Genomic DNA, 286834 nt, shown 5'->3' on the forward strand with positions numbered 1-286834 from the left:
GCAAAGTGGGAACCCACACAGTGAGCAGGAAGTGGGATGGAGAAGAAGCATGAGTGTGTATAGGAAAGAGATAAGTTTAGAGAGAAGGAAGCCTGTGTTGGGGAAACATCAACCCATGAGAAATCAACGTGAAAGTTTTAAAAGCAAGGTTGTTTCACACAGACCTATTAAATTGGTTCCTGTAATCACAATCAAATACATTTTCCAAGTGCTATTTCAAGCAAAGTGCTTCTAGAGAAAAAGCCGCAAAGAAATTACTTAAAGAACTAAAGGTACATCCTCAGTGTCCTTTGTTTTCCACACAGACATGTTCTCATTTGACTGAGCATCTGTTGATAGGATAATGCAACCTCCCTCTCCTGCTTGGAATGCTCTCTTGGCTGCTGAACTGCTCTGTCTTAAATTACAGACACCAGCTCACGAGCAGTTCTTTCATTTGCCAAACCTGATGCTTTCTTTAAACTGAATGTGCGTGATTTAAACACCAGTTGTGTTCCCTTGACTTGTGTTTTCTTCATCCAGATATCCTGCTGGTGTCACTGATAAGTACTAATAAATATTCCAGGTTGGAGGTCTTATATGTGAAAATAACTTACGGCATCCCTCATCTATGCATCAGTCACATCATACATCTCCAGGGCTTCCTAGTTCACTGAAGGAAAGTCAAAAACCCCTCTAATCGCCATGGTGTTATGCTTGCATCTCATCCTCATGCACCTCCTGGGATGTTCTCTCCATGTTTCCCCCATCCTCCCTCCCCTCCTGTCCTGCTCACCCCACTGCAGAGCTACCATAGGATGACATCAGTCACGATCCAACTGTGCTAACTTAGCTCTTACTACTCCCATAACACCTGGAGACTGATATCTGCAACCCTGCATTGCAAAGCAGGAGATTACAGAGCTGTAATTACTGGAGCTGGAAGCTTCCAACCCAACTGATTTGTCCTGTCATTTAACAATCTACTTGTTTCCCAACACAGTTGGGAGCGATATAAACACGGAAGCCTTTGGCACAGGTCCAGCCAGCATGGATGATGCTGTGCCACACACATAAGAGCATCGCAAGAGATTCTCCACAGCTAAAAAGACATCAGAGAAATTGATATTATATCTTAAAGCACAGGTTATGAAAAGCCGAGACAATAAATCCACTCTGCTTCAGATAGCCTGAAGAAATGTGACCTTTCCCTCTCATTTATAACCCAGGAGGCTGCAATGAGCACCCAATCCAATTACATTATATTTTTATTTAGCTAATCTACCAGCAGATGGCCTTTAAATTTGCCTAATTTTGGAGGTCTGCTCAGGCAGAACTGGCAGCACAACTCACATCTCCCCCATAGGGAAGGCTTTGATGAGAGCCCCATGAGCCATCACTGGTTATTGCCTTCCCAGGCCCCCACTCATCAGCCCCTTCCCTTATTATTAGATACATCTATTTTCTTTGTCTTCCTATTGGATTATGAGGCGTTTAAGGCAGGTATCACCTTCTTGAGCTATGATTGCACAGTGTCTAACACAAGCACAGTCTAACCCTTGTCTGGAGCGCCTAATCACCATGGTAATGAAAATGCTTCATTTTCAGTTGTGAATTGAAAAGTCACTTCTCAATTAAAGGGGATAGCCAATGGATAAACACCTAAAGTATGGCAAAAACAGGGTTAAAAAGGCCTGTAATTTAAACTCAACGTTATATGCTTGTAGAGCTTATGTGTAAAATTAAAAGTACCGAATGAAGCCACACTTTCACAAAGCAAATGAGGTGGTGTCTATAGAAATGCAAGATCCACCCTGATGTGACAGAGTGCAGCTGCACTATAGCAGGGAAACAGGCTGCACCATTAACAACATGAAATCACCCAGTGACTCTTGCACAGCATCCTGCTGTCATAACCAAAGGGTCAGAGGGCTTCCCAAGGTGATAGGGTAAAGAAGTGCCCTCTGTGCATTAAGGTTTTAAGTCTCCTTCCATCTTCAGGATTAAACCTCAGAAGCGTTTAAGCAACATTAGGAGCTCATTTGCTGCAAGAAACTCTGACCCATACCTGAGCCACGAGGTACCAAAAGGAGTTAGTTACTCTCATCTTTCAGTGCTCTGACAAGCTTCATCTCACCCCTGCATAAAATGATTCCCTGCATATCCAAGTGTCCTGCTCCAGACAGCTCTCCTCTACCTGAGCAGCCCAAAGCAGGGGTTTAACCTTCCCTTACACCTCAGACTGCATTGGAACAGGTAATCCCTTGAGTCCCAGGAAGCCTCCTTACTGATGCACCAACACCTTTCCCATCCCATGAGAGCTTCAGGTACCCATTAAACTCCCAGAACCATCGCAAACAGTACTGAGCACAGCCTGGATGTAACAGCCACCAATGCGGGGACACATTCCCCCTCTATCCTGGTGTGCAGGATCCCAGGCATCCCCAGGGGTTGCTCAGAAGCAGTGCAGAGGGGGAGCAAATCAATCTTGTTTCCTTTCTCCTTTGCCCAGTAGAGCCTGACTGAAATAAAGTGTCCCTACAAGTAAAATACACAGACTTCAACCAAACCCTATTTGCACAAACCTGTGGTTCTGCTAACCACAAAATGTAATATAAATTACTCGGAGACACTTTCCCCTTTTCCTTCCCTTTTAGCAGAGCAAAATATGATTTACATTCCGTTTGCAGGTGAATCAAGTGAAATGCTTAATTATAAATAGCACTTGTAAATACAACCCTTTCAGCTGGAATATTTGTAGAGTGAAAATGAGCGAGACCTTGATAATGATTTCAGTTACAAAATTTAATTAGACCTGTTTCTCATTCCAGCTCAGGCCCTGTGCAATGCTCTGGTGTAAATTTGCACTTACTCAATGGGACTGTGAAACACCCAGCAACAAACCACTGGCAGGCACAAAGTATCCCGACTCCACCGGCTGCAGTGATGCTGAGGAGGCTCACACTGGCTGAGGATCTATCCCCAAACAGATACAAGTGGTCCTTAGCAAAGATGAAAATTAGGCCCATTATTTTTATTTATGGAGAGCTGAAATACCCATTTGCTAAAGCCAGGTCTGCATGCAGCCAGTGAAATATTTGTATAACTTGCCACCAAGGTTATGGAAAGGTGGAGGAGAATGTACATCAGTAGCAATAGAATTTCTTTCCCCTTGTGTATTTACTAGGGCAGATCCTCATCTACAGATAATAGAGTAGAAGATGATATTTTTATGCTTGGTCTAATTGCTCAGACATCACAAGGTGCTACCAAGTTGGAAAGCACTAACTCCGACCAATCAAGCTGCAACCTTGAGACCACCAAAAGAGATGATACAGAGCTGGAACTAGAGATTAAAGATGAGGTTTAAGAGGCAAGAAGACTCCATGATAAAAGGCTGGAACCATTTCAATCAGGAGAGGGGATTTTTTACTACATCAATTATGCCAGGGCTTGGCCATCCTTGTGAATGTGAAGTGTAAATGACAAAGAGAAATGACATTGGTTTGTACAGCTAGCTCTATCTTAAAATTAACTTGTGAGGTTTGATGTGTTTCTGAGAGTTCATTCCTCCTCTTTGCTCCTTGGGTGAAGCCCTCTGTTTGCCATCACAGCCCGATGTGTGATAATGAATGCGGTATCATACACAGAATTATTCTGACATCAGGCTGAGAATAAATAAAAGTGATGTTTGCATGAATTCTCTTATAAAAAAAATCAGTCTGCTATGATTTAACCCAACAGGCAGCCAAACACCACACAGCCCTTCATTCTCCCATTCCTCCCCAGTGGCATTGAAAACAAAAGCAGAATCTGGGTTGAGATAAAAACCATCTACTAAGAAACAGAAATAATAATAATAATAATAGAATTATAATATACAAGTGATGTACAATGCAGTTGCTCACCACCCACCAACCGATACCCAACCAGGTCATGAGCAGCAGCACCAAGCCCTATGATATGGAATACCCCTTTAGCTACTTAGGGCCAGCTCTCCTGGCTGTGTTCCATGCCAGCTTCTTGTCCCCCATCACAGTCTCCTCAATGATAGGGTGGGCTGAGAAGCTGGAAAGGCCTTGACTTAGCAACAAGTAAAACATGGGTGCATTTCCATCATTATTCTCATCCTAAAACCAGAATATGGACCTACAGCAGCTACCAGGAAGGAGATTAACACTATGCCAGCCAAAACAAGGACAATCCACCCCTTAATTCTATACCATTTGCATAATGCCCAGGTCCCACACATCCTGATCACCACCACCATTCCTGTTTTCAGCATACATCACCTCCTTTCTGGTGATACAGTCTTTTCCTTCTGGCCAGTCTATGATGACTTCCAAAATTCCTGGGTGACTGGGAGCCTGTTTTACCATGAGTGACCCACTGGAGAGCCTGCCTGCCTCCACTCACACATGCAAACAAGCTTCACCAGGGCAAGTAACTACTGCAAGGTTGCACCTAAGTCTTCAAAGCGTGCCATGAAAAGTCACCAGAGATGGGTGAAATTACAGAAGAAGATTGGGGTTTATGTAATAAGCACACCGAGAACTTCAGCAGCTTCCATATTCATTTCAGTTTGTTTCCAGGGAGGCTTAAACACACCTGAAAATCCAGCCAGGCAAACCTCATCACCCAGGAGTATGCCAATACTTCAGAAGTCCAAGCCTTCATCCTTAATTAAACCAGTAGTGATGGAAGGCAGGCCAAGAGAAGCATTTCAGGCTACAACTGGGTAATCCGAATGGGCTGGGATTACAGAGGTTTGTATCCTCCTGGGCAGCTAGTGCTGTCTCTTAGCAAGCCAGGGAGCAGCAACTCCCTGAATGCTCCTTTCGGTCTCTGCAATGCCGGAGCTGTACATGGATTAACCATATGCAGAAGGAAGAATCCCAGCCCTAACATTTATAGAATAAGGGATTAATCCCACCGTGAGCGATGCCTCAGGAACCTCTCCCATGATTTTAAGGGGAGATATTTTAGACTCATACCTAAAAAAAAGGATGTTTGCACCTCGCTACAGCTATAAAATACTAAATAGAATACAAGAGAGTATTACAGATAGACTGAATCAGAAACACCTCATGGTTTCACCAGATCAAGCGACTTAAAACAAGAAAGCCTAAACAACAACACAAACGAACCGAGGGTCGACTCCAGGTTCAGATGCACCAACATAGCTATGTAGTCAGGGAGGGGGGTGCCCCAGAAAGCAGCCAGCAGCACCTATGCACAAGTTTTGTTTCCAGCCATTCATTAAACAAAGAAGCAGTGGGCTATCTTAGAGACAAAAGAGTCTCATGAGCGATAAGAGACATCAGGGCCTGGGGGCTTTGCTGAAGCAGACTGTCATGGTTTAAACCAAGTCCACACACAGCTCGTTCACTCACTCCCCCATCGATCCCCCAACTCCTGGAGAGTTAGGAAGGAGAATCCAAAGAATGTAGCCCCCACGGGTTGAGATGAGCACAGTTTAATAGCTAAGGTATAACACAAATCACTCCTGGTACTACTACTACAAATAATAATGATAAAGCCAATAACAAGTGAAGAGAATACAAAACCTCACCAGCCACCGACCCATAACTCACCCCACCCTGCCCGACCAAGCACCGACCGATACCTCCTCCATCCCCCCAGAGCTCCAGCCCTTTCGGGTCTCTCCCGGTTACATCCTGGGTATGATGTGCTATGGTATGGAATACCTCATTGGCTAGCCTGGGTCAGGTGTCCTGTCTCTCCTTCCTCCCAGCCTCCCCTCCTCCCTGGCAGAGCATGAGCTCAGCAAAGGCCTTGGACAAACCAGCAGTAACTCAAAACATACTTGCTATCAGCAACCATTCTCAGCCCAAAAGTCAAAACACAGCATTGCACCAGCTACCAAGAAGGAGAAAAATGATTGCAACTGCTCAAACCAGGACACAGACAAACTCCAAACACCGTATAAAAGCAACCCAGCATCTCTGCTTTAGGGAACAGAAAGCAGAGACAAATACTCCTTAAAAACTTCTGTATCTGTCCATTAGACCAATGTAGTTGTTAAGCAGCCAGATAAGGAGAGTAAAGTTAAACAGAGAGGCATTTGGATGTGCTATTTTGTAAGTTAGGAAAGAACTAGATGATCTTAAGGTCCTTTCCAACCCTATGATTCTATAATTACGCACTTGGTTAAATTCACGGAGAAACTTCAGCTTTTCATTAAGAAAAAGGAACACAATTATAATTTGACCATGAAACAATTTACCCCATCCTTGGTATTTCTTTCTCTTCAACAGTTTAATGCCTCAAAATTGTTTATCTTATTATTTATCTCTCTGTTTGTTTTTTGAGGGACATCTTTTTGTGCCTTCGAGCCACTTTATTCATTAGTTCTGCGGAGTTCGTGTCCTATTTCATTATGGTTTAATCTTTACAGTTGTTAATTTGCATTTCATTTCCTGTTGCAGCAAAATTTGCTAACAAAAAAGTTATTGTAAATATTAATGCAAGTCAACTGATAATCATCCAAGAAAGCGTTTTGCAGCAATAACAATTACCTATGTTGAAAGCAGAAAACAGCAATTCAAGTAGTTAGAGACAAAACACCTCAAGCTGAGGGCACAGAACGTTCTCAGAAGCACAGAGTGGGACATCACGAACAGCACTTCTTATTAACAACAAGTTGCTTTAAAGAGAAACTGCCTGGAGAAAGACCAAGACCTGTCTGGTAACCAGACGCCTAAAGCCTATCAGAAGTCTGGTTACTTTATCCTCACCACAGCATCTGTTAAGTGCAAGCAGCTGTTTAACTAATACCATGACCGCAACTGGAAAACAACAAACCAAACTAAACCCAACATCCTACACCCCAAAACCCGATAAAATCGGGTTTTCCACATACACCACCATTACCATCAACTCCCTGGCTCCTAACGCTGCCCCACAGCGAGTTCAGCACTTGGAAAAGACAGAGAGAACCCCGTTTAAACAAAAAAACCCTTCCAACTTACTCAGAGCTGCGTCATCACTCCACGGGTTGAGAGCTTCGCTTGTGCTGATCCAGAGCAGGGCATCACCAGGCTGCCCTGCAGGGGCAGGTCAAAAGGAGCCAGCAGTAAAACAACTCCCCCTAACCCTAACCCTAACCCCCAGCTGCTTTCGTTTAACTGGATCACGTCGTTTGGAGGTGGATAATTACCCTCGTTAAGGCAGGTTTACAAATGTACCTTAGTTTTAACAGAAGAGAGCACTTTGCAACTGTAAGGAAGAGCCACAGCTTTTCTGGCTCCCTCATTAACCTCCTACAGGGCACGATGGGCTGGGGGGAGCTGCTCCTTAGAAAGCCTCCACGAAAGAGAGGAGGGAACCTTGTGGACCAGCGCTTGAATTGGTCCCTTTGTAACTCGTTGGCCTCAGAAAAAGTCCCTGTTTTATCCCACTTCAACTCCATAAACCGTATTTCCTGGCTTGGTTATTATTCCATGTCCCCAGCACATGGCTGTGGTATCGGAAAGAGTTGTAGTGGAGTGCTGGGTTCATCACTGGGTTTTGATCAGAGCCTTTAAGAGCAGCCATTCAGCTTCACAGAATGTGCAAGAGGATTGCCTCTAATTCCTCACTTTTGTTGTGCATTTGTGAAAGCTCCAACAACTTGGACCAAATCGCCCATCTAAAGCTGCTTCTCTGAGCAGCCACAGCTCCTGTCCATCTATCACAGCAACCTGCCCTTCCAAGATGTGCTGCATGACAGCTCTATGGGCTTAACACCCATAAAAATAAATCAGGTTCTTTGTTTTATTGTTTTCTTCTCCAGTTCCTCAGCTTTCCCGTGCTTTCACAACGGATCTGATAGGGAGCAGCCCTCCATCACCCACTCAGGCCTGGGGGCACTCTGCAGCTGCTTCCATTTGCCACAGGTGACCAAAGGAGCTGTCATTAAGACAAAAATACCCTGAGTAAATGTGTGAGGATCATGCAGGACTGATCCTTGCCATCAAAAATTAAAAGCTTGGAAAACAGGGGCTTTATTTGAAATTATTTACTTGAACCATCAACTTAGAAAAGCCTTGGAGCTGACTTTTAGATCAGCGCAGTCTTCACCGAGCTCCCTCTTGCAGGAACAGGAACCATTTCACAGGGTTTTCCATATTAAAGTCATTCCATGACGTTTTTCCCCCCATGTTTGGGAGGAAGACAGAAGATGAAGATAGGCAAGGAAGTGCTGCTGCCATGCAAACCCATGGAGAACAACAGACCTGCAACGGTGCTGACCCAACCGGAACAAGAGCAACCTCCAGTTGTAACTTTAAAGAGGGAATGGTTGCCAGCCATACAGGGAAAACTGGTGTTAATGAGCTCAAACAACAAAGCACCCAGGAATCAACTGGAATTTTGCAGCTGCAGATTTCCTGCTGGGAAGTCAGTCTCACATCTGACACCTCCCTATGGATAATATTCCCTTCCCTAGTAAAAGGACCTATACACAGCACATCTTCTAGGTGCAATGCTTGTTGCTTAGTGCTGCAAACTGCATTGAGGGTTTAGTGCTACAGACTGCACGCAGTTTCATTTCCACCAGCCTTATCCTATGGGATACCACATGTGGAAAGAGCCTCAGCAGCATTAGTGAATTTTCACATCTTCTATAATAAATCCTCTGCTTCTCTCCTTTACAGAGGAACAGGCCAAAATCTGCTTTCAGTAGGTAAGGTCTATAGCAACCTCTTTACAGTCACTTGAGTCTTGCTGGGGTTTAGATTGAAGTAGGGAGGCTTTAGCTGTCAGATAAGCAAAATTTGGCAGAGCCATCCCAGATTCTGCAGCATCTGCTCTGCCTCACAGGTGAGAAAAACACACAAAGAAACCTTGAATTGGGAAAGGAAACGTATCAGACAAGATGGAACAAGAACTAAAATAACAGAAACACAACCCAAGGCTTAGGCTGCAGACAACTCCCCCATCCTGCTTTATGAACTCTAATCCAAGATGAGTTAATTCCTCTTCCCAGGCTCATTCAAGAAAATCTGGCACAAGGGATGTTTTGGTAGCATCATGCACAGACACAGTGCTGAGCAGGAAGCCAAGACTCCATTCTGACCAGCTTAAATATCAGGCATATGCACCATACCCACCTTAATCACCCTCATTTTTCCTTTCTTCCTGCCATCCTCACTTTTTAACTCCCCATCAAATCTCTTTCCCTGGTCCCTGAAAGCCTTGCAAACAGCTTAGGGTTTTAAGTTCTTTAGACCACTCCCAATCCTTCTTACCCCCATCCTCCCTTTCTTTCCTGCTGGGCCAAAATCCATCCCTGCCTGGCTGTTGCCACGTGTTTTGTTGTTCACTGCAGGCTCCCAGAATCACTTGCCTGGCTTGTACTGGGCTCAGCAGAGTCCTGGATCATGACCAGGACTCCAAAGCACTTTGGGAATCTCAGCTAGGACAGATTTCTGCAATCATAACTTTGCTGACAAAATCAACTATTTTATACTTATGATGGAATTCGTCTTTTTCACTCTTTTTTCACACTTTTCACACTTTTTTCCCTGCCATGGCACTCTCACAGTGCAGAACTGTACCCCATCGATTGTCTTCTCTATTCAGGGTTAAACTCTTAAGTGGACCAGAAAGATGAATTCCCTTTCAGCTGATGGAACAGTGGCCATGCCCTCCAGCGGACAATGTGGTCACCGAGGTGGTAGGAAGCAGCTGCAGCTCCCTCCCCATCAATAACAGTGGAAGAGCAAGGCTCAACTTTGGCTCCTGAACTGATCATTAGTAATGATGCATCAAAAAGCTTTTGATGAGTGGATGATATAAGTAAACAGGACAGAGTAATAATCAGGTTTTATTTATAGCCGGGTAAACCACCACTGGTGTCAATTTTGCAAAGTGACTTTGAAGGAACTTTTTAAAGGGGATACTGAGAACGTTTCCCCCCTCCCTCTTGCAAACAACAGTAACCATTATTGATAGCACTTCTGGAATGGCAGGTACAGAGAAACAGAGGCTGTTCTGTTGTGTCAAAGTTGGTTTATGGCACCATATTTTTCCCTTGTTTAAGGCAGCACCACTCATTTACAACGTTAAACAATGTGATTTATGTACTTTAGCAGAGCTTACTACATTTAAATGTTTCAGGCATTTCATTTTTACAACATACCTTGTTCCAATATAATCAATGTGCTTTTTTTTCTTGGGCTGTGATAGGAATGCAGTTTGTGTTTTATAGCTAAATCAATATAAGAATTAATGGGTGACGTACAAAGTAAATGGTAAAAAGTACAGGGAGGTTGTGAGATCTCTTTTGCTGTATCGATTCCATTAGCACGAGGCTGCCCAGTTGTACACAGTTTCATATTTGATAAGCAAGCAGCAGATTTCATATTCCACAGAAGACAAAATGGGCGAAGTTCAGCACTGAAATCACTTATGCCAAAGTCATTGAGGTTAAAGCAAGAATGGAGACGAGCCAAGGTGGATGTGCTTTAAAGGCAGCAGCTGTAAACATCAGATGGTCACAAACGGTGCCACTCTGACTTCTATTAAAGGCTGTGATACTTGAACAATGACATTCTTGGCTCTTTCATGCTGCTGGGTTATACAGGTTTTAATTAATAGCAAAAAATTATGAGAAGAGAAAGCTGCTCCCGAGTTTCCTCACTAATAGATGAAAAGCAACATTTCTTTTCAAATACATGCAACCCAGATTTCTTGTTAGAGACACAAAGAGGGAGGAGTTCTGGCCAGCTACGAGCAACGTGACCTGGAAAACATTCTTTCTTTCTTTCCTTTGCCATCTTTCCAAGCCTGAAGTTTGCTCTTTCTCTTGACAAGGGGTTACATGGGTTAGTGCCTAGAAAGGGCCACTCAAAATGTTTATGGAGTCCCTACCCCACTGGAGATGCTTGGCAAAGGTGCTGTAAAGCTTTCCCATGCAGCAAGAGACAGAAGAGATCACAGCACCTTGTATTTCCCACAGTCTGTGCAAATAGTGAGATGCCTCTTGCCTGGCACAGAGTCCCAGTAAGTGCAGCATCCATGACTGACACCAAGCAAGGGATGGGTTCACAGCTCCAGAGCTCCTCTTGGGTCCCTTTCTGTCACCTCATAGAATCACAGTGGTTTGGGTTGGAAGGGACCTTAAAGCTCCTCCAGCTCCAACCCCTGCCACGGGCAGGGACACCTTCCACTGGAGCAGCTGCTCCAAGCCCCTGTGTCCAACCTGGCCTTGAGCACTGCCAGGGATGGGGCAGCCACAGCTTCTCTGGGCACCCTGTGCCAGCACCTCAGCACCCTCACAGGGAAGAGCTTCTGCCTAAGAGCTCATCTCAGTCTCCCCTCGGGCAGGTTAAAGCCATTCCCCTTGGCCTGTCCCTACAGGCCCTTGTCCAAAGCCCCTCTCCAGGTTTCTTGTAGGACAGACTTTCTGTCCCTGCATTGCTGTTCATTGCCAGCAGCTCAGGCACGCTCCTACCACACTTCCACAACTGCGAAAGACAAGCTGCTCCCTGCAATTCTCACACGCTCCAACTCACGGAAAACAAATGTGTTTGGATCAAACATGTTTGCAGACACCTTCCCAAATGTCCAGTTAACTCTAATAATTACTTAACACACTGACTCGCATTTCTGTTTCACAGCCTGCATCAACAAACTGCAATGGTGACCCTCCACACTCAGAAGCATCTCTGATCATTCTTATGCTGAATAACAGATTAGGTGCATCTGTTCATTTTGCTACATTCCTTTTCAAAGCCATGACACGATAAAGCAATTACTGTTCCTATCAGGTTCTAGATATCCTCTACAGCCAACAGTGAAGCATTCTGGGGTGCTGTAGCATCTGTTACTATTCTTATTTTATCGCTTTCCTTTGGGAACATCCTTTTCACTTCCATAACAAGTTTTAATAGACCCCAGCAAACAGGTCCAAGAATGATAGTCCTGACTTATATTTTCTACAAGAATATTATCCTCTAAATGTCACAAATCTTCGTTACAAGGCACCTTTTATTCACGTTTTACTATATGAATTCTGAGAGTTTATTGCTCTTTTAGGTTATATTCAGAGCAAAAGGATTTCATTATATTCTAATTCCAAACAAACTGTGGATCCAGACTCAAAGTGTCAGGAATTAGGTAATTTCACAGCACACATTCCATTATCACTGTCATCCTTAATGACTGTTTATTTGAAGAGTCCTTCTAGCATTGCAGCTACCCCGGTAGTAAATATAATAATAGATGATGTGATTGGTAAGGTTCACCCATTGCTTCTGTATTTAAAGTAAGGAGCTGTAGAGAAATTTCTACTCCAATGCAGAGATTTAAATGGCAAGAATTAAAATGCTGGCCTTAATGAAATTGGTGATAAAATACTCATTGACTTCCTGGGGTTTAAATGTAATCAGTTCCTTTCAAGTAAAGATGATTAGTGACATATACTAAGTATTAAATAAACAGTTATTATGAGCTCTAGGCTGACTTAGGGTGCCAAAAGGGCTCATGTAGAAAGACCCTGTTTATTCCTGGCCCCTTTAACCCAATTAAAGGCATGTGCTATATGCACCAAATCTGTGCAACTACACTCAGCAGAGAGCTTGCAAACAGCTGCCCCTGATCTCTGCAAGCCCTGCTCATTCCCATGTGCCTGGAGAAGAGGATGGGGTGGCCATACCTACCACAGTGGGACATGGGGTACGAGTCTTCCACCACATCTTCCACCAGTTCCAGCATTGGCAGGGATGGGAGAAACCTGTCCACCTCCATGGGAAGGGTGCAGATACTCCAATGTGAGCTTCTGCTGGGGCATACCAGAGGGGCTGTATGGAGACCCCATTGCCCCCTCCTCAGCTTCCCATCTACCACAGTCCTAAAGTCACTGGGATTTGAGGTCATTATGCCATAAAGTTCCTTTGGTTCTTTTATGGAGCAAAGCCCGACCCATCCTAACAAAAGTAGGATTTCAATCTTTTTCCATTTTCTGCCTTTTTTTCTTCATGAGCACAAGATGTGCAGACAATGTAATGAATTTTTTATGATTCTATTAAAATACTGCATAATTATCCCGCTACATGCTTGTCATGATGGTGTTTGATCCCTTTTAAGTTGTTGACGATCTCAGATACGCAGAGTACTGCTGCAGCCACGCACCACCAAGCAGAGTGATTGCCAGTCTTATAGCACTGGACTTTACGATTCTAGTGTTATTCAGCAGGGCATGGACTAAATCTAAGCTTGTTTAGTGGGGCTGCCTTGAGGAAACACCAGCTGAAGTATCCATTTGGTTCATTGATCTCAGCTCCCAGCAGCAGCAACATTCAAAGGGAAGTGCAAGCATCAGTATGGGCTAGATATTGAAACTGGTTGGCTTTCAACACACTTTGCTAAGCACAGTGATGGGTAAACAGAATTTTCTGTGATGAAAAATCCCATGCTTTATTAGTGAAGTGGTGTAGTGCAGCTGGGAATTAGAGGGAGCTCCATAAAAAGCTTTACTTTTAGTCCACTTACTGTAATGGAGGAAGAGCCAAGGCCTTTATCCTAAATAGACTGATTAAAGTCATGTGTTGTTATTTATTACTAGGGGAGATGCTTTAAGGACCATCAGGAAACACAGGCAAGGAAAACACCCTCTCCATTTTCAGATGTGGCTCTTCAAAACATATTAGGAGACAGTTTGGCCCAACACACCAACAATTACCCTGTTTATTTCAAAGTAGGCATTAATTTGAGCAAAAAAAAAGCTAATTTGGCCTTTTTTCTGGTCAGCAGAAAATGCAATGCGAGGCTGTAGTAACACGGGGATCAGATGCTCAGCTCCTTAACACAGAGGCCACCATTCTCCCAACACCTTAGCCCCACAGCATGTTCAGAAATGCCCTTGCATTTTCAGTGGCTTTTGGCTTTGTTCTGGCTTGCTGCATGGTCAAGAGGACATGCTGCAGCCAGTTCATCTTAGATGCCAGCTAATAAGCCATACAGTATCAACAAAGGTATAATAATCTCCCTTTTTTTTTGCCTGGGAGCACATTTTGCATGTATTTTCACTTCTAATTATTACCTGAACAGTATTTTTGCTTCACCACTGACTGGAGCATCCCTTGCAGAGATTTGTTATCACTGGGCTTTCTTCTCGTGAGCAAATTCAGGCTGGTCAAGGGATTCAGAAGTGGCTGGGGGCAGGAGGTGGTGATAGAAGGCAAAAGCACACTCTCGTAACCCTAATTTCCTTGAGAAGAATAGGCCTGCAAAGAAAAAGAAGAATTAGAATATAAAATACATCAAGAGCATCACAATGGCAGCTATCTGAATGTGCAGGACATCATCCGCAGCTTCCTTTTCCCTTAAGTAAAGAAACTGTCAGATAATGGCCAAATCAATCAGTCGGCATTATCAGCCACGGCTGCTGCCCATGCCTGTGAAGTGCAGCACAAGCTGTGCTCCGAGACTTGGGAAGCACTCCCAGATCCAGGCTGCTCTCCACGAGGCATACCGAGATCTGGATATCATATTTCTCTTTTTAATTAAAATGTATTTTTCACTCCCCATCTACAGAGGGAAAAACAACATAAAAGTAATTGAGACTTCACGTTTCACATGTCAAACCGTGATAGCTTTTCTTCTTCACTGGCATGCCAAATAAGTACTTATAACAAGATTCACCATCAAAAGCACCCTCCTTTCCAAGGATGACGGAATCAGGCTTAGATAAAATAAGAACCAGCTCATGCTCAAAATGAATCCTGGTGTCAGGCTGCTGCACCTTTGCAAAGTCCTTCATCTTTCTCAAACCTGCCATACTTCATTACAGTAGATGAGGAAAGGCACCAGCCTCTCCAGGCATGGCACAAAAATTACCTACTAAAGCAGACAGTATTCAGGAATTAATGCCTTTAGTACCTGCGAGCAGCACTGACTCATATATTGCAGGCTGTAATTTCAAGGTCTCATTCATCCCTCCCTGCTATCGAGTATTTTGTTGTAGCCTTTTTGCAGAGTGCCTTTATTTGTATGGGTTTCCCTGCCACTAATGCACCATTAAAAGGAGAAACATAAAAAGTAAACAAAGAGAAGAAAATGAAGCATTGCCTGCACTCGCAAGGCACTGCAGGTTGGAAGGGATATGAAAGCATGGGACATGTCCCCAGTGGTGGGGAGCTGCGAGTCCCTGATGGCAATGGGACCGCCCCTGCAACACAGGAGTGTTGTGGTCCTTAAAGCAATGGACTTGATGGGGACTTGGCCAGAAAACAAGGTTTATATTTCCCTTTTATACACACACATAGACAATGTGTGTGTGTGTGTGTGTGTGTGTGTGTGTGTGTGTGTGTGTTCAACATGGGTGTTTGTTCTTATGGGGACTTTTAACAACCTTTTCAGTGCTTGGGAGTGGTTATTCTGCTGCCCCGGGGTGATCTTCTCTTTTAAACCAGATGCTGTGAGTGTGCTTGCCTCTGCCATGATGCCTCATGAGCTGCAGTGGTAATTCACCACTGCATTTTATGCAAACTTAGAAAATATGGGACTGAATGGTGCAGAAATAATGAGTAGTGAGATTGGGAAGCTGGGATCGCTGTTGAGGAATGCTGAATTTGCCCATTAGCTCACCTAATGGAGCACTTTCAAGTCCAAACCATTAATTTTCTGGAGATTTCCTATACCTTCCTGAATCATAGAATCATAGAATGGTTAGAGTTGGAAAGGACCCCAAGATCATCTAGTTCCTGAAGATGAGAGCACAAGCACAAACTCCCAGCACCAACCCAATTTCCTCTCCATTACAGCTTTTCAATTAGCCTGGGTAGAACAGATACAGAAAATACAGCACTTATATCAATATATATACCTTCCTGAAGGAAATAACTGGCCTCAAGGCTGGATAAATACTAAAGGAGTGTTATTGTACTGCATCTAAGACATTAGAAACCTTTTCAATTACTGTCATTTAATTTCCTTACTATTTTCATCTGTTAGTTCCACCTCATTTTGGATCCATTCTTTTATTTCCACATTAAATCTGTTTATCTGGGAGCCAGGATCTGATCATGCCCAAGGTCCGTGGATAGCTGGGATGTCAGACACACAAGAAAAGTGATTAGAAACCCCACACTTAGCACGCTCTGCCTCATATCTACTGGAAGGTTGTTACAGTAAATGCAAAACCAATGTGGCCTGACACTGGTGGAAGTTAGAAGACTAGGAGACATAAAACGCATGAGTTATTTTTCACATTAGGTAGCAAACTGAGTTCTCCTTTAACCACTTAATTACCTTTGGCTGACAGGAAAACACATTGCTATGAAAATTAGTATTATCTTTATTACGGATGTGTCCCTGAAGATGCTGATGCGCTGACATATATCCATGTACGGGGCCTGGGAGCCATGAAATAATTCTACCTTGCGAGCAGATGCAAAGGTTTTGTACCATCACCAAGGATTTATTACAGAGTTTAACAGTCATTACTTAACATCATGGGCTCTCTTTAGATATTCTCTATCACCATACCCATTTTTGTCTTTCAGCCTTATTATCTTCTGTATATGAACAAAGAATATAAGAGGGTGACAGGTAGTGGAAATATAAACCAGCCCTAACTGGCCACAGACAAGCTCAAATGGAACAGCCTCAGCATGAGATGTGCTGAGGATATGGCACAGTTTTAGTGCAGTGCCCAAGGGAAGGACAACCTGATGCTTAAAGCAGGACCTGCTTTGCCTTACACCTCTTTGCTGACACCTTCAGATACCTACATGCTTTTTCCAGCACCTCAGTTCTGCACCCATGAAACAAGGACAATATTGATGCTATTCTGCAGAAACCAAGCTCAGGGCCTCTGAGAGCTGCTTTTTTGCTGAAGTGGACATTATTGATGTCAGTGGCTGTCTTTGAGGCAAAGCATCTGTGTTTTCACATGCTGGTTCTGGAGCACACCTGAACACAAACACTGCACCTCTCCCCTTTCCTAGGGGCTCCATACTCCAGAGGTGATGCTGTCAGACAGGAATGTGAGGTAAAAACGCACCCAGTTCCTTACTGCTGCAGAGATTGCAGGACCCTCTGTGGAGAGCTGTGCACAGCAGAGGAAATAGCAGGGTGCAGGATGTCTGCTCTGAACAGGCTGTTTGCTCCAGCACTGGGGTAAAGAAATGGTCAGAACCATCTCCAGTGACATCTGCCAGCTCTGCATATAGGATAAGTCATCAATATTTCAGAGGAGCAAAGTATCACAGTGCAGTTACCTGCACATACACAAGATTCCCTCTTCAGTATTTGCTTTTCCTGCATCTCCTCCATCCAAACACTCTGCAGTTAGCTCTAGATGTTTTGTTGCCCCCTCCGATTTCAGAATTTGTGTGTCATTTCTGTTGCTTTTAGACACATTAACAGAAACTTTAAATATTCCAAATTCAGCAGGACAGCCAGTGAAAGGACATGGAACTGATGGAACAAGTCCAGAGGAGGCCACATGGATGATCAGGGGACTGGAGCACCTCCCATATGAAGACAGGCTGAGAAAGTTGGAGCTGTTCAGCCTGGAGAAGGGAAGGCTGCGTGGAGACCTCAGAGCAGCCTTCCAGTATCTGAAGGGGGCCTACAGGGATGGTGGTGAGGGACTATTCATTAGGGACTGTAGTGATAGCACAAGGGGTAACGGGTTAAAACAGGGGAAGTTTAGATTGGATATAAGGAAGAAATTCTTTACTGTTAGGGTGGTGAGGTACTGGAATGGGTTGCCCAGGGAGGTTGTGAATGCTCCATCCCTGGCGGTGTTCAAGGCCAGGTTGGATGAAGCCTTGGGTGCCATGGTTTAGTGTGAGGTGTCCCTGCCCATGGCAGGGGGGTTGGAACTGGATGATCTTAAGGTCCTTTCCAACCCAAACCATTCTATGGTTCTATGGACCTGCATCTGGGGTTGTCTGTCCATTTTGTGACATGCTCCAAAATCCACCAGGGCCATAACTCATGAAATTCAACAGGAATCATGCAGGCAGATGTCCAAAACTTTCAATATGGAAAAGCACTGACACAAACACAAGGAGCCTTTGACTTCCTCTGCCCATGTAATGTAGCTCAAAAGCTACTGACTGACTACTTGTGATTAAATGCTGCAGCACACTGGCATTTGAGCACTTGGATTGCTTTCAGTTTCACCCACTTAGCTTCCTCCTAAAAATTAAATCCTGATATTGAGGCCGTGCCCTAAGAGAAACTTGCATTAGGCTGTAATTATGGTGATGGTAAAGCCTGCTTTCAGAAGTGCAGACTTCCCAGCACTGAGGAACATGCAGCCTAATTTGCACTAAAAACAGGGACTCTGAACTGAGATGTTTAACAAAACCCAAGTGTTTGTGGGGAGATATTCACTGAGCCGACCATAGAGGCCACTAACCCTGGACACAAAGGCTTGCACAGGCTCTGCTGCTGGTGATGCATCCCTAGAGCCACATCAAGTCATGTGGAAGCAACCAGCAGCAGATGGGTGGGAAAGATGAGCAGTGCAAATCCAAGGGGAAAATCAGGATCCCCAATTACTGATGGAAGTTTTCACCCACAGCCCATTATTGTTGGGTTAAAGACTATAAGATACAACATATTTCACACATTGAAGCATGTAACCATGTGCTGTCGCTATAATCCCACTGCAATTTAAAAGTCAAATATGTGGAAATGCTGCTTTGAAAACACTGTGAGCATCACAGAGACCAACTAGGAAATGGGAGGAACAATGTGGGAACCCCATCAAACACTGGGTGTCAGATACATCCTTCTCCAAGCAGGCTTTTCAGAAAGCAGGCACTATCTTTGATTTCCCATCACCAAGCTGAAGTGATGATCCTTATGCATTTTAATTTTACTAGGTCTTATGTTTTAATGAACTTCCAGACCCTGCTCCAGATGGACTCAAACCTTTCCATAGGGAAGCTTGTTCACAAAGAACAGCCAGATGGAAAAAGCGTTGAGATTTGAGGCAGCAGAAATAAAGCCTCCCTGTGAATTCGGTATAACATCACCAGGAGTGCTAAAATACAGAGAAGAGCTGTTGGACAGAGAGCCCTCCGCTGTTCTGCTGCGGGTATCTCCATCTCACATGAGATATTCCTCTACCTTTTGGAGTCAGCCTGACAGAGCTTCAAGCTAGCACCAAGGGAGCTGTTCAGTCAATGTGAGAAAATACACATGAATTTAATATAACAGATGTTGTTTCACTGGGAAAAAGTTGAATATAAAAGATGTGTTCTTATTTATAGGCTGATTTTCTTTTTTTTTCTGCTGGCCATTTCAGTTCCTGAATAAAATAACATTTTACTTTCTTAGCTACATACACCCAAATGACATTTTCCTGTTAATACTGGGAAGGCCATAGGTGAGGATGGGTGTAGAGATAACAAGGTTTTCTTCCCCAGATGAATTCATTCAATGCAGCTTTGCTCTAAGCAGGTTCAGACCTGGTCTCCATAGTACTGAACATCTCCATGTCTGTGGGGAAAAGTCTTTTGCTCCACAAAAGACTTGGAAATTCACTTTGCAAGGACCATTTCACCAAGGGGTGTCTGCAGGCGCAGGAAGGGGGGGGTAAGAGCTTTGTGAAGAAGCAGACTCCATCATCTCCTAAACCCATCATGCTCCCTAAACCCCAACGCTGTGCTCACCTGTGAAACAACCTGGGTTCATTGGGAATCCAGGTGAACCTTGCTGAGAAATACACAGGTGATGATGTTATCAACCAAAAGGGAATTCCCAGAGTGAGGACCCTCAAGGGAAGGTGAAGTACCAGAGAGGAACCACAAAGCCCAGAACAAGTGCCTGGAATACCAACTACAGCTGGGGGTGCCCAAAGATAGTCTCGGATCATTTATATTCATGCTAAAGGAGAATAGCTGCTGAAGAGCTTCAAAATGAGGCAGACCAAGCCCTTGTTGCAAGGCCCCATTTTGGAGACTGTGGGTTAACAAAGAGACTTGCAGCCCTTTGCAATCAAATACAGCATCATTTCCACCAAGCTTTGACCTTTTCTGTGATACCTAAACTCATCTTATATCCCACCTTGAATCACATCACCCTCTGCTGATGCAGTATCAGCCTAAGAGTCCTTGCATTACCTTTCCTCTAAAAAACACGTTGCTGGGAGCAGGACATCTCCTTTTGGAATTCATATGAAGCTTTGAATTTGATTCTGCTATGGAAAGGCACACGCAGTCTGTTTGTTACCTGTGGTGTTTCCCTATTGCTTGCTGGATCCCTGTGACCATGGACTTTGGTCCACAGTTATCACCAGCCACTAGTGTGCCCATGCACTGGTTGTTCCCCTGCCTCTGCCAGGCATCCTCCTTTCTAAACCCCACATTAACAGTCACAGCTGAAGTTCAGGCTGTGACAGTGAGTTCTCCCACTGTGACCTGGGTCACTGTTGAGCCTCATGCATTAGAACTGAAATAAAAAGGGGGAAAAAAACACAGAGACTAATCGGAAATAAAAGCATAACTAAATGGTGTGTGAAAACTAAACTGCCATCTCACAGCTTAGTGCCCAGCCCAGAGCTGGGTATTATCAGCACTTATGATACAACAAGCCATTGACTCATCTGTGGCATGACAGTTAACTGCTCTGCTGACAACCATAAATCTATTCCACCACTACTGTTTATTATTAATTAGGAGAAGGGGGGGAGCTGCATCCGTAGCTCAAACCAGTGGCTCATCCACTGCCTAATGTGAAAGATTTTATCTGGCTTGAAAAATCACCCGTTTAAATTGTGCATCAAGGTCATAACACACGGGCAGTTTCATTCACCATGGCATCTCGATGGAGGCTGTGCCAGTTGGGAGCTTCTATGCCATGTCATTATTTTCCACCCATCAGAGAAGCAAATACACTTTTGATTCATAACAGGAACACAATGGAAGCAAGCTGAAAACCTGCTCTGAACAGCTCTAATTAAGGGTATTAGGAGTTAAGGTACAAGCTTGCAGAGGGATAACAATATAAATCTACTCAGTCTCTACAGAAATATTTATCACTACCCCCCACTGCTAGTACCTGTGTATGTGTTCCATCAATATTCAGTATCACCTCCACTTTACCCGGGGTCTGTGCAATATGCTAAATTAGCTTTTTCTATTACCGTATCAAAGGTATGTTTGCAATTGAACATCACTGTAATTTAGCTGAAATTACAGGCAGGCCGGGTCTGTCTTGATCAGTTTGCAAAACCCTCCACGTTAACCAAATAAAAGACACTGCAGATGAACAAATCAGCAATGCAGGCAGAAAGCTGGCTGCCTTGGGGAAGGTCCTCACATGCTCTAACACAGGAGATGCAGAGATGTCTGTCTGCTGCTGCAGATGGCTCTGGCCATGCTAGCATCTCTCCCACCATGCCCATCCCCTTCCCCAGTCTCAAGGCACCCAGCAGTGTTTCACCATCACCAATAACTCATCATCATCAAAGCAGCGCTATTGCTAAAGGCTGCTCACAGTTCCTCCCACGTTTGCCTGATTTAAAACACCATTATTTCTCCTAGATCATGCAGCAATTAATATTTCCAGGTATCTGTCAACAGCTAAAGATGGGTGGCATGGTGCAGGTGGGTTTAAGACATGCAGCAGGACTGGTTACTTCAGACTCACATAGCAGCATCCCCAAGAGCAGGGATGCAAAAAGCTGGTGGGAGGAGCTTCCATGCATCCTGCTCAACTCAAGCAGCATCTATCCTGGAAGGATAAGGTACAGATGGATATACCCATTGCCCTTCCTGACCCTGGTGGGTGTTTGGCTCCTGGTTCAGTTCTTTGCTAAGAACATAAGCTCTTGCCTTTGTCTTCTCCAGCACCTCCACCCTTTGCTGCCTACCTCCTGCTCTGCCTCAGACATTAACTGTTCAGTAACAATGTCTCTTTTTTTCTTGAGGTGACTTACTTTTGCTCAGGATCTTTCTGCTTTTGACAATCCTTAAATTATGTCCTTAAAATAAACCTCACAATCAGCAATATAGAAATTATAATTTCCTTCTCCACATGCTTCAACTATTATCTTAATCAAGCAATCACGTCACCTCACATGTAGTCCCTCATTATCCAAGTCGTGCCCTGTTTGTGTTATATCATCCTTACCTGATGGCACACCAAACCATCTGGCAAATAGTCAGAGTTCCTTAAATGTCTTCCAGTCCTTTGGCACTGCAAGAACTGATTTCTATGCAGAGCAATGCCCATTAAGAGATCTCCAGGTGATGAGGTGGCTTTCTTTACATGTCTGCCACATTATCTGGCTTTGTAAGCAAGACACAGAAGGAAAGTATCACTCTGCTAAATACTGGGTGACCCTGGGTACCACTTTACCTTGAAAAGAAAACTCTCAAGAGTCAAGTCTTTGCTGGGATCACTTACACAAGTGAAGCTGGCAACATCTGGATCTGTGTTGGAGACATTTTAAAGTAAGGGTAAACCTTCCGTTGGATGACCATGCATTTGCCTGGGACATGGTCCTGCAGCTCAGAAGTAGCTTAAGCACCAGTTACAGAATACTTGAACAATGCATCCCTGGCAGTGTTCAAGGCTGGGCTGGATGGGGCTTGGAGCAAGCTGCTCCAGTGGAAGGTGTCCCTGCCTGTGGCAGGGGGTTGGAACTGGATGAGCTTTCAAGTCCCTTCCAACCCAAACCAGGCTGGGATTCTATGATGCAGACTCCTGCTTCTGCAGCCACATCCTCTTCAGCAGAGCTGGTGATGCTTTTCCACACAACCACAGCCCAGAAAGTGCATTTCCAACATGGAAACACCCCATTTGTATGCTCAGAGCCAACCTAGCCACTCGCCTAGCACCCGGCCTCCCTTAATCCATTATTAATGAGCTAAATCAGTCTCCCATTTTCAGTTGGCTAATTTGTTCCCACAATCATGATTCTAAATATCACACGAATAATTTAGCAAGTTATTTTAACTGTGGTTAGATAAGCCTGTTAGCCATCATAAATTTAAATAAATTACCCTTTTCTCACTCATGGAGGTGCAAAGGCAGAGCACTTTGTCAGGTGAGATACACATCCCTGTATCTCAGGTAACACAAATGGTACCTAGCCACTCAAATATGCATGGAAGCGTGTCCTAAAGGGCCCTTCTCTGATCTGCAGCAGGGAAAGGGGAAGCCAACCCCAGCCATCAGCCCTGCTACCATACCAGTGTGCATGTGGGTCACCACGAGCACCTCAGACATGCAGCCGTGAGATTTCAATGTCACAAATGTCCCGAGGTGAACAATGAACAGACCTGAGTCTGAGACCCCAAAGACAGAGAGGCTTGGCTTGGTCCTGTCCCTCAGGAGCCACTGGTTCTTGGCCAGACACCTGATTTCCTTTACAGAAGCCAAACACCTTCTTCTCTCACTTGCTCCACTCCTTTGAAAGAGCAATTCTGCAGTAACTCAGGACTCCAGGTCTATGGAGCCCTGAGGCTCCTCGCTGCAAGATCCCGTTTGATGCTTTGAGATTCTCCCTTCTGCATCCTTGTGCAGCTGCAAGGGGTGCTGCCAGCACCCTGGGGATGCAAGGGGAGAGATATAGCCAGGCAGTCTTTTGCCACTGTCACCACTTGCTCTAGGTAAGATGAGCAGCTCCCTGGGACCCCACATTTCTTCATTCCTATGAGGCTCAGCCTCCCTTTGGCAGAAACCAACAGAAGAGGATGAGATCCTGTGGAAAACCACCCCAAAGCACAAGCAGCCCATGTGAAGGAGCTGTTGTAAGCACTGATTCTCATAAAGGTAACCTCAGTGCGGCAGTCCACACACGTAAATCGTGCCTGGCTCTCAACCCACTGTGACAGAACCACCCCTGTGGTGACACACAGAGCTCTGCTGACAAGCCACGAGGCTGCTGTCTTCACCACACCGGGATGACAGTAAACAACGGTAAATAGTATATAGGGAACATTATATATAGGGAATATATAGGGAACAATATATAGGGAATCTTTTAGAAGGCAGAGAAATGACAATAATAGTCTTAGTTTAAATTGCTGGTAAGAGGATTTTTTTTCCCCAAGGATTGTAACTGGAGGTACAAACATTTCACTGAATATTAACGACCAGACTAAGGTTTACCATTAGCAACAGGACAAAACATTGTGAGGAATATCAAACCTTGGAGTTTCTGGGACTGAAACACTCGCTGTGAGGGATTAGAATCAGCTAGTGAGAGGCAGAAGCAGAGTATCTCATGTCTGCCTATGCTGGGGCTCTTACAGCACCTGGTGCCCACCACCATGTGGAACACAGGCATGAGATTCAGCAAGAGCTGGAATGGAGTCACTCAGGCAATTCTTAACAGCCTTGCCTCTGCATGGATGCCACTACCTATGGGTGAAAGATGTGCAGCTCCTCAATATCACATATCTAAAGAAGCCGCTTTAAATTAGACTGGTACCAGTACAGAAGGAGCTAACTTTCAAATACTGCTTAGGAAGCATAGAGAATAAAAATGCATTTTTCAGTCCAGTTGTCCAATTTCTTGGGTTTTTTGAAGGCAACAAAGGATAAGAAACCCCAGTGAAAGGGAGGCAGCCCGTGGGCTGGGATTATTGTGATTTCTGAAGCAAACACAGGATGTCAACTGCCTCATATCTGTTGGCTACACAGACAGATTCAATAACCTGGAAAATGATGGGCTTTTCCCTTCACGTTTATTGCTGCATAGAGCACGTGGCACACGGGCACTGGCATCAATCACAGCAGTGATTTTCTTCAGCAGCTCTTGTCAAGTGGGCAGTACAAGGTCTGCTTTCCCAGCAAGGGGCATTGCTGGGGTCAATGTGCTGCAGCTCCCAGTGCTGAATCGGGGCAGTGCTGACCCCCCTTGGTGCTGGGTAACCTCCATCAATGGAAATAAAAGCCAACAGCACACCTAACCTAGCTGGGAGAAACACATCTCTATAATAACAGGAGATGTGCAAGGGATTGACTCAGCCGCAGCCATCCTGCAGACAGAGGAGCTACTGAACACTTTCTAATCCTTCCTGGTAACTCTCATTTTCCCAGCCCATCATTTTTGTCCTCTGAATGCCATTTTCCTGCCCCTGTTCCTTGCTACCTTCCAGCTCTTGCCTTTGTCATTCTCTTCTCACTCAGGTCTGTCCTTCCCTAAGTTCTCCTGCTTGTTCTCCCACCCCTTTCTCATCCATGAACTTCTGCCCCAAGATACTTCAGTTCCCTTCATCTGCCCCAGGAGAGGTGAGAAGTGGGACATCATTTCTGACCTTGTCCTCCATTTCAGTACTCAATTTACTGCTCCACTGTACCCATCCCTACTCAACTGTGTTTGATACTGCTGAGCCCCCTCATCTCCATTCCCCTTTGGTACTGGATCCAAATCTTTCCTTCCACTCCCTGCACAGAGAGAGCCTCTCGGATCTAAATTGAACCTCAGACCCTGCCAGACTATTGCAAGACTCAGTTAATAAATATTAGTGAAACACAGAGATCCCTGGATGAAAGCTGCACTGGAGCTGTAGGCTGCCACGTCTCACTAACTTCTTATTATCTTATAAGGGCTTCACTGGAGCCTAGAGGACTGCATGAATAGTGCATGAATCTGAAGAGCTTGCTGTCATCCTCACCTTCAGCTTGAAAACATGGCTCATAGGAATGCAGACCTGCAGGATCCCTTGGCTGAGGATGGACCACACGCCTGGGAATGGACCCCATCCACTGGGAGGGAGCTGGGCTCTCACATCCCTCTGGAGTTTAGGGCAATGCAGATAAATCACATTTAATTAAGAGGGAAACCCTTCCTGAGGTTAAGGTCAGTGTAATGTAATGCAGAAAAGTGATGGACTGTGCAGGTAAAGCAGGGATGGTCACACACAAGGTGGTGGGAGAGAAAAGATGCTGCTTTCTAGAGGATGCTTCAGTACATAGCAAGGCATCCGCATCCAACACCTCCAATCACCCCAGCACCCATAAAGGATGTAATTTATCTTCCAAGTAAGAAAGAAAGGCTCCCAGGTACCAGCTGGGGCTTTCCTCTCCTAGGAAACTTCCTCTGCCTACGGATCGGATGGGATCTGATGGCAACTGCTGCTGCAACTGGTGGTGCATCACTGAGCAATGACATGTTACTGCTTTACAGGGGCTTTCCATCTGCTCCTCTAATCAGTGCAAGGTAATTCATTTGTCTGTAAGCACTTCATTATGGTATTTTAAAGGAAAACCATATCTCTTTGGCTCAGCAGTTTGAAAGTTCATATGGCTGAAACATAGGAACATCTCTCACCAGAAGAGATAGTAGCAATATAGATATTTATACAATAGAGAGAGATTTACAAGTGTGAATCACCATTGGCATGTAATTTATAAGGATAATCAGCTAATTTGCTAAGAAACACTTTTTTATTGCAACATTTGCATGGAGAAGGTGAGGAGACACATAGGTCAGTCATTTAACCTCACTTTCCCACCAGCTCCAGCATAGGTCTAATACCCAAACTCACAGCTACACACACTCTGTAGCTGGTGTGTTTTACAGCTAAAGCCCAACTAGCTGGAGAATGCAGGTGACCCAAGCAGGGATGCTGGGCAGTGTGTGAAAAACACCCAGTCACAGGTTTTGGCTTTGGCTGTTCTTGGCACTGGGAATTTTCTCACCTCTAATTGTGTATTTTGTTGTGTTAGAGATGCTTTGCTGTCTATACCTAAATACAGCCTGATTTCTGTTCTCAGTAGTGATCTGAAAATACAGGCAAGACTTTAGACACCATCCTGAAAATGCCAGCTGCTATCCCAAGAATAGAGCTTGTAATTCTCAGGCATCCCTTACCTCAGCCTCTTGATGCACTTAACCTAAGTAGTCAATGCGGTGGCTCTAGAGTGCTACTGTGGAGGCAAAACTGTCTGGAATGTCAGGCTGATGGTCCCTGAGGCTCAGACAGTGCCAGGGACTCCAGTATCCAATGTGACTCCAACCAGCAAGAAGGCAATAAAAGCAATGGCTTGACTTGCCTAAAGAGCAGCAAAGTACAAGACCTGAAAGAAGAGTTAGTGGAGGCCTAACAAATGGAAGTAGGTCCAGGGACCTCCTATGTACCACATACCTGCAGCTCCCAAACCCCTTCCCCTGCAGCCACAGGGCTGCCCAAACCACAGCTCATCTCCAGCTGCTGCCTACCAAAGCAGACAGCCCGAGATGAAGGCAAACACCAGCAGCACAGACTGAGAGCCTGGGATGGGTTTGTGGCATTGACATCTTGCTTTGGGCTCAGAAGGGGAGCTGAGTGCAGGGTGCAGATCGAGGAGGAGGTGTTCTCACCATCATTCAGTACATCTCTCTTTGTGACTGTTGCGCTAATGCCAGCCAGAAATAGGTGTGTATCACAAAGCCCTTTCAGATGTTAATGACTCGAGCATCACAGGGCTAGTTTTGGTTAAAAGACTTTTGATGTTGCCCTCCCTCAGTTCACTGCCTGCTCCAGCTCAGGTTTCTTTGGGCACTAATTCCAGCCCCACATTGCAGGGCAAAGCTTTAGCATTTTAATAAATCCAGGGGCTGCAATCCGTGACGTGCAAACATCCATGAACTTCACATTAGCACCAAGGATGAAACCTGACATTAGCAACGAGGAAAACTCTCCTTTATCCTCCAAGACCACAAGTTCTTACGACCCTAAAAGCACATCTACTGCGTGTCAGCATCTCAGGCCAACAGCACATGGAGGAGCTGCTCTTCCAGCTGGTAGAGAGCACCAACCCAGACGAAAGCATCCCCTAGTGGCACTCACCAGCCTGCTCCAGAGCCAGAGCCCTCGAGTGCACCGTAGTGACTTCACATCGGCTCTGGCACATACAGGATAGACTTGATGAAGTTTCCTTCTCCAGCTGACATTGAAATAACTTTGCAGCAAGCAAACACACAGACACCCCGTGCTCCAGTTACCTCCCCCGAAACAGAAAGACTGTGCAAAGCACTTTTCTCCCTTCCAAACATATCCCGGAGATGCAGTAAGCATCTTTGCTTCCTAATTGAAAACATACATCACTTACTTAAGTGATACTAAATCAGGCGCAAATACCACTGGCAATTTAAGCATTAATAACCAGTTCCCTGCCCCAGGAGACAATAGGCCCTCTGCCAGCATAAACCTCACAGCTTCCTGTGAAGCCAGCCTTGCTCCTGCCACCTTGTCCCACATCACTGCTGCATCAGTCCCCCAGACAAGTCTTTGCTTCAGTTGTCATATGCATTTCATGCTAAGGGCTTTAACCTGCCATAGGGGAGACTGAGATGAGCTCTTAGGCAGAAGCTCTTCCCTGTGAGGGTGCTGAGGCGCTGGCACAGGGTGCCCAGAGAAGCTGTGGCTGCCCCATCCCTGGCAGCGTTGGACACAGGGGCTTGGAGCAAGCTGCTCCAGTGGAAGGTGTCCCTGCCTGTGGCAGGGGTTGGAGCTGGGTGAGCTTTAAGGTCCCTCCATTCAACCCAAACCTTTTGCATTGCTTTCTCCATTAATTTGACTTCTTCTACCCCAGTGCAAAACGGAGCCCTGCACATGATTCTGAACGTAGCTGAACATACATACAGCGAGTAATTGAGTTAAACTTTTCCTCTTCAAAGAGGCCTAACCTGCTCGGACCTTGGCTGATGCTACCCAGAAGAGCTGCCAATGGCAAGTGGAGAGATAACATCATTGAGGTCTCTCCTCTCTCCCTGTTGAGGTCTGCTAATAAAGATGCCTGTTTACTTTACCTGTCCTGTGTGGCTCTCCTCTGCTCGAGCCGCATGTCAGTAATAATAATAGTTATTATGAGTAATCTCTGCCAATTCACTGATTTACAAGACTATTCAAATGGCATTCTGTGCTGAAATGTAATTTCCTCATTCCCAAGCCTATCCAACTGTCCTGCCCCTACAGCAGAGGAAAACTTCATCTCTGCTTCAGAAACAAAGTGGATTTTCCCTTACTTTGATTTTCATTTCCCATTCAGCTATTAGAAGAAACCCATTTCTCAAAGCTATAGCTTTTCCCTCTGAAAACCTTCAGCATTTAAAAGCTTTTGACTGAAATATAACGTATTAATGGAAGCCGTGACTGCACAGCCCTCTGCTGACCTTCCATAGGCTGAAATTGCTTATTTTGCTAAATTTATTTGCTACCCATTTATCAATCTAAATCTCAGGTGGTTTTAAAGGTCGTAAACCAAACAGCCACTGAAATATGATTAAAGAATATGGAAATAAATTACAAACTCCTAATGTTATCCCTTCCTGCGTCACGGTGACAGGCGCTCGCATGAAGTATGAGAACTTGTTTAACACCTTCCACGTGTGGGGATTCATCTACCTCAGGAGGGTTGCTCGAGCTCTGTTAATTCACAGTGTGCTGCTTTGTGCCTACTGAAAGGAGGATTATAGGAGGCAAGCTCTGGGTCAGAAGCAGGCTAACAAAAGGGTTTAACTTTCCTTAGAGGGAAACGTCTCTCCTTGGTGACTGACAGCGTTTATTACCAGGGGTTAGCATCGTACTGAGAAGTTACTTCCCATTGAACAAGCAGTGCGGTTGTTACCATGCACAGTGCCCAGGCCACCTCCAAAATAGTGAATGGAGCATTAAACTGCCTTAATGCTGTGGGATTAACACTGAACCCTCTGGAGATTATAGGCAAAATGAGGAAATCTTTATACTCATTGCCTGGAGGACAGAAGTAAAGGCGAATTTAACATGATGCTTTGATGCAGGTAAAGCAAACCTGGTTACGGTAAATACAGGGGTTGGAAACAATTTAGTCGCCAACACCAAGGAGGAGGATTTTGTGCACAGCATCGTCCAATTGCCCCATATGAGCTGCTCAAGGAGCACCAGAAGCAGCATCAGGCCTTAGCCACCATTTATTTGGAAGCAATTAGCACACAGTAGCAGTCACACTCTCTTCTCCAGCTGCCATCCATTAGCTGCTCCCATCACCAGCCATGGAACACTGAGGGCAGTAAGAGGGATTTGTGTCCAGGTCCTGCCCTGGCACAGGAGAGGGCTTCTTCAGAGTGGGCCAGACCAAGGAAGTCCTCAGACCCACACACCAACAAAGCCAAGCTCTCCCTCTCCATGATGTATTACAAGTAACCTGTAAATGGTACTGGCTGTAAAACCAAGCTGCCTGCTCAGAACCAGGCATCAATTCCTCCGTGTCATCAGAACAATTTTGGCTTTATTACCAGGAACTTCAGTGCAATGACTGCAGTCACTGGTGAATTTTTATTCTTGATGAACCTGTAATTGCTTTGCCCATTGGACTCTGGTACAAGCACACACAGAGGTCTGCTTCCTGCAAAAATCAAACCTCAGCTCCAGAAACCACCGTTTTCCTCAATAGCAATCGATTTCCCAGGGAACTTTTTTCCATGTCACAGAAAAAGAACATTTTCTCTCTTTTTAAAGCAGATCTACAAAAGAAAGAGCTCCAGATGTCTGATATCTCTGGCAAGGGTATTGCAGGGAGCACTCACGACTGATGCAGCCTGAGGTGCAAAGTATGCCCAGTGCAGCACCAGAGCTGTGATCACTTCTCACTGTTGGGTTTGGTGCCTTTTTTTCCTCTAAACTGATTAATGAATTATTAATAAATGAGAGACGTGCACAGCAGAGAGGCAACATTTTAGAAAGAACTCTTCAGACGCAACAGGATGGAGATAAAAACAAGCAAGGCAGTAAAAAGGCAAGATGAAAGCAACCAGCAGCCTTCTGAAGGTGTTATCAGTAACAATGAACCCAACAGATGAACGGGAACACAAGCTACTGCCAGGCACTACCCCTGCAAGGGTGCTGCAGAGATGGATTGTTGAAAAACATACATATATATATATATACACACACATGAAATACATTATTGCAGCTGGGAATAGAAACTTGCACATCAGACCAGTGATATTACAAACGTGCATACACACAGCTTTCAGATTGCTTTATCTCTGGTTTTACTCCAAGGCAAAGGAACCAAGGATGAATACAGTGTGAAAGATGTCTTAGAGCAATGAAGTAAAACAGCAGGGCTTGTGACTTGGTTAAAATATCCGGCTCTTCTCTTCCTTTTCATCCAAACAGGCAGCTCTGCACGAGCGAGTGCAGCTCCTGCTTGCCTTCAGAAGCCCAAGCTTTGGGCAAGCATCCCTGCGAGGGGATCCCTTTCCTCTGCTGATGCCCTGGTGCTTAGCAAGGACTTGAGGCAGCATTTCAGCCTCTCCCATTGTCTAAAGCTCTGAAAATGGTTTTCTCCACTGTCTGGTTTTGTATTTGTAGGAATATCATCACTTCAAAGCCTCTGCTGTTGGAAAACAGGGTTTAAGTGTGCTAACACATCCAGAAGTTGTGAGAAGAAAGGCTACCCCTTCATGCAAGCCTGGTAACACAAGTGTAATTTCCAAGCTGAAATAACATGGTCCATGCTGTGACCTGTATCACTGCTGTCAGCTTTTGGCCAGTTCTTAATTCCAGGCTCTGCAAATCCCAGCTCTACGGAGGCTATTCTGGGCTTAAAGGATGGGAAAGGGACCAGATACCAGACAAGTGATTGCACTGACACAGATCCAGAGGAATGCTGTGGTGGATCATACCCAACTTCCATAAGATATCACAGCAATTTCTCCAAGTCCAATTAGCAGCTGATGTGTAACACACTGAGAGCGCCTGCAGCTCCAGAGTTTTCCTATTAACACTGTTATTACCTACAGAGTGACACATTGTCAGCTTCAAATGTATTGCAAAACCCCTATGCTTTAAATAAGGATCAAGAGACCAAATGAGTGGGCATAAAGAGTGTTCAACACCTCCCCATAACAGAGCAGCAGCAATAAGAAATCAGTGCGTTTCAAAGAACACACAGCCATTCTGAATGATGGGATTACAAGTGTCTTGATTGACTCTTTGCCCCAGTGCTTGCAGGGCACACTTGGATCACAGGATTTCCTTTGAATAGAGGGACATGTGTTAAAAAAGGATCGATTTTGAAGTTATTAAATGCTCTTGAATTCACCGGTGTCGTTTCCTGCTTGGGAGCCAGTTCCTCCTCCAGACCCACTGGGAGCTCATTCTTTCAAGGAAATTAGTTGTTTGAGTTTCCCAATGATGCTGCTGGGGAGGGGGGGGGGGGGGGGGAACTGGTGCAGATGGTGGAACTGCGCAGAAGGGTCATAGTGACTGGAAGGACTGCCCTGTTTCCTAACCCTGGCTCTATCACCAACTGTTCCACTGTGGAAGTTGCATATGAGAAAGAAATCAATAGTTTCAAGTTGTTTGAGACCGTTACACACAAGCAGTCAGAAATGAGGGGCTATTTCTGACCTCACAGATGTGTGTGATGGAGACATCCAAAATAAGGATGCTTCCTTTCTGCTAAGAACCTGTAACACTCATGAGCTGAACTGGATATGCACGTGGAGCATGCTGTGCCTCCAAGTCCTGCTCAGCTTCCCCAAAGTGACGTAAAAACACCATAAGCCTCCACTCAAGCAGCCACCTGAGCCTCCTCCTACCATCAAGGGGAAGAAGAGGGAAGCTCCCTCCAAGACACCATCTGATAGCCCATAACAGTCCAGGTTCCTATCAGCTCTGATACTGATGGACAGGAGTTCATGGACATCACCACCATGAGCAGGAGACCCAGCTCTCCCCTCCACACTCTTTGGGCAATAACTTCCCTTCAGCACCAGAAGCTCCAGTTTGAAGAAGCTGCACCCAAAGCCCATTTCATAGAATCATAGAACAGTTAGAGTTGGAAAGGACCTTAAGATCATCCTTTCCATGGGCAGGGACACCTCACACTAAACCATGGCACCCAAGGCTTCATCCAGCCTGGCCTTGAACACTGCCAGGGATGGAGCATTCACAACCTCCCCGGTCAAACCATTCCAGTGCCTCACCACCCTTACAGTAAAGAATTTCTTCCTTATATCCAATCTAAACCTCTGCTGTTCAAGTTTCAACCCATTACCCCTTGTCCTGTCACTACAGTCCCTATATTCAAGCTAGTGGTGTCTAACAGTACTGCCTAACCTGGCTCTTCACAGCCCAAAGCCTGCACACATGCAGGTAGCTGGTCCGCAGAGAAACACCCCTCCAAATGCATGTTTGGAGCTCATCTAAATGAATGATGGCTGTAGAAACACCTACATGGGACTTGTTTCTATTGCTTCATGCAAGACTGGAATTACAGGGATTCATGAGGCTCCTGACTAAAGCGGCAGATAGGGTGCTTATTTGTTAATGCTTCTTCCAACTGCAATAGCAGCCATGTCAACTAAACGTACATTATCAGAAAACACAAGCTGCCAAGACTAAAGCTCTACCCCACTGCTGAGATTCCCCAGGCTGCAGGGATCTGATTGCCAAGATCTCGGCAGGAATGGAAAAGAATCAATTATTGATGCTGCAATCCGGTGCTTACAACAAAGCTGTGCCCCTTGCTGGAGATCTGGCAGCAAGAGAACACGCTCAGTGGCTCTATGGAACATCTGGATGGGGAGTGCTACTCACAGCACCCCGCTTCCAGCAGCTGCTGCCCAGCCAACAGGCACAGGGAGGAGTGGGGCAGATAAGGGGGAGAGTTTCCAAACCACATGCTTGCACTTCAATAACAGTCAGCAGCTTGCAACATATTTGGCTTCCAACCGTATGTATCCCGGTTGTCTCGTTAAACATTTTGTGTGAGTTTGGAGGCTCAGCTTTAGCTGCCTTACTACTTATTGCCTTCCTCCTCAGCTGTGCAGCAACAAACCTCCCTGAAACACAGGGTTCCATTAGCACCAGACTGGGATTAACTGGTTAGCCAAGAATAAGATCTTCTTGAGATAACACTGCGTGGATAATTAAAACCAAAAAAGCTTGGTCCAAGAAGGAAAAGCCCTGCGTGAGCCAAGCTCCAGCTTCTGGCTTCAGGTTTTCTTTTCCTCTGCCATGCCCCAGTCACAGCACAGCATTAGAACTGTATGTGTGTCTAATTGAGGAACAAGATGTTATTTACTCTTATATTCAGGGGTCAAAAAGAAAACTTACCTCCTTTGTTTACATACTAACGAATCAGTAACACTGATTAGCTGCTAAGTGCTCACGCAGCGCAATATGATGCCATTTCTGGACCTTTTGGTTAAACCAACAAACTTACTGTGTGCAAATTGATTGTAAAGGAAAGGAGGAAAGGGGATGGAGGCCTTTACCTCGGAAGACCCCATACTTTGCCTAACAGTAAATGCATACTTCAGTAACTGAGACAGAGAGGGGTGAGAAGTGGGGAAAAGGGAGGGAAAAGGGGATAAAAAAGGTGCAGAAAGTTAGAAAGAAAATAAAGGAAGAGCAAAGCAGCAGGAGAAGTGTTTAAGCTGCTTCTGAAGCCAACATATTATGAACATAAGAACCTTTAGCAGGTGTAAGAGCATCAGCTTGCACAGCTGGAGTTTCTACAGCACCGCTCAATATGGGCAGCGTAACAGAGCGAGGCACCTGATGACAGCATTGCTGGTACCAGCAAGGCAGGAGCTCCTATTAGATGCTGGTGCCTAACAAAGCCTCTCCTGAAGCAGATGGAGGTAACCAGCAACCACCACCCCTGCCTGCAGCAGCACAGCTTTCCAAAGCAAACCAGTCTGTGGTCCTGAGGATCAGAAACTGGAGCTCAGGAAACACCCAAACCCAATTCACATGGACCAAGAAACGCTTTTCCAAGTAACAGATTATCTTTTGACATTATAGAAATTACCAGCACATATCCATAAAGGTATCAGCATACACCTATAGACAGGTCTGAGCATCAGGCCTCCCTCGAAGGAATACAATCAAAAAGCCCTCCTGGCTCACATCAAACTCAGTCCTTTGCTGGGTTTGATAATACCTGTTCTTTATGCACAGACAGGAGAAGGGGAAGGAAAGGTATTATCTCATTACTGACACTGATCACAGTTCAGGCACTAAATCCTGCCTAAGAGAACATGCATCAAAATATTCATAACTTGATTGCATGAGAAGAAACTATGATCAGTCTGCAGCATTGAGAGGCATTGTCCTGTGACATTCAGGAGAAGACCACAGCATGCCCTTCAAGTTTTATGATTGAGACCAAAACTTGCCAGCATTTCATTATGATCTTATTCATGTTATGAGATGAAGGGAAGAGCATGGAATAATAGAATTTATCATCATCATTATTATTATTTCATCTACGTACCCCAAACAACTCAGCTCTGTTATATCCCAGGGCTTTCACTTTGGCTTTCCTAATCTCATTGCCACTCCAGCTGGCTTTCAATCCAACTGCCACAGCCACTTCCGTATTTAAATCTCCCTGCTTTTTATTGGCTTCACTTTTTAAGGGTATCATTTACTTTTGGTTCCCAGTGGCTACAGGAAAACATCCAAGTGAGTCATTCCCATTGGCATAAGGAAACCCCAAATGACGTGATTTCTTCTTCACTCAGCCTCATGCTACAGAGGACCAGTAAAAGCCAACTTCTGGCTACATCAGATGCTTGAGCACTTGAGACTGGTTTGTTCTAAACAGACTGGGGACTGCAGGTTACTGTTGTTTTGTGACTATTCAGATCATGGGTTTTGGACATTTTCCCCTAGAATAAGAGACAGATTTCGAGCCCATCATTTTGGCTGGTACCTCACTGAAACAAACATCCCCCCAAAATCCAGTACTCCACTGAAAGAAACATCTCCCCAAAGACATCAACTGAAATAAACCAACACCCCAAAGTCCAGTCCTCCATTGAAACAAAATGCCCAAGCTCCAGTCCTCCACTGAAACAAAATGCCCAAGGTCCAGTTCTCCACTGAAACAAACACCCCAAAGTCCAGTAATCCACTGAAAGGAAAACCACAAAGTCCAGTCCTCCACTGAAATAAACAAACAATCCAAATTCCAGCCCTCCAATGAAACAAATTCCAACACAAAGACTGTCATGCCACTGAAACTAACACCCCAAAGTCCAGTCCTCCACTGAAACAAAGGACCCTGTGAAGACCCTCAGCAAACCAGCTCCGAGAAGCATCGCGGCTGTGTGAGGAGGCAGGCTCAACCTCAGCGGGCATCCCCGTGCAGGCAACGTTCACCTACCTGGGATGAGCTTCTGCCTCCCTCGCATAGCGTGAGGCTCGCGCTTTTAGACGCCCAAAAATGCACGCTCATTGCGATGCAGGGGGACAGCCTACGGCACAAGAAGTGGCTCCAAATATTGGCAAAAGTCTCTTAGGGTCGGGGCTTTTCCAGGCACTTCTAAAGCCAGACTTGCTGGGAGGAACCAAAGCTGGACTTCTGGGGAAACATACCAAGCAAAACTCTCTGCACAAGATCCAAAGAGGACAAACAGTACTTTCCCACCTTTGCCTGGCTCACCACAGACCCTTACCTCTTCTCCCTGACACAACACCACAGACTTCAGCCCCACAAACAGCACCTTTTCATCCCAGCATTTCACTCGGAGGCACTACCTTCTGTCCAGCTGACCATGCCCTTCCCAGGCATCTCCCTCAGACATTCTGGCTCAAACTTCCCCTCAAAGTCCAGTAATCCACTGAAACAAACAAACACCCCAAAGTCCATTCCTCCACTGAAACAAACACCCCAAGTCCAGTCCTACACTGAGACAAACATCTGAAAGTCCAGATATACACTGAAACAACCAAACACCAAAAAGTCCAGTTCTCCACTGAAACAAACACCCCAAGGTCCACTCCTCCACTGAAACTAAAACCCCAAAGTCCAGTCCTACACTGAAAAACAAACCACAAATTCCAGACCACCACTGAAATGAACAAACACCATAATGTAAAGTCCTCCACTGAAATAAACCAGCACCACAAAGTCCTGTCCTCCACTGAAACTAACGCCCAACCAAAGTCCAGTTATACACTGAAACGAACACCCCAAAGTCTAGTTCTCCACTGAAACTAACAAACACCCCAAAGTCCAAGACCTCCACTGCAACAAACACCCCAACCTATAGTCCTCCACTGACACAAAGACCACAAAGTCCAATCCTCCACTGAAACAAACTCCAACAAATGTCCAGTCAGCTAGTGAAACAAACACCCCATAGTCCAGTCTTCCATTGAATCAAACACCACAAAGTCTAGTCCTCCAATGAAACAAACATTGCCCAAATTCCAGTTATCCACAGAAAGAAACAACCAACCCAAAAATCAGTCCTCCAATGAAACAAAAACCACGAAGTCCAGTCCTCCACTGAAACAAACTCCAACCCATTGTCCAGTCCTACACTGAAACAAACACCCCAAAGTCCAGCTCTCCATTTAAACTAACATCCAAAAGTCCAGTCCTCCACTGAAAAAAACACCCCAAAATCAAGAACTCCACTGAAATAAACACCCCAAAGTCCAGTACTCCATTGAAACAAACACCCACAATTCCAGTCCTGCACTGAAACCGACAATGAAACCATCAAACACCCCAAAGTCCAGTCCTCCACTAAAATAAACAAACACCCCAAAGTCCAGGCTGGCTTCTTGCTCCAAAGCAGAACCAGAACTTCTGACATGTCTATGGCTGAGCATTGGCACCAACAACCTCCCTGGCCAGGAGCAAGCAAGTAGAAGATGTGCTCACGGTTTCCATCACACTGCACATCTTGTCTAGCCTGGATTTAGGTCAATGGGAGAACACACTTGAGTCTTGCTCTTCAAGGAACAGCACCAAGCCAATCAAATACTGGAACCAGCAACCAATGCAGCAGCCTCTGCAGGGCCCTGAGGTTCCCAGTTTATGGAAATCTGATAGTTTGGCTGGGTTTTCCCCCCTAGGATTTAACTCTCTATTGTCCTGTGAATCTGTGCAACCATTTGCATACTTGCCAAACACATGCAAGACAGATGTGAGGACTTGGTGCTGTTGCTGCAAAGCCCTGTGATGAATTCAGCCATTAAACATCCCCTTTAGTTCTCACTAATATCCGAGTACTTGTCTAACCCCTGGGCTTTGTTAAGTTTTCTGGTAGCATTGCTTTTTGAAGCTCTATTACTACGTGCTGGGGTGTGATTAAAGTGTTTGGCTTTCCATGGTAACATCACCCATCTATAATCTTGTTTCTTAGCGAGATCCCAACCAACTGCACCGGTAATTTCCTTTAATAATAAGGATTCAGGAGTAACTCTGCCCTTTAAACCCCACATCTGATGCAACATGCAATTGACAGGTATCAGGCTTTCATTTAATTAAACACTCTTTAAGCTGAGCCCTGGGAGTGCTCTTAATGGAGATAATTACAGGTGCCAGACTCCCTGCTGTATATCTGCCACCACCAAAGGGTCCAGCACAGCCACAAGGTGATGCTGCCAAGCCATGGAGCTGCTCTCCCTCTGCACAGAGGGGGCTCACAGCCTTCCACCCCCCCCCCCCCCCAGCTGGGGGTAAATGGAACTCCACCCTCCACTGCACAAGGCAATTAAGCATGCTGTGTTAGTTACAGCCAGGCTGGTCTGCTAGAGGAGGGATGTGCTATTCCTTGTAAACACTGCTGCCACTGAAGAGTTAATTTCCTTTTAAGATCAAGCTGCCTGGGAATAAACCAGATGCTGCAACCACCTCAAAATACAAACTGGCCTGCAAAGATCATCATCAAAGGCATGGAGAGTGAAGTACTGCACTGTTCTGCACACACTAGATAGCCTTGCAACCCCCTGAGATGCATCACATCGGTGCACTGCGAAGCATCAGCTTAACTGCGGTGGAGTTTTATGGTGTGAAAGCTCTGAGCTGGGGTTAGGCTTTTGGACCGCAGGAAATCACAGTACTGCAAAGGGAAGGCACATTGGCACTTTGCAGTTGTCATAGAGGACAAGCTCTTCTGCACTTTGTCACAAGTTCAGCTCCACTGCTGTGACTGCTGCCCTTGAGGAGCGGATTCCTCTGTATCTTCACAAATACCTTTGTGTTTGTATTTGAGAGCCCACCTCTAACAGAGATGATTTGTTATGATAAGCCTCAACCAAATCAAGCGTTTTGCCAACAGCAGTTGGAAGGTGTCCATGTTTTTATTGCATGTACATTCTATACATCCCCTTGCTGTTGTTCAACAGTAAATGTATTCATCGCTAGTACTGCTTCCCTACCTCTGGTTCAGGTAGTGTTATAACCAAAGCAGACCCCTGTGTGGACTGGAACACGAAGACCTCATCTAACAGACTGTGATACAGAATAAGCCAGGTGTTGTGCCCAGTTTTGCTGCAGAGCATTTCATCTGCGCTGGAGCCTCCAGGTCAGCCATAACCCAGCATCTCCCAAGGCTTTGCAAGGCCTTGGGCTGAGCTTTGAACAACAGGCTCCTTGGAAAAAGAAACACAGGAAAATGGGGGGAAAAGGGGTAAAAAGGGCTGCATTTTTGGCAGAAATGAAAGAAAAAAGGCTTTGCATTTGCAAAACTAAGCCCATTCACATGGCAGTTGAGCCTTGGTGAAGTTTCAGCTGTTCCACATAGAAAGAAGTGTTAACATGTTTTAGTCACAGGACGCAGGTAGGAATATGCTGGAGAAGGTTACAACCAGACTGCAGGCATCTCACAACCTTCATTGCTGTGTTGCTGTAAGCAGATCTAAGTACATGACAGCACACCCAGGCCCAGATGGCCAGAAATCAGGCACAAAAGTTGGGAATAACCCCTGAAGGCAATGACACTGCCAGGATCAAGCTGTGATCCCAGCTCCCAAACCATGCTGTGCTAAGTGATGTGCAGGGTTAACATCCCCCTGCTCCGTGAGGATGCGGATCAGTTGCACAGACAAGGATTGCCATCAAAGGAAATAGTGTGGCATCAGGCTGTTAATGAACGCACACATCATCACCAGGGACACTGCATAATTTATCACCACCAATCCCATCTTTCCTTAGGATTTCCACAATTCTCCTATCTTCATTTATTAACTCTGAATCTGCTGAAAAAGGAAAAGACAAAAGGTCAAATGTAAACACTAAAATGTGGCAAAATAAAGGAAGCTGTAACCGGAGAGGAAAACGGAATCAACTCAATGATTTAGCGACATCCAAATGCCACGTGTTCCTGAAATCCCCAGTTCTGTGGCTATAACACTCAGCACATGGAGCCTAAAATCATCCCTGAGCTGCAGCACTGCAGAAGAGGAGGACCTGGCTTTAGACTGCAACTTAAACACACTTCAGCTGGGATTGCCTAAAGCCAGGTGCTACCATCCCCACTCTTTGGGTCCCCTTGCAGCATTAAAAGCCCCCAAACCTCTTTGGGATTATCAGTTCAGTGGGGTAAAGGTTCTCATTTCCTGTATATTCCACATGCAATGGAGTGATTATAGCAACTGCAGTACCTTTAAAGACTGCTGGCTCCTGCACTTTTAGGGTTAGAACTCTGCTGGAAGCAACAGGCTTTTATGTATCCCCAGTAAAGGAAAATAGCTGAGGGTTTGCCTTTTGCTTTGTTTAAGAGGTTTGATGGTGACAGGTGAGATATTCCATACATCAGTTTTGTACTGAGGACCTCTATGACAATAAATGGTAAATGCTTGTATTAAGAGCTGTGAATGTCCCATTCGCCAAATGGAAGAAATTGTGACATTCCAATACTCTCACCCCAAAGGAAAAAAGACCTTTAACAGCCCAGAAATGAAACAAGCAAATGACAGCCCTAGAAATGAGAGAATATGTTTGGAAAAGCTTTTAAGTATCTCAAGAGCAAAGAGTAGTTTGAAAGCCACCATTCAGCCAGGCGGTTTGTCCTGAGTGCTGATTCCAGCATCACCTCCATTGTAAATAGTTCAAGATAATCCTGTCCTGGGATAGGAAAACTTCTTTGTTTGAATGCCTCCATCGCTGCTGGGTTTCTAACAGCCAACTAAGACTGAGCGTGATAAAGCGGGTTGAGCTGTGTGATCCTAGGGCTGGGGGTGATGTCAGCCTGGGAGGTTTGCTGGTACAACATAAGCACTCCCAAAGCCAGCTGCCTGTTGAAGGCTTATGCATGAGCTACACGCCCAACTCCTGCCCTCAACACTAATGGGAAGGGAAGCAACCCCTTCCCTAAGCCAAAAGGCCACTTTGAGCCATGGGCACAAGAGAAAGGGTTGTTTCCTTTTAGAGTAATGGAATCTTCTTCCCCCTTTCACAGGCAGCAGCTCCCACCCCTACCAGAGCATCTCTGCTCTTGGTGAGGTGTCAGCAAAGCTGCAGCCATGAGCCCTGGACAGGAGGAAACCACATCCCCCTGCTCTCAAAGCAGGGCCCAAGCAGCCAAACCACCCCGTTTATAATGCATTTCCTTGTCCTTTCTCACACAGACCACATTTCCCCTTTGCTCCTCACTCTCAGTGGAGCTTCCTGCAGAAACCACTGCTGTTAATCCTGAAAGCGATGCAGGGAAAGGGAGGAGAGAAGAGCTCTGTAAACCCAGACAAGGATGAGACCATCTGGCGACAAGCGCCAAAGCCTGGTAAAAGCTCTTTGTCCTTCCTGCAATTCCAGCACAAGCTGTCATAGACATTTCAATCAGAACAGGTTTCATTTACAGTGCTCAGTTTAAATGAGGCTCCCCCCCTTCCTTCAATATCGTTTGGTTTATTGTACCGAAGCTGGTGAAATTGCTTACAAAGTAAGGTATAATCCAGCTTGAGAAACAGCATCGCAGCCTGCATCATCATCTCTAAAGTCTCAGCTCTCAATTACCCAAGCATCTGTCTGCAATTCAGTGGAGAATTTAACAACACTCATAGCAACCAGAAACTGGACAGAAAAGGGTAGACTCATTCAGTCTTGCTGTGTTCACAGAGCTGAACCCTTCCTGTAATAGCCACTCACGCTCTTGCCCTACATTAGTCTATCTCAGGTTAGTTGCTAGCCTCACATCCAGACCATCAGGGAGCTTTGGAAGGACTCCTCCTCATTACCGCTGTTAATATCAGGCCTTGGGAAGCTTTACACAACCTTAGGATCATGGAGTGTCTCAAGCAGGAAGGGATCCACAAGGATCAAAGTCCAACCCCGTGCTCCTCACAGGACCACCTAAAACATCATCTCTTACCACGAGGAAGAAGCACCACATCACTCCTGTATCCATCACTGGATGGAAAACAAGGAAGCAGGATGGGAGCTACAGCACTTCAATTAAATGAGTGATATAAATTAATTAAATTCAGTCCAAAACTTCTCAGCTTACGCAGAGCAGATTCAGATATTTAAGACAAGCACCAGAATAATCACAAGTCACTTTGCAGTACCACCCTGGTGATGCTGCTGGACCACCCCGTCTTAAAGAGCACCATCTCCAACCATCCCAAAGTGTTGCTGGCATGGTTTAAATGAGAACCCCTACCCACTGCTGCTATTCCCACCTCCGCATCCTGCTTTGTGTCCTAGGACTGCCATGTTACAGAGAAATCAAGTGGGAATTCAACTGGGAGGCATGCTGGGTGCTATGATGGTGATTTTCCTTTTCCTTTAATAGTTCTGATCAACCTCTGTCAGGAAATCAATCACCCTCATGTTGGGAAAAGAGGCATGAGCCCCGTTCTTCCCTTTTTCCCACCTTTTCCAAGACACTTTATTACCCATCATTAGAGCTCCGCAGGCATTAGCAATCCCCACACACGTGTAATCAGAAGGAGAAGGGGCTAAACCAAGTAATTAGGCAAACAAACTATTTACAGGTATAAAACAACCATTTTTCAGCTACCAGGTTCAACAGAGAGACAGGTATTAGCAGCGTGTGTGCCATTAACCTGGTAACTAGTGCTCTGGTGATGGATTTCTGTATCTGCGTTCACTCAAGCACGTAGTGATCATTTGCATATCGCTCTGGAAAAGGTTAGACGCTGTCAGGCAAAATTCATCACATGATAATCCCATAATTAGCAACATTTATTTCTTGGTATTTATTTCTGTTGCCATGCAGTACCATTTAGGAGATGGGTGTCCTTGTTTACCAGTGTTTTCCTATTGTACAATAACAGGAATGGGTGCTGGGTTGAGGAAAACGGATTGGTTTTGCCCAGGGCTGGAGATCAATGTGATTTCAAAGTTGGAGGTCGCTTTGCTGAGCCCCACAAGGGTGAAGGCTGTTTTTATGCATATAAACATATAGTTGCAGCTCAGATGGATTGAGATGTAAGAGCTCCTGATATAAGAGACCCACGTTTTACAGGACAAGAAGAAATAAAGGTCTGGGGCTGCAGTGTTAAAACATTGAAATGTTTAGGTTGGGAAAGACCCAGAAGGTCATGGAGTAAACACACTCAAAGGGAGAAAAACTCCATGTTTTGAGAGGGTTTGTCTGAAAGAGTAAGTAAATCCCTTAAAACTTCTACTGCCCCAATGGGGCACAGTGGAGGACACGCTCTGGGTCAGTTCAGCTTGTCCTCAATACCAGCACTAACCTCCCTGAACACAGGGGCTTTGGAGCCCCTCCATTCTCATCCCATCACCGTGGCGTCGGGGCACATCCAGCACCCGGGGGTACAACCAGACACACACCACAGCGCAGCCCTCTCCCTCCTCATTCCCCACACAAGCAGCTGGAAGCGGGATCAATGCGACTGTCCCCACTGTGCCAGCTTTGGTCCGGAGGGACCACAGCGCTCGTTTCTGACCTCGCGTTGCACTTCGGCTCTTTGCTGGCTGGAATGCCGCGTTCCATGGTGCAGCCACACTCCCACCTGCTGGCTGCTTCTCCGAAAGGAATAGCAGGGAAAAAGAAACTGGTTTAAGGCCTAAACTGAGCGCTTTTTCCCTGGATATTACTTAGGGAAATTTAGAGAACCCAATGGTGGCTGCAGCACCAGCAAGGTCAGCTTGCCTGCCTGTTCAAACACCTTCCTGTGCCTCCCCACTCAATCCCTCCTGTAACGCAGCTTTCCTTTAAGGCTTTATCTGCTCACCTGGGAGCAGGCAGCGCTCAACAGGACCCTCTTGTTCTCCCAGCAGCAGCACAGCACAGCCCAGTGGTAGATGATACTGAAAGAACAAGGTTTAGGCCATGAAAACCCTTTGCACCTTTAGAAAGGGCAATCAGCAACTCCTCAGCCCAGTGACTGCAGCATGGGGGGAACAGTTACACATTGAGCGCAATGCTTTCCCTCTCTGACAGACAGTAAATAAAGACAGGGACAAGGACTTCCATCAATCATCACAAGTCACCATCAGTCATAAGCCAGTGACAGATGAAAGGCAGGGAGGTGCTAATACAACATAATTCCATTGCCTTGCTAGAGGTAGCTGGCGGGGAGCATCAGCTCTGCAATCAACAATGCAACAGTATCCCAGCTCATCCATTCTGAACTACTTCAACATCCTTGGTACATCTGTGAACCTGAACTTCAGTCCTTAACCCCAGCAGCTTCCTTAAAGCTTAATCACATCCCTTTCAACGGTGTTTAGAGACTAGTACAGAGTGATGAAATCTGGTTTCACTTCACCTTTAATAAAGCCTCAGCAAATGCACCTCCATAAGGAGAACCTGACCTTTGGATTTGCATTTTAACAAAGAGAGGAAATTGCCAAGATTGGTGCTTTTCAGTGTTAATAACAAGGCAATAGACCTTGTAATTAAAAATAAGTTTAAGGAGGCTGCTAAGTGATTCTGATGGTGATTTGAGGATCAATTACAGAAAATATGGCATTTTTCTTTTTCTAATTAGATATACTGGAAACAGTGAAGCTGAAAGCTTTGGTATTAACCATTTATTACACTCATATGCCCCATATCAGAAAAGTATAACAGAAACCATTACAGGAACTCTCCTTTAAAGGCCACTTTATTGTAAAAGAAAAGGTGTGAGAAGGATGCTCTTAGTTCTGCTGCTTTGTGGTGGCAGGGATATACAGCCTTGAAGATCACTGCTCTATCAGCCTTACATGAGGATTTAGCACTCCCATAAAGCTACTCAGCCTTGGAGGAGCACAAAATGCAGCTTCAGGTTGGATTTAGGGCAGGAGAAGGAAGCTGCATGGCCAAGCAGGCACCGTGGGGTTAGGGGACCATGCAAGCACCATTGCCTTCACCTGCCCAGTGAAGCCACCCAGAGATTTACCTTCCGTGTAGCATGGAAAACCAACCCAAACCAAAGAAACCTCAAACCCTAAGGATGGTCCAGCCCCTCAGCAACACCAACCAGCACACTGATACTGCAGCGACCACTCACCTGAGCTCTGCAGTGTAAAACACTCTTGTTTGGGCTTGGGTTTATGAGCGAGCTTAAAAAGGCTTTTTAAAAGCCCCGATTTAACAGTTTACTGCCACTGAATGGGGACATTCCCATCTCTGTCCTATGTAATCCAAGTGTTTGCCTTAAGCGACCCCTGGCACTGGTCTGCAGCATGGTAAATGAGCTCAGTGCCCCAGCATGACTGAAAACTCAAGCATGGAAGATGGAAAAGAAAGAAGAATTGTTTTACTGGTTCAGAACTTACCTGGGAAAGGCAAGGTGCAGCAAGGGGAAGACCAAAGCTTGCTCTCCGCATGTTAGGGACGCCCAGCAACACAACCCCATGGCTGGTGACACCCACAAAGCTTCCAACCACCCCTCTCCTCCCTTCTTCACTGAAGCAATGGCTCCCTCCTTCTCAGCTGCCTCAAATTAAGGCAGAAAATTGAGGCCCAAACAAGCACCAGCTGGGGCAGACCTCATTGCCCAGCACAGCAGCTTTCCATGGCCAACAAAAGCAAACAGCATCTCACCCACCTGGATCATCACCGTGCCTCCAAATAGCCACACTAATGTTGCGTCCACCCTGGCCTGCAGCTGCTCCGTGCTTGGAAACTGAGCAAAGATGTTGAGTTAAAGCTGTAAGAATATCCCCCTTCTGCTAATATGAAGTCTTCTGTGTTAGAGCCACAGAAATATCCCTTTGTGTTACCTTTGTAGCATTTAAATGTATTTAAGAGAGATTGCATTCTTCATCTCCTCATTGCAGGTTCATTTCCCATAACTCAAACCACCCTGCTCAGATAAACCTTCCTCTGCTCACCCTGCACACAGCGCAGCAGCAGCTGGGGATAGTTGACTTCACCAAGTACCATGCACTGGTGCTAAATGAAAATGAAACCATAGTGTAAACCACCTGATTTCCTGGCTAGTAAAAGTGAAATGTTCCATTTGGTTAAACCATCCTCTTCATTCTGCCTGTGCCCATTGCAGAAAGCCCAAGCACCGGCAAGGACCTCCATAAATAAAGCTTCAACTTCCATCCTGGGAAGTTTAATCAGAAAGCTCTTCAGGAATGGTTTATTCCTTTTATCAGAATATTGATGGAAGTCATAACTCACCTTCATGGGAGAAAGTTGCCTTTCTTCAGTCAAGAAAGGCGTGCAGACGTTCCCTGTTGGTAAGATGCGGTATCAATCTGCTTGCTTGTGCCTCTGTATTTGATCCCAGTGCTTGATGAATTTTTGATTGCCTGCTTTTAATTTTCCAGAAGCAAATTTAATTGAAGAAATGAAAACCCAGTAGCTTAATCCCCGTTACCTCAGCAGCAAATGGCTCTTTTATTGCACATGGAATGACACATACTCCGCTCTCCTGGAGCCTGTGTGAAACTGGAGCATGAGAAACCTCTCCCTCTCTATTGATACCGTTAGGAAACTGTGTGTCAATTCAGCAGGGCACTTCCCTGCCCAGGCACCAACCCAAGGGCTGTTGGGAATGAAAAGGTACCTTTGAATAAAACTGTTGAAGTCACTGTGTGCATTTAACATCTTTTGTTTTACAAGGGTGCAGTCCCTTCTCTGCAGTACCAAGATGACTGGGATGACACAACCCAGCACAGCCATTAGCTGGGGTGGAGTGATAATTCACCATTTCTTACCTTTGTTTCCAGTATTACCTTGCTACAAGTGAAGGTGAGCAAGTATAAATTCAGGGACTGGTGAGATGTCATGGATAACGGGCTGATTATTTAGCCTTCATCTTTTGAGGACACAAATGACCAGTGTTAATCAGTACTGCAGCCTCTAGGTTGTGCTGGCATTACCATTGAGTGCTACAGCAGGATCTGCACTGGACAGGCTTTATGAATAGAGCTATTCCACAAACATTATCATCCTCATTTGCTTAGATCTATCAACAGACTTTCTGCTTTGGTACAACCAAACCTACCTCTTGGGGCAACTTGCTACAATCACCATCAACCTGATGGGGTGAATCTTGCTCGAAGTTCTTAAATACATCAGCATCCTAGAAGTGGATCTGTTCAGCTAATTCCCCAAATGAAACTCAAAGAACTTCAAGGATTTCAAGTTCATGTGAATTCCCTGTGAACTCAAAACCATTTGGATAAGCTGCCCTTAGCACCATTAGTAAAGAGCCTCATTAAAAACCTGTTTGTATAAATATTTAACACAGATCTGTGCTATTTGTGAGCTAAAGATGCTGTGCACAACAGGCAGCTGCTCACCTTAAGTGCTTGGAGTGAAGTACCTGGAGTGAGACAAAGCTGCACCCTGCTAAAGTCAACACACGTGCAAGCCATGGTTTCATGACCTCAAACATAACTCGTAAGATTTGTTTTCCTCCTCTAAGGTAACCTCATGTACCCTCAGAGCAGATGGCTAAATGGACATAACAGAAGAGAATGTATTAACTTTTGCATTATAACCAAAGTGAGTTGCAGTCCATTAGGCCTAAACACTGTTAGGTGCACCTAATGAATATTAAATGTGGGACAAGTACCGTGAGAACATAAGAGCATTTGAAAACGTCATGACTGCAAACCAAACTGTTCAGTAATTGAGTTTACATCAGGCCTTGGACAGTTTTCCCTAAAAAGCCCACAAAAACCTATCTTGCCACTACCTGTGTGCACTCCTCCTCCAGCAACAGTTAAGAGGTTTTAAAAGAGTGGGATTGTTGGCAGGAACAGCTCAAAAAACTGGAAAGACAATAGATTTCTTTCCCTATACAGTCTTTCCACAAGGAGAAACAATTTGAGGGAGGGAGGGCAAGGAAATGCAAGATTCTTCCATCACCATATTCACATAGAGTCTTAAAGGGGTCATCAGAAAGCTTGGAAGAAAAAACATTTAGGTTGGTTTCATTCAGCCAGTTGAATCGTGCTTCAAGAGCTCTGGAAGACATCCAAGATGGAATAAGGTAACATGGCTATGAACTCCAGAAACCAACCAACTATGCCTATATTGGTGTCCTGGCCCACGGCAGGGGGGTTGGAAGTAGATGATCTTAAGGTCCTTTCCAACCCTAACTATTCGATTTCTACTAATTCAGGTCCGTGCCATTTGTCTCTATTTTTTTTTAGCAGTACTCCAGGTGTTAGTCAGATCAGCATTTTCAGGCTAAAAATGCAACCTGTGCCTTGATGGTCTAACTCACTGGATGGGAGGTGAGGGGGAAGAGAAAATGACATCCAAGATGAAGCTTTTAACATGGATATCACTGCAGTTGTGTTCACTGGAGCACTCCAATACCTCGATTTGGGGCTCTCTGTAAGGCCTGTGATACCAAGCTGAAAGGAAACATGCCAAGTGTGACCATACCAGTCTCTACTGTCAAAATCACCACACTTTATGAATGTTATTTAAGGAGAAAGCCATTGAATTTCTTGGGTGTGAAAACATGAGCCACTTCCTCCAATTCCAACATTTAAACATGCTAAAGGAGCTCTGCAAAGTAACCTTTCACTTTGGATCCCAACCACAGCAGTGTTCAGCTTTAATGCAGGTATGTTCAGGCAAGAGTTTCCAATGTCTTCCATAAGCATTAGTAATTATACAAATCAGGTTAAAAGTTACTTAAAAGTGACAGAACTTACTGACTCCTACAGCTTAAAAGATTTCACTTCAGCCTTGCTATCTGCCTTACATACCACTTAACAGACACAGAACTCCATGCACCCCTACAGAGTGAATTTAAACAGTAATGGAAAAGGTGGTTTAGAACCATCTTTTATGTAAGCTCTTTAACACCAGGTGCTGTACAGAAGCAGTGAAGCAGTTCAGATAAAACACCACAATCTTATTGTTGTCATTTATTTTAAAAACCTTATTCAAAATATTAAGTGATACAAGTCCCAATAGGATAAAAATTACTGCAAGAAAAGAGTTGAGGGCTATTTTGTTTGTGCTTTACTTCTTGTGGTTACGTAAAGAATGCATTTAACAGTAGGATTTAGAACTTTTAGCACTTCATTTGTAAGCAGTATCATGCCTTCAGCATCCTCATGCCAACCGCTGGAAAGGTGAGTTCCTCATAATGTTACAGAATGACTTGAATACCAAGTTCTTAATTATGGGCTCCCGCTCCACCATTATTTACACATTTCTCACTTTGAAAACTTGATCACAAACAGAATGTACAGAAAACCAAGATTTTATATTTTACAACTCAGGAAAACATAAATAACGGAAGTACAAAAGACAGTAAAAAAAAGCCAAACCCAAAACTATTGTACCAGTAATGTGATTGACACTAATGCATAAATGTCTGTCCAAAATCAGTGTGCTGTCGCAGCCCCACACACCAGCACTTTCATCTGCCTGTTACCTGGGTCAGAATAACATCAATTACTCTTCGTTTTTCAGGCTTCTCCCTTTTATAATATAGCAAACCATGGAACTGTTCCCCAACTGTCTTAAAATTCAATAGGAAGCTCTGATGTATCAAAAGCCTGTCAACTATCTTTCAGTTAGATTATTCCACAAGGCTTATTTTCCATTCATTAATTACAAAGACAATGAAATAGCCATAAATACCATGAGAGGAAAGAACTGGACAGTCAAGAAGCTGCATACCTTCACAAAGGTCTTGAATATTTTAAGGAAATATGTAGCTTCTGAACTAAAATGGGTTGTATACAATGAAATTATTTACTGCATGACCACATACAGAAGTTACGAAATTGCCACGCCAGCAATTATGCAATAAGAGAACAGAAACCAGGAAAAAAAAAAAACTAGGATGATTTGCAGCATCAGGATTTAAGCATAGAAAAATGTAATTATATTTCAAGTTTGCAATGGAGGGGGATTTATGAGCCAAATAAGTGATTAGCAAAGAGACCATTAATTTGATTTAGTGAAGCCAAAGTCATTAATTTATTAGACCTAAGATATTTTATGCTTATTTTTTTTGTATTACCACTATTAAGACTGCTCCAGACAGAAGGGATGATGCTTAGTGAATGGAAAGAGCACTAAGTACTAAAGTCTGTATCTTTATAGTTGATATAAAACCTGACCAAAGTAGCAAACAAATGTATCATGCCCTTGATCTTCCATGAGATTTAATCTCAAAAACATCCAGGTCAAAGAGGGTGCATCTCACTTCAGTACAAGCAGCATATTTAGAATACCTGAATATCATTACATGACTAGGCAGGCAAAGAGTGGTAAGTTCAGCAAACTCAAATCACAGTGCTTTCAAAAAACATAGTCATTAGTTATCTTGAGGGAAGGCATTGCTTCATTAACATTCTGATCTAGCCGATGGTATTCCACTGTCCTAGAGCACAGCCCATCCCTCCATCTTCGGCTCTGGACCAGTAAGAAGATCTGAAAGAAAAAGCAGACAACTTACAGAATGCGATGGAGAAACATTTTGGGTCTGATAAACACATTAACGGTTCTATTGACATCAGAGTTCGAACCCCTCGATCCTGGCAATCGTGTTACTGTTGCTATAGAACATGACATTGATAGTCACTTCCACACTGTCCTTGCCATCAAGTCACCTACCAGCAACCTCAGCTGGAGTTTGGAAAAAAACACATCATTTAACCTAGAACTCTTCCAGTAATGTGTGTAGCTTCACAAGTACTGTATATTCAGACTATTAAACTATCCCCACATGGTGACACTTGCTAGCATGTGGGTGACACTTGCATGTAAATAGCAAAGACAAGGCATTTTTAGCACTTACGTAACCATCCCTCAAAGTTACATTTCCAAATGTAACACCTTGTTCAACCTTTTCCCCCCCATAAGACATTCCAGATACATCACTGCACTGTAAAGCAGAAGTCTGGGGCTTTTTTTAGCTGCATTCTTTTCAGACTCCCCCAACTCCTTGACCAAATCAGTGTTCTCTATATGAATAAAGCCTCAATTTTCCTAATTTCTAAAGATTAGCTTATGATTTAATGGCAAATTTGTGCATGCATCAGCAAATTGCTTTGAAGAAATGGCTACCTGAAAACACTTAACTTTGAGCTTCTCTATGTGAAACTGGAGTGTTAAGCATTTCCTTAAAGTCTGTAGTTAAGCCCTTGGAGTATGTATGACAGAAACACCACCTTGAAGTGAATACCTATTATAAGTATTATCACAGTTGTAACAGGAACATTCCCACACTTTTTGGGATTAAACCTCCCTTAATTTGCTGTTTATAATCCTGTGCAGAAACAAAATCAATCCATCACCTTTACTTAACTTGGCCCTGGTCTCATTTATAGAAGTCATGTTGTACACTGTCAGGGTCCATTACTGAACTGACTGATTACTGATGGTATCAATCAATTGATTTTCTAATCTAGAATGTTCTACTCAAGTTCATTTTCATTGTGCAGATAAACTGTCAGTAATGATCTGCATATTAGTATGCCAAGAATAAGCAAAGATATCATTCTCCCAACAGCCAAGTTCCTTTTACTAAGAGTGTACAAGGCAATGCAACTCCATTTTAACTACTATAGCTGTTTCTCTCAACCTTTCACAGCATACCTACCTTCCTCTTATTGTGATAGGTGACATAAACAACAGCTACTAGGAAGGCAACTACAACCAGATGAAAAAAGAAATGCCCATCTTCTTCTTCCAACCCCGTGACAGAAACATCTTTTATCTTCTCATCAAGGTTCTTGATTTCCTCATTGTAGTTACTAATGGTGTCAGAATCATCATCTTCTGGCATCTCCAGAAGGTCTGGGTTGTATCTGGAATTCGAGGTCACTTCATAAGGATCATAATCATCTCCATCTGACTCCATATTTTCTTTTATGACGGGTGGTGAACTATTTAGTGTGTCTTTCAAATCTGTTAGAAGATCTTCTTCCTCAATTTTAGTATCTTCAGAAGCATCAACATCAATCTGAGATACTGAGCTAGCAGTCACCGCACGAGACAGGGGTGGAGACCCCCCTTTCATTGTAGATGGTTTTACTGCAGTCACGGAATTGATTCCAGCTGTTGTTGGGAGCTCTTTGTTCTTTGTCGCGCTTGCTTCTTTTCTGGTTGGGGTTATACCCTGCAAGCTGTCTGTCAAATTCTGGGATCTACTCACTGTTTCATTCTCACTTCTAGAGGAAATATTCTCCTGGAGCACTTCTACTCCCAAAGACTCTGAGAAAAGGATGAGAAACAGTCAATATTAAGCACAAGGCACTAACTTGTGACAGTCAAAAGTTATTGCAAGGCATTCACTTTGTAGACAAGAAATCCAATTATGAACAGGGCATATTTCACACTGCAAGCCTTTTAGGAATCCCATGCAGAAATACACACTCCTGTACTTTGGCAGCTTCAAAAGAGAAGTCCTGAGCGGGGCAGGAATTAAAGCTTGGAAGCACCAGTATGCCAAAGTGTCCCTGAAAAATCGAGCATGCATATTTTCCACACTCAGAACTTCAGAGACTGGTCCTCCCCTCCCTCTGTGGATTTATGGTGTCTTGTACAACTGCATTTTCTCCATCATCAAACTCTTTCTCCCACAGAATCTGCTGAGGTCTGCAGAGGAAGAAGCTCTCAGTAAAGCTCCAGAGTTTTTAATCTTTTACCACTGCATATTTTACCAACAAAAAGAGAGAACAAGTTGTGATGTCTCCTTCAGGCAGGACACAAGGCCCTGGCAGCTCTTCACAGGCACTTATTTTTATTGAATGTGTAGAACACAGAATGATTTCCAACCTTATGTTAAGTCAGATGGAAGTACTGAAGCACAGCTTATAAAACAAGCTGAAGAAAGGACAATGTGACTGCCTATGCTCCAGTAGGAAAGCCTTTTGTCAGCAGCAAATTATTATAACCAAGTAAGTCAGTGACAGTGCTACGCAGCAATGCACTCTCAGGCACATTCATAATCACTGCAATGCCAGCTGGAGACCTCATAGCAGTCTCCACCTGACAAGCAAGGTGAGCATCAAAACCCCATGCAGGGCCCATCATCCCACTTCTGTACCCAAATGAAGGTAATAAAAGATGCAGAGGGAGTTTCTAAATAGCCAATGGCCTTTAACCCTAAGACAAAACAGCTAACTGTTCCTGTTTGTAGCACATCACTTCCAAACTCAAATCAGGAGACCCCTTAAAAATGAAAAGCACATTGGAGACTTTCAGTACACCATAATTTAAATAGCGGAGCCGTTCTTGCCTTGTATTTTGGCAAGCCAAACTCATTTTTACTCTTTTATTTAAGACAGTAACAACCCTTCCATTAAGCATTCCCAAGGAGTTCTCTGGAAGGCTACAGGTTCTAGAAAAGAAGCATTCAACCAACTGCTTGTGTCGAATAACCCGTAAGTAAAATATTATACCGGGGACACTGAATCGTGTTATTCATGAATGGGGCATTTACACAGGGTCAGTTACAACAGACTTCTTGTTTACATGGTACACTCTTCCACTGGGAATTACTCTGCAACCAAAGAAAACAGAGAAGACTCAACTAATCCCATATGAACGAGGCATTATGAAGCCTCTCTGCTGGAGTTTCAGTCAACTACTTGACATTTAACATGCTTGCTGTTGAAGAAACTACTAGCCTGGATTATCACACCACCATTAACTTGTTCAGTTCTTGCACAGGGCAAGTTTAGGGAATTCTCATCCTCCCTCAGCAATCAAGCTGGCTAATTGCATACATGGAAATAAATAGGACGAAAATTTATGCAAGAGTCTCATCTTTATAGCTAGTTGGCATGTGGGTAAGATGGGCAAAGCTTACTGCTATGCTCACCAAAAGTATAAGAAAGTAATAGCTAAATTGTCTGAAATACCAACAAGCATGTTCTTCCTATAGAACTACACTGTGTGTATCCTATCAAATTATTAAACTCATTTTAGAGTGAAGGTTTTAGGAGGATATACACTTAAATGCACAGGACTCCCACCAGGTAATGCCACAGCTTCCTGTTATTCCTACAAGAGGTTATTTCTTTTTATAGTAAGAATAGCAAATTTAGCAACTACAACACAATTGACTTATGCTATCTACCCAAAGCTATCTGGCATTGGAAAGGGTGGCTGCACTGTGTGCAGTTACACAACAGGGTCAGATGATGTTACACGTAGTGCACGGGCTCCAGAGATGCTTCAGCTTCAGAAATGAGATACTAATGTTCAATCACAATGACAGAACTAATAACACAGCCCTCTTAGTAAACAATGAGTAAAATAACACCGGACAGGGTCAAATTTCACTTCCAGAACTCGGTTTTTAGAAAACAAGCTGTTCCATGGCTTTTTTTTTTACATTAAAAAGCCTTGGTTTTCCATAGGTTTGTGTCCCACAGCCTGAACCTCTTCCTTCCTTACTGCCTACCCATCGCACCAGCTGAAGGGCAACAAAGAGAGCAGGTTTGGATATACTGCCTGCCAGGGAAAAAGGAACTAACAGCTCAGAATTGCTCCCTTCCTTTCCTTCAGTCATTCCCTTCCTCTTCACTGCCCAACTGAAACTCCAACTAAAAATCACAAAATCACTGCACTTGAAATACACATTTCTTATTAGCATTTGGTTACAGCTGGTTGAAGGGAAGTGGGAGAAAGAAAATGGCCAGGTTGGACACAGGGGCTTGGAGCAAGCTGCTCCAGTGGAAGGTGTCCCTGCCCGTGGCAGGGGTTAGAAGCTGGGTCAGTTTTAAGGTCCCTTCCAACCCAAATCACTCTGTGATTCTACGACTTAACTAGGAGTCATCTTGCACAATAACAAGCTTATATGGGGGTTAAAGGGCCTAAACACAGGCATCCCACTAGAACAACTGGAATGAGATCTTCACTCCGGCGGGCGAAGCAGGCAGCTACACCGACCTTCACAGCAACAACACACGGTGACCACCAGCCGAGCGGTCTCTCACCCACCCGTACACTAACCACGCTTCTGCCGAGCGAACGAGCACTAAACGGCTCCCTCCCCGCGACAACAGACAACCAACCAAGCCGGGGCCGGCCCCACCGGCGCCCCTCAGCTGAGGAGGGCGGCGCAGCGGCGGTGCAGGCGGCGGGCAGGCCCACCGGCGGCCGCAGAGGCCTAAAAGCGCTGAAAAGGCCTCCGGGGCGGCCGCGCACCCCCACACCCCCCTCAACCGCGCACCCCGTGCTCACCGGTGCTGGCCTGGCCGCGCACCCCCAGGGTCCATCCGCACAGCAGCAGGAGGCAGAGGGCGCAGCCCGCCGGGACGCGCCGACCGCCGGCGGCCGCCATCTTGCCGGGCAGCCTGCACCGACGTGGCGATGGCACCGCCCACCGGTGCGGGAGGGGTGGGGGGAGACCTGCGCGGCGCCGGAGGTGGAACAGCCGCGCATGCGTAAAGGACTGGGCGGGAAGGCGGCGTGAGGGGGTAGAAACCGGTGACAGAAAACGGTGGTTTTCCTTTTATTTCCCATTGTTTTCTCGTCTTTCCTCTATTGTCTGCTGCTTCCTTCAGGCGGAGGTTGATGTTCACGGTTGGACCCTCCCCCCTGTGATAAACACATAAATGTATTGGCTTTCGCAAATCATAGGTATGGTTATGTGGATATAACTGTACAAGTTTATAGTAACAAAGCTCGATAAAGACACAAGATGAGCAAAACGGAGTCGCATAGTAAAAGAATCTGTAAAGGTAAAGAGAAGGGGGGGGTGTATTTCACACCCCAAAACTACTGCACCACACGCAGGACTGGGCTTCACGTTATAGCGCCCATGCAGTGCTTTTGGCAGAGATACGTAGATTTCTGGCAAAGTTTTCCTGATTTCACCCCAAATGAGGTGGTCCGAGCCCAGAGGGAAGCCTTGAGGCTGATCACAGCAGGGGAAAGTCCCCAAAAGCCGATTCAGAGGTGAGAGAGCCAAGAGCAAGGAGCCCAAGGGCTTACGGAGACCTCAAGAGCACACCAGACACAGAGCATGCAGGGACGTAAGTTGATCATGAGCATTTGCCATGTTACTGTGAGGTGGTTGTTTCAAGGGGTGAAGTCTGAAGAGGAGGACTTCCTCCTGCAGCGTTAGGTTCTGTATTTGAGATGAGCCACATAGGATGTGCTCAGCAATACTTGTGGTAAGGGGGGAAACAGCCAGTGTTGTGCAGTGTGTGGCTGCTGCTGGCAGATCCAGCCTCATGATGTCCTAATGCCATTGCCTCACAAAGCACATTTTCCTTTGCCGCAGGCCCTTGCCATCTGTGACTGCTTACATGTAGAACCATAGAATGGTTTGGGTTGGAAAGGACCTTAAGGTCATCCAGTTCCAATCCCCCTGCCATGGCACACTAAACCAGTTCCAACACCCCCCCCCCCCGCCACACTAAACCATGGCACCCAAGGCTTCATCCAACCTGGCCTTGAACACTGCCAGGGATGGAGCATTCACAACCTCCCTGGGCAACCCATTCCAGTACCTCACCACCCTAACAGTAAAGAATTTCTTCCTTATATCCAATCTAAACCTCTGCTGTTTAAGTTTCAACCCATTACCCCTTGTCCTGTCACTACAGACCCTAAAAAATAGTCCCTCACCAGCAACCCTGTAGGGCCCCCTTCAGATACTGGAAGGCTGCTATGAGGTCTCCACGCAGCCTTCTCTTCTCCAGGCTGAACAGCCCCAACTTTCTCAGCCTGTCTTCATATGGGAGGTGCTCCAGTCCCCTGATCATCCTCGTGGCCTCCGCTGGACTTGTTCCAACAGTTCTATGTCCTTTTTATGTTGAGGACACCAGAACTGCACACAATGCTCCAAGTGAGGTCTCGCAAGAGCAGAGTAGAGGGGCAGAATCACCTCCTTCGACCTGCTGGTCACACTCCTTTTGATGCAGCCCATGAAATAAAGCACATGAAATACAGCCTTAATGAAAAGCCACTGAACTTTACCCCAGCTGATAGCTGTTCGTTGCTCAAACCTATTTCTACATAGATGAGTAATGCAACTTGGTGCATTCTGCAGTGAAAGATAAACAAGTCACGTTATCTTGTTTTCCCCATGAGCTAAACGCACGTATGCAGTTGCCAGTACTCAGCAAGCACTAAGAACATGGCCACATCAGGAACTTAAACCTACGAACTGTTTTGTGTATGTGTGGTATAAAATACACACTATGATGGTGCCAGTCTGCTTCAGGAGCCGAGAATTAATATCAAAGTGTTTTCACAATTAATACAAAGACAAAATAAAAGGTGATATTTCAATATTTATTCAAGTTGGGTTTGGGTTTGATATCCATTTTTAGTAGTGTCAAGTACAGCATTTTGGGGTCTAGTTCCACACAAAATGGAAGACTCTCTAAAAATGTACCCATTTAGTTGCTAAAAAAAAGTGGTAATAAAACAAAGCTTCATTTGAAATTCCGTGATGCAACAGCTATGTGATTGCAGTTACAAAGACTCTTCCCTGATTATGTCCCTGTCTTACAAGCTTTCCAGTCTGTGCAAGGGAAAGGAACCACAACACAGGACAGGGAGTATTGGCTGAGTCACATCATACCTCTTCCGTGACAGACTTACACAAGGTGAACAACCTAAAGCACTCTGGAGACAGCTGTAGGTGTGAGATGGCCAAATAAGACAAACCATTCCTGAAACACCCAGCTAAAAAAGTAGTAATTACAACCAAAAATATCCCTTTTTCAGACACATTTGCACATTCCATCATGAATTGAAACCTTAAATGATGGGACATTTTGCTTACAGAATGAACAGTACAATATAGTGGTCTGAGATTCTTCACATCTCAGGTTTTATATCTTTTTATACTGTTAACATGTTCTTTGTGCAGTCAATACGTTAGTAAAGGCAATCAATACCTTCCTACTTCCTATCGTGTGGCAGCTGACAGACGTGATGGGCAGGAACATTCAAAAGAAAAAAGCCTGGAATTAGGATTGGGTTTTATGCTTTTGTCTCCATGTCTTTAACAACATCATTTTTAAAGCTTAGCTGTCTTTAACCAGGACTAGCAGGACTGATACTGAGCAATACTTGCATCCCAGACAAACATTGAAAGGTACACTATATTCTGAAGGTAGCTATGCTGTAGTTTTGATTGTAGAATCACTCCTTATGCTTCAAATTCCAATCCTAGACCAAGTTTGTGTCCACCAGCGTTGACGTTCTTGCCATCCAACAAAGCTGACAATGTCAGTTTGATACCTGTAAAACAGAGAAAAGTGAGCGAAAAAGACAAGTTTTACAACTTAGAATGAGCTTTATGTTCAATAAGTGCAGTGTCTGCATTACAGCTTTAACTTACTGGGCAGCTGGGTTAAGGCAATTTGGCAGCTAGCCTTGTAAGGACCAGCATTTTGAAGCAATTTGCAGATAAGAAATCTTTATGAATTATGAAAGTTATAATAAACCATGGTGATAGATTCTGCTTTTTATCACTCCAGGTAATTAAAGCTCAAAGGCAGTTTGCTCCTGGACTGATTAATCTAATTTTAGAGTCCAGGACTATGAAAAATTGGGACCTTGATACATACCCACCTTTCTGAACCACTTTGAAATCTAGGGAGGAAAAGGCTTAAGCTCTGTCTACCGTAATATCTCATGTCCATCTGTGCTCAGTATTCTGGCAGCAGATTTATTAGACTACATTAAACCAATTTCACAGCGGTAAGATTGTCCTCTTCCTGCACCAGGGGACCTTGAGAAAGTCACATTTTCAAGCAAAATAAACTGCATAATAGGAAGCTTCTGAAAGTATTAAAAATGCATTTACTTATCTGTGAAATACCTAATTTTAGGTATGTTTTGTATCAGCATAAAGGAGTGTGTGACTGATAAGTGGTCTCTAATAATTCTGCTTCCAACAGACATTCAACAGCAGAGAGGAGTCAGTAACATTTTGTGACAAAACCTCTCTGATATTTCAAGATTAAAGTATCACTTGATTGATTCTCAATTTCTCCTGCATAGACTCACCTGGCTTTAAAGTCTGAGTGTATCCTAATCCGATCAGACTGGAGTTGTTCACTTTAGCCTTAAAAAGAAAAAATACCATATGTAAATGATTGGGTGTCTTGCTTCAGAGTTCTTCCTGCTCGAAGATTAAGGAATACCTTTAAGGCAGGCACAGGATTTCATGTGTTAAATCACAAAAATAACTATATCTAGAATTATTTTTGCCATAACTTAAAGCCAAAATTTCAACAAGTCTACAGTCACTATGGGAAAACGATGTTTTATTAACACAGGTTTTGATTTTTTTCAAGAGTGACACAAAACCCCCTCAAATATGATTAAACATTCTGTGTCATTCCAAGGCAAATCCTGTACTTGTGCTCTCATGCTGCCAACAGCAAGACAAATACATTTATGTGCCAATTGTGCATCACAGACCTGCATCAAAATCCTATTTCCAACCCTGGCAGTGTTCAAGACCAGGCTGGACGGGGCTTGGACCAACCTGCTCTAGTGGAAGGTGTCCCTGCCTGTGGCAGAGGGCTGGAACTGGATGAGCTTTAAGGTCCCTTCCAACCCAAACCAGTCTGGGATTCCGTAATTCCCTGACATAAAAGCTGTTTTGCGTTTCCATTTTGAGAGCCTATTTTCAAATGCTTATAAATGTACATGCACAGCACTCACAGAAAAAGAGGCATCTGGGTCAATCTGGTACTTGGCTGCAATTCCAAAGCGAGTGTTGCTATTCCCAGCTGTCCAAGCAAGATTCACAGCAGTTTCCAGTTTATCATTCACCTTCTGGTAAATTGAGCCACCAAATTCCGTTCCATCATTCCTGGAAGGAATGCATTAGTCCGGTTTTAAACTGCATCCCAAAACAATCATCTTTTTCTTTTCCCAGTAAGATCTATACTTGCAGAACACTCACATCTCATTTAATATCCTGGAACAACTAAGATAGAAACATTAGGCCAGATTGGTTCTGAAGTCAGTTTTAGAGGCTTACATTCATTGATGGTTACTCCATTTCAACAAACAACTTACAGCACTGAAGAAAAGCAATGACAAACTATCAAAAACAGACAAGTGATGCCAGCTTCCAGTTTTCCCTTCTCTAAATGAGAGTCTTTGTAGTAAAGTGAGGCCATGCCCCAGTTTCCAGAGCCTGAGCAATCATCCTACAACTGCCTCTGTCACCAGACACAGATGGACTGTAGCGGAAGATGCCCATTTAATGTCCAAGGCAAATTAATACCACTTGCAATAGGCGTTATGGTACATCTGTACTACAGATATCTCTAGAAATGAAACTATTATTACTTTGCAGGGAACACAACAGCTTCCAGCTCTGCTATCAAGTAGCACAACTTCCAGTTACCACTGCCACCAATGTCACCCAGGGAATAAAGTGTGGTAAATAAAATGCAAACTGTTGGAGCATGCAGATCATAAAAACAACAGCAAAAGGCTTCTAAAAGCCCTGCACTCCTTGTAAACCAGGCAACAATTTCCATCTCCACTCATTTTCCTCAAAGAGGATACAAACATACTGCACAAAACGAGCTTTAAACCACATGAAGAACTCTGCAAGTAAAATACAGTCATTTCTGAACTATGAAATAATCTGGTTCCAATTATTAAAGCATACCAAACCTTTAGTGATGAAAAAAAGGGGGAGATTTAGAACCTCTCCACTTTTACCCCTTAGGCCTGATGTTCCTTAGTTGTATAGATCATGCCCCATCCCTGGCAGTGTTCAAGGTTGGACACAGGGGCTTGGAGCAAGCTGCTCTAGTTGAAGGTGTCCCTGCCTGTGGCAGGGGTTGGAGCTGGATGAGCTTTAAGGTCCCTTCCAACACAAACCATTCTGTGCTAACCACTGACTAAACAGTAACTGTAACACCTATTGAAAAGTTCAAGTCGTAGCAGCAGCCTTTTAAATTGTTAGAGCAATTCTTCCAGAAGAACACTACAATACTTACTTCAGGTAAGACTGAAGCTCACCTATAACTGCTTGTGCTTGGCTCTCAAGAAAAGAAGGGGTTAAAAAGGACTGAGGAGAGCTGGTTACACAGGCAGATTTTTGTGCAAGGATCCCACTCAGCTCTGTCTTGACCTGCAACATTAGGGGGGTGGTCTGAGCTCTGCTTAAAAAATGAGGAAAGTCATATGTAAAACTAGAAATTAACCAGCCCTACCTCCCTTTAGTTATTATTTATTATTAAACATGGTAATAACTAAGCAAACAAACCTCCTTTTAATTCTAACAGTAATAACAGCACTTTGGAGATAAAAAAATGACAAACCATTATCCCCCCGTGAAAATTAACACATTAAATCACCATTAAGAACAGTAACTTCCTGAAGTCCCCAGCTGGTCTGTGGAACACCAGGAACAAAAGACAATGCCTCCAGGCCCTCCTAGTTAAGTTATCAGCTCTGCCACAGCATCCCTGTGAAACACTGAGCTCTCCAGATACAACGGTCGAGTGGGAGAGTGGTGGAAGATCCATACACAAGTAACTTTTTCTGGGATTATAGAAAAGCTCTGGCAGTTCAGAGCTGAAACACATCAAATACCCAAATAATGTATTCATATCAATAAATATCTATTCATATCACATATTTATGGGCTTGCCCATCAATTGATTATGAATATTAAATAAACAAACTCGGTGTCCCCCTGAAGAGGATTTATCATCCACATACAGTAACAGCAACCTAAGAGAAAGATGCTCAGGAATCCAAGAACAGTACAGCTCCGGCTGCTCTTATATTTTCTGCTGTTGCTTTAATTCATAGTTACAGCATTTTATATTAAAGGTCAATAAGACAACGTTTTGAACCACTACAGTACAACAAAGTTGAAAGTCACTGTGCTCGAAGGAATAACTGAATTACTGAGTGTGGGGGGGGAACCCACATATTGTTCTGCTGCAAGTTTTCTGCCCGCATCTTTGTGCTTTGGCAATCCTTCAAACACAGTCTGGGCTGTGAAGGTTCAATTGTTCTGTAAGGCAGTGAGAGCTTCCTAAACCAAACCTCTGCAAAACAGCATGAAACAGAACAGAAAGCCTTTGAAGCAGCAGCTCCAGGAAGGCAGAACAGTTGCTCAGCCCCTGAACAGGAAGAGCCTGCAGTAGTTCTGCCATATGCAAACTATCCAATTACCCACGGGAATGGGAAAGGGGGGGCGGGGAATGGATTAGGGATTGCCTAATCTTAAAGCAAACATCTTCTGCAGAGGCATAAATTGCTTTTTAAACAGGAATGGGAGACAGAGAAATTACGGTTTTCCTGGTTCCTCACTGTTGCTGCGTTCAGAAAGGCCAAATGCCTGTGTAAATAGATTATTATGAGTTATGATACTAAACCAAACGTTTACAACATATCACTTCCAGTACTAAAACAAACCCAGGCCCTATCTCTTCCATGCACTCCCTTTTCCCTGCTCTTGCTTGTTCTGATTAACTCTTTAATCTACAGACCAAACCACCATTTTGTTTCATTTTGACATTGCTTTTATTTCACATTTCACAAAGAGTATTTTCATAACCCACTTGCTTTATTATTCCGCTAACAGAGTCCAATAACCCTCATCTGCTAGAAAGAGATGCTGGGTACTTGGGTGCTCAGTGAATTCCAGTTCCTTCCATTATGCCATCCTCCCCCGCATAATTAAAGGAAAGTTAATGCAGCCAAAACATGCAGCTTGCCATCTGAAATGCAGAAGTCATTTCAAACCAACCACTCCCTCTTTCACCACAGTTCAAACTCCATCCCTTTCACTGTCCTAATAAGAAGCAAAATCCTTTCAAACTCCTTTTTCATGCCTCTCTGCCAGTACTTACACATTAGTATGAAGCTGGAACTCATCAGTCTTATAGCCAACAGCAAAGTTGCTCTGGGTTACTCTAGACTTCGTTGTCTCAAAGGTCATCTGGTAACCCGCCAGCCATCCCTCGTAGCCAACCACCAGGGCTCCACGTATTGAAGGACCAGCAATGTCAAAATCCATGTCACAGCCAAGGTTGATGTGTTCCCTTTTGTACCCTGTCTTAACTTTAGCACTCTTCTTCCTGAAAAGGATACATCTTTGAACAGGTACACTCACAAGGAGCAATCCCATCAGATCAGTTCCTTTAATGCAGTGTAATAGCTCTTGAAGACAACGTATGAACCCCTGGAGAGCCACGGGATACGTCACCTTTCTACCTCCACAGAACCCTAGTTCAAGATACAGTGAGTTAATTGCAGTCAAGCAATAAAATGCTGTGTGGTGCCCCACTGAGCATTGCTGGGCTGTGCTCTGAAATGAGACGGCACAAAAAGCCAGACGGGAGACGACAAAACCAGACCCTCATCTCCAGCTCATCTGATGGTTTGGGAAGTTCGGTAGATGCAGGGAAGGAAAGGGAGCTGCAGCAGTTTGCAGGTTTGCCACAGAAGCTCCACATACAAATACAGTTTTTAGACAACCCCAGTGAGCTGGGTAATTTCATTTACTGAGACAAACATCAAGAAATCACTGCTTTGTCTCCAGCTTCTTGAGGGAACAGAACAGTGTTTTCTCAGGTGTCTTGAGGTTGGTTTACATCACGGATGCAGGCCCTCACAAGAGAGTTATGTCTAATATATTCAGCTACTCTTATTAAAGATCATTTTCCCCTTCTTCTTTTACCTTACAGGTATCTTCTGTCCTTGACCAAATCTTCTCCTGAAATCTTCCTGGAAAAGTCAGGCTAAATTGAGATTTCAAAGCAACCTTTCCCTTCAGGCTGCAAAACCAGTCTGCAAGAACTGTTCCTCTCCTGTATCTGACCCACGCAGAGATCGCTCTTGGATTTATTATGAGTATTCCAGACTCGGGAATTTGTGTTTTGCAAGATCAGACACAAGAGCAGCAGTGCCAGAAGCACTCAGCATTAGCTCCTCTGCAACTGCTCTAAGTCAGCAGTACTTCTACCAGCGTCAGCAGGGACAGAGGCAAGCTAACACAGAGCACTCCTGAAAATGACTCTCACTGCTGAAAGACTCCTCGCAGCAGGAAGGAAGGGGGAGAAGGTGTCTCATACTCAGACATGATGCATCCCTGTCAACCTAATCCAGGTCACACCAGGGTTGAATCTCACTCCATTTATTCAAATTACAATAGGCCTCCCACACAAAGTAGATACTAGTGTCTGAAGTGCTAGGAAATAGTTGTACATTGTCATTCTCAGACCAGATTTTTCTATTTCTTTAAAATCCCACCAGCTAAGAAATAACTAACACCCATCACTACAGACTATTCTGGTTAACAAAGTCAAAAATATCTGCTTAATGTACAACTAGGAGTGCGCTGGAAGCACCTGGCAATGCAGGACACTGCAAGACAGGGTGCAACCTCCCTGTAACTGTATCCCACAGCCTCAGTGCAGCGTGCTGCTCTGGGCAGCTCCTGTGCAGAGTATTTTGACTCGTTGGCAGCACTGCTTGCAAAAAGATAATCAGGGGAATAAAAGAAACCAACATCCATGCTCCAGCTGCTGCTTAATCCCTCTGGCCCAAATAAAACATGGCATTCAATGAGGAATACTCATCCCCTGCCACGCCGTGGCCAGCGGGAGCTCACATGATAATGCAGCTCGGGAGAAGAGCCCAGTTCCTGTGCTGACCTATTAGAGCCACGGCCAACTGGCTCCTGGAGCCTGTTCAGCCCTGAACTGACTTGTTTCATTGAGACAGCAGCTCAGCCTCTGACACAGCCAGAAAGAGGCAGCAGGAGCACAAATAAACCCTTTCCTTCACACCCTAACTCAAGCTGTCATTTTCAAGTTACTGGCTGTAAAAGTTTGCTTGCTGTAGCTTCGGATTAAAAAGGGATTGTTAATACAGAGATTTAAATCAGTTGCCCATGATTTCATCATACACAGGCTGACTGTTAACTGTCTCCAGGTCTTAGGACAGAAGCAGTAACAAAGCAAGATTATTCCAGAAAACTACAGTAAAAAAATGCCTTTTTGGGTCACTTAAGCTTACTGGCTTCTTACCCAGTGTTAGGAGAGAAGGAGGAGTCAAAGGTCAGCTTCAGGCCACGTGCAAGCTGAACAGAAAAGAAATTCACTGGTTGGAGTTATACTGAAGAGATGGACGTAGGTGAATATGCACACTGCAGCTTCTGAGCCAAAAGTTACCTGGTCTTCAAGAGTAATCTCGGTGCCAAGTGTGTTGTCCGTGTTCCACTTCTCTGTGAACATCAGGCCGTATTCCACCCATCTGTATTTTGTTTCCAAACTCCCACTGACTTTGCTTGTTTCTGAGTTTGCTGAACCTGAGCTTGTGAATTCCTAAAGGGGGGGGGAAAATAATTACATATATGCAATATATACATATATATTTATATTCATATATACATATATGCAAAGAGCTAGATGCTTGCACATAGGCAAATGCTTGTAGAACACCACATTAATTTGGGGTATTATTCCATACTGCAGAGTTCTCAGAGGATTTAAGAACAGCTTCTAGGTATTAACATCAACACACCCCTGCCCCACAACAAGTTTCAGTGTCAGGGGAGTGAGAATGTGCATTTCCCTTTAAAATGAAACATACACCCTGCAATGCTTTGATTTCAATGCGCCTCCAAACTCACCAGTCCATTTTCAGACTTCGTTTTCAAATCAAGTTTTATTAGCCCAAAACCTAGAAAATGAGTGAAAAATATGAATTATACATATGATAAATGGAAAAGCATTTCTGATTGATTTCTTACAACTCCTTTCTAAATTGGCTGCGGATTATTAAAACAATACACCAAGGGTACAGTTACCAAACTGTGTTTTCATGAAGCAGGCAACACAGTTGTGCTCACTTCAGATAGCACCTGATTAATCCTGCTGATCTCAGCAATACAACTGGGACCAAATTGGGTAATAAAGTCCTCACTTATACTGAGCAAACTACTGACATCTGTCATCCTGTTCATGAGACAAAGAGACAGTCAAACTGTGTTTTCCTTCAGGCCTATAGGGAACAGGCAGAATTCTGCTTAAACAAGTTCCCCTCTCCTTCCAGCAAGGGCAATGGAAGCGATGAGAGAAAATTCTCTGGCTTCTAATGGAAATTACTGGAATACTTATCAGAACAGATAGTCTCAGTCCTGACAGTCTCAGGAGTGGGGCAAACTGAGAAAGACCAAACTTCTTTTGCCTTTATTTACCATATCCCTTGGTGAAAACATCCCTGGCGGATTTGCCCAGGTCAGCGTAAGCAGGTGGAACAGCCATCTTCTGCAGGGGATAGAAAGAGAAATTGCACCGGTCAGAAACATCCAATTCATTTGTGCAACATGAAACCTGAGGTCATTTCAGACAGTTTTATTTTCTACCCCCCCCCATCAATTCAATACAGCCTGAAGAATGTACCTGTAGCAGAGTGATTCGATTCTGCTTGTGAGCCAGGAGAAGCCACTGCCATGCATTTGCCATGAGGATGAGCATCACGTTACAGAACAAATATGTATTTAAAGGAAAAAAGAACCTGTCCTTGCCTCTGCAAAGAGCCAACTGTCATTCTCTTATCAGTGTAACTGCATGAATGAATGACTGTTCTGTAAAACCACCCCTCTGAAACATTTCTCCTCTTGCTTGCAGCAGATTTATGTGTTCTGATGCAAAGCAAGAAGGCCCCAAGCCACCCACTCAGGAAGTCTAACTAGGACCAGTGTCCAGCATCAGGAGTGATACTCCCCCCTAATTCAGAGCAGCAAACAGACAACATTTATGTAGCGAAATTAACAAATAGTCATTCCCAACAGCGGGACATCACAGGGGCAGCTTTCTGCATCGTGTTTTGTTTGGTGGGATGCCCACAGTGCCACGCTAGTCCTCATTTGCCCATCTTAAGCAGGCCCTGACCATTCCTAGTTCAGTGGCCTCCTGCCAGAGATACGAATACATCCCATTTTCTCAGCCATTGACAAAACTGTCTCATGTACAGAGGAGGAAACAGGATCCCAAGAGAACAAAGCAACCAAATCTACTCATCCAAGTACAGGAATTGCTTGGGGGAAGCAAAGTCAATCTGAAATTCTGGAATCCCAGACTGGTTTGTGTTGGAAGGGACATTAAAGCTCATCCAGCTCCAACCCCTGCCACGGGCAGGGACCCCTTCCACTGCAGCAGCTTGCTCCAAGCCCCTGTGTCCAACCTGGCCTTGAGCACTACCAGGGATGGGGCAGCCACAGCTTCTCTGGGCACCCTGTGCCAGCGCCTCAGCACCCTCACAGGGAAGAGCTTCTGCCTAAGAGTCATCTCAGTCTCCCCTCTGGCAGGTTCAAGCCATTCCTCTTGGCCTGTCCCTACAGGCCCTTGTCCCAAGCCCCTCTCCAGGTTTCCTGCAGCCCCTTTAGGCACTGGAGCTGCTCTCAGGGCTCCCCTTCAGGAGCTTTCTGTTGTCCAGGCTTCCCCAGCCCAGCTCTCTCAGCCTGGCTCCAGAGCAGAGCTGCTCCAGCCCTTGCAGCAGCATCAAATGGTGCACACCTTCTGCCTTTATAGACAAGATTTCATCATTTTAAGAAAGCAAAGGAGATGAATCATAAACCAGTCCTCTCGATACTGGATGTTGCGCTAAAATTCCACATTCCCAAACCTTCTGGTTATGCAAAAGTAGGAAGTAGTTTATTACACATGCATGGAAATGCTTAAAAATAATTCCCTGTCAATCCTTACTCCTGACTCTTCAGAGGAACAGAAAACTATTCCTTTAAACCACTAGGAAAACAGCTGGCTCTGAAGGGATGTTCCAAAGACTTCCTGGCTGCACTTGGACCCAGCTCTCTGGGCAGGCACAGCACCCCACGAGTATCAGATCCAGAGCTTCAGCAGCCACTCACCTCCTCGAGCACTCATCCAACAAGTCACAGCCTGTTAAAGCAGGATATTGCTGCAGCCTACATGAAGAATCCCTGTCCTAGAGGGAACAAAACAGATCTGGTGGCTAAATGAAAGCCAAGTCTTCCCAGAATGTAAATCAGTTGGATACATGGGTGAACACCATGATGTAGCTTCAGTTGCAGAGACTACCTGGATGCATGTCATCTCTGTCCTGTTACAGTTCAGTAGTAAGATGAAGCCTCAAACACATAAGAGTTAAATAAAAAGGGGGGGAGGGGGGGGGAAGGTATCCCATATTCCAAAGCAGTTTTAGCTGCCTATATTAGACCAAAAAATCTCTCTTTAGTTTTTGTGCGAACATGAACGTGGGGATTCATTGTTTATATACAAAACCAGCCTTTAAATAAAACTCCATGCACCCAAAAATCCCAAACCAAGCAGTAACATTTTAAGTCATTCCTCTGCTCCTTGGTAAAGTCACTAGAAGCTGGGTGCAATGCTTGGAGATTGTAGCCTAGAGTCAGAGCTAAGGCAGCACTTAGGAGGGGGATGGATGGATCCAGTTTGGGCTCTGTGTGTGCAGATGTTTCTTTCCTGCCAGAGCAGCTCAGTCCCCTGAGAACCCTCTGATGGGTTCTTATTTCCATTTAGCATCATCAAAAATTAAGATGTTAGAAATCCCTTCTCTTCCCCAAGCTCATGAAGCCACTGGTGTCTGTGTGTCTGAACTGGACACAGCCAGGCTCTGTGGGTGGCTGAGCTGCCCTTCTGCTGCAGCCCAGGCTGTGGCCATGAACAGTGGGAGACAGCGAGATCTCCACTTAGGCAATTACTATAATTAGGGGGCAATACTGAAAGGCAAATCCTTGCCGGCTGTAAAGGCAAATCTTGCAATGCACATAGAGCAAGGTGTTCAGATCTGCTGAGTGTGGGAGCCACGAGGAGCCCTGTACCTGGTGGTTAACCTTGCTGTTGTCAGCAAGAACAGAAAGAATTGTTTCTGTTTGCCCTGGCTAATCAGGAGCCTCTTGTTTAACAGATGGAAAACAAAACTGATTACATCCTGTTGAGTGCAGGTTGTAAGACAAGTGTGCTTAGCAGGGATTCAGACTCTTAAAGGATCAAGGAATGGCCGTGGCCAAGTGCCCTTGCTTTTCACCAGTGGGATCCCAGCACGTTAACTCCAATTAGGTTAGGACTGAAATGAATTCACTTCTTTTATCCTTGTCCAACTGGGCAAATAGCTCAGTGCCCGTGTACCTCAACCCCTGCACAGAGCAGGCCGAGTAGAATATATATAGCATGTTCTAAGTAGGAAAAGAGTTTGATCTTCTTGAGTAGGAAATGCTGGAGCACAAGTCACAACTGAAGGGTCTGTAAAGTGAGGAGTTGGGTCTAAGTGCTGCTGCAAGCACCACCTCCATGAGTGCCTGATTTGTAATTGCCACAGGGAGAAAAGAGGAATCTTCCTTTGGAGCTGCAGGATCCAAGAGCCAGCCCTAGTGAAGAGTTCATGAAAGATGAAGCGGCAGCTCCAGCAAGCCAAACCTGAGCACTTCCCAGTGTCCCAGATGGCAAAGTCCTCACCCAGCAATTCAGTTCTGGGCAATTAAATCAAATTCAGCCCAACAGGCAGAAAAGCCCAGGGTGCCCTTGGCAAGTGCAAGCATTGATTGCAACCAAAGGAAATCTCTGCTTCGTAACTCTCCCGAATGCCTCAGTTTAAGTTTCCCCCCACAGACTGATCAACCTCATAATTATTACAGGAGGGGAAGGAGCAATCTATACATCTCAGATGAGAATAAAATCCATGACAAGAATAAAATCTCCATGCAGACAGTGGGAACCTGTCAGATTCAAGGCGAAGAAAATAAAAAGGTTGGATTTAACCTTACTGTGGCCACATTTTTTGCTGATACATCCGAACTCGTGCACCATTTCTTGATGGTGACAGTAGTTCTGAACATGTCAGTTCCTCGTCTCCACAAGCAGCACCCCTGAAGAGATGGTAACTGCAGAGCTGGCACGCAGCAGGTGCCAGGGATATGTCCCACCAGTGCTGAGCTGGGAGGGACAGACAGCATCAGGGTATGGACCAGGTACTGCCTGGCTGCAGGAGGGAGAAAGCACACGAGGGTCTCCTGTCTCAGGATAAGCAAATTCTTCCCTGTGAGGGTGCTGAGGCGCTGGCACAGGGTGCCCAGAGAAGCTGTGGCTGCCCCATCCCTGGCAGTGTTCAAGGCCAGGTTGGACACAGGGGCTTGGAGCAAGCTGCTCCAGTGGAAGGGGTCCCTGCCCATGGCAGGGGTTGGGGCTGGAGGAGCTTTAAGGTCTCTTCCAACCCAAACCAGGCTGGGATTTCTCATTTATCTCCTTCATTAAAGGAGAAATTATTCCTTGATAAGAAGGAACTTTAAGCCGCAGCCTGTGCAGTCATTTCCCAACCAACACAGGAATAAACAGACTACAAAAGATGGTGCTTTTGCTCCCCAGCAGAACAGGGCCCAGCTCTCTCCAGGCTGGCTGAGTCACCAGCTCTCCATCCCAGATGCAGCAGCATGGTGCTGGCTCCACAGTTTGGGTTTATGATCCGGATCCTGAACCCATTCGAGTCACGAGTCCAGCGTGCTCTGACTCAGGTTCAGAAGCCCGATTGTGCAGGGATTTAAAGCCACGCTTAACCATAAACGCATGAGTAGTCAGGCTGAGGTCAAACATCAGGTCAGGCATACTCACAAGGAGCAGCCAGTGCAAGCACGTGATTTGGAAACACTCTGCATTATGGGACACAAACTTACCACCACTTTTGCCCCAACATCACATAATCCATGCACCATTACGAGTCAACACTGAAGCCTCTGGAGCCCACAGCTGCTTTCATGTAGGTATCAGGAACCCCGTGCAGCATCCCTCCAACACCCGCAGGATCACAGCAGCCTGTCGCAGCCCCGCTCCTGAACTGCACGCATGATGGAGCAGAGCTAGGCTGTAAAGACTGGTTTGTGCAGGATCTCTGCAGCCCAGTAACCACAGGAGCAGAGAGGAGTTAAACCCCTTTAAAGCACTAAATATTATTATTTAGTCTATACTAATATTTATGGAATGAAAGAAAGAGCCGGCTCTTAATTGTATGGGTGTAAATGAAGACTGACAATGCTCCACAGCAACCCCTTATTAAACTATCACTTACAAGTGTCAATTAGACAAAGCTGGAGATCGTGCAGCTGTAGCTGTTGTAGTTACTGAAGCTGCAAGGGAAGAACAAAGAGCCACATGCCCGATGTTCAATTAAACCTCCAGGTTAACTATCTGCAGAGCAGGAGTCGCAGGGGCCCCGGCACAGCGCTCCAGAAGGGACATGTCCCTGCAGAACAGCAGCACCAGATCAATGGGGATGACTAACTGAAACGGCATTTTCTCTTCCAGCACCATTTGTCAGCTCGCTGCCCTCATGCACAAGAGGAGCATTCACACACCAGAGCTCAGGCTGCATCCCGGAGCTGTGGATGGGGTGATCTCCACCTGCAGCAGATGCCAAACGCAGGAAGGCCTGTGCTGTGCTTCCCAACTGCATCCAGTGTGCATCCTGCAGAGCACCAGGGCTGGGGACATCACTCCAGCTGCTATGGCAACCGACAGGATGTCCTGCATCCCATCACACACCTCCCTGCATTACCCAAAACGTGGGCAGGAGGAAAAGCAACTGAGTGTGGAGCAGCGTAAACCTTCAATGGAGAGTGGTGAGGAGACTATTCTGGGGCAAAAGCCCTTTTCTGAAGGGATTCTGACTGGATTTCATGGATGAAATGCCATGAGGCCGGTGATGATTCAACCACCCACAGCTGCAAACACCACAAACTGCAATGTGCTTCTGAGCCTCCACAGGCCATGTGAGAAACAAGACGGGCTCCGTGTCAGCGGGATCGCCATAAATATTCCCCAGGGACACAGCCATGGGGATGAGTCAGCTCCAGTTTCAGGGAAGATTTGTTCCTCTCTTTCTTACAAATGCCCAAAGACCAAATGAGTCTTTCACCCTCCAGCAGGAGTTGCTGCCAGCGAGGGCTGTGACGAGGCAGAATGGAGGTGACGGCACCGCTGCACTCTGCGCCCTGCACAGGAAAACCCAGTCCTCAACATTTATCATGGAGTGGTTTGGGTTGAAGGGACCTTAAAGCTCCTCCAGCTCCAACCCCTGCCACGGCCAGGGACCCCTTCCACTGGAGCAGCTTGCTCCAAGCCCTTTGCAACCCTTTAAAACTGACATTATCCCCCCACCCCGGCCATGCATAGAGCTACATTTTGAGGATAAGCAGAATAAACCGAAACAGACATCAGCCTGGCCGCTCGGAGCGGGGTTTGGGGTTACGCTGCCTGCCGGGGTCAATGTGCCAGCCCGCACAACGGAGCCCGTGTGAGCAACGTGGGAGCAGCTCAGCGCCAGCCCCGGCCGGCGCGACCTTTGCTCCTCGCAGCGGGTGCACACCGGCGGCAGCGCTCCCCGGGCACCCCGCGGCTCCGCCCGCCCGGTGACCCACGGCCTCCCCGCTGGCCCCGCTCCGCGGCCGGGCTCCGGCCAGCGCCGGTGCCGACCCCGCAGGCCCGGCCGCCCCGCGTTACGTAAGGGCACGGTCACCGCGCGCGACCGCCAACACACCCCCCCCCCCGCTCCCACCGGGACCTCCCCGGCTCCCCCGTACCTGCCCCGGCCCCGGGGGCAGCTCCCGCGCTCCCGCCTCGGGCTCCTCGGCGGCGGCGGCCCCTGCCCGGCGCTCCCGGCTCTGCGGCGGCGGCTGCGTGACGGCACCGAGGGAGGGGACGGGGCGGGCGGCGGGGCGGGACCTGCGGCTGCACCGGCACCGGGACCCGGAGAGGGGCTTTGGGCAAGGGGAACGGCTTGAACCGGCCCGAGGGGGGACTGAGATGAGCTCTTAGGCAGAAGCTCTTCCCTGTGAGGGTGCTGAGGCGCTGGCACAGGGTGCCCAGAGAAGCTGTGGCTGCCCCATCCCTGGCAGTGCTCAAGGCCAGGTTGGACACAGGGGCTTGGAGCAAACTGCTCCAGTGAAGGGGTCCCTGCCTCTGGCAGGGGTTGAGCTGGAGGAGCTTTAAGGTCCCTTCAACACAAACCAGGCTGGGATTCCATGATTCTAATTAAACTAAAATTACCCAGCAATAATTCAATCCTAACTTCCCATCCAGTTGAAATTCCCATTCCCAGTATTCCTGAGCCCAGAAGGGAGCAGTGAAGTCAGAGTTTTGAGGCTGGCGATGCCGTGTACGATGGTGTCTAAAGGGGATGTTGAAGGGCAGTGAGCAGCAAACCTCCCTGTACAGGGTCCGTCACAGGGATGCTCCCGTCAATTACGGAGCTTCCCACCTTCCACAGCTCCCACTCAACCACACGGATCAGCCCTCACGGTTCACAGGGAAGCTGAGGCTGAGCCCAGAGCAAAGCTCCCAGTGACAACAGGTCCCATGTGGATAGGAGCAGAGGCTGAACTGTGCTCGTCCAGGGTGAGATGAACCCACCCTTTGCTGCTGGAGGCTTCTGCAGAGCTCAGAGCATCACCCACAAGGCACTCAGGAGAATCAGCCCCCCCAGGGAGCTGCTGCTGGTCTTGAGCATCACCTTCTGGCCCAGCATCCAGGGGAGATTTGTGTTAGGCGCAGACATCACTGCTGAGAGCCCCCATCCACCGTTAGCTCTGATTTACTGCTTTCTCTTTCTTATACAATGAATCCTTTCCTACTCTCTCCCTTGCACAGTGGCAGTGGGTGGCAGGAGGCAGTTTCCTGCCTGTGCTCTTGCCTCATTCACACCCTTGCTGCCCCAGCAGCATCCCTCCAGAGATCCCATTCCACACACACAGGGCACTTAACTTCAAACCAGGGTTCAAGCTAAATGAGCCCTGCAAGGGATGGATTTCCTGTTGAACAGACACACATAAATGGTGTGTGGGATGCAGTGAGACCTCAGGAATTTCATGGCATTCCTGCTGGGGTGGTAGAGGAGGAAGGGGTGCATGTACCCACGTGCAGACCTTGGAAATGCAGCTGTAGCAGCAAAGGCTGAAGTAATTGAGCCTGATCCCAACTCCTCACTGAAATAAAGCACAGAGCCTTCCACTGGGACAGGAACCCATGGATACAAGAGGCCTTTTTCAGATCTGGAGAGTCCCTTCCAACCACAGTCATTTTGGCAACCCTGAGGTTTCATAACCGGAGCACAGGGCTGACATGAGGGGGAAGTGCTGGCTTTGGGCAGCCTCTCAGCTCCCATGTGCCCTCCCCTTTGCCCTGGATGGGGCTTGTCAGAGCCTGCCCAGGGCTGTCTTCACTCACTGCCCCATGGAAAGCCCCAGCCCAGCAGAAGCAGCCGGGTGGCTTTGTGCAAGGGTACACAGGGACAGGGCCCCAGCAGGGAGCAGGGGCATGGGACATCCCTCATCATCCCTTTGGCTCAGCCCCAGGGATCCCAAAGGGCAGTCCCTCAATGTGCCCCATGCCAGAGTGTGGCCCCAGCAAAGGTCAATCACACAGCGGATGTGCTTCACAGAATGCTCCCTCCACAACATCGTCCCTGCTGCTGCCCCATCTGCGCAGGTACATCCTTCTATTACCTCTAGGCATAAACCCCTCATTCCTACCCACAGGCATGCAGGTTCCTTACCTGCAGCCTGTTCCCTATGGCTTTCCTCTAGCTCGGGAGGTTTTCACACCACCAACCACCCTCAGACGTGGTGGTTGAGCCCTCACCCACATTAGGTTGAAATCCACCTTGCACACACATTATTTGCCCTGATTTTCACTTCTCTGGTTTTCCTCCTTCCAGGCTTCCACCCCCTCAGTCTCTGCCTGAGCCTCTTCCCTTCAGCAAGACCAAGAGGAAACCACCCAGGCCCGTGTCCCTGCACTTGGCCCTTGCAGCCCCAAAGGCACCTTTGGAAGTGTCAGTGGTTGTGACTGATTTCATGGGCTGCCTCTGCGGTAGAGGCTGAGAGGACACAGCTTAGTGTGAGGTGTCCCTGCCCATGGCAGGGGGGTTGGAACCGGATGATCTTAAGGTCCTTTCCAACCCTAACTGTTCTACGGTTCTATGCTGCAGGTGGGGTAAGAACAAACAGAGGAAGATGTTTGGTATCTGTGCAGAGCTTTTCATGTCTGGTTGGGACATGCATCTACCAAGAGATGGCAGCAAATCTCCTCACATGGATCTGGGCATCAGTGCCATCTGCTCTGCTGGGCTCTGTTTCATCCAGAGCTCTGGATGATCCTGGCCAGCACCAGCTGAACTCAAGGATAACACCAGATGTGCTCTAGGGATGAAATCTGTGCTTGGGACTGCAGGTTCAATTTTAGAGACTCTTTCACTGGTATAAGGAATCACCAAAATGCTGTAAAGGTCAGAGCCCCCATATTTTGGCAGCCTGGGGCTTTTGGAAATGCTCCATCTTAATTTTACAGGTGAAAATGGAATAAAAGGGAATCCATAATAATAGATTTGACAAATAATAATGCACAAATAGCTCATATAAAAGGTCCATCTTTGCCATCATAAGCTTTGGGCCTGGAGCTCTCAGAGAGGCTTGTTGCATAGAATCATAGAACCCCAGACTGGCTTGTGTTGGAAGGGAGCTTAAAGCTCATCCAGCTCCAACCCCTTGCCATGGGCAGGGACACCTTCCACTAGAGCAGCTTGCTCCAACCTGGCCTATTTAACTCCTGTTTGCTGGAAAACCTGGAGCTGCCTCACCCTTAGTTACATAAATCTGTGTGTCAACCAAAGGATTATTTTTAAGCCCTGTCCTATGTCATTGATGAATACAGCCATGACCCTGGTTCTGAGGCTGTTTCATGACAAAGGAACTGGGAATAAGTCCAAGTCAGTGGAGTTTCACTGCAGGTACAACAAGACCAGGCTACAGTCCTGGGCTGCATTCTTGATAGACACAGCCTTACACCTGCATTGTACAGCAGGTAGTGATGACAAGGTGGGAGCATGGGAGGATCATCCATCCCTCCAGCACTTCAGAGTATGCTTCTGATTCAATCCCTTTGGAAAACAGGATGAGTAAATCCGATGTGCATGAACACCTTCATAACTGTGCAAAACTGTCATCTCCTCCCAGAAATCCACCCCCCTAAAACGAAGCTGCGATAAAACCGCCCTTGTGCTCATTTACAGCTTGTGGATTGTACGTGACGGCCAAGATCGAACTGAGCTGCAGCTTCCTTCATGTCACACAGCGTGTTTGAACAGCTGAAAGCTCATTAGCCACAGACCAGGGATGTGTTTGTTCAGTAGAGCTTGATTTGATTTTTAATCATATGAATGGTTTTGGCTCACTAGCTTGCAGGGAATTCATTCACGATCAGGCAAGGACATGCTGATGGAGTGATGAAACAAGAGAGGCCGCCTCGCTGCTCGGTACCATGCTACATAAACACCTCTTCATGCCTCTTACACTTAGCAACTCAAACCAGGTTTTGGTCTCAGGGACAAGCCCTGACTGCTGCTGTTCCCAGGTCAGGGAAAGGGTTGTTTCCACTGAAGAACACACCGCATGGGGATGCTTCCATAGTTCTGCTGCTCCATGGGGCATCTCTGTCTCATCATCAACAGTTTTTACCTTGACCAGTGTGAATGGGCTGCTTCTGGTCACTGAGTATAAGGAGCAATTGCCACCATCAGCACAGCTGTGCAGCAGCCAGCAGGCTGGGCAGTGGTGGTGTTCCTACTCAGTCCCTACACCAGTGCTGTGCCACATAGCCTGTGGTGGGCTTGGGGGCTCTGGGGGGTTACAAGATGCATTGAATTTTAAGGAAGAAAACCCCAAAAGCAGAAATCAAAAGGGGAAGGCAATGAAAGCCAAACTCCCTGCGCTGCTTTTGATCTCAGAGAATAGCAAGGAGTTGACCTGACATTATCACACCCCTCATTCACTCCCTTTGGGTTATGTTTCTATTCCCCATAACAAGCAATGATTGAAGCTAAGAGCTGCTCTGTCACTGTATGTTTTCCTTTTCACTTCAAACAACAGTTGCAAAGGCTGCTACACTTTCCCTCACTCTGTCTGGACCAGTAGTTTGCTTCTAACAGAGCTGATGCAGGAGCTCTGTGGTCTCTGTCACATCATCTCCACATGCTGAGGCAATGTGCATCTCCCCAAGCAGGGGTGAAGGGAAGGGGCTCTGCACCGTTAGCACTGGGCATGGGCTGTCAAAGGAGATGTCAGAGCTTCTACAGGTGGAATTGCTTGGGGAGAGTTGGAAATCTGATGTGTCAGGTGGGGCTGGCTGGAGTCATTGCCTCTGAGGATGATGGAGGGGCATGGAGCTGCTGCAAGGGCTCTGGAGCCAGGCTGGGAGAGCTGGGCTGGGGCAGCCTGGACAAGAGAAGGCTCCTGAAGGGGAGACCTGAGAGCAGCTCCAGTGCCTAAAGGGGCTGCAGGAAACCTGGAGAGGGGCTTGGGACAAGGGCCTGTAGGGACAGGCCAAGGGGAATGGCTTGAACCTGCCCGAGGGGAGACTGAGATGAGCTCTTAGGCAGAAGCTCTTCCCTGTGAGGGTGCTGAGGCACTGGCACAGGGTGCCCAGAGAAGCTGTGGCTGCCCCATCCCTGGCAGTGCTCAAGGCCAGGCTGGATATACACCATTATATTGTCCTGAAAGCAACTTTAGAGACGCAGCAAAGATATTGTATGTAAGATAAACAGGTGATACAAACATGCAGAACATTATTTGCAGGCTGTTTAAATGCAGGAAGCATTGGTATGAATTTGGCAGAGAAGTCTTCTACATTGCGGTGACAGAGCTGCAAACATGATTGCTAGCAAGACAATCTGACACTTCTTTTACTTGTCCAGGAACCAACTGCTGAATATCATTGGAGAAAAGCTATTAATCAAATACAGTACAAGCAGCGGGGTGGCAGAAGTGGCCTCCAGGTGAGAGATGTTTCTGGCCACTGGCTGCTAAACCTATGTGCAAAGCAGAGCACAAATAACCCTTCCAGCCTCACCAGGAGGTCTATTTGCAACGAAAAGGGACACAAAGCACCTTGGAATGATGTGGGGCTGGATCACAGAGAGGTTCAGGTGTGCAGTGGATCACTCTGTGGGCACCATCCCAAAATGCAGCCCCGAAGCATGATGCTGATGGCCACAGGCACCAAATGCAGGTTGTGCTTCTCTGCTGCATGTTCCAGGGCAGGAATGTGGTCAGAAGGTGAAGACATCCAGCATTTCCCATTGAAAAGGGCTTGGAGAGAAACCAGCCCTCACACAATGGACTAGTTGGTATCAGAGGTGCAGTCCTGGGTCATCCTCAGTGTGTTTGGCAAGGAGATGCAGTGATGGGTGAGAGATTAAGGGAAGGCAGAAGCTGCCAGGGCTCACTGCTGATCATCACTGGCATGGCAGCAGGATTCATGCCATGTAAAACACTCAAGGAAAGCTCCTCTTGGCAAACAAGAACTCCTGGAGCCAAGAGGATGCTCGCGTTTGCCATCTTCCAAATGAAGTTTAAGCACCAGAACACTGCTGGAAGCAAACAGGGGGTTGGCAGCAGAATATCCACATTGGATTGATACTTGCCAGAATAAAAACATGAGCAGTTCAGCTCGATTTAAGTGATTATTTAATCAGGTCCTATTTAGGCTGAATAATCCTGCAAATACAGGCAGAATGTAACACTGCGTTTAAAACCAGAACTAAGAACATCTGCACCTCAGCTGCAGTGTTTGTTCTGTGCAGTTAAACCAAATGCGTGAGATCTAATCTAAATGTGGCTGGGCTATGTGAGCACATCCCCAGCCTTTACTGCAGCTGGAGTTTTGGTACCCAGTTAAATAGGACACACAGGGTTAGGCTGCAGGTCTTTAAACCCCTTTGGATTAACTTGAGTATTTCAATGAGATGTCCAAGTATTGTGATGAATCGGTTCTGCTGCTGCTTGAATGGATCCAACTGTGATAGCATTGAAGGAGATGATGGAAACTATCATTAGATTCAGACAGTAGAATGATGCAACATTTAGTGCAACAGTAGTTAGTGCAGTTAGAATGATGCAACAGTAGTTAGTGCAACAGATAGCATTCATTACATTATTTGATGTCCTGAAGAAGCTGGGTACACCCCTTCACAAGGATGCACACAGGGCATCCATTGGAGTGTTATCTTATACACAGCTTTTTCATTCAACCTACCTCTCCCCATAGCAGAAAGGGCATCTCTGGTTTGGGGAAGAACAGCCCATGCCAACAAGCTGCATGTTTGACCCCCTCCCACCCAGTACTGCAGAGAAGCAAAGTACCCACAGAGAGGACCAGAAGTGGCCAGTGGGTCCTTCCCCCCTCACATGGGTTTAAACCATGGTGTGATGCAGGCATAGCCAGAGTTCTCACTTCAGTTCCAGAACACACAGCTTCTCCTCTTCAAGGAGAATTAGGAGTGACCAACACCTGGCTGGTGGGAAGAGCAGGGATGTAACATGAGAAACTCGAGAGGAAGGACTACATGGTCAGGAGCCTGCAAGAGGAAAGACCTTTCACAGCCCTCTGAGCAAGTCCTGGCATCAGATTAAAGCTGGGTATTGAGTGCACTTGTACTCCCATCCCTCCAGGAACAGCACTGAATTAGCACAAGACAAACTGGTGTTTGCAATGCAAGCTGGGGGCTCTCTGGGGAAGAGGGTTGGGATGTTGCTGGAAGCTGGCTCAGCTGGGAAGGGTATTCCTCAGAGGGCACAGACCCTGCTGCAGGGGCAGAGGCTGTGCCACAGCACTGAGGAAGCCTAACAAAACCTCCACCTATTCACTCAGACACAGGAGGGAAACCAGTTCAGATGCTTCACTGCACCAAGCTGAGCTCAGGGCAGGCTCCTCATGGATCCCAGCGGGTTTGGAGCAGACTTCACTTCCTGAGCACAAGCCAAAGCATTCCCAGTGTCTGGCACCTCTGCGGGGCCGGAGCAACCCGTCTCTGGGATGTTGGCCTCGAGCACTCAGCACCGATCTGTGCTCTTGTCTGCAGCCAGTCTGGACTGGGTCCAGGCAGCAGGACAGTAACAGCAGCGTTTGGAGCATCCTGCATGGATACGGGTTTCCTCTTTTGGAAGAGATTCTGCTCTTTGATCTACTCCACCTTAGAGAGGGAAAAGGCAATTTTCCTCTTGGTGCTGAGAAATGGCAGGCCCAGCACAGAAATACAGTTGAGTTATGAAGGAATTAGGCAGAAGCTGACACCAACCACTGACTCCATGCACGTTTGACACATGGTTTAAGTCACTTTGAGTTGTAACTTTGATACATGTCACCAAGTAGTGACAGTGGAGGGATAGATGCCACAGAGGAGAGCCAGTTGCTCAGGGCCATGCAATGGGACAGTCACCACCCTGCTCTCTGCCAGCACAGACCATCTGACCACTGCCATTCTGCATTGCTTAGACTTTGATTGCCAATAATGGTGCAGCCAGTTATTTATACAAAGAATTCATAAAACATGATGAAAATTAGTTATTCATACACAAACAGAATACATAAAATATACTAAAAGACAACCTTTATAAAGATAAATAATTTTGGCTTTTTTATTATATGGTATTTCTTGGGCTTGTATTTAGTGCTGGTGAAGGATGGCAGAGCAACAGCTCTATCCTGGTCAACCTTGGGCTGGAGAGTGCAGGGATAGGGGTGCGGCAGAGCCACACTGAGAGCAGGATGGTGTTCAATGGGGCTGTAGGACAGGCTGGGTGTTTTATGTGTTACTCTGCTGGCAGAGGCAGCCACAGAAGCCTAAAAGTGAGGGAAGAGCCCTCACTGCCTGGCTTCAACTCTGCACAGCTCACACGTGCCATCTAGTGATGCTGAGGTCTCATATACAAGCAGCTCTCCCAGCAGGACCAAAAGCGTTCCAAAAGGTTTGAGAGCCTGGAGCCACGAGGATGGGCACGGGTGATGCTGCACAGGCAGCCCTGTTTGACAGCATCCCTCATGTAGGTGTTAGGAGTGATCTGAACACAGACCCCCAAAAGATACCCCAAATGAGATGTCTTAAATAGAGCAGCAAACTTTGTGTTCAAATTCATTCACCCTTTCATGCAAGGGGTAAAAAAATACACCTGGCAAAATTAGACCAACTAAATAGCTAAGAACTAAATAACAACTGAATATACAAGTAGAATATCTGATAGGTAGGAACTAAGTAGCACAGAAAACACCAATGCTTAAATGTGAAGAAACCCCAAGTTAAAAACACATTGATCAAAGATGTCCTGAGACCATTACCCAAGGGCAGAGCCCACATCCAGATCAAAGCCCTGCCCTTGCGTGGGATTCATAAGGGCAAAGGAACAAAGGTGGCAGACACTGGGATTACCCTTTTAATTCCTGGCAATGTGTTGGAAGGGCCCAGGCTGGAGGAGGATGTGGGAATAACCATTAAAGCAAAACTGGAAATGGCTTGTGCCCATTCGCCTCCAGTGGCATTTGTCACTGGGATGCAGGATGATCTGTACAGTTTCCCATCAGCAGGGAGACACTGTGGAGCCAACAGCCTCTCCTGAGCTGATGGGCTTGAGTCCAGTTTATGTTGTGGTGGCGAGGATGGAGAACCACAGCACTCGTTGCTAAGTGCTGGTGAAGAAGCTTCCTCAAGAGCTCATTAGAAATCAATGGGGAAGCAGCATACTCCAGAGCAGCAACAGGAGAAAACATGAGCCAAGAAGGTAAGGATGGGGAGAGAGTGCATAGGAGAGCTGGTTCCAATGTGTGTGGGGTGGATATTGGAGGGGTACGAATCCAGCCACCACTTCGGAGGTGTTTGTTGAGACCTGAATCCATCACTGGATGGGGCAGGCTGCTGCACAGAGGGCACAGCGACCAGCCTGCAGCCCAGGGCTCCTCTCATCCCCATAACTCATTTAAAGCTGGGACACAGTCACTTTGCATCCAGTGTGTCCAAACAGGCTTCCATGTTCACCTCTAGCTGCTCTGTCTTTCACGCTCCCGTTTACCCTCCTTCACTGAGACAATTACAGGACTGCTGTAGCCCAGCTACTGCTCCATGAAAGCAAGCACAAGACACTGGGAAGAATGGATCAGCATTTTCCTTCACTGCAGCATCGCTCCATTCCTGCCCCTAAGGAGGAAGCTGCTCTCACTTGTGTCTTCAGCCACTTTGTGGGGTTGGCTCTCAGGATGTCTTTTGCTGCCTGGCTTTTCCCTTGGCTGTCTCAAATCCTGCTGTTTGCTGGATTGGGATGTGGAAGACACCCCCAGATTCTTCCTAAACCATTCAATCCCCCTGTCATTCAGCACTAACTTGAACAGTTCCATTCACTTTCAACCCCCAAATGATTGCCCTTTTCCCTGAAACAGCTCCAGATTTTATCTCTCATTTCCCTATCCACCTACTCACACATTTCTCCACGTTTCTCCCTGAATTCTCTTGCTCCCTTTTCATGGCCTGCAGCTTTGCTTTTAACATCCAGAGCATTGTTTCTGGCAAGACATGAAGGTGTTCATCAGTTGCCAGCCTGAAAGCCATAAATACACCATTTGCATTCACATTTTGATAGTCCCTCCATCGCTGCCGGGATGGCATCTCTCCCTTCTCAGAAAGCCTGGCTGTCTCCATCCTCTTGGCACAGGCTGGGATCAAACCTTTCCTCTTTCCAACCGAGGTTATTCCAGCCATGACAGTCAGTGCAGCAACAAGGGACATTGCTTGGCTTGGGCTCCAGGAGCTTTGCTCTCTTCTTGGGTGTCTTGCAGCAATCTGGTCTCCTGGCGTAGAGCTGGGAGTCCCACAACACAGCAGTCCAGGGAGGCTCTGTTGGGCTGCTCACAGAGATAGTTTCATCTTATGTGCTCCCATGGAACCATGCTGCTCATCTCCAGCAGTGGCTGGGGTTCCTCAACTGCAGGGTACCCTCAGCAGCACCCTGATTTAAGAGCCAGGTTTGGAGTACATGGGATGAATTACAACCTGGCACAGATCCACATCCACAAACACCCACCATCACTTAGAGTGAAGCAGCACTTGAACACCTTCAACTGCACCTACACAGGTTCAGCTCCAGCAGAGCTGTTGCCTGTTCCCCCTCAGCTGAATCCAGAGCTGCAGCTCCAGCAATCACTCCCTGGTTTCCAGCACCCATCACAGTAGAGACTAAAATCTTCTGCCTTTATTGCTGAGCTATGGGAAATCTTTTATAGAGGACAAAACCAGACCCCCACTGGAGTGAGAAATGGGATGGAGAGAGAATGACTCCCAGAACCTGTGATCACCAACTGATATTTCTAGGTTAACAGATTTCATTAAGTCTTGTCCCCTTTTAAATCAATTCTGGGACTTGAGCAAGAAGATTTGAACTATGAATTATGATTAAAATGATGAAATATGTTTAAAAGCAGCCATAAAACATAAGCACAACCCTCAAAACTTATGGCTGGCATCATATATCCTGCCAGTTAACAGCTTCTTAAGCTCCAGGGAGAAGACATTACTTGGCTTCAGCTCTCCTGCATCTCCTGGGGAGATGGGCTGTCACAGCTCTGCATCAATGAGTTCTTAGGAGATGAAAGCACGAGATGAAGAAATCCATTCATTCAGTGAGTTTTGCACTGCCAGCAGTTACTGGTATCCCCGTAGCGGCTGACTTTAACTTCACATTCATCACTTTCAAAGCCATGGATGGCATTCCCCAGGTTGCAAACTCTTCCTTGAGTCTGCAGCATGCGGGAGAAGATTGACGTTACTTTTCTTATTATTACTTGGAAAAGACACCTTTTTCAGGTGGGCACCAGCCCCAGCCACCATGCCCCAGCTCTCTGCAGCCTGTTCACAGGCTCTCACAGACCATCTGTGGCCATGAACATGTGCAGTGCCCACATGGTACCATTTGAACCCCAAAGTGGAAACAGGTTGTGAACTTCCCCAGCACAGATCACACACACACAGCATCACCCTTCACTGCTGCTTTGAATCCAAGTTTGACCCAGTTTAGGTCTTCCTTTCTCTTTCTTTTAGCTCCTTTGAACTAAAGGAGCTCACTGGAGCAGCTCAGTGATTCAGAGGGTGCCCCATTCCTCCCATCTCACTGTCCTTTCCATCCAGCTCAAAGCCTCTCTCGTGCACACAGTTCCCTCCGACACCAGTAAAACACTATCTTCTTGTTCTCTGACCATTTGCCTGGCATCTTCCTGAAGCACTTCATCTACATCTTCCTACTCTTCCTGTTGCTTCTGTATATTCAAATTAACTTCTTAAAGGAGTTATCTGCTATTCTGTGCTTAACAGTAATACTATCTGTAATGATGCCTCACAGATCAATCATGTTTTCAGTCTGTGATGACTACTACATCTCTTATTTATAAAGCAAATCCTTTTAAAGAAGCTCTGGAATTGCTGAGGCTCTTGTACTACCTTATTCGTATTGGAGATCTTAATTGGACCTTAAATGGTACATGGTCTGTGTAGGCTGGAGGAGCTCACAAGCAGTTTCCATCTGATTTGATCAAGAAATACTTAAGCAGAGCTGGACACAACCACAGTCCTTACAGAAGAGTGGTTGTGCATCAGGCTTCACCCCACTCACAACACATGTGCTAACAGGAAGACAACAAAGGGCTCCTTTTTGTCCACCTTTCATCCCCCTCATCTCTTGCCAGCCTCAATCTACATCTTCCATCAGGCTGTGGGTATGTGGGCTTGAACCAAAGCCAGCCTCCCAAATCCATTGCAAATAGCTGCTGTCACACGAAAGGCTTCCACTGGGTTTCCTGCTGAGGCTGGCACTGCCAGGGTCTGCTTGGGGGACTGAGGATATTGCCACTGCATCACCTGCCTTCTGCACTGATCCCATTGCCCTTTTGTCATGTGTCCCACACTTCAGGATAAACATCAAGAGCTACCAGCTCATAGTATGACTTCTGGTAAGCCATCTACCTTATTTCTACAGGCAGCAACTACCAGCAGGGCACTCAGAAGGGCCAAGGGGTTCACTTCCTCAGTGTATGTCAGTTTCAGACAGAAGAGGCACAGAGCCACCACTAGGAAGGGACTTGCTTTGGTTTGATCTTTGCAGCACTCATCAGTGGGAGAAGAACCCTGTTTCATCAGGACAAAGCCAGGGCTCCATGGCTCATGTTTAAGGAGCGCACCAAGTACCAACACCAGCAATACCTCCTGAGCTGCCCCTTCACCCCTTGATCCCCAACATGCACATGACAGCCAGGGAGGAGCAATACTTTGCAGCTCTGAGTAACAGATGTGGGTACCCAATGCCCCTTCAAGCAGCAGCAGCACAAGATGCTGTCTGCTGTGATCTGCTTTAGTCAGGCACTGGACATCAGTCAAACAGGCACTTGCACCATTGCAAAACCTGCTTCCCACACACCCTGGGCACAGTGAGTGACCTTTCGCAATCTCCCAGGTGAGGACTCTGCTGGTGTTAGCACTGTGGTCTGTCCCAGGCTGGTTACCCCGTTACAAGTAAGCAGTTTGCATTAATGGTGTGCACAGCTTTAACTACCCATATATGTTATAGAAGCATTTAGACTAATTAGGAACTTGCACTTTCTGATGTGGATTTTGGTGCTATCCCTCCCGTTTCATTATGAATACAAGATCAAGAGGTTACAGACCAGCTTTTCTAAGGTGACCAGCACTTAAACACCTTGGCAATACTGAGCAATTACTGTGAGGCTGAGCAGTGCCTGTGTCAGAGCCAGGAGCCTCTCAGGAGGCATCTATTGCAAACACTGGTGTTGTTCTTGTAGACACAAGCCTCCCATCCCTTTGGTAGCAGCCCCATTTGCAGTACAGAGAGAGGTAACCCCAGGAGGGAGCAGAACAAGGTCATGGAGTCCAAGAAAATCAGATGTGATCTTGTGAATACACCCAAGAAGTGCATTTCTACCACTCAGCCTTACTCAAGGCTCAGGCAGGACTATTTGTAACAGCATGATGTTTCCACCAAGATACTTGCACAAGATGGAAACACACGATACCACAAAAGCTATGAAGTGCCCTTGTGTATGATGGAAGAGCTATTCCCATGAGAAGACTGTAGGTGTGCTTATTGCTCAGCCCAGGCATGTCTTCTAGGTCAAGCAGAGGGTGTCATTCCCTGTCTAGTAAAGGCATCCTGTGTTCATACCTGTTCATATCAGCTGTGGACATGGGGATTCTGCCTGTCCCATCCACTGATCACATGTGAAATTAAAGCTTTATCAACAGCAAAGGGGGACACTTTTGGACCCTACTCTCATACATAGAAATGGCAGAGGAGGATTCCTGCAGCTGTGGTTTTGCAGACAGAAGTAGAAAACCTGGATTTAGCCAAGCGAGCACTTGGAGGGCAAAGCTACCCATTGTTTCCTAAAGCAAAATGTAAAGGGCCATTTTACTTTGATGTTTCAATATTTGGTTTTAAGACAGAAGCATTCGAAAACACAGACTCCAACAGCACCATTTTCACACTGTGCGGTTTGACCCATTCATTAAAGGATTTTGGGTGGTGCATCTCTTGTCACACTGCCACAGCCTGGGAGCTTCTATGGACACCAGCACAAAATCAGCATCCCCTGGTGGGTTAGCCCAGAGATGCAGACATTTCTGGTCACGTTCAGTGGCCACACAGCTTGTTTGATCCTCATCCACATGTTCACTAAAGCTCCTAAGTACAGCTGAACACTGGATGAAGCCCAGGAGTGGACATCACTGTCATTTTAAGCCATTTTCCTTAGGAAACAGTATCCTTAGGAGTCACACCAGGGTAACTGAGCAGACCTCTATCAATCCCTGGCCGGTCTCTCCTTGCTGGCTTTCTCCCTGCCAACACCAGTGCGGTTTGCCCGGCTCCTAGCAGAACCTTCTTCACTTAAATTAAAATTCCTTTGTGGCCATCATCTAAGAACTCGTAATCCAAAGAACTCCAGCCATTGCACAAACCAGCTCCAACTCATACCTCCTGCAAGCCCATTGCAACGGAGTCAACAGTTACACCCAAAACCAAGGTACCAGAGCCTGTGAAGAGCTCCTGGGCTCCTCCTTTCTCCCACTGGGATTGCTTGTTACCAATCTTCCCCAAGACTTAATTCCAATGTAGTTTTCAAAGGGATTAATACGGGCTTTAAAGATCTCATTTCCAAGGGTGCATCCTCATATTGCATCTGCACTTTGCTTCTCCCCACGCTGTACTAACGAATGGTGGCATCCCCAAGGCTGAACCCCTTCAGCATCACAAGCCACGACCACCTTAAGCACCTCTTGGCTAAGCCTTGCCCGATTTTGCTGGTTTAACCTTTCTTCTCCAACACCCCAAATAGTTTTGCCCTTCTCACAACTCTTAATTAGCCAAGGAAAAGCTCCAAACCCCAGTGATGCCCAAACCTGAACACAGCCACTGATGAGGAATTCGTACCATCATGTGGTAGTGGGTAATACCATGAAAATGCCCATTTGTCTGGATAACTGAGCTTCATTCCAAAATCATGCCTAACATGGAAACTAACACACCACCCTAATGCCAATTATTAGCTTCAAAGGCAGCAGCACAGACTAATGCTGTAGACAGATAATATCAGACATCCTATATTAAAGCAAACACAGATGGTTTAATTTCATTTCACCTGGAATGTTCTGGCTCTCCTATTTATTGTGCTGGTCCCCATGTGTCATGGGAATGGCATCATCTGTGTTCCTCCATCCTATCTCCATCCCAGATGTCACCTCTGCTGACCTGGGCTGGTGGCACCACTCCTTGGTTCACAATCAAGCCTATCACCACAGTGTATCCTAATAGCAGTTACTAGCTCTAGTAAGGTGAAAATAAGACTACTGAGGAAAGGTTAATCATTAACTTCAAGTCTTAAAACCAAACCAGTCTCTCACCCAAGTTATAATGGGGTTCTCATTTACTTGGCATGAATAAAAGAGTTTGAGAGAAGTCTGAAGTGATCTGGGCTGCACAGAAGAGTTCCAAGGTATCTCCTGATCCAGTCCATCTTTAACAAGGCATTTTACTTCTCAGTTTAGGAGCATTTCAATAGCTCTCAGGAAGCTTTAACTAGCTTGTTTCACAGAATTACAGGTTGCAACAGATGCTGCTTGCATGGTGGATGCCAGGCTGTCTATACTGACTAATCTATATGGGTCCTGTTGGAGAAACCACTCCGGTCAATGGGAATTGTCCAGACTGAGCCCAGCTCTTTGTGCAAGCTTGTATATTGCCCTGGTTCATGTCAAGAACTAACTCCCATTTGCTTTACCTCCTGTCAGAGTTGCTCTTCTCTCAACTACTTCTGCTGCTGGATCTTTCTGATCCATGAGGAAAACATGCAGGAAGCCCCCCCCCCAGCCAGTGTCCTACAGTGAGTTAGACAGGATGATGGGGAGCACACAGATTGTGCTAGAGTCTTAACACCCCATGGATTGTGTGGAAACACAAGGAATGGGTATAGTGCAGTTAAAAGAGAATAGCTGCATAATGTGTATTTACCTGTAATTGCCAAGAATAAATTCCATGAATGTTTTTATGTTCCTTTTCCAAAGTTTCTGGCTTGAGTTCTTTCCAAAGCAACTGTTGGTCTCTCAGCACAGTCTTGTGCATCTGGCTTCATTCATTAAGCAGTTTGTTTCCTCATATGATAAAACCAACTCTGGCAGTTGACATAAGTGTGCAGAGCAAGAGCAGTGCCAAGCCATCAGCAAAGCTACTGCAGCTTGAGGTTGGATCCAGACATGACAAAGTATTCCAAAGTATTCCTTAACTAAGAACTCGTTACCCTGTACAACAGCCACTGCAGAGCCTCCAGCATCTGCAATCCAGGAGGGAAAACTCACAGGCAGCTCCAATGGGATGCAGACACAGGGGCAATAACTCCATGAACTCATGCATCAGCTATTGAGTTCCTCACTGCCAGAACAGTGGTGGGGATGAAAGCAGTGCAGAGCTAGAAAAAACATTACAAGGCTTTATATAAAGTGCTGCAAAACCATGGAGTTTTGTTCCTATTCTCTCCCAGCTCATCCTGTGGAATTCTATAGGACTGAATGATCCTTATTCATGGGATGGTTATGAAAGCCAGCAGAAACCCTGCAGGCAGATTAAATGCTGTGATACCCTCCAATACTTAGCAGTCAGAGGGACTCTCAGAGATTTGTATCTTTATACCAGACACTGAAAATTGGGAATACCTACTCCTAAAGAGGGAGCAGGAGTGCATCGTGCAGTGTATTCATCCAGTGGGAAACAACATGGATTTACCATCTAAAGACACCCATAAACTGCTCAGAACACAGAAATAAATCATTTACAGAAGTGGTTTAGTAGGGAATAAGGAATTCCTTGCAGGAAAGTGATGGGATGTGAATGAGGCTCCTGCATGTGCATCCTCCAAGAGATGCAGAGGAGAGCACACAGCGGATCTTGCCAACCAGGGCACGCATCTCCTGGCCATGACACTGGACCACTCACGGCTGTGGCACAACTTGCTCCTACCTTGGAGCAGGAATAACCAGGAGACAGCTGCCCTATTCAGACACGCTGGGATGTCCAGCACAGACATGCCCAAGCCCTGCCCTAGCGCAGGACCAAGCACCGAGATCCATGCTTGGTCTTGCAGCAGCCCAGGGGGTGATCCCATGCAGGATCACTGCGCTCCAACAGCCCATTTTCCTCCCTCCCCTCTTTTTAATTTCCCAGTAAATTGCTGGGAAGTCTTTAAAGGAGATCAAGCCCATGCAGCTTACTCTTAAATAAGCATTTGGCAAAAGGATGGGCTGCAGTTTAATTGATGAGCAGGGATTTGGTTAGTATGAAAATCCTATCTCCAAACACTGGGGATGATGGAGTCTAGGGTTTTTTCCCCTTTCACAAGCACTGTGGCCAGAAAGCTCTCTAAAAACATGACAAGGAAGAAGTTTTGACTGGTTTTCCTTATATTTTCAGTTTCCAGAGACAAATGGGGGGAATGGATCAGTTTTCCCCCTTAGTGGTTTATTCCCCAGTCCTGACTGATCCACAGAGCATCACTACACTCCTTGTTTCACATCCTCCAAACTTAAAAGTCCTATTTCTGTCAGCCAGACACAGAAAGCAGCCCCTTGTACTCCCAATCACCAGCTCACAGCAATACACACACGACTTCTGACAGAAAGGTTTATTCCATGAACCCCAAGGCCCATGAAAATGGTTTGCTTCACACATCTCAGCAGGAGTTGCCTTATTTTTTGCTGTTTTCACACTATAAAATTCTGCCAATTATTTTTAAACAGAAAACGAGCCCAATTTAGGAGAATGAGAGAGGAGGAACCCAAACCCTGACATATAGGCATTCGACCTGCACTGTCAGAACTTGCACTTAATGGCTTTAGGTCCATTACCCCCTTGTGCAAGTCCTGACCGAGCCCTTTGTGTTCCCACTCCGCAGGAGATGTACCACAGCTCTGTGGTATTAAGATGTCAACTGAAACCAAGCCAAAGCCCCAAACTTCTTCTCACAAAGAGATAGAAAAACAGATTCTACAGACACCTGTGTGAAATATTATAACCCCTTTACTTGGCTTTTCTCATGGGGAGGGAAGGAGACCTTGAAATCATTGTTTCTCTATTGATGAATTCCAAACACACTGGTGAGAAGAATTAGAGACTTGGAAGCAAGTATCAGAGTAGGTGTCCAATGCATCTTTTGGACAAAGTCAGCAGAAAAGGTAAGTGCTAGACGAGGTTTATTACACTGGGCGGAAAGGATTGCTACAGAGAGAGATCAAAGCCTGACACATTATACAGAGACATGAACCGAAGGTTTACCATAACCTGCCATGAGATGCAAAACCAAGTTCCTGTGGTCAGTGGAAACCTCATGACCTCTCACAAGAGTTGACCACAGCATCCTGGTCAAATACCAGTAAGTTAATTACATTTTGGCTTTAAGCATCCTCTGCTGTGCGAGCAGACCAGGGCAACCTCTCCTGCTGGGGCCAGAGAGCACCACTAACCCTTGTCTGCACTTGGCTCCCAGTGAGGAACAGTAAAATTGACAGTGCAATATCAAGTTAGTGGAAGCCAAAACTTCTCCTATATTTGCTCACATCCCCCTCTCACTGAAGAGAAACTCTACATGCATCCTGGTCAAAAGAACTGGCATTTAGTGTTTTAGGCTGTTCCTAAGACAAACTCCAACTCCAAACTCTAACTGCTATCCAACCTGGCTGCAGGGACACACCGGTAACCCTCCATATGAAAGATCTTTACAAAGCATTTACCTTCTTCTGTTTCATTAATGTCTTTCACTTCCCCCCATCATTAAATCCATTTTAATGCCAGAAACATCTGGCTGCTCCAGAGAGAGATGGATGCTCCTATAATCACATCTAATAAAACATAGAAATCAATCACAGGCTCCAGCTCTCTGTTCTCAAAGTTATATATATAATAGAGCATAAAACTCACAATAGCTCAACTCTGACAACCTAACTTAGATTCTGAGCAGCAATCATACAGTCCTTTAGTAGTTTGCATCAAATCATCACAGAAGAAGCTAGTAGGTTGCTCAAGGAAGCTATCCATTTGCTGTGTCACTCTGCTGCATAAGCTCCAAGCTCCAGCCAGGAGTAATAGTAAGTTAAGAAAAATTAAGGAAATAAAAAGCAAAACCCCCAACAGTTGTTTAATTAGCTTAAAAGCAGCAATTTTCATTTTCTCTTCTTTGGGAGGGTTATGCTCGTGTTGTGTCAGATGTGGTTACCTTCCCTGTTCTTAGAAGAGCTCCCGCTTTGCTTTCTCTGCCCTGCTCAGAGGGCTCTTGTAACTGGAGAGGCAGATGGAGAGGAGAAAGGAGCATTTAAACTTACAAATAGGAAACTGAAAAGCCACATTTAGTTTGCAGTGCTATGGATGAGGCATGAGCAGGGGCATTAACTGAGGGTCCAAGGCTGTTTGAGCACGACCAGGACAGGCCCCTTGAGAAAACTCAAACCAGAGCTGAATATAGAAGAGAAACACCTAAAAGGAACACTATTATACAAAGTGATGGGGATTTATGGTACCAAAAATTATTTCTGAGGAACCCATGGTACCAGGCAGAGGTCCATATCACAAGTGCTTATTGTCCCATCCCAGCCTGGGCAAGGGGAAATCACTGCTTTGATTTATAGCCCATATTTCCTTACCTGCGTAAAAATGACCCCAGTAAAATCAAGGCACCACCACCCAACAAGCAGTATCACTCTCCAGTATCACCTCTGTGCTCTGCAGAAGAGCAGCCATAAGCACATCACCCACCCATGGGACATCACAGAAACCCACTAAAGGCTCTCAAGGATACAGCAAAGGGGCAACAATTGAGGATAAAACACACAGCATTGCTCATCTCCAATTTTTCAGCATTAGACAGAAAAGTGAGAGCTGGGCTTTGATCATGAGGAGTGAATGTTTCACGCCGGAGGGGATGGCACAGAGACCGGAGCTGTAAGCAGGGGGTGTCTTCACTGTATTTCCTTTGTGAACTGAAACAAACCACTAAATAACATAATCATGGCTGTATGATTAACACACACACACCCATCCCTGCCCTGCTATTGCCAGAGATTATTTTGGCTGGTCACAACTCCCAGCATTTCCACTCTTCCATAGCCTGAGTGTTGAAGAGCACAAAAACCTCTCCCACAGGCTTTTCCTCCTGCACTCCAACACCTTTAAACACAACCCTTCAGTCTCATGGAGATGTCTTACCATGGAAATCCTCCTTGTTCAACCAGACTGAGCTGCTCCCCAGCAGGAACAGACGGAAGAATCTGTCTGATAAAGCTGCCATCACACCTGCAGGCTTTTAACTTGCAACTTGGTAAAGCCACTACTGATAAGTGGGAGAAATGAGTGACCAGGGGGCAAATCCCCTGGGAGAGTAACGCAGGAGCTGCCCCTGCAAACCAGCAGGGAAGTGCCACTAGATGGTGACAGTGCCCACAGAAATTGAACCACGTACGGGATAAAGAGCCCCATCTCCAGGACAAGGTCACTGTGGACTGAAAACCGTGTTTGGAAATCAATGGCTGGCACTTAATCGCGAAGAATGAGGATTCGTTGAATCGTGTTATGGTCAAGGCAGTGGTCTAGTGACTAATAGAGAAGTGAGTGAATTCACCTGCTCGGTGTTAAGTGTGAAATGAGTTAGTTCTGACTGGCCCACATCAGAATCATATAACTCAATTTATCTTCATTTCCCCTGCACCTCTGGTGCCCTCAGACTGAGATCAGGCATAATCTGGGCTGTGGGATTCACCTGCCATTCCCAGTTGGAGTGGATAAACTTCCATGGAGCAACTTCAGCTGCTCATTCCCAGCAGAGGAGGAGCCCATATGTAAGAGCTCCTGCTGTGTCCTGCCTGGACACTGCCCTTGTGCTGCTTGTGCAACACATTTCTGTTTCAAGCTACTGGTTTACAGCACACAGAATCTATAAGCATCAGCAGGGATAAGCAGGAATAAGATTGTAAGTGGTTACCTTGGTTTGCTTTCTGTGTGAACACTTGTGCTGAAGGATGGTTTATGCCTGTGAAAGGCTACTCAGTGTTCTTGTGTGAGAACAAATGGGTTCACTGACCTATTTCATCTACAGTTGTGACACATTATAAGCTACTGGATTTGTCTTTCATCCTGGATTCATCACCCAAATGATACATGCAAGAAAACGTGAGGTTTTCAATAAATGGTTGAGGAGAAACTTTTTCTGACCCTTCATAATCTTTATTATCTCTGATCAAATAAACTTAAGGGAACCTTCACATTCAGCTGGTTATCCTGGTCCTGTACCTCTCATTTAAAACACCAGCTATACAACAGGAGAGGAAGCCCAACTTGAGAAAATCCTACAATACCCAGAGCCTTAAAAGCTCCACGTGCATGTTGTGACTTGCTGATGTTAGGCTCATGCTCTCAGCTCACTACAGTGCAACCCTGAGCAGAGCTGAAGTGATCACTCTAAGCACCACAGAGCACACACCAAATCCACTTTCTGTTAAATAAAGCTGATGGGAAGAGGGGAATGGCTGGGTAGGATGGAGAGCTCGCAGAAACAGGGATGAGATTTGCAAAAGTACAAGAAAATAATATTATTTCAAAGATGGAATGATAAAAAAAACCCTTAGGTAGTTCTGAAAAATAAGATGGTTATGAACTTGAAATGAGTATCTGACTTTGGGCTCTGTTTAGCTCCTCCTTAAGCCATCAGAGATATCACAGGCGCATTGACGAGACTGTGCAGCAATCACACAGACAAGAGCAGATATAGGTGAGCTGTTGTCAAGCCTGACATTGGTGCACATCATAGGAAAATCAGGTCATTGAGCTCACTAACATAAACTGTACTCATTTAATAACAGCACCATAGGATGCTAAGGAAGCATGGCTGGCATTCCTGTTGTGATGGATGCCCAATTGCCCAAAGACAAAACTTTATAAAACACATAGAAGGAAAAGGGTCTCTTCTCTGGCTTGGCAAACAGCTTGTGAGTGTGGCTATGCAGCACCTTCTCCATCCCCTTTTGGGTGATGCTGCAGACATCATCGTCCAGCCTCGGTTTTGCCAAGCAGAGCTCTCACATAGGAACGTGCACATGCATGTCATGCATGAACCAAGGTATTCCCATTGCAAATCCCCTTCGCTTAGAGACAGGACACATTTTACTCAATTCTAAACAAAGTCTCATCTCTTTGTTTGAAAATAACTCATGTCTCAATGGAAGGGGGAAAAAAAGCAGTGATTTTTTTAACACAGAAAAAGAAATCAGGTTTCGATTTTACAGCGAGTGTGAAATACCCAATTGGGACAGTTTTCACTTTTATTCTACACTGCATTTATTTCAACAGCTCTTCTCTTTCCCAGGTCAGTAAGTTCTGGAAAATCAAGGTTTCACCTCCTTTAAGGCCATAGAACCCCTGAGAGAGAAGCTGCCAACCCCTCTCTTGAGCACTGGGGTTCCCTGGCGTTAGCTGGGATGCCCTGAGCTCTCCCAAGGGAGGAACAACCAAGGGACATCTGACACGGTGTGATCCCCATGCAGGGATGGATGGGGAGCCCACAGGGGTGTCCTCAGCTGCCCACAGTTACTCTGGTGGAACCATGGACAACACAGCCGTGTCAGAAGGTGCAAATACAAGATACTCCCTTTCAAAGTGGTGTTTCCTTCCCAGCTGCACAGGCATTTGTCTGAAAACAGGGGACCAAAAGTCCACTTGTGAACACAACCACTCGCTCTCACCTTGGAAACACGGGCAGCAAAGAAATCCAGACAGAAAAGAACATTGCTTTGTGTTCCCATCACAGCGCCCTGGTGGGAGGAGATGGGGACTTCTTTACTATAAGATTTCTTTTGTGCTCCCCACTTGGTGCCAGCAGAACTGCATGAGCTCTAAGGCCCCTTCCAACCCAAACCATTCCATGACTCTATGAATTAATGCTCAGTGTCAAGGCTACATTGCCCTTCTTAGAGGAGCTGGTGGTAGGAGCCAAGCTGGGGCCAAGCAGACACCTCATGGAGGCAACCATGGGTTTTGGCGAAAATACCTTCAGTCTTTCAAGGGTTTCAGTAGGAGCAAGCAGGGGCTCTCAGCAGCCCTGCACTGAGCCAGGCAGAGGATGGTTCCCAGCCCCAGAGGCCTGCAGTGTGCTGCCTTGTCAGTCGGGGAAGCGGCAATGGGAGGTTCATGCGATGTGGCCCATTCCCACCGCAGCAATAACTGAAGTGCTTGAAAACAAACTGCCTGTGGTTAGCTAAATGGAAAATGTGTGAGATCGTTCCCTTCCCCTGCACACACTCACCCTGAACTCTGCTCCGCAGCAGGGGCCAAGCTGCTCCTGTACCCTGTATCTTCAGTAGGGCAGGAGAGGACTCAGCACCTCCATCACCCATTAAGGGCTGCGCACAAAGAGGTTTCACCACTTATATTCCAATCAATAACACCCCATTGTGGTAGGTTCCAAAATCCCCTTCAGGACCACCTTGGTGCTGAGCGGCCACAGAAGAAGCTTTGTCCCCGCATCTGTTCAACTGAGGGCAAACACATCTCTGTTTTGGAGAGAGCTGCTTTGCATAGTGACCCAAGCTCACCCGTGGTAGCAAAAGGGCTTCAAATTGTAACCTCCAAGATGACAATTACTTTTCCAGACTTACAAAACCCCCAAATCATTGAAATATTGCATCATATAAACAACCTGATTCTCAAGCCTGCGCTCATTCATTCCATCCCAAACCAGATGTGCAGTGGGAGATGACAAAGCAAAGGAAAGGGACCACCAAACAAATGTTTTCTACCAGCAGAAAATGTCTTTAGGTCTCATTGAAATTATCTGCTGTATCCCAGCAGTGAACTGCCAATGATTTCCATGTTTCCCTGACTTTCTGGCATACACATGGAAATATATGGTTATAAAGCCCAAATTTCAGACTAATTAAAGGGAATTTCGCTGCTTAAAATAATATCTTGCTTTTTCAAACCCCAGACATCTCCTTGCTCCTGTGTTCTAAAAAGCATCTTAGATTATTAAAGCAGAAAGAAGCTTTATGAAGCTAATTTCCACCACACTGTGTAGTGCCTTCTGGTTGGTTTTGCATGTCTCCTGGTGCAGTCTAGTCAGTTCCACCTTTTCTTCAGGAGCACTTTCTAATCAATGGCATTTTCAGACTCTTTTGCCCGAAAGCAGGAGACAGGATGGTTCAGTGGTTAGGGCACTAGACAGAAATACCATTCCAGCATCCTGTGGGATCGCGGGCCAGGCACTCACCCGCTCTTTGTCTCTACTCCCCATCTGCAAACCACCATTTTCCTAAGGCACGGGGCTGCCCCAAAGCACACAGCATTTTATCTGAGCAGGGTAATGAGCTACAGACTGCTCTTGTCTGCGCCTCTGTGCAGTGCTTATCAAAAATAGAGCTAAAAACTGCTTGATGGGAGCTGAACGTTGTAATTGCAGGAGTAACAAAGCTGGAGGTAAAGCAGAAACTTGGAAGAAAGGAGCTACATGAAAGCGTGCAAGGGCGCTTCAGTCCCTGGGGTGGAATGTAAATGCCAGCTTTCCAGGCAAACACCCTGCTCCAAAATTGGAGGAACTTCATTCAGGCATAAATGCCCTGCTTTAAATAGCACGGCAGGGTTTTATCTTCCTGTCTTGATTCTTCAGGAACCCTTTGTTTTTCAGCAGACTGCCACTGGCCTGAGTGATGATCTTGCAGCATGTGACTGCTGTGCTTGGTACCAGCTAAAATAGGATTCCAACAGCAGCCAGGGATGCTCGTGTCTCCCCAGTGAGATCCTTGCATGCTGCAGACAGCCTGTCCAGGTATGGCTGGAGCTGAAGAGGAAGGCAGGACAATCATCATAGACATGATGTTACATCCTCCAGAGGCCTGTTCAATCAGTTTGAAACCCTCCATAAATCCCAATGCTTGTGTTCATCACAACTGCAGTAGATGCTAGGTTACATGACTATGTGCTCCTAATGCACAAGCTAATCTCCCTATTTGTTTTATAAATACAATGGAGTGATCAAGTCTCCTATTTGTAACAGGACCCATGGAAAAGCAACAGGATTATCCATTTTCTCACAGATATACAGACTAGTAGCAATAATAATTCTCTTACTAGTAAGACTTCACAACCGTAAAAACACATACCACTGTGTGCATACTGCTAAGAGTAATACCTGCAATTACTGGGTAAAGCCCAGTTTGCCCTAAAACGGTAGTTGACTGTAATTACTTGAATTTACCTAATTGCAGCTCATCACACCCCTGACTAAGCGGGGATCAGCAGCACTCTCATGGAGATACCTCTGAACGTGGTGGTGCATTTAGTTGCCTTTGGGGAACAGAAGCACAGTGAACTAACCCACTTAATCAGCACCCAGACTAACCCACTTAATCAGCATCCAGCTCCCAGGGTGTCACTCAACACCCTGTGTAATATCACCCCAGGAAGAGAAGCCCAACCAGGCACATCTGCAGACCCATGTTGATGCACCAGCATCCTCAGAGTCAGGCTCAGGTATCATGGTCAGTAAATAACCTATGGATAACCAAGTGGACACATCCAGATGTTTTGTAAAGGAGAAGACAAATACTCAAAAGCTTGTCAATGCTTTAACATTCATTTCTGATATGAGCTGCTGGTTTGAAATACAGGTACTTATTTATTCAGCAGGATGTTACAGCTGGTACTTGACTTTCGCTTGTACCCTACTATACATATGTTTCTTTTCTGAATCAGACTTACAAGCCTGGAATTTATTTGCTGAAGTTTCAAGGAATATGAAGAGTTAGAAAATGAGAGAGGAAAGATTTATTTTAGTGAATGCAAATAATTCCTTTCTTCTTGCCCCTGATCTATAAGCATTTAATGAGTTAAGGGATCAAGAGATGAAGATCTTTTCTCAACAGGACCACACTGAACAACAGCACTAAGCTACACAAACAGCACAATAGGGCCATTAAGGTTGGCCCAGATGATCCTTGAGGTCCCTTTTGGTGTTCTATGGCATTCTGTGATTTTCTATGACCCTTTAGACATCAGCTTTTATCTAAAATGCTTGACTCCTGGAACGGCTACTGGGAAAATGCAATGGAATCAAAATAACTTCATCCTTTGGGCAAAAACCCTACTGGAAAAGTGGAAATAAAGAGCAAAGCATATTAGTGGCCTGGCCTGTGTGATTTCAAGGCTGGCTGCTGGTTCACGAAGGCTGTTTTACCTGTGCCTCTGCAGGCAGCTCAGAGGTAGCCACTGTTTCATGCTCATCTGCCGCAGCTCACAAACAAGAACTTCTGTGACCTCTCTCTGCCTCTCCATCTTGTGAGTCTGCAACCATCATCTCAGCATGGATCACTCCCAGTATCATTACCAGTCATAATATTATCCAGCTGTTTGTTGATTGGGTTTTTTTAGAGACAAAAAGAGAGACAACGATCATATTTAACTTTACAGACATTTTGCCACAACAAGACTTCACCAGATGTTCTGTCCCTTGATTATGCATGCCACAAAAGCATGTTTTATAATGACATAAATACAAAGCAAGATGAAAGTCATGGAAATGCCTGTGTGCTCTTTTCTTAACACAGCTGTATTTGAGATGCTTTTTGCATCTGTCAGCCATAAATCAAATGGAAGAAAATGATCCTCAGAATGAGCCCGTTCCTTGAGAGAGTTGGCATTCTCCCTCACAGACATTAATCTATGTCAAGAATTATTCTCTGCTATAAACTTTCACTTCCCACATTCATAGGAAAGTTAAAATGTTTCTAAAGCATTTCCAACCCTGGACTGGCAAGTGCTGAGAGCTTCAGGTTTGACTGCATTTATTGATGGGATTATGAGAGGTAAGCAATGGAGACCGCTTAAGGGGGGGTGTATGTCAGCTAGAACTCCTAATTTCTATTCCCAGCAGTGCCAAAACATACATGAGTGGCTATAACCAGATCTCAGACCAGGGCATGAGGCTCTTCAAATGTTTCTGGGGGGACATGGCATTTAGTTAATAGTCAAGATGCTGACATGAACCTCCATTATCAATAAAGACGAATATTCAGTGTGTTTAAACTTTCCACGTGGCATCGCTGGGGCACTGGCAAGCAGGATATCACAAATGACAAAGGTGTTAGTGTGTAAGCACAAAATGCAGCTGTGCCCAGGAGAAAAGAGCACCCAGGTTTTTTGTGACATTTTCCAAGCAAAGCCCCATCTGCGGCAAGCCCTCGGCTGCGTGTTACCTATATCCTGTATGAATGAATCCCTTTCTTGTGTGATTGTTCAAAGCCAACAGGTCCGTTTCTATAGAAGCACCCACAGGATCACCAAAAAAACCACATATTCAGCTCTTGTTAATGTCAGCAATGACGTACCAGAGCAAGTACTTGTTTGTCCTGAAGAAATACAGGACTTCCACCGCTCGAGTGTGAGCTGCTGCCAAACGCCTGCTCAGAAGAGAAAGAAATGAAGAGAGAAAAAAAGTTGTTGACATGAGAGGAAAAACCAGGTTTCCTGTTTGAACTCTGACAGGTACTGGAAGATATGAGTAACATCAAATCTTGGTCTGCTCTAAAGGCAGTCTGTGGTCAGGGGGTTCTCACATTTGTTTGTGTGGAACAGCTTTGAATTGTTTGCAGATACCACGCAGAAGAAACTCAGAGATCCTTATCGGGGCGCAGGGCCTGTTATGAAATAGATGCATTTGTGAACAGGTTACAGGAGATCAAACCGCTCCAGATGACATGCCTCACATGCTGTAAAGTGTGGTAGATGCTCCCGAGATACCTCCGAAAATATCACATGTGGCAGCGTTGTCGAGTACAGGCAGTTCCATTTCTCACTGCTTGGCAGGGGAAAGGAGTTTGGGGGATGTTTTTCCAGATCGTTCTTTATTTGTGTGTGTCTGTTTGTCTGCTCAAATTAAAACTTTCCTTCGTTATGATTTTCACTAACAAAACCACCCAATCAATTGCAAAGGAAACTAGATGCTGGGAGAAAAAGGCTCAAGACACCCTGGTTTTGCCCTGGTTGGGTGCCATGCTCTCCCCCATGGGTGACACCATCAGTGTGACTCCTCATCAGTTCTTCTGGGTTAAAAAGTCCAGTGGGGAAACCTGCAGGAAGGAGGGATTCTGCATCAGCAGTACAGACTGTTCTGCAGCAGAAAGGACAGCAAATAGACACGGATGTGAATGCTGCGGGAGAGCAGAGGACAGGACCATGATGCCCAGCCCAACTCTAAGAGGTGCTGGTGAGAACGATACCAATTTTAAGAGCCTTCCGAAGCACTCAACCAGAACTGCAGCTGAAAGCCTGTCTCCCTCACAACACGGGCTGCCAGCCATGCTGCTTCCTCATGCCTCAACGATCAACCCCTACAAACTCCAATCATCTCTTCGGACAAGTCTACCCTTCACCAAACACCATGCGAGGAGCTCAGCCATCTATGGACCAGGGGCCACCCTCCAGCCCAGGTCTCCAGGTGTGCAGTGAAGAGCTCAATGGGCCCCACTCGGCTCCTTCCTCACGACAAGCTGGTCTCCAACTCCAGCAGCCACATCTGCTCTCACACGCTTGCGATGCCTTGTCCTCCCGACCACCCCTAATGTCGCATTACAGTGCCTTTGTTTACACAAAACTAAGCCTCAATTTTCCTTACTCTCTAATGCAAAACATCTTGCTCAAAAACTCTGTTAAAAGGCCCTCCCAGAGCTCTGTTAAACCCAAGTTGTATCAGGGGATAAAGCTAGTTCACAGCTCTATGGTACAATTTAGTAAGTGAGTAGCTTAGAGCTGCTTCAGATCATTAATTGAGGCAAAACTGTCCTCAAATCTGTGGATCCCAAATTCATGCCATCACCTCTCTCACAGCCTAAACTGAGTCCACAAGAGGAGCTTCCACCAAAACTGGAGGCAGCTCTGCATGCATGCCTGATAAATGGAACACTGCCCTTCAGGAAGCACAGTCTCCGTTGATCCATTACCATGATATCCCCACGCCAAGACACTACAGGTTATTTGAACTTCTTGAGGGTAGATTTAGATTAGACATTAGGAATAAATTCTTCACCATGAGGGTGGTGAGATGGTGCAACAGGTTATGCAAAGAAGCTGGAAGTTGGGATTTCAGATCTGGGCCACTCATAACTTCACTTAACTTGTAAGAGCCTTTCTTGAGCTGCTTGTGTAGTAAATTTGAAGCAGACAAAAAGCTGCAGGTTCCTCAGACACCTGATGGGAGCTCAACCCCTAGAACACATGGCTGGAGGGACAGAAACTCAGAAAACAATTATCCTCTTAAAACACTGGGCATTGCATTGGGCTCCAATGCTGAGCTAGAACCTTTCAGTTAAATTCATGATTTTCTACATTAACTTTTGTAAGTTTACTGATGTGGGTTTTTTCCCACTGGTTGTTCTGGTGCAGCTGGCACAAATGCAGTATTAACAATATGTTCCCAATGGTCTGACACTGAATGTCCCCTGAAATCTCTGGGACCTAAGTAAGTGGTTAACTTAATACCTGTGATCAAGAGCTTTGCTGAATCAGGCTATAAATCACAAGAGAAAGCTGGAGGGATGCTCCTGTCACTGAAGTCATTGCCTAGTCAGTATTTATTTGAGGGTAGCAAGATTAAGCCATTAATTTCTTTGTAGTAATTCATAGCAGTATCATTAGAAATGGACTTAGAGAATTACAAAGTGCATAAGATAAAACCCAACAGTATCAGGAATGAGAAAACCCAGAGGACTCATAACTAGAAATAACATCAAATTCATTCAGAATTAAATGATACAGCAGTAAATATATATTAAAAATGGGAGCACAGGTTGTTTATACACAGCACTTCAGCATCATAAATTTACAGCACTGAAGGGTTTGGTTTAACTGAATACTAATCCACAGCAAATTTCTGAATAGATTTCAAAGTGAAACTGCTTAAAATAAGACATTACAGACCTTCATTCCTTTGAATCTTCAAGTACTGGTGTGAATTATTACATTCAAAGTGCTGTCCCATTGATTCTGTCTTGTTTTAGCAAATACTAAGGGCAGGTGTGCTCATACTCTTTGTGGATTTTGAATGTTAATGGACAAAGGACAACAGAGTTTAACCAAGAGATAAGACAGGCAGATTAATTCAATTATTAACTATGATTTCTGTTCACTCTGTACAATTTCATTAAGGAATTTTCCCTTTTCATTTAACTTCTCATGCTTAAGTGCTACTACCAAATGTTTTGACTCTTATTCAAATAAAGTAATTACAAGGAATAGTCCCTTAATCTTATTTAAATGATTTCTTTTCAACTTCTCCTTTTAGTTTGGATTTTGAGCGAGTTAATAAGATGCAATGGGACTGTGTGTGTGCTCTGAGCGAAAGCTTCATTTATTACATCCAGACTTCCCTGGTAGCAAACACGCGATCCAGCCCTGCTCTGTAAATCCCCCCAGATCACTCAGATTCCAGCCATCAGGTGCCACACACTGTGACTCCAGCTTTTAGTTCATATTTAGCAGCAATACTACCTGATTTTATGCCATCCAATAGGATATGCAGAGGCTGAGAGTCAAAATAGTTTTGGCTTCTTAAATAAAAAGCATTTTTAACAAAGCAACTGACTTTCAAAGTGCCTAAATCTTTTTTGTCTTTGTCATTTTTGAATTCTATACTCTCAGAATATCTAACCACAAGCATTTGAGCAAACTAGAGAAAAGAAACTGTTGGTGATTCTCTGCAGGTTTCAGAAAGCAGCAGGATATACACACCAGTTTATGTTGCTATCTATAGAGACCTGCAGACAAACGTACAGTGGAACAAAGATACGCATCTCGATACAGTTGTACCTGCCACTCGTGTGCCTGCATGGAGAGAGATTCTTAATGAGATAAGGAAACAATGGAAACTTTCACGTTCAGTGTTTGAGTGTACTGAACTTTGCAGTTCTCCCTTTTACATTTTAGTAATAAATTCTTCATGCTTTTTTATTTAAGTAATCATTTTTGCTACACTTTCCATGAGTTACAGCTGAGGACAACACATCCAGTGCTGCTAGTGTGTGGCACGTTAGTGTGAGCTTCTGGACCTGGCTTTCACCTGCACTGAAGCACAACCTAACATATAAAAGGGAAATGGTTATCTTTGATTCGATTGTTTCTTTAGTTTAGCAGAAAAGGAATTTCTGAGCTACTGAGTGGGACAATCACAACATGGAAGATCTTGAGCAGAGAGCATGGAAGATCTTTAGCAGAAAGCTAAAACCGGAGAAATAAGGGTTTATAGTTGGTGTAATGGGACCTTGGGTGAAGGATGGAGCTACCTGAGCAGTCCCTGCTCTCCATGGTCTCATCTCCCCTTCTCACTGCCATCAAATATTCAGTGAACTCAGGATGATTCCCCAGAGAATTCTAGATGGGAAGAGCCAAGCATTTCCCAAACCTGGAGAAATCACTAGCACGGTCAAGGCCAGGTTGGATGGGGCTTGGGGCAACCTGTTTCAGTGGAAGGTGTCCCCGTCTATGGCAGGGAGTTGGAAATGGATGAGCTTTAAGGTCCCTTTTAACACAAACCAGTTTCTGACTCTATGATCAATGAGTGGGAATCAGTACAGCTCTGGTGAGCTCAGCAGGACTATGACAACTCACAAAGATTCAATACAGACCGTAGGACCCAATTCAGAAGCCCATGAAATCCATGCACTGGTTTCCCAGCACTGGAAGAGCCATTCAAACGTCAACAGGAATCACTCCTAACAAACTGAATAGGGGTTTTTATTAAGCTATCTCTTTCCCTACACTGGCAAGGCTTTGAGGAAGCAAAGATATAAACACGAAATATTTAAGAGAACATTCATTAATTTGTAACAGCTACAACTCTGTGTGTTTCAAAACCCCATCTCCCTGGGAACCATGAGTTAAATATGCATCCTGACTCTTTACAGTTCCAAAGAGGAGATATATATATATATTTCTTTGCAACCAAACTTTAATAGTTAATGAAGTGAAATAAATAAATCCAATAAAATCCAGATGATAACTGACTAACTTTACTTGCTTAAAGAAATCTGATGGCTTTAAGAGCCTTCTCCTTCCCTCATGGTCAATCGAGCTCAGTTCTAACTATAACCAATGGGTTCTTGGTCTTTGCAACAACATGGAAGATCTTGAGCAGAGAGCATGGAAGATCTTGAGCAGAAAGCTAAAACCGGAGAAATAAGGGTTTATAGTTGGTGTAATGGGACCTTGGGTGAAGGATGGAGCTATCTGAGCAGTCCCTGCTCTCCATGGTCTCATCTCCCCTTCTCACTGCCATCAAATATTCAGTGAACTCAGAACTTGAGTTGAAAAAGAACAACTTTGATAATCAAACTTGTCTGTAAAACCAGACCATGAACCAGACATCACTTAACAGGCTGAAGGCTTTTCCACATTTGCCAGTCCATTCCCCAGGAAACCTCCCCCAGTGCCCAGGTACAGGAAGGGCTGTATGGCAATGGGTTTGGGAAAGGAGGGGGAAAAAGAGGTATTCCTGGAGAGCACCAAAAAAAGGCATATGATCTAAACCACTGTGAAATCAGCAACTTGCCAGTGGGTAAAAAGAGTAAAGTAAAACTCTAGTGATGAGCAAAGTGCAATGCCTAGGCTAAAACACCATCCAGTACTCTGGTACAATGGGATTACTCTGATAACCAGAGTTCATAACCAGTTTAACCGAAGCCTTCCTTAAGCAGTACTCCAAAATCTCAGTTCTTGGACATTCACAATAGCCTCTGAGTGTAGGACAAAACCTAACATACTGGTAGCACACAACTAACAAAGTCAGGTCCTTTAACATATCAGATAGTTGTGTTTCACTTTATGCACAATACAAATGTTGAGTGTTCACTAGAAGTGGAAGTTGGCGCTCGGATGGGGCCAGCTCAGTATCTCCATTTATGTCTGCCTTCAAACCTCACACGAGCTATAAAAGCTGCACAGATTTTGTGACAAACCCTCACTTTATTCCAGGCTGGAGGGACAATATAAAGCAAAAAGGAGAAAAATAAAGCAAAAGGAACTGATAAAGAAATCCTTGCTCTTAACAGCAAAAGGTTACTCTTAGGTTACAAACATCACTTTTCAGTTGATACATTTCTTCTTCCTATTAAATGCTTCTGTGACTTTTCACTTTCAGGGTCTGTATTGTGTAAATATGTTATTTTTGGCCACAACACAGGCTGCTCACATGCCCTTGATGTGTTCCAGGGGCTCCTATTGATGCCATTTCAGAAATCTCTACAGCAACACAATTCTTGCTATTTTTATCAGCATGAGTTGTATCCAGCCTATTGTGTGGCTGCTGGACTTGAAAGCATTGCAGGAAAACCAGCACCAGGAAATCACCAAGGCATTTTACCTCAGGATTGCAACACTACCTCTTCAGTAGCTGGAAATCCAGGCTAAGAGCAATAACTCTGTTCCTGCAACACAATGTAAGTGTGTAAGTGGTTGTAAGCATGGCTATTTTTAGACAGTAAAAGCTTCTGCTTTCCCAAACCAAAAGAAGGCAGAAATGAATGAGAATCATCTGCAAACTGTGGGCATCTACAGCCCCCCAAGTGAGCTTGCTCCAAGTGCTTTTTGAGAGGCAGAATATTCCCAGCTTTCTGGTTCAAATCCACATCAGCCTCATACACCAGCGTGGTACAGATTCACTTTTAGCTTTCAGGCTATGATCCAGCTCCCAGACACAATTCGTACTCAGGTCACCTGGACTCACCTTGAATTCCTACTTCCAGTCCTGATTCACCCCTGGCCACAACCATTGAATCAAGTGCCCAAACCCAAAGGTGCCTTACCCATAAGGTGCAATCTACAGTACAGGATTTCCCAGACGCTACTGTGCAAATGCATATGGGTGCTGTAAAAGTAAGACACAAAATAGCTAGTCTGAATGCAAACTTTCCTAAACACTTTGATGGCAGCAATAGAAAGTGGGACTGCAAGTGCTGATGTGATGCTGCTTACTTGCATTTCTCATTATTCTAACAAGCAGGCAGTCTCCAGGCTCTAGAAACCAAAGAGCAGACAGGGACTAATTCTCCCCCAATTGCTACCCTGCTGCTGATAAAATGTTTCAGCAGAGACAAATTCCACCCTCAGACTTTTATATAAAACAGGCTTGCACATGCAGGCCCACAAAAGCACCGAGAGCACCACTGTTAATTGCAATTAGCAGGACAAAAAAGAGGCGGAGTATTTATCAAAGGAAAATGCTGCACCAAACCAGCAACATTACAGCACCTTAACCTGAATGGAAGCAAAATGCACAAGAGAACAGGAAAGAATGGTTTGGGTTGAAGGGACCTTAAAGCTCCTCCAGCTCCAACCCCTGCCACGGGCAGGGACACCTTCCACTGGAGCAGCTTGCTCCAAGCCCTGTGTCCAACCTGGCCTTGAACACTACCAGGGATGGGGCAGCCACAGCTTCTCTAGGCACCCTGTGCCAGCACCTCAGCACCCTCACAGGGAAGAGCTTCTGCCTAAGAGCTCATCTCAGTCTCCCCTCTGGCAGGTTAAAGCCATTCCCCTTGGCCTGTCCCTACAGGCCCTTGTCCCAAGCCCCTCTCCAGGTTTCCTGCAGCCCCTTTAGACACTGGAGCTGCTCTCAGGTCTCCCCTTCAGGAGCCTTCTCTTCCCCTGGCTGCCCCAGCCCAGCTCTCTCAGCCTGGCTCCAGAGCAGAGCTGCTCCAGCCCTTGCAGCATCTCCATGGCCTCCTCAGGACCTGCTCCAGCAGCTCCATATCTGGGAAAGCAGCTGCATGGCATTGTGTCCCAAAGGCACACAGAGCCCACAGATCCATCCTCCCTGCAGTTCCTGCACTGACACAGTGGGGCAGTGTTCCCTGTGGTACGGATGATGTGCTCAGCACCACAAAGGAGAAAGTAAACCTTCCAAACAGAAACCCTACAATGTGAGCAGGGTGGCACATCCCAGCTGGGCTTTCAGAAAGCTCTCAGCTTGTTTGGTTGAATTTTTCTAAATCTGATGTATTTCTGTTTTGGTTTTATTCTGTCCCACCTCCTCTCTCGAGCCCTGTATTACCATAATTACTTAACTGGAACGGGCTTTCTCTAAACATTTCCAAGCAGCCTTTGGGAGGGCATCTTCCCACAGCCCTCAAAGTTTCTTCAGAACTGTGTTTTCCTCTCCTATCTTAACAATCTTTTTGCTTCAACAGTGTATTTGTTCTCTTCTCTAACACCCTTCCCTCCCCGTGGCCAGAGCTACCAGCTAGAGAGTTTCCATTAACTTCACTGAGCTTTGGTTCACACTTTACAGTCAAAAGTTTTCTGCCCCTTCTCATCTTTAGATCCCTCCACCACAATGGTTCCTACCCACACAGAGCTTTTGTACGAGCTGGAAATCTCATGAGCCTGTGGCTCTCAGGTCATTTCCAGTTCCCAAAGAAGGCAATGTTTTTGCCTTCAGGGGGTTTCAGTAACTCCCATTCTGAACTGGCTACAAACATAGTTTTTCAGGCATAAAAAAGCCTCAGATTTGGTCCTGTTTAGGGAAAATAGATGGGGGCACTTGGCCACTTTTAGCCTTATCGAATTCATAAAGTTGAGTGATTCTTCATCCCTGAGGATCCAGCCATACCCGGCAGGTGATCAGCAGCAGCTCCTTATGAAGTTGATTCATTAACAAGCTGCAGGAAGCTCTCAGATCCAATTCTATTCCATGTTTTCCCTAAAATCAGGGATGATAAACCAGAAAGGGCATGTTCAGATTGACAGAGGATGGAATGTGGGAACCATTGCAAACGTAGAGAACACGACTGGAGTTAATCTTTAAAAGATAAATAATAATGAAGTTAAATATGAGTAAGTATTATAAATGAAAGGAGTAAGCACTAATACAGATGCACAATGTGAAAGGGTTACAGTGAATAGGAGTCAATAATTGGAGGTTGCTTCCCAAACAACTTATATGCAGTTTTTCCTCTGGGATAAATGATAAAATGCATCTGTTGTGTTCAGTATCAGTGCTCTACCACCGAGCAGTTTGGGGGCTTCAGCTTCAAGAAAGATATGGAGCACTTAGAGAGAGTGCAAAAGGCAAAGAGAAGAATGAGCAGACTGCCTGAAAACCAGCCCACAAGAGAGGACTGAGATGATTGAGTTTGCTGAGCCTAATGAATGGGCTACCAACAAGGAAATGACAACCACAGTCCCTAAAAGGCATCCAAGCAAGAAAATGGAACAAACGGTTCAGTGAGGAGAAGAGACTTCAACTTTGGCAAGAAAGATTCAGGTTAGACCTCAAGGAAACCCTCTAGTGAGAGGAAAGCACTGGAACAGGCTGATTAGAGAAGCTGCTCCCATCATGGGAAGCCTTCTCACTAGAATGACAAAGGTGTTTTTTCCTGTAGTAGTTCAAGGGCTGGGTCAGAAGACTGAGAAGTCCTTTCTGTGCTTATTAAACAGCTACTTATGGTTAGGTTCTCCAGGCAGATCAAAGTGAATGTTTCACCCAGCACCACGCAACTGCAGATTCAGGGATGTTGTAATGGTCCAATTTTCTGGATTTTTAAACCCTCAACAACAGTTAGTGGCCAGCCTTGCCCAGAAGGTCCACAGAGATGATGCAATTCAGCTCTGCTGACAGAGGTCTATGGTGGGAACTGGGAAGAGTCCACCTTGACTGCTTCTCACTTCCAGACCCACAGAGATCTGGAAGTGGCTTGGCTTCAGTGAGAGGATGGAGGTCCAGCACTTCTCCACAGAATCCCAGCCTGGTATGTGTTGGAAGGGACCTTAAAGCTCACCCAGTTCCAACCCCCTGCCATGGGCAGGGACACCTTCCACTAGAGCAGCTTGCTCCAAGCCCTGTCCAAACTGGCCTTGAACACTGCCAGGGATGGGGCATTCCTGAGATCCACCTTTCTGTGCACTAACAGAAAAGAAGAAATTAAGCAGCAAAAGATGAGTCAATAATTGCCAAACAGGCAGCAGAGTTGGACATTTCTTATGCACCGCAACTGGTTTCCCATGAGCTCCTGCCTTCCACCTGTATCTTTCCTTCACCCATCTCAGCACTGGTCAAGGCAAACGTATATAACCAACAGAACATCCTGCACTTCAACCAGGAGCAAGACACTGGGTCATAAAACTGAGGCCAGTGATTTATCCCACAGGAGGGTTTGGCCACCCATCTCAGTCTGCTTTCTTGCTCACACACATTGTGTGCACAAGGTTCACTCACGTTTTGCTCCCTTAACCAGCTTGATATTTACTCACACAATTATTCCATGCAGACTTATTGTTCAAGCCTTTTCTTTTGTTCTTGTAAAGATTAACTTTGCAGAAAGATGCTCAGCTGGCAAAACATCTGGAAATAGAACTCTCTGGTGGTCTATTTTCAGAACTGAAATACTTGGTGGTCACCAGATTTCACTACCAGCACTTAGTGGTTTTAAAAGTTCTTTTCTGTTCTACATATTAACATAATTTGTTTACTATAAAAAGACTCCTAAACATATATTTCTCCCATCTTCCTTGTCCATTACAGGATGAAACCTGAATGTTATATCAAAGAGGCTAAGTCAAGTCTCAAAATGCTCCTACCCAAAACCAGCTTCACTTTCAGACTCTAACTGCTTATTTTCCAGATAAGCTTAAAAGCCCTTAAAACAACAAGACAGGCACGTTCACCACAGCCCATCAGAGATGCATCATGTTCTGTTGTTGTCATAAGAAATACCACGATTGCAAGAATCCCAGGACACAGGAGACACACTGACAGCAAAAATTCCGGTCTTCTGTGCTCAGCAGTCAATATTGATGGGGAATAAATAGTGATTTAAAAAGCAAGTTACACGACTTATAGCTGTGTCTTAATGAGAGTCAGGCAAGCAAAGAGCTCAGACACTACAGGAGTCCTCAGGAAAGGATTTTGAAGGGATCAGGAAGAACTGACCTCTTCCCTCATCAATCATGATTGCCACTCATATTTTACCTGGGTAGATGTTTAACTGCAAGTAGTATTTGACTTGCCATGCTCCTGTTTGCAGAGTATACAGTTACCTGGTGGGACAGGGCATTCTCTGGTTGTGAAAACTTCCTTAGCCAAGAGAGCAGCACCAGCCAGGTCTGAACACAAAACAGCCTCTGTGGGTTGTGTGTGTGTGGGCAGGGAGAGAATGATGCCAGCTAGGCATGAGCAGGGCAGAAATCATCACCAAATACTACTGATAGATGGGAAGCAGCTCAGAGCAGGGCTAGCAAAGTAATGAAGAGCCTGAGGGAACAGACGGCAGAGGGAAGATTAGAGGAATTGCATATGTATACCTTTGACCAAGGGAAAGAGTCTGGGAATATCTGACAGGTATCTGCTTCACAGAGGGCAGGGAAGCATTTGTGTGGGATAGGATGTATAACTGGGAGCAATTATAGGAAACCAAATAAGAAGAAATTTAGGCTCAATAAAATGGAAGAAAATTAGAGAAGAAAATTAGAATATGAAATAGTTTGGGGGCAAAAGGGTTATTTGCAGCAACTCATTCAGTGGAGAATTCAAAAACAAGGATGATAGAGCCCTAACAAAACATACAGCAAGGAGAACTGTGCTTTGTGAAGTCAGGAGACTGTCTGAGTGACCCAGCAATGCTCTGCAAGCTCTGAGAGTTAGTGCTGCATGTATACCTGACTACATCATGGGATACAAGGCAGCACTGAGAGAAGCCTTTTCTCGATAGCTCTGCTCCCCCAGCGCCAGGCTTAGCTGCAGCTCCATAGCCTCAAACTTCCATTGTGCTCCAGGATACCTGACCACTACTACCAGTGGTAAGCCGTGTTAACTGGGAATAGCAACCCAAGAGCTCCCAGATGCTGCCCTGTCCCTAGCAGGGTGAAACTCTAGAGCAATGCACACTGCTTTTGTCAGAGTTCACATCTCTGACATGCACACAACAGTCTTGCCCTGACATTTATTTCAATATACACTGGAATAGCTTCCAAGAGCCTGTTGCAGACAGTTATGAAGACTTACCAACCCTAATTACTATATAAATGATCATCCAGGCCTATTCCAGGGATAATAGCAAGACTTTGAGGGGCTTCCACAACAGCACAGGCTCATGTGTGATCCCAGAGGCTTTTGTGCTCTTATTCAAGCACAGCAGAACTAGTGCAGCTCTGACCGAACTGCAAGACACCGTGGGGTTAAACCCAAGCATTGCATCAAGATTAAATACATGTGTTATGAAAAGCCTCAGTGTTTTGCATACATGATTCAATAAAGAGCCTGAGCAGGATAATTGTTTTGCCCAGGTTAATAACCAGAATTTTCTTTACCTTTTTTTTGCTTTATTATTATTAGTCCTCAGAATGATGTTTAAGGTAAACAACCCCTAATTGCGCAAGAACTGCAGTAAAGTGGAATGCTCTATCCTGAGTGCCCATTCCTGGATATTATGTTCTATGACCAAAAGTCACCCTTGCATTTAGGAAGTTAATTTTCTGTTTCTAGAAACTAAAGCAGACTCTGTACGCATGTAAAAGATTAAAATAGAAAGGAAATTAAGCCCTGAATACCAGAGGCAACGTCAAAGTGAGAATTAGGTTTACACAAGGTCAGAACTCAGGGAAGGCACCACCAGAGCCAGGGATCTGTGCTTTGCCCCACATTCAGCTTTGGGCCCCTCAGTACAAGACAGACATTGAGGTGCTGGAGCAGGGCCAGAGAAGGGCAACAGAGCTGGTGTAGGGCCTGGAGCATGAGTGTGATGAGGAACAGCTGAGGGACCTGGGGGGTTCAGTCTGGAGAAGAGAAGGCTCAGGGGGGACCTTATAACTCCCTAGAACTGCCTGACAGGAGGATGAAGCCAGGAGGCGCTGGGCTCTGTTCCCAAGGAACAAGGGATGGAACAAGAGGAAATGGCCTCAAGCTGCACAAGGGCAGGTTTAGATGGAGCTGAGGAACAATTCCTTCCCCAAAGGGTGTTCAGGCATTGGAACAGGCTGCCCAGGGCAGGGCTGCAGTCACCATCCCTGCAAGTGTTCACAAACCATGCAGATGAAGTCCCCGGTGACATGGGTCAGTGATGGCCTTGGCAGTGCTGGGGAAACAGACTTAATGATCTTAGAGGTTTTTTTCACCCCAGTTAATTCTGTGACTGTATGGCTTGTAGCAAGCACAGCTCCTGCAACCCGGGGAGCAGAGCACCACCTTGCCAGCACCATCCCTGACACAGTTGGAGCCCTCACATGGCTGCTTCGAGTGCCAGCTGTGGGCAGCAAGTCGTGACAGGCCGCGAAAGGAAACGACATCCCCGATATCCCTCTACAACCCGCCCGAAGCTCCCGGGTAAGCCGGAGCCCAGCGGCGCGGCAGAGGCAGCCTCCTCCGCCGGCCGCCAGAGGGCGCCGCAGTGCCCCGCAGCCGCGCAACCTGCGCACCCCCGCCACGGCCGCCCCGCGGGAGCGGTTCTGCCCAGCGCACGGCACAGCAAGCGGAGGAGGCACCTCGGAACAGCGATTCTCAAGCCCACACAGAGCGGGCTGTGCCCCGCTGTGGGGGCCGCGGCGCAGTCCCAGCTCGCTCTCTGCAGCCTGCTGAAACGGTGACTTCGGTTTCTGTAGCTCAGGGGAAGCGTACTTATGCTCTTCAATACAACAGCTGCATTTTGAGATGAAGGCAGGGGTGGCTTTAGGGTGAGCTGAGTGGAAAATGCGCTTCAGGATGTTCAGATGAACTTGAGTACTCTTGTTCCCAGGTGCTGCAGACGTTTAAAATGCTTCATAAAAAGAGAGCTTGAAAAATAGCGTCAAATAAGGAACAAGATGCATAAAGTGGGACTAACAAATGATAACAAGGGGAATGGGCTTAAGATAAAAGAGGGAGATTTAGATGACATATGAGGAATAAAAGTCTTCCCTGTGAGGGTGCTGAGGCGCTGGCACAGGGTGCCCAGAGAAGCTGTGGCTGCCCCATCCCTGGCAGTGTTCAAGGCCAGGCTGGACACAGGGGCTTGGAGCACCCTGCTCCAGTGGAATGTGTCCCTGCTCGTGGCAGGGGTTTGGAACTGGATGAGCTTTAAGGTCCCTTCCAACACAAACTGTTCTGATTAAAGCCCAGCACTCAAACCAGTAATGCTCGAAATTCCCATCCATTTGCTGGTGACATTAACACACACCCAAAGCCCCCTGATCCTGGTCAAAGCATCTTAAAACATAGCACAGGCCCAAGCCCTTGAAAGGCACATGACACTGATCATTACTATTTGTCCTGAAAGACTGGATCCCAGAGAGCCTTTGGAATACTCATTCCAGATCAGGTACTTACAGTACTCATCTCTTTTCCATAGATTAGTTCAGGAGTTAAGACACTGGTTTGGGATGCTGGGAGCACAGGACCACAGCTCTCTCCTCCATCCCAACTACCAAATTACGGGCTGCTCTGATGGGCACCAGAAGCCTGTACATAAATCCTGCTCTTGATGTTTTACCTTAGCGTGGAACATTTCCAGATGGATTAGACTGGAGAAAGGGAACAGGATGGTGCAGCTTGGAGCGTTAAAGAAAGAGCCTTTCTCCCTGGTTGCAAAGTGATTCAACCTCTGAACTTAAGGGCTCCAACACCCCTTTGCTGGGGGAAAACCTCCATTTTGCCAAAATCCCAATCCACCACAAAGCATTGCTGGAGAAGTCCTACAAGTTTCAGCCCTTCCACACAGAGACCAAGCTTTGCCTACTCAGCAAATCCTGCCAGGGCAGAGGTGTTAAATAACTACCTTAAACCTCGGTGTCGCAATACTCCCGGTCCTTGCTCAATTGCCACCTGACCTTAGAGACTCCTGGAGCCTGCTCATGCCTTTCTTGACACCTTTAGCTTGCCCCAGAACTTGAATGCCATGAGAAGGTGTCCTGTAGTGCTCTCAAGAGGCCCACTTCCAAGCTATGTTTTGTTAAGGGTAATTAGTTGAGTAGCCAAAAGGCATGAGAGAGATAACTGGGAATGCCACAGCTGGAGCTGCAAGTGACCACTAGTCAGCATTGCAGCCTTTCGACAGAAAACACATTGTTTTCTGCTATGTGGACAAACAGGTTGGACTAATTACATATAATCATTATTATTTATGCTCTACAGACTTCAGAGTTTTGTCTTTAAATGAATTTATAGAGGGAAAAAAAATCACAAAGCTGAATAATCCCTTTAATTATATGCTTAAAAATCCTGAATGGAAGAAATTAGGAGACACAAAGGAACAAACATAAACTAATTATTCCTTGCTTTGCAGCTAACATATTCCTATGGTAACCACTATGGTCTTCGAAGAAATTCAATGATCTTTCTAAATCAGATCATCAGGAAAGTCACCCAGTAAAGCCACAAACCCAAAATCTTTCAAATAAACCTAGAGATGAAGGAGGAAATTCCTACTTTTCCCAGCTGTTCAACATTATAGCCATGAAACTGCATCTTCATCAAAACCACAAAGGAGATTCTCTCTTATGTGCTGTGTGGGGAGTCAGTGGGTATTGGAATCTCAAACTGGTTTGGTTTGGAAGGGACCTTAAATCTCAGCCAGTTCCAACCCCTTGCCACAGGCACACAGGTAATGTGTGTGTATAGAGTAGCAGAGAAGACTTTGACCTGTTCTGTATCCTGTATGGGAAGGTGAACAGAAGAGAACATATGGTCTTAATAGTTGCACTTTCTGCTTGAACACTTCTTTTTGAGTTTGAAGGCTTCTTGCACAACCTCAGTGTTCTTGTGCATCTTCAAGTAGATTGTCAAGTATTGATTTAAATGTGGGGTGTCCCAGCTCTGTTTCTCCAGTACATGGAGAAGCACGCCAGGTAGGCAAAGTTTTGGTAGGTCAACACATGGAAAGTGCAGCAGTATTAGGCAAAGACCAAGTTTACACATTTTTGTACATGAAATTTAGTGAATTAATCAAACCCAAACCAGCCTGTTACCACCTTCACATCTTTAAACATCAGCTCAGAGGGTGCATTTCCAGGGGAGTAATACAAGCAAAGTGGGCCCTGGAGCTGGCAGATCCTGGCTCTATGGGAGGTTCACCTCTCCAGGCTGTTTGTCAGCCAAAAACACAGTTCCTGCAAACACACCTCACTCTTCTTTTGACCACACCACCAAAACCAATGGCTTCCCCTATCACATCTGTGGCCATGCTGGCAGCTACAGATAAAACAGTTAACTGAGCAGACTCCAGTGAAAGGATTCAGTTAAGAGGAAAGTCCCTGCAGCTGAAGCTGAGCAACAGGGTTCAAGCTTTTTCACAGAAGTCAGATTTTTTTCCCTTCCTTTGGTCTCCGCTTGGCACTTTGACCATCACACTTTCGGATGACTGCCTTCCTTCACTGCTGTGAGCAAAACAGGAACTTTGCTGCACAAAACTAAGTAGGATGCTCTACATGATCTGTCTCTATGCTGGGATGAGTTTCTGTCCCAAAGACAAATACCAAGTAACTTCAGTGTCAGCGGGGACTAAGAGGCTGCACAGCTCCCTGTTGGTTGGCTTTCTACATAACAGCCATCATAGGCTTTACCAGTGCTCTTGGATGGTTTTTGCCACAGCTTTGTAAGGACATGAGGACATGTCACACATCCCAGGCACAGGCCAGCAAGAGATTCATTCCTGCCTTTGGTTAACATAATATTCTTAATAGCAGCAATAACAGCTCCTATTAAGACATCCTGCTGGCTTCGGAGAACAGGTTCCTGTTTTCCTCAGGTTCTTATTTTAGAAGCTTCTGGGGACTATGTAAACATGTGAGCTAGAAACAAAAGAACCATAGAGATCATTTGCTGAGAGCTTGGGTGGGTGATCAGAACAGGGAATATGATGGGTCTGGTTGGGCTGCTGCTAGAAAGAGGAGCTTTCCCATCAACTTCACTGGGAGACAGCAAGCTTGGGACAAATAGAGACAGACCAAGAGCAACCAACACTGAGCAAACACTATCTGGACTGGGGAAAGGATGTGTATACAACCTCACCACACTACAAGAAATTCACTTCCATTCAGTCCAAGACACCCCAGCTCTGTGCTCTGCCTTGTGACCCCATTCTATGCCTGCTCTGCCAAATCTTCTTGCCCTTCACTATGTTTAGTGAAAACCACAGTGGCCGAATGCTCATTTTGTGTTTGTAGTAACAGTTTTCCTCAAAAGATAAAGCAGCTTTTTACATACTGAAATATCTCTCTAAAGCCAAGCTTGCTCACATCTCATCTTCCTTTTTCATTAATCCAGCAAAAATACCAAAAGCTCCATGATAAATGGCACCACAATTGTAACAGACAAAAGAGGTGAAAAATCTTCATGAGAGCTTTTTGGCTCTTGAGCCTCCAAAGCACTTAAGCAGGAGCTTAATTTACTGCGGGTAAGTAGATGTGGCTCCAGTGGGACTACATAGCTGATTAAAGAATAAATGTAATTGTCTCTATAGATCAATGCCTTAATTTATTCCTCCTGGAGTATCAGATGGATCCTTATAGCCTCTTTGATAAACTCTTGCAGTGCAACACACTAAGTTATCCAAACTATGAAACCACACACATGCTAATGGAAATCCATACCTAGCTAGGTATTAACATCACTGTTCGAGTATTTAATTTCTATTCCATTTTATACTTAAATAAAATAGGGTTTTTTTCAGAACTCTATATATAGAGCTTATAAAAGCAACCCCACACCTCTTCCAACATCTTGACATATTCTAGAGCAAAAAAAGAACCCAAACCCACATAACCAGACATTTAGCAGGGCAGATCCCTTCAACAGGGACAAGTTTAAGACCCTGGGTAGTAACTTCAGGTATTTAAAAGAATGAAAGAATGCTGAAGGGCAACTATAAGGTATGAAATCAGATATTGGAGCTGCTTCTGTTGATAGCTGGTGCTTTGGACACATGTTTATCTGCACTTCAGGGACCCTTATTCTATAGACATTGAAAGTGCCTCCATCAGAGGTATGATTTAATGGCCTTCACAGCAACCAGTGACCCCACAGGAAGAATAAATGAGTGTGCGTTGTTAGCTGAAGGCGAAGGCATGTTTTGCACACATGATGTCACTCTTGCAACTCAGGAAGAACTAATTGCTCAGCTTGTTGTAAAGTCTCATACTCCTTGGGTTTACTTGCAAATTATAGTCGTCTGGAAAGCTGCAGTATGTCATCAGCACACAGCAATGCTGTCTGAAGCGTAATTAATATCTGTCTTTCTTTTCAAGTTCCTTATTTACCCTCTTTCCCCCATGACAAATATGTTAATGCCCTCTCCAAAACCCACAAGTTGTCATTTTCAAAGAGCCCCCGTCTTTCTGCCTTGGGCTCAACACTTTAGACTAAATCATGGGGAGCCTGTTCTTGCCCCCATTAAAGCTATTGAGGGTTTTGTCAGTGACTTCAGTGTAAGAAAACTCTCACAGGCTGTAATGGGAGCAGGACCACAGACCTATTTTGCTTTGCACCTTCAGCCAGAGGAGAAAAAAAGGCAGCACCACACCAAACAAACAACAGGCAGGGATGGCCTCAGAGTTCTGCAGGATTTTGAGTTGAATCAGGTGCCCAGAGCAACATGACCATCATCAAACCATCCAGTCTTACGGGTTGCAATGGATTACAGGGTCCTAAAAGGCTTTAGTTTGATTTTGAGAACTGATTTTATATCTTGGGGGTTATTTCCAGCAATATTATCTGCTTACCTGATTCTCTTTCAAGTGCTTATCTGCAAAGGGTAAAATACTGCCCAGAGCTTGATATAGTAGCATGTGAAAATAAACATACAAAAGATGTGTATCAGTGACAACAATAACTGTAACCGGTAGCCCAGACTATTACCAAGAACATTTTGCCACCAGCTCATGAAGTACAGCTCACACAAGTACCAGGACCTGGATAACTCTGAATGTGTGTGCCCATCATTGTGTGTGTCTCTACAGATGAGTCATGTTTACAAATAATAAATGCCTTTACACCAAAATCAGAAATAGGATCTTCTGTATTTCACTACCCACATCGAGGTTCTACTTTTCCTTTTGTATTAAAGAAAATCCCCTGATTAAATCATCTGCCATGCAGCAGAAATCTCTGTGCAACAAAGTACTATTTTCCTTAGTACGTAACTGTCAGCTTCAGATGTGAGTAAAGCATTTCCCTTTCCAGGCTTTAAACACATGGCAAGTGCCCATGCTGTATTTAACAAGTTTTCACATGTTTCTATTCCTCCACAATTAGCAAGGTAGATCTTCTGGAATTCTTACTGTATTACTAATGTGAATGTACTTGCAGGTAAGAAACTACAAGATACGTTATAAATATCTTGTTTTGCACATAGTGCTGTAACATAGAAGTTTAGACACTCATTTTTTTCCCAAAACACACAGCTGTATCTAGATTTCAGTATTAGCTCATACTTAGCTCACCTCTCCCATCGATCTAGAACACCTTGCAGACCCTCTTGGGACCATGATTGCAAGTAGATAATATTTAACTCCAGCTCAGCCTCAGTAGCATTACAGAAGCATCAGTAGTGGTGCTTTTGAGGATTAGCATGGTGTCTGAGGGACACTGCTTGGTCTCTGCACTGCTGTGGTCTTTGCTGAGTAAATTTTACCTTGACTGGAGCATCTTTATCCAAGCACTTTTCCTCAGTCAGGAGCACTGTAGCACCCTGTGAGGTTTACAGTGAGAGCACTGAGGTCAGACTTCCAGCAGAGTATAATACAGACCCCCAGTCCTGCTGACCAAAGGAAGTCCATAGTCTGCAATCACTTCTGCAGTGTTCGACAAGCCATCTGCTATTTACATTTTTAAAAGGGTTTTATGTTACATAGGTAGAGCAAAATGACAGAAAGAAATCTGTTTCAGCAGGATTTGTTTTTAAAGACATCTATTGATCCTCATTCCATCATGGTTTAGATGTGCTTCTTCAGCATTAGTGTAAAACCCTCCTACATTCATCATATAATAAAGATAATCCCTCTGCATCTAAAAGCATGCAGAAGTTTCTAAAGTCTGCTAGACAAAACCCAGTGGATTTTAATGATCTTCTCTTCCAGCAAGAAATGGACAGCTCTTAGAACAGGGGCTATGATTCAGGATTCTTGGGTTCTGGTCTTCGTTTTGCAATCCCATCACTGCCAAGCTACCTTTGACACCTCTGTGCCTCAGCTTGTCTGGTTCATATATGGGCCCAGCAACACCTGTCACATGGGCTTGAAAGGTAGAGTTAATTGCTGCTCATAAATCATATTGAGAGCCTTGAAAAAGAGAAATACATATATATGCAAAGTAGTTGTGATGTTGTAATGGAGTTGCATTGCTTTCAGATGCAGTGTTCAAAATTAAACTCTTAGGAGATTCATATTTCTTGTATCACTTTGCTGCCCATTAGCATTAAGGATTACTTCCAGAATATTCAAAACCTAGGTACAATATTTGTGCAATTAAAGACAACGCTACTCATCACACTTGCAGGGGAAGATGCTGGCATAGGAACAACTTTCTCTTCATCTCCCAGTGAAGAGGAGTGAGTTTTGCAAGCATTTCAAGGCTGTAGGGCCCAAATCTATTCACCATTCCTAATCAGCCTTGCAAAGCAACACTGCCACTTTGTAAGACACACATCCTACATTTAATAGCTCAGTTAAACAAATGCTTCTCCTCCATCTTCTTAACCAGCACATTGGGTGGCTGAAGGATTTAAAATGAAGCATCTTCACTTTGTGAAGATCGCAAGCTGCAAAGTTTGAAGTAGATAAGAAATTCCCTATTTACACTTTAATGTAAGCCTCACTTTTCCTTCTGCCCACCAGGATGACAAGGGAACATCACAAACTTTCAATCCAGAACTCAACAGAACCCAGTGAAGATGTCTTTTACTTGGGCTTTTGGCCTAATTTCACCTCTAAGAGCCAAATTATATAATTTCTGTGCCTCCTCCACATAGCAGTGAAGTGGCACAAAAAGCAATAAGATTCATAGAGATGCCTATAGCAAGATGACTCCATTCCTACACATTTCTCCCACTGCTCCTGCGGGTTGAACACTCCCTGTGCTCCAGGCAGACCCTGTACACAACCACAAGTGGACCTTCGGAGGAGAGAGGACTCGAATCCCTGCTGAGCTGTTCCATCCTGGTAGGGTTTCTAACCACACAACTATGACAAAATCCCAGACGATGAGACCTTTAGAGACTCATCCTTCACCCCTACCCAGGGCACCAGCATAAGCTCCATTCTCAGAGCAGCTTACTCACTCTGTCCTACAACTCCTGTCAAACAGGCAGGTGAAAGATTAGCCTTTTACTTAACCATTTCAAATGGAATTCTTTCTTGTTCTTTCATGGACTGGGTGTGCTTCAACATGGGATAATAAAGAAGTTACTGTCAAGTTGGAAATGCTTAGTATGCTCCATAAAATGAACCTGATGTCTTGGTATAGCATGGTAACTGACTTTGGTGCTAAATTTCAGCTGAACAGAAAAAGGCAAGCGAAGGCATCTTAACATTTTAGTAGCCACCTACTACTGTAGGAACAAATCAAGCTACAAGAAGAGATTATGATTATGATTTATTTCTTGCTTGAAATCAAGAGAAGTATCGAGTATGCTGGATTGCCCAAATTCTGACCTGAATCTGAATCAACCGTATTGTAACAAGAAGGGGCCTGGACACTGAATAAAGCCATCTATGTGCTAGAGAATGTAAATAGGGACAGGTAATATAAATAACACATGACTGCAGGATGCGGCCCTCATTTGGGGGCAGAATGCTGAAACTATAATTGCTCTTGCAATGAATAGCTGATGAATGAAAACAATTAGTCATTTTATTTAAGCTGCTGTTCATTCTGCCAACACAAGTTTACAGAAGTCATTAGTCAGACTGCGCACGGAAAGGAGGAAGAAGTTAAGAAATTTCAGTTCTAAAAATCATTAGATTGAAAAAAAAACCCCAGACTGATAAAGATGTTCAGGCTTTCCCTTGCTTTCTGGTTGGTCCTTTTTTTCAAGCTTTTATTTGGAATGATGAAAACCAGAGGTTTTAGTATGGTTTGGTTTTTTTTTTTTTATGAAGACAGCAAGCAAACCAAGCCTTGGGACTGTAAGAGAGAGGACTTTATAGGTTGTCACAAGACTTGGGATAAGATTTGGAGCATAGGAGCAGTGCAGGACTGGGCAGAGGCCATCAAGGAGTGAGGCACTGTGCCTGCTGAGGCATGGCCTCCCTCCTGTGGGCCGCACTGAAATTCAACAGCAGGTTGGACATGGAAGGAGGCCAACACAAGCACCACGGGGCAGGATGGAGGGGCATGGCTGTCCCTGAGCCTCCTCCTCTGACTGCCCTGTGGGGACAGGTGGCTCCTCAGCAAGTCCACCCAGAGTCCTGCCAGTCCCACATGTCAGCCAACCCCCCTGCATCAAGACCAGCAAGAAACACCTCACCTCTCTGCATTTAACCTTCTCAGGTTTAGAGAAAGGTGTCCAAAGTCAAGAGTCTCCTAATCCATTAGGACACAAACACTGACTGCAAAGAGCAAACAGTCAGTTTATGCCCAAACTCAGTGCATGAGGAGATGCGAGACAGTGGGTCAGCAGAGAAGGAGTGCATGGGGAAGAGTGCCCTGCCTCAGAGCCAGCATGGGTCTTGGCATACCCACTGACTCCCCATTGCCGAGAGGCTTTCAGCAGCAGCAATGAGAATCAGGTGGAAACTTTGTGCTTTCCAATACCTTAAAACAAAAGGCAGCTTGTAAGACTTTTCTCCTTTCCTGGGGACTTGAAGTAGTGGTTCCAGCTTTGCCTCGCAGCTATTTACAGCATCAAAAGCATGCTCATGAGATCGTACCAAGCTACGGCTATACAGCTGAAGAGGAGCACGTGTTTCTTTTTATTATAACTTCTAAAAGAAGCCATAAATGCACCAACCCAGACATCGTGAAATGCTGAATTGCCATTGATAGAAAGATGAGAAACAAAGTGCATTCTACCAGAATGCACCAGAATTCAACCAGATTCTAGTGGAGGTTGAGTTCTATGATGCTATTAGTTAATGATTCTGTGAAAGGAACCACAAACCAAATGTCTGGATACAGGCACGCATTTGTTTAAACACAAGGAAGGAAAAGTTCTATCAAAGTACGCAAAGGCAAGATAAACTTGATGTAGTCTCTAGATGATCAGTTCTGTATGTGATCTATCAGCTGCATTTCCCTGGATGCTCCAATCTCCATTCTTGTCACCTCTGTATTTAGTATTTGTGAGTCACAGTGCTCATTTTCCTAAACAATATAGTATCTTGCTGCAAAATACAGCATCAAGAATGAATAGTTATTGTATCCCCAGCAAGACCCACACAGAACACAGTGGTCTTCTCACTCCTCTTCACCAAGGATGCAGCACACCAACAGGGAAGACACACAGTGGTTACAGCTCCTGCTAGTAGCTTCTCTTTGGCTAAATGGGATGTACATGCCCTCACAAGCCAGCTTTATTTTCATTTATTCTTTTAAGCAAAAGCTAGTTAGGCACAGACTAATAGAGTGGAAAGGTTAATATGTTTAATGGTCATAAATAGAAGTCTTTGACAGAGTCTGAACAAGACTAATAGGTAAGGGCAACTAATGTTTCTTTGCTTCAGCTATACTATCTTTGCCATCACAAAAAATACCTGCTGTAAAGATGCTTCAGATTGTTCTATCTGCTTTCTAAATGATATGTGTTGCTCAAGGAAGTCACTCTGTAGCTTATTCCCCTGACTGAATTTCCATATGCCATATGCTTAGAAGCAGAAAGGAGCCTTTCTGCAGTCCTGCTGCTTGAGTGAATCCCCATGAACCTCTTGTCTGCTTGGCTCTCCAGGAAGTAGCATTGAATCTCCTCAGTAGTGTTTTAATTGGCACTGGGAGAACATGCTGTCATCACCCCCCTTCATTCTCTAATGTATCGTTCCAAAATCATAATGCTACTTCTCTAATTACTTTATTTGGCAACCCAAAAATAATGTGTAATTACAGTGTTCACTATTAGCCTGTAAGGACAGAGGACCAGATCATTTGGAGGACAAAAAAAAACTCAGGCCATTAGGTCCTGCTCACAGTCAAACATGAGTCTCCAAAGGAAATGTGTGGCTGTCCATGAAATATTGCTGGCATCTTTGGGAGCAGTTTTCCTTTAGACCAGTATTGAAGTATTGAACCAATACTCCAGCATGACAGAGGCACAGTAACTCTGGATATGGCATATTCCCATACGAGATGCTGAACAAACGTCTTTACCACATGTGGTCATTAAAGATTTGATGTCAAGATGAAAGGTGTTAACCTTGGAAACCTGGCCAGATTCCAGCATGGGTAATTACATTCTGCCTCCCTAAGCAGTTCTCTGTGGAGTTTCAGCTGGACATTTCAGATCTTAAACCGTTATGTAGCCCTGCTGTGAGTGGTTTAAGAAAAGGACTTTTTGATCACTGTGACAACTCACTGATACTGTGCATCAACAGCTTGTATTATGAGTTGCAAATCTTAGAGCAGTAACAAATCATGCCATGCAAAAACTACTCCAGTTACTGAGCACTGCTGCAGCCCTTTTACATGTGAGTAGCTCTAGGAATGCAGAGAAACCTACTGAGCTGTGGGTTGAACCTTTTGAAAAGGAAAGATTGTATTCTCACTCCCAGTGCCTGCCTTGGAAGAAACTCACAGGCTAGGGCTGCTGTTTTACTGGCATTAGCTGTTAGTTTGCACTGTGTCACTATTTCTCATAGAAGCAATCCTGCTTGGATCCGAGAGTCATGGAGAAATTTTGCAGTCTTTTAACACCATTATCAAGTGCAAACATATCAAGTGCAAACATGGCATATATAGCCTGGCCACTGGATGCTACCAGCACATTGAGCACTGCATCACTGAGACCTGCTTGGCAAGTAGAGCATTTACAACGCCAGACACTTCTCAAGGAAGGTTCCCCAGAGGCAGTATCTACATTGTTGGGCAGATGCTCCCTGCAATCCTTGTCCCAATGTACACACCCTTGCCCCACACTGTCTGTTCCAGGACATCTGTATGCACAGCCATCCCCCACGTGCACTAGATTTCCTTGTGAGGAAGCCAGAGCGTGCCTGGGGATGGGAGCAGAGCTGCATGCCGAGAGGTCCACAGCTGGTCCAGGGACTGGGGCAGTGGACAGTAACAAACTGCAGCCTGATTTCAGAGGGCAGGCAGAAAGAAGCACTGAGAATATTTGCACAAGTTTCCCAAGTGTTAACAAGACTGTAGTTATTACCATCCTCATTAGGGCCATCTTTTCCTCCTAAAACAGCATCCTGCTTTAGTGAAGCAGACAATTCCTGCAAGTTCCATACTGAACAATGCTGGCTCCATGCAAAACCGCAGTGCAGAGATTCACTGAGGCTGTAACACAACTGATTTAACTGCAAGAGGCTTCAAGGAGTGTGAACTCACACACAGCACAGGAGATTGCTGTAAAATATGTTGACCATCTTATGAATATAAGATTAGAAATAAATCCTTATTTATGTAACTCCTGAGCCTACCTGATCTTGTATTGATTACCATGCTATCTTAGATTTCAGAAGAGCTTTAATAACACTATACGGTAACCAGAGGCAGTGATGCTCTCCTTTCAATGTTAAGTTTCTGACACCGCAAAGAACAACATGGATCATTTGCAGGAATTTTCCCAGTGCTCAACATGCAACTTATCAAATTCCCTTCAAGCATTCATCACACCCATGCAAATAATTTATTCTTCTTAACAGACACTTTGTGTTTGATCACAATGACAACTTAGTGCAGCTACTCTGTATCAAACACATTAGGGAGCTTCAAACCTCAGAGCAACAGCTAAACCACATTGAGGAGATGATCCATTCCTGCTGTCTCTGCACACAGTTACAACTCATGAACACAGTAAGATTCAGTTATGTCAGCAAGGACTGCAAAACCAAGACCATGCTTTTGAAAGACAATCTGTTAATCCTGAAAAGGATTAACACATTGGATGATAAGCAAATGCTCAAGATTATTGTTACAAGAAAGGCACTTTGATTATAAACTACTTTTTTATCATTTACAAGTCACTTGTCCTGCAAATACACATGCACTAATTTGTCTATGAAACCCCTGGGAAGCCACAAACAGGTTCCAGGATCTGCTGATCAGTGTAAGCAGTCTGTTAGAATAGCTTCAGCAAATAAAAGAAATGCAAAGTACTGAAACATACCTAGAGGACAGAGTCTCCTGGCTGAGCAGGATTGCAGGCTGGCACCCAAAGAGCCTGTAATTTGGGATGGAACGGCTTCTACAAATCAATCAGTACAGAAAGCAAGCATCACACAAGCTCTGCATTTACCAGGCACTGTTTGACAGCAAGAAACAAGCTACAGCATAAAAAATTTCTATGTATTTTAAGCCTCCATCCTAAACTGACTCCTCATACAATTCATCTGCAGGCTGTAATTTACTAAATCCATCTGTTGTTCCTGCAGCCTGCTTTCTGGAAATGCTGCATTTCAAGGGTCTGCTTGTTAGAGAAGGTCAAAGAGTAAAGCAGGCCCTTTCATTTTAAGTGACTTAAAAGAAAAGGGAAGGAAATTTATATTTAGAAATAGCAATGATTAACTAGGGGAAATATATTAGAGTATTAAAATAAACGACATAGAATAGCTTTTACTTCCAATTAGGCTGACTTTACTTCAAGAAAAATATTTATATACAAATATAAAAAGCTGGGGAATGCCAACCTATACTGAGATGAAAGCATCTCATAACATTATTCATGTTTAGCCATTAAAATAGTTGATCATATTTTTATGTACATTTTCTTCTTGCCCTTCTCAAGTCTCTGCTTCTGTGCTTTCTTCTCTAGTCACCAAGACTTTTAGCAACTTCTGTCTGTTACCAAGCTGCCTCTTGCAACCACACACCTTCCACATCTCTACAGCCTTCAGAAACACTTCATCTGCTACTACTGCATCATTCCTGGACCCATACACATCACAAGCAAACAACTAACAGGCTGGCCACAGAATTAAGGACACAAATTCCCATACACATCAGTCCAAAACTAAGGGTCTCAAGAGCTGAAGTCTGGACCAGAATCTACCAACTGCAGATTGTAGTCAAGGCTTCTGTTATAGCCCAATGGTTGGGCAGGATAAGGAATACCAAAGCCACTTAAGAAAAACAGAAGTAAGTTGCGGGTAACCCCTGAGTGTACCTTTATGAAGAGCAGAGCACTGTCAGTAGAGTGCAGAACCACACAAGTCAACCCAGAACCCCAGGGGTGTGCCTATGGTCCCTATGGTCATCCACAGGCTTGCTTTAAATGAGCAAGCTCACATACCACTACTGCTGTAGCCATCATCAGGAAAGAAAGAAGAAGCCCTCTGCCCCCTGCTTAAATACCCAGGTGTCAGCTTCCAACTAACCAGAAAAAGGTACAGCACACTCAGCTGCAGTCCTTTTTCAGGGCTGTGCTACAGACCATGGTCACAGCCTTAAGGGACCCAATAATTGACATCATACAAAGTAGTTACTGAGGGAAAACACAATTAATACAGCTGGACTTTGACCAGGAGGTTGGAATCACCATCTGTACAAGTGCAAAAGTATCCCAGGACTCTTATTGGCATGAGTAGTCAGGCTGTCAGTCTAAGAAACATCCCAAGTTCGGGTGCACTAAGGTCATGCGAGAACACTGGTTCAGTCCTGACTCAGAAAAATCCATGTCACCTACTGAGTCACCAAAACCATCCCTTGCAGCATGCGTTTCGTTGGAGTCCCCTTTGTAAGCTCTGCTTAGGCCTGGCTCTGTTTTGCCTATACGATTTAACATGGTGGAAGTCAAGAGTCATATGATGCAATGAGCTGCAGAGTTTGTTTTCTTAGGTGCTCTCCCTCCCTCCCTCCAACTGCAGCCCTACCAAAAGGCTTTTGTCTAAGGGGCAGAATAAGGAGCATAGCAGAGTGTTCACATTTACTTTATGGAAGAGCTACTCCAACAACTCCTCTCAAGCCTCTGAAGTCAGCTCCAGTACAGTTATTTGGCCTAAGTTCATCTAAACTAAATGGGCTGACTTGGTTCAAATGTATTGCACAACCAAATGATAAAATTGGGAAGGGGGGGGAGGGGGGGAATGATTAGTGATGACACATGTATTTAACACTGCATGTCTCCTCTTTCCAGATTAGGAGGAGTTGGCAAGCTTCAGTCTGTACACATGCCAACAGCGGATGTCGGCACATATACAACACTTTTCAGAACAACATACTGTTGAAACATGTAGTTCAACTCAAAGGCACCCCTTCTGTTCCGCTAGCCCAAAACAACTATCTGGATTGTCTTGCTTAATATGGTAGGATTTGTAGCACAGCTCTTAATGCTGCTTTAATCTGATTTCTTTATAGACACTTTTGAAGTGCAGAGAAGTAGGAAGGAGCAACTGTGCTGTACTGTGCACGAGGTCCCCCACATCCACGTGAACCAGGGGAGGTGATGAAACTGCTGACAAGAGGGAAATGGCAAAGAAAAGGGGGTGGCATACCCAATGCAGGAATACAAGCCTCCCTTCAGCCTTTACCTTTCCTCACATGCCTTTTATTTCCAGTCTGAAGCACAGAGAAGTACGACGCTGACAGGCTCACCCTGGCTTGTTGTCAGTGTGTCTCCAGAAAGCCATCAGTTAGGATGGGAAAGAAGTAACATCTGCAAAATAAATAAAAATGTATATGAGTGGTAGCTGAAGTGTTCTGCATTCATTAGCAGACAGCTCTGCTGTGCTGAATTCAGATTTGTAAATATGTTCAGTTCCTTCCTCCTTTTCCTGTCAATAATTTTGGTGTGAACACTTATAAATTCAGTGTTCTGGCCCCTCCAGTCCCATGTTCTTTTCTCTGCTTCATTCCCCCCCCTCATCTCTTCAATTATTTGTCTTCTTTCTCACAGCAGAGAACACTCATAAACTAAAAACCATGCAGGAAAAAAAAGCCCTAATAAACGCAGAGAAAGACACATTTTGGTGTGGGTCTGGAGCGGTGCTGAGTGTATCAGAAGCGATCAATACGCCCCACATGATACGGATGGCTTTTAGACATTGGAATCATTTTCCTTTGGCTTCTGATCTGGCCACCCCATCCCACCACTACCCTGACAATTTCCTTTGAGTCTCACTTCCTACCAGCTGTTTGCATTTCTTTCCCCCTTTCTTTCTGAGTAACTTTAGCACTGGGAAGGAGGTGATCAGTCTGCAGAGACTCAGGGAGGGCTTCCTGCTATGGGACTCAGAGACATGTTCGTGTAAGGCAGGAGACTGCCAAAGCCTCCAGCTCTGTTCTGCACAAGTTTGATGTGCTAATGTGGGGATCACAGAAAGAGCTGCAGCCAAGGTTGTCATAATAATCCTAAGCACTTTTCACTCTTCACCAGCAGCACCAGTCCCCATGGGTACCTCTTGATGAAGCAGCCTCTAGTGTATCTTTCCTTTCATTGCCCTCTTGAGCATCCAGAGAGCAGTTCTCCAGTCAGATGTCCCTGGTCACAACTACACACAGTTTCAGTGTCTGCGTTCAGTTCAGCAGTTCACTGCTGCCATCCAGCCCTGTTTCCAGCAATGATCCTCATTCAGTTCTGTCTAACTCAGGTTTCTTGAAATAATTCTTTTAGTGCCCTTTTAACTGTCTTTTAGTCAGGGGCTCATTTGGACAGAAGCAGGCTGAGGATTTGAAATTACACTGCCCCATCTGATCAGCTTCGGTGGGAGATGTGCAAGAAGGGAGGATGTAGTTGGAAGCTGGGTCTGGATAATAACCTCTTAACCAGGCTCAGCGTGTCCTGGATAACATGTCTGAGCAGAGCCTGGGCTAAAAGAACAATATTTGGATTTCTCCTGTACTTTGTTCCATGCAGTGTACAAACAGGAATCCCAGGACAAAGTGTATGCCATGTGAATTGTACCAAATGCACGGCAAGGGGCTGCTTCTGTTGGCTTGTAAGGATTTGGTTAAAATGCAGAGGACACTGCCAGAGGAAAAAGGAACCCAGTCCTTTGGTTTGGTAAAAATAAGCTTTTACGGACACGAAAATCAACATGCTTTTCTCTATGATTGATGGAAAAACAGTTGTGGAAGCAATGAGTGATTCTGCAAATCCATCTTCAAGGGTCCTTTTAATTTAGAAGCATGACTCATCGGAGCAGGGACTACTTGGATGGTTGTATGACCACAGGATGCAGCCCTGGAAAAGTGTTTTTGTAAACAAATAAACATGCTCCTTCCTGTTGGAAACTCAGATCCTTCAGCATTGGGCAAGCGCCTGAGAACCTGACAGGGAAAGGAGTAAGAAATATTAAACACGATGCCAGTTGCTTGGTCCAGGTCCAACAGCAAGAGGTGAATGAAACACATCGAGTGAAAAATAGATGAGTCTTTTAAAGTCCTTTAATAATCTGAAGTGTTGTTTGTATCAGGAACAAAGAAAAGACATGTTAAGTGGAAATTGCCTGCAGAGACAGTCTTACAGCCTGGCAAAATGGAAACAGAGGGGATCTTCTAGACAAAGCAAGACCCAAAATCTGCACTGGGGGATTTGACAACAGCTTGTGCTATGTTGTGCTGTACGTGCAGAGAGTTATCCAAAGATCACAGTCTCCAAAATGGATTTCACACTATGGCTTTTGACATCTGATGAAGTCTTTGGAGAGAGATTATCCTCTTTTCTGGAGAAAGCAGGATGCTGGCCCCCATCAGCAGGCTGCAGTGCCTTCACTACTTGCCTCCCAAGGGGGAAAAAAGTCCCAGCAGCTGGAACCATTTCCAGAAAAGCATGTAGACAGTAGAAAACAACCTAAATATTGCAATGTCAGGGAGTCAATTTTCTGTTGGTATTCTAAAAGCTACCTTTTGGCAGTTGTTAGTGAATCCTTTAAGTACACTTAAATCAATGCAGAGAGTCAAAGAAACACTGAAAAACATGTGAGATTAAGATGGGCAGAGTGAATCAAGTAGGGAAATGGCTGAGCAGCTGCTGGAGCCTTTTTGCTGTCACAGACCAACAAACCTGGAGGATGCTCCAAACCCACACAAAATCCTGCTTGTGCCCAGGCCCAGGTGAGGGAAGGAAAGGCAGAGTGGGAAGAAGAATGCAAGGTTTTGCCCTTGCCTTAGCTGGGTCGAGATGTTTCAGTTGCAAACGATAGATCTATTTTACCTATTAGAGCTTGTCTAGACTAAGGAAATGTTCCTGCTATGACTATGCTGAGGTAATTACACCAGTGTAAAACCCTTTGGGCAAAACAGAGCTTTCAGTGGCCTGATTTACTCTGGTCACTTGCCAGGATTAGTTCAGCTGGTACCAGCCTATCCTCCAGGAGCTCCTGCTCCCAGCTGGAACCCCACACAGGCGTTTTCTTCCATCTCATCTGAAACATTTGCACTGCCAATCTATCAATCAAACCATCCTCTGGGATGATCTGCAAATATTCTTCTCCAAAAGAAGGGTAAAAATTTAGAAGGTGCCTCTGTTAGTAGAGAATTGATTAATTGGCTACAAAAGTAACTCTGGTTTTAAACTAAAGCATACTTTGGTTTGTGTATGCATATCAAGGAAACATATTTGCTGCAAACACTGTGAAATAGGAAGGCAGACGTAGGATGTTCAACCTTCCAGAGGCAGATGTGTCTCTTAGATTAAATGAACTCGTATGAGAGGATAAAATGTGTCCAAGGAGAGTAAAATGGGAGCTACCCCGAAGTGATCCTACCAAATTAATAAAAAAATGAGGAAGAAAAAACATAAATTAACTAAATCCAAGTGCTTCACTCTGAAGCGCCTTTTAAAGAACAGAAGAGGAAACTTTAACCCAGAAGTCAGTGGCAACATTTACATTGACTTTAAAGGAGAGGCTTCACTCAATATAACGTGTACCATGAAGCCACATAACACCGCTGTGCGTAGCGCGGTACAGAAATGCATGTGCTGAGTTTCACACACAGCCCTCAGAGAACAGGCTGATAAATGCAGGATGAGGAACAGAGGGATTGACAAGCAGACTTGGTTATAATTTAATCTGGTTTACTGTTATCTGCAGGTGCTACAGTTAAATGTTCTAAAAAGCCATTGCACACCTTTAATTCTGAGCAGTTACTGGAAGGCCAGTTAGAAACTCCAACAGTGGAACAAACACGCTGCTTTGAAAGTCTCCTTTCCAAAAATAAAAAAGGAGGGGAAAAAAGTATGTCTGAAGCACAAAGATGACATCAGAAAAGTGCCTCAATTCACACATGGCTGCACCTCTCCAAAAAAATTAAACCAGGAACCCGGGATTGATTTAATCACCCATACAAGCGAAAAAACGTAATGAAGATACTCAGTGCCAAATTGGTTTCTTGGGACCTTTTCCATGTAAATAATACAAATCAAACCTTGAAGTTCAGTGCAGATATGATCTGACAAGTAAGCCAGGCTCTTGCTTTTACTTTGATCCAGCTCCAGAAATATTTTATCCAAGGTAAAGTTGGTTTTAAGTGTTTTCCATTTCAATTTTTAATTTTGGATATTCATCATATAGGAAACTTGCTTATAATGCTTAAAACATCAGCCTGGCTGCACCGACTCGCCATATCACGCAGCAAGATTTCCTTCTCTTTGCTCCTAAGAGGGAGAACATAAGGAGCTCCCAATGCAACAGGGGTTCAGTTTCTGCTCTCTCTCTTGTTTTAATGGTACAATGAACATGGACAACCCGAGTGGAGTACTTCCATACATCAAGTCAAGCTGACTCCAGTAGCTTCAGCACTGTCCCACTGCTCAGAGGTGGGCCAGTGAATAACACTTTTGAATGTAATAAGATAAATAGGCCTTTGTTTTCTGAGTGATGCCCCAAATTCCCCCCATGCTGCCATTCCCTCAGTATGTGTCTGGAAGTAACAGTGTCTTCTCTTGATAGAAAACCTCCATATTAGGCTTATTTAGGGTTTTTTTTTTGTTTGTTTTTTAGTTTTATACTTATTTGTTAAAAATACTTTAAAAATCTATTTTTACACCATTCTAAAGCCAGGATGAAGATTCTGCAGTTCAGAAAACTATATATATATATGTATATATACGCTGAACCTTGTTCAAGATTCCCACTGTTATGTGTCTCAATATGGATTTAGGCACCTTGCTACAGGCATCCACACTGCCACAACTCAGCTCTTGTGAATAATGTAAAATCCTCTGGATTCTCTTACTTGCACAAATTGGTATGTAGTATATTTAGAATTAACAGGGCCCCTTTTTCCCTTTTCACTCGAATATGTGGTGTAAGGTTAATGAAAATAAGATGGATCTTTTATTTTGGGTCTTAAATGTAATATTATTAAATGTGCCCACCAGAAATGTAGGATAAAATATTTGCTCTGCTTGAAGATTATGTGATATTTGTATTCTAAGCCTCACCACAGTGGGTTTCTTTAAATAGAAGCTATACTTTACTCCTAAATTGCTTAAGGCAAAGGAAGCAGAGATGATGTTTTTATGAATGTTTAAATGCAAATGGAACTGAGAGTGAATGCTATGCTAGCTAACATCAAAGGCTCACCAAAGTCTCTGCATTAATGAGGCTCTTTGTTTCCTGGATCACAGATTACAACAGGTTTCCAACTCATTGCCAAGGCTTTATCTCCATTTGGGAGGGCTGTAAATCTCAGACGATTTTTTTCACATGCAAAACAAGAGGATCATCTGAAAGAAGAGAGAGGGAAAAAATCTTAAAGTAGCAAATATTTCATTCAAATGATTATTACTCAAAGTGGCTGCAGCTTATTTGATTTTTGTGATGTTTAAAAGAATGGAAATTTGCAGACGGAGTTTCCTATGGGGCAGCCCTCACTCATCTGGATGGGAGAGCCGAGCAGGAAAAAAGCAAAGAGCATCTTTTCCCTCTCCCTTCACACAGGGTAAACCCGGCCCCCAGATCAGACCGAGAATTCTGTGTGATGCAAAATCAGCAATTAGCAGAAAGACGGATTTTGCTTCATTTAAATACATTCAGGACTTTTCAAAGTGGCTCCAACTCGTTCTTCTCCTCCCCAAAAAGTAATGAGATTATATCCCCAGTAATAATACCCTAATTAACAAGAAAAATAGGGACCAAGATTTTTTAGCTTCCTATTCAAGGGCTGAATGTGACAATATGGAGTATATTGGGTCATAAAACCCAATTTACATGGCGTCATTACAGTCTGTGCAGCAGTCTCCAGGACCCAGGGCTATCTTATGCAATCTTAATTAATGAAAATAAATATCGGGGTGTTGTTTTAAGCTACCGGAGACATGCACAGGACCTGTCGTATGTGATCACAAGAGATGGGGAGTTTCCTTTTCCATGGGAACTGCTTGAAAATCCCTCTGACGCCGACACAGAAGTGTCTCGTGTCCTCGGAGCGGGCTGCGAGGAGGGTAATTTGTGTTTCCTGACCCGCGGGGCCACTCAGGAAAACTCATCATTTTCGGCAGTCCAACGTCATGCCTGTGCTGGGAAGGGGCCAGGATGAGGGATGGTGGCATCACCCCGGGCCTGGTGTGAGCTGTGGCCACTCTCTGCGGACACAGGCACCCACATGTCCTGTGCACACCCACGGCCAGCAACATACGACACTTGTGTGCACATGTGTGTGTGTACACATGTATGTGCTAATGTGTCTGAGCACACATGCATTCCTGATATGTGCCTCTGTGCACACACATGTTGATCTGCCTGTGTGCACAATTACATGACCTGATGTGTCTCAACATGTACACACATGTATGTGTTGATGTATGTCTATGCATGCACATGTGTATGTGCTGATGTGTGCCCATGTGTGCACTCTTACACATCCCAAAGTGTTCCAGTGTGATACATGTTGATGTGTCTGTGTGCACACGTAAGTGTCCTTATATATGCCTGTTTGTGCATGCGTGTTGATGTGTGTCTTTGCACACATACATGTCCTGATGTGTCAGTGTACATAAATACAAGTTGTTACATGTCTGTGTGCACACATATTATGAGTTGATGTGTCTCTGTGTGCATGCATATACATGGTGATGTGTGCAAACATACACGTCCTGATCTGTCTCAGTGTGTGCACACACATGTGTTGATGTGTGTCTGTGTGGGCACACACACATGTGCTGACATGTATCTGCAGCTCCATGTGCAGATCTCTGTCCTCTGTGTTTAGTTGCTTTAGTGCTGCCCATCTGGTTATAGATTCGGAGGCAAATGTGAGCATGCAGATGTGTTTGTGTGTGCAGATGTGCTGCTGTATGCAGGTGTGTGCTCATCAGAACGACGATGCATTCTGGGCTATGTTTGGATCCCACTGGTGTGTGTAGCTAAGTGCTCATGTGTGCCAGATCCATAACTGTGAGCCCTGATCTGTGTGTACAGATGTGTGTGCAGATGGACACACAGGCACCTGTAAAGACTGTGTGGGGCTGCACCAATGCAGATGTGTGCTGATGTGTATTACAGACCATATGCACTCAGAGCTATGTACAGACACAAGTGAAGATGCACACAGGCATGCAGCTGTGTGTGTGCAAATACATACACAGGTGCAGATGAGTGTGTGCACAGATGGGAAAGCAGGCATGTGTGTACACGTGTGGCCACAGGTGTGTGTGCAAATGCATTCTCACACATGCGTGTGCAGGCATGTGCATGTACACATGTGCACACAGGTATGTGTCCACACCTGGGGCTGTACAGAGCTCCCCTTTCAGGACACCATGGGGCCACCCTGCACCCCCAATCACACTCCCCCCCCATCAGATCAGTGCCGGAGGGGGCTCTCCCCGCTGGAGCGGGCTGTCGGTACCTTTAAGACAAGCACTCCAGGACTGTGTGTGCATGTGTGTGTTCATGTGTGTATGTATGTGTGTGTGTCGGTGTGTGTGTGCGCGTGTGTGTGTCTCTGTGTGTGTGTGTACGTGTGTCTGTGTGTGTGTGCATGTGTGTGTACGTGTGTCTGTGTGTTTGTGCATGTGTGTGTTCATGTGTCTGTGTGTGTGTCTGTGTGTATGTGTCTGTGTGTGTGTGCATGTGTGTGTGTCTCTGTGTGTCTGTTTGTGCATGTGTGTCTGTGTGTCTGTGTGTCTCTGTGTGTGTGTCCCTGTGTGTGTCTGTGTGTGTGCCTGTGTGCATGTGTGTGTTCATGTGTGTCTGTGTGTGTGTGTGTCTGTGTCTATGTGTGTGTGTTCATATGTGTCTCTGTGTGTGTCTGTGCATATGTGTGTGTGTCTGTGTGTGTGTGCATGTGTGTTCATGTGTGTCTACGTGTGTGTGTGTCCGTGTGTGTTTGTGTGCATGTCTCTGTGTGTCTGTGTGTGCATGTGTGTCTGTGTTTGTGTATGTGTCTGTGTGTGTGTTCATGTGTGTCTATATGTGTATGTGTGTGTGTGCCCGCCCCCGGCCCCTCCCCGCAGCTGCCAATCACCCGGCGGCCGCTTTGATGCCGGCAGCCCTCGCCCGCCGCGCCGCCGCGCTCGCACACAGCCACCGGCCGCTCCGTGCCTCCGGTGCCGCCGGCGCCCGCTGCTCACAGGGCAACTTTCCGGGGCTCGGAGGGGCCGGGGCGGCAGCGGGGGGGGAGGCGGTGGCGGCGGCGGCACGGAGAAGGGGGGGGGGGCCGGTCCGGTCCAGCCCGGCATCCCGCGACGCCCGCCCGCAGCCTGCCGAGCCCCCGCGGGCCGCCGGGGAAGGGAGGGAAAGGAAGGAGGGGGGGAAAGCTTTAAGAAGGAAAAACAATCATAGTGTTATCTTATTTTTTCAAAGAAAGGCTTTGAAAGGGAATTTGGAAGGGGAAATTAAAGGGAAAAAGTTTAAAAGTTGGAAAGGAGGGGGAAAAAAACTTTATAAAGAAAAATTTGAAGAGAGCGATTTTTTTTTATTAGTTTAAGATTTAAAAAAAGAGAGATTGAGGGAGCAGGGGAAAGAAAAACCACCCCATAATTGCGAAGGGCTCGATCGGGCGCCGGAGAACAATACTCACCGGGAAAGTTGCAGCGCGGCCCGTGAGGGAGCGGCGTGAGGAAAATGCCGCAGCTGGGCAGCGGCGGCGGGGACGACCTGGGGGCCACGGACGAGATGCTGGCCTTCAAGGACGAGGGCGAGCAGGAGGAGAAGATCCCCGAGAACGCCTTCACGGAGCGCGACTTGGCCGACCTCAAGTCCTCGCTGGTGAACGAGTCCGAGGGGAGCGGCAGCCCGGCCGCCGCCGCAGCCGCCGACCCTGAGGTAAACCGGCCTCCCCCCACCCCCCGCCGCTCCCGCCCTCCCCGCCCCGCGCCCCTCAATGCCCGTCCGTGTCTCTCCCTGTGCAGGCCGTCAGGAGGGTGCAGGATCCGCAGAGGGCTTATCAGGAGAAGCTGCCCGAGCACATGGATGATGGTTAGTCGCAGCGATCCCCCTTCTGTGTGTGTGTGTGTGTCCCACATGCGAGTGCTCACCGTCCCCACGGTGGGTGAACTCCGCCGGGTCCCCGACCTCACCATCCCGGAGTGAGAGATGCCGGCCTGGCCGCCATGGCCCTCATGGGAATGCTGCTCCTGTCAGCAGTGAGGCTTCCCAATGCACACCCATGGGACCACAACACCCCTCCAAACACCCTTTCCAAAGGGTACAGAGCAAAAAGACTCCCCAAAACCACACTGTAACCTTTATGGTGGGCCCTGACATGCAGAGGAATCACCTGTCGTAAAGTGAGTTTTGATGGGGAACTTTAATTTTAACAGGTATGAAGCACCAGGACCCAGGGATGTATAAAGGATCTGCGTACTCTGGCTACCCCTTCCTCATGCTCTCAGATCCGTATCTGCCAAATGGATCCATGTCGCCGCTGGTGAGTTCATCCTCTCCTTATGGAGAAGTTTCGTGGCCTCTCTCGCACTGCTTAAGTGTGTTGCAGGTATCGTGAAGGCTTTTTTTCCTGACACATTGCAGCCTGATTCCTAAAATGCCTGAGCACTGCTCTGTCTAAATGGGAGAAAGAATGGGAAGGGGGAAAGATGCTTGGCAGCAAGCGCCTGCCTCGCTCCGAATTTGCTGGAGGAGCTTCTTTTCCAAGCTCCCCCTCCTCTAGGTTTGCCTTTACAATCAAATAAAAAAATGATGTAAGAATGCCCCTTCCTTTTTCTGGGTCACTGACTTTGGAGGCGAGCAGCTTCTGGTGTTTGTGTTCAGGGATATGTCCCGCAGCTCGACTTCAATTTGATATATCTGCTTGTGAGATGGCCAGGGTTTGGCCTGCTTTAGTTAGGGCTCTCTTGTGGATAATGGTCCAGAGACTGGATCTTGTGCTTCTAAAATGGCAATAGAGGTATTTAGGAAAAGGTTCCATGCTGCTGGAGGACTGTTCCTGGTCTTCTTTCTATGAAGTTTTTTCCCTCTTGGGTCAAATCAGCTTTAGTAACTCTCTATATTCTCATGCTTACAAGTTTTGCTGCCTGAATAATTGAACTAAAGGCTTCTCTGCAAAAGCTGTCTTTTCCCATCGCCAGCTCTATCAGAACGCCAGAAAATCATGTCACAATGTTGCAGCAGTCATTTGGTGCTTCTGTTGCTCCTGGGAAGCCGGCATTGCTGCATTCATTTCAGACATGATTCTGTTTGCAATCAGGAAATGAGAACAGAACATCATTTGGTTTATTTTGGGTTTAGTTTTTCATTTTTAAACGGATAAGGTTGGAAAAGAATATATAACCTTGTGCTTAACTTCAGTCATTTGTTGGCTGGAGGGGTTGGATGTTAAACTGACGCTGTGAAAAAGTGATGGATTGTGGCATGTGAAACTCCAGTTAAGGTGAGATGAAATACTGTCTGTGGGAATCACTGCTGTGCCCTGTGGGCCGACACTGCTGGCCTGAGTCGCAGGAGATGGGTCCCTCCATGAGCCTGCCTCAACCCCAGCACAGCCCTTCTTGGGGGCACAGATTCCTTTTCCTGCAGACTGCTGGAACTTTGCTGAAGTCAGTTTTGAGGATCTGTCCCTAAATCTTGGACTCTTCCTTGGGTTTGCATCCAGGAAAGATGCATTTGCAAGACAGGGCCAGTGTACGCTGTTGTAATCCAAATAAGCATTTCTCCTGTTGCTTCCCACCTTTGTGTCCCTTCATTCAGGTACCAGGTATCCCCCTCACCTTCCCAAAATGTTAAGCTGCTCTCTTCCTGGTAAATGTTTAAGTCTATTAAATTTGTCTTATTTAAATGTATTTAGTTTGCTCCCTAGTATAGAATCTGGGTAAGTTCAGAGTTACATTAGCACAGCAACTCCTTCTTGTAATGGAATATTTCTTTTAATCTTAAACCCTTACTAGATGGGCCATGAAGTGCAATAGTCTATTTATTAGCAATTAAAAGCAGATTGTGGCTTGTGAATTGCTTTTCCCCTTGATAATCTAATAAAACCCCAAGTGGTTCCTGTCGGAGCAGGAGTAAATAGGTGGTGCAGAACTCAAAGGGGGTAAATGAAGTAGCAGAGAGGGGAAGATTCCATCCCCTTGGGAGCCACAGGAATCATCCCCTGCCCCAGCCAGCTTCACTGAGGCCCGTTCTGATCCTGTGGTGATTTGTTGCGTGCTTTAAGAAACTGATCTGATTTAACAGACTTTTAACTCACAACCTAACAGACATGGGAAGATTCTTCCTCAGATAAAGGCTGGTCTTGTGGTTTTTCACTTGGTGTAATAGCTATTCAGTATTGGAATAGCTATTCCAGTATTGGAATAGCTGGGCAATTTTGTCTTATATTTATATTGACTATGCAAAGGTTATCATAGTAAATTGTGTATTGCTTTTGTATAGATTTATTGCTACTGTGTATACTGTATGAACTGTGGGCTATAATCTGGTGGCTGTTTCCAGTAACTGAGGAGGTCATATGTGTGACCGAAGATTGCAGATACTTTACCATCCATAGAAGTGTGTTTAATTAACACTTTAGCAAAAGTAGAGTCGGGAGAGGAGGGTTGTGTGAGTGAATGGCATTATGTACCCCACTCGTGGGTGCTCTCGATAGTAGAGATTGTATGTTGGTTAATGCTTCCTGGAAACGGGTGTTTGCAGCCAGGATGAAGTTCAGAACCTTACAAAACTAAAAATTAAACGAATTAACCCAGGAGTGCTTTGGCAGACTGTCAGAGCTTTACATTTACCTGACTGAAAAACAGAATACACGACTGTAGATGAAGGGCAGCCGAGGCTGAGGGCTGAACCCCACTCAGCGACTCACTGTAAAACCACAGTTCTGCTTTGTGGGCTCCCTCCAGACCCCAGCTGGGTGCTACGAGTGGTGCTGGAGCCAGCCCGGGTGGGTGTGTTGCTGCCAGTGGTACCAGTGTGCTGCTTTCCTCTTTTTCCTTCTTATTTTCTCAGCAGCATCACTTTTGTTTTGTTTCCCTGAGGTGGTTATGGCCTGCTAACTGTTCCTCTGCTCACCCTAGCATCCTGCTGAGCTCCCCACATCTCCCCAGCCAAAATTGCCTCTCTTTACCAAAACATACTCACTTGTGTTATTTACGTGCTGTGAGACACCCCCCTGCAGTCCTGTGTCCAGATCTGGGGCCCACAATACAAGAGGGACATGGAGCTGTTGGAGCGAGTCCTGAGGAGGCCATGGAGATGCTGCGAGGGCTGAAGCAGCTCTGCTCTGGAGCCAGGCTGAGAGAGCTGGGCTGGTTCAGCTGGAGAACAGAAGGCTCCTGAAGGGGAGACCTGAGAGCAGCTCCAGTGCCTAAAGGGGCTGCAGGAAACCTGGAGAGGGGCTTTGGACAAGAGCCTGTAGGGACAGGCCAAGGGGAATGGCTTGAACCTGCCAGAGGGGAGACTGAGATGAGCTCTTAGGCAGAAGCTCTTCCCTGTGAGGGTGCTGAGGCGCTGGCACAGGGTGCCCAGAGAAGCTGTGGCTGCCCCATCCCTGGCAGTGTTCAAGGCCAGGTTGGACACAGGGGCTTGGAGCACCCTGCTCCAGTGGAAGGTGTCCCTGCCTGTGGCAGGGGGTTGGAACTGGATGCGTTTTAAGATTCTAGCCTGTGATTCTATGATTTTGCTCTGAAGTGATGCACTGGACATGTCTGGGTACCTAACAGCAGCAGCAAGGCCAAGCTCAGTTGATGTCTCCAATGAGCAGCAGGATGTAGCAGGAGCCACCCTGCACTGGGCAGATCCTGGGCATTGGGCTCAGTGGCCACCTTTGCTCCAGGTGGCAAACATGAATTTAGGGTAATTCAGCTGTAATGAGGCTGTTAGAGCATGCAAAAGTAGCCTGGCCTGGCAGTGAAGCTATCAAAGAGGGAAGGGAGGGCTGGGGGTGAAGAAGTAGCCTGTGCATGCATCTGAAACCTCAGAACTTTGCAAGGCACCAGGAGAACCGTTTCTCACACATCACTCTGGTCTCACATATGTGCTTGGTGGTGGCTCTACTTTGGCTCTCCTGACTTGCAAAATCCAGCTTTTCCTTGAGTGGAATATATAGGATTTACCAGTTAAAAATCTGCAAGGAACTGCCTAAGAATACTGACAAGCTGAGGAACTGTTTTTCTAACTGAAATAAAAAATCATAAAACTATATCCTTTTTTTAAATAGTACAAATGACTTTAAATCAAATTAAGTTACATCCTTAGTAAGAACATCAGCCTTTTAGGTGGTTACAAACATTAGAGGTCAGACATGGTCAAACATGTTAACACTTTGATCAGATTAAAATATTTTTCTTGCTACAGTTATATAATTGAGTTTAGACCTGAGGGGGTTTTCTGAACATTGTTATATCTTGTACCATGTGGTAGTTAAATGGTAGAAGGAGCACTTATAAGTTCCTTTAAGTTCCTTTTGTAAATAGGTTTATAAAAGAGGGGAATGAGCCATGCTGCCCTTATGTAGGGCACAAGGTCTCTCCCCTCCAGTCCATGGCAGAGCTCCCAGGGGAGCTCTTCACACCTTCTGTGCACCTCTGTTGTTTGAGGTGTATGCAGGCAGAATTCAAAGGTTTTATATATAAAGTTGAGGCACTGGACTTTGTGTCTGTGTGAGAAAAGAGATCCAAGAGCCTCAGTTTCTTTGGAGAACAGACACTACCTCATTTTCTTCATTATGAAGTTGTCTAACCAGAGCTGATGCAGGAGCAGAAGGGTGGTGGTACCTTCCCAAGCTCTGCACATCTCAAGTCCCCAAATGAGGCTGCAGGTTCCAGTGTTCAGAGCCTGGTCCCTGTGGTCCAGCGAGCTCCTTGAGCTTGGTTCCTGCTCAGAGGGTTTGAAATGTCCCCTTGGGCAGGGCAAGATGAAAGTGCAGTTACTGCTGGCCTGGGGCCACAGGTCCCACATGTCTAAACTGAGATCAAAAAGCATGGAGCTGAAATCCTCCTGCTGCCCTTCGCTGGACGGGAGCAGCTGAGCTCTGGGACGTGGTGCTGCTCCATCCCTTTGCAGGAGGAGGCTGTTGCCCCCGCAGCAGTTGGTGGAAGGAAGTCTGCAGCTCAGCTGCTTCTGTGCAGAGGTCTTTCTTTCTGTCCCAGCTTGCACTGTCGGGGCAATGGTTCACTGGTGCTTTTTCTTGTGTTGGGTTTGGATCCTGTTGAAATCAGTGGGAAAACTCCCTGGAGCGGCCATGTGATAGGGGTTTGTTGCTGTACGTGAGAGGGCTGCTGCATCCCTCTCCAGATGTAGTGCATGGAGGGAGGGCAGCTGAAAGCCATCGGTAGCTCTGCACATTCCCAGCAGTGCCTGCAGCATCCCAGCCAGCTTCCCTGGCATGGGGCTTGTGCTATAGGACGTCACTGGGACAGTGCCCTCTCCCCATAGATTGTTATATTCCCAGCAGAAAGCATTTGGAGTGCGGTGCCTGCTGATGGATGTCCTGGCAGACACACAGATGAGTAACTTATTCCCTCCCGACCAGAGTGAATCCACTAATTCCAGCTCTGCTACCTAACTTGAAACAGGGTAATGGTGAAAATAACTTTTTTCTATTAAAGCGTGATGGTGGAGAGGTGGATGTACCAAGGCACAGGGCTTCTGAGGTCATTTATTGCATGTCTGATTCAGCCTTGGTTCCCCCCCAAGGAAAATTCTTGTGTTAATTTCTGAGTTCATATCACACCCTCAATTTTGAAGCAGAACTTCCCTTTGAAATAAATTAGAGAGTTCTGCTTAAGAAGCAGTGACATGATACAGCACTGCCTGTGTGTGGTCTAATATAACCTTATTTTTAAAATCGTTGGGAAGGCAAAAAAGAGAAGGAGAAATGTCACAGGGAAGCAAAACCCCAAGTTTTATGTAAATCCATGCATGTGAATGAGTGTGCATGTGATTCAGACAGTTCAACAATATCTGCTCTCTTACTGGGGTTCCTTCACAGTCTACCCTGGAACTGGCTTCCCAGGCATGGGGTGCTTTGTCAGTGCGGAGTTGCTATGAGATGTGTATGGTACATGCACCGTTCCTGCAAGCTTCCAACTGTTGCTGTTTGTGAAATGCTATTAGCTCAACTGATTGAGAATTTGGAGAGAATAGCAAAACCTTCATATCAATCCAAGCTCCTCCATGTTAAGGATTGATATGTTTGAAGTTGTAACTGTGAAGTACAAAGTGATTTGGGGTTGAGCAGCACATGGCATGTGCTTTAACCAGGAGAAGGGAGGTGTGGGCATTTGCTGTTCCAATGTACCCATTCAAGCAACCACGCGTGTTCCTGTGACTAAACAGCCATTGCAGACTCTGTGGAGATGACTCTCTTGACTGCTCTCACAGATCATCTGTGAAAGGCCAGATGCTAATCACAGGCTGAATCCCTCTCTATCTGTAGCATGATCTGCAAGTGAAGCAGGTTTTCAGGATACCGGTGGTGTGAACTGCACGCCTGAGATTGCAGTCTGGTCCAGACTGTGTGTGTCTGCATGTACAAGACATGGTGGTTATTGGTAGAGCACAGTGAAGTGCTGAGAAACTTCAGCAGTTTGGGGGAAAAATCTACAGATTGCTATTAATGTCATATCCACAGTTCATAGAATCACAGAGTGGTTTCATACAAGCTGGCCTTTGAGCCCCTCACTAGTTGACCATAGGGAAGGTGAAGTAAAGACTTCATGTATGCTTACAGGAGGCTGTGCTGGACAGGGCAGGTTTGCATGTGCTACCGTTAAGTTACTAAAATCTCTTCCATCATGTGTGAGTTAAAGAAATCCTTAAGGATTGTCTCCTCCTGCTTGTTGCATTGATTTGAAGAAGGACTAGATGCCAGACATCCTCTTGCAGAGGTCATTGCTGCTGCGGGAACTTCTCTCCATCCCACCTCTGCGAGGCTTTGGGCTGTCTGCGCCATCACCTAACACCTCTCCTTTGCTGTGCACTTCCTTGGTTTCCCATGCCTTTGCTGCTCCAGCTCACTGCTCTGGGTGCCAGGAGATGGCTTGCATCAGCATCTCTCCCAGCCTGATGTATATATGCTCTTACCTCATCATTTACCAGTGGTGGGTGGAGGGCACAGAAATAGGAGAGGATGTACAAGTTGCTTCCTGAGCTCTTTGCAGAGACACTGCAGCAGGGAAAACTCCTCAGCCTGACCAAATCCCAGGTAGCACCAAGCTGGGACCTGTGAGTGCCCCCTCCCCACAGACTCTTTCATGTGCTATTCTTCCAAATCTCTCTATAACATGATACTTGCTTATTAGTCTGTGTGTCTGGAGGATGAAACAAAGGTTTGGTAGGAGGATGGGTGACTCAGAGGATTGGTAACAGGATACAGAGCTGTTCGTTTCCGAGTTTCCAGTTTTAATCCAGCTGAATCAGTAAAGCCCGAATGGCTGCTCTGTCTGCTGACTTGTCCAGTGGTCTGTCCAGGAGGGCACAGCTCCCTTCACCCCCAGGCAGGGTGAGTGTTCCATGGTGTGGATGAGGATTTGTTCTGGGAACCTGCAAAGTCTGTGCCAAACCCTCTGTGAGTATCAAGTCTTCGTTCTCACCTCAGGACAGCACATGCTGCTGGCTCACAAACCCACCTACTTCACGTCTTTAAGGAAGTGATTGCAACATCATGTGCTTCTGACTCTTGATTACAGCAGGATCCTTTTCTTGGTCACCTCCTAGTGGTCTTGGACAAAGAGCTCTCACCTTCACCTCCTTATGGAGCAAGTTATCCCTGCTCTGTCCCGTGGGATCTCTCATTTTTTGCCTTTAGGTCTATAATTTATGACCGTTCCCAAAGTTATGAAGGACTATTTCACCACCAGTGCCTCTGTGAAGTGGTTTCATGGAGAAAGTGAGACAGTTGGACAATACTGAGAATGAGGAGGATTGGCAAAAGATGGCGGAGTTAATGGTACTCACCCAGAGGATCCTGCTGGCTGGAGGTGCTGGGCAAGAGGTCACCAAAGAAGCTTTAAACCACTGCTCCTCTCCCGCCACCGCTTCTGTGCTAAAGACAGCTCAGCTGCAAGGAGAAGAATCTGGTTCATTGTGTTTCATGGGGTCCCAAAATCAGTATTTTGTTAAAGAAAACAATAAACTCAACAATGCTGTGGTAAGTTTTTGAAACCAAAGTCAAGCTGGATCCTAGAATCTGGAGCACTTTTCCCCTCCAGTTATAACAACTTTACATTTGATTAAATGATAGGCAAAAAAACCATCTCAACAGTGTCTCTTTTGTTCCATTGAGAATCTGGAACTATAATATACAAAGTACACGTCTGCCTTGAAGAGCTATGCAGTAATCATGGACTGACCAAAAAAGCTCCTTTTTTAAGTGATTCAGCTTGTCTGCTCTATATTGAATTTGTGTTGTGCTGTGGTTTGCTCCAAGGAACAGCAGACACAAGTGTAAACAGAGGTTCTTCTCTGATGGGACTTAACACAAAAGTAAAATGTGAAAGCCCAAGATCATAAAAGTCTGCTTGACTCAGCATGAGGGGATTGCAGCAGTAAACACACTGTGGAAGGAGAGCTGGGAGGATGCTATTCCCAGCAAAATGCTCAGGAAGGCTCGGGAATGGGGAATTTTTAATCCGACACCAAGGAGATGGCACTGTGGAGACTGCTTTCATGCTTAGGAAATAAACCATCCTGAGATCTACCACATGAAAAAGTGTTGTTCTTAGCATGGAGAGGCTGATGAGCTGGGTCTCGTTACGTGCTGCTGCTTGGCGTTACTGGTGTGGAAGCAGAGATAGTGAGGAGGAGTCGCCATCATCCACAGACCTTGCTTTGCGTGACTCTGCCCTAAAAAAGGGCAACTAATGTGGGAGGCAGTGCACAACCCCTGACAACAGCATAGCCGAGGTCGAGATTTGGCCTTTGAGCTTTGGCTTCCTGCTATAACTTAGAGTGGGGCATTGCCAGCTTTGAAATCCAACTGTCCAAAGGAATATGTGGAGTCAGAAATCCAGGTGAGGTTCTGGGGGATCACGTCTCTCTGTGCTGAGTGTTCCTTTGAGATACCAAGTGCTGTCACAATTCAGATATGCACAGGAACCCCAGATCCGAAGTGGAATAATAGTAGATAAAAACTAAAGGAACAAACCCACCCAAACCTTTTTGTTTGACTTTCCCTGATATAAAGCAATTTCTCCAGGACTCTGCACCATATGAAACACATTATAAATGCTCTTGTAAAATCCACATCATTATACCACATGAAAGGCCGGGTCCTAAAAATAGCCACTCGGAGAGGATGCAGGCTAGTAGCAATTTCGGTGATCATGAAATAGTTGTGTTGACATCCCTGTGCATGCACACCCACAGAAAGCTTTGACTTTCGAATATTCTTAGCAACATTTGTGCTTTATGGAATTTTCCACGTTCTAGTCCCAGGAATAGTCCCTTGCTCAGGGGTGTTCCCTTGTGCTCTTATCCCCATGTTTGTAACTTGGATTTTATTGAGAAAATGGGTAACTCATTTTTATTTTGTTTAATTTTACATGAAACTCTTTCTTTGCTGTCAGTTTGACAGGATCAGTTGTATTTCCCTCTCTCCTATCGATGGAAATTCTTTTCCTTCAATAGACACGCATATCCCTGCATTTTGGAGGGATAACTGTCAAAATGTAAACCTAGAGCTTTAGGTAGCATGAGGAGCAGCCACATCTACCCAGCCTTTGAGCTGCTGTAGTATTTACAAGAAAGTAAATGAAATCTGCAGTAATCATGCAGCAATGTATCCCCAACAAAAAAAGTTCTTCCTCATCCCAGCCATAAGAACTTGGCTTTTGTTTGGCAATATGAAAGGGTGCAGCCTCCTGGCTTTGGGCTTTGGCTGGAATAAATTGCTGTAGCTCTGGGATAGGCAACAGAGTCCTGCCAACTGATATCACTCGAGATCTTTTTGAAGAACTCATCAGGTTTGATTTTCTTGCTGTTGTTTCGGGTTTAGCTGGTTACTTGTCTGAAATCATCACTATAGGGATAGTTTTCTGTAAAGAATGTTTGAATCTTCAGTGCTGATCTCATTTGCATGTTTCTTTTGTAAGTAGAGATGGGGATGCTGGAGCTGTACAGCCTCAAACATGAGGATGGCTGAAGGTTTAAGCCTCGCCAGGGTTTTAAGTGTGTGGTCCCTCAAAAGCCAGTTGGAAACAGTCTATTTCCTCAAAATAAGTTTGCTTTTGGAACTGGAGCAAAATCTGTGGCAGTAGCGAATGCAGTAATCGAGTGCTGAAGAAATGACATTGCTGCTTAAATAGCTGGCATGAACATCCTTGAGGTCTGAAGTTTCATTCAAATCAGATGGAGCTGTGGTTGTAATGGGGCAGGACACAGGCTCTTCAAGCAGTGTAACTCAGAGTGATTTACTGCGAGACTTAGAGCTGTTCTCTGCATTGTTTTAACTTAAGGGCAGCTCTTGTCCCTCGTCCAGGTCTGTGCCTTTTCCAGTGGAAGCAGGCTTCCAGTTTTTAGATGGATCAGTTGAATTCTTGCAGGATGTTACTGACCTTGAAGGATCAAATGCTGTAAAGTGACATGACAGAAATGTGTTTGCTGTTGCTAATATAGCATTCTGAAAACAGCTGGACCAGGGGACATGGGAACACTTTGACAGGGCAGTGATTTTATCTAAACCTCATAGAGTAAGTGCATTCATTTCTACACCCAGTCAGCAGTGATGTAAGGATAGATTTCCAACCAAGTGCTTAGACATTTTAGCTCATGTTGGCATTCATGCTCTGTACAATATAACAGATGCTGGTGTTTAGAAATAGCTAAAAAGCTTTTAATGTTTCTGACTCGTAGTTAACATCGTGCCTAAGCCCTTTTGTGTTTTTCATACTTGATTTGATAGCTGAAAACAGGGATATATCTGGCAATGTGAGTTTTTTACTATTCTGGTGAGCTCTGTTTTTCCTGTTGGGAGCAGAATTCAGGTACAGACACCAAATGTGTGCTGGCTGGGACTTCTGAGAGCACTTGAAGACAAGGGTTGTTGTGGAAAAAACCTCATTTCTACGCTTGAGGACAGAAAATTACCTCATTTATCAGTGCCAGTTGCTTGGTTATTGGCATTTACTGGAAATAGCATATAACTGCATGCATAGATTTAAACTTGGCCAAAGAGAATGTTTTAAAATTACAGTATTTCTACGGATCTAGTACATGGATCTGCATATAAATGCCTGAAAGATCAGCTCCTGTATCCAAAAGCATCACTCTTCATCCAAATTCTCTTCTAAAAGCAGTGCCATGCCTAGCTCTGGGCAGAGCGTTGGTGTTTGCTGTGGGTGGGAGCTGCCTCTCTCCTGTCTGCTCCCCAGGGAGTTGGTTTGATAGGAAGCAGAGCGATTCCAGGTGTCCTGTCAGACACATGTCAATAGGCAAATCCACAAACATGAGTAGCGCCACTTGTTTATGTGTTAACACAGGATGTTCTCAAAATCAGGTAAGAAGTGAGGCATGGTACCAAGTTTTACAGCAGAGAAACCGGATAGTCTTGTAACTGCTGTGCAGGGCTGCAGTGGAGGAAGCACGGTTTGATCCCAGCTCCTGCTCCAAATTCTGCGGGAGCTTGTTTTGCCGTGACTCAGTTTCCCTTAGGAGCCTTTTGGAGCTTTATCATTTCATGTGTGAGTGCTGTTTGGAGAGCACTGCAGGGAAACCTGGTCTGGTGGAAGGTGTCCAGGCTCATGGCAGGGAATTGGAACTGGATGAGCTTTAAGGTCCCTTCCAACCCAAACCAATCTGGGATTCTATGAAAGCCACGTTGATACTGGATAAAAGCCCCATCAAATCCAACGCAGGCTGCTGCGAGAGGGGATGTTTCAGAGGTGATTAGAGAAGGACTAGCCAAAAAAAGTAAGCTGTGCTGCCTGTAGACCATTTACTTCAAGATATTAAACAAATTGGAGTTTCATCATGTTTTAGCAAGTTGCAGGTGGTCCCAAGACCGCAGCTCCTTCAAGGCAATTGGCATCTTTTCTCTCTTTAAAAGCAAATTGCCTTTTCAGCCTGAATGGTTGTTTCATAGAGTGGCATTAGCTGGGTGAGAATGAGCCTTGGATGGTCCAGTGTGTCTTAAATACACGTGCCACACAAATCAGTGCTATTAATCCAAGGACAAAATGTCGTTTCTTCTTTACCCACTTGTAACATGCTGATGAGAACAACCTCCAGGACTGCACGGCAGAGTTTTTGGACACATGTACCAAACCCCTGGATGCATAATTCAAATTCTTTGTCATGAAGAATGAGTCTATTTATCTTGGAACCTTTTTTACTTAAACAGTAATCTCTAGGAAATCATTTGTTAACAGTAGTTAGCTGCCAGTTTGTCAGTTAATGGCTTGAGGCAAAGTCTGAAGCAAACGAAATCTTTTCCAGGGAGATGCTGCTGTCGCATGTGGTGCGGAAAGGTTTATACCAGAAAGCATTAGAGGAGGCGGTCAGATGAGTTCAGTCCAACTTTCAGAGGCATGAGGAAACTCAGCACAATGGGGTAGGGAAGGCTGTTCTGCGAGTGCATCCATTTGTGAGATACTAAAGTAATCTATTGTGCCCGTGTCAACTTCTAAGCCTGAAGTTTTCCTTACTGGAGGCTCCAGGTGTGAGCATGCGGAGGCCAAAACTACATGTGTTCATGATGGCTGGGGCTCTGCCTCATGCCCTGTGCAGCTCTGCATCCCAGGCATCCTGTGCCGCTCTCTCTGTATCCCATTTCTCTCTGAATCTCTGCATCCCAGGCATCCTATGCCGCTCTCTGTATCCCATTCCTCTCTGAATCTCTGCATCCCAGGCATCCTGTGCCGCTCTCTCTGTATCCCATTCCTCTCTGAATCTCTGCATCCCAGGCATCCTGTGCATCTCTCTCTGCCTCCCAGCCCTTTCTGCATCCCAGTCACGGGCACTGGGGAGGGAGAGCTGGGGTGCCTTGGGGTGTCTGCCAGGCAGCAGAGTCCTCCAGCTTCTTAGGCATTACCCTGTCTCTGTAAAGGTCTAGCAGAGAGTTTCAGTTAGGTAATGAGAGTTATCTGATGTCTCTTTAATTTGAGCAGCATCACTGCAGCGTGATAACCTCACACCTTGTGCTCAGTGCTGCAGGGAGGAAAGTGGCAAGAATGGGTGAAAATACACTGGAAAAGGACCTGAGAAAAGTTGTCCTATTCTACACCAAATCCCTCCTTCTTGCAGCAGGAGCGGGTGAGAAATAACTGCCCCAAGTAGAAACTCTCCCATGAAGCCACAAAATCCAGCTGAAGTAAATACCACTTCCCTGCAGCATTATCTCCCACTCTGTGCTGTCTACCCACAGAGGATGGTAGGGTGTAGGAACTGGCAGGGGATTAATGGCAGCTTGGTTCATAAAAAACTCTGCTGCCAGGAGAACGTGGGACCCAGACAGAAGTAAAGAGGGGCTGGTTCTCTCTGCAGATGCCCCCAAGTGCTATTTGTCTGAGAGAAGATTTTCCCACAGATCTTTGGCCTTCATATTATTTGAAGAACCCCCTCTGCAGCTGCAATCCTTCCCTCCCCCGAGGGGAAAACAGGGTGGTAACTTTGTGAACTGAATGGTGTGGAGGTTTAGGAGTACTGCCATGGGAGGGGAAGATTTGGCTCATTAGCGTGGAACATTGTGCTGCCAGGAACAGAGTTTTGGGGCAGAACTAATAACATGGAAGCAGATGCAGTCAGCTTTTATTAAACTGGTTTGTAGATGACTTTAAATAGGCAACAGTTTGTATCTGGGGCTTTCCTTGTGCAAGGCAGAAGGGCAGACCCCATCAGCAGAGCCTGGCTTAGGTGCTGGCTAACAAGTACAGGGAAGTCAGATGAACCTCTGGATACAAGGAGACATTTCTCCCAAATTTCTCCGAAATATAAGGAAAAAAAAAAGTCCAAGCACAAAAAAACCCCAACCCAAATACCCAAGAAAAAATGACATGGTTGTGTTATATTCTTTAAACTCATAGAGTCTACACATCTCACACAGAGCAAGGAAGAGGCATAGAGTTTATAAGCCTGAAGAACCCAATGTTCTATCATCTCCTTATCGTGGTGTTTTGTCTCCACTATCCCATGGCCTCCTGAAATCACTCAGTTATCCCAGCAGCTGGATGTACTATTAACTACTTGGTAGTGCATTACAGGTGGGATGGATAAATCAATCTCCAGTGCAGGTTTTGGAGCACTTCTTCCTTGAACCACCCTTTCCGTAGCACTCATTAACTCCGTAGCACTTATCTGCATCAGTGATGGCCGGATGCCATTTCCTGACACATGGCATTCTGTGGCCACCAGTAATGATGGGTTGAACTTGTTCTGTAATTGCCTTACCCGAGTACACAGGTTGGAATGACCATCAGCCAAATACAAATTGCCCATCAGTCAGCTACCAGCACCAAGCAAGGCAAGACCTCTGAGAAGTCACCACAAAGACCATCCATCCCTCTGCCAGACCCAGCAGTGACTATTGCTGTGCATCCTTACAGTGCCCTTCTAGTCCTTCCCTACCTCCATGCAGCCTGGACTAACCATCCAGCTTTCATGAGGGTGTTGGGAATGATCAGCCCTTGTCTGTGCAGCCAAACCTGCAAATCCCTGTAGTGCTGCTTGTTGGATTTCTGACATCTCCATAGACATCTATAAGCTGTCACCTCCTTCTGCAACTGACTCCAGTCAGCATTCCATAGAGTCAAAGATAACTCACAAAAATCCCTTCTCTGCTCTGTGCATCTGAGAGCAGCCTGGGATGTGCTCCAGGTCTTCGTTGATGTGCTCCTTGAGCCTTGTCATCCTGGCCTGGCTGAATAAGGCCCGAAGAATCCTATTTGAATGCTGTACTCCGTCCTACCTTTGTTGTGCAATAGTTTTTTTTTTTCTCAGGCTGTTTCTAATCTAGAGATTTTCTGGGATCTGTGCGTGGCATGAAGGGAAGTCTCATCACCTCAGGTTCTGTCTTTCAGTACCAAGTGTTTAAGACATAATTCTAGGCGTCCAGGGCTTGCTTTCTCTTTGTGTCTCCTTTGCTGTTGCTTTCATTTACTAACATGTTGAACTTCAAAGTCTATTCTTTCTCCTTCCTAATTTTTATGGAAAAAAATGGTCTGAGCCCCATTTGCATTTCCTCCCTGAGGATACTGGCAATCTTTAATTCTATATATTAAAGAATCTCAGTTTTTCCCAGCAGCCCTTTATTCTGGGACTATTCTTCCACTCTGTTTTCTCCTTGAAATTCTCTCCTGTGGCTCAGAATTGCTCTTCACGGTGCCCCTGACCACTGTTACTTTCTGTTAGAAATGATTTGCATGGATGTTTGATCACTTTTAAGTCATTTTCTCTCCCCATCCTGCCCTTTGCAGGTAATTTGTCAAGGTTTCATGCTCGTGGCAGTGGGTGCCCTCGGTGGCTGCAGTGCAGGGTGTTCTCTGATGTGTATGTGCTCTGCAACCCACTGATCTCCAGGGACCTCTTGGAATAATTATTTTTGGAGGCAGGAGACAGCAGGATGAAAGTAAATAGGGTAAATAACTGGGTGCTGGTTTCTTCAGGGTGGCCTTAATTACACCCTGATGGGCTCTGTGTTCCAGTTGAGGACATGGCCCTTGGTGACCACTGGCATTTACCTGCTTGGGAGATGATTGCTATCCCTCCCCTGCTGCAATGTGCAACGGCACCATGGGGACTATGCCTGTCCCTTGCCCTCCTCGCTGCTTCCATGCAGGGACCATGGCAATTCCCCCTGTGTTCTGGCTCGCAGGAGCTGTGGGAAGTAGGTAGGATGCCTGCTGGGCTGGTAGTGCAGATCCAGGGCTTTAGATCACGCAAACCCAGTGTTCTCTGCTACAAGTGATTCTCAGCGATGCACTGGGGTAATTAGCATGTGCATAAACACTGTGTAATCTTGTGATCATGGCTTGCAGATTAGCTCTTTTGCCAGCTTTGCGATTTCTTTGCCAGTTTTAGTTTTAATTGCAAATCCATTACTGCCAGCTCCCTTGCATATTGTAGCAATAGGCAAATTAAAACACTTGGACACAGTTGGGCGGGTTTCAGTTAAGAAATTAATTGTTACTGCCAACCAGTGCTTTTTAATGTGAGGGTGGCATTTGAGCTTGTTTTTGAGGGCATAATCTCCAAGACTTTCTTTTTTCCCTTCTCCTCCCCCTTCCCCAGACTGCGTTGCCCTGTTGAGCAGCTCCCCAGATGGCACGAAGCAAATGCTCGCCTCTTTGATCTCCTAGTCAAGAAATTTGGAAGTCGTTCTGAATTTATGAGAATCCTGTCTGAAATAAATCTGTCTGTGCACAGGGCCACGCTAAGACAACCCAGAGCTGCAGGCAGGGCTCACCTGAACCTCCCGGGGAAGCGCAGGATAACATCCCACAAGAGCATCGTGTGATGCTGTAGCGATAAAGAGAAACTTCATGCATGTTGTTGAACAAGAAGGAGTCTAGACAATCTACAATTTACCAGTCGGGGTAATTGGCTAAAGGCTTAATCCACCCTGATAATCCAGTAATGGTATTGTTGGCAGGACACTGATGTAAATATCACTCAGCAGCACTGGCAGCCGCTGTCTCCCGGGATTGCTGCTGTTCCCAATTCCCTTTACACACTCGTTAGGGCTGATGGGGAATTGTCAGGGTTCTGCAAACATCTTGGGTGTTTCTCAAAACCTGCCTGGGCTCAGCTGATGTTTTTCACCCTGTTTGTAATATTTTTCCCCAGGTCAGAATTTTCACAAAAACATTAAGAATATCTATCTTTTTCTTCCTGATATACCGTGTTTGCTGAGGTATTTTTCATGTGGCTTTTCCCAGCCTCCTGATGCTGCTGTCACACAGCCTCCCATCACCCTTCAACACAAATAGCATCTGGTTGCAGTGGGCCTATGCCAATGCCCTGTGCATCACCTCCAAACCTGGTGACATTCACTTAGACTTCAGTGGCATCACTCTGCATAAGGATGAGCCATCATGTGCCACCAGCATGGCTGGTGCAGCACTTCTTGTTCAGCCTGGGGAAGAGAAGGCTCTGGGGAGACCTTACAGCAGATCCCAGTGCCTGAAGGGGCCACAAGAAATCTGGAGAGGGGATTTTTGACAAGGGCCTGTAGGGACAGGGCAAGGGGAATGGCTTTAACCTGCCAGAGGGGAGACTTGAGATGAGCTCTTAGGCAGAAGCTCTTCCCTGTGAGGGTGCTGAGGCGCTGACACAGGGTGCCCAGAGAAGCTGTGGCTGCCCCATCCCTGGCAGTGCTCAAGGCCAGGTTGGACACAGGGGTTTGGAGCAAGCTGCTCCAGTGGAAGGTGTCCCTGCCTGTGGCAGGCATTGGAGCAGGAGGAGCTTTAAAGTCCCTTCAACACAAGCCAGTCATGATTTGTTGATTCTCAGGTCAATAAGCTGAGCAGGAGTTTAAAAGTATCCTGTGCCCCTGATTTTCAGGGATATGTTTAATGTATTTCTTTTTGTCCCATGGGGACAAAGGAAGGGAGCTGGGCCAGCAGCAGATGTAGGGAAGGACAGACAGATTCCCCTCTCCAAACGTGAGTCTCCTACAGGTAAAGCATTTAATCCCTGAGATCTGCCTTTTGTGGCCTGTTGAGGTGTCAGAGCGTGGTTGAGCTCTGAACACAGGCTGTCTGAAATTACTGTCTAATTGTGCATGAAGCCAATTGATAGAATCACCTATCCCATTCCTGCTAACTTTGTTCGCTCTTAACTCATTCCCTCCATTTACCTTGGTAAAAGGGGCTGTTTATAGCTAGTTCTACAGCTGAAGGGCTCTGGTCCTATAGCACCAAGTATGAATGAACCCTGCCAAGTACTGGAGTCTCCAAGAGTCGTATTTGCTCACTGAAAAGCTGCTTGCTTGTTTCTCACTGCTGGCCTTGCACCTTTAGTCCAGGGACTAAGTGCCAAGTTAGGTTTCTCTTCCTGTGCATCACCACCAAAACATGCCCTGAGTGTTGTCTGTACAACTGCCCTGCCTACAGGGAGGTTGTGGACCTGTAATTGATTGGAGCTCAGCAAATGATTCCCCTGATGACCGAAGCAGAAACACCTTGGGAATTACTCTTCTGCAGCAGCACTGACTCTGCGCTGCCAGCAGAAGTGTTAATAAACCCGTATATAATAACATATACAAATGCATTTTGGTCACAGACCATCTGAGAGGGCCATGAATCCTTGACACTGTTTTTCAGGCAGCCTTTTTGAACACTGGTGGTGTTTTTCTCAGAAAACAATGGAAGAAACACAGTTCCGCTGCAAACAAAACCTGAACATGCTCTGACTTACATGTGAAATATCAAAGGGCGCTGTTCAGTATACACATTGCCACCCTTCCGTTCACAGCAAACACCTCGTCACGGCCCAGAGACTTTGGGAAAACTACACATAGAGTGTATTCAGCCCAGTGACACCCTTACAGTTGTCCCATAGCCCTGGATCCACGATGTTGTGTCTAACGAACCCAGCTTTAATTATTCGGGATCTCTATCGGAGCAGACATCAGGTTTGAGTTCAGCCGGTCCAGAATCAGGAGGAATAAACACAAACCTACAGTAAGATCAAAGCAGCAGAGAGGTGCACATGTGCTAATAATAATATCTCATGAAAGCTCGTATTTTCCTTCAACAACATCCTGTCATTTGTGTATTAGCTTTGAAAAGGGGTAAAAAAAAAAAGAATTCAGTGTAATTTACTTCAGCAAAGATAAGGCAGAGAGTTGACTGCAGCAGCTCGTGTGTGGTTTGCTGCGAGGACTGTACATGCACCGCGTCCTCCGCTGCATGTGTGAGTGGAGTGTGCAGAGCTGAGCTGGCTGTGACTGAAGTACCATTGTTATCTGATTTTCATATACAGTCTGTGACAATGTGATGCCGAAAGGAGGATGAGGTAAACAGTCTCTGAGTCGGTAACCGCATCCACACCTGGTGCACCTCGATAAATGGCTGTAAACAGTTTGTATGGTGGGAGGTTACGGCAAGGCTGAGGATGTCTAACGGCTCCTGGTGACCTGGGAGGGAAACGCAGAGCTCAAGGGATGGAGTTTCCATCAGGGTGGAATCACACAGGGGATTAAAATTGGGATTTCACTCTTCCGTAGGTGTAGGTGTCTCCATGGCTTTGCAGGCAGTGTGTGGGACAAGTGGAACGTGGTTGGGGTGATGGTACCCGAGGAGGCACTTTGGGCTGCTCAGCCGTAGTGGGTCAGACGACAGTGATTTCCCCTCCTCATGATGTGACCTACTTAGGAAGCACTGGTCAGCCCTCAGAACTGGGCACAGCACTGACCATTTCCTCTGTCTTACTTAAAGGTTTCACTATCAGCTTTTTAATCTAGTGCAGCGGCTTAAACCTCCGGCAGGGTTTTACCCTGCCCAGCACTGGGATGCTCAGCAGGCTGCAGGGCACTGGGACCTGAGAAACCACAAGAGGATGGGTGGTGGGTGATGCTGGAGACTCTGTTTTGAACTCGTCTTTCACGTTGCATACTGTGGTTGTTGATATTTGATGGTGCTGTAGTTCTCTCTGCAAGCAGGAAAGGGTTTGGGGTTTTGGTGAAGGGGAGGAAGGCTGATGATGAAAGGCAACAGAGTGACCCACTAAGTACTGAAAATGGGCTGGCTGAGGAAGGAGGAGGTTGTTTAGGAAGAAAACCGAGGGGAAGAGGACCAACAGGGGCAGGTACAGGCATGGCCACACGCTTCTGGCTCTGCCTGCGCAGGCGCCATGTCTTTAGGTCCTGCCAGCTCCTGCGGCAAGGTGTGACGATGGCCATGGGGTGATAATCACAGCGAGCAATCACTGCACTGGGAAGGTGCTTTTCAGGGTTGGGAGGCTGAGCTAGTGTCTATCCAAAGTCTGCAGCAAACAGGGACTTGTTAAGAAAGTGGAGCAAATAATAATGATCCATCTGTTTAATGCAGCTGAAAGGCGTACTTCAAAGATAGTGTTATCCTAAAAAAGCCCAAGTATTGAGGGGAATATACTTGATCACAGCTTCCAAGTTTTGATGGTAGCGTTGTAAGTAGGTCAGCAAACGGTAATATTTAAATTAACTCCTCTTTCTGGCAACTAGATGGGAATGTAGGTCTGGAAATAGGTAGATGTAGATTCTCTTCCCAGCTCTGCCACTCTGACAAGTCACTTCATCTCCTCGTGCCTAAGGGAAGAATACACCTTTGGGCTCTGCCCAGTAATTATCAGCCAAATGCTTCCCCACCTATCTAAAGGGTTTTAGAATATGTGATTGAAAAGTGCAAAGTGTTATTAACATTGAATTAATGTCTGCCATTACAATATGTAATGGAGTATTTCTGCACACACCCCATTTCCTCCTGCTCGAATGTTTTGTCAGACGAGTCCAAGTGTTTACCAGCTTTATAGCTGGTCTCAAAAGAGCCAGGGAGCTGGAGCTGCTGGTAGCTAGTGGAGCTGCTCCTTTGCCAGAAGGGTATTTTGGGTGCAGGAGCCAGCACAGAGCCATGGCCCCAGTTTTGGCAGCAGGTTTGGGGTGCCCCATTCCCGGAGCTGCCGGGCACATCTCATGTGAAGCCTGCACACCCGTGGCACATACCGGAAAGCAAGGTGCCTTCACCACGGGCTGCACGGTGGGGTGCAGATATGCCACACTTCCTGCCGCGGGTGGAGAGGACCAGGCTGCTCTGAAAGCAGGGGGATGCACCTCCCTTCACCTCTCTTTTGGGAGCTGAACACCACAGCCCTCCCACCGCCTGCACAGCATCAGCATCTGCAACAACACCCTGCCCAAATTGCTTTAATTTCTACCTCCTCTAAATATATTGATTTTCTCTATGCAAATAGCAGCTGTTTGTTGACCCACAGCTGTATTTAAGGATAGAAACCCAGACTTCTCAAGGCAGTGTTCATCCTCGGTCGTCTGCTCATCCCATCACAGACATTCCCTGCCTGCTGCTCCCACCCACCGGCGTTTGGTTCACACACAAGGGCTCTGCCTCGCTTCTCATTATCGCACCCTGCACAGACGTTTCACTGCTTTTCTGTAATATCTCAGTGCACGGTGTGGCTTACTGTCTAGACTGCATCTCTTGAACCAAATGTATTCACTAATATAATATATTATTAGAGCTCACTAAAAGTAACAAACAAAGTACATTTCTTTGTTCACTCCGTAATTGTTTGTTCATTAGCTTGCTTGCTGATTCATAAAATATGAAAACCTCCAATAGTGTATCTAGTCACTAGTGCAAATTAGCTAGTTTCTAATGTGCATAAATAAATTATAAGCCTGCATTTACAATGTGCCTTTAGTACAGGCGCTGCACAGAAGTGCTTTATCTCATCAGGAAAGAATTGGACCTGCTGCTGCTCTGCACACAAAGTGACAAGTAAAGGCAGAAGCTGGGAGTGCTGTATCCTACACTTGCAAAACGTGTTAGTGGCAAAAACGATCTCTTTGCTGGTGGGTAATCTGTTTTCTTTAGCTTCGAAGGTGGAACATGTCAGCCTTGGATGCCTACATTGGTAGCTAGTGCTGGTGTGAATGAGCATGGGCATGGCCTGCATCCTGTCAGCAGTTGGGAAAGCTCCAAAGCTTGCGTTATCTGGGGGCTCTGCATTTTCCCTTGGTTTGTGTGATCCTTCTCTCCAGCAGCAGCTCTTCCTACTTCTTGGCTATTCTGGTTGCTTATGCATTACTCCCAAAAAGAGCCGTGTCCTCAGATTCCTAAGAAAGTTACTTCCATGGAGGATGTGCCCATGTGCAAGACTCCCAGAGGGTGTAAGATAATCTCTTTAGAGTATGTTTTTCTAGCTACAGATTTGTGTGGCAGCAAGTGTAATTCTCTGATACAATTCAGAGACAGAATTCTTCATTCCTTTCCATACCAAGGTACAAGCTCATCACAAAGGGTCTTTTCCCTAAAAATAGTGTAGGTTTTGAGATAAATTTCTGAAGGCAGCAATTTAGTGTCTGTGTATTTTATTGGTTTAATCCCTCTTCAGTTTTCTAATTCTCTTAAATAATGAATACAGGCTCTCTGGGATAAGCTTGGGATACAAGTTTTGGCTTACATTGCCCAACCTGCCTACAAGAGAGGTTTGAACTGGGGCAGCTTCTCCATCACTGGGTAATTGTCTCCCCACCACCCCCCCAAGCAGCACAACAGTTCTATTTTGGACAGAATGAAATACACGCTTTTTTCTCAGCCTCTTTGAATGCAGTTGATGAAACAGAGATTAGGATGATGTGGGGTTTGTATCTTCAGTTATTTTACCTCAGTGCTGTACCATTACTTTAACTAACTTTACCTCAAAGCCCATCAAACTTCCTTTTCTTTGCTAAATTAGCTCACAATTTCTCCTCTTGCTCTCATGCCCAACACCTCCACCTCTGACAGGCTTGGGAAAAAACTGCCCCAAAACTCAATTAGGACATTCGAGGACCTGGGTAGTATAAAAAGGGATCTTTTTGCTTGTGTGTTCTGAATTGGAAAGTCCTAAAGCAGGTTTCATATGGTCGGGGAGCTGGCAGGGCTGATGGTGCATCCTTCAGATACACCAGGAGCCTGCAACCTCTGTACTTGGATCATCAAACTAAATGAACTCCTGCTTTGCAAAGTCAGGGGTGCCTCTCGCCTCTGTTTGTCCATATTTCATATCCTAGAATCATAGACTGGTTTGTGTTGGAAGGACCTTAAAGCTCATCCAGTTCCAACCGCCTGCAATGGGTAGGGACACCTTCCACTAGACCAGGTTGCTCCAAGTCCAGCCGAATGAGGGTTTTCTTGATCAGTCGTGGATTTCTGTCATTTTGTCAGTATTGTGCTTTAACAAGAAAAGAGAATTAGTTCCAGTGAATTAACCCACAAACCTGTAATCTCCAGTTTATGAAGGAAAAACAGAGAAGTGGTAAAATCTCATGTCCTGCTGTTGGAGCCAAGCAGTACGTGATGCTGGGAAGGCCTGCAGACAGCTCCAAACGGCGTCATTCAGAGATCCTCTTTCATCTTAGAATCATCATCTCCTTCTGCTTCAATTTCTTCATTTAATTGTTCAAATCCTTGGCTGCGCTTGGGTTCTTAGTTTTCGTTTGCTGTGTGTGTAATGCTCTCAGGTCTCTTTGCAGATGACCAGATTAGGTGAAAGAAAATGAATTATGCTTATTTCTGTGCTTTGGGTGGTTTTTCTTGTGCACTGCCTTATGCAAAACAAGGCAGATGATTCTTTAATGTTTTCTTTAGATCCTGACTCTAATCCAGCCTTCCAGCTCCACCTGAGTTCCATGTGAACGTGGCTTTAGTCGCTGTACAGTTTCTCTGCAGTTGAAGATAAAGGTTCTTGCTAAAATGGCAGAAAGCTCTAGATCAACATCTCTTCTTTTAGGCCCTGTCCATTCAGTTCTCTGCCTCCCTCTTGGTGTTAGGAGCCATTGTGGTGCTGAGATTTCTGGGTTCTTGTGATGATCAGAAACAGATTTCAAAGGGCACCACACAGCTCCTTGAAGACAACTTTCATTCACTGCTGCTCCTGTCTGGATTCAGGACAACAACTGCAAGGCAGAGTATTTTACTGCAGATACCAAGAGTTTTAAAGTCCTCAAGCAAGCTTGCATTTAAAAGGAAGAGTTGCTAAATTCAACATACGTAATTGGCATATAATTTGGAATAATGGCTTTACAGGAGTGTCTGCGTAGAATTTGACCTATATATTCCTTGGAATTGGTGACCATGTGGAGGAAGGAGAGAGCTTGACCCAGCTTGACATTCAGATCCCAGAGGAAGGTTGTATGACTAACATTCAAAAACCAGCCATTTAATTCCAGTCTTGCGACTGCATCATGAAATCACAAGCTGACAACCATGGAACCCAGTGGCATTTTTTGGAGCCATTTACTGATGCTCATCCACTTGAATTGGGAAAGAAGAGTTAACTATGTTCTTTTGGAAAGCAACTGTACGTGTATCTCCTTTTAACCTCTTCGCTTAGTTAGCCTCTTAGTTCACCTCTTCTGCAGCTGAAGAGCATTTCAGATGCACCTTTGACTTGCACTGTTGCCAGGTGGTGGTGATCCTGCTTTTCCAAAATACCTCTACATGAAATTATCCCGATCCCACAAACCACTCCGCATTATTTCATTGATGTTCCGCTGGCAGAGAGAGGCCTCTAAGGTTATAGAGACTTGAATGGAGGCAGGTGCCTCTTTTGTCCTGCAGCCTTCCCAGAAAATCTAGTGATGCTGTGGGATTTCCCCTGTCTTTGGAGGAATTCCCACCTTGGGGGAAGGTAGAGGTCAGGGTGGCAGTGGGGGTGTTTATTTGCATCTTCCTGGGGCAGAGGACTGTGTCGCCAGCACATCCTTCTCCTGCATCCCTGTGCTGCCCTGTGCTGAGCTCTCACTACCCAGGTGCCTTCCTGGACCACTCTGTCCTCTCCATTTCCCATTTCTGGTGCAGTGAGAGCACGTAGATCATATATGAAGGGAGGAAATGCAGCAGCACAGTGATGCTTACAGAACAGGGAATTAATCCAGTGACACCAATGTGTCCCAGGTAACAAACTCCCAGGGGAGCATATGAGGTCGGTCCCAAGGGCAGCAGCATCCTCAGGTACCACGTTGGGCTACTGCTGTTTCCTCAGCACCACCTGTTGCCCTGTGTTGTAGCATGGCATATTCTTCATCAGCTTTGTGGAAAGGAGTGCTTTATATCAAATGTCTGTCTCTGTGGTCCATGTATGGCATGGACGATACACAGCAGAAATGGCTGCTGGGGTTGTCACTTCTGTTGCAGGACATCATAGTGTGTTATTTAGGGTGATTCACAGGGCTGCATTGTTCTGCCTGGTGGTGCTTTTGGTTAAGACATCCCATGTTCCATGAGTGCTGGATCAGGAGGGAGCAGAAAAGGAGCAAAATGTTGCTACTCTGGTTTATCTTTTTAAAACTGCTTAAATGACAAGCAGAGCATGGTGAGAGCTGCTGGCTTTTGGTCTCTGCTCTCCTGCTCCCTGAAGCCACAGGTTCACAGAGATGTGGATTTTCCCTTGCAAAGAGGATGAGTAAATCAGCTGGCAAGGAGGGGGAGTCAGCTCTGCTGTCGGATGGAGAGAGCGCGGGCAAGGTGTTCTCCTCAAGCGCTGGGCCCACCACCAGCTATGGAGATCCAAAACATGCCCGGAGAGAGGGAGTGGAGAAGCTTGAGCTGCTGTAATCACAGGTAGGAACGGGAATGCCTGGAAACAATCCATCAGCGAGCAGTGGGCCGCTCCTTGGAAAAGCCAGGAATAACTCCAGCACCCTCCCGGCCAATGTGTGCTAACATGGCCTTGTGCAGAACTTTCCTTTTCAATCTCATAGCCTCAGCAACATGTTTAGATAGATATTTATATAAAAATCTCATTTCATTTTCCATTTCCAAGCCAGCACACATGGATTTGCTCGTGAGTAATGCCTGAGTCGGCAGGGATAATGCTCATTACTCACAGGGAGCGCGCTGGGAACCGTGGTGAGGGCCGGGTGTATCCCAGACTCATCCTGTCCCTGAACTCTGGGCATCACTGCCTGGAGCTGCTGCACTGCTGATGCTGCAGAAGCTGGGATGAGGAATCCAGCTCCTTTTTAGCCCATTTTTAAGTTCACTTCTGTCAAGGTGAACTAAGCCTCTACCATGCCAAAGAGTGCAAGGCAGTGATAAAGTCTGATGTGTGCATCTTCTGCCTTCCACTTCTACCTGTGGAAGGGAGGAAACAAATGACGTTGGATGGCCACAAACTCTCTTCTAAATGATGCTTACATTGCCTCCAAAGAATGTAGGCAAGCCAGACTCGGTGCAACTTTCTGAAGAAAAGCCTAGTGCTAATGAGAGTATCTGGTCATTCACACATGGATTAATCTTCTCCCTCAGCCAAAGGTTTCTGCTTCAAGCACCTGCTAAAAAGGGAGCAATATAATGAAGTTTCTGAGTGGTAAAATGTGGTTTTATAGCCCTGGTTTTGCTTTCCATTCTTCAGCGAAGAAAAGGTTCCCATAGCATGGGAAAGCAGGAGCAGAGATGGGGAATTAGGATCTGGGCCCTAGAGCCTGAACTACCCAGCCTGCAAAATCTCATGCTGTGGGTTGGGTGGAAAACGAGAGCGAAAATTGAAGCCGAGAGAGGGAATTTAGGAGCAGAGTAGAACAAATTAACGCGTGGTCCTGGAGGGTGAATATTCCTGTGCTCATCCCGAATCGCAGGGATGCACAGGGGGAGGGAGGTGAAGGAATAGCTTCTCTCTCCTTCTGTTCAGAATACAGTCTAGACCAAGCCTAGCCAGACCAGAAAGACAACACAGCATGGAAATCAAACCCCAGGCTCCTATTTGGCTAATGGTGCACAGGATACAGTGGGGCCAGCGTGAGGTTTGCTGCTTGTGGTCGAGAGTTTAACTTTCTTTTTCTGAACGTAAGACACGTTGGGATGAGGGTTTCCAATGAAACAGGGCTCTGTGCATGCAGGAGTTGCTTGTTTGCAAATAGAGTGGTGTGAATTTCAACCCCTTGTGGTTTACCATGGAAAATAGAGACATGGTGTTTTTCACCTGCGCTTGGCTACACACAGACTGAAGCAGAGGGGGACCCCATAGCTCGAGCAGAGAAGACTTTGAGAGGTGAAACTAAAATTGACTTTCTTGGGGTGTGCACAGACAAATACAGATAAAGACACGCATACACCTGATGCTGGAGGGTGATTTCCTCCTAGCATTGCTGTTGCAGAGTGGGGAGGTTGGTGATGAGCAGCAACCTGTGGCCACCTTGGAGCAGTGGGTGAGCAGAGCTCTGATCCCCCCAGCTGTGGAAAGAAGGTTTTGCAGGGCAGGAGTTCACTGCAGCGGTGGGAGTGAGTCAACACTCATGGACTTACATCCATAGCCATGCTCTGTACAAACCTGGCCAGACACTGGGCCTCTGTGAGTCTTTGTAGGCAAGTTCAAGTGTTGGTAAGTCTTTAATTTATAAGTGCTTTCCCAGAAATATGGCATAAAAATCTTCCTTGCTTTTGTTCATACAAGACCTATATGTGTCAGCATCCCCCATGGATGATAGTATCTTTCCAGCTTGGAAGAGGCAGGAAATGGCCCTTCTGCAGGAGATGGGATTGCTGTGGGAAGTGTTTCCTGGGCCCAGGACTCATCTAGGCTGCCTCTGATCTGCTTCCAAACATACAGAGGACCACAATCCAGGGTGTAAAGCCCCAAAATACAAGGAAGGTCAGGAGTCTTTCTGTGTCTTGTCCCTTAGCAGGTACAACTGCTGCCTGTGTTTGAGGGACTTGTGCCATGAAAGGAAGGGCAGGGTATGAGTCTCAGTGATAGTATTATTGTCTGTTACTCAGAAAGTCAGGGGAACAGTATGGCTGACCAGTTCTGATAGAAAGTTTCCACTTTGGGACTGGGAAAAAAAGACATGTCCCAGTAGAGACTATGCAACAGACACTTGGATGTATTTATCATCATGTTGATGGGGTGGGTGAGAGAATTGCCATCCACATTCAGAATTGCTTTTACTTTTGATTTCACCTGCAGGATTGAAGGTTCTCAGTCTGTAACACAACATGTGTGGGTTCCATAGGTCAGTTGACCTGCCCTGGAGCAAACAGGTTCCATGAGTAGTTTCTCATTCTCATTGACTGCTTGTATTCTTCATTGGCACAGAGATGCACAGTGAGCTGAACACAGAACATCAGCTATGCTTGGGAAGACCAAGACATGATGATTTTTCACATGGCAACAGTTTTGTGAGGATTTGAATTCACAATTAAGCAAAAAAAACCCAACCCAAAATCTGGTTTTGAGTTAGGAATAAGGCATGTGGTAGGGTGAACGTTTGGGCTGATAGATGAACTCAATAAGCACAAGCTACAGCTTGTGAGCAAGACAGAGCATGGGCCTGGATGGAGGTTAGGGCTGCTAGGAGACACTGGATAGTAGGGGATAATTTTAGGATTAAGATTTGCCTGTGAAAAGCCATAAGGCATTCTAACTGCTTCTGAATTCCCATGATAGACTATTTACTTCGTACTTTCCCTCTGACCTTTACTGACTACCTTGAGCCTTGGTCATCAGTGTCTCGCTGGAAGTGGCCTGGGGGCACTCAGCAGTTCTCAGGTTGCTTTAGTGACCTCCTCTGTAGTACAGTCTCAGTGGTTTCTCCTGCTTTAAACCCTAATCCTACACTCAACAGCAGCCCAGCTCAAGGAACATCTCCCACTTCCCAAATACAATGGTTCTTGATGTGGCAGCACATCCAGAATCCACCATATAATCTGCTGGACTTGAACTCTAATCCTAAACTTAACCTCAGCCCTTTCACTGCTCCAGTACTTCTGGTGAACCCAGGTTTCAAAGGAGTCACAGCTTCACACAAGAGCTTTCAGTTTTGGTGCTATCTCCCCCAAATCCCTTTATTATCCTAACCCATCAGTTTGTTCTGCTAGAACTGTAATTCTGCACCTTCCCAAACTCATGCAGCCATCACCAGTGCCAGAAGTTCTCAAAGAGCATCATGTACGCTCTCCTTTGCTCACCCAGCTCCACCCAACTTCATCTGTTCATCCTGGCCTGGATTATAATCCTAACGCCTACTCCAGCCTCAACACCATTGTCAGGTATTAACCCTAACCAGAACTCTCACGCAAGCCATCAATGTACAAGCTGTCCTCATCCTGCCTTAAAAAGGGATCCAGGTGGAGCTGCTAGAATGCTTCCTTTGGTAGGATCTACACTAAGAGTCCTATGAGTTGGGGTTAATATTGTTCTCCACATTCAGGTTAGGGTTCAGTTTAGGCTGATGGTTCACAGCAGCCATGGGCTAGGAAAAAACGGGAGGTAACCAGTGCTGCCTTCCCAAGCGAGTGGGTTGGGAGTGCCGTGTCCCAGATTTCCCTGCCTGCTGTCACATGGATAAAGGTAAATATGGGTACCATCAAGGTCTGACAACAGTCTTCCTTGGAAAAAACAGGCTTCAAGGAAGAGTATCTGGTGTAGTCACTGTGAGGTGACTGGGCTGGAACAGTCTCCTTAAGTAACCTCCTGTCAGTAAGGTGCTTTGAGGCCTGCAGCTCTGCCCTGCACATGGATCTGTTCCTGAGGAAATTCTTCTCAATCCAGGCGAGGTGAAGATGCTCCAAAGTTTGCATACAAGTCTTGGATCTCCTCTGTTTTATGACTCCACATTGCTTCTGAAAGAGAGCTGGATCTTCACCCCCTCACCAGAGAAAAACAGCTTTTCTTTGTGTTTTCTTGCTTACAACAAACACAGGCAGGCAGCAGAGCCTGATGGTACCATGAGTGTGAGGGATGAGCTTCCCTTCCTGGCAGCTTGGTGCAATAGGAGTAGAATAGAATAGAATGGAATGTGGAATGGAATATAATATAGAATGGAATGGAATAGAATAAGATAGAATAGGGTAAGATATTTCAGTTGGAAGGGGTACACATAAAAGGAGGGTTTGGTTTTGTATCAACACTTCAGAAACTATGAGAAGAGAAACTCCAGGCTCTTTGCATGCTTGCTTGCAACTAAATGCAAAGCAACTTGAGGCTGAAGTCCACCCCAAACTGGATCCCCCCATGTTGCAGGCCACCCCATCAAAGCTGTGTGAGGATATGCTGCTCCACTTCCAAACCTGTGCTGAGTGACAGTCCCCAGGAGCACGGGGGAATTGGCCATCTGCACAGCTCCCTGGGAGCTGCACACAGCTGTGAGCACATCCCTTCCCATTTGATGCATCACATATGAAGGGAGGAGGCTGGGATTCAAACCTGTTCCCACTGTGCCTGTGGGGAGGATAAAGCCGTGTACCCAGAAGTTGGTTGAGAGCAGCAGTCACAGGTTTTTCCATTGATTTCCATTCAGACTTCCAAAGGTACTTTTTTCTCTGTTTTCTAAAGCATACACCTACTTTCAGCTATAAATAAGAAATAATCATGTGCATTTAACACTTATTAAAATTCTTTTTAAATTTATATGCAAAGGAGGAGCAGCCACAGGCTCCTGGCAGCCTGCCCTGCACAGCCCTTTGTTCTGCACAGATCCTACACCACTGATGAGGCAGATAAATTTGTCTTCAGTGCCATGGTCTTGTCTTTGCTCTGAATCTTCTTTAGAACTACTGGAAGGTGTAGGTTGAGAAATGCTGGTTTGATTAGCTGGGCTTGTGGTTGGTCCCTTTTCATGCCAAAATCATTTAAGTGTTCCAGACGTGGCATACACCCATGGAATCTACAAATATATCTCTCCCCAGTGCGTCATAATTCCTGGGGTAGTAAGTGATGAATCATCAGGATCTAACGTGGAGATAAGCTAATGAGCATTCATCAGAGCTCCTGCCTGAGGTGGGAAAGTGCTGGGTGAGCACTCTGTTGGCTGCCATCTCCCTTACTTAATTCTTTTCATTTCTTTCGATTTTACAAACGGGGCTCTACAAAGCTGCCAAGCTCACAGACTGGGAGTCTTCAGTGCCAGGCAAACTGTGACAGCCCTTTCATGGGCCTCCGTCTCCATTCTGCTCTCAGCTCACCCAAGGTCTTGCTTCTTGCGTTGTCTGAAGTCCACACACCATGCTTGGTCCCATTGTGGCACGGGGTAGCTGCTGGACTTGAAGCTTCTCCCTGCAAGAAAACTTCCTGCAGCCGCATCCCATTAAAATCATTAAGTGACTATTTCCACATTCAAATTGTTCTTAACTGATTGCATATCATGGAAGAGAGGTGTAGTAAGTGGTGAGGATGTGATGTTTCCCTTATGTAGTGTAGTTGTGGTCCCTTCTTTCTATTCTGGGGACTAAAAACTTCTATTACGACATTTTGCTTCTAGTAAGGTACCTTTTAGCAGAGTCCCAAGCAAGAGGAATGGCTGAAACTCTTCCTTATATGACCTGCCTGGGTGGCAGCTCTCTTAACCTGGTCAGAGCAGGACTGTTGCAATCAGTGTTCAAGTCTGTGGTGCAGAGCAGGAGGAATTCAGCCTCAGCAAAAAGATGCCATCAAACACAACCCTCCATGTCTGCTGGCCTAGTTGAAGGCTTGTTCATGACAAATTCCTTTACATATTGGCATCTGCAGAGTGCCTCTAGCTTTGGAAATGCATTGGATTTGGTGGTATGTTTCCTTCTCTGTGATCCCTGTGCATCTCAGATCTGGTAGCAGGAATCATAGAACCATGGAATGGTTTGGGTTGGAAGGGACCTTAAAGCTCATTCAGTTCTATCCCACTGCCACAGGCAAGGACACCTTCCACTGGAACAGCTTGCTCCAAGCCCCTGTGTCCAACCTGGCCTTGAGCACTGCCAGGGATGGGGCAGCCACAGCTTCTCTGGGCACCCTGTGCCAGCGCCTCAGCACCCTCACAGGGAAGAGCTTCTGCCTAAGAGCTCATCTCAGTCTCCCCTCTGGCAGGTTCAAGCCATTCCCCTTGGCCTGTCCCTACAGGCCCTTGTCCAAAGCCCCTCTCCAGGTTTCTTGTCATCCCACGCAATACCCAGGACAGGGACACTGGGGATGCTGCAGCCTCACTGGCGAACAGGGGATGAGTGTTAGCAGACCCCCAGAATGAGGAAATGGAAAATGCTTCCCAGTCTGTGGGCTCAGGAGTCCCACAGAACTCAGGTCCATGTGGTTCTTTGCTGTTGTGTCAATACGTGTCTTTGCCACCCAGACAGAACCAAGGTTCTCTTTCCTTGAAACTGCTGGAGACCTGCCACTGGAAATGCCTTTCCTTGCTCTGGATTTTACCATGATCCCGTAACTTATAATTACTTTGGCTCTTCCATTACAGTGTAATCCATCCCTTCATTTTAAACCGTGGCACAAGGGCTTTTGTGGGGAACCACCAAGAAGTTTCAGAGCAGCCTTGTGCTCCATGCTGGCTCAGTGAGTTTTACCTCTTGAGCTTGTTCAGATGGACTGGAATTCTTTCTTTCCACAGAAATACTGTTCCATAGCTCTGCACTGAGCTGGGCAAATAAAACCCCAGGAGTGCAGGAGCACAGAGCTGCTGCTTTTACTATAGTGGATAATAATACCTGGGCCAGTTGAGAAGGTTTGTAACCACCAGCAGATGTCATTGCAGCCAGCGCAGCTCAGGACACGCTGGGTGAGAGCAGAGGCACTGCAGGTGTTCAGATAATACCCGATGGAGCATGAGAGTGAAAGAATAAATCATGTCATCTCTGATTGCCAGGTAGCTCATTCTTAGCTCACTGGGAACTAGTTTATAGTAGATAGAGTAGATATGAGGGATTAAATTCCACACTACAATTTGTTTTCTGCTGAATAATTATGATTTATTAGTCCCAAGCACAAATTATAGTAATTTAAAATAATACTTTTCAAAAAAAAAAAAAAAAGGAGCACTCAAGTGGATTGTGTTTAATGGGGATGGTTGGGGCTTGATCACTCATGAGCTTGAGGATTAATGAGGGGGGCTAATGCGGGGCTCCCCATCTGCCTCATAGTAATATTGGGTGTAGTGCTTCAGGATGGATGGGATAAGTGGGCTGGTTCTGCTGGGGATGCAGGGCACCTTTTCCTCCCTCCCTGATGGGAGATGATGGGATGTGATTCTGTGTTCCTATGCCACGCTCTGTGCCTAAGAGCTCATCTCAGTCTCCCCTCTGTCAGGTTAAAGCCATTCCCTTTTGTCCTGTTCCTACTGGCCCTTGTCCAAAACTCCTCTCCAGCTTTCTTGTAGGCCTCTTCGAATGCCACCAAGCTGAATGTGAGAGCTTGGTCAGTAACTGGTAGTTATTGCAGTATTGTATAAAATGCATAGACATCTTTATATATGTTCTCCTGTTACAGCACTATTTACTGTTAGCATGGCAGAGATCACAACCAGAAGTGTCTCTGCTGAGCTGGATCTTGTTCAGATGCAGGAGATAAGAGGTCTCCACCCTAAAAAAAACCCTTTACAGTTAAGAAATGCGATCGCTGTTCAACTCTTGGTGTGAACATAGCCCTGTACGAGCACGAAACGGCCCAGCTGAGGCAGATGGATGTGGACATAAGAGAGATCGACTCAAGGCAACGTTTTATGGGCTGTCGCCCTAAAGCCCTCGCAACACAACAAACAAGGGCTTATCTTGCGGGAAGCTCCAGGTGACTGGTGAGGCTCTCACACCGGAGGTGATGTACCTGTGCTCGGCACACAGCCCCTCCGAAGCCCAACGCCTTTCATGTGGTGGGGCTGGGAGCTGGGATTGGGAATGGTGCAGGGAGCGCCTGCAGCTGCAGAGTGGTGTGGGCAGAGCCACGGACAGGAGGAGGAAGGGAAGCAGGTTCCTGAGATAAGTAAATCTAAGGTGCTAAAGCATTGCAAAGCTCACCAGGAGAAAGTGTCCTGCTGTTGTTAAACTGACAGTGTAAGAGTGATTGTCTTCTGTATGTACTGTGGATGCACTGCAGCACTGCAGGGCTGTTGTGTCTGACAGGCTGAAAGCACCTTGTGTTGCCTTCCAGCACCTAAAGGGGGTACAAGAAGCCTGGAGAGGGGCTTTGGACAGGGGCCTGCTTAGGTGATGGCCATGAGACAGATGGGTTTATTTTTTAATTGCAAACTTTGCAGGGAAAAATGCAGATCCTGACCCAATGGGAAGAGGGTTTTATTTGTATTTTTCAGCACATGTACAATCCAGGGGTTATGAAGAGCCCTTCTTACAAACTGAGATACTCGTGTAGGATTTGATCCTGTAGCCATGTCCTGAAGTGAGGATTTGTTTGCCTGTGGATCACTGTCCTGATAGCAAGAGAAGTTTATCATTCCCAGGTTTTCAGAGAGCAGATGTGGGACACACAGGTGTCCAGCTCAGGCTCTAAATAACACCTAAGCTAGAAGGTTGCACTGTAGGCATGTGGAGGTTATGTGCATACCGGAGAGGTAGATATGTATGTATATGTATAGTATAATTAATGTTCTGTGTAACTTCAGTTTCCTCATTCACAAATAGAGTTGTCAGTCAGTGTTATAGATCAGAAGGATTGCAAATAAGTTTAAGAAAGAAATCTGTGTTACAAAATGACCTACAGTTAAATAGGTGATGCCTACTAGTGAGTTACATTCATTGTCTGGTTAGGAACAAATCCATGCCAGAAGCTTAATGTATTGATGGTGTCCTGGATTATCATCTGTTCTTCCTTCTTGAATTCTTTTTCTTCTTTCCATCTAAATGGGTGTAAATGCTGGGGTAGCTGTAGTAAATCAGGTTGTGTTTCATGGCCACAACTGGCACAGAATAGGAGAATCAGAGTTCAGCTAACACCTCCATGGACACCCCGAGGTTTTCCTTGTGTCAAAGAGGGCTGAAGGCCCCATGCTCTCCTGAGGTGAACCCCGGGAGGAGCTCAGAAACCACCCTCCATATCCCATCAAATCCCTCAGATTGAGTTACCTAAAGGCAAACGGGCACCTCCTGCTTTGGGGACACTTCTGGTGCTGGTGGCATCACTGGGGTCTCAAGGTGCAGGTGGAGGCAGACCCTGCAGGGACCAGTGCACCAGCAGTGTCCAGGGATGTGTTGGGATGCAGCTGCCTGCTCACACTCCAGCAGCCCGGATCCGAGCCCAGCATGGGGCTGGCTGGATACACACCTTCTGTTTGCTTAGTTCTGCTTTGTTTAACATTGCTGGGAAACCTTTTCCATGGAGTCCCATGTCATGACTGATCATGGGGCAGGACAAGCTCCCAGTGCAGGCTGCTTGGGAAAACAGCCTGACCTCAGCCAGGGGAGTTGGTATTTTAGCATTTATCCCCTTCACCACCTGCATGAAATCGTGGTATCTCCAATTGTGGTGATGGGAATAGACATTTGTGTTGCTGGGAATGGACACACACCTCCAGCCACCACACTCAGGCTGTTCCCCTCAGTTGAGGTTGGGCTACCAGGACCCTCTTCATGGTCACCCAGTGTGGTTCACATAAAGCAGCGTGGTCCAGCAGGGGATTGCTATTGCAATCTCATCAGAGCAGGAAAATAAATGGGTTCAGGATGAGCATCACTTGTATCTGGGTCTTCTGCCTCCCAGGAAGGTGAATACATTGACCAGGACATGGCTCTGTGCAGTCCTGGAGCAGGTGGCAACTCACTTAGCAAGAACAGGATCCTTTAAAGTATACTAAGATTTCAGCCCATGTGGGCTTGCACCCATTGCTTCTTGCATTCAGATGAACCCCAGCTCAAAGCAAAACCAGGTTGAAAGAGCAAACTTTCATCAGTTATTTTTCTCATCAAAACCATATGAAATAGTGACTTTCACCTTTTTTCAGTGTGAAGCCTTTGATCAGTCCAGCCCTGTGAACTCTTGATAGCCTGGGTTAAAATGAAATCCAAAACTGGGCACATTCTGTGTGCTCGCTGGTTTTGAAGTGAGAATTCTTCATATCTGCACTAACCATGTTATTCCCAGGCTGTTATTCACAGTCACTCTCATGAAGCCATGGCCAAAAACTTCCTGGAGCTCTTGGATAAAATGTGCTGAGAAGCCAACTTGGCCATCATAGGAGTCATTTATTATTTATCACTTAGAGAAAAGCATACAGTTGGCTCTAGTTCATTACCAGTCCATGTTACAATTGCCCATTACAGCACCTCCTTGCGCTGGTTTAGCTGTATATAGAAAACAGGACTTTCAGCCAGGATGTGAAGTTTGGAAAGCAGCTCCCTCAAAGCTGCTTTCCATAGTGAGACCCAGAGATGAAAATAATCTCATAACCATCCCCTCCCGTAGTAAAATCTTACACAATGAAATCTGTGGTTCTCAATACCTGAAAAACAGGATTTGATGACACATGACAAGAGCTGAGTTCAAATATGTATGACTTCATACCAGCACGGTAGGTAATCTTTATCATCATGAGTGTAGAGCAGATGAAATCGAGGCATGGGGTGGGGATGGCACAGCACTGGAGTTACCTCATTTATTCCCATCCCTTACGTTGGATCCCATGCTGAAAATGAGCCTGATAAGTATTGCTTAATGGAATATTGACTGAAGAAAACCCATGGTAAAAGATGTGAAAAGAAGCCTCTATGGAGCCAGGGATTGCTGCAGTACTTGGTGCATCCCATGTCTCTCAATTTGCTGTCTCATTACGTAGTTCATCGCAGGGAATGGGGAAATTCAGGCAGCAGGGCTGCTTATTCCCTTACAGGCTGAATCCATCTCACATGCTAGGGTCAGACCGCTCTGTCCTAATCCCAACTGGGAAGCTCGAGGAGCCCTCTCCCCATCCGCTGATGGCCATGAGGATTAGCTGGCGAGCCTTTAAACTACTACTTGTTTTGCATCTCATTGGAGGGAATGTGTAAGGAACTTCTAGAAGTCAAGTGGCAGGACAAGATTAATTGGGATTCCTTTCTAATCCTAATTACAATGATATTTGCTTCCCACGATAGGAGGCCCTCATTATCATATGTATAAGTTTGTTTCTTGTGTCTGGCTGCTTCCCTCGCCCCAATAGAAAAAAGCTTAAATAATATTTAATACATTTTTATATTCATTAAAAAAAATCAGCTCTTTTTTAATCTGGTGAAAACATCAGCTGGGCAGAGGAGAAAACCATCCAATTCCCTGTGCATTTCCCTTGCTCTCTAATTATATGCAAATCCACCAAACGCAGGTTTTAATTCAGCCATTGGCATTAAGAGATCAGAGGCAGATTCAGGCTGGGGAAGCAGAGTTTGATGGTTCATATGAATTCTAGTGGCAGATCAGTTCCACACTTGAATCCAAATGTTTATTCCTCTCTGCACAATAACTTGCTTGCTTTCAGAGGAAAAAAGGGGTATTAAGCATTAAAGGAACTAATTCCTCCTATCAAGGAAATTAGGATTTCTCCCAGGCAGACACAGGGTATCATCCAGGATTAGCGGCTGTAGCATTCTTTGTAAACATGTCACCCTTGAAAGTGAGCAACAAGGAAAGCTGCTATCGCCTTACAGCTGCAGGGTGTCAGGAAAGCATCCCTTCGGCTCCAGAGGGGATTAGCTTCCCTCTGCATCCTCCAGAGGACTATTTATCATGGAAACCAGGAAATAAAAGTCGGTGCCAATTGGGATAATGCAGGGGCAGCTCAGGGCTGGGCAGTGGGCAGCTCTCCCCTGTTCTGCCCAGGGGGTCCCAGTGGGATATGGGGCTCCCTGTGCAGAGGGAAACCCCTCACTACACCCCTTACCCCTTGAGCTTCATGGCTGGTTGCTAAAATCAATACTAGCTTGGGAAAGACTTCCCAGGCCACAGCCAGCCATTCCCATGCCATTCGGGCAGTGATGCTGTGGGAAAGGCTGGAAGAGATCCCCACAAAGGCTCAGCGGAGCCGCCGTTCGTTCATTCATTCATTGCCATCCATGTTGGAAACACACTTAACATCCATATAAATATCAAAGGATTTCATCATATCAGGAAATGCATTCCCAGGAATGCCGATAACCATGGCAGATTATCACCCCCAGTTGCTTTGTCTGATCTGTTATTTAGCTGGTGCCATGTGCTTGGGCACGGCTGCCTCTTGACACGTTCAAAGCTCTTGACTTGGTGCCGTCTGATGCTGTGTGAGCGCCTGGCACCGGCAGTCGTGTGCTGCAGGAGAAAGCTCTCTCTGGTCGAGTCAGCAGCAGTTCACTGTCGCTGTCATTGTGGTTGTTGTTACTGGTAGTGTTTTTCACAGTGCACTCGCCCACTTGGGGATTTACTTCAGATGGGGAGAGGCACTTTCCATTTGTTGTCTTTTTTATTTCAACCAGGGACGTGCTCGCACAGTGAGATCCCCCCTGGAGCTGAGCTCTGGGACTAGCAGATGAAAAAGGAGTGGAATAGAGTGGAATGGGTTGGGTTGGAAGGGGCCTTAGAGCTCCTCCAGCTCCAACCCCTGCCATGGGCAGGGACACCTTCCACTGGAGCAGCTTGCTCCAAGCCCCTGTGTCCAGCCTGGCCTTGAGCACTGTCAGGGATGGAGCAGCCACAGCTTCTCTGGGCACCCTGTGCCAGCGCCTCAGCACCCTCACAGGGAAGAAAATTACGAGAACAGAGCAGAGTTAGGAAGTGCAGTACCTGCCAGGAAGCCAGCAGCTCTCTCATCCCAAGCCCAGAGACAGGGACAAAAGTCCCATTATGGGTCTCTTGTGCAGGTCCTGGGAGTGACAGTGGTGGCACCAGCAGGATGGTGTCACCCCTGTGGCCATGCACCCTGGCACCGCTGCGGTGTGAAGGGGCAGGTTTCACCCCCTCTGATGTTTAGTGAATCGAAACACCTTAACTCACATCAGAGGTGGGTTTTTGTTGCTTCTGTGTTTTGATACCTCCCCTGCGTGCTTTCAAGTACAGGGGCTGGTTTGGTTTTGTTTGAAATGGGAATCAGAAACCCAGCCGAGCAGCCAGGAGCTCTCCTGATGCCCAGGGGATGTGTAAGCAGACATTGGCCTCCAGAAAACTGGAGGGCTCCTGTTGGGCTCATCTCCTTCCAGAGCCCTCACACCCTGAGGTTTGGCTGGTCCTTGTGCTGCCTGTGAGCTGGGCACACAGGGTGGCATCCCTGGTCCTTTTGGATACTTTTTGGCCTTACCAAAGGGCAAGCCTTGGCTCTGTGTCACGCTTTAACTTTGCTCTCCTCCCTCGCCCTCTTGGCTGTTTTCCTGGTGAATTCCGGGTATGAGACCGACCGCTTGCCTTTGAGAAGCGGAGCGGAATAAAGGAGGTCAGATACTATCAGCCACTGTGGGTCAAGTAAGCGCCTTCCATTCAAAGCCTCGAGTGTTACCAGTAACTCCAGGGCTTGCAGTGTTCATTCAGATTCGCAGAACTACATGGCACAAAAGGGTCAGAGGTATTTCTGTTTTCCATAGCCCAGAACATAAAGGGGCAAGACCCAGGGATGGGTGTTGTGGAAGAGGGGAAATAACTGCAGCCCCACTGCTACATTGCCCTGGGGCTTGGTGTTGTGGTGCAGCCCCTGGGTTATATAAGCCCATCATTCCTTTCCATGGAGCCAAATGTCACCGTTGCCTTGGTGGTATCCAGCACACTGGGACTAGGGGTGTTCCTGTGCCCTCCTGAGCACCAGGAAGCTGCTTTTAGCATCGCAGCAGCAGCATCGTTTCCTGGGCAAGGCAAGTGTGCCACAAGGGGACTTTCTGCATGGTTGAGGAGGCTTCTGGAGTGAGGTGGCTCTTCTGATCAATGTGACTATACACATCAAATGGTGATGCCAAAAGTTCATTTTCAGGGGGTTTCTTCTCTCTGCTACGGGGTGTACCTGCCTCTGCGCTTGTCCCTGTTACCATAAGAGAGTAGCCTCTGGGAGGCACTTTGATCTTTTATTTTTCCATGCCTTTTTATTTCTTTCATGAAGAACCACCTACATCTTTCTCTTAGAACATAACTACTTGAGAAGTGAAACGGCTCTTCCTGTGCCCGTAAATGGTGAAAAACTCAACTTTTCAAACCCCTGCAGAGTTTAACTTCAAAATAATCATCACCATCATTGCTTAAAAACAGAAACCAGCAGCACAGAAGGTCACTGAGAACATTTGAAAGGTTATGAGGTTCTTTCCCTATGTTTGTCCCCATCAGTGGAGCTTGGCCATTTCCTTGAGTGCTGGGGCATGGAAGGTGTTCAGGGCTGGGAATGTGTCCCCTGATACCCAGGGCAGGTCTCCTAAGGCAGTTGTGATGCACATCTGAGTCCCAGGGCAGAGTCAGCCTCATGGGAGCTGAGTTCAATGTGCAGAAAAGAGTGGGGCTGCTCAGGGGCAGAGCTGGATTTTAAAGAGGATAAAGTTGTAGAATCATAGAAGTATGGAATGGTTTGTGTTGGAAGGGACCTTAAAGCTCCTCCACCTCCAACCCCTGCCACAGGCAGGGACCCCTTCCACTGGAGCAGCTTGCTCCAAGCCCCTGTGTCCAACCTGGCCTTGAGCACTGCCAGGGATGGGGCAGCCACAGCTTCTCTGGGCACCCTGTGCCAGCGCCTCAGCACTTTACAGTAAAGAACTCCTTACATCTCATCTAAATCTCCCCTCTTTCAGTTTAAAACCTTTCCACCTTGTCCTGTCCCTACTGGCCCTTATTAAAAATCAGAGGGAAAAGGAAGAATTGAGGAATGAAACACTCCATCATCTACAAAATAAGGAGCGCAGGGATAAAAACCTGGGCAAGGCCAGTATTTGCCCACGTGTGCAATGTGTATCTTAAACCAGTTGACTTCTTGATGCAATTCATATGCAGAACCACTGCAAGAATTAGTACCTGCCGATTATTACTTTCCCCTTTGTTTGACTACTGTTCATAAGCACCTGTGGGCTGACCAGAAGTGGGGTGCATGGGGCCATGGAAGTCTTCTGGTCCCTGAAGGAACTTTGGTGGTGCTAAGGGTAGGGGCAGGCTGAGCCCTCATCCTGCAGCCGTGCTGGGTGACCCAAGGAGATGCTGCTGCTGCTGCTGCTGCAGTTGTGCTTTGCTGGAGGGGTGCAGGGCAGTGTGGGTGGCTTTAACTTTCCCTGTTTCCTCTGTGCCGTGGCAGCGGGCCGGGGCCATGGGACTGCAGCAAAAGTGAGAAAAGAGAAGAAAGCTGCTGAGATGAGAAATGAGTTGACGGTGCCTGCGCCCAGCAGGTGCTGAGCACACGCTCCGGCCCCGGTGCTTGCAAACCCTCTGCAGGGTTTACTTGGGGTGATCTTTTACCACAACATCTCCCAGTGCAACACCACGGGGATGCAGGGGGTTAAGGTGTTGCTGACACTGGCTGGGGCCCTGAGCTGGGGGATGTCGGAACTCAAAGGTACCCTGAAACTGTGCAGAGCTGGGTTTGGGTCATGGTGTTGCCGTGTGAGCCCTCCCGGGAACAGATCCGATGCTGTGGGAGGCACCTTGTAAAGTCCCTAATAACACATCCCTAATGGCTAATTCGGATTGATGGATCAGAAGGCCCAGTCCCCCAGTAACGGGCACCTTCCCCAGCAGCAGTGCATGCTCGGTGCAGCCTGACCTCACACCATTCTTTCTGTGGAACGATGACTAAGTCTGCAGTGAAAAGGAATTAATTCCTCCTTGAATCATCAGCAGCAAAACTCTGTAGGTTTTGTTTTTCATAGCCAGCACGTCGACTCATCTCACCTTGTCTGAGAAGTGACGTCAAAGCAAACACATTTGGGGTAACTTAGGGCTGGAATGTGACCTGCAGCATGTGTGCTGCACCCTGGGCTTCCACCCCTGAGGCACCCAAGCAAGGCAGGGGAGCATGGAGATGCCTGGAGATGAGAAGGCTCAGGGGAGACTTTATAGCAGTCTTCCAGTAAATAAAAGGGGCTATAAGAACCCTGGAGAGGGGCTTGGGACAAGGGCCTGTAGGGACAGGCCAAGGGGAATGGCTTTAACCTGCCAGAGGGGAGACTGAGATGAGCTCTTAGGCAGAAGCTCTTCCCTGTGAGGGTGCTGAGGCGCTGGCACAGGGTGCCCAGAGAAGCTGTGGCTGCCTCATCCCTGGCAGTGTTCAAGGCCAGGTTGGACACAGGGGCTTGGAGCACCCTGCTCCAGTGGAAGGTGTCCCTGCTTGGTTGGAACTGAATGAGCTTTGAGGTCCCTTCAACCCAAACCATTCTATGTGCTCGGAGCTCACCTCATCTGCCCGCCTGCTCTGGGACAGGACCAGCTCCAGGGGCTGCACCCAGCAGGCAGACACACAGCACAGCCGGGGTTCTCAGGCTGCTAAAACCTCCCTCTGCCTTGTCAGTGGCAGCCACCAGTGTTGCCCAACCGTCAGCCTGAGCTCCTGTCCCCAGCCAGGCCCCTTGCCCCACGGCTGTTTCAAGTCACTGTGTTTGGGGTGGGATTTGTGTGGGACAATTTGAAAGTGCTGTGACTCATCTCACCCCACCAGCTGCAAACCACAGCATGATCCTCGGCCGGTGGCACGTGTGCCAGGATGCTCCGTGCCATGGGGGATGGATCCCTCTCAGGCCTATCTTGTTATTGTTCTTCTCAGCAAGGTTGATGGGGGCTGATGACACTGGTAGGGGATGCGCTGCAACATCAGTGCCTGCTCCAGCCCCAGTGGACATCTCTTACTGGGGAGGTGGGCACTCAGGGCAGTTAACAAACCAAAAGGAGAAGTCTCTCCAGGCTTTGAAACCCCATTCTGCGGCTCCATCCCCTCTGGAAATACCATTCTGGTGTTGCTGTAAATGTGCCTTTTCATTTCTGTAGCAAGGCTGAGGTGGCACAGCTCATTCCCCAACCAGCCCTCAAAGGGCTGTGCTGGGAGGGATGAGATAAAGCTGTCCTCAGAGCCCTTTCAGGTGCCTCCACAGCTACGGAAGGACGGCAGATGACTTAGGGTGACTTGGGGTTGGAGCCATGATGCTTGGCATTGTGCTAATTTGGGTGTGTGGGTAGTGAGCAGCTCCATCACCACTGCTCTGAGCTGTATTGAAACACAGCTTTGGGGAAGAGATGCAAGAAGATGCTTCACCAAACCACAGCATATCCCCATGGTGTCCCAGCAGCACCACCCCACAGCCTCCTAGGGGACCTGCTGAGAGGACACTAAACCAATGCCCTCAGATTAAATCAGTCCATTCAGAGCAGAAAACACATCAGGTTATGTTGATGGCATAAGCCATTGTCAGCTGGTAGGTTCTGGCTTTGAAAAGCCTCTTCAAAGTTTGTGTGCTGCAGGAATTAAATCTAGACCTTGTGAGAGAAGAGGAATTGAGTCCATTTCCCCAACACGCAGATCTCTGTAAATGGGGTAGGATTTCACAGCAAAGACACGTGTGGCAGCCACAGCACATCTGGAGCCAGCCAGGAGATGCAGACATGGCCATGGACCACAACCATTAGCAGCTGTGTTTAAACCAGGGATCAACAGTGAAGGAGTTTTCCTTTTTCCTTGGTTGGTTCAAGTGGGAGATGGATTCCTGTAATAAACTCCCTAATGGAGGAAGTGGGAAGGGGATGAATAGCCACCTGCAGAAGTTTTTGTCTTTCCTCCTTCCTAAGCATCCTTCCCCAACAGCTTTTGATGCCTTTAAAGAGTAGGAGAAAATGAGCAAGGCAAGAGCAAATGAAAAAGGGACATGGGAAAGGGCAGCTCTTCTTACTGGTGCAACATCTTGTTTCCCATCTGGACTCATGGGAAATCCAAGCAACTGAGCTGCAGTCTATTGTACTGCCAAGTTAACAACCTTCTGCTTCGATGGAGAAGGAGGACAGGCCATGCCTTTGCTGTAACCACACGTGCTCTGTGCTTTTCACTGGTGAGGTATCCTGTGGATCAGTAGCAGGACTGTTCAGCTGCCTTTGTAGCGGTCTGTGTCTTCTGTCATTGCTCCAGAAGCTGTTACCAGTCATCAGACAGTGGGGCTGGTGGCTGGTGCTGTGCACTGGATCAGGCGTGGTGCAGATGGGGAGGAAAGATCTGCCCCACTTTGAAATGCTTAAGCCAAGGTTTTCAAAGCAGCTTAGAATTGAGCTCATTCTGCTCCAGTGTCATGGTACAATGTACACATAGAACTGCATACCCCTAATTAAGGTTTCTGTCTCTTAAATAGGCTAAACCATGGCTAGTTTTAGGAATATCACTGAAAAGCTCTTCATCTCATTTCAAGGGCAAGAACAGTAAAAGCTCAGAGCTCCAAATGTATATTTAAGCAGGAACCAGCTCAGAGCCACTCCTGATGGGAAACCCACATAGCCCATGGCCCTGCTGCAGGACTGTACCACACTAGTTTGTGCTGGGGAGGGGGGTCACATTCCCAGTATCCCTCTGTATGCTGTAAATCTACACCTGCTAAACATCAGGGATTAGGATTTTCATTCATTCTTAAATGCAAACCTTTGTGCCTCTTGGTTTCCATTTGCATGAGCAGCCTTTGTGGGGTAGACAGATGTAAAGCAGCATCTCCATCGGTCTCTTCCTTTCCGCTTCATGGATTTCCTCCTTGGAAGAGGGATGCAAAACACAGGACTTGCCCAGGGCTCTTGGGCTGCTGTGCAAGCAAATCAGAGCAGCAAGGAGAGGTCCAGGATAGGTCCTCCAGAGCCATCAGCTCTGGCCTCTCCACCTCCACCAAAGCCAGCTGGCATTGTGGGCTCACTCTGCCTGAGCAGAATCATTACCAAAGTGAAAGGCACCCCTGAATCAAGCCCAGAGATCACAGAACCACTTGTCACTGGTCTCCACTTGGACATGGAGCTGCTCACTGCAGCTCTCTGAGTGCAATCATCCAGCCAATTCCTTATCCACTGAGTGGTCCATCCATCATATCCATGTCTCACCAGTTCAGAGACAAGGATGTCATGTGGGACAGTGTCAAACACTGCAGAAGTTCAGATAGATTGTAGAATCATAGAATGGTTTGGGTTGGATGTGACCAATCAAACACATCCTTAGTTTCCATGTGCTACAGCTTCTCAGATACGATGGACAGCGGCTTAGCAAATGCATCCACCAGTTCCCTCAGGACCCATGGATACATCTTGTCATGTCCTATGGACTTGTGCACCTCAGGTTCCTTAGATGTTCTCAGACATGATCTTCTCTTAGAGAGGGCTGTTCTCCATTCTCCCAGTCCTTGCCTTTGCCTTCTGTAACTTGAGCAGTGTGGCTGGAGCTCTTGCTGGGGAAGACTGAGGCAGAAAGGTCATTGAGTAACTCAGCCTTCTCCCAGGTAACCAGGCCTCTCATTTCCTTCCAGAGAGGGCCCACGTTTTCCTCAGTCTTCCTTTTGTAGATCATAAATGACTTGCCAAAATCCACACAACACATCATCCATAGATGTCCTGGTGGGACACAAGAAGTCAGGCCAGCAATACCCGCAGCCCCTGCAGAGCGGTCGTACCTGGTCCGTGCTCATTTTCTCCCCATTTTGGGGTGCTGTCAGTCCTGTTTCTCTTTCTGGATGTATCTGGGACAAATCCTAACATTCCACCACCAAGGCAAAGCCAGTTTGGGTTTAAAGGCAACCATGGGCGAAACCGGGCATGTAGGGAGCAGCTTGAGACGCTGGAGGCAAGGAGGCTGGCAGAGGCAGCAGTGTGTGTGTGTGCATGTCTGTTTGTGTGTGTGTGTGTTTTCCTTACAGCTCTGCAGCTCTGTTGAACAGTTCCCCCCAACTCTGCTCCATCACACAGATATACCCCCCATTGTGTTCACCAAAAAGCGCCTTTTACAATGATGTTGGTTTCCAATGGCCTCAGCATGTGTAACCAGGAGTAGCTACAAGGGGGTTTGTTGCATCCCCAGCACTGCTTCAGCTCCCTCCAGTCCTCCTCCCAGAGCTTGGATCCATGGGGATTGCATCCCAAGGTGACCACGTTCCATTCTCAAAGGCATTGCCCTCAGCATGGCTCACCCAGTCCCGGTTAGGAAAGCCCAAGCTTGGCTTTCAGAGTGAATGTGCAGGATGTGAAAGTCCAGATTTAGACCCTGTGGTAGCACAAGGACAAAAACGCGAGCAGTGCATTGGGGAACATGCTTGTAGCATTCCTTCTGAATAAAAGATACTGGAAATGTTTTGAAAAGGGGGAATGGCTTTAACCTGCCAGGGGGGAGACTGAGATGAGCTCTTAGGCAGAAGCTCTTCCCTGTGAGGGTGCTGAGGCGCTGGCACAGGGTGCCCAGAGAAGCTGTGGCTGCCCCATCCCTGGCAGTGTTCAAGGCCAGGCTGGACACAGCTGCTCCAGTGGAAGGCGTCCCTGCCCGTGGCAGGGGTTGGAGCAGGAGGAGCTTTAAGGTCCCTTCCAACCCAAACCATTCCATAATTCTGTGGTTCTATGATCGGAGCTGGTTTCCCCCTACCCATGCGGTTGTGTTCAGCTGCTGTCGTTGCTTCATTTGTGGGGTTTTCTTGCAGGAAGCTATAGTGTTTATTTAGGCAGGCAAGCACATTCATTCTCTGCCTTGTCCTGGAGAGTCACTGGGGACTTACAGTAATTCCCAGCCTCACCTGTAACAACAGGACTGCAAAGGGCTCTGTCCCTCGTTGCTCAGGGAGCCTGACAGCTTCTGAGCCCTCTCCCTCCTTGTGTCTTGCAGTCCAACAAGGTTCCTGTTGTGCAGCCGTCACACGGCGTCCACCCGCTCACCCCGCTCATCCCTTACAGCAACGACCATTTCAGCCACGGCTCCCACTCACCCCACTTGCCCGCTGACATCAACCAGAAGCAAGGTAATGGCATCACTGGGGACCTGTGTGATGGGAGGGGCACAGTGCTGGGGACCACTGAGACCAAGGCTGGCACCTCCCTGCTCCCAAATCAATGGGAGATGACAAGAGCTTTGGTGAGCTGGGACGGTGCTCAGCAGTAGGAGTTTTTTTAGCTCATTGGCAATGCTTTGTAATCGTGGTCAGGAGGAGTTTGACATCAGAAACCCCAACCCTGCTGATCAAATGTGTTCAGTTCTCTGTGCAAGCTGTCCTGTAGCTTGGGACCAGACCAGAGCCTGCGAGATGAAGTCTAAGAGTCAACCAGAAAATGGAAAGTAATCTTTCCTTTGACTCATACCCAAACTGTTGTCAGGTTGTCATTTTGAGAAAATAAATGCTTGAAACAGGAAATATTTTGACTAGATAGGATGGGAGTCTGATAGCTGACTGGATTGTTACATGTGTGTGTCCGTAGCCACACGTTGTGTGGTTGTCACACAGCTTGGCTCTTTGGGTTCCTGTGTGAATGCAGGACACGTCAATTGGCTCCTGAGGCTGCAAAGGAAAGTACAGTAGGTCGAGGTTAAACCCTGCACTGTGAATTACAGGTATGTGCACAGAAATTCACCCCAGCCCGTTGTTCTTTGTGGGTTGCTGGCAAGCTGACTGTAAAATCAAACTTATCTCAACCTTACATTAATGCAACAGGATTGTTCAACATCTGTTCACATTACCCAGGTTTCTACGCAAATCCAGTCTTGATTTCATGCGAAAGCAAGTGAATTCATGGGTTTGTGTCAGAGTACATTCAGGAAAGAATTCAGGGTCCGTCACAGCCCAGAAATCAATGTGAAAACAGGGGCATAAAGTGAACAGTTGTGATTTGGGCAAAGGCACAGGTTTGGATCCAAACTATCCCAGAGATATCAGCCTCAACAAGTTAATATCACTGATAAAACAGTGGAGATTGAGGATGCTCCTGGCTGGAGGACAGGCTGCATTATCCCTGGTCTGAATGAAGAGGTCAGGTCCTGAACTCAATCAGGGATGCTGATGAGGAGGATTTAGGTCCAGTGTAAGAGATACACAGGCACATCCTGGTTTCCTTTCCAGTTTCCCCTTTCCTGCTTACCATGTACATTTACAGGGGCAGGGGGAGTCTGTCCATCCCAGAGAGATCCCCAGTCCTGTTTGTGAAGAGGTTCAGACCACCATCCTCAGCTGGGACCTACCTCTGTGGTGCAGCTTGCTAACTTTGCATGCCCCATCCCTGCACTGCTGGGTTGAAGGTTTCCTTCCCCACTCTTCCTGGATGTGTCCCATCTCTGTCCTCATCCCTGAAATATTTCCCATTGTCAGCCAATGCAAGCACTTGCAGTCACCATCTACTCATTCTCACAGCATCCCTTTAAAGTATTTCACAGTAGCCCAAGGACATGCAGACAAGGAAGTACAAGCAGGATCTTCTGAGTCAGTGGCTGGTGCCCAGCCACTGGGCCAGCGAGAAGAACTGGTGCTCTGGCTCACACAACTTGTTGGAGGTGCAAATCCCAGGAAACCCTGGCAGCTGCCTAATGTGGAGGCTGGATTTGTCTGACCTTCAGTGGGCTGCTGTATCCCACTTGAGCACAGCTGTACATAAATCTCACACTATCCATCTTTCTTTCAATTTGGTTACATATTTTACTTGCCTCCTAATAAGATGTTTGGAATCTGCTGGTATCATTCCTAAATCATAATTTATCATTAGTACACCCAGGAGAATAATCCAGGCTTAAGCTGCTTGCAGCTACTCACCCATTTATCCAATGCATTTCTTGCTCAGGACAGCTACTGGACAATCTCTGTACATGATATTTGCTCAGAGGCTCTGTAGCTGCCAGCAGTACAGGATGCTGCAGCAGTGCTCAGCTCCAGTTTCCAGTCTGGGGCTTAGCTGGAGGCTCCTTTGCTGGTTGTCTGAGTCCCACCCGCAGCCCCCAGGCTGTTTTCAAGTCCAGATAGGAGCTGTGGCTGTCTCCTCTGGCCATGCCACCCGTGCCAGCAGCTTTGAAGATCACACAGGGATTCCCCGTGTGAAGGGTGAATTCCCAGCTGGCACCATACCCACCTCCACTCTTCCTTGGCACCCACAGAGCCCGTGAAATGATTGCTTTGAACAAGGACTCATGGTTTAGAATTGAGATAGCAGAGATGCTGCTGGAGCATCCCCACTGGCCACTCCTGGGGCGTCCTAGGGATGACTGATGGGAAGGAAGGTGATGACTGAAAGGGGTGTAGGAATGGCTTTGACCAAGAGGCACTCTGGAAAGGCACAGGGATGTCTGGAGTCCATCAAATCCTTACCAAAGCAAACTGCTGCTTGGCTTCAGGGTAGCCCGGAGCAGGGATGCTGCTTGTGCAGGAGCAAACCTGCCTTCTCCGTCATATTATGAGTGTTTGTGATTCTGCAGCAACACGGATGACCCACCACATCCCCACAAAGAGAACCACAGCAATAAAAAGGGCAATTACAATATCCTGCTGCTTGCAGACACCTATTTCACATGCATTCCCTGCTGCCCATGAGTGCCTGTAGATGGAGCAGTCAGGGGGTCAGGAGCTTTTGGGTCGCTTGGGGAGCAGTGTGCTGAGTCCAGCTCACCTCCTTTTCCCTTCTCCCTTCTCCCAGGAGTGCACCGTCCATCCCAGACCTCAGACATCCCCGGATTCTACCCCCTCCCTCCCGGTGGAGTCGGACAGATCACGCCGTCGATGGGATGGTGAGTGCAGGGGCTCAGCCCCAGCCCCACTGGCTGCTCCATGCAAGGAACAAACATGTGCAGCCATTCTCTGTAACCTCCATGGTGCTTTCACACGTCTCCATCCCTTCCGTATGCTGCATGGTGGGGAGGAGGATTTAGAGTTGTTTTAGAGATGGGGAGCAGGTATTTGGAGAGGCTGAAGGCTTTGTCCCAGCTGGGGTATGCTTGAAGCAGGGTTACAACCTGCCTGATTCAGAACTGTCTCCTGCCTTACATCTAGCTGCCTGTGCGGATTAGGAAACCCAGGGAGAGCTTTCTACCCACCTCTCTTAATCGCACAAAAGCCTCTCTTTTTGAGTAGGAGGTAATTTTCTCCTCACTGGGGTTTTCAGCACAAACAGTGCTTTCCCTGAGTATGCCACTGGCACAGTGTCATCCAGTGGGATGCTCCATCCGCTCAGCCACAATGCTTCTCAGGGCCTGATACACAGGGGAGCATCCCAGAAAGCAGAACCCATTGGGAAACCTGCCCTAGGGACATGAGTTAAAAATGCATCAGTTTGGGCTCTGTGGTCATTGCCCCTGGGTTTTGTCACCATGATGGTAGGGACATGGAGGGAGCTGGTCTGGCACTGCCATATGGGCATTGTTACTCTTCAGGTGAATTTTCATGCCCATCAGTGACACAGGGGCCTTGTAGAGGCTCATGAGGAGCCTGGTGGCCGGGACAGGGGGAGAATATGGGGAGGGTGATTGTGGGGCAGGCAGATCCCCAGCAAAGCCCAGCAGAGACCTCCAGGTACAAGCAGGTATTACAGAATGGGAGAGGCGAAGCGTATTAAAACACAAAGTAAAATGTTAGCTTTTTGGTTTGTTTTGTTTATGAATCTAATGTTCCAGATATTTAACCACAAGGAAACAGAGGCTGAGGCTTTTGATACAGAGCTTGGCTTCAAAGAGATTACATTTTGCCTTCTGTGCTAAATCTACTACTCTTGGGTGATGATTTAACTCCTCACACGATGTGATTCATCCTGAGGAAAAACAAGTGCTGGGGTGACTGTGCTGTAACATGAAAGCAAGAGTTGGGGGTGAGGAAGGAGCCTGTTTGCCCAATGCAAGGTCCACTCGTGGGGTGGGGTGGTGCTGGGGGCAGCCCTGGGAAGGAAGCCTGATTTATTTGCACAAGGGTTTTGTTGGTTGGTTGGTGGCAGAGGGAGTTCGCATTGCTGAGAGCTGCTCCAGCATTGCAGGGGTTTGGCATCCTCAAGCAACCTCGTCAGACACGTTCAGAAGTGACTAACAGAGCAGATACAGTAAAGCAGCCAACGGCCTGACGGAGCAGAGAGCAGCACCTCAAAGCACACGTGTCTATAACAGAGCCTTTGCTTACCCCTTCGCCTGCCACAGATTTATGGAGAGAGGCCAAAAACCACTCCTGATGTGCCCAGTGCTCAGCTGAGGCTCACTGTGGTTGGGTGCAGAAGCACCAGAGCATAGAAGGGTTGTGGCAGCACTGACCCCCATGCATCAGGCAGCAGGGGCTGGGTGCAGGATGGTTGTGCTGGGGATGCTTTAGCCGGTGCCATACGCAGGAAGCAGCTTTTCCTCCAGGATCTGGTCAGAAATGGGTTTTGTTCTCACTGAGCACTCAGGAGGAGGAGCTGCAGTCACCCTCTGTAATTAGCTGGGATGACAGTCAGATAAAAGCCTCCAAGTCCAGTCAAGTGAGTTTTACGCACGGGAGCCTGGCAGCAAACATCACCCAGGAGCCTATGAACTGTGTCCCTCACCTGCTTCAAGCATTGCCAATGCCACTGCAGCCGTTCCATGCCCATCCCGTGTCTTTTTCCCCTCCCATCACCGAGTGACACAGCCGTAATCGCGCATTCCCAACCGTTAGGGACTGGTTTAGCCCTTGCATTCATTTGCACGTCAGACTCAGGCTGGATGAAGCCTCCAGTGCCCTTTTCTATCGCTGCATTGCTCTGCTGTAATGTGTGTCGCTTCTGGATGAGCTCCGAGTGTTTTCTCAGCCCTGGGGCAGCCGCCTTTGACTTCAAAGGGTATTTCAGCTTCCCCATGCAGGGTAGCACTTGGCTGTTTGTTGGGCTGTTTATACCCGCCGACATCTAAGGGGTGGGAGAGGGCTTCTGCCTGGCAGGGTGTAAACACAGCCTTTCCTGAACACAGATCCACTCAAGCCAAGACACAGCAGCTCCCGGAGCAGCACAAACAGAAACCCTCCTCCCCAGCAAAGCTCCAGGGCCTGTCGTTATTCCTCTTCAGGGCAGAAACTATCTTTAGCCCTGAAAAATCCCTGGCATCCAGGAGCTCCCTTGCAAGGCACTGCACTTAATGATAATGGGCCTTTTTATTGCTTGTTAGAGCTGAAAATAGCTGATGCTGGTCTTAAGCACAGCTTTATGCAGCCTGGCTGCAGGGAGCATGAGCATCAGCATGGATTTAAGCACTGTGCCCTCCATAGGCACCCCAGTTTCTATGCACACTTTTAGGCTGGAAGCATCTTCTGTCAGGTTTGCAGAACAAGCCTGGGTGTTTTTGAGCTATCTCCATATGAAAACAAGGGGGGTTCCCTTGCTGGGAACAACAAGGAACTTCCTGCATAGTTATTTTACTACCTCAGGAATAATTCCCAGCTCCAGTCTGGTACATGCCTGGTCCCCAGTACGAAATGGCTTTGAAAAAAAAGGTAGGACTGAGGTTTTGGTGTGTTTAAAAACGATGGGCATCCTTAAAATGATGCCCTGGGGAAATCAGAGCATTTATAAAGCCTGGGCAAGATGCTTGCTCTCCATTCCTGTCCTTGGGCATCTTCCCAGTGCAGCCCATGACAATGCAGTCTCTTGTGCACCACACAGAGAGAGGCTCTGACCATGCTTTAGGGTTTTTTGGTCTAAGCGTGGTCTTTTAAGTGACTCCTTCCGTATGATAGCCGCATGTCCTAACCCTTCAGCACACCTCTGCATTTTGCATTTGAACAGGATAAGCTCAGTGCTGCAGTTACTGCATCAGGGACAGAGGGGGGTCACTTGGATCCAAACCTTTGCAGGGAGGCCCAGCTTCTCCCAAAATAAAGTCCATATCCTGCCCCTTAAAGCCCAGGGGACACCAGGAGCATCCCGCCAGTCAGAGCTGGGGCATCGGTGCTCCAAGTCCCCTTAGCAAAGAGAATCTTTAGGAGACACCACGTAGCTGTGGATACTTTATAGACTCTTTCTTCCCGATCCCAGGCAGAGCCAGTCTGTCTATCCGCTCCCGTCATGTGGATTTAGGCAGCCGTATTCGTCAGCGCTTTCTGCTGGGGCTTCTTTCTCCAGGTGAGTATGAGCTGTGTGAGCCAGGGCAGCAGCTCGGCCCCGCTCGCAGCTTGCAGTGTGTGCAATGGAGCTTGCAGCAGACCACGGCCACCCGCTTCCCGTGGTAACCATGGGAAGAGAAGGAGGTTTTAGGCCTTGTCTGGTCCAAAGGGTGCTCAGGGGAACCTGGAGCATCGCAGGAGGATGCAGAGTGACTGAGGTTTCATCAGCACAAGTCAAACCAAAGCAGAAACCCCTGTCTTCAGCTCAGCATTGGGAAAACAGGGTGAAATCCATTGCTGAGGATTTTGCTCCTTGTCACAACCCTAAGCCTGAATATATCCCTGCTGCCACACCACTGAGTTTTGCTCTGTGGGGACTGATCGGTGTTACTTGCTCCCAGCCTTTGAAGCAGGACAGGCAGCGGGCAGTGATCTGCTGTTCTCCCATCAGCATAAGTCAGCTCTCTGAGACTGAAGTGCAGCCTCTACCTTCCCCATCCCATCATCAGGCCGAGAGCATGGGCTGGACTCAGCACATGGGAAAGGGTCAGCAGGAGATGGCCATGTCACTGCCTTGCTTTTCCCTGCAAGGATGTGCCCCTGCAGCACAACCTGCCATAAATAGTGGGTGGGTTGAGCCACACAGCACAGCACCATTCATACTGCAAGTTTGTGGTCACCCAGGACCAAATACTGCCCTCTGTAAATACACCCAGAGCCCAGCGATGTCCCAGTGAACAGCACTAGGGATGCCTGTGCACACCACATGTGCTCACACAGCAGCTTTTGCTTCTGCTTTATGTTGCCCTGAAGAGCCATTAGCGGAGATTTCCCACAGGAAAACCATGCAAACCCTTAGCCATGCAAGCCCTCAGCCGTGCAAAAACCTCCATCCATGCATCCCTGGATCCAGGCAGCCCCTTAGCCCTGCAGCAGAGGTGAAGGACACTGTCAGCCCTCCTTACTCACTGGGGTATTGCTTTGCCCAGCCTTGATGATGAAGGCTAGAAAGGAGCTAACGGTTGCCTTTGGAGGCCATCAGCCTCCTGAGCCCAGCACGGGAGCTCCTGCTTGCAGGATTTGGGATGGGTTTTGCAGCCCTGCTGCAGCCCTGAAAGTACACCTGGTCAGATAAGGATCAGACTGTGCTGGTGGAGTCAATTAAACAGCTTTTCTTTCCGTGCCAGCATATCTAACGAACAGTTCATCTCCCATGGGCAATTCTGCCATCTCAAGCTGCAGCCATAACGTGGCAAGCTTGGCAAAGCTGGCTTTACCCTCTGAAACTCTCGAGGGAGCTAATGAAGCCTGAAAGCTAGCGAGACCTCTCATGATCTCAGAGCTGTGTTGGTGGAGAGCATTGCTTAGGGAAGGTGCACCTCCTAGAGTTGCAGTTCGGTTCATGTTCAGACTCATGCTACTTCTGTTAAAAGAAAGGTGCAGGGTGGTCCTAATCTCTCCCATCCAAACCTGGGTTGAGTTTGTTGTTCCTTTCTGCAGTGCTCATAAGATATTGCAACAACAGAGATCTGAGTAGCTGAAACCACTGGTTGAAAGCACCCTTGATCTCAGTTGGGCTGGCTCCTGATCAGGCTGGCTTCCTCATGGCAGCACCCAGACTCTTTCCAGCCCCATTCCAGCAGTGGGGGCAACCCAGGGCTGGTGGGCAGCTGCCTGCCCTGCACCAGCATCGCCGCACTCACAGGTTTGCTTTCCATGTCCTTTGCTTTCCCGTCTGCTTCTGCCTCGTCAGAGTGCCGGCTCGTGAGACACCGCTCCAGCTGCCCCAGCATCCCGAGCATTCCCAGCACAGCCCTCCCGGCTGGCTCATCCGCTCTCTGTTGCAGGTTCACTCACCCACTGATGCTGGGCTCTGGCATGCACACCACTGGCATCCCACACCCCGCCATCGTGCCCCACTCCGGCAAGCAAGAGATGGAGCACTATGACAGGAACATGTGAGTTCATAGAATCATAGTCATGGTTTGGGATGGAAGGGACCTTACAGCTCATCCAGCTCCAACCCCTGCCACGCAGGGACCCCTTCCACTGGAGCAGCTTGCTCCAAGCCCCTGTGTCCAACCTGGCCTTGAGCACTGCCAGGGATGGGGCAGCCACAGCTTCTCTGGGCACCCTGTGCCAGCGCCTCAGCACCCTCACAGGGAAGAGCTTCTGCCTAAGAGCTCATCTCAGTCTCCCCTCTGGCAGGTTCAAGCCACTCCCCTTGCCCTGTCCCTACAGGCCCTTGTCCAAAGCCCCTCTGCAGGTTTCTTGTCAGCCCTTTTTAGTTATTGGAATGCTCTCCCCTGAGAAGCTGGAAGTTGAGCCAGCAGGGCTCAACAGCATTAATGCTTTAATACCCATTTAATTTATCACTGTTAATACTTGCATGGGGAGGAGGGTGGATGAACACTGAGCTCTGCCTGCATCAGGCAGCAGCATGTGTGCAGATCTCAGGTCCCTCCATCGGGTTGGTTTGGTGTTGAGTCTTTAGAGCGTGGTGCCACCAGGCAGCCAGGCTGGAAGCACCTAATGCTGACAGCTCCTCCTTTGGTCCTACCAAGGAAACCTCAACCAGAACCAAAGAGAGAGAAGGAAGCCAAGAAGCCCACTATCAAGAAGCCCCTGAATGCTTTCATGTTGTATATGAAAGAAATGCGGGCAAAAGTCATTGCTGAGTGCACCCTGAAAGAGAGCGCCGCCATCAACCAGATCCTGGGACGGAGGGTAAGGACACGCGGGCTCAGCACCATCACCGCAGTGCAGCATCCCCATCCCTTGCAGCTGCTCTTAAGTACAGAACAATCATCTTGCTTTCAAAACTGGGTGCTCTTATCCCTTAAACACATGGAATCGGATGTGCTTTAGAGCGGGGTGCCCGTGGTGGGATGGGCAGGGGGGGACAATGGGGTCATATCTCACTGTCACTTGTCCTTGCAGTGGCACGCGTTGTCCCGGGAGGAGCAGGCCAAGTACTACGAACTGGCTCGCAAGGAACGGCAGCTCCACATGCAGCTCTACCCCGGCTGGTCTGCCAGGGACAACTACGTGAGTGGCTGCTGCACTCAGGTCCCCTCCCCATGGCATAGGTCTACAATGACGCGGGGTGGGGGGCTGACAGCTGGGGTTGGCCAAACAACCCGTCTGTCCCTGGTAATGCCAAAACAGACCAAAACCACCCCCAAAAGAGGGCAGAGGTGATGCAGAAAGAGCAGAGGTCATGGGGCACCCCAAGCCTGCATTTCCCTGCAGCAGCACAATGTCCCTGCCTCCTTACAAGCACAGAGCAGGAGCTCAGCATCCGTATGCAGCTTTGCATGATCAGTGCTGGATGCTGCTGCCCCCCAGAGCTGCCCTTAGAGCAGCACCAAATGTGGCAACATCTGGAGGGCAGCAGCATCATGAGAGCAAGGCACCATGATCCTCCAAGATTTTCCTCCATGGAAATCATCCTGTAGCATCCTTCATGTTGGCAAGGGCTGGTTCATTGCTCCAGAAGATGCCTTCAGAGGATGGTGGGCTCCAAAGGTGCCCATTGGCTCTCCCAGCACTGGCAAGAAGCTGCTTCAAGTCTTGTGGTTGTTGTAAGAGATGCTTTTCTCTCTGGAGCTCGAGCAGGAAGGAGGAGGAGGAATGTAGGTCACTTGTGCAGCACATGATGCGGATATCAGGCAGGAAATACAGTTGCTCCCACACTGAAGAAAAAGCTCACCGCAGCTCAGGGCTTTCCACCTTCACTCAAACCACAAGAAGTCATAGACAGAGTCAGAGGTCAAAGGCAGCCCTGCGAGCTGCCTCCTCCACACAGGCCAGATCTGCTCCTCTGCTGCTCTGCCCTCATGATAAGCTCCTGAGGAGATGAGGGGAGTTGTGTGTTGTGAATCAGAGGCAGTTTGGGGAAATAATTGGGGTTTCTTGTTAGTGAGGGGAGCAAGAAGAATGAGAGATGGGTCCAGAGCTGCAAAAAGACTGAAATAGAGAAGCAGTATTTAAATGTTCATTTCTGGGGATTTCCCAAAGCATTCTTTCCCATTGGAAATGTGGAACACTCCTCCTGGTTGTGTTATGAAGCAATTCCTCTTTGGGTGTAAGGCACCACATTAAAGACAGCAGCAGCTTTCCCCAGCAACCCAGTGCAGCCCCAAAACTCATGTGCAGCACCCTCAGTTCAGAGCATGACCTGACAGCCTTTCCTTTGATTCCCTAGGGGAAAAAGAAGAGACGAACACGGGAAAAGCAGCAAGATTCCAACTCAGGTAAATGTGTGTGGCTTCGGTACCCCCTCACAGGGGATAATCCAAAGCAGTTGTCATGTTTTACCATGTTTCCTTTTATTCTCCCAAGTTAACTAAAGAAATACACATTTATTTGGTTTTTAAGATGCAGCAAGTTAACATTTCTGTGGCTTTTCCATAGAGAAATTTGAATGAGAACATGGGTAGTATCCATCTCTATGTCTTGACTGTGAAATGATCATTTCACCCGTTGTGGATTGAAAATCAGCTGCTGTCTGTACCCAGCAGGACACTGGTGGTGGCTGAAAGAGGGAGCGTGAGTCCAGCACTGATCAAATGATCACTGACATGTGCTGATCAAATCCCATTTACAGCACTGGAGAAAACCATGATGAGCCCTATAATTATACAGTAAAAGTGCAACACTTTAGGAAAGGCCATGGAAAATAGCTTTTCCATTAAAACTGGAAGGGGAATGGGGGGGGGCAGAGCAGTAGAATAACCCATGTCTGGGTCTCCTTGGCACTAACTCTGCTTTCAGCCTGCTTCTGCAACGTTTCCTCCTCTTCTTTTCCATGCACAGTCTGAGCTCACTGGCAGTCCCATTTAGTCACTGCTGGAAAGGCAGGGAGCAGGTAAGGATGCAGACACAGGGGGCAGGGAGCACCTCTAGGATCTGGAAGTTTTTCCAGACTTAAGAAATGTGAAGAGCCTGCCAGTGCCCATATTCCCACAGCTGAGGCCATTTCCCAAGCCTCCTTCCCCAGCTGCTAGCACTGATCACTGATACTGCCTAACAATCCCTTTTTTCCAGGAGAGGTTGGTGCTGGCTCCATTCTGTTACAGGAACATGGGTTGTAGTCTGTGAGTCGTGCGTTCAAGTGGCTAAAATGATGTTGCCTCTTTTCTTCCTCCTGCTCCTCCTCCTCTTTGTGCCTCTGCCTTGCCCATTCTCCGCCACGCATGCTTCTGTGTTCAGATCCTGCCTCTCCTAAGAAATGCAGAGCTCGCTTTGGTCTCAACCAACAAACGGACTGGTGCGGCCCGTGCAGGTGTGTATCAGCATCCCCTCCTGCTGGGGTGCTCCTGGGTGAGCGGGTTTGGCTCCGTGTGTCCTCCTGCTGCTCCAGCCAGGCGGGATGGGGTTTGCTCTGGGCACCGTCAGTTGTTGTCCAAGCTGCCAGGGTCAGGCTGCTCCATGGGGTTTGTACCCAGCCTCCCCAGGGTAATGTTGGTGTGATGCTGTATGTGCTTCTCAGCTGATGGGCTTCCCTGGTCTTAAAAGCTTAGTTCCAGGATGGAGACCTCTGATGCAGGGTTCTTCATCCCCTGTTAGAGATTCTCTATTGTATCAATAGAACCCTAGGGCCAGCAGTGAGTAGTTAATGGGTTTCTTTTTCCATTTTATACTGGGACTAACCATGTATTACAAGATCCAGCTCTTCTTGACGCTGGAATTTTGCAGTACCCACCATGGGTGGGATGGGAAAGCCTCAAACAGGGCAGTTTGCAAGTACCCTGTGCCTCTGGCTTGTAGGGAATGGACATGACCAGGGGACAGTAAAACTATAGCAAAAGCTGGAAGAATTGCTTCAAGTGCTTCTGCAGATGGAAGTGACTGAAATCATTGAGTGCACCCAAATCTGACCATCTGCAGAGTCCCAGCAGTGCTTGTCCACTGGTCTTGCTGGCACGGTGAGCTTAGGTCTGAGCTGCTGCTGCGTCCCATGCAGCAGCAAACCTCTCTGCTTGCCCCTTATACACAGGATAATGTCATCAAACAGCATTTATTTAACTAATGAGGTCCGTTAACAAATCACTGAGTGTCCTCAGAGGGGTTTCTGGGACCCCATCACACACACAGCAATGCCCCATCCTGCAGCACAGAGCACGGCTGCAGCTCTACAGCAGCTCTCCAGCCTCTGCCTTCACTTCAGCTCTGAATCTAGCATCTCCTCTGCGCTGCTTCCCCATTAACACAGCTGCTGAAGTGCTCCAAGACCTCGGCTTGCTTCTGTGTTTTAACCTTTGCCTCTCAAACCCTGGTCAGTTACGGCTGTTCTGCAGTTCCCCTGTACCTGTACTAACTGTGCTGCTGCCGGCTGAAGGGCTCCGGTCCTGTGTGCTCTGATCACCTTCAGAGATGCAGGATGTACTGAGGAGGTTCCACTCACTGGGCAGGGACACCTTCCACTGGAGCAGCTTGCTCCAAGCCCCTGTGTCCAACCTGGCCTTGAACACTGCTGGGGATGGGGCAGCCACAGCTTCTCTGGGCACCCTGTGCCAGCGCCTCAGCACCCTCACAGGGAAGAGCTTCTGCCTAAGAGCTCATCTCAGTCTCCCCTCGGGCAGGTTAAAGCCGTTCCCCTTGGCCTGTCCCTACAGGCCCTTGTCCCAAGCCCCTCTCCAGGTTTCCTGCAGCCCCTTTAGACACTGGAGCTGCTCTCAGGTCTCCCCTTCAGGAGCCTTCTCTTCCCCTGGCTGACCCAGCCCAGCTCTCTCAGCCTGGCTCCAGAGCAGAGCTGCTCCAGCCCTCACAGCATCTCAGCTAAACACCTTTAGCTGTGTAACAGCCACATCAGCCTTAGCCCACTGACTGCTTCATTATCAGCAACCAGATCTGCCTTTTCCCCATATTACTTTAAATCAGATCATTTGGTATCATCACTGACAGTCTCCACCCTGCAGCTTCTCCTGGGATGTCTGTGGGAAACAGCTTCTCCTCGGGCTCATCTGCTCCAGGGAATTACAGCCCATGCAAAGTAACCTCCAAGTTCAATACTTGGTTCAGCAGCACTGCCGTGTTTCATAGCATATTAATGGGGTCACCATGGCTAACGATGACATTGCCAGCAGTAACAGCACTTCCCTTGTTCACAGCCAGTGCAAAGTCATGTTTAATACCAGGCCAGTTAATACATATTCTAACACGGTCTGGGTTTTCATTAGGAAGATCAAAGAAAGGTGTGTGCCCGCATTAGCAACTTCTCCACTTGAGCTGTTTCCCTCAAATGAGACACGGAGGCAGGGAGCAGGGCGGGAGGAGGATGTGTCTTTAGCTGCTTTAGCTGTAAAGTCATTAATACCATCCCCAGCAGAGGAACTATTCCCTCCCTGCTGTTACAGTGACATCTTGAGAGCGCTTTTGTTTAAAACTACCCTGAGATGCTCGAGGACCCATAGCAGTTGAAGGATCTGTCACACCAAGAGAGGGAAACACCAGCTCAGCACAGAGTATGTGAAGGCTGTGCAAGGGACTGACTGGATAGGCAGAAGGGGTTAAGGTTTAATGAAGTGGTTTGGGGTGGAAGGGACCTTAAAGCTCCTCCAGCTCCAACCCCTGCCACAGGCAGGGACACCTTCCACTGGAGCAGCTTGCTCCAAGCCCCTGTGTCCAACCTGGCCTTGAACACTACCAGGGATGGGGCAGCCACAGCTTCTCTGAGCACCCTGTGCCAGCGCCTCAGCAACCTTCTTATTTTGACTTTCATTATTGATATTATTGGTTTGGGGTCTATTGCTTTTATTTTTATTATTTGGGGATTTATTAATTTGCTTTTCATTATTTTGACTTGTTATTTCAAATTCTATTATTTTAACTTTTGTTTTTGTTTATTTTTATTCATTATTTTTATTTTAATTAATTTTATTCACTTATTCATCGTTTTATTTTTATTCGTTTATTATCCTTTATTCTATGACTTTCATTGCTGTTCTGTTTCCTCCCCCCCATCCCCGCGCAGTCGCGCCGCTGGGCCGCCATTATAGCGCCGCCTGGCGGTCGCAGTGCAGCACAGCCCCGGCGCCGCAGTGTGGGGCGATCCCCAGGCGGGGAGGCGGGGGGTGGAGGCGCTGGTCTGGGGGTCCAGATCGCTGCTCTGTGTCTGGTGTATGACCCTGAACTCGCCCTTTATTCACAGATAACTCTCTCCACTGTCCCTAGGAGGAAAAAGAAGTGCATTCGGTACCTACAAGGAGAAGGACGCTGTGCCAGCCCAGTTTCTTCCGATGGAAGTGCTATAGACTCCCCTCCCTCTCCTCTGGACGCACTCCAATGCATCTCCTCTGCTTTCCCTTCAGACAAGCTCGCAGCCCCCGCTGACTCCGCACACAGAGATCACCCCGACCCCTTCCCCGGCTCCGCTCACCTCCAGCCCCCCTCCAGCTCCTCCAGACGGACGCCCACAGAGTCCCCTCCACGCTGCGTGGCCTCCACGGGGACATAGTCCTGCGCCCCCCCCGGGCACCGGGTACCTCCTTTCAGTGCCCATTGCCAAGGACCAGAAGCCACATTCCCCATCGCACTGTAGAACGTGCAGGGTTAGGACATGGGATGCCTTGAGGATGCTGGAAAACTCCTTTAGTTTTTATTTCTTTTGGGGGGTGGGAGAGGTGTTAAAGATAGAAAAGTGATCTCCAAAACAAAGGGTAATGAGAACTTGCCAAGATTTAAAGTGCTGATGAGTAAACAAGCCTTTGTCCCTGCCCTGTGCTGCTTTTCTTCTTTGTTTGGGAGGTTTTGGTTCTTTTATTGCATTATCTCCAGGTATGGTGGGAAGCAGAGCCCACCTCCCCAGCTTGCTGCAGTAGATGGTAGGTGCTATCACCCTAACACTGCCTTTGCTCCCTGCTTCCAAGCGTAGTCACTCACTCACACATCTCTTGTAGCCGTTCCACCATGGAGCTGGAAAGGCTGGAATAGGAGCAGTTTAAAAGCTGAAACTCAGTGTAGTGATGCCGGCTTTGATCCGACCGGATAATAGAGAAAAAGAGCTTTTCAGCCGAGGAGGTGAACGTTCCCAAGGTGCTGTTACAGGTAACGGGTCTCATGAAGATGTGCACCATGAGCATGGCAGAGGGAAGGGAAGCACTGAGCACAGAAGGAGCTGGACCAGCCCCTGGCAGGGCTGAGGGCCCATTGCTCACTGCAGGGGCTGTGCAGGGGCTCCCCTGCTAACAGAGGTTGTCCTCTGTAGATCATGGTCACAGCTCCCTGGATGCTGGGCAAAGCCTAAAAGCTCTCCCTGGAGCTCCCTCCCCAGCACAGTCCAGCAGCTCCTGCTCCAGGCACCCTCAGAGCCCTTCTGGTGATGCTTTGGTGGGTAACTTCCTAAAATCCCCTTCCTCTGCTTTTGGACCTGCACAAGATCCTCCCTCCACCCTCAGGACGATGGCAAATGTTCAGTGTGTCCTCTCCAGCTTGAAAACCTTCACCACTTTCTGGTGTTCTATTTATGTTTGAGCTTGACCAACACAACCCCACTGTGGCCGGGCTGAGATCAACTTGATCCCATCTCAAGCCCAAATGAATCCAATCACTTCTTGATTTCCTTTGGGTTTCCAGACTCCCCCCACCCAATTCAGCCCAAATCATCCCCTCCTTGAAAGAGGTTCCAGACCAGTGAAGGGATAAATAACACCGCACAGAGGGAGAGGGGTGTCTGGTTTTTGTACTTCTTGGGGTTTAAAGTCCTGAACACAAATTATGTAGTAATATTATTGTAGAACTGCAGAAATTTATGACCTTTATAATGTACAAAAATATTTTTATATTGTTTTTCTTAATGCAAAAAAAAGCCACAAACCCAATTTTTTTACATTGGACTAAACAGAACTTTTTAAACCAGTTTATGTCTCAAAGTCTGAAAAGAAAATTATTAGTCTGTAGAACAGCTTTGGGTTTATTCCCTTTATTTAGGTAGTTTGGCTTAGAGTAGCATAGAGTTGGGTTTAAGTCCAGTCTTAGTTTAGCTCTGAACCTGTCGCTTTATTCTTCTCCTGTGTAAATGTAACTTCAGAAGCACTGAATGAAAGCTCCTGCACAAACCTGGACAGGATGAAGTCATTTTAGTGGTTCAAAGAATCATTTTAAAGCTTAAAAGAGTTATTGTAAAGCTTGAAAGGATCATTTTAGCCCTTAGGGAAGCAGCATTACCTGACCCCATGCCTGCCATACATTGGGCGATGTACTGACTGCACTCAGAGAGGGGTTAGTTCTGGAGTTCCATGCTCTGGTTTACATTACTTTGCCAGCTTAGACAAGAGCAGGCACCAGGGCTGAACAAGAAGCTGCTGCTCAGGCTCTTCCCAGACACCCCCAAAGTCTTTTTTTACCACTTGTATTTACAACGCACCCAAAACTTGCTTTACAGAACAATAGCAATGGCTCAGCTCGTGCCTGTCACTGAGACCTGCAGTGTATGGGGCTGTCAAAGCATCAGCCACTGCAAACACCACAGAGGACAAAGCAGCCTCAGTGGCGTAGCTTAACCCAGCACTGGTGTAAAGCTGTTGTAAGTTACTATGCAATTGGTATTATGGGGCTGTCCAGAGAAGCTGTGGCTGCCCCATCCCTGGCAGTGTCCAAGGCCAGGTTGGACACAGGGGCTTGGAGCAAGCTGCTCCAGTGGAAGGGGTCCCTGCCCATGGCAGGGGTTGGAACTGGAGGAGCTTTAAGGTCCTTTCCAACACAAACCAGGCTGGGATTCTATAAAACAAGTTAGCACCAAAGAAAGGAATAAGAGAAAAAGCAAATGGGCATAAATAAGACCAGTGGGAATTGAGGGGTAAGTCCCAGACCTATTCACCTGCATCCCTACCCAAGGAGCAGCTCTCACCAGGGCTTTCACCTGCTCATTCCAAGGCTGCTTTGGTCAGTCTCCCCAGGGGCTCAGGGCGCATCCCTACAACAGCCTCCTCTGAGCCCCTTTATCCCATCCAATTCCCACCCAGTCCCCACAGTGAATCCCACTGCCCTTGGCAGCATCTCCACACACAGCCTGGAGCAGCTACACCTGCTTTTTGAGCCCGTAGTGTTCTGACCTGTGCTTGCTCCACACAGGCAGAGGGAGAGCTGCCCTCTGCTCCCAAGTGCTGCAGGCTAAGCTCAGACTGCTCCTCAGTGCCCTGCAGCATGTTCACTTTAGGCTGGAATAACAGAACAGAGTTCAGAGCTTCCAAAACACACAAGATAAGAGACCATTAAGTTGCCCATTGCCAAGACAAAACAGTGACCAAGAGCTGCAGCACAGCCCAAGGCTGATCCCCAACACCAAAACAAGGTTACCTTGAGTAATACCAGAAAGTGTCTTTAGAAACACCCCATGAAGTGTTCCTGGTTTGTGTTAATGCTCTTTTTCTTTTTTAAACAGAAGGAAAACTTTGCCCTTTTTTAGTTCTTTTCACAGCAATTTCAACTCTTCCTTAAATCCATCATTTGACTTCCTGAAATCAGTTTGAATGTCCAAGGCCTGGAAGTACCACTTCATTCAAGCCGAGTACAAGCACTGTATGTATGTAGCAGGGATCAATTGTCGCAGCTGTACTTTCATTTGTCCAGTGACATCCACCTCTTGTTGTAAGTTTTTTACTTCATTGAATTGTATGGTTTTGGCTTTTATGTTCAAAATATGTTTATAGCTTTATAAATAAAGTAACTGCCAGAGGGGCTCTTTGAGATGGGCCACTGGGAGTTCTGATCTGAACTTCTCAAATAATGATTTCTTGGAAGTTAAGAGGATTCTGCTGCTTTTTTTTCCCCTTCATCATTTGTATGAATAGATTCTAATATAATTGCTAACAGGCTTCAATTGGTAGGACTGAAGTAGTAAACCAAGAGTAAGAAGAAATATATGGGTTGGTGTAATGGGACCTTGGGTCACGAGCAGAGCTTCCTGAGCAGTCCCTGCTCTTCATGGTCTGATCTCTCCTTCTCACTGCTATCAAATATCCAGTGAAGTCAGAAGGATTCTCCAGTTAATCCTAGATGGGAAGAACCAAGTATTTCCCAATCCCTGGAGAAATCCCTGGCAGTGTTCAAGGCCAGGTTGGACACAGAGGCTTGGAGCAACCTGCTCCAGTGGAAGGTGTCCCTGTCCCTGGCAGGAGGTTGGAACTGGATGAGCTTTAAGGTCATTTCAACCCAGACCAGTCTGGGGCTCTATGTCTCAGCACTGGAACGTTTTATGCCCCCTGACAACACAATATCTAATCTGCCTGATATGCATAGGAACACAAAGGCTCAATAAGCAGATGCACCCAAAGCACAGACTTGAATGCTGCTTTGGAGCAAGTTATAAATCCTTTCATTCATGGCTACAAAGATCACCTAAGAGCTGGTAAAGCATCACAATACCTCCATCTGCACTGCTTACTGTTTGATTTCCAGCTTCATCTGGGAAGCCACCCACTGTGTCTGACTGGTGGCCTACATCAGTCATTAAACCAAACCTCTACAACTGCTTTACTTCAGTCAACCACCGCCTCAGTGCTCCTGTCTGACCATACACCCAGTAGCAAGCGACAGGGCTGTCTAGTTCCAAATAACTAGCACCATTTGCAAACAAAAGTTTAAAAGCCCTTTATTAATCCAGAAGTGGAACACTGACATTTAAAGTGAGATAAGTATATTTATTAAGGTTCATTCTACTCTAAGGTTTATACAGAGAATGGAATGCAATACAAGCTAAGAGCACACCTCAAAGATCTACCACACAACCATCCCTACTCCCTATAAGGGAACTGTAAAAAACAAAAGAAATACAAATCAGGAAACCAGTTACTGTTTAACTAGTTGCAAGTGGCTTTGTCCAAGTTAAGCTGATATTGCATTAGCTCTGTATGGAATAATTAAAGTCTCTACAAGCCAAAGGTATCGCAATCAGAGGCATAAGATTTCATATGGACACATGGAACCATGTTTTAAAGAGCTACATCACAAGGGCTGTTTAAAATTGCCTAAAACCCAGTCACTACTGACATGCACAGGTCAATAGTAGTAACTTTGGTAATGTCAGTCATTTTTGGTCAAATCAGGATTCCGCTTTTAACAGGAACATATAAAAACCACACCAATCCTGTGCATAAAGCAACACCCTTCTCATCTGCTACCAGCTAGAGGCAGGTCTTCAAGACATGGTTGAAGGATTCCAATTTCACTGTTGGGAGCTTGCTTCATTCGAGATCACATCTTTCACTGGTCTCTAAGGCCAGACTAACAGGACAAGAAAGTGGTCAAATAGTTTATCTTTTTCGTATGCAGGACAAGAACCATCTCAGAAGTTCCACCACTAAGCTTAGCCACTAATTCTGCCCACAATGGTTCTGTAAGGAATCCAGTAGCTTTTACTTCACCTGCTTCCCCAAGACACATGCTAGTTAGTTAGCCTTTCTCGCTGAAGCTATCAATACCCTGTAAATGCAAGTGTCTTGCTCTTGAGGAAGAAGCCACAGGTGGGTTTATTTACAATGGAGTCAATCCTTAGCATTGGAACTGGACTTGAACAGTTTCAAAGTGTAATGGAAACGATAAGCTGAAGTGCTACGTCCCATATAGAATCCACACTTAGTTCAGTTTTATTCATTACAGAGGAAAGTAAAAAGACATCCAATTACACTAGTAAAAACTGAGAAGATTTAAATTTGTACTCAAAAAAAACCACTACACATGCAGAGGGAACAATATCCTGCTAACACAACTTCATTTGCTGCTGCATTTGTCTAATATTAACAATTATGAACAGAGCAGTGCAACTAGTATTTGGAACAATCCTTACAGTGTTCGAGTGTCAGGCACAATACTTCACTTCTCTTCACACCACTGGTTCTCTTTGCGTACCTGAAAGAGCAGTTTAACTGTTAGTATTTGCAGTGAACTTCAAGGTAGGTGTACAGCCCTGTAAGGATTCAGGGTTCCTCAGTGCAGGAAGGCATAAACTCAGCAGCAGCTTTAACTTTTCATGCGGGTTTTGTAATTCAAGATTCAGTCTTCCAGACTGACCTCTGGGTCCATAAAAGCCAAGAAATTTATTCCTCGTGCCTTCATCTAAGCTGAGTTGGTTTTTCCACCAACCAAAGCAAATGGACTGAGCTGCTTGTTTCACAACAGCTCTGAAGACAAACCTGAGCTCAGAATTCACTGACTTTGTATTTAAGAAGGCATCTCATTCTGCTCTCTCCCAACTCTGCCATTTTGCAGCCAGTTTGGTGCTCAAGTTTCAAGGCCAGTGAGTTCATTACTTAAGGATCTGAACATCTTGCATTCCTAGCCACATGAACAATACAGCTTCAACATTCTTACTAACTGCAAACTAAGCCTGCCATGAACAACCTTGATGCTTCCTCACCACACACATTTGAGCTAGGACATCAATACACTTTGACTGTTTCAGCTGATGGCCTGCAAGCCCTGTAGACACCAAAAGGTTGCCCACTAGTAGCAACCCAGTTACAAGGGGCTGATGCATTTACATTTGTTGTTCCCAGGTCAGGTGCATCACACATTGAATTCTAAAGCCCCACACAATAATTCAGCATAGAAAACCAGCTAAAACCCAAGCCAAGTACCTGTGCTTCCTCCTCCTCAGTGAAGTCATTCTTGATGTTGAATGTCTTGCGAATTTCTTCTGGAGTTTTCCCCTTGATCATGTTTGCAACTGTCTTGCACGTGACATCAAGCAAGCCTTTGATGTCCAGGTAATTCGCAGCCTGTAGAAGAGTTCCCACATTTAAAGCCTCCTTATCAATGCTGTGCCATCTGCAGACATGCTACCCAACTTATGCCAACACTGGAATTGTGCAATACTCAACTGCAAACAGATCACCTCCACTCTGAGAAGCTTTAACTTGAAGTAACAGGACCTAGAACTTGCTTGCCAAACAGAAGGGGGAAGTCACCTGTACCATGAAAGACATCCCCCCCTACTCCTCCTTTTACAGAGCTTTCTGAAGCCTGCAAACACCCAAGATCTTTAGTGCTGAAGTACTATGAACTAGCCAAGATAAGCAGTGCTGCCTCATGGTACCACACAAGGTGAAAGCCAGATTTTAATCTCTATGCACACCTGCAGGACTCCATTTCTAGTAGTGAGACTCAGGAGCCCCAAGAATAAAGACAGCTCCAGGGCCCCAGATTCAGAAAGGTCAAAGAAGTCATTCCAGAGCACAAAGACTTTAGTTGTAAGTGGAGCACTCACAAGCACAGCCTCACACACCCTGAGCACTTACCAGGATAAGTTCAAACAGCGTTCCTTGGTCTACTTTCAGAAACTCTTGATCCCACACAGGGATGTCATCTGTTCGCTTCTCTTTGTTCTCATCATCCTCAGGAGGAGGTGGATCATCCTTGTGGTGGGTGCACCACTGAATCACCTAATCATGGGTTTGATAGGGAAGTTTCAGCCAAAGCATTCTCCCATTAGGCCCCAGCTAGAACTCAACTTCACTTTAGAAGAAATACACCTTTTTCCTCTAGATTAATATTAGAATCCTGTGTAAACACACCCCAATACCCAGTATTTGCATTTCAGAACAACTGATCCCCAGCCCTGGAGTACAACAGCCTTCTGAAATACCAGTAGTAAATCACGATCTTAAAAGCCAGCAGCTGCTGGTGTTACAAAGCTGTGCTAACACACGCAGGACTGTGCAAAGAAAACCTAAGCCTCAGTCTTTCATCTGTTTGTAGAAACAGAGTTTTTATTAAGCAGAATCCTACAGAGGGGAAGAGCGGAGCTGGTAGCAGCCACCAGCAGGGCAGGTTCACATGACAAAGTCTGTCTTTTGGTTTCAGTAACTTGGGAACATGCCATCTCAGTCTCATCACCCAGACAGTGAAAAGGAGCAGGGATCTACTGCAAGTAAAGTCCTGTTCCATTCTGCCCACCCCAGAGACTTGACAAGTTTGAAATTATTTATGTGGGTGTGTTCACTAGGAACTAACTCCTAACCCTGTATTTACCCCCAAACAGTCCAGTGCTTACTTTAACACAACACTTTTCTACTCCAGAGCAAAAAGCATCTTAGGAGACAACAACGTACTTGTCTTTTCTCACCTGACCCAACAATAACCATGGTCTGTTTCTGAATTTCATACCATCAAGTGCACGATGTCTCAAGCACTGTGACTGCCACACAATTTCTCCTAACATCTGGATCCTGCAGAACCCTCTCAGTTCACAGAAACCACTTAAAATCCATGTTTTAATCCCATGATACTGGTGTGCACAGATGTCCAGCACCATTTCCACACCTTTGGAACTGTTATCTGGCCTCCAGCTGCTGTTCCTGGTGGTCACCCCATAGGTTTCTTACCATTACCTGCCTGCCTCACCCCCGTGAGCTCCCCCAGATACCTGTGTTCATGCACCTCTCATCCATTCAGCTTGTAGCACATGGAAAGTAGCTTTAATACAACAGCTCAAAATACCTAGGTCCAACATGAATCCCACATTTCATCACTGCCATAAGTACAGCCACTTTCAACATCTTACCTTTTTCAGGATAGCTGCATTAACGTTTGGAAGAGGGACTGGGTCATCATCACCTTCATCATCCATCCCCAAATCTGAAAACAGAGATGACTAAGCAACTGGCAGGCAAAACCATTTACCTTTCTCTGAACTGGGCCAGTTCACCAGTTCTCCAGTGAGGCTGAATGGATTGGCAGAAATGGAGCTCTAACTGGTGAGCTCAGAAGGTTTTTAGATGAGGCTCTGTGGAGCCATTGTATGTAGTAGGTTACACCCAGTGGAGACTAAGTAGCCAACAAGGCTGCCTCATCAAATGAGAGCATCAACAAGCCATCAGTTAAGCCATCAGTTACTTATTAGAGCCCAGGTCACTAGGTCAGTGTTGTGGGAACAGGATACATGGAATAATCAGACAAATGCTTGTGTACATCTACCACATTCAACAGCTCAAGCAACAAGTTAAACCAGAGTGTTCCAGCTGAGATCTCCCAGCCCATTTATTATTAAATAAGGATTCAGATCTACTGTGGTAAGAGCCAGTGTTTTGCCCTCTACAAGAGCAGCCAGTTATCCAGCCTCCGAAGCACCTGCACTGCTTCTTACCAGCTGAAGAAGTTCACATGCTGAGGCAGCAGCACAACCCCTCATCCCAAAAAGCATTTCCAAAGCATGCTCCTGATACTCCTTGGTTAAAAGCTTGTCAGTCTGCTCTAGACACAGCTGGATGCAGTTTGTCACTTTGTCCCCTTGATATAATCAAGGAATCAAAGTAAAAATTGAGATTAAAACATAATTAAACTTTGGCCTTGATACGCAGCACAAACACCACATTAACCAGCTTTGATTAGAGAATATGCCTTTCTGATTAAACAGATGCTAACAGCTGGATGACACCCTAGCTGTCAAAGATTAGCATCTTGCAATTAGTGGGATATTAATTGCTATTACTTTATATAATTGAGAAACTGCAGATCTTCACTCATTATATGCAGAACACAATTCTACATCACCAAGGAGCTTAATTTTTAAGCACAGATGACTGTCACACCATCCTCACTGAACAAATCTGTGCAATAGCATCTACTTTTGTATTCAGGCAAGTCGACTCCTGTTATTAATGTTATATTAATTAGTCCTACTTCTTGTTTGGAAGAACTTCATTGATTCAGAAACTATAATACTGCATGTCTCCAGTTAACACAGACTTCAACCACACTCTGAATGTGGTGGCAGGTACTAGGGTAAGAAGTGACCAGTCCAAAGTTGCTGCTATGGAGAAATAATTCAAGCAGTATCTCAGATTTAAGTCAACTCTGCTCAATTTGTCCCCATCATCCCCAAACCAGCAGTTATATCTGTTATCCAAAAATTCCTACTTGACTGGTGGTCCCAGGATGCTCAACACAACCTCACCTTTTAGCTCCTCCCCTTCAAGCTGCAGCACCCACCAAAACATCTATTAACTGGTGTTATTAACCAGCTCTACTACAGATGCACTTCACCTGTACAAGGAGACTGGTTCTCACTCAGAGTAGCAAGAAGCTAGTTTATGGTGCCTAACACCACCTACCATGTGTAACCTCCTTTTAGTCAGCACCAAGTGTCACTAAACACCAGCAGTGACACAGCTTCTGCATGAGAAAGCTGAGAAGAATTGTGTTCCCTAATGTATTCCACTGAGAGCAACGCTTCCTGCTCATGTTGCTGGTCGTGTTCTACAGCATCTTATTAACAGAATCAAAGTGTTCAAGGCTTGGGAGTATTTCCGCCTCATTCTTACTGTTCTTATGTGTAAGTGTCACAGCCAGCCAAATATTTATACCCAAGAACACAATTTTAACTACATCTACAGAAAGGGTTTTTTTTCCTCCCAAGTTAATTCATGAATACACCCAAAAACTGGGAAAGCCACCAGGAGACAATGAGGATTTGCATGGAGGGATTAGACACAGCTTGCTCTGTATCCCAGCCATCTGGCAGACTTCCCCTCCCCCCCCCAAGCTCCTTTGTTTCAAAGTTATGTCAGCAGGAGATCAGAACTGAACATTTAGCCCAAATAATTTAATTGCAGCCATAAGCTCACCATATAGGTTTCATTTCAGCTCTTCAGTGCATTGCTTTAAGATTTCCCACCCCATTTAAGAGATATTTATAATGCAAGACTGGTTTGTGTGATTAAATAATCTTAGGGTTTAATATTATTAGATGCTCTGTTTGCTTAACTCTTACAATAGTGAAGTAGGCTGTAGGCAAGGCAGTGGGGTGCTTACCTTTTACAAGCCTCCTTCTAAGCACTTCTTAAGAAGAGGACTGAAACTTTAAGCTTTATATGAGAGCACATCCACCCAAAACATGGTTTCAGCTATGACAGCAATTGTTTGGGCTGTTCTGACGTAAGGCAGAAGCTGCCTCATAGACCTGGGAATCCTTTTTCAGGTCAGCACCCCTTTGTCTCCTTTGGTCACAGTTCCTGTCCAAGGGGCTTCCCTGCATACACTGCTACCTGTGCACAAGGCAGTGCTCCTCAAGGGGTCATGCTCTTACCTTCCAGCATAGTCTTTATAGTTACAGACTGCTTTGCAATTTCAACATCAACTTCAAAGATTTCTCCATCTGAACTCTGCAGTTTAATTGAAGGCATCTACAAGAGAAGAACAGTTATTTCCACACTATATCCAGCAGCTGTTACAAGTTTAGCCAACCCAAAGATGGCATTACCTTTACTATTTATATTGCTTCTTACCCACAGCAGATAGGTCAATGCCACTTAAATCCCTCAAGTTATTCACTGCTTGAATCAACAGGCCTAAATTCACTAATCCTCATGCTTAAGAAACAAGGACTGTTGAAAGCTTAACACAAACTTCAGAATGCACAAATTAAGTTATTACTGCTTATTTCTACAGTGAAACACCCGAGCAAGCTTTCTCCTGACTTTACTTTCAACAACACTCCCAAAACACTACCTGCCCTCAAAGCCAAACAACTGCTCCTCACTTCGAGTCCTCAAATGAAGCCAGACCTCAAAAGCAGGTTTCAAACAATAGCCTCTGGAGCAGAATGACAAAACTGAGGTTGGAAAGAGCCCCCTCAGAGCCCAGTCCAACCTCCCTCCTCCAAGCACAAAGAACAGGTTACTCAGGATCAAAGGCTTCCCTTCAGAAAAGCATGTGGCTTTCTGAAGAGATTAAAATGCAATACATCACCACAAGGAAGGCTTTCAGCACTCTCAGAGTAGGAAGTTAGCTCAGCACTTTGTTAGCACTAGCAAAGCCTAAGGTGACAGTGCATTTTAAAGTTTCTCAAACAAACTGTATTAAGACCTGCAATAAATAGAAGCAGCTTCAGAGATGTCGCTAACAAAACATAAGCAAGCTCTACAAGAATGCATCTTCCCAGATGTTTAACAACTCCAATCCAGAACCAACACAACTGATACAGCAGGTAGGAGGCTACAACATCTGCCTGAAGCTACACATGAAGTTTGTGTTATGACTGCGCTTGAATCAAGGAACTTGGAAGGACAAAACTGCCTGGCCAGGAGCACTTTATAAACAGGTTCTCAACAAAGGAGCAGGATGTGTTGCAAGTTCCTCCCCAAAGTATCTGTTAGCAGCAAACCACTGCAACAGATCCATGTTCCTCGAGTTACCTGCCTGAAGAGCTCTAAGGCAGGTAACTTGTCCTGCAAGACTTTAGGGACAAGGAATTACACATTCATTTCAAACCTAAGAGCTATGCACACAAGTTCCTCACAGTAGCACTTGAGCCACCCAAATTGAATTAGCTGGACCACTTTCAGCAAATCTACATTATCCGTTTTTGAATGCCTCCTGCAGGTCATCAATACAGCCAAGCCTGACAGCACTGCAACAAACCCAAGCCGTGGAGCCCAGCCAAAGCGCGTTATTAAGCAGCTCACACCAGCTTGAAGTCCTCACTGCTTTCATTCCCATTTGGCAGAGCAAGCAGCTAGTTAATGTTTACACAGTAATGTAACCCTATATGATAGCACTACCTCTAATTGAGATGGGTGCTCTGGAGGAACACGCTCACGAGTGTTCCAAAGATACAAATATAGATACAGCCCCAAACATAAGATTTGGATTAAAACAGTGCTGAGCTGGTAGGTGGAATGATGGTGATCCGGGCACACATTCCAGACATAAGGCATTCGTTCTTGCAGCGACTGCCTGCGAGCACTCAAGAACCCAGCCTCATATGCCAGCCTTCGGGTGCTCGTGTCTGGGGTTACATAATGCTGCACAATGGAGCCAGCACGACAGTGATGCTGCCACCTCAATGAATCCAACCCCTGCAAGAACATTTGCATCAAAACCCTTCTATCACCCCAAATCACTTCTGTTCAGACCTCTAGATTACTGTTAAGGGTCTGGATCAGGTAGAATGAACTTAATCTAACACCTTATCACATAATAGATGAGGATTTCATCCAAATATCATCGTTTTTACACCACAGAGCTCTGTCTCCTAGAAGGAAGAAATACAGTAAATCATTTTTAAGCAGACTGCACTCCAGCTGTGGGAACAGGCAGGCCTCAGCACCACAACCGGGTGACTAAGCAGCTCAGGCCTAAAACTCCCTCCGACAGAGCAGAACAGGTTGGGAGCCAGGCAAAAGGCAAACCTGAATTACAACGGTCATTTGCATGCAGGAGCCCGACACGCAGAGCTCAGCCCTCTCCCACAGGCAACCCCGTGCCTCCCACAGCTCCTGCGCACAGACCCCCGCTCCGCTCCTCTCCCCTCCCCTCCGGGCCGCTGCCTCTAACACCTCACACCTGAGGGCTCCGAGTAGGGACCTGCGCTGGCCGGAGCAGGAACAGGCCCCGCGGGTACGGAGCGGCCTGACCGGGGGCAGCGCCTCGGCGTTATTTACCCGACCCCACAGCCCCCACCCCCGTCGCAGCCGCTCCAGCCCGGGCCTCGCCCCGCCCCCCCCGACCACCACCACCACCAGGTCCGGGCCTGCTTCCCCACCGAGCGGGCCCCGTGGCCCGCTGCCTCAGGCGCCTCTCACCGTCCCCTCTGACCGCCCCACCCCCAGGCCGAGGCCTCACCGTGAGGCGGCCGCGCTCAGCTCCACACGGGATGGACCTGGCGGTGCTCGGGGCCCAACTGCGGCGGCGGCTTTATATGGCGGGAGTGGAGCGGGGGGGAGGGAGAAGGACCCGCCTCTCGCTGCCTCGCAACGGCCGGGCTGCCCGCGGAGAACGCCTGAGTGAAACCCCGCGGCTCCCGCTCCCAACGCTCCTCAAAGCGCACTGGCCGGGACAAACCGGAGCCGCGCCGCCCGCCGCCGGGGGAGCAGCGGCGGAGCAGAGCAGGGGAGAGGGGCGGGGACGCGGCAGCAGCCCGGGGTCCTGCAGGCAGCGGCGAGGCTGCGCCGGGAGCCAAAACAATGGGCGGGGGCGCCGCGCGCGGACCAACGGCTGCGGCCCCCCCCCCACCCGGACCCCTGAGGGACGGAGAGGGCTCGGGCCGGGGGTGCGGCGGAGGGAGCAGGAAGCGGGCCGGGACCGGGCCGGACGGGAGAGCCCCGGGCCGGGGAAGGGCGCTGGGGCGGCCCGGTGTCCACCTGGAACCCACCCGTGATGGCGACGGGTGCCGGTGGTGTCCGTGGGGCGGCCCGAGCCCCGTCAGGAACCAGCCGGGTCCGAAGCACGAAGTGCGCTGGAGCAGGGGCTCGTTTCACATGGCGGCGACAGCGGCGGGTCGCTCCCGTGCAGTGGGAGCGCATCAGCCACAGCTCAGGACGGTTCCTAGTGACGGGAACGGATTTAGGTCTGAGGAACCGTCACTGAACATCCAGCCCGGATCCCACAGGGAGCTTTAGGCTGGAGCCCATTGATGACTCTGCAGGCACCAGCTGTGTGAGGAGCCGCCAGCTAGCAGCCTGTGGTGCACAACCAGTGCAGCCCAGTGGTGTACCCCAGGACAGGTAACATCTGACAGGTCAAGAGTGTGTGAGGGACAGGGACAGGCACTGAGTTTCCAGAAAATAGGATATTTAGATTAGGTATAAGGAAGCTCTTCCCTGTGAGGGTGCTGAGGCGCTGGCACAGGGTGCCCAGAGAAGCTGTGGCTGCCCCATCCCTGGCAGTGTTCAAGGCCAGGTTGGACACAGGGGCTTGGAGCACCCTGCTCCAGTGGAAGGGGTCCCTGCCTGTGACAGGGGTTGGGACTGGAGGAGCTTTAAGATCCCTTCCAACCCAAACCATTCTATGGGTCTGTGATCTGAAGGTGTTTGCTCAGTGAGGGCGCAGACTGGGGTGTGAGGCCACCAAAGTAACCATGAGGTGCCTGGGGCCCTGCTTGTGCCGACAAACACCCCAGTTGCTCTGCATTACAGTTGAGCCCTCTTTTCCATCAGCTGTCTATAGCAATGTGGTTTGTAAGTAGTTAAGATACACGGGCAGCTCCTGATTATGACAGTTGGCTTCAAATCCTAGTTAAAAATGGGTTCAGAACTGAAGCATGTTTTCACAGCACTTTAGTGCAGGTGCAGCCACACTGCCCATAAGCAGACTGGTACCTGCAGCAGCATTGCACTGCAGAGCCCAAGTGCAATGTAAGTCACAGCTTTCCCTTCCCTTGGGGTCCCAGGCAGTGCACCACCCACCTCACTGAGCAGATGACATTCATACCCAGAAGCAGCAACTAACCTTCTGGCATCAAGAATTTTCCTGAAATCTGGAAATTCTCAGGTCAGGAGCTTGTTTTGCTCATTCTGTGCGGGCAGCCCCCGCACAGAAGTATTCCTTTCTTTCCTTAGTCTTCTCCTGAATGACATAACCAATGAGACCAGAAATATCCCAAGTATTCCAATTAAATAGGGGTGACTTGCTGGAGAGGTGCAACACTCAAATACAGAGTCTCAGCCAGGAAGAACCTCTTAAGAACTCAGGGGACAGTAAGGCTCTCCCAGGTCAGGTTATAGCACTTCAACAGGTTTCTGGATAAATTCCACTGACTCCCTGACGTGGGAATCTTGTTGGACAGGCTTTGGGATGCCAAGCAGCTCATTAGGTACCACGGGCCTGAGGGTGACTCTGAGCAACCTGGTCTGACTTGGAAGGTAGATTTCAATTCAGTGTGGTCCTTTCCAGCCTGATTTACTGTGAGCTTTGGGAACACCCACTTCAGCTGAGTGAGCATCTGAGGATGTCTGCTGATGCTTATACAGCAGACTGATGCTAACAAAGGATCCTCAAAGATCCTGATACACTAACCAGATAAGCTGCTTGTGCACCATTTATTTAGGACCTGGTTATCATAGTTTAATTTATATTACACATATAAATGCGTGAAGCCTCCAAACTATGCCCTGTGCCACCCTTTGTACCATCATCACATTTACCTCATTCTTTCTCAGTCGCTCCGTCTCATACTCCAGCGCTGAGAACCACACTCACTGCACTAAAAAGAGAAACGACACTACCTTAATTTCCCTTAAATTTTCTTTTTTATTGTGATTGATACTGAAAGTCCTTGCTCCGGAGGATCAGACAGTGACAGAAGGTGGTCTGTAGAAACCATCTGCAAATCCTAAATCCCCTTTCCCCATGGTTTCTGATGTGGCTCATGATCTGTGAGCGCAAGATCTCCGTCTGCAAATCAGGCTCAGCAAAGGGGGTGGCGGATTTTATTAGACCACAAATGTAATAAAATCTAGGAGCAGGCAGAAAGCGAAGTTCCAGGCTTAATCATGGGATTCCAAGCGATGCTACTGATGGCTTTTATACAACAGCTTTCTAAAGGAGAAACATCAGTCCACAATGGACTTTGAATTTAGCTGTTGAATTAAAAGCCTGGAAAGGTTAAAGCAAACCCACCCTGCACCCCAAGCCCATGGCAGCCGGGTGTCAGAGATATGCTGTAATCACAGGATAGCCACCTCCCACTGTGCCCTACATATCATACAATGAATCTCCCCAGCTGGCCCAGATGCTTTCTGTTATCTGCTGGGGAAAGCAGCTGCAGCAGCGCTGATAGCCATGGTCCTGTGAGTAAGTCAGTATTAGCAACACAACAGAGCTGTCCTTCACTAGAGCTGCAAGGCAAAGAACAGGGTTTTGCAAAACATGGGTGGCCCAATTTCCATTGTTACACACAGTACAAATAATCCTAAACCTGAGCATTGCCACCCTGAGCCATAAACAGAATCACACCATGTATCAGCCAGTGATAAATTGTAATGAAGGACCTTTCACCACCGAAAAAAAAACAGAGGAGAAAGGGGGAAGCTTAACACTAAAGTAAGTACCTGGAAAGACTGGAGCAGCCGAGATCAGAGCAAGCTTGATTTAATGCTTCTGAGCTCCAGAAGAGCTCTGACCTACATACTGCAGCATCCTCGGGCACAACAGTGCCACAGCTGCAGGGGGAAGGGGATGTAAACACATGGAACATGCAGGAGTGGCCTCCAGGGCACAGCACTGCATCTGCTCCCCAGCCTTGGGTTCTCTTGCTGGCTCTGGGCTAAAAATCACTGTGCCCCCACCCCTCAGAAGACCTCCCAGTCTCCCCTTTCACACAGGAACTGGTTTGGGGTGGGATTCAGCTGCTGGGGGTAATTTAGAGACCATGGAGAGAACCCTGAGTATTTTTCACCACCACAAGCACAACATGGGACTGTCAAAACCTAATGAGAACCGGGCTTGAAAGGGCTCAGCTCTGCTCCACTGACACATTGGGAAGTGTCTGAGAGCTGAGCCTGGATTCTCTGAGCAACAGGGATAGGGACTGGTGAGGGCTAGACCTGAGGGTCCCACAGTGACGTGGGGTCATCAGATCTGAGCAAGAACCTCAGGTATACACAGGGGAGGATGAGGGCTGCAAAATCCCTCCTGTTTATTGCAGGAATACAAAAGATGAGGGATATTCTTTAAATCAAGCAGCCACAGCAAGTTAAAACCCAAACTGAGCTGCCTGGGTGAGTGTAAACGCAGAAAACATCACAGTTATTCCTGTGAGAGAGGGTACAAAGACACTGCTGAGCTCACCAGCCTGGGCTGCTGCTGCTGCTCAAAGCAACCTTGCAGTGGTGCAGTAGCAGCAGAGGAAAATGCTTGTTCTCTTGCTCTGGGAAAAGCCAATTCTGGCATTTCCACTTCCTCAGACCTTGCCTTGAGCAGCATCCTCAAACAGGTGTCGCTTCTCATCCATGTTGCATCCCGGCCACACAAGACAGAACCCACCACTTGGTTGAGAGTCCAGTTGACACCAAAACAGATCAACAACACTCAGGCACCAAATCCTGTCCAGCAGACAGCAGCTGGGTTTCTTCCCTTTGTCAACTTCTTTCTTCCTCTACCACCACTCATAGTCCCCTTACATAACTACAGGGATTCAAGATAGTTCAGAAGATAGAAGATACGGGGGGAAAGAAAAAAAATAAAAACAGAAACACACCTACTTCAAGTGCATTTGCAGCATCTATTTCCTGACCTCACTCCACCTCCACGCTCCTAAACAGGCTCGTTTCTGTTCCAGGTGTGCACTGGGATTCTTCGAACCCGGCTGGTCGGGAGGAATCACACTCAATCCAGTGGCTGATGTGAAGATGCTGCGTGCTGAGGCCGCCCCATTGGACGGTGGGTACCCGAGCCTTGCGGGCAGCAGAGCAGCTCCGCCGGGCACACACCGGGACGCAGCCACGCGGTGGCGCCGGGGCTCGCTCCCCGGACGGGAGGCACCGGGGCAGGGAGAGGGGAGCGCTCGCATGAGGTCCCTGAACTGATGACAAGAGTTAGATTTGTTTTAAACGGGCTTAAGAACGACTTTAAGCAGCAGAGAATAAAACTGTGCATAGCCTCCCACTTGGCTGAGTGAACTAGGTCAGCTTGAAAGGGTTGCACGATCCCGGGTCTTTCACATTGAAGCTGTTCAAAGTCCAAAAACCAGATTCTGTGCTGGTTTTCTGATGCTGCAGATGATAAAGAGGAGTTGCTGTAAGGTTACAAAGTCCATGGGAATAAATACAAAGGGTTTCAGAAGTCGGCTAGTTCAAAGCATTTCTAAGAGAGATTGCAGGGAAAAGGGAACAGTTTTGAGATGGCTGAACTAAAGGAAGACACAGATGGCCAGACACAACAGAGCACCCATCATCAGCCTTTCTTTGGGAGGGGGAAGGAAGAGCAGGCTCCAGGGAGCTGCAGCACAGGTCCCCGCAGCCATGTTCCTCTTCCCTGAGGACAAATGTGGCAGGGAAAAGGAGGAAAGCTGCCTGCAAAGTGGGTCAAGCATGGAATGAGCACTGCAGGATCCTCTTAGACAGAATCTGTCAGGGCCCCCTTCATCAAATAAGGAGGCAGAAGAGAACAGTGGCCACTGGCCACTCCTGCATCATCTGCTGTGCTAAAGAAGGTTTTCACAGCACACTTTATGATGAGGTAGGGTAGCAGGGGGTGGGGTTTCCACCTCCTGATAAACAAAGGCAGTTGAGAGCCAGGCTGAAGTGTTGCAGCCCAATTGAACATGCAGTTATCAGTTTAAAGAGTATACTCTTTTGACCATGGTCCCCCTCAAAGCAGCACCAGCATCAGTGCAGATGTGGCTCTTCCTTGCCTGGTCCAGAAGGCTCCCAGAACTGGAGATTCTGCAGCCTTCCTACTGCCCTCCTGTTCTGAAAGCTGGTGTGTCCAACCTGGCTCTATACACGAGTTAATTGCGTACATACAATATTTAGGTTCTGTTCGTTATTTACACACCAGCAGCCATCAGTTTAATCTTCATCCAAAGCAGTTCTGTTCACCATAGAGTAATTAAGAGATTGGGAGCTGTAGTTCAACCCCTCTTAAAGAACAAAGCTTTTAAGCCACAGTACAGGTTTTAAAAGGCTAGAATATGCAGCACTGCTTAATTTAAAACTAAAAGTGTTGTTTCAGCCCTTTTTTCCCCCTGCATGAATGCCAAAGAACTCTGATCCCTTGCTCAAGAGAGCAGCTTGCCTTTATTCTCATCCAAAAGCAGCAGAGCCAAATGAATTAGAGCACTGAAATAACTTCTTAGCAAACCACAGAAGCTGACTCATGAGGTGCTTGCTCTGCAGGGCTGTTCCAGTGTATTCCTGAGGACTGCAAGATTTCCACACAGTCCAGTGGTGGTTTTACTTAACACTTTACCCATTTCCAACCTCCTCCTGGAGCCTGCAGAGAACTAATACTGTGTATCACGCAGAAGGCACCCTACATACTCTGCAGGACTTCCAAACCCACTACTCCAAAACCTAAGCTCGTATAAATCAATGCTAAAAAGCTATTTCTCTTGTGTAAAACTTCACTTTCACCTATCCAAAATCCCCTAAAAGGTTTCTCAAGAGGAAGTGGTGACAATGGAACTTCACCATCACCTGCCATGGACTGAATGTGGAGCAGTATTTAACTTGAGATTAAAAACCTGAGTTGTTCACATTTGCCTCTTCTTATAGACCACTCTTCCTGATGGACAAGAGCATTTCTCCTTCTTCTCCCTCCTGCTCCTTAGCTCACAGCTCCCTCCATAGCAGGAACTGTGCTCCAGCATTACTAAGGGAACAAAGATGAAGGGGTGAAAGGGGATAGAGAATGTGCTTACTGAACTATGGAAAAAGGCCCCAAATAAGCCTAGCACTTGTATAACAGCTTTTGGTTTGTATTGTACATAAGGAAATCCTTTACCTTTAAGATTCAGGTGGAGTTTCTAAGTTGCCAAAGCAAAGACACAATTACTTCATCATGTCAGTGTTTGAGTTTACAACTCTAAGAATGGAACATGGAAGCAGGGACTGGCAGGTACCAGCAAACCTCAGAGATCTCTCTCCTCACATTTCCAGATGGACTTTGGTACTAACCAGACTGAAACACAGGCAGATGAAATGTCCAAGCTCTCTCCAGCAATCCATCCACTCACCACCTTCTCCCCAAGGCAGGATTTATTCCATTATCATCCAGACATACGGGAAGGAGCGAGGTAACCAGCTCTGCCTGCATCAAGTATCCTCCTGGGGTGTTATCCAGGGATCTAAACTGGGTAGCACTGCCCAAGCAGCCGAGGCAGGGACAGGGATGCAAACATCAGCAGCTGGAAGCAATGACACAAGGACAAGGTGGCAAACACGTGTGGTGCTTTACCTTGGAGGAAAGGGACAAGACACACACAGCACTGTCTGTCCATCAGTGCATAGAACAGGCAGAAGAGGGGTAGAGAGAGCATGAAGGCAAGTCTGTGCACTTCAAATCAGTCTCATTTTCCCCTTCAAACCCAGAGTTACTGAATGTTTCCCTGTGTAGGTGTGCAATTTTGTCTTGACTGTGACCCAACAACCCCTTAGTTCAGAAGGACAGGCTTCTACAAGCGAAGGATACTTCAATCTCATACAAATTCACTAAAAACAGCTGACAGGACATTAAGTGTGACTTCAGTAAAACACAGTATGGAAAGCTCAAACCCCTCCTTCATCTGTCCAACAGGATTCTACTGACTCTATCCAAATTCCGAGGAACAGAAGATTATGTTTTAGTTTAATTCACAGGATGCCTTCAACAATTTAAACCCCAATAGGGGTTTCCCCACATTTAAGTACCCCACTTGAAAAAACACTGAACTACCACAGAATGGGAATTCCAGCTACTCTTGTTTCACATGTCATGGATTCACCAGTCTTTGGAGTGAAGGAGGAACAGCACCGCTATTTCCAGAACAAGTACAAATTCTCATTACGCTCATCCCCAGCAGCCAGCATCATCGCAGGCTGCAGTGAAGGTTTGGCTCAGGTGAACCACTAAATCAGACAGTAATGATTTATGTTTGAAGCTTTCTTTCTCCTCTTGAATCTTCCAACAGTGCTTTTAGCTGCTCAGTGCTGCTGGTGACCAATCTCCATTAGAACAACTTACTGTTGACAACCTGATATCCTCATTCGCATTTTCTGATAGCAACTCCCAGCCACCACTGAGGGGGGGAGGAAGCACAAAAACTGAGGTGACTTTCTACCTTTTCCATTGACTTTACTAACAGCTGCTCACATTTGTGTGTAGAACCTGAGCAAACAGGCTGCTCCCAAGCAGAGCAGGAGGAATCATGCCCACTGGAGTGACAGGGAACACAGAAAATAGGGCACAGTCACTACTCTGGCAGTAAAGGTGTCAGTTAAGGCACAAAGTTCTGCCTACAAAGCCACTTCCAGAGAATGGCAAGTGAAGGGAACTTGAAGGGAACTACTCTCTATAGCAAGCAGTGATCAAAGCAAAAGTTCCTGATACACTAAAAACAGATACTTCAGATGCACTTATTTTAGGACACACTTCTTCCTGAAAGAGATGAAACTGCAGAGGAGCAAGGGCTCTCCAGAAGCTATTTGGAACTCAGCCTCCAGGCCAAGGCTGCATTCTTGCTGAAGGAAAGCAGCCACCACTCCAGCCTTTCAGAAAAGGGATGAAGTAATGCTTGGTGAAATGCAGCACCTTCTTTGTTAATTAGGAAGTCCTCTATTAAAACAGTCAGACACATCTTAGGATACGGCCAACAAATTTCAAGCACAAGCCTTAATAAGGCATAAAATGTGAATTTCTCTTTTGAAGAAAATCATCAGATCAGGGCTCAAATCCTGAAACACATCAGTACAAAGAACCGATTTTAACAGAAGCGCCCATAACCCGCACACCGCTGGCTTTCAGGATGGAGCCTGGGCAATACACGTAGTACTACATTTCAAGGTACTTCCTTTAGAAAACTGGTTTTATTCTCAGTGTTTCAGACAATGAAGTCTTTTAGTACCTCCACTGTAAATGACTCCAGCTCAGATTTACACTTGAATAAAGCCAGGCTCAATGAATTCAAGAGATCCTCTCTCTTCCCTTTGAGCACTTCAGCAGAGCAGCATGGCAGGAACAAGCAGCTCTGCTCGATGCCACACAATCAGGCACCTCCCTGGCACAGAATTGAGATGGAGCTCTCCAGCACACTCCAATCACCTCCGTTTTAGTTATTCCAGGTGGAAATTCCTATGCAAGTTTCTAAACCCCATCCAGCTACATGTCAGTTTATTAAACCTGAGATGCAATTAGGATTTGACATGTTTCCATACTTAGTTCACAAGTTTATTATGAAAAACACTGCAGCTCTGTCCTGCAGTCACATTGTTTTACAGAAAAAAACAGTTCTGTTCAAAGTAATTCACTATCCTTGGACAATTACAAGGGACAATATGGAGGGGCCAAGAGTGGAAAAGGGAACCGAGTGCAGACAAAAAAAAGAAAATCAAATACAATTAAATTAAACAGTATTCCCTGAAAATAAAACCAACAGTTTCAGAACAAATATAGGCCTTGGTACTTACTTTAAAAATGTTCTTTAAGCTTCAATGATTGTTTGCTGCTACCCTTATCTACAGTCATGCTGAATAAAGCTAGAGCTAAATGGAAAGTTAAATGTATTCACGAGGTGTTAATGTCTACATCTTATTATTTGCAGTCTCTCAGAGAAAGCAAAAGTAACTACAAATAGCGCTATGCCAGAAACTGGTTTCTTGACCAACAATGTTGCTTCAGCATGCAATGAACTGGTTCATTCTAAAGTGGTCACAGTTGTTGACGACAAGAGGCTTTGTATTTGAATATGGCACGTCTTTTGGTCCATGTGAAAACAAGTTTGAATGTTAAATATTTTCTGACACTTTGGAGTTACTGTTGCTCTTCCCGTTTTCTTTAGGTCAACATACGGTTCATGGCAATACTGTACAGGGCTAAAATCTCTTTACAGGAAGTAGTCTGGGGTGCGACGAGTCACATGCGGTTCACCTCTGCGCGGCGCCGGATCGAACTGCAAGCTGAAAAGCACAGCTGTTAATGATACTGCCAGAGCTCCCTTTGCATTCAGGTATGCTTCACACATGAATTACAGTAGCAGTAATTAATGCAGGTTAAGTCTTTTGAAACCAGGTAAAGTCTTATTCTAGAGTAAGTGTTCACCTTCCTCTGTTCCTTCTATTAGTGTGTATTTATAACCCCCATATCTTAAACTCCTCTCAGGATTGCTACAAAGGATTGGAGAGAAATGAGTCTTAGATTTAAGACTCAAACTGGTCACACAGTACTATATATTTAGAAAGCTGAAGCCTCCAGTGACTATCAAAGGGGGCAGTTTACTCAATGCGTTTGCCTCATTCACTAGTGAGGCTGCTGCTGAGAGTTATTTAGAAACCTCATTAAAAAAGACATCCTGACATCTGAGGAATTCAAACATTCCAGAAGTCAGGACATCACCTCAGGCGTGACAGAGCACTCCTACTCTCAAATCACACACTTTCATTAAACTCCACTTACACAAAACAAAACCAGGGAGTCTCACTTTAATCTGACAGACAAGATGTCTTCAGATGTGACTAACCCAACAATTCCACATTCTCTTCACCTCCCAAAAGCATATAGGGAAAAAGCCCAACCTTAACACAATAATTACGTAGGATCTTACTATAGCAGCTATCTTAGTATCACAGACTATGTAATTCTCATTTTCAAGCATACTTACAAGGAGTATTTTAGAGTATCATCGAGTTCCATGATTGCAGCCTGGTTGCCACAGCGGTAACAGTAATTTGGAGCGCTGAAGATTGTTACTACATTTCGGTCATGGCACCAGTTGTACCCCTGGAGAGGGAAAGAAAGGGAACCATGACAGCCACGTTTACTACTTGTATCCACCCCATATAACCACCTAATAACTGGATTTTTAATGTGCAAAACCCCAAGTGGCAGTTGTAAGGTCATCTGAAGGAAAATGAAGGCTGTATCTTTGTCTTCTTGACAGAAAATGGAGTTTGGCCTTCTTGACAGAAAATGGAGTTTGGCCTTCATATGTTGCTTCTTACTAGTAAGCAAGAACTAAACATTAAAAATAATGGACATTTATGTGCATTTTCTTATTGAGGGACTCGGCATCGATGTTTAGGAGCCTTTTCACCTACACAGAAATACAATACCACATCTGCTAATGTCTCTTTTGGGACATTACTGTGAATTTTCAGGACAGGTGCCAAATTAAAGGTTACTCCACTGTTAAATCAAGAAACTCCTTTAGCAGCACATGAATACTGTCAAAGTGGAGTTTCTGAAGCCTTTCAGCTGGATCAGCAATGTTGACAACAGCATATGCACATCTCCAATGCATGGAGTATGGTATTAATGGAGCAGCTCTGCAGTCAGAAGCTCAAACACCCAGGCTGTCCTGCTTACCTCCATTACCAACTGATGAGCTCTCGAAACCAACGTAAGGCCGTTAGCATGGTTAAAGGTTTCTGAAATATCCTGTCCAAATGTGTAACCTGCACCTCGAGGAGAAATGCCCCAGCCACCACGATCATCCGGGTCTGACCATAACAAGTCACACATTGGCCCCTGCAGGAGACACAGAAGATGTTTCAGGAACAGAGTGCAAAAAACCAAGCCCAAACAAAACCCCAGTAAACCTCCACACGCACCACCCCTGCACAATGAGTGCATTCAACACTTTAGATACTGCCAAGGAGGTGACCTGAATAAAGAGTATTCATAGCAGCAGTTCTCACCTCCAACATCAGTTGTACCTGTTGTGATTCCAGGCACACTACAATGTTCCTTCTTTAGGCAAGAACCTGCCCTTCACAAAACTACAACAGGAAGCCAGGCACTTTCAACCTGCTAAGTTGTGAATTTCATTTTCAGCCTCTGTACACAAGCACCCAGTATGTGCTGAATCATGGATCCCACCAGTTCAGGTTAGTTTTCAGTACCTCATGGGGAACTTCCTGCAAGCGATCAAGTGCTCTGATGTGATCCAGTGTATCTATCGATGGAGAAAGGCCACCGTGTAGACAGAAAATCTGCAACAGTGAGATATAATACATGTAAATGAGATAAACTTCATCTATCAGTACAATGGTAATTGATAAGTACAAATAATTAGGATAAAAATCCACAAGAGCTTCCTTTAAAGCTGAGAGCTGATACAATACAGTATTACCAGCTCCTTTTACAACTAGGAATATTTAACACCACCAAATACCAACATACCTGGCCATCCACCAAGGCAGTTAGAGGCAGGTAATCAAAAAGGTCTGTGAAGTATTTCCAAACATTTGCATTTCCATATTTTCTTAAACATTCATCATAGAAACCATATACTTGTGTGATTTGCCTGCTTTCGTGGTTCCCTCGGAGAATTGTGATGCGTTCACGGTATCGGACCTAAACGTAACACCTTAGTTTAGAAGCAATAAAACACACGTCTTCCCAAAAACCCCACAAAACCATCCTCCCTCCTCACCTCCCATCATGTGTCAATAAAGCAGTGAAAACTAAACCCTTCTTCAGATGAAGATTCAATTATAACCTTTGAGAAAGAAGGGATAATTCATTCAAATCTTCAGCTGCCCAATACTTTGGAGATAAATTCTAGATGTTACTCATTGTTAGTAGTGGACTTCACTACCTCTGGGCATTAAGATGATCTCCCCAAGAGAATTATTAAGGATTGCTACTTAGGCAAGTGAAAATAAATACAGCATTAACTGATCCTTTCAGAAGCATCTTAGAAAACCAAGACAGCCAACATTTAGTTTCTATATATAATGCCCATGTAATACAAATCATAACGGATATTCAACAGTCAGGATGGTAAATATATACATTATTATACAGAATCATACAGCAGAGAAGAAGAGGTACCTTAAGAGCTACAAGCAATGTGACTGTTTCGACTGAATAATAGCCTCTGTCAACATAGTCCCCCATAAACAAATAGTTTGTGTCTGGTGATTTGCCTCCAATTCTGAAAAGTTCCATGAGGTCGTGAAACTGTCCATGGACATCCCCACAGACTGTGACTGGACATCGCACCTCCTGTACGTTAGACTCCTTAGTCAGGATTTCCTTAGCCTGGAGAACAAAACACATATATTGTGAATCTGTCCATGAACAGTCACTGCATTCCAAGTATGCTCTATGCACTCTACCACTTGATCTCTTTATAGATTCATAGGATAGTTAGGGTTGGAAAGGACCTTAAGATCATCTGTCCCTTCCTTCACTGAAGTGCTTGAGATAAGAACTTACTTAAAATGCTGTTTTGATTTATGCAGCCCCTTATTAGTAGCAGCAATTTGGTCTGACGGTTTCTTCCCCTCTTTGAGAAAGGTATCTCAGGATTAGTTTCCAGCATAAGACAAACTTCAGACTTTCTACACAAATGATTTCATGAAGCCTACATCAGTGATCATCACTGCTCCAACTGAATAAGTCCATAGGAAACACTAAAACTTATGCCAGTCTTATCTCCAATTCAAAGCCTCAACTGGACATGACCAGAACCAAGGCTCTCCCTCGAGGAGGTAAGTGCAGCAAAAGCTCTCTGAACAAGTTTTGCGTGTAAGTTGTGTCTTCATGAACCAAAGGAGAAACACCTTCCCCATACCATTTTTTCCCCATAAAACAGATGCAGACAAAGGCAATTTGTCTGGAGAACAAACTAAATATAGCATCAGAAAGGTAACTTTGAAATCCCCCGAATTCCTTACTCGTACCATCACACTGCCAGTTGCTGCAGCTTGTTCTCAGCACAGCCACCAAACACATGCCACAATAATTTTCTAAATCAAGGGGGTATTAGGATTATAAATAGTAACAAGTTTACATCTAGAGAGATTTCCATCCCTTTCGACTGCCAGTGCCCCTGTTCAGACAGGATTCCTGTTCTGCCTCTCTGCCAGAATGACAAAAGAATGTACAAAAACTATGTTCCATTTTATAAACCAAGGTATCTACAAGATTTGCAGAGACGGCACCAAATACCCATCTATGTGGATGCCACACTGGATCCAAAATGTTCTGAAGCACACATCAGATGGAAGAGCAACGCCACATTCACTTTAGGGTCACTTATTCTTAACTTCCTCAAACCTACCCTGACAACTAAAGCAGGGTTCTCATTTTTGGAAGCAGGGTACTCACTTTTGGGGTTCTGCTAAAGAAAGTATTTTGACACAATATTATAAAATTCACCATAATCCAAAGAGTATTAGAGTTTAAAAAAGTTAGGAAAAGCATTTGAAGTTTAAATCCAAACAGTATATTGAATACAGGGTATTGACATGAGCCAAGCCATTAAGAAACATGCTGTCCACTCTTCACAAAGCCATCAGCTGCACAGAAGTGGTCTCACTGTTGCTGCACATGGTCCAGGCTAACCACCACAGTCACCACTTCAAACAAGAGGAGCACCAGCCACGCACAGTTTAGTGATGGAAGGTCATGAAACTCAAGTGTTTCATTCAATACTGGGAAGAAATGCAATTGTGGTTTAGCACCCTGCACAACACTGAGCCTTAGATATTACAGCATGAGCAGCGGAGTTAAATCACTCTGCAGACGTATTTACATCAAAAGTCAATCTCATGTGACAGTTTCCACTCATGCTCTGCCTAGTACTAAAGATAGGTCATTGCTGGCTTGTGGTGGGTGCTAAAAGTGTACATTTATTTTAAGATAGCCTAGACTTAAGTTCATTTTTATGCACTGACACTCACCAGATGTTCTGAAGGTGGTTTAACAGCTTTCGCCTCTTCTAATACACTATTACATTCAGAAGCTTTAGCCACCTTAATTCTTTTGACACACAACGTTGCAGATGCTGATAGTGCTTCAACATGAAAAACCTCCTCTGTAATTAGGATGCTTTATACTGCTGTGCTTTCTTAAGGCAGTGGAAGCACAGCACAAAGAATGCAGCATTCATTTTTCATCAAAGGCATGCAACGTTTATGCTGACTGAGATTAAACTGGCACCGTTCTCAGCCATGGAGCTGTTGCTCCCTCAGTTTCTGAAATATTAAATCACTCAGATATGCGTATGACCAAACACCTAGATAAGTCAGACAGCTACTCTCATGGAAAAAGACTGTTCCAGGTCAACCTGCAAAACGGCAATCTCATTTAAATCCTGCAGTGGGGGAATGCTGGTGCAGGGATTTCAGCATTTCCATGTTCTGAAATAAGTTTCATGGAATACTGCGTTACAAACTGCTCAGCCTGTTTACTGCCTTATGCCCCATAGCGTTAACAGTGGATGCTAACATGCTTAAGCAGTATATTCACCTCTACCAAAGAGCTTCAGAAGAGCTGAAAGTAGAAAAAAGTAATGTGGTGAAAACAAGCCACCAACAAGTGGTTCATGAACTATACCCACACATCCACATTACATCAATTTCTTTGAAAGAGTGAAGCAAAATATGGTTTAACACACTGTTCCATAACATAATTTGGTACAGTAACAGTACATGTAGTACTACAATTTCACAATTCAAGTTCCATGGAGGTAAGCTCTCACTGCTGAAGTGTCTGTGACCCTGTACGGGAGCCCACCACCCTGTGCAGTCTCATCTGGTTCCATCCCCTCATTATTGATCCTTGCCCCAGGATCCACAATGAGGCTACTTCTTCAGCCACATCATGCAACTCCATCCTATCTCCCAGCAAACTGGGCTTCCCACGGGGAGCTCTCTTCCTCACAGCGAGGAATGACTAGAGCATTTTTCAGCAGCCTTCAGTACAGTGTACTTCTTGATCAAACCACTGATGAAGCCAAACTAGAGGAGAAACACACACCAAATTCCTTGTACTTCAAAACCCCAATGACCTATTGCCATGATGCTAATAATGCAACACTTGGCAGTATTTTGCCATCAGCGTTTTGAAACATCCAGGTTTCATTGCCTGTCACCAAGATAAACAATTATGCAATTCTGAAACAGATTTTTCTTGAACTCTTACTAATGCTTTTATTTCTCAGTCTTCTCTCAGTTCTTAACATTAAGACGGCACATCTTCAATCCTCTTAACGATTGATGATAACTGCACACCATAAAATTTAACATGGGGTGGCATTCTACGATTTAAAGTGTAACTTAGTCAAAAAACTCGGTATCACAGCCTACTACATTATGGTTAAGACCCTACCTCCAAATCAGCTGAACTGTTTATTCAGCACTACACACTCTCGGCTTTCAAAATCAAGTGCAAATGCATAGAGACTAAGACTGAAAAGAATCCATTACATTAAGTTGATAAATGCTGACTTTACAGCCAAGCACCAATAAAATCCAACGCAGAAGAACCATGTAGCTATCAGACATAGTTGCATAAGATCATAAGAACTAAGAAAATGCTGTCATAGACAACAACTGCTGAGGTGGAAAGTCACGTATTTTACATAGTGCAACCTCAATATTCACACAATAAGCACGTATCATGTATACTTAAGCTTAGTCATAGTGACTGGAATTCATGCCTACTTGGTATCTGAAACATTGGCTTACTCAGCCGTTTTGCTTGAAGGAAGCAACCTGCACCATCCCAAAATACCCAAAAGGCAACCAGAATAAAACCACTACTGGGTTAAACACACAGAAAACAACAAATTTTCACTTTATTGTAAAGCAAGTAGCTGGTATTTAAGAATTAAAACATTCTGGACTGCTGCACATCTCCACAGCCAGATGAACAGTAAAGCACTGTGCTATTGCCTCTGTTTACAAAGCACATTCATGCAGAACACTGTTCTTAAAATACAAAGATTAGCTTCATTGTTTTATGACAATGCAAGATTTAAGTGTAAACTCTGCATTTTACAATAAACAGTCAGGGACATTAATTAAAACCTCTGCAGGACAATTAAAGCTACCATATGATTTTCAGGTCTTCACAATGAGATGCAGGGGCTGTATGCCTGCAGAGGTATCTCCTATTTCCCTGGTTCCTTGTATGTATCTTTACCCTGTACACCACAGATTAATGTTCCAAAACAAGTACCATATAAGCAATAATCCATCCGTTCTCTCTTCCAACTTACTCTTACACTGAGGACAAGCAAGTTTCCCTCATAATCAGAGTACATCACCAACCCTGCCAAAGAGAACTCATTTCAAGTGGTCCATTTCTAAAAAACCCTATTAATCCATCTGTATCCAAATTCCTTTGTATTTCCAGAACATGCCAGAAGGTTCTCAATTACTCTAACCCCTTCTTAGAGCCATGCATTCTAGCAAGAGCTCTGCCAACTCAGACGAAGTATCTACCCTGAAAAAGATTACTACAGTAAAGGAAATACAACCATTAGTTTAATCTGAGAACACAGCTCCAAAGTCATGCTTGCAGATGGTACCATGTCATTCTTGGCAGACCAGAATTCACACCTGCAACCCACCACGCTGTCTAGTAAAGGGAGTGTGGAGAAGCATCCACTGTAACCAAGGAAAATAATGGGTATTTGTAGTTACCATAAAGACGTTTCAATGAGATCTAAGACTTAAATCACACGCATAATTTCCTGTCATCAAGGTGCACAGGATGTGACTAAAGGCACAATGATCAGCTAATTGGGATGAACACTGGCTTTAGCTGGCCTGACACTGTGGCCTGGAAAAGATTCCAGTTCCAAGCAAAGTCATCCACTACAGTCAGCAAGTCTTCTGCAGAGTGAAAGCATTCACTTCTTTTAATTTAAGGGTTCCCCCCCACTCTTTACTTGCAGAGGAAAGAGAACACATTCAGACAGAAGACTAGCCACTTTTTAGAGCAAAAGGGATTTTCATTCATTGTCTGACATTTTAAACGGAACTTGAGAAATGCCTCCAAACCTAGCCTTCTATGATGATGGCATGAGGCAGATTATGTATCACACAAATGGGAGACCAATTCATACTGCTGGGAATCCACTGAGGAGTTCATTGTGAGTGGAGAAGTAGAAACAAAATTCAAATACAAAGCTCCCCACTGACATTAATTATTTAGTATTCCAAAGTAAAACCAACCAGGATTTCCATTCACATAGAAGAAGCCACAGCAGCAAAATACTCTTTTCCCAAGACTGAATGAGAAGAAAAGGGATCTGCTTCCTCTCCAGTTTGTGACATCTCCATTTCTAAACTCTTTCACTACCAGCGATGCTGCAGGTTTAGAACTCAGTGAAGCAAAACAAGGTATGCCTGGTCAGTCACAGCACAGCTCCTGAGAACACGTCATGATGTGGTCACTATATTTGTAGCCTTCATTTTCTTGGGACAGGGCACATAGAATTAACAAATTTTCTCAGAAGTTTCATTTTAATTCCAAGTGCACAAAATGAAAGGTTTGTAGCTTATGCATCAATGCCTGTCAGTGAACAAGAAGAGGCAATTAACTAACCAAAAAAAGCATAAAATCCAATCAGCTTTATATCTCACAACGCACAGCAACGTACCCTTCTTCACTGCTCCACTACCCAGCAACAACTCCCTCACTCCTTTAGCAATTTCCATTTGGTTAGAAGAGAGAAAGTTACACGCAAGATGTCAGCCAGAGAAGATCAATCCTAATGCCAGTGCTACATGTAAGATGGGACAACTTTCCTTCTCCTGTTAATTCAAGGTCTACACATAGGCACCCAGGTGGTAAACCTCTGCCAAACAGCCCTCAAGTCCTTTGTACTGCAAAGCAACTACTGATACCATTCATAGTGCTGACAGTCCCCTTGATACTTCCATCTGGAGACATCATTAGCAGTCCTACACACAGTGCAACTGGAAGGAGTGTTCTGTCCCTTGGAGGCAGATTTAGGAGAAGGGGAACAGCTATTTAAGTAGCAGTAGTTGACAAGATCAGATGGAAAATGAGGATGGGATAATTTTGCCTCATACAGACCTTAGTGCCTTTAACCTTGAATTAAAAGAAACACACAGACTAGAAAAATCTTTTAAGAGACATACAGGAGGCCAAATAGCTGAGGAAAAGCAGACACCTTCCTCTCTACATAGGAGTTCCAAGGAACACAGCAGCAGTAGCAACACACGAAGCTGATGACTTAAGACAGGTTCTTCATCCCACCTGTAGAACAAGCTATGTTCATCTTGTACCATTCCAGTTATAAAATAAAAAGAGAAATAGGCTAAAACTATTTCCAAACTAGTTGTACCTCATACCCCCATGTCAGGCTTCAGGTAGTAAACTCAAATGGCTTTCAGCTCTTTTGCTCAAATAACTCCAAGCACACCTAGGAAGGGTCATGTTAAAAGATACCACTGGAGAACAGGGTGGGCACGTGTGTCAAAACCCAAGAAATGGGTTCAAACCAAACTAGCACACATGTAATACCTCTGTTGGAAGGTATTGTCAATATACCTAGCAGACATGTTCGAGACCTGACTACTGAACAACTGAGTTCCAATAGTTATTATTTAGCCAGGAATAAATCGGTTTTCCAGCTAAACACACTATTTAAAAGGAAGCAAGGGCAACAGCTCTGTTCCCGAGCATAGATGTAGTGTTTAAGGGCTCCTAAGCAAGTATGGAAATCCAATCATTGCTCCACTGACTCCCCTCACACAGCCCTTTGTCCAAGGCCTCCGCACCTTCTCAGACACAGCAGCCAGGGTGGTTATTACACTGTTTAAGGCAACTCAGATGACAACCTGAAAACGGTAAGGGAGCAATCACAGAGCAGGACTGTCATCGGATCTACCCAGGCAACAGCCCCACCACAGCGACCCTTTGGAAAGGACATCCATCTGCAGCCTCATCTGTGTCCTGAGCCTTCAACTGGTAGAACTCAAGTAGGAACTTGTTCTGACTTACAAATGCTTACTACTGTTACCTTAAAATAATTTCTAAACCAACACAAAAATACCCTTCAGTCCTATTTGATCACAACTAATGTTGTAATTAAAAACCCCCACTTGCCAGCAGAACTCCATTTTACAGAATTTACCAGAACTGGAAAAAGAATTAGAAAGCTGCTGTTGCTACAAGACCTGGCACGTACACGACTAAATTCTCATACACACAAGTGCTGTAAAAGTTTAATCACGACTAGGTGAGAAGCCTGGCAAGGTCGATGCTTCAAATGCCTTTTGTGTAAAAAGGCAATTTCCATTTTATATTACCAACCATAACAAAAAATAAAAAAATCACAGAACAGTGGGAATTAAAGCATCTTTTTTTGTGGAGTGTTCCAGAATAATCTGAAACACGGTTATTAAAATGTCACCAAAGGCTTTTTGCAATACACCTGCAACTCTTGAGAAATGAAGGTTTAATTATATGCACCCATCAACAGCTTGATCCCCAGGTATCTTCAACAAAGCAGCAGCAAATGTGTTCTAACCTATCTTCTGGTCTCCCACAGCCCCGGGAACAACTGAAGAAGCCCCTCCACACACAGCACTGGCAGCAGTGCAACGGCTTCCTTGTTACTGAATCCAGAAGACAGTGCAGTAGCAAGAAGGAATTGAAACACCTCACCTTCCAGATCCACGTTCTTCTGCTCGGGTAGGGCTGGAAGGACACAAATGTCCAATACACAGCCCATGGAAACTCTCACTGGTTGGAAGATCTCTTGGGGAGGGTTTTTCTGTTGATTTACAGCCAGTTCAGAGAGTAACATTAATTTTTGCGATCAGCTTAGTTTGAAGAATAGTTCTACGTGATGGTTACACGTAAGGATGGGGAAATGCAGAAGCTAGCTAATGGAAAAGCCCCTGCAAACACAGCTGAGGACAGTTTAAACCACTCACTTTTGGCCAAAAATAATCAATTAAGAAAGGCAACTCTCAAAAGGAGGCAGAAGGGATCATGTGCCTGCCTCTGTCTGAAAAAGAAATAAGGCAGACATCTAAGGACAGTAACAGCTTAAAACACAGGAGTGAGACCCACAAAACTTGGCAGTGCCATGAATTAGACAAACTGAACTTGGGTTGCACAGGCAAGGTTTTCTGACCCAAAAACAAAGGTTCAGCATTACATACTGCCCTCCCAGACCTAAGGCACTTAACCTAAGCAGCTCACACACTGCAGTGGGTCAATGCATGTTTGGTTAATTCTCAGCTGTGATCAGTCTCTAGGCTGGAAGATCTGGTGTTAAACAAAGGTGGAAGTTCTGCAAGAAGGAAAAACATTAAAAAAATACACCATTGACAAGGAATATACCAGAGAACAGGATGGCCCAGAAACATATTTATACTATGAAAATTAGCACTGGTAACAAATCAAAAAGCAAATGTAACCAAGATCACTGTCACAGATCAAAAGCTGCAGGAGACAAGGCTTGAATCAAGGTTTCTGGAATGCTTTATCCGTATCAGCCCTTCACTTACTTTAAAAGATTTTGGGATAGCAGCATTGTCTATGCAGAGACTAGTAATTCAAGCACATGAGAAGAGAGCCCTGACACTCCACAAAGCATATGACCATCCTGTCATCTTGTTCTACAGACTGGATGCCACATTCAAACCCACTAAATTACAGACTCGTATTTCCAGGGGAGAGACTCTGACATCTCTGCCTCCACCTGCGCTAGAAAGCTAAAATAATCAGTGGAGACTATGCACAGATTCAACTCATTCCTTTAGGCATATTTTAGACTACCATCCCCCTTTCCTGAGCAACGTACACCCCCACCACCTGTGAGAAAGAGCATTTAATACACCAGTGAGGAGGTAAGACCCCCACAGTGCATGGGAAAAGTGTTCCAAACCAGCATCCTTTCATTCAACATGGTCAGTGGAAAAACCCTCACCTGGCAATAAAGGACTTCCTTCTCCTCTGTTCATGGACAACAGTCAATAAACAATTCAGTGTTAACAGGACAAACACTGTTGGTACATAACAGTGACTATACAGTGGACATCTTAAACACTTCAAACCTTGCACTGATCAAATCCTTAAGCAAAGCATGTACAACTGGTCATACAAATGATACAACATAAAAATACACCACACAGAGCAAGCCTGGAGTAGCTTAACTGCCACTTGGGGGATCCTATTTTTTTCAAATCACCTGTGGAAGCACTATGTATTATTCATGGTTGCAAATTATTCCTAGACTTGGAAGACATTTCTCCTAGTTACCACCACCCTGCAGGTAACCAGGCACAACGCAAGATGCATTAAGTAACTGGGATACATGAATGGCCACATTTAATTGTCATGTTTGTATGTAGTTGTTAAGTGCTTTAGATATCAATAGCGAAATACAAAGAAGCCCTCAGGCTTACTCTTATCAGGCACCAGTCTGCACACATGAAGTCCCAGCAGATCAAGAAATACCAGTCAGAAAGATCATCTGATCAAACACTGTTATGGGGGGAAAGCCCTCACAAAGGTATTTTGAGTTGTTTATTTGAACTAACCCAAGCTACAAATCAAAGTGGTGAAGAATGACAGTTTATACCTAGTAGGGTCTTTATCTGTCCTTTGGAACAGTAGCTATATTTGGCACTGTCCTTAACACATTAAGCTATTTATGGAAAAACATAACCTTTGGGTGTGATTACATCCACGAAACTACTTCAGACAATCAAAAGCATGAAGCACAGCTCAGCAAAGTTTCTGAGCATCAGCACTGGAAGCATGGAACATGTTATAGCAAATGCTGTCCCTCAGCAGGAGGGCACAGAACTCAACCAGTGACCTCCTTTCACAAACACAGCTTCCACTCAAGGCAGCAGAGATGACCTGATAGAGCAGTCTTCATGTGTCTATTTCAAATTCCTTGCATCAGCAACCATGTAGGAACTTACTCTCAGCAGAAAGTCCCAGTAAATCCACCTGTAGTTATCAGCAACAACTCATCTTTCCTTAACATAAACAGCCATGGGGCTCTGCTCTGCAAAGTGCTGACCGCAAACTAGTCACAGAAACGGAATTTCAGCTCAAGCACAGTATCATGCTACCCAGAGCAATGCTACCTTTGCTCTAGAGCTGGCTCACATCCACCCAACTCAAGGCAATAGGAGGCTGCTGAATGCTATTTTTCAGGTAGACTTCTCTCACATTCTTGTGGTCTCTCAAAACACAGCAGCTGAGGCACACAGCTTTCTGTTACCTTTCCTTTTCTCACCCATTCTTTTAGTGACGAGCACTAGGCATTTATCCAGAAACACAGCTCACTTCCATCCTTCACTGGGGAAAATGAAGATGTCATCTTGCGCAATACCGATGACCGGGACTACAGTATCCTCAGGAAGGCATTTCTGATGGTCAGCACACTCCTCACCCATCTAAAACCCCACTAATTGGAAGGCTTTTTGTGTACTCCTCATCCAAGTTACCACAGAACCTTTCAAAACACACCCTCTCACGCAGCATCCAGGACCCTGCACCAGCATCAGCTCATAAATGACAGCAAGTGGAATACTCGCCCCTCCAGCAAAGCGACACAAGAAAGCTGGACTGCTGTCATTGGAGAGGCAATGAAAAAGAGACAGTGACACTGCCACTTGCTTGCAACACACAAACTGTATCAGATGGTACCAATTTTAAGTTACTGGAATACTAGTGAACTAAAATATGTACTCAAGCAAGAACCTGTCTGGCCAAAGCCACAAGCTCTTTAATAAGTTCATAGACAGTCCTCTGGAAGCAATTTAATCCAAACCAACATGCTGTAGTATTTGAAGTCATGGTGCCAAATCTAAACTATTCTAATTGCTCCTCGTGGCAGGTACACCTACTTCTTTAGAAGCCAATACATCAGTAACTTCTCATATTCCTTAACTCCCAGCTCCCAAGCAGTCAATAAATATTTCTACCTTCAGCCTAGAAATGCAGGAATACATAAAAGCTTCAGAACTGCTCAACTATTAAGTTACATCCAGAATTAGAATCCAATTGGAAAATGCAGCTGGATGTTACTAAATGGGATCTATCCTGGGCTGGTTTTATGACTCAATCAACACAGTACTCAAACATCTGAGTCTCAACATCCTCAATCCATCACCATAAAAATAAATGGCTATATGGGACATCAACTGTCTGCTCGGAGAATTTCATGAACCCAGAACCTCATTCAGAGGAACCAAAGTCCCAAAGCTAATCCACCCTTCAATTAGTTATAAACGCGGCTGGGCTTATTTATAGCATGAAAAAGAAAATCAAAGCTGTTCCGTTCCAGCAGCAGCTCTTTACCCCGTGTAATATTCAGTTCTTTACCATAAGCTTTTACTTTCATCGCAATAAGCGACGCTTTCGGAGCCGCTTTAAGCTTTTTAACCGTTCCGTGACAGCACAGCGCGCCCATTCACCCGCGATACCCCTCACACGCCCTGCCGCGCCAAGCGGGGCCTGCGGAAGGCCAGGCCCAGAGGCGAAGGGAAGAGCCGGTACCGGTGCAGCCGGGCGGGCCGGGCCCCCCCGCCGCGGGATGGCGGCCCCGCTCGGGGGTCTCTCCCGAGAATCCCGGCAGCGGCGCCATTTTAGGAGGCGATGAAAAGGCGGAAGGCGGAGCCAGGCCCCAGCGCAGCGGGAGGGGGCGCGGATCCGCCCGCGGAGGGGCCTCTGCTCGCCGGGTTCCCCGGCCCGCAGGGGCCGCTCCCCCACGGCGCCTCCCTCCGCCCGGCAGCGCCTTCTCCGGCTCCGCGGCCGCTCGCCTTCCCGCCGAGAGGCCGCCGCGGCCCCGGCACGGAGCGCCGCCTCCCGTCAGTGACCAGCCCCAGTGCCGCGGCCCCAGCGCCGGCCGCTCCTCACCTTCTCACAGAGGCTCTTCACCTGCCCCTCGGAGAGCTGCTTGCACTCGTTGAGCTGCTCCACCCACTGGTCGAGCTCCTTGGTGAAGACCTTCTCCTCCATCCCGCTCTCCCCCTCCTCACGGGCTGCTGCTGCTGCTACCGCACCACCCTGGAGGTCACTGCGATCCGCGCTCCCAGCGGCAAGAGAGGACGGGACGGACGGTGCCGGGTCCGGTGTGGGGCGGGCGGCGCGGCGCTCCCCGCTGCTGCAGCTCTGCCGCCCGCTGCCTCGCACCACACCGTGTAATGGCCGCCGCTCCTGACGTCACCGCCTCGGCTTCCACTACGGGGAGGAGGAGGAGGGAGACGCCGGAGGGGGGAGCTAACGGCGCATGCGTAGCCTCTGGGCGGGACCGCGCTTGCGCGTTTGGGAGGACTAGAGCAGCAGCGGGACGGGGCTGATGCGCGGTTGCGCCTGCGCGGAGGCATAAAGCGGTGGGGGAGCAGCGGCCGTGAGGGGATGGCGGGGGTGGGGTGTGTTGGTCGCTGGGGTGCGGGGTCCCGGTGAGGGCTGCCGGCTTCAAGTGCCCCAGCACCGTGGTGGGCCCTCCGGTGGGGTGAGACCCAATGGTCTTTTCAGTGGTGACCTATCTGAGGGAGGGGAGTGATCCAGCCCACAGCTCTGAGGCGGGAGTGAAGGGCTCTGCTGTGAGGGGTTGCTGTTTGGTTATGGTAGTTGCTACTTCTGCCCGGCAGAGCCGTTAGAGCAGCGAGGCGGTCGTTCCTCGTTCCACAGGGGCACGGACGGGGCTGAACGCCTGGCTTGCTGAATGCTTGTTGGGTGTCTCTGGTGTTTGCAGTCGGTTCGCGGTGTTGATGCTTCTCCCCGTAGTCCTGAGGCACATCACCGTGTTCCTCTGGAAACAGGGAAGCGGAGGGCACTTGGTGGTGTTGGGTGCTTAGAAACAAATCTTTCCAGCTCGAGCATGAGCGTTAAATAATGCGTGGTTTGTGCCACCGCGGAGTGCTTATGTTAAAAAGGCTGTTGTGTTTCTTGTCTGTAAACCATTTATACTGGAAGAGTTCTTGGAAGACTTGGGTTCATTATGACCCTTTAGGAGAGAAAGAATAAGTGAAGTGCAGTGTCAGCTTTTAACACGATACAGGAAACTGAGAGTGGAGCTCAGCTTCCTTGGTGTACTCAGACATTGCTTTCTACCTAACAGAAAAGATGTTGGAGAGAACAAAAGAAGATGCTGTAAGAAGGAATGAAAGAAACAAGCATCTGTGATTTGTAACAGATTGGCATCTTAAATTGCAGAGGTATTGGTCAAAGCAAAATTTCCCTTAAATAACCTCCAAAAGGCATGAAATTATAATTTAAAAAACCTACATTCTTTCACTGAAACAGCTCAAAAGTTGGACAGAAGGTACCCTGTTGGGATTGCACAATCCACAAAGACTTTTCCTGGTTAATAGGTGGCAATTGTCTCAGGATTTGCCCAATACAGGCTCTAGATTGTTAAATTCTTTGCATACTGTTGAAGCAAATCAATTATGCAGTGAGCAAGGGGAAAAGAATGTTTGCTTTCCTGGGTCAATCTCGGTTTCTTGGTGTCATACTCCCGCAGTTGACATCAGTTTGTTCAAATGACTTAATTCAGGTGGTTTTTTTATTTCCAGGATGCTTTTGCTCTTTTTACATAGGTTTCACTCTTCGGATGCTCTTAGTTTTGCACTTAAAGTAGTAGAAGGTAAAGTTGTTATACGTTGAAAAATGGCAGGCTTCAAGAATTGCACACCCAAAGTAACCTTGAACAAATAAATGTAAAGAATATGAAGCAATAAATCTCTTGTGTAACTTGCCAAGCTAAAGTTTATTATCTTCAATAGCTGTTGACCTCCTGGCATAATCAGATGCTTTCAGACCACATTTAGCTCTGTATTTCCCATACAGATAGTGAAATTCTTGATGAAACTTGAGTAGATTACACCTTTGAAGTCCTCCTGGTATTGGCATTACAGTTAATTATGCTTCCCTCTATGAAAAATTATTCATTACTCTTAGTTTTTACTTTTTTTCCCACAACATTCTGAAAAATCTGGACCTACAACTTCACTGCTCTTAGCTACTCTATTGCCTGCACCCATCTGTGTTTCTGGAATAGGAAATATGGAGTGAGAAAGGAAAAATAAAACCTCCTCAGCATCAGGGAGCTATTAATGTGGTTTATTCACTTGTGAAACTACAGAGTCCTGTGATGCCTTATCTGCTAGGTGTGGGGAAAGCACAGCTACAAGGCTCCTTGTGGATGGCAGTAGTAATCACTGCTGTCTTCAGAGCACTTGTGATGGTTCCCAAACCCACTGGCTCACAGGGGCAGTGAGAAAAGCTCCTAAGAAAGGAGCCTTTTTTGTTTGAAAAGACTCAGTTATAGCTCTTCACTGGCAGGACAAACAGCGCTTTGGAAGGGGTAGGTGGTTCAGTGCTCGCTGCTTGCAGCTGAAGCCATGCCATTGACTAGGGGAGAATTCAGGATTCAGTTATTTGGATGCTCACAGAGAAGGGCAAAGCTTTGGGTTCTGTCTCCATGGCAAACGTTAGCTCTGTGTTTTATCAGGTTGGTTTGAATAGTCTGTATGTGGATCAGAAATCAGGTCTCATTCCTCCCTCCTACTTGACAGCCATAATCAATAGTTTAGAGAACCATGGGTGCTTTTCTCTTCTTTCTCAGATAGTCATCTGAGCCTTCAAAGGAGAACAAAATAATGGCAGAATACCCATTGTGTTGCATAAGCTGGGGGTTTGTCAGTGCCTCAGATACACAGTAAGATTGCACGTTGAGTTGTGAGATGGCAGTGATACCCCTTCACCTTTAGTATGTGAAATACCCCAGGTTTTTGTGTGTGGTTTGTAACTAAGGAGATGGGCTGGGTGCAGTGATGAGTCAAGGGCAGCCCATGCTGCTCCACGCAGTCCCAGCACTTGAGTCAGTGACAAGTGTGTGTGTGGCATTCCTTAAAAAGGTGAACAATTCCAACTCACCGCCCTGAAGTGCTGGAACACAGAGTTGGAAGGTTGTTCAGTTCCTTTGCAAAGTCACCTGTAGTGCCAACTAATTGTGTAACGGTCTGAAATGAGTCTGGAGCTCATTGATGAGTGTGTCAGCAATTGCAATAATCTTATCAGTTACTGTAGTAACAGCAGTGTTTCCATTGCAGTGTAAGAGACAGTCAGTGTTTAAACTCCAGATTCATATTGCTATGTGAATGTAGTGTTGATTACACATTGGAGACTAAGGACCACGTAAACTAGTTTTCTCATGCTTATTTATCTCCCTGAATGTTTTACTGGTTCTTAATTAGCTGTCAATGCATGTCTGCAATGTCTATTGCTGTGGTGGTTTAAGGGTAAAGGTAGATTTAAAAGGCTATATGGTATTGTAATAATGAGTTACCACCTTTTGATGTAGGGCTGGCTTCTTTGATTAGTAGATTTTTTTTGGTAAGCAAAGAGTATAGGCACTAATATTTCAGGGGAAAAGGGACTATTCCTGATCAGATGCGGTCAGAAGCCTACAACATGTAACCTCTCACATATTCAGATACTGAGACAAAATATTGTACGTTTTGTGTCTTAATAGTCCCATTAAGTCAAATCCTGTGATCTGTGGCGGAACAAATGCAAAAGATGGGAGCTAGAAGCTATTTACATCAGATATTAGTGTTGTATCAGCATGAGCAAGTATTTCTGTATCTTTGACTCATACCAGAGTCCAGATAGCGCGTGACAAAGCCAGTGACATCAGTAACACCACTATCAGGGGAAACCTCCTCACTTCAACAGTTCAATTAACTGGCTACTGCAATGGGTGAAATCTCATTATTAATCATCTTCTATACCACAGAACATGTTCCTTGAAATTTGCTAGTTCATAGTTTGCTCTGGTGCTGTAGAGAAAGCAGAAGTGTGCAGTCTTGCTGAAAGAAATGGTTACAAACTGTGAAAATCACATTTTCAAGTCGCTATGGATACAGATATTTCCTACTCAAGACCCTTTAAAAAGCTAAGGAAAGGGGGCTCATTCACAAATAGTATGTTTTTAAGATTTTGCAGCTATTTATGTTCTACTTTCTCCCCATGAGTACTAAATGCTGCTTTCAGCTTGTGCATCCAGCCTGGGACTGGCTCCAGTTGCTGGTGAAGTGGGAGCATCACTGAGCACCTGAGCTGTGATCCTGCTCAGTCTGAAAGTGCTATGTTATCATCTCACAGTCTTAATCTTTAGAGCACTTGACAGATCCTCCCACTGCCTGGACAAATGCTATCACTGTCATGGCCAAATGACCTAAATGTGAGGAAACAGATACTGAAGTTATTTATCAACTTTACAAACATGACAGGAGCATTTAGAGACCCCAGTTCAATAGATACTTAAATAGATGTTTAAATTCCTTTCTTTTAAAAAGATAATGTAAATACCTGTGCAATACCCCTGGTAAGCTTGCACTTGAAGGCTTTAGGCTTGCTGATTGCTGGGGTGGTGCTCTGATCACCTCCAGTTACAAGTACTTTCTTTAGAAAAGCTCTCCTGTTGTTCAGTCCTTTCCATAAGCTACATTTAAACACCCAAATTATTAATACATACAAGCAGTTGTCATGGAGACAGTATTATCCAGAGTGGGGTTTTCTTAATAAGCAGCACAAAGTTGGCACATCCCACATGCCTTGTACAGACAATTCCTACAGAATGTTTCCTGCGTTTGACATGGGATAGATCTATTTCTTTGCTTTTCCTGCCAGCATGCTCTGGAGAAACCACTGTTTCTGGCTTTCAGATGGCTGGCTTTAGGAATCTGAAAAATGTAGGAGTTGTAAGAGGTGTTGGGTTTAGTTCAAGTCATAAGATCTTAGCAAGGGGCCATACAGCTCACTTCTGTGAGCCCTCAAACACAACATGACAGCTGAATTAGGGCTGAAACCACTGTGGGATATATTTCCTCTCCTCATCTTAGTGCATAGACTTACGCAGTAACTAATCCAAAAGGAGGCAATTGGCTGATGTAGCTGGGGAAGCTGCAGGGCTGTAATGATGGTTATTTTCCCTGGAACAAAACTGCACTACTGTTAAATGCTTATAAATCCAAAAGGACCTGGTGCTGTACCTGCAGACTTAAGGGTATTAAACCTGAGCTCTCTGAGATGTTTTGCCCATACTTGTCATAATTCTTCTGCTTTTTAACTGTGCCCTTGCAAAGTAGCACGCAGCACAGTTCATCTGATAAGTAGGACTCTTTCTACCTTTATTCTATGCTTCCTTCTTTTGTCTTGTCCTGGAGATCCTTTTACACTTATGTCAGGCAGCACCTAACTGATGATGCAGCCATTCTGTAGCCTGTTTATTTAAGTGAATGGATGAGATTCTCTGAATATTATAGTTACTGCTTTCTCTATTTTTTTTTCCCCCCAGATACTCTTCAGTTAATGCTACATCACAGTTACTGCCATAATGACCTTCATCTGGGCCAGGCAGCTAGAGAATAAAGTTACAGAAAGACTGCAAAAAGGATTGCAGCAAGAAAACATGATGTAGTCCTTCCTCCCTTTGCTGCCAGGTAAATGTATGTTTCCTTCATAGCACTGCCAGTATCTTGCAGAGAAGGAAGCATGAACCCACTGGGGCTGTACTCATGACTTTTAGAAGCGTGTTAATATCATACCCATATTGGTTTGGAGATGTCAGGTGTCTTGCGTGACAAACACGTCCACAAAGCCTGCTAAAGATGGCTTGACCAAACCACCATCCAGCTCAGCACCAGCTCTTGAGCTGGATTCCAAGCAGTGCTGTGTCCTGGCTGCTGCTTAAATGCTTCCTCCAAATAGAGAGACCAGGGAGGGAAGTTTCCTTTTGAAATCTATTTGTGTATGTGCTAAAGGACAAAGGAGATCCATGATCATCTATTCACTGCACAGGCACACTTATTCTTAGATCATTATTTCGTTTCACTGTGGTTAACAAGTGTATTATTAGTAATAGCTGGTTACAAATAATAACCCGGCCTTATTTTTAACCTAATACTGCATCAGATTTCATTGCAATAGGTGGATTCACTGCTGTGCTTTGCTCTTTGACTATTATCTTTCAGAATTTCAGTGCCTTCCATCTTCAGCATTAAAAATAGGTGGCAAGTTGGGTAATTATTATCGCTCCAAATCTCATGTGCAGCCTTACATAACAGTGTTCTCACCAAAAGCCTGATTTTAAGGGTGGAGTGGAAGAATATGCTGCAGCAACCTGAAATTATTTGCTCTACTGTAGCAGGGTTATACGGAGCCCAGATAGAACTGTTTCTTCTGAGGAAACACTGGGAGCCAGGCTAATATTAATGGAAATAATAATGTGTGGAATGCCTCAGCTTTGCCATTATGTTATCAGCACACCTCAGTCCTGAGTAGAGGCCTTCTTGGCAATCCTCTGTTGCCCAAGCAGAAACTACCAGTCATACCAACTCACTGACAGTCCAAATATTTGTGAGTTTAGTAACAGTAAATATATAAACATGCAAAGTGAAATAACAGTGGCAAATTACTTGGAAGGAGACTATCCCCAGCTAGATGGAGCTACCCTTGATAAACCTGAACTTCTTCATTAGTAACACTGTGTTCATATGCGAAGTGCTGTCTGTTTTTACTAGCTAAGGCTATTTACCCTTCCAGCCCTGAACTGGGTTCCTTACGTCCATCATACTCATGTCACTTGGAAAGGATGAGAAATGGTTGGGAAGAGGCAGTCGTCAATCCTGAGAATATCAGGTACCTTCTTTTAGCTCTTACAAACTCTCAGCTCTCCTGGTGATCATAGTAACAACAAACCCTGATCTCTTCTATTTACATAATACATTTTATTGTTTCATCTCCTATTTCATTGCATGCTGTGACCTTCTTCCTTCATCGATGCATCAAAGTTGCATCATTCTTCCTGATTGCCATTCTTCTCTTCCATCCCTTTTCCTGTGCATAACTTCCTTTCCTCCCCACTTTCAGCGTCATTGAATCAGATTTAGCCAAATTATCCACAACTGCTCATAAGCTCTGGCAATTGAACATAGAGGCTTTTCTCCCTTTGATTGTACATAAGATAAATAGCATGAAAATGAAAAACACACTGTTATAAATTTGACTAATAAAAATCTTACATTTGTCAAAAGAGTGAGAAATGGCCATGAATGGATCTGTTAATTTCATTGCTAGATGATGATGCCAGAACTCTTGCATTCTACCAGGGGCTGGGATCTTACTGTCAGGGTCTAACTTCCTTTTTCATGTCTACAGCATTAGTGATGGCTGCTGAGTGTGTTCCCTGGCACAGTAATGCTCTCCTCATGTTAGCCCTAGAATGTGCACAGCCACTTCGTCCTACAGATGCTGACCCTCAGCTGCTGGAGACTCAAGCCAGCAAATCCTCAAAGTTTGAAGGCTTAAAGCTGGGTTCATGCTGTGAATGTTGAACTCAAGCTGTGTTAGCTGAATCACTAACTGAATTTCACTCACAGGCAGTAACTGCATCTAGAAATGTCAGTCTCTGTGTGTTCCAAGACAGGAGCTAGTTCTAACCTTGCTGCCGTGGTACAGAGGTTTACTCTAGGAGTACGTATCTAGCACAAACATGATGTTAATTTGTACACTTCACCAGTACTGGTTTTCCTCCTCAGATTACAAACTGAAAAGATCAATTAAATGATGACTATTGTTTTTGTGAGATGAATGGGAGCTCCATAATTAATGATATCAGGTGTATTAGCAGAGAGGAGAACTGGTTTCAGAAGACTATCATTAGCTTGAGCAATTGGAATTGTTCAATTCCATAATGGATGTGTATTTATTGCAGCACTGCATGAGTGGAGAGGCGATGCAGGGTCCATTGCAGCAGTGATGCACCTCATCTGCACAGAAGAGGCAGAAGCTTGCTGGCTTCACAAGGGAGGCTCTCCAGCATGGAACACTCTGGGACACTGCACAGCAAGTTTAATTCTGATTCATGTTTTACAATCAAAAATTATTTAGAAAACCCCAGCTCACCTCCCTCAAAGAGTGGTTATTTGGGAAACTACACCTTCCAAGGACTTAAGCTCTGATACCAATTGGCCTCAACAGAGTAAGTGTTAAACATCCCATTCTTGTGTTGTAGCTGTTCTGTGGTGAAGTCCCTCAATGTACCTTTTCATAAATTGCCCTCTCTGTCCTGACTGTAGTTATACTTCCCTTAAAATGTACCTATTACAGCAGAAAATCAGTACTATTCATTCTTGTAGTAGTCCAGAAAGCTTTACTGCTATAGCTACTGCTGCTCTATTTTTTGACAGTGCCCAATTGAAGGCAAATGTACCAAAATATGTCAAGACTTACTCATGTAGAGATAATATACCAAGTGAAAGAATTTCCACCATAAAGGTGTGTACATTACAATAGCCTTGAGATAGGGCTGACTTCTTCCAGAACAAGTTCTTCTGGTTTTATGTGACTATTTAATACACTTCTGTGTTCAAGAAAATAATTCTTGCTCTTACTCTGTACTAGGAAACCAGTATAGCAGGAGGCACCATGGGCTGGGGAGCAGACGGGGAGACAGGAGATGTCTCTTGTATCTGTTTAAAGATCTTCAGGGCCATTTTAACTCCCACCACCCCTTCTGTGCAGTGTCACAGCTACTATTCATTTTACTAGTTCTATGAGCAGGTATTTTCTTAAGGTGAAATGTGCTTTCTTCAAAGTCTAAGGGATCTTTAACAGAAAAGTCAGAACAATTAGGTAAAGAAACTCATTATTATGCCTGTGAATGAAAGAGCTTCTGGGCAGTGTCACTGAATGCAAACACTTGGATTCATCTGGTTTAAATGTAAATGCTTTCTACAGGTCATCCAGGAAAAGATATATATATATATATATATATATATATATATATATTAATTTTAAGAGGCTGACTACTGACAGAGGGTATCTATAATGTGGCTTTTCAGTTACTTCATTTCTGCACTCTCTTCTGCTCAAAAAATAACCTGTTCAGTGATTGCAGGCAGAAAGGCAGTTTCACTTATCGTGAAGCTGTGTCTGTGATGAAGTCAGGAACACAGCACTGGACAATAAGATTTCTAGGTGAGGTAGTGACAGATCATTTATCCTCCTGTAACAGCCAATACATATTTGTCAAGCAGGGGTGCTTCCAGCAGACTAGAGCTGCTTGTCAAGTGAAGCCATGTATGCTGGCAGCTGAGTACAATAGGTACCTGTGCATCCAGATCACTCCCGGTCCTCTTTTTTATGATGGGACAGTGAGTTGTGCTTTTATTGTTTTTGTAATTAAAGGGTGAACAGATGGTGAGAACTTGAACAGCTGCATCCATTAAATTAATGTTGAGAATGTCTCTGCATTATAATTTAATATAATGGGATTTTCCTTCAGTGAAGTAAAACTGCAGTGTAGTACTTGGGAATGTTTACTATGGAGAAGCTTCACTGGTAAAAGATTTCACTGACTCACGCTGTGACTCGCTGCCAGAAGGGTGTTTCTTCATGCCAGTATATTTCACATGCCACCCTAGAGTGAACCTTTTTTCAACTACACACCTGCAGATTTATGTAACACCAAAGGGGACAATGGAATCTGACTGCCTGTGTTAGGCAGAGTAGATAGTAACAAGCAGGAGCTGGCTGGGCTGGTATTGGGAATGGTGTAACATGAGGGGTTGGGTTTGACATGATTTCAGAGGTGAATTTAAGGCAGCCAATCCAGATCAAACATTGAGACTGGTAAAAACTCAGTGTTTTGTCAGTTCCAGAAATTAAGATGCTACTCGTTGGATGACATTTCCATAAGTGGAGAGAACAAACTTTCTTACGCCTCTTGAGACAAGGGTTTTAATGACACTGGTTAAGACAGAAGAAGAAAACCCAGCAGCAGTGGCATGACTTTTATAAGCAGCAGTGGACACTGGTAGGTTTTCCTACATCTCAGAAAATATTTATACTTAACTGTAAATATTTGAGTGAAACTTGCCGAAGCCGTATTTTGGGAATCCTGTGTTTTATTCCTGGAATGGTTTTGAACGGTGGAAATTTATAGCAAATGCTTTATGCTGGTGATTCTGTACCCCAGCAAGCTCCAGCTGTAGATACATAATACTGGTCTCCCACGCAGCTCCACCATGGCTGCAATCATACATTGTCTCCTGCATACAAAGGCTGTTCCTCTAATAATCAGACACTGGGATAGGAATGAAATCATTATGGAAATAGTACTAGAAAGAACACAAAGGCTCACAGTGGGCCCAAATGTCTCTGCTGCAAGCCTTCTTCCATCTAAATTACACCACAGATTAACCTGCCTCAGTGGGTACAGAGTGAGAAAACTAAAGGGATGAGCACACACACCATAGAAAGTTTAAACTGCTCTTCCCTGCAGTGTAATCTGTGAAATCACTCTTACACTGTGTGGGAATAACTGGGAGGTCACAGAGGATTATGTGGACATTTATGTTTCATTCTGGCTTAAGCGTGTTCAACTCTAGTGATAGCAACCAAATTGTTTCCATCTTCAGTAATGCTGCACTTGCTCCTAAGATTGAATGCAGGAATAACAAGTTTATTAACTGCACATTTATCTCACACTGAGATCTCAGGTTTTCAAATTTCAGCGTTCAGCTACTGAAACATCATGTCAGAAGTGCTGAAGCTTTGTGGAATTGAAGAATAAGATGTTAATAGTGTCAGAGTAGAACAAAGCAGAACGTTCCTTCAGTGGCAGCCAGGGAACCTGACACATAGTGCTTAAGTCTTCACCTATCTGCATGCAAGGAAACCTATCGTTCCCTTGTCCCTGTTTCCTATTTTCTTCTCTCTTCTCTTGTGTAATCTCTTGCAAAAGGAATGGCTCCTGCACTGGCTGTTTCCCACTTCTCTATTTTAACTGTGAGCTTGTCCTTCCTTCCCTTCAAAAGGTGGGGACTTCTGGTTTGGAGAAACAGCCACACAGCTGAAGTAAAGCCCATGGTGCTACTGAGCAGTTTCTCCTTTGGCATCATATGCTCTTCAAACTGCAGCAGAGCCCATCCCAGGAGATAATTAGCAGCTGTATTCAAGTGACTCAAGGGAAGATTTGAGCTCTGCATTTTGAGAGGCTGTTTGTGTATCTGATGTAATTTTGTCTCATCACAGTCTGCCTGAGCTTTCTGTGTGACAGAACAAAGGGGAGAATTAACCAATGAGTCCAAAATACTTACACTAGGAAAATAACTATTTTGTTTTAACAGCTGCTGAGACTTTTTCTCCATTGAGCCTAAAGACTGGGATTGAGCAGAGGTTTTAGAAGTCCAGCTTTTACTGTCGGTAACACCTACAGCCACCAAGAAAGGAAATCTATTTGAAGCACTTCAGAGTAAGGCTTTGACGTAAGTAAGGTGCTTTTGTCTAACACAGTCTCTGGAAGTCAGTCTTTTCACTTGGAAAATGCGCTTCTGCAGTTAAGCAACTGTTCCAGATTTCTTAAACATTTATCCACATGTGCAATAAAATACTTCATCATTTTCATAGAATCATAGAATAGTTAGGATTGGAAAGGACCTCAAGATCATCTAGTTCCAACCCCCCTGCCATGGGCAGGGACACCTCACACTAAACCATATCACCCAAGGCTTCATCCAACCTGGTCTTGAACACTGCCAGGGATGGAGCATTCACAACCTCCCTGGGCAACCCATTCCAGTACCTCACCACCCTAACAGTAAAGAATTTCTTCCTTATATCAAGTCTAAACCTCTGCTGTTTAAGTTTCAACCCATTACCCCTTGTCCTATCACTACAGTCCCTAATGGATAGTCCCTCCCCAGCATCCCTGTAGGCCCCCTTCAGATACTGGAAGGCTGCTAAGAGGTCTCCACGCAGCCTTCTCTTCTCCTTACTATTTTAATAGTAATCCCTCTGCAGAAAATAATTAAAACCAGATAGAAACTGATGTTACAGAGCAGACCTTAGAGCTGCGCATAACCTGTGGCATCTGGACATTTCTGCATTGGGAAGTTATTTCTTTTTTACTCATGGAATAAGCTTCTTTTTCCAGGGTTCTTCCAGCAGGGAGGTTCCTGCTTGTGTCGGGATTTCCTCTTTCCATGGTGTTATATTTGCTAACTCTGCAGCGTGGTGGGAGGCATACAGCATATAGACACATAATTCCTAATTTTCCAGGGGTAAAGCATGGAGCAGCAGAGATTAACTGATTTTCTGACCACCCTTCTAAAGCCTGATAATTGTTTGTATCTGAACACTCTCCTATGGCAAAAGCAGCATATTGTACTACCAACTCCAGAATAGCATTTTCCATTCAGTAGCTCTCAGTGGGCTTTACAAAGTCACTGGCACTTCACAGATGAGTCTGACGTGTTCAGCAGTGAGATTATTTACCCCAGACCATCTTAGCCAGCAGCACAGCAAGGCAGGAACATGATCTAGAGAGCTCGAGACTTGTGTCAAATCCAGTTGGCCATTTCAAATGGAAAATGTTTTATTATTTATTCCTGGAGGATTTGCTCTGCCTTTCACACCTTTTGGGGTGGTTTTTGAGCATTATAGTCACTGTTTCTCTTTCTGGGATGTTCAAGGTATTGCTCCTTCATCTCCTGAGCTGGGATGCAGTGAATGCAATCTGTGTTTCTGAGCTTTAGCCCTGAGCCAATCTGAGCTTTTCCTGGATTTGGAGACTTTAAGTCCCCATTTCCCTACTTACCCTGAGCCCTCAAAATACATTTTTAGATAGGATTATATGGGAAAAAGCATTAGGAGGGGAAGGGATTTTAAAAATAGCCTAGCATCTAAATCTCAGTGTAATCTCTTCCAATTGTCCCAGCATTTGAGCACAGGACAGGGGCTGGTATCAGTAAAGAGGAGCCCTGTGTAGGATGCACACTTCACAAATAATAATGAATTAAAAAGTGTTTGTTACACCCGGGTGATGTCACTAAAGGTTCATCTATAGTAAACTTGCTTTCCTCAGAGGGCCAGTGGGGCTTTTTCACACCCACACATGATAACCCATTAGGCAGCTGTGACAGTAGCTGTCAGTCAGTGCTGCATTAATCCTGCCACAGCAGGGGCACAGCTCCTGTATTACCAGGCTGGCAGCAAGTCACCAGCCAGAGCAAGAGAGCACTTATCCTTGCACTATCCTGAGGCTTCAGTATAATAACCAGTGCAAGACTAAATAGGAAGAAATGAAGTCATGCCCAAGCTGTCCAATTTGATGGGGTGACTTTCTGTTTGGTGTTACCCAAACCTCTGTTCATATTTTATGTATTTTAATTGCTGAATAAGTAGTTACCATGCTCTAAAGCCACAGAATAAAATAAATGTTTTAAACTTCCACATAAGAATAGTGCTCTTTATTTTCTACCATTTATTTTGTTAACATTCCAGGCTTTTCATAGCTTTCTAGTCCTTTGATAGTCCTACTATCTCACTTAGGGTGTCTGTATGTTTTTCCTAGCAATGTCAGCGACCACCTGGAAAATGCAACAGAGGAAAGCTCATGGAAAATCATAAATATGGGACAATAAATAGGAAGAGTTATTGCAATAATAAGTGGAATTTGCTTCCTAATTCCTATGATAAAAAGGCTTCTATACCTCACCACTTATGAACTCCTCCAGTTTCTTTATTACCTTTGCTGCTCAGCAGGATTCTTCAGCTAGTTTGCAGACACCTTGCAGTACCAGACAGTGCAGTGATCAAGCAGAAATTGCTTCTCCCCCAAAATATAGGCTGGACAAGAGAGCCCCAGTGAGGCTTTCCCAGTAGCCCCAATAACACAGCTTCCATATAACCCAAACTCCCACCAGTTCCAGTTAGATGTGTGGAGCAGCAGTTCAGGTTGCCTCCACTAGGTATTTGTCTAATTCTGTCTCTTACTGCCTCTGCAGATAATTTATCTTTAGTTCACCTCTGTGAACACCAGCAGTCAAGGTACTGTCTGGTCTCTTCAATCACCCTGTAGTAACTCACTACTAATGAGTGGCTGGTCATCGTGCTGCAGAGCATCATCAGTCGGGCTGGTAACAGGAAACAGCAAAGCTAATCATCAAGTACCTGTTAATTTCCTGTTAGGTTTTTAATTGGAATTTCTCTTCTCTAATAGATCTTCTTCCCAGAAAGGCACGTTTGAATCTTTACCTTAATCATACATAATTGTGCAGATTCTTTGTATGTTATTTAGGTATGCTAACCCCAGTAGCGTGGTATTAATTCACAATACAGTCAGTGAATTTAGACAGGGATATCAGAGAAATGTAACTAAAACATGACTACAATATCACAGCTATGCAATTACTACCCCTTTTTTTTCTTTAGATACTGACCAGGCCAAAATCACTGTAGGGGGTTCAGTTTGTAAGGCCAAGCTTGTGGTTTCACATCCTGGATGAAGCAGCCACCCTTTTCCCTGTGCCCCACTCACTCTTCCCTTCCCAAGCTACTGTCTCAGTGGTGCCACTGCATCTTAGTGAGGCTGTTGCACAGGAAAATGATCCAAGTTCAAAATAACCATCTTTGGTTTATTTTAGTCTGAATCAAATCCTTGCCTGGGTTCACTGCACAACCCCGCATGCAGTTACGCCAGCACAGCTCAGGGAAAGATGTGGGACTAGAAACAAACAACATGACTTTGGGCTGCACAGGGCAGAGCTGCTGCCAAAGGAAACAGTGGAGCTGTATGGAATATTTGTTTGGAAACAGTTTTAAAGGGAAGTTTCAGAACACTTGTAGATGAAATGTGTTTAGTTGGTGGGATAAAAGGCTGCAGCCAAAGTTAAGTCTGGCTTCTAATTATACAGAGTAAACAGATACAAAATTAGGCTCTGTGAAGTCTAAATAGGTAATTTCACAGTTAATATTTAACTACTGGATATTTAGCAATATAAAGCATTAAATGGTTTTAAATCCTCATGGCTGGCATGCTGCTCACCAAACTGCAGCCTACAATTGCTGTTCAGGAGTAAAGGGGTTTCCTGGGCAATGGTGACCATGAACTGCAGCATCTCCTCACCCAGTGTGAACACACACCAAAAATGTCTTTTTGCCTAAAATGTCCCTTCTCACTTTTTCATGTTATTTCCATTGATGATGCCAGGGATGGGAACCTTGGGAAGCAGAGGTTGTTGAGAACCATACCCTGTAGAAATCTGTTGTTTAATGTTCAGCACACAAGAATAATGCCTTTTGTTCAAACCATATGTAATGTTTTTCATGTGGCAGCTGTTTTCCCTGTAAATGATAAAACATTAAAACCTGAACTAAAAATAACCCTGTTTGCTGTTCCAGTTCAGGAAATTTCTATCAGCCAAGTGTTTGCTGTTGTTTTTTACTGACTGTTATTCCCAGTATTCAACTCAGCAAGTGCTGACTCTATAATCGGAGCTGGTTTCATACAACCTTCATTTACTGGCTTTTGGTTTTGGAAACTATGACAAAACACCAGCTGGAACACTTAGCCCAGGGTTTTCTTATCATACCTGGAATAAACCAGCAGATGATCATCCGCAAGAGAAGATAATTCCATAGTAATGCACAGACCCCCAAAAATGTCCCGTATTCCCGAGCTGGAAGATCCTTTAGCAAGCTTGTAAATTTTTAATGCTGGTGTCTAAAACCAGCTGTAAAATACAAACACCATTAGATGGGAAAAGTAGGTAACTTATAAACATGAGAAGTCTCTGAGGATGCATTCTGTATCCTTTTTCCCTTATGTTGGAAATGCTTCTCCCTCAAAATCAACATTAACTTTTCCACTGCAGTGATGCTGATTAGATACAAGCCCATGAGCTCATCTAGCATGAGTGTGTTGTAAGAACAATTTTATCCTGCAATAAATACTTAATATTTTAAGTTCTCACCTTCCCAAATCCTGGACCATTCTCACAGGCATTAAACCAAGCCCTTTTCATCTTCCAGTAATTCTACATCTTTGTTATTCCCTGTGCTTGGAAAGAGAGTTTAATCTTGTTTCTTGTGAGAATATGGCTTTCAGCTCTGGTGAGAATCTGATAGCAAAAAGTTATATTAAAGAATATTTTCTCTTAAAATTATATGCCAGCATCTGAAGTAAATCTGTTCTTTAACAACTCAGAGAGCCAAGTACCTCCTTATTAGTTCCAAGGATAATGCCAGTTGTATACATTACAAACGGAGCTTGTCAGCAAAGATCACAGAGTTCCAGCTCCACAAAGAGAATACCAACAGTACATCCGTATACAACACACCGTAGATAGAGCACTCGTGTTCCTGCTCTGGGATTTTCGAGGGTGAAGGCAAACCTGGAGCTCGTAGAATAATCCTTGTTGGGAGTGAGTCCCCTGCTGAGGTCTGTCCGGAGCGATGGGAGAAATCCCCTGCTTTCCGAAGGCTCCACAGCCTCACCTGCTGGCTGCTGCGCTCCCCACAGCACCGAGGGCATGGAGAGAAAGCTCTTCAAAACGGTGCTTAATGCAGCATCGCGCCCTGATGCCCTCTTTGTGTCAGAACGACAACTGGTAAACGTTTTTTAGAAGTATTAGACAAAGTGGTATATGGAGGTTCTGGTAGAAATGTGGCCAAGCTGAGTGTGCAGCAAGTTAAAACTAGGCATTGCATTTCCTAAGCTGCCATAACCCACTGACCTCTCTTCATACATTAGGTGATTACCTTTACCTGCTGTTTGCACTGGGGAGTTTGCTTTACTCAGCCTCTGTCTGCTCTTTTCTCTTCACTGTTCACTGGGTGATTTCTCCTTGCTCTGGAAAGGGCCAGATCCAGTGCTTTTCCGTTATAATTTATGCTTCTTGAGGAGCAGGCTCAGCACAGTGAACACTTGGTCAGTGGCTCTGAATCCACTCTCGTGTAGGAGAACATACAGTTTATGTTTTGTGAGAGCTCTTACAGAGCTGTAGGGATATACAGGCTTGGGGGGGCATATTCAGGCTCCTCTGAATATCTCAACTTTGCTGCACACACACAAATTGAGGACAGTTTACCAGTGTGTGCATAGTTATGAATTTATATCTGTTCATATCATTGGGTTATTTGTAATTCCCACAATTAGGTTATTAGGAAGCTTTTTATCTAGTGGTATTTGGTGTCTGTTCTCACATGCTCTCATAGTTTGCTGTCATTGCACCTCCTTCAGTAACATCTGGGATGTCTGGATCTTGTTCTGTTGCTCTGTAACCTAGTTCATGAGTTTTGGCTCATCTTGCTGAATTGGTGCAGCGGGTGGCTGGAAGGTGAGTTGTTATTTTAGCTCCCAGTTCTAGGGTAGGTAAGGGCCCCAGAGTCTTATCTAAATTATACTGGAGAACATATTCCCTTTAGGAGCACTCCACTGGCTGAGGACAGTCCCAAAATACTCCTCTCATCTGTTAGGGGTTATGAGTGGACTATCAAGGTAGCTGTGGCAGCTACATATCAATTCAGACCTTTTTCACCTCCCTTCTCTCTACAGCCAACAATCCATCCCTATATCTTTATTTCCAGTTTGCATTTGTGTGAGCTGCCCTACCCTTCTGTGGATGTCATTCACACACAGAGCCTCAAGTGCTGACAGTCATGCAGGTTTTGAGCATGGAATAGGAAACACTGCCTGTCTGCAGAGTTTGTTAAAATAAAGGGTTCAGGTGTAAAAGGAAGGATCCCTATCCCAATAAAACAGAGACATTCTTCCACAAGCAGGTTAGAAATGTGATTTTAGAGTTTAATTATTGCCTGGTTGGGGTGATGTGAAGTATTTCCTGAGACTTTCTGCTTCTTTTCAGTAGCTGTTCATTGAAAACCAGGAGCTTCTAACCTAAAAAAGTCAATCAGATGTCTGAGATAGATGGAGTAATACTCCTTGAAATGCATAGGAAGACACTGGCTTCCTGTGTCATGTCCTCCTTCTGAAAGAACATCCTCTGTCCCTCCATTTCCACTTTGCTTCCAGCTACCACAGCTTGGTGGTGGTGGCCACTTCTGCATTGGGTCCTTTATAATGTTCATTTATGCTGTCTGTCTGTGGTTCATCTTTAGGGAAACCTAAAAGAAACCCAAATAAACACAAAATAAAATAAACCCTCCTGGAAGCTCTTGACATGTTTGTGAGAGGATTTTGAAGGCTTACAAAGGCTTCTGAGGGATGAGAGTAGCCAAATGGATAACTGCTTTCCCTTTCTTCTCTCATATATGTCAAAGCTCCATTTGGTTTCAAGTATTAAACTTAATTGTCATAACTTAGCACCTGAAAATGCATCTGTAAATGAGTCAACCCATTGTCAGCAAAACCATTGACTCTGGAGAGTTAAATGCATTTCCCACTGCAAGTGTCAGAGATATGGAAGGATACAAGAGAACCAGAGAGGGAAAGAGCAAACCCTGTCCAATGCTGTAATTCAGCTGTGGGAGGGAAGCTTGGCCCCTGGTCTTTCCTCTTCCCCATCCCCCACAGCTGAATGAGATCCTTCATTTCCCTGCAGGACTGGGAATTCTCTATTGCCAGGGAAAGAATGAGTCAGAAAAGCTGCTGCTGGTGACAGCTTCACTGGCCTTTGCTCAACAGAGGCTTCACCACTTGTGTTGGAGTGTTTGGGGTGTTAATAGTTGTTATAAGTGCCTGGTATCACCACTACCATCCTGGCTTTGTAAAAGAGCTTTTTGCTTGCCATTTATTTTAAGACTTACTGAACAAGCTCTCTTTGTGGAAGACATTTTAGGTATGCTCTTAAAAATGAAATAGAGCAAGCTAGTAAAATGAAAATGCATCACAATTAGATTATTCTTCCTCCATCTGCTCTCTCAGATCTTTTGATGACAGGAAATTGCCTATTGGATTTTTGATTTTGCTTAATGGAAATGGCAAAACCTAAATCCATTCCCATTCCTCCTGACATCAGGAGAAAGGAGGTTTGATGTCTGAACAGAACTCTTTTTTTCAAAGCCATTAGTGTCTGCTACTGCCTCTCAGTGAATGCAGTAATTGTAGCATCAGTGAATTTAAATTAACTGAAATACTTACAAAACTGCAGCCTGGCACTGACACTCCTGAACCTCCCTTCTGAAATCTCCACTTCTTTAATTAGCCATTTCTGGTGTGCGTCATTCTTCGTATGTGGAATTAAACCCACCAAACTCCTCACATGAGTTAGGGCAACAGATTGCAACTGAATGGGGTTTCTAGAGGTAATGAGGTGGGGAAACCTTTTCCTTTTTAGGATGCTGGACTTCAGGATTTCAAACTCTTCCATCCAAAAGAGTGCTGTTTTCAACACTGAAATTAATCCAGTCCACATCTGGATCCCTCCCTGTGCTTCCTCTCAGAAGAGGAGGATGGATAAAAGCAGGTCCTTCCCGCTGACTCATTCTGCTCTGTAAACTGGATGTGAGGTTTAAGAATAAAGGCATTAGCCTGGCTTGTTAAAAAGCTATTTACCTGTGAGCCAGAATCACTACTGCAGTGTGCTGTAAGAATAATGGTAACATTTCACAGCATGAATGAGAGCATACAGGCAGGAACTACCACTCCTTTCTGCAATCCCAGATCTCCTCTGCAGACTTCTCTAATGGTGGGTGGAAATAAGAGAATTTTATAAAATAGATAATAAAATCTTTAGTGGGAATGAATTACATGCTTGGAAAAGCTTCCAAGTTGCTGTGTTGTCCGGTCCTTCTGCCATCTCATCTCTTTGAATCACTTTTGGCCTGTCCTGCTGCTGACAGGCAGGGTATAGTACAGGAATGTCTTGCTTCCACTCCTCACCCACATTAAGCAGTTGCTAATTGTATCAGGACATTGATGACATTTGGGAAATGAGGGCACCCTGTGCCTCACAGAGGCAAGTCTGGAGTTGTTGGAAGGCTTTTATCCGTCCATGCTTCCAGGCCTTGAGAACTTTTAAAGCAAACAGGACCTGCTTCTTATTGTTTCAGAGCACGGTTTTGGTGGGGTTTATTTTTATTCCTTCCTTTGTTACACACCATGCTCTTCCCTGAGAATAATTTGTTAACACAAAGTGGAATTACTGAACTTTGTGATTTTGGTCTTGCTTAAACATTAGCTGCCCGTGGTGAGGTTTGTACAGATTATGTGGTTACACCATGGTACTGGGCTCCTGCACTGAAGTTAAAAGACCCCACACAGGGAAAATATATGTGTTTTGCTGTGTGTGGGGTGGCACCTGTAATTCAGCTGATATAGAAGCAGTCTCCTCCTGCATGTGAATCTCTGTACACAATGCAACCTTAGCAAAGGAAAATAGTCCTATAAAAGATCAATTAAAATGGTGACATATAATGTGCCTATACAAGGTCAAAGATATTGTTAGGCTCTGGTTCCAGATTCAGGGAAAACAAAGCAAGATTTATCTCTAAATACAACACTGTTTTTGTATAAACCAGACAACTCATATTCATCACTATGGCGGCCTATGTTATTATTGCCAGGTAACCTGTGCCCATCTGCCTTGCAGTTCTTTCCTGTTGCCATCAAAACTGTACAGTGGTGCTGGCACTGGGCCCCTGTGGTGGTTGGTGACAAGGGCTGGCTGAAGAGCCCCTAAGGAGCACGGCAAGAAAAGTTTGTGTTGGAACGGACCTTAAAGCTCCTCCAGCTCCAACCCCTGCCACGGGCAGGGACACCTTCCACTGGAGCAGCTTGCTCCAAGCCCCTGTGTCCAACCTGGCCTTGAACACTGCCAGGGATGGGGCAGCCACAACTTCTCTGGGCACCCTGTGCCAGCGCCTCAGCACCCTCACAGGGAAGAGCTTGTGCCTAAGAGCTCATCTCAGTCTCCCCTCTGGCAGGTTAAAGCCATTCCCCTCGTCCTGTCCCTACAGGCCCTTGTCCCAAGCCCCTCTCCAGGTTTCCTGTAGCCCCCGTTAGGCGTTGAAAGCTGCTGTGAGGTCTCCCTGGAGCCTTCTCTTCTCCAAGCCCACCTTCAAAACCGTGTCATTTAGAATGAAAACAACAAACACGGCCCCACCTTCCTGAGAAAAGGGTGTGACCGGCGCGGCCGGGCTGGCTCCGGGGGTCTGCGTTATCGAACTGGGACACGAACGGTTAATGGTGCTTTGGAAAACAGCCCCGCCTGTGGCCGGGAGTCCCACTTACGCCTGTGCCGCTAGGCCCTACTGCCATGGCAACAGGCGGGGCGGTGCCACGGTGACGTCAGACGCACGGGTGGGCGGGGCTCCGGTTCGCCTCGAAGGGGCGCTCCGCGGCGACGGGCGCGGGCCCTGGTTGTGTTCTTGCTCCTGTGACTGCAGAAGTAAATGAACACGTACATAAAGTGAGGGAATTAATGTGGATCCTTAACGATTCCTGAAGCAGGGGGGGTCAGGGAGGTGGGTTTGGAGTCGGGGTACATGGAAGTTACACCCTGAGTAAGCTGTGGGGGTTCAGAGGCAGCTTCCAGCTCTGTGGGTTAAATCAGCTCCTGAATTCTCTTACTGTGGCTCTACTTACATGCTTCTATGTAGAACCTAAGGATGCAGTCATTTATTTCCACACGACCTGGTGGATTATCCCGAGTGCTTTGGGAAGCACCCTCTCCCGAGGAGCAGCATTGCGGAGTTCACCCCTCCCACCCCTCTCATGTGCTCCTCAGTGGCTGCTGCAGTGAATGACAACAAAACCCATTTCTAACAGGTAACTTGGCCTATTCATTTCCCCGATTTTGGAATCTTGGCTTTCCTTTCCAAGGTGTTCACTTCCCCACTCAGTTTGGTGTTATCTCCAAACTTATCAGGGTGCACTTGATCCCACCATCGAGATCCCTTGAACAGTGTTGGGCCCAACGTTGATCCCTGGGGACAGCACCTGTGATGGGAGCATCAGTGGGATGTAAATGAAAACGTGTGTGATGGGAGGAGGAAGATCCAGAAGAGAAGATCATTGGTGGCAGCCATTTCTCACTAGTGTGGGGAATGGTGTTTTCGTGTGAGGCAATGAGTTTCTAATTGCCCAGCCTCTTGGAATAGCTTGGTCCCTGCAGGATCAGACTTGATTATGTGCTCCTGCCCTCGTATCTCACTTTTAGCGTCTGAATATTTTGTCACTGAGGTGGGACACAGGGTTAAGAGCGTTTGAGAGCCCAAGTCCACGCAGCAGATCCCGACCTGTTTGAGGCACCAGTTCCAAGCAGCACTCTCTGGTCAGGGCCTATCCCAGTAACCCGGCTGCAGCCCGTGCTTGGTACAGACTTAATCTGGCAGCAGTGAGACAAGCTTTGTGCTATATTAAACCCCAGCACACGGACTGCCGGCGGCAAGAGGATGAAGACGACGTTTATTTCTGTCCCTTCATTATGAGTCTCGTGGTGTTTTGACCTCCTTAAAGTCGTCTCGGAAAGCAGCAAGGAGACACGTGGAATCGCGTCCAAAGCTCCACCGAAGAATCAGGCCATGACTTCAGAGAGACCTTCCCCGTCTGCGGCGGTAATAGGGCTAAAAACAGCGAAAATAGTGCACTGCTTCCCGCTGCCGTGCTGCGCCCGGGAGCCTCCCATAGGGACACGGAGCCGAGAGCTGCCGCTCCGCCTCTATGCGCGGAGGTAGCGCCTCCCCCCGCGCCGCGGTGGGCCGGCCCGGCTCCGGTTCCACTTCCCCCCACCCCCGCCGCCGCGACATGGGCCGGCCCAGCGGCAGGGCACGGCCCGCCCCCCGCGGAGGGAGCCGCCATTGCGGGTTGTTTGTACGGCCGGCGGAGGGAGGCGGCGCCGCGGCCGCGGACTCGTTCCCCGCGGCCATCATGTCTACCCCGGCGCGGCGCAGGCTGATGCGCGACTTCAAGAGGTGAGCGAGGCTCCGGCACTGCGGGACGGGGACAGGGCTGCGGGCCCAGCGGCGCCGAGTCCCGGCCCGCACCGCCGGGGCTTCCCCGGTCGTCCCCGCGGGCAGCGGCACAGCGAGGAGTCGCAGCCGCAGGTCCCGGACCGCCCGTCCGGCCGCGCTCCTTCGTGCTGAGGCCGGGGCCTGGCACCGAGTCCCCCTTCTCCCCGGGCCCACCCTCCGCGGCGGGGCAGGGCCGCGGTGCGGGCCGGCCGCTGCGTCCGTTCCCCTCAGGGGAGCGACCCCCGGGGACGGGCGGGGGGGTCCGGCCGGGCAGGGCCGGCTTTGTTCGCGCTGGGCTCCGCGGCGCCGACGGCTGGGGGCGTCTGAGGATAAAAGTTGAACGGCGCCTTCAAAACAAGGGCAGGCCCCGGGAGCCTCCCGGGGCTGCGGCTGTGAGCGGGGCTGTCGGGGTACCCCCACAGGGTCCGGCGGTGCGGGGCTGGGCGCTGTGCTCCTTGCACCCGCCTCCTCGCACAGAGGTCCCGGTGCTGGGCCCGGGTTTCTGCGGAGCCCGGGCTGGGCTGAGGTGTATTGGAGGCTTGTTGGGTTCAAACCTCTCCGAAAGTAGGTATTTGGGCCGGGCAGCTGGAAACGAAACACGAAGAAGTGGTAAACACATCATTTGGTGCAAAACAAAACGCCCTTTAATGTGTTTATGTGCATGCTGTATCGTCTGAAGCTTTAAGTCGGGAGGAATCTTGTATGACATAGACACACTGGTAAAGAAGCAGTTATTACTTCTGCTCTTTTAAGTGTTAATGACCGAACCACAGACTCTGGGCTGATTAATTTCCAGCCTGACATGTAAACACACATAGAAAAGGCTGGGGGGGGTGTTCTCCTGTAGCTGTACAGTATGGTGTACTGCACTGGGGCCGCCCGGTTATTGATGGTGAGTCAGCTTTGATATCACATCTTTTTTTAGCATAGGTCTGTTATACCAGCACCTGAAAATGCATCGGTAAACAGCTGACATGTGTTGTAGTTGCTTCATGTGATTGCGGGCAGAGCCCCAGTGAGGGAGCTTTGATTTGTGGATCTACAAGAAGTTGGATGCTTTGGGGATGTGGGACCTTCACCTCGGGTTTGGGTGTTAGTGTTTGCTGAGCGGGTGTTGCTTGGCTCCTGCTCAGCCCAAACCAGGATGTTCATCTGTGTTCTGTTACCCAGATGACGTGCACAGGGATTTTGTGCCAGGGAGAGGGACTAAGTCCCTTCACGAGATTGCAATCAGATGTGGGAGGATGAGTTTATGATTTTGGGAGGATTGGTTTAATCTCGCAATTGAGGCTGTGGAGAACCCAACCCAGTAACCAGCGTAAATAGAATTGATTTAGCAAATATCGGACAGCTTCGATCCTCCAAAGCTGATGCAACTTCATTGTCAGGTTGTTCAGCCTCGCGTTACTTGTACCTCATGCGGAAAAGCAAACCGTGTGAAGTCTGCTTCACTTTGTTAGATGTGAACTCCTTCTGCATGCTGTGCTTGTCAGGAGCAGTGAGCAGAGAAGTGTTCAACAGATTTTGTATCTCCTCTAACTTATTTGACTAAACCAACAGCAAAATTCCTTACCTTTTTTACCATCATTGCTGTTAAAAAGGGGCCACAAATGCTGCATTTTCTCGAGCTGTTAAAGGTTTCCGAGCACTTTTTGGATTTAAGTTTCCATTTCCAGCCCTGGCCACAGCCTTTCTGCAGTTAGCCCCTCTGACAGCAGGGTGCACATGAGCTTTTCAGTCGGTCTGAAACCCAAAGCCGTCCCTCAGATGTGTTTGTCAGGCTGAAGGCTCAGGCATTGCTGTTGGCAGACAGCCTGGCTGTCGTGGAGGAAGAAGTCCTGTTCCTGCTCTCCCGGACCAAAATAGAAGGGGATTTATGCTGTTGGGACTGAGCTGTCCGAACTGTGTGTGCTTGGGGAGGCAGGATGTAAACACAGTGCTTAGATGGCATCTGAGCACAAATAGAGCGAGCCCTGCTTCTGGATGTCACCACAGGGCAATGCCATTGCTTAGTGTCCACATCACATCCAGTTTTATCCCAGTGCAAGTGCAGGACACCAGCATCAGCCCTGGATAAACCTGCACTTCCACACTGATGTTTAGTTAAGAGTTTGTCCCTTGGCCTGCAGGGCGGTTGGTGGTGCTGGTTCATAAGTGTGCTACAGCCAAACCTCACGTTAATGCTCCACAGTGGCTGTTGGAGCAAGGGCAGCCACTGTGTTTTCTGTGTTCTCATCTGACTCAAGAGGAGCTGTCACTGAAGTCAAATTGCTCCATGGCTGGGGCTTGCTGCTTTACCCTGTTCAGGGTCCTTTGTGTGCAGAAGGATCTGGATCACATTCCTGTTGTGATACGTATTTCAGTGTGGCCTGAATTGATGTGGCTTGCAGTAAATAATGTGCTTCTCCCTAGTCCGAGGATTAAGGAACTAAGAAGAATTTTAAAAGCTTCCATGGTTACTTTTGAGATAAACACATCATTGGGCTGGTGAGAGGGAGCTGTGCACAGGTTTTCCCTTTGCTCCCTTTAGAAGCAATCAGCATACTGGTCCAAACAGGCTGGTACCGAATTTAGCCACATCGCACACATGGATCTGGGAGCAGGAAAAGCTCCATTGACAATCCCTTGCACTTAGTCCCAGTGAGGGTGTGTAGAAGTGTCACTGGCTGGTTCTCAGCTCCCATTTGTGGCTGCAGTTGGTTCTCTTCCTCACTGTGGCAGCCAGCAGTGGTTGCTCTTCCATGGTTCATGATGTACTGTAAATTCCAGCTCTATGCGATGCTTTAATATTACTTTGCTCCCTGCACACTTAACCTGCTAGGCTGTTGTAACATATTGGTGTATGTGCATTATAGGCTTGTCATCATCTGCATGTAATGCTTTATGTATTTTCTGATGTGGAATGAGAAAATACGTATTAAATCTGCATATTACTGTTCAGTTGTACTTGCAGGTGGAAGTATTTCATTTATATAGAGCTTGTCATTCTGTATTTGTCATTCGTAGGTTGCAAGAAGACCCTCCTGTGGGTGTCAGTGGTGCACCGTCTGAGAATAACATAATGCAATGGAATGCAGTTATATTTGGGTAAGAGCTCTTGATCACTCTAAAATTCTGTCTCAAAGGGCTGAAAGTACCAAACCCTGGAGATGGTTTTTACAGTTCTGCACCTCTTTTATGTATGTAAAGCCAGCAAACTTAATAAAATGACCAAATGTGCTGTTGTGGTAAGACTCTGGCTTTGGGGGTATCACAGGATGTGTAAGAAAGACAAATGTAGACTGTTTTCATCTTGTTTTGTTGACTACAACTTGCACATGGGTTAATAAATAGGTTAAGCTGTGTAGGAGGTGGATTATGACAAAGCAGGATTCCTTTCTAAAGTACATAAGAGCTGCCTGTTCTCAGCCATTAAATCCAGATGTGTTAGCAGGGATTGGATTGATTCCCAGGAGAAGGAGGCACAGGTTCTGTCTGGGAAGTTACGTCTCATCCTGCAAAATGGGAATGGCCTTAGTATCCTTTCATGAAACCAAATGTTTTCTAGTAATTTCCTCATTAGTTCCATCTAATGATGTAATGATATGTGTATTGCTTGGGATGACAGAGGTAGATATCCCAGCTCGCAGACTGACTATAGGAAAGTGTCTTAGACACCACACAGTGCTCAGAGGTTGCCTCTGGATACTTTTGTAAATGTTTAGATCACTGCCTCTACCTATATCTTGGGAAGGATGAGGAAGATGGACATTTACTGTTCTTCTTTAGAAGCTGGTAATGATCATTTTGTAACTAGAGTTTATGTTTTAAACCTTTCAGGCCAGAAGGGACACCTTTTGAAGATGGTAAGCTCTTGACTTCTATATCCCTGTCATTCTTATAAGTATTGCCAGTATTAACAAGTAAGAGATGTTATCTGTTTATGGAACAAACCAAGTGAAGGAGTAAGGCCTCACAGGTTATACAGATATGTATTTTGATGTAAGCAGTGTCTTGCCGTAGTGGTTGCTGTTTAGTTAGCTGCAAAACAATGCTTGTATTGAGACCTGTTTGTACATATACAGCAGAGCTTTTAGTGAGGGAAGCTGGTCTGCTGCTACCAGATGTGTTTTCCATAGCCTAGCTCCACAAGACAATGTGCTTCTCTAGCTTCATCTTGGTGGCACGTTTGATTCATCTCTGTTCTCCTAATGAAGAACAGGTGAAGAATCTTGAGTTGTTCTGAATGTAGAGCTTGGTGAGGGGGAGGCAATACTCAACTGGTACATAAACATGAAAGTTGGTGTGTAATGAACCTCCCTTAGGCACATGAGGAATAATGAGTTTAATAATTATAGTATTATTGCAGTAATTGGCAGCAGATGGGTTTGTCTCTGTGTTGGGTTGGAGGAGTTACAGTAAATTATTCACTGATCCATAATAAAGGTTTTCAGTGAATCAGTCATGAGCTCCAAAAGCTGAGATTGCTGATGATGAAATTCCAGTGTTTCTTTACTGGCACCAAGGTGCCTGCTTAATGAAACACCTTAAAGTCACCAAAATCCATGGGAGCAGCATGTTGGGTCACAGAAGAAAGGGGGGATAATTGCCATTGGATGTAGCTGCCTTTGCCATGTGTGCAGCGACTCTCCAAGCTTCCACCCCCAGCTCCTGCTGGGTTTATCACTAAGTAGTAGTTCCATAGTTCCCCATCATCCCTTGAAACACATGAAAAGAAACCAGATTCTGTTGTTTGTTTCTATAATGGTGAGGAGAAATATTGATCATGGAGCACAGAACTTGTGTTGTGTGTGCTCCTGGAAGGGTTCTTTTGTTGCTAGTTACCCGATTGTGTTTCTGTTTGTATTTCAGGTACTTTTAAACTAGTAATAGAATTCTCCGAAGAATATCCCAACAAGCCTCCAACTGTTAGGTTTTTATCAAAAATGTTCCATCCAAATGGTGAGTAAATACCTTCTGTTTAGCCATAAGACTCATTAGATACTGTGGTGTGGTCGTGTAGTCCACGGAGCTCCTGAATGCTTTAGCAGCTCTCCGTTTCTCTTCACTGCCACCTCCTGAGTGGATGGCTAGGACAGGATGAAGAATTAAGAGTTATGATGCTGTTAAGCAGCAGCTATCTGTCTCCTCCTAATATATATTTAGTCATGGTAGCAAAGCCTGTGAGCATTTGGTTGGCTTAAAGAGGCAATTCTGGCTGCGGATTCCTGCCCCCTTCCATTAAACAGCCATCATGTGTGTGCAGCCACATCATGAATCAGGGCAGGGAACTGATGCAGCCAGATGTCATTTATTTCTGTCAGGTGAGATTTCAACCAAGTCCATGCCTTCACTTGCTTCACTGTGCCAGCCGGTACTAGCACAGGGGAGAATGTGCAGCCATGGGAGCCCCATCAAACCTCGCCTTGAACACTGCCAGGGATGGGGCAGCCACAGCTTCTCTGGGCACCCTGTGCCAGCGCCTCAGCATCCTCACAGGGAAGAGCTTCTGCCTAAGAGCTCATCTCAGTCTCCCCTCGGGCAGGTTAAAGCCATTCCCCTTGGCCCTTGGTTTCCTGGAGCCCCTTTAGGCACTGGAGCTGCTCTCAGGTCTCCCCTTCAGGAGCCTTCTCTTCTCCTGGCTGCCCCAGCCCAGCTCTCTCAGCCTGGCTCCAGAGCAGAGCTGCTCCAGCCCTTGCAGCATCTCCGTGGCCTCCTCTGGACTTGCTCCAACAGCTCCACGTCCCTCTTGTGCTGTTGCCCAGAGCTGGATGAGGACTGCATGGGGGGGTCTCCCTAGAGCGCAACAGGGGAGGAGAATCCGCTCCCTTGACTGCTGCTCACTCTGGGGGTGCAGCCCAGGATACAGTTGCCTTTTTTTGGCTGGAAATGCACTCTGTCGGGTCATAGTGAGCTTAATGACCAACACAGAAGCAGGTTTTCAGGCACACTTCTGTATTGTCTGCCTTGGAGTGTCTCTTAGAGTATGTGATAAGAGGGTGAGAACTGCGACTGTTCAGTGTATGACGGCTGCAGTTAAGCGCATTGCTGCTCTCTGGGAGGCCTCTTCTCTGCAGCACAGATCAGTCACACAAGAGGAGCATGAAACCAAGTCTACCAGTTCCCATGCTAATGCCATAATCTTTAGACCTTCCTTCCTTTCCTCAGAAGTGTTCTGTTACTTCCAGTAATACAGCTCCTTCAACACACAAGTTGTCAACTACAGAAGGTTGTGAGACAATTGCTGTCCTCTTCCCTAAAGCATCAATTTAAGCACTGTCTGAATTGGAACAGTAGCTCTACCTTGAACAGTGTGTAATGAACAACCTATAACATAAATCTGACTTTCTAAATGACACCTCTTGTACTTACAGTGTATGCGGACGGTAGCATATGTTTAGATATTCTTCAGAATCGCTGGAGTCCAACATATGATGTTTCATCTATTTTAACTTCAATTCAGGTAACTTTGCATCTGTTTGAGCAAATAATTCTGTTGTTGTTAGCATCTCTTCCAATATGTTCAGCTCAGTGGTGGGACTAGCCAGGAATCTGCCTCAAGGGGGACTTCGGATACTTTGAGCTAAGCAGTAGCATAGATCAGATAGGAGGGTTAAGGTGCCAACCTATGTAATTATTAATTTACATCTACATATTTGCCATAATACGGTTTTTGCAGGAAAAAGGGTTTGGGATTTCTTGTAACTGTTTTTAGTCAAGACAAAACGTGATCACATGTGCAGATTTGCTTAGTGTTTAAAACACTATGAGCTTCATCGTGGAGCCCTGTCCCATAAAGTCCTCAAGGAGGCAGTGCTGAAACCTGATTTACTTGGCATGGCCTGGCACAGCAGAAACGTGCATTTCCTCATCTCCTGTGTGTTTGGTTTTATTTTTCTACAGTAAGGTTTTGTAGGAGGCATTTTAAGCCCGTATTTAGTCCTGAATGACAATAGCAGTATAATTACCAAGTAACCAGTTAGCATCCTACTGCTCTTTGGCACAAATGACCACATATCTGTTAGGTTTGTGAACCTGGCAGTGTTAATCCTTATGCAGTGTTTCACTTGAGGTTCAGGAATGTAATTACAGATGCCTTACCATGAGTTCACCTTGGGTGTTTTTTCACTTGGGCTCTTCTGAGCCATGTCTGCCCCCTGAAACACATTGAATTTGAGAGCTGTAAATCTTTATTTGAAATGTCTTGGTTTGTCTCATATTTTGTTTTCCCCTTTTTACAGTCTCTGCTTGATGAACCTAACCCCAACAGCCCAGCAAACAGCCAGGCAGCACAGCTCTACCAGGAGAACAAACGTGAATATGAGAAAAGAGTTTCAGCTATCGTGGAACAAAGTTGGAATGATTCGTAACGGCCGCTTTGTTCCTCTCCCTCCTCGTAATCATGTACCATTTAACTCTCCATAGAAAGGCTGCCACAGATTTCAAGTGCCACAGTTCTAAGAATTCGCATCAAAACTCATTTTGCAACCAAAATCTAAGCCCTTCAGTTTAGGAAACTTTCAAGCTTGTGTATCTTGATTAACGTCCTTTTTATTGCATGGTCTGAACTAAGTTATTGCTGCATAAATTTGTAATATATCCTGTTTGTATTTTTTTTCCAAGTGTATACTGTTGGTGTGGAGTTTTCATGACAGAATATACACATTTTGTAAATCTGTACTTTTTCAAATATTGAATGCCTTATTTTTGCATTCTTTAGATTTTTAAATTGGAGAAAAGCACTTAACAAAGTTTTTATATATAACTATTTCATGTACAACTGTTAAATACATAACCTTAGTGCAAGACCTTCGGCTCTCGCTCTCTTATCTCTTCCAAAGGGCTCCTTTTCAGTCCACTCCATGCCTGATACCACTTCACAGAAGGTTAATCCATGATGTAACTGTCTCCACTGGATGTGTCTGCTTCTGCAGAGCTTAGCTTGATTCTGTGCATCCTCAGTTGTATGAGGAAGAGAAATCGGTAGCTGCCAGCTTATAGATAAGGAACTAGATGTAACTATTTTGCTCAAAGTCGCACAGTAAGCCAGTGCCAGAGGGACCTCGATGGCCAGGTTTGATGCTAATGTGTTCTAATAGCTTTTATTTTCCAGGGAGATTGTATTTTACTAAGTTGTAAAATGTTGTCATCTAAATCTGTCCTATATTCATATCCTGATACTGTAATACAGCTTTAAATGTCTTCTAATAATTAAAGAGGTGCCCCATTAGTTTCCCTTAGGGGTAGGGATAACTGAATCACCACCAGAAGAAAACAGGCCTGCAGGTTTAATGCAGTGATTCTTCAGAACTTGGCTGTGTACCACAGCCAGGTCTTGTGTCTGTATCGGAGCTTCCACATATTCTAAATTGCCAGTTTAAAAAGGTTTGGGGTTGGTTTTGGAAGTGTCAATGTGGTAATTCCTTACTGTGTTCTATAATCCAGGCTGGATACTACAGTAAAGAATTGGGCCTTACTCTTTCCTCCCAGCAGCAAAACTGTAATCCCTCTGTCATCATTCCAACCAGCAGTACGCGTGCATCAAAACCCCCAAATCCCACACCAAAATACAGCTCAGCGCTGCCTGAAAAGCAGTGGGAGTTTATTTCAGCTGGAAGAGGAAATGATGCTTATTTGCAATAGTCATTACTCCAAGTCAGTGTCTGTTAATGCAGTGAACAGGAATATCAATTTATACCTTGCACCTGCTTGTGAAGTTGTTTTATAATTCATAGGAGCAGCACTGTTAACTTTAGAAACAGCAACCAGAATACTCGTTAAAGCATTCTGTTTAGTAACCTGGGGAGGAAAACTACTAAATAAGAACTGTTGGTGTGCAAAGGCTCGGAGGCATCAATGCAAAGGGATGTGAACCCTGGTAAGGCAGTTTGCATTCCTTGAGCTGGTGGTGTTTAAAAACTCTTTCATCTACATCTAATTATTAACAGAAACCCCAGAGGATCCAATTTGCCTGTTGATTGTGGTGAAATAACAGCACCACCAGCGAAGCTGTTGCATGTCTTAAAGCGGTGTCAGCGCAGATTCTTGTTTAGAAGTAGAACACAGGAAAGCTCCTTCAGAATTGGGCTCAACTTTGAAGTTTGGGGGTGCTTTTATGTTTTGTCTCCTGTTGCAGTGTGTTTGTGCCTTTGCTACATGCCTGAGCCCAGATTTACCAGTCATTAGAGTTTACATTGATCCTCAGCAGCGGATGTAGCCTGGTTGTAGGTGGATGAGGCTCAGAACATGTTTCTGTGTACCTGAGGTGGAGGCAGTGAATGTGTGAGGACTGGAATTGGAGCAGGAGGTGCAGACAGTGCTGCAAGCTCAGGGTACCAGGGCCCACCATATCCAGGCACATGAGTGTGTTTGAAGGGGTTGGAGTCTGCAGTTAGGAGTTCAGGTGGAAAGGGTCCTGCTGTCCATGGAGGAAGGTAAGGACTGTACTCCCAGTGTACAGTGAGGAGGGATGTGCCCTTGTTTGACCATGTTAATGCAGTGTGATGGATGTGAACATCGGGAGGGTGAGAATCCAGGCTGTGATGATACCCAGGGGGTAGATGCCGTAGAGGAACTGGTGTCTCTTGAGGTGGGAGACCTGCAGTGTCCCATAGAGAGCTGCAAGGGGTGAAAAAGACTGGTGCTTTCTGCAAGCCTCCCAAAGCATACATTAGAAGTAATGACAACATAGATTAAAGTTATCCCTTGCTGCGCTTGCCAGGCACAGTGAGTGTTACACGGCGAGGCAATTCACCGCTCAGCCCGACGGTGACGGCTCCATCCATGGGTCCTCCCGCTGCCCGCTCTCGCCAGTCGGGAACACACCCGGATGGGTTCCGGCCGCTGGCACCATTTCCCCGCGTTCCTTCCTCTCCGGGTCCGCCCAAGAGGAGCCCACCGAGCCCGGGCCTTCCTCCACCGTGGGCCGCGGCCTCGCCCCTGTGCTGCCGCCCCGGGCTCCGGCGGCAGCGGAAGGCCCGGTCCTGAGGAGAGGAGCGGGGCGGGGCCGCGCAGGCGTGCAGGGACCCTGTGCTCCGGCCCCTCCGTGCCTCAGCAGCGGCTGCGCTGGTTCGGCTCCACCCCCCCTCGGGTGTGCGAGTGAGGGGGGAGTCCTCGGCCCCTGGCACGGAGAGGGGGTCCCGGAGCTGCCCGTAGGTAAAACCAGGCGGAAGGAGCGTGGATGAGGGGCAGCTCTAATGGGGGTGCTGCTGCTGCCCTCTTCGTGCTGGGGACAGCAGGAGCCCTCATAGCGAAGGCTCTCAGGGTGCCCAAAGAAGCTGTGGCTGCCCCATCCCTGGCAGTGTTCAAGGCCAGGTTGGACACAGGGGCTTGGAGCAAGCTGCTCCAGTGGAAGGGGTCCCTGCCCATGGCAGGGGTTGGAACTGGAGGAGCTTTAAGGTCCCTTCCATCCCAGTCTGTGAGTGTTAAATGCAAGGGCAAGTTGAGGTGATGGCAGTTCCCAGGCTCACGGTGCAGGCCTGATAAGCGTGGTGGTGCAGTTTATGTCTGAAGTAGCGCACTGGGATGCTTGATGTTTTAATTCATGAATCAGGAGCTGTAGTGCTTGTGGGATGGTGCAGTAATTAAGGGAGGCCTGACGGGTGTGCAGATTTGGGGCTTGCAGCCTCTCATGGGGGTTGATTCATTGATATTAAACAGTTCCTAATAACTTCTTTTCAATGGGATTCCGTATGAAGATCTGAAACCGCTTTGGAGACATCCTTAAATTACTCATCCCTGTGCTTTTGTACTTGTGTTCAGACAGAGACATCCAGTTTTGTGGCAGTCCAGAGGAAGCTATGGACATGAGCCCTTCCTGGGTATTCCCACACCCACATTCCAAGCACAAGGATGCCAGTTTATCATGCTACCATTCTTCCTTAAGAAGCATCAAAGACTGCGCTGCTGCTGCTTTCCTCAGATCTTTGTTCCCTGAGGATACCTCATCCCAGCGCAGTCCCAAGCCACAAGCACGGGGCTCACAAATGTGATCATCCTCACTAGTGCGAGCCTCCCCGTCGGGATTCCTCACCGCAGTGCAGACAAATGTGTGTAATTGCAGACTCGAGGCCTTAGGCTGTGAGAAGCGAGGAAATCACAGCTTGAGGTGGTCTGGCTGTAGCTCTTTGTGGGAGGTTTTGTGTTAACAGTCCGCAAATTCAATGTGTCAAACAAATACAGCTTTAAACAATGAGAGATTAGGAGGTCCTGCATAGAAAATGAATCGGAATAAAGGTAGATTCCCTCATCCCTACAGCAGCATTCAGTTCCACGCCAAATAGGGATGATAACCTGGATAGATAGATAGATAGATAATGGATGGATAAATAGGCAGAAGATAGATATATAGATAGTAGATAGAAGATAGAAGATGGATACATATATAGATAGAAAATGGATGGATAGATAGATAGATAATAGTAGATAGAAGATGGATGGATGGATGGATGGATGGATGGATGGATGGATGGATGGATGGATAATAGTAGACAGAAGATGGATGGATAGATAGGTAGGTAGATAGATAGATCCTTTGTGCTTGGCATGTCGAGGTTCCATGAGAACTGTTGATGTGTACAGAAATGCACGAGGAGAGGCAGAGCTGGCCAGCCTCCCCACCTAATGCTTCTGTTTGAGCGTTTTACTGCTGGTGGAAGCTGTCCCAGGCAAACAATAACCCTTATTTGTTTGGAGCTGTGCTTCTGGAAGAGGAAAGGTGCAACCAGCAGGCAATCTGCTGCGAGGTGTGAGTTGGCAGCACCGTCTCCACCTCTCCTCTTGATGGGGCTCCACAGTGCCAGGAAGAAGGAGTTTGGCTGGAGTTGCGGGTGGGAAATGGGTGACCAGAGCCTCCAGTGAGTGGCAGAGTGCATGAGCTCTGTGTCATTTATGTCCCTGGATGAAACATTACCTGACTTCATTAATCTCTCTAATGGAAGAGCCTTGACAGAGCAGGGAGTGCTGTGCACCTTCTGCAGGATGGCATTATTCTCCTGGAAAGGAAGAGCTGTGGGATCAGAATTCCTCAGGGAAGGAATAAACTCAGCCTGTGACTGCTGTGTAAGTGTAGAAAAGTAGGAGGGTGCCACCGCCTCCTGTGTTTTGAACATGCTGGCTTTGGTCCATGAAGACCAAAAGAAGGATTTATGGCATACTCCTCTACGGCGTATGTCCTGCTGCCGTGCCGGTGATGCCTTAGGGATCCTTCTTGGAATGGCTTTAACCTGCCCGAGGGGAGACTGAGATGAGCTCTTAGGCAGAAGCTCTTCCCTGTGAGGGTGCTGAGGCGCTGGCACAGGGTGCCCAGAGAAGCTGTGGCTGCCCCATCCCTGGCAGTGTTCAAGGCCAGGTTGGACACAGGGGCTTGGAGCAAGCTGCTCTAGTGGAAGGGGTTGGAGCTGGATGAGCTTTAAGGTCCCTCCCAACCCAACCCACCCTGGGATTCTGTGATTCCTTAGAAATCTCTTCATATTAGAAGAATGAGGTAAGAGGCAAAGGAAAAAGGAGCTAAATCTAAAGAAAACCCCACAAAAATATGTAGAACCAAAGAATAGAGCTATGGACCCCCCATGTGCTGCTCTGCTCTTGCTGTGCATTCAAAGGACAGAAGTTGCTATTTTAGAAAAGAGTATACCTGGGGTGCTGTGTGCATGCACACAGGAGAGGAGAGGGCTTTTGGACTTGCTTATTATAGAAACTTCACATAATTAGGTGGTGCTATTGAAAATAAACAGGGTTTAGGGGTTGTTTTTTTTCCCCTTAGCATTGTTATTGCACCTCCAGTTCATCTCACATCCCAGCTACCAGGAGCAGAGAACAAAACACAGGCAGAACTTTGTAGCCTCTCCAATAATGACTGTAATTAGCATCACAAGCTATGGAAATTGCAATATTCCCTAAAGGTTTGTTGTCATTCTCCCATGGTTTCTGCAGGGAATATAGAGGGGTTTTGACACAGGGCATCTTCTGTCTCTGGTGCTGTCCCACGGATGGTAACGTTCCAGCCGCCGTGACTGTGCGAATCCATTCTTAATGCTCGGGTCAGAGTCGTGTTTCGGAGCTGCTCCATGTGAAAGCTGTGTCCTGCCCAGGGAGCAACCACGCTCCTCTGAAACACTGGATGCTGTTCAGTGTCCAGAAGGGAGCTGTTCTCCGTCTGATGTGGTCAGAGCACGGAGCGTGGGATTTTCTGAGCGAAGGAAAATGTTAGGAAAAGCAAGTGCTGGGGTTTGGAAAGCCGGAATGGGAGAGTTTGCACTGGGACTTGTCATAAGAGAAATTATGTTCTGCCTTTCAAGATGTGCCAGGGCAGGGTCCAACTCCAGTATAAAGGCAGTATTATGGTATAGCACTGACTGATTGCATAGAGATCTCATTGCAGAGGCTGTTAGCACTGAAGGTAGGCAGACTTCACCTCCCCAAGCCTCCACCTGTGGCATGGGATGTTCAGTCCCCAGCTCGTATAACTGAAAAGATCTTGTGTTTCTATGGGTGTTTTCCAGCTGGGGCCATGAACCGCCGTGTCTGATTCATTTCCAAGCGGAATCATGTTGACAGCTGCCAATTTGGTACACATACCATAGGCTGAGCTGGGGAGCTGCACAGCGAGGCAGGATGCTGCAGCCTGGGCATGGCTCTACCTGGCACAGCAACACCTCTGCAGCCCTATAACTTCGGTACAACAGGGAGCCAAAACAGGCATTCAGTGGGGGCTGGTTGGTCAAAGTAAGGTGCTCCCAGGAACCTTATCCTTTTCCTGATAGAATCCCAGACTGGTTTGGGTTAAAGGGACCTTAAAGCTCATCCAGCTCCAACCCCTGCCACAGGCAGGGACACCTTCCACTGGAGCAGCTTGCTCCAAGCCCCTGTGTCCAGCCTGGCCTTGAGCACTGCCAGGGATGGGGCAGCCACAGCTTCTCTGGGCACCCTGTGCCAGCGCCTCAGCACCCTCACAGGGAAGAGCTTCCTTATATCTGATGTAAACCTGTCTGCATACTGACCCTACATAAATCTTTGCTTACAAATCAGTGAACACATCTGTGTTCTTTTCAAAGCTGGGTTGAACTTGGAATTGCTCCATCTCAGCATCAGATTATTAGTAACTATTAATATGATTATTAAAATGAGTATTAGTTCACCATCATCCCCATAATTTATTGTATCATTTTATCCCCAACATCATCATCACCATTTATTATCTCTCTTTCTGTTCATCCTCAAGTTTATTTGGGTGTGGAGAGAAGATTATGGATTTGGGTTTTGTCCAATGTCCACTAAATGTAAATGTTGGTATTTTTATTACTTTACATTACCACTATCGTGATGGGAATAGAAGGGTTTCAGGCTGAAATATGGCACTTCACACAGCCTGAGAGGTGAATTGTCTTCAATGACTGCCCAAGCCTGGGGAGAAGGCAGCAATGCCATCCCTTCTGAATTAATTATGAACCACACAGCTCTTGCTATTATCTGTTTACACATTATTGGCCTTGTGATGTGCTGGTGAGAGATTTCCTTTCACTGTCTGGTCCAACCGTACGTTAAGTCCCAATTTCATTAAAAGGGCTGCTCGCTTTCCTGGTTGAAAGGGTCATTGTGTTAGTTATTACAGTGTTGTCTTTGTGCTCGCTCCCCCCAAATTCCAGGAACTATTTTGTAGGGAAGTTTGAAAGTGAACTTCTGCTGCCTGTGAAAGCTGCTTCATTGACTTTATTGACTCCGGAGCCTCAAGTTCTTTATCTGCAGAGATCTTTAAAAGGACACTCAAAACTTGCAGCCAAAGCTTATAGAACTTGGTACTTATAGTTAAGTATTATAGACTCGATGCTGTTCCCATGGAGACCTAAAGGAATGTTTCCATTGAATTCAGTGGTAGCAAAGCATACGCTTTAGTAAGTGGGGAAAGGAGTAGCCTGGAGAACTCAATTTGTTGCTGCCGGGTTTGTTTGTGTGCTTGCTCTTCTGTATAAGGACATAAACCAGGAGAAATATAGGTGTTTGCATTGAAATTCGTCTGCTTTGTCTCATGTGTAGGGAAAGGGGTGTGCGGTTACAGTGTGATAACCCACGAGGTAAAGGCACAGCTCTCCTTCTTTCACTCCTTGCTGTGTCTTGCCTTGGAAACCGGGATGTGGGGAGAGTGTTTCGATCTTGGACAGGTCAGTGATGGTACAAGTGGGTGCTGGTGGAAGGCAGTGTTAGTGCCTCCCTCTGAGGACACTCTTTAATGTGAACTTGTGAAAACACCGACTTCCAATGAAATTCCAATGAGTTACTAATACACAAAGAGATCATGGAATCCCAGGCTGGTTTTTAGGTCAGAAGGGACCTTAAAGCTCATCAGTTCCAGGCCCCTGCCTTGTGTACGCAGATCCTTGGTAATGTCCAAAACAAGAGAAAATCGAGGCCTCCGATTGTACAATACAGTGCTGGAAGCTGGTTTTGGTGGAAGCTGTGCCATGAAACCCTTGGCTACTGAAGCCAACAAACAGATTTCTCATTGACTTAAATGGAGCGAGGATTTGGCCTATAATGAAGTCCTTTCATTTTGGCTCACTGAGATTTCTCTTGTTCTTTCTCAGGGCCTTATGACACATTCACTCCATCCTTGCCTCAAACAAAGAGAAATTATACTTATCATGGTCTCCCTTTAAGTATTTTCTATTTGAGGGCCTACTGAAAGGACTCCAGAGGCAAATTCTTGGTTTAGAAGTTGCTATTTATGTCTAGACACATCTGAATGTCGTTATGCTTTGAATGGTCTGGATTGCTTGCCGTTTTCTTTGTGAAGATGCATGAGTTGAGAGAGAGGGAGCATTCTATTAAATTAACTTGAAATAAGCTGTAACCAGCTCAGGGTTCTGCTTGTTGCAACTGGCTCCCCTGATGCAAATCCATTACAAAGTAAGCAGCACCACAAGTAACATTCGTATTTGTTGATGTTTTAAAGCAGAATGGAAGCGAGTTCTCAACGTCTGATTCTGTTGGTCTATTACTGTTGGAATGGCTGCAGTGTCTCAGACTCCTGGTCATGGCCTGGAGCCTAAATGCTATGGGCTGTATATGAGCAAAACCAACGTGTTGTCTTTATTCCATAGGGCTTTCAGCCTGGGTGAAAGGCAGGCGGTGACAGGGAACAGAGGCACAGAAGGAAAGGGAGTAACAAGGTGATAGTTACTGCCAAGGACGCCAATGGTCTCATTATTGCTGGTTAGTTATCAAACATCGTAATAAATGAATTGATAAGTTTGGTAATCTGTACTTTTAATTTAAAATATAACTTCAGGGTTATGCAGTATGATTGTCCTCAGTGTGTGCATTTCAGCTCCAAAGCCAGGTTACACAATGCATAGACCTCCACCTCTTTTTCTGCAGTTCTGTCTTTCTCAAAGGATTCTTCAAGGCATTCTAAAGCACCGCAGGTTAAATCACTGCTTGGTGGTGTTGCCTGCAAACCATGTTTGCTTACCAAGGGTCAGCATGGAAGGTGCCTTTATCTCACACCAGCTCTATAGTTCCGCTGGTGCAAGTTCTTCCCTGTGAGGGTGCTGAGGCACTGGCACAGGGTGCCCAGAGAAGCTGTGGCTGCCCCATCCCTGGCAGTGTTCAAGGCCAGGTTGGACACAGGGGCTTGGAGCAAGCTGCTCCAGTGGAAGGTGTCAGGGGTTGGAGCTGGATGAGCTTTAAGGTTCCTTCAATCCAAACCAGTATGGGATTCACCTCCAAGCCTGGTGAAGCAGAGGTCAGGTGTACGCAGGACAAGAACGAGACTCTTTGGGTTTAATCACAGAATCATAGAATCATAGAATAGTTAGGGTTAGAAAGGACCTTAAGATCATCCAGCTCCAACCCCCCTGCCATGGGCAGGGACACCTCACACTAAACCATGGCACCCAAGGCTCTGTCCAACCTAGCCTTGAACACTGCCAGGGATGGAGCATTCACAACCTCCCTGGGCAACCCATTCCAGTACCTCAGCACCCTAACAGTAAAGAATTTCTTCCTTATATCCAATCTAAACCTCTGCTGTTTAAGTTTCAACCCGTTATCCCTTGTCCTGTCACTTTAAAGGATACAAAATGTCATTAAATCCCTTCCCATCACTTTATCCAACGTAACTGTCTTCCTGCTGCTGTGTGCTGGTTCACAGTCAGTTTTAAAGGACGGAGGAGGTATTTCAAACCCATGATCAAAAGAACCTTTTCCTCTTCTCACATTCAGAGTGTGGAGCTTATGAAACATTTATCCAGGAAATGAAATATTAGGGCCTGACAGCTATCTCTGGCGTCACTGAGTAAGCAGGTTATCTGGAGATTCCCAGTGCAAACAAGCCAAGGCTTTGATGGATACATGAGTAATACCACTACAGGCGCTTGAAAGCTTGATTAGGTCGGTGCTGAAGGTACACTCATTCCAGCAAGTATAATACAGCCTGAAAATTAATAATCTGTTACAAGGAGAAGCATCTTTCTTCATCAGTGTGTTTGTTAAACAAAGGATAACAGAGCATTCCCCTTTAGAGCATCTTATTGTTGAGCAGGGGGGTTGGATGCAACGGAAAGAGGTTGATGCGTGGAAGCTCGGATTGTAGGGAGTTTTGCACGGGGATTAGTGGAATGTTGCATTCTTAAACAGTGATAGCTTTGTGTTTGTCATTAGGTTTGTGTGTGATGTCCATCTGGGATTTTGACGCTTGGCTTTCACTCGGTGGTGGTGTCACAATGACACAGACCCGGTCTGTGAAGTGAGCTCCAAGCCCTTAAACTATCATGACATTGCTTCAAATGTCAGGTTCTTCAACAGCAGATCACTTGTGATGGTGGAAACCGCAGTAGCTGACCAGCTTCACGCTGCCCTGGGATGCAGGGGGAATCTCCCTGCTCAGGGAAGCTGATAGGGAAGATCTGAGTCACGGTGACGGCCTCAGCCAAGAGGCAGGCGGTGAAGTGGAGCATGCGATGAGCTCAGGGGAGGTGAATTGATGATCTGCTATTTATAGATGCACCAAGAGGCTCAGAGACAGGATCTCCAGGCAGGGCCACTCTTCAGCTCACTCGGGAAATGATTCCCTGTCAGAGCTGCAAGCTCCACGGTGTGGAGCTGGCACAGCCTGGGGGTGCCCTGGTTGTGTGAACACGTGGAAGCGCCACAGGAGCAGCTTTTGGTATGAGAGCCTGAAATACAGCTGGGTTTAGCCATACAGACACTGCTGCATTTTATCTGTCTCTTCCTTGGTGAGTGTGCTTTGTTTTTATAGGGAAAGAATGGACCGATGCTGTGTGTTCTCCACAGCAAGAGCAGGCTCCTCTCGTTATTATAGGGTATAATCCAGGAGTTAATTTGGTACAGTTATTCCCTGGACGATTCTCTTTCTTGTCATTCAATTCTGGAAACTGGAGTTATAGAACTTAGCTACCATAACCTCGCCTTCATAAGAGACATTGATGATTACAAAGTCCAGTTGCATCTAACTCAGCACGATCAGCTTGAATTAAAAACAGCCATAGAATCCCAGACTGGTTTGGGTTGGAAGGGACCTTAGGGCTCATCCAGCTCCAACCCCTGCCATGGGCAGGGACACCTTCCACTGGAGCAGCTTGCTCCAAGCCCCTGTGTCCAACCTGGCCTTGAACACGGCGAGGGATGGGGCAGCCACAGCTTCTCTGGGCACCCTGTGCCAGCGCCTCAGCACCCTCATAGGGAAGAGCTTCTGCCTAAGAGCTCATCTCAGTCTCCCCTCTGGCAGGTTAAAGCCATTCCCCTTGGCCTGTCCCTACAGGCCCTTGTCCAAAGCCCCTCTCCAGGTTTCTTGTTGTCTCAATGAAGTATTTTCTGCCTTTCTGCTGCAAAAAAAAACCCCACATTTCTCTCCCTAAGTGACTGGATGTTGCTCTACTGCTGCTCTGGCTCACACCATGTGTCCATCAAAATCAAGGATCAATGTCATGCTTGTTTCAGAGATACTGAATTGAGTGCTTAAGGCCCGGCACTGCAAGTGTGCCCGCTCTCAAATCCCAGTGAGCTCAATGAGCGCTGAAGGAGCTCATCACCTCTGCGGATCAGGCGGATACCGAAGGCACTGAAGCCTTGCTGAAGCCCATGTTGTGCTTAAAAAGGTCAGTCCTGTATTGACAAAAGCTTGTGAAGGGTTGAATTGTGCCTTGATTGAGATGATACTGGAAGCAAGGCATGTGATTGTGCTGATGTTGACATTACTGCCTGGGAACGTAACATCCAAGCATCTATTTGCTATGGTTTCACACCACGCAGAGCTGTCAGCCTGATTTGTATTCAGTTGCTGCATACTGAGGCTGGTCATCGCTCTTGTAAATGGGAGATAAGAGGGATTGCTGTAACACAGAAATAGTTCCTCTGCTTTAGGATAGATTTTAGCTGTAGCTTCCGACTCCCGATAACCACAGCAGGAGTTCTGTGTCTGGCATTCGCTGCCCTCCACTCCGGTGATTTATCCCGCGATGTGCAGGGAGGAAGGGGATGGACTCCTTCTCCATTCGTTTTACCAGGAATTGTGCACCTAATTCTCTGTGCATTGTACTGAAAATGAACCGGTAAGATGTGTTCTGCATCAGCAAAAAGGCTCCCTCATTCAGCTGGCGGGAGCACATGCCCGCTAGAACTTGGGAGGGAAGGAAATTGCTGGGAACGGTTTCTTTAAGCAGAGCCTGTTGGGTTTTTCCTTCCATTTTTTGCTGAGAGGGATGATTCTGCAGAGGGGATTTTTTTCCCCTCCTCCTTTTTTCCTCCCCAGTTGTGAACCTTCCAGTCGTGCGTTTCTGCTGCTTCCAGCACTTTTCATTCTCGTGGCAGTTTTTCATCTCTTCACTCACTCACGGCTAAAACAGTACCTGCAACAGGAATCCCAGTTACTGGCTCCCCAGAATAACTGCATCCATTTGTTCCCACTCTGGTCCTGTGGGAAAGGGCTTCCTTGTGTCCCCCCTTGATGGATCCATCCTCTGCATCCATCCTCCCCATTCCTCTGCTTCATGCAAATACCTTCTCTGTGGGTGTCAAAGCCGGGTGACGGTGCCGTTCTGAGATGTATCCTCAAGTCATTTGTAGCTAACACGTTTCCTAAATGTATTGGGAATTACTCTTAGGACTGGAATTTTCCTGGCTGGCTACTCAATTAATACAAATGCACCTGCATATGCATAGTTATGTTAATGCACATAATTCTGTGACTTATTCTGTCTGAAACCCCACAGAAGAGCCATGAAGTATTGTTAACCACAGCACAGAGGCTTGAAACAAGCACAGGAAATGGAGCATCTTCATCTCATGCTGTTCATCAAGAAGTTGTTAAAATAACCAGGAAAACCCATTCCGATTGGAATCTCCTCACGCACCACTGGGATAGCCACTGCCTACATCCTGGGTGGGTTTTCTGTAGCAAAAGATGTAATACAGAATCCCAACTCGGCGTTTTCTACCGAAGCAAAGTCATTTATATGCTGTGTGATCTTATGAAAGCCTCCTGCTTTTTATGATACCTTGAGCTGTTAAATGTAGACCTCCTCTTTTCCATAGGATCGCAGCCTGGTTTGGATTGAAGGGACCATAAAGCTCATCCAGTTCCAACCCTCTGCCAACTGTATCATGCATCGTGTGCCAGGGAGAGGAGCACAAGAGGTGCTGCGGGGAGAGCAGAGCATTGCACAGAGCTCCCCATGTCCTCACCAGCACATCTACAGGAGAAAGCCGCCTCGCTACAACTGATCTCTACATTTAAATCAATACAAGTAATATCGTTTTTGCCTCCTTTGGTTGGGAACACATTTGACTAGCCCATAATAAGCTACTTTATATGGAAATTAGTGTCCGTGCAGTCCCTTGCTCCTGCTGAACTGTATTGGCTTATGGATTCGTGTTCAGGTCTGCAGCAATACAAGTGTTTTCTGTAGCAAAACCCTTGGAGAGTCATCAGTCTCCTATGGCATCAAGGCATGGAAATCTAAAGTGAAGGTTTAAGACATCTCAGCTGTGTCAAAGTTATGAATTCTGCCTGGATTCATGAAGCTGTTGTGTTATTTAATGCCTCGATGCATAAAGGTTTGTTTCAAAGTCCATGTTGCCTGCTTCAGTCCTGAGCTTAAAGAGTTGTGAAAGGAGCAACCCAGTGTCATGTATTGTAATAACCTGCTAGAGGGAGGTGAAGAGGATGCTAAACTGTGTGAAAGGCAGTGGGAATCTGGTCTTTAGAAGGGACTGAACAGTGGAAACACCCCAGCAGAAAGGATAAAAGCAAATGTGTATTTCAGTGCAGTGAGGAGAGGATGTAGCTGGCGATGGGTACAGACACATTGAGGGCAGGAATCACAAAGCAACTTGCAACCAGGGAGCCAGGAGGCTTATGGCAAAGTTAAAGCAGAAGCCGAGCAATGGTGTGGGTTCTGAAGGGCTTGGAATTGCCTGGACGTGCTTAATGCACCACTTGAATCCATGCATACGCTCGGGCTGTGTGTGAGTAAATGCCTTGTGATGCTTTCAGCCCTTCCTCTGAGAGCCCTGTGTGCACAGCGCTGGTTCAGCCTTTATTCCTCAAGGGTTAAACTATAAACTGAAGTACCCTCAAGTGGGGAGCTCAAGTGAGGGTGGCTTTAAGTACCCAGCAGCCTTATAGCAGCTGGAATGCAGAGGCTCATTCCTGAGCAGTAATATCAGACCCCATGTACAGAAACCATGGTTAGTGTCTGCAGAGACTCGTTCACAGCAGCTCCTTGGTTTTATGTAGGCTGTAAGCCCTCCAGTATCGATTGGAGGGGTTGTGAGGGTATTAACCTGCATGAAGGGAAAACTGGTCCTTAAATAACTACATAAAAAAGCCATTTAGAGTATGAGCATCTCAGCCCCCATGTACCATAGAGCTGCGTGAGGAATGAACCAGGATGTGATTGTGCTTCTTCCTGTGCATGAGCAGACACAAGTAAAACACTGACCCCAGTTCAGAGCTGCTGAATTCAACCAAAATCCCTCTGCCTTGAGTTTTGCACTGAGCAAGCATTGCTGGTGTGAGGTACAGGGAGCAGAACCATCAGGCACTGCAGGAATCTCAGGTGGGAGATCTTCCTTGGATGCAGGAGCTGGGACACTGACCTCTCTTTGCATCCATTGGGAGCCAGGACCGTCCCACAGCCTCGGAGTTTGCCCTGTGTAACACAAACTCCTTACACAAAGAAGGCAGATGGCCGTGGCTCCACGATTCTCAGGCAGCTTTGTGACTAACTCCTTACCTCCATGTGGTGAAGGACGAGCTGCTGCCTTTTCCCTGGGGATTAGTCCCAGACAGGTCTTTTTGTGAGCATTATGGAGATACTTTATCAGCAGCATTGGGTCTCCCTCGAAACAACAAAATGACCTTGAGTAAAACCATGGATGGGAGACAAAGCTCTTCCATAGAGCACGTCTGCATCTCCTGTGGGCATAAATGAAACACTGAGCCCACCTTTTCTTCCTCACTCAGGGGCCAGGGAAGCAAAGCACCGCTGTGATTGTGCTTTATGCCAGGTCCATCACACATCAGTAAGGTACCAATGCAGAGGTACCTGTAAAAGCTGGTTTTGGGGTTATATCCAGTGAAAAAGGATGGTTGTGGGACCCTGTTCACTGATGCATCCTCACACATTGACCAGTTTGCTTTATTTCTGTCCACCTTGTGTGTTTTTGTCTGCAGTCTGGTGACTCCATCCTGCAAAGGAAGTATACATAGGGAGGTACCTGTATCACTGCAGCCCTTACATCATGTTTACGTTGCCATGTACAGGATATTCAACCACCGCTGCTGGAATGATTCTACCATTGCTGTTCACTACTAATTATTAAACACTCAATACAATAAACTACTTTCCTCTTTTCAACCCTGGGGATACAATTTAGAGCATTAGATTGATGTTAGTTTTCAAACCCAGCACAAAGCTAAATTCTGTATGGCCCCTGGGTGTTCATCCTGCAGACTTGGCCAGCCAAGCATGCAAAACTCCGGTGAGATAAACCCCAGAGACCACGTTTGCAATGTGCCTTTCACTGCCCACAGTTTGCTTCTGCTCAAAGAGGCTGTGCAGGCTCAGCACACAAGGCTTAATAGTAACGAATGACACTAAGCCAGGTAATGAAGGAAGCAGTATGGACAGGCCCCAGGGAAGCACAGCATCTAAAAGCATTACCTTTATTTTCTCGTGGTGCAAACCATCAGTAATCACGTTTTCATAACCCAGAGATGGAGATGAATGGACGAGGAAAGTGCTGAGTCAACAGGTTGGATACCTGTAGGTATCCTGCTTTCAGCATGGCAAAGTGAGGAGATGCTTTCCCAAGAGGCTGCTCTTCCAATGAGTAAGGGTAACTCTGAGTCTTTGTTTTCTCCTCCTAAGAAGCAACCTCTGCTCTGGGTGTGCCAGGGGATACACTAAGGCAAGAGGATCTCCCCGGAGCAGGTATCTGACAGGGATAAAAGCAGTGAAACCAACCTGTGTGCTGGGGACCATCTGGCAGATGTGGTGCTGGATCTATGGCATGGTACCATTCCTTGTGTTTCTTCTGGTTTGGAGGCATTTCTCAGCTCCTGATCAGCCTTCCAGTGCCTAAAGGGGCTACAGGAAACATGGAGAGGGGCTTTAGACAGGGGCCTGTAGGGACAGGACAATGGGAATCGCTTTAACCTGACAGAGGGGAGACTGGGGTTAGAACTGAATGAGCTTTAAGTTCCCTTCCAAGACAAACCATTCTGTGACTCTGATGATTCCATGATTTGGGTGGTTGTTGGTGCTGGGGGATGGATGCTGTGGAGCTGTTATCAGTTCCTTGGGGGTAGCCAAGCAGCAGCTGCCATCCTGGCTGCTGGGGAGGAGGCAGGTTTAGCTTTGGACCTCGAGAAGAGGGAATCATGAGGGAGGAGCCCTCCTTGTAACTTCATTACAATCTTTGAGCCTTTCACAACCGTGTAATTTTTCCGGGTTTTGCCTCAAAACTGAGGTCTCAGCCACATCTCAAGTGAGCTTGGGGTTCAATTCATTTTCACAAAGCCCATTATGTGGAATTAGCCACAGACAGGAGGTTCTGTAAAAGGTGAAATCATAATAGTCATGACCAGACTGTCTGTGTTGCTTGGAAACTGAGAGCTGTCCTGGGCTGCTCCTCAATATTTGCCTTTCATTACAGTTATTTTACCCCTAGTTGTGGAACAGGAGTTTTAAAGGAGAGAAATGGGTCCATTGGCAGCAATGAATACAAAGAAAAGTAATTAAGTGAGCTTTGTCTTCTTGCAGTTGGGTTTCGGGTCTGCAGGTGATGACTGTGACAAGGTTAGTTCTGAATGCCCCATCCCTGGCAGTGTTTAAGGCCAGGTTGGATGAGGCTTGGAGCAAGCTGCTCCAGTGGAAGGTGTCCCTGCCCGTGGCAGGGGCTGGAGCGGGATGAGTGTTAAGGTCCCTTCCAACCCAAACCATTCCAAAAGCCTGCAGCAGAAGTGCACAAACTTCAATCTAATCACACGAGTGGCGCTTTCAGCTAATCAGGAGTTCCGATTGTCTCGGCATTCCTGTGCCCGAATCAGTTGTATTTAGGAGCTGAGGCAGCTTCGTCACTGCTGGAGCCTGATTACAGATTTCAGAAGTGCTACCTGATTAGATTAAACTCGGGGCTTTTTATGGCTGTTTCTGAGAAAAATGGGGAAAAATCAGGGGTGGGATCCAGATTTTGAGCATGAAAGATTCAGGAGTCAATCCCAGACTGAGATTCGAGTGTCGGACTGAGGCCTCTGTCTGCAGAGTGGACTGGTTCAAAAGCCTGCAAGGAAAGGCACTACATTATTCCCCTGTAGGGAACTTGTGTTTGCTTAGCAATAACTGACTTGATTCTTAAGGACGCTGGGAGGATCGTGTCCTCGGGACTGAGTTCATATTAAACAAAGATAAAGTGCTAAAGCAGCGAGTGGTTTACTTAAACACAGAAATATGCATCTGAAGGTATTTCAGCAGTTCCTAGGGTTTGCAATCCAGCGTCGCTGCAGGTTAGCACATGTATTCCGTTTCAGGCTTTTGATTAATTACACAGTACCAAAACCATACATATTTATAGCTTGCAGAATTAGATAAATTCCCCAGATGTGGCTTCCTTTTAGTTAAGTGGAGATGAATGGAGATCAAAGCCTTTGATCTTTAGCCTGACTGAAACCTGCTGCTAACATAAGCCTCTAGGAAAGGATGCAGCGAGGAACTGGCCACTCTCAACTTTGGTACAGGCACATCTCAAACTAAACCTATGGGAAGAAATTTTGTGAAGGATCTCTCTATACACACCATTGGGTCTCTGCTTCTGAAAGGAGGAGGTAGTTTTCAATGAACCTTTTACTCTTAAACAACATATTTAAATAGATGGATTTTATGTTCCAGCTCAGAAATTATTTAAGACTTTTCAGTGCATGTGTACCCTCTGCGATACAGAACTGGCAGCAAATGTCATCATGAGCTAGTTTATAGCCTCAATTAAGACTATTTCCACTGTTCCAGATGTGTAAAGCAGACTTATAGCTGAGTTCCTGATATAGCGAAATCCCTGATGCATCCTAGGATCAGTGCTGGCAGCTCAATGATATCTTCTTCATGACCCTTGGAGAAAATGATGCAGAGCCAGGGAGCTGCAAATTCAGGCTGATCCTGGCAAGACGAGCTCTTTCTACAAGTCTTAGCCAGTCAGGCAGATAGCTCAGTCTGGAAAGTCTTATCTTGTACCACAGGCTATTCTAGCAGCTACAAAGCAATGCAAAGTGCTCCATGGCCACTTCTGCCTCTCTCAGCAGCTTCACAACCCCAACAGTGTGGCCATAAACCCACAGAGCTGTCTGGGTGATGCTGCCAAGAGAGTTCTGTGTCCAATGACCAAGACTTTAACCTGCCAGAGGGGAGACTGAGATGAGCTCTTAGGCAGAAGCTCTTCCTTGTGAGGGTGCTGAGGCGCTGGCACAGGGTGCCCAGAGAAGCTGTGGCTGCCCCATCCCTGGCAGTGTTCAAGGCCAGGTTGGACACAGGGGCTTGGAGCAAGCTGCTCCAGTGGAAGGGGTCCCTGCCATGGCAGGGGTTGGAGCTGGAGGAGCTTTAAAGTCCCTTCCAACCCAAACCATTCAGTGATGATGATGATGGTGACTGTTTCATGAGCACTGAAACATGAAATCATCCTACAAAACCAACCAACCACCAACAAAATCACATTCAGACTTGGCAACAGCACAAGAAGGAAGAAGGAACAAAGGGCACTGCAGTATAGATGACCAACAGCAACAGGGCTGAAAAACCAGGGAGAAAAGGTTTATTAATAGTGAAGTGCCAAGGGGAATGGGCTGCTCACCCATCACACACAGTAGAATCTGAGTCAGGAAGCTCAGATGGTTGATGCATTTGTCAGTGACAGAGGAATCATCCAAAGACCAAAGCACTGTCAGAGGAGGTTGGGACTGCTGGAGGATGCCACCAGCTCTTCTAAGAGACTTTTAGTCAATTTAGTCAATTTTTGGATGTGGAAGATGAGCAAAACAATGTGAATGGAAGCTCTTGGACATTGTATCCTTTCAGGAGCTGGAAGTAAGAAGGTAGAAAGCCTGGTGGCACTGGAAAGGGAGATTTGCCTTCAAAATGCTTGATTTCAGTGAACTCAGAGAACTGATAGAGGTTTTTTTTGGAGTGAAAAGGCAGAAATACACTATTCCAGTGCAGAGAGAATATAGGAATTGCAATCGATTCACTAAGTCATTAATTCTTTATCGACATCAGAGGAAAGAGCTATAATTTATAAGATTACTAAAGGTGATGGTAAAGGAAAAGCTCAACTACAGAAGGGAAAAGTTGAAATGGAAAAAGCAGAAAACCAAACCCACAAACAAGAGACGTCAGGGATAGCACAAAATAACTCTTAAGCCCATTAATAATGGGACGAAGAGCAAATGAAGTCTTTGTCCATTGCTTTGTAGAGAGGAAAAGCCCCGATCAATGAAAAGAAGAATTAATGTCCTTTTTCACCAGTCTTCAATAAAATTAAACGGTGAATAAGCCTTTACCACGATTAACATTAACAGAAATAAATACTTCAGCATAGATTAGTGAAAAACCAGGTTAAAGAATACTTAGATAAGTTAGAGGGTTTTAAGTGGGGGCTGACTTAATCCCGCACTACTTGAAGAACTGGCTTTGGTAATCTCAGAGCCATTAATGGTATCTCTGAATCCATGGATGGGTTGGTGTGATACCACAAGGCTGATGTATTGCTTGTCTTTAAGAGGTGGGAGAGCTGAGAGGAAGAAGAGCAGAACAACAGCCAGTTTACCCTCAAGGTCCAGAAAATGCTGGAGCAAATAATCACATACCTGAAAACCATTAAGATGAGCAACAGCCAATAGAGATGAGTCAGGAACAAATCATGTCAAAGTGCTCTAAAGTCATTGTAAAGAGGAACAGGCCATGTGGCTAGAAGAAAAACAATAGATGTCAAATATACTTCAGCAAGGCTTATTGATTTCAGTGAGGGTTTTGCCACTGATTATATTCTGCTTCTTGTCCCTTGTAGCATGTCCCTTTCATGATTTCCTTTGAAAATAATCCAGAGGAATATAAAATCTAATGTTAATCAATCAAAAAGCTCATTTTAAGCTTTAGCGATCCAACATCACATATAAAACAGAAAAGAAACATTAGAATTGTGAATGGTGCCAGGCCAAGCTTCTTTGTACCCCTTGAGAACTAATGTGGAGGCTTACATCCCCTCTTAGGCAATGGGGACTTACATCCCCTCTGAGGCGATGCGGACTTACATCTTCTCCTAGGTGATGGGGACTTACATCCCCTCTTAGGTGATGAGGTGTCTACGTCTTTACCACCAGTGTATATGAGCAAAGATGTGAGGACTAAGATGTCTTGCCATTGCAGACTCACAGGGAAGGAGTAATGATAAGGTCTCATTTATCCCATCCAGCTCAGCCTTGCAGAACCATAGAGCAGCTTCTCCAAAGCTCTCTGCTGCTCCTCGCCTTTGCCTCTCCATGGTCTGGTTGGCAGCGGGTTGGTGCTGAGTGAGCACATTTCCTGCCAGGACAGCCTTGCCCCGTAACCTCTCCCCTGCTGCCTGCACGATGAGGCCTTGGTGCAGGCAGCTGGTCCTCCTCAGATGCTGGACTCTTGGCTTATGCCCCTTTGCACTTCCCGGGAAGCTGTGAGAAGTCTCCCACCTTCACACGGAACACTCAGCACAGACGTTTCTTTCCTTAGCAGCAAACTGCGGCTCATGTTTAGTTACAGCTAAATCCTTTTTGTTCTGCTTCGTGGTGATGGGATATCATAAAATGTCTTCACAGTTTGTAGGGAGCTGCTTTCTGGTCAAAACAAGAACATTATTTCACAGTGCAGAAAGATTCCTCGCCTTTATTCCACATGGAACAAAAGCTTCAAAATTCCAGCTCCCTCTGCCTCTTCCAGAAGTTTCTTGGGCCAATGGCTTTATTCTGCTGGTGCATCAATGGCTTGTGGTAAGCAACATCCCCCCTTAAACCTTCCCTCTTTCCCCCAGGTTATGTTAGCACTCCATTGAACACTGCCAGCTTAGCTAAGCTAATCCATCTTGTTTTCTTTTCCTCTTTGGAGGGCTGCAGCTCTCAGCTGCTCTGTTACCAACCCACTGAATGGAGATCACTGGGAATACAGAGTGGGAAATCGGTGGGACTGTGGGGAATGAATAATCATCTTGGGTTTGAAACAGGCTTCATGTGATAGTATGGGAGAAGCACAGACGGGCACCGGAGCAAGAAACCAGAGGTAAGCAGAGAGATAAGTGACCAGTGTACACAAGTCAGCATGTGCAGAGTGACTGATGGGCACT

The 286834-nt window shown here is 46.1% G+C and overlaps 6 protein-coding genes and 1 long non-coding RNA gene across 20 annotated transcripts; 3 read left to right on the plus strand and 4 right to left on the minus strand.

The window, feature by feature from the left end:
• Positions 1-48849: 48849 nt before the first annotated feature.
• Positions 48850-55357, minus strand: C10H5orf15 (chromosome 10 C5orf15 homolog). The gene is made up of 3 exons (XM_034067178.1): positions 55232-55357; positions 51639-52252; positions 48850-50467 (listed from the first exon to the last, which is right to left on the minus strand). The coding sequence occupies exons 1-3, from the start codon at positions 55329-55331 to the stop codon at positions 50336-50338; spliced, it is 846 nt and encodes a 281-aa protein (XP_033923069.1). The 5' UTR covers positions 55332-55357; the 3' UTR covers positions 48850-50335.
• A 1914-nt stretch (positions 55358-57271) lies between these two features.
• Positions 57272-133147, minus strand: VDAC1 (voltage dependent anion channel 1). Of its 5 annotated transcripts, XM_005147268.4 has the most exons (10): positions 133023-133147; positions 128025-128149; positions 66204-66273; positions 65637-65686; positions 65176-65328; positions 65032-65084; positions 62851-63078; positions 59684-59834; positions 59021-59078; positions 57272-58249 (listed from the first exon to the last, which is right to left on the minus strand). In XM_005147268.4, exons 3-10 carry the CDS (start codon positions 66268-66270, stop codon positions 58158-58160), a joined length of 852 nt encoding a protein of 283 aa, XP_005147325.1. In that variant the 5' UTR covers positions 66271-66273; positions 128025-128149; positions 133023-133147; the 3' UTR covers positions 57272-58157. The 5 variants fall into 5 exon arrangements, with proteins under 5 accessions (XP_005147325.1, XP_033922522.1, XP_033922523.1 ...); XM_034066631.1 differs by lacking the exons at positions 128025-128149; positions 133023-133147 and adding an exon at positions 72579-72688; XM_034066632.1 differs by lacking the exons at positions 128025-128149; positions 133023-133147 and adding an exon at positions 72585-72662.
• A 2962-nt stretch (positions 133148-136109) lies between these two features.
• Positions 136110-200840, plus strand: TCF7 (transcription factor 7). 6 transcript variants are annotated; one of them, XM_034066597.1, is made up of 12 exons: positions 136110-136706; positions 136793-136859; positions 137204-137310; positions 182935-183067; positions 185718-185808; positions 189045-189131; positions 190960-191070; positions 191677-191839; positions 192053-192160; positions 193320-193368; positions 194327-194399; positions 197268-197286. In XM_034066597.1, exons 1-12 carry the CDS (start codon positions 136506-136508, stop codon positions 197269-197271), a joined length of 1194 nt encoding a protein of 397 aa, XP_033922488.1. In that variant the 5' UTR covers positions 136110-136505; the 3' UTR covers positions 197272-197286. The 6 variants fall into 6 exon arrangements, with proteins under 6 accessions (XP_033922488.1, XP_030903345.1, XP_030903344.1 ...); XM_031047485.2 differs by lacking the exon at positions 194327-194399 and having other exon boundaries at positions 136111-136706; positions 197268-200840; XM_031047484.2 differs by lacking the exons at positions 194327-194399; positions 197268-197286 and adding an exon at positions 197291-200840 and having other exon boundaries at positions 136113-136706.
• An 849-nt stretch (positions 200841-201689) lies between these two features.
• SKP1 (S-phase kinase associated protein 1) lies at positions 201690-212326 on the minus strand. 3 transcript variants are annotated; one of them, XM_034066600.1, is made up of 7 exons: positions 210677-210823; positions 208140-208236; positions 205617-205690; positions 204352-204495; positions 203692-203832; positions 202902-202963; positions 201692-202339 (listed from the first exon to the last, which is right to left on the minus strand). In XM_034066600.1, the coding sequence occupies exons 2-6, from the start codon at positions 208234-208236 to the stop codon at positions 202928-202930; spliced, it is 492 nt and encodes a 163-aa protein (XP_033922491.1). In that variant the 5' UTR covers positions 210677-210823; the 3' UTR covers positions 201692-202339; positions 202902-202927. The 3 variants fall into 3 exon arrangements, with proteins under 3 accessions (XP_030903348.1, XP_033922490.1, XP_033922491.1); XM_031047488.2 differs by lacking the exon at positions 210677-210823 and adding an exon at positions 212282-212326 and having other exon boundaries at positions 201690-202963; XM_034066599.1 differs by having other exon boundaries at positions 201690-202963.
• Positions 212327-219675: 7349 nt separating this feature from the next.
• On the minus strand, positions 219676-235430 carry PPP2CA (protein phosphatase 2 catalytic subunit alpha). Its single transcript, XM_034066716.1, has 7 exons — positions 235124-235430; positions 223301-223510; positions 222647-222820; positions 222367-222456; positions 221831-221992; positions 221127-221245; positions 219676-220425 (listed from the first exon to the last, which is right to left on the minus strand). The coding sequence occupies exons 1-7, from the start codon at positions 235223-235225 to the stop codon at positions 220353-220355; spliced, it is 930 nt and encodes a 309-aa protein (XP_033922607.1). The 5' UTR covers positions 235226-235430; the 3' UTR covers positions 219676-220352.
• An 84-nt stretch (positions 235431-235514) lies between these two features.
• Positions 235515-250524, plus strand: LOC115946207 (uncharacterized). 3 transcript variants are annotated; one of them, XR_004080314.2, is made up of 7 exons: positions 235715-236427; positions 240576-240720; positions 241823-241918; positions 242994-243260; positions 244936-245096; positions 246412-246549; positions 248637-250524. It is a non-coding gene; the product is annotated as an uncharacterized lncRNA (long non-coding RNA). The 3 variants fall into 3 exon arrangements; XR_004080312.2 differs by lacking the exons at positions 235715-236427; positions 248637-250524 and adding an exon at positions 235515-235599 and having other exon boundaries at positions 246412-246788; XR_004080311.2 differs by lacking the exon at positions 248637-250524 and having other exon boundaries at positions 246412-246788.
• Positions 250525-257786: 7262 nt separating this feature from the next.
• UBE2B (ubiquitin conjugating enzyme E2 B) lies at positions 257787-265765 on the plus strand. The gene is made up of 6 exons (XM_034066746.1): positions 257787-257938; positions 260984-261064; positions 261797-261822; positions 262829-262918; positions 264331-264419; positions 265198-265765. Exons 1-6 carry the CDS (start codon positions 257895-257897, stop codon positions 265324-265326), a joined length of 459 nt encoding a protein of 152 aa, XP_033922637.1. The 5' UTR covers positions 257787-257894; the 3' UTR covers positions 265327-265765.
• Positions 265766-286834: the final 21069 nt, after the last annotated feature.

Source organism: Melopsittacus undulatus, chromosome 10 (assembly GCF_012275295.1).
Source record: "Melopsittacus undulatus isolate bMelUnd1 chromosome 10, bMelUnd1.mat.Z, whole genome shotgun sequence".
NCBI lineage: Eukaryota > Metazoa > Chordata > Aves > Psittaciformes > Psittaculidae > Melopsittacus > Melopsittacus undulatus.

What these genes read in the sequence shown, in the direction of transcription:
- PPP2CA (XM_034066716.1), bottom strand. Translation starts at nt 235,225, where the DNA reads ATGGAGGAGAAGGTCTTCACCAAGGAGCTCGACCAGTGGGTGGAGCAG. An exon ending in TGAAGAGCCTCTGTGAGAAG is followed by an intron (nt 223,511 to 235,123) that starts GTGAGGAGCGGC and finishes TTTGTTCTCCAG; the next exon opens with GCTAAGGAAATCCTGACTAA. An exon ending in CTGCCTTGGTGGATGGCCAG is followed by an intron (nt 222,457 to 222,646) that starts GTATGTTGGTAT and finishes TCACTGTTGCAG; the next exon opens with ATTTTCTGTCTACACGGTGG.
- C10H5orf15 (XM_034067178.1), bottom strand. Translation starts at nt 55,331, where the DNA reads ATGGCGGCCGCCGGCGGTCGGCGCGTCCCGGCGGGCTGCGCCCTCTGC. An exon ending in GCGCGGCCAGGCCAGCACCG is followed by an intron (nt 52,253 to 55,231) that starts GTGAGCACGGGG and finishes TCCTTTTCTCAG; the next exon opens with AGTCTTTGGGAGTAGAAGTG. An exon ending in CCTATCACAATAAGAGGAAG is followed by an intron (nt 50,468 to 51,638) that starts GTAGGTATGCTG and finishes TTTTTCTTTCAG; the next exon opens with ATCTTCTTACTGGTCCAGAG.
- UBE2B (XM_034066746.1), top strand. Translation starts at nt 257,895, where the DNA reads ATGTCTACCCCGGCGCGGCGCAGGCTGATGCGCGACTTCAAGAG. An exon ending in AGGGACACCTTTTGAAGATG is followed by an intron (nt 261,823 to 262,828) that starts GTAAGCTCTTGA and finishes TTTGTATTTCAG; the next exon opens with GTACTTTTAAACTAGTAATA. An exon ending in AAAAATGTTCCATCCAAATG is followed by an intron (nt 262,919 to 264,330) that starts GTGAGTAAATAC and finishes TTGTACTTACAG; the next exon opens with TGTATGCGGACGGTAGCATA.
- SKP1 (XM_031047488.2), bottom strand. Translation starts at nt 208,236, where the DNA reads ATGCCTTCAATTAAACTGCAGAGTTCAGATGGAGAAATCTTTGAAGTT. An exon ending in ATGCAGCTATCCTGAAAAAG is followed by an intron (nt 204,496 to 205,616) that starts GTAAGATGTTGA and finishes ACCCATGATTAG; the next exon opens with GTGATTCAGTGGTGCACCCA. An exon ending in CGCTGTTTGAACTTATCCTG is followed by an intron (nt 203,833 to 204,351) that starts GTAAGTGCTCAG and finishes ACTCTTCTACAG; the next exon opens with GCTGCGAATTACCTGGACAT.
- TCF7 (XM_031047484.2), top strand. Translation starts at nt 136,506, where the DNA reads ATGCCGCAGCTGGGCAGCGGCGGCGGGGACGACCTGGGGGCCACGGAC. An exon ending in CCGCAGCCGCCGACCCTGAG is followed by an intron (nt 136,707 to 136,792) that starts GTAAACCGGCCT and finishes CTCCCTGTGCAG; the next exon opens with GCCGTCAGGAGGGTGCAGGA. An exon ending in GAGCACTATGACAGGAACAT is followed by an intron (nt 191,071 to 191,676) that starts GTGAGTTCATAG and finishes GGTCCTACCAAG; the next exon opens with GAAACCTCAACCAGAACCAA.
- VDAC1 (XM_005147268.4), bottom strand. Translation starts at nt 66,270, where the DNA reads ATGGCTGTTCCACCTGCTTACGCTGACCTGGGCAAATCCGCCAGGGAT. An exon ending in AGATTACTCTTGAAGACCAG is followed by an intron (nt 65,085 to 65,175) that starts GTAACTTTTGGC and finishes TTTTCTGTTCAG; the next exon opens with CTTGCACGTGGCCTGAAGCT. An exon ending in ACCCAGATGCCTCTTTTTCT is followed by an intron (nt 59,079 to 59,683) that starts GTGAGTGCTGTG and finishes TTTCTTTTTAAG; the next exon opens with GCTAAAGTGAACAACTCCAG.